The sequence below is a fragment of the Engystomops pustulosus genome, chromosome 3 (genome assembly GCF_040894005.1).
Source record: "Engystomops pustulosus chromosome 3, aEngPut4.maternal, whole genome shotgun sequence".
NCBI lineage: Eukaryota > Metazoa > Chordata > Amphibia > Anura > Leptodactylidae > Engystomops > Engystomops pustulosus.
Window position 1 is genome coordinate 217,513,929 of NC_092413.1, and position 226,692 is coordinate 217,740,620.

The 226,692-nt window shown below is 46.0% G+C and overlaps 1 protein-coding gene and 1 long non-coding RNA gene across 2 annotated transcripts; one reads left to right on the top strand and one right to left on the bottom strand.

Annotated features, from left to right (window-relative positions):
- Positions 1-715: 715 nt before the first annotated feature.
- On the bottom strand, positions 716-31,383 carry LOC140122703 (uncharacterized). Its single transcript, XR_011854357.1, has 3 exons — positions 31,108-31,383; positions 5,366-5,737; positions 716-921 (listed from the first exon to the last, which is right to left on the bottom strand). It is a non-coding gene; the product is annotated as an uncharacterized lncRNA (long non-coding RNA).
- Positions 31,384-49,342: 17,959 nt separating this feature from the next.
- KIF13B (kinesin family member 13B) lies at positions 49,343-191,696 on the top strand. The gene is made up of 40 exons (XM_072143836.1): positions 49,343-49,569; positions 82,047-82,140; positions 103,335-103,347; positions 103,839-103,899; positions 103,989-104,081; positions 105,509-105,689; positions 105,986-106,073; positions 107,255-107,389; positions 113,417-113,529; positions 114,004-114,115; positions 114,213-114,425; positions 116,190-116,300; positions 118,011-118,145; positions 127,515-127,645; positions 132,735-132,821; positions 134,705-134,892; positions 136,561-136,771; positions 137,449-137,611; positions 138,410-138,556; positions 139,898-140,047; positions 140,173-140,298; positions 145,499-145,672; positions 145,893-146,050; positions 146,861-146,993; positions 147,629-147,775; positions 148,962-148,991; positions 152,623-152,722; positions 153,693-153,819; positions 156,243-156,298; positions 156,412-156,536; positions 158,108-158,284; positions 158,379-158,471; positions 159,990-160,133; positions 165,978-166,055; positions 166,879-166,932; positions 171,347-171,464; positions 171,766-171,899; positions 181,797-181,859; positions 189,326-190,247; positions 190,544-191,696. The coding sequence occupies exons 1-40, from the start codon at positions 49,410-49,412 to the stop codon at positions 190,825-190,827; spliced, it is 5,829 nt and encodes a 1,942-aa protein (XP_071999937.1). The 5' UTR covers positions 49,343-49,409; the 3' UTR covers positions 190,828-191,696.
- The last annotated feature ends 34,996 nt before the right edge of the window (positions 191,697-226,692 follow it).

Consider the following 226,692-nt stretch of genomic DNA (forward strand, 5'->3'; position numbering starts at 1 on the left):
GACCGGCCTTAACTTTTACCCTTTCCTTGCCGAAAATCCAAGGCCTGATTGACATTCCCAGTAAAGGCCCCTTCTCCGAGTCTCCATGAAATATTTTTTGCCGACTCAATAGCTTTACGTCATTGCTATATCTAGTAACCGTCCATTAAGCGACTGCACCGTTTTTTTTGGTGCAACGCATGACGTAAGTGCCACAACACCGTAAACGCGAACAAATTCGGAAATTACGAAGCTCCGAACACAAAAAGAACCCCCAAAAATTACAATAGTTAATTTTTTAAAGCTATTTTCTATAGGCGAACCCCCCAGTAAACAAATTTATGCAAATTAATTTGCGTTTGAAGGAATTTTAACCCATTTAAAGGAATTTTGGTCACGATCCAAATACATAATAAAAGTCAGGATCTTCTACTCGAATGAAGATGTTTAATGCGTCCCACGTTGACATTTGCCGTGGACGTTGTATAAATTTTTTCCGGTCTATTTTTTTTTTTTCTGGCCCCCTTATTTAAGCGGTTTAGGAGCCCAGGGCTGTTTCATAAACCTTTAGTGAAATTCTGAATTAATGCTCCTGCATTTTTAATCCTCTCTTCTTCCAACTGGAGGCTGGAAGGCACGCGAGCGCGGAAAGGGTTAAACCTCATTAATCCAATAAGACTCATCCATTAGTGAGGAATTTTTTTTTTTTATATTTTTATTTTTTCATAAAGTGCTCTCAATTCTCCAGGCTAACGTTGTCCCCATTACGTTCTCACAACTAACATAACAGATCGGAGCCGTAGGCTGCATTTACATCCAGCGCGAGTATCCGGACGCGCGTTCTATAGGTATTCTGCCGAGTCTGGAGGAAAATCTTGCAGCGTAGCGGGAGGACACATCACGCTACCAAGGATCTAGTTGTTGCATTTTGCCAAAGATGCCCTTTGGCAAAAAAAAAAAAAAAAAAAATGACTGTGTTAGTAGCTAAAATCACATAACGCACAGCAACAACATAAATTATTCCGGAACGTTGCGACAATGTAGCAGAATGGACGGCTGATTCCATGTGACGCAGCTCGGCAAGGACGTGTTCCACTAACATTGGGGTTGCTCTGGATTGCGAGGGGGATTTCAGGTAATATGGACGCAGCGCAGTAACATTGCGTGCAACAGAACCCAACCAGGGCTGAGCAGCTCAGCTCCGGGTAATAATCCAATATGCAAGTAAGGTCCAAAGGATGTCAAAGTCTCCTACAGAGCGAGGCTTAAATAGGACAACGCTGCCCGCTCTATGTCCACCAACGCCCGAAACGTAACCACAATGAACTATAAAAGGTGCATCACAGGGGTTACCCAGGGTCAGAAAAGTACAGCGCCCCCCCCCCTGTCCATGGGTTGTGTCGGGTATTGCAATAAAGGCTAAGCTCACACTACCATCAGAATTCCTGTTGAAAAAGATAAAAGGGAGGATAAATAAACTGCACATAACTGATGACTTATGATAAGTGACTGTCCGTTTTTTTTTTCTTTCCTTTCAATCTATCTAAGTATCTATTTATCTATCTATCTAACAAGAGTGTATGCTACCCCCCAGATGTTCCTGCCACACACAACCCGCCACACACATCTATCTATCTATCTATCTATCTATCTCATATCTATCTATCTATCTATCTATCTCCTATCTATCTATCTATCTATGCATCTCATATCTATCTATCTATCTATCTATCTATCTCCCATCTATCTATCTATCTATCTATCTATCTATCTATCTATATATCTATCTATCTATCCATCTATCTATCCATCTATCTATCTATCTATCTCATATCTATCTATCTATCTATCTATCTATCTATCTATCTATCTATCTCCTATCTATCTATCTCCTATCTATCTATCTATCTATCTATCTCCTATCTATCTATCTATCAATCACATATCTATCAATCTCCTATCTATCTATCTCCTATCTATCTATCTATCTATCTATCTATCTATCTATCTATCTATCTCATATCTATCTCCTATCTATCTATCTATCTATCTATCTATCTGTCTATCTCATATCTATCTCATATCTATCTATCTATCTGTCTATCTCATATCTATCTCCTAACTATCCATCTATCTGACAAGAGTGTATGCTGACCAGGAGTGGATAAGACCGCCATGGGTCTGGGATCACTTCCTACACTTGGTACTAGAATCAGCTTCTTGGGGAATGGAGGAGGCGTCCATCTGTGGGTTCAGGACATTTGGAGGACCTTCAAAGGTCCTGAAATGGCTCTTGTGTACATGTGTATTGAGAGCAGGAATAGATGTGCAAGGATTTCATGGGTGAAGGTCCTTCTAGATATAAAATTTGGTGGGGGGTTTGGTTGGTTATGGGCCCCCCAGAAGGCTTGGGCCCTGAGCTGTCATCCAAACCGCCAACATTTTATTCCACTACTGATACTTACCGCTCCCTAGATGTTCCTGCCACACACAACTCACACTAACTAGTTATCTATTTATATATGTAGAGATTAACAATATCTATAATATCTATATAATCTCTCTATGTAAAAAACTGATGTAATAACTGATAGAAAACAACTGACACTGTTTCAATGTAAAATGGTAACATCCGTTATCAATGCGTTAGTAGTGCTGCAGCCGCCGTCATTATAACTGAACTGATGACATGAAATTTACATTGATGCCAATGGGATTTTTAATTGATACGTTAAACCTCCGCACTTTACTTAGTTCTATTTAAATGAATGGAAAAGAGCTGCAATACCACCGCCAACCTGTGGACAAGTGTGGCGCTGTTTTTAGAAGAAATCACAGACGCACTTCTCTGTCCTTTTATTCTACCATTATTTGGTATCTTCAGGTTTATGGTCAATAATAACCCAACAAAATGATTGATTTTTTTTTACTTGTTCCTAATCTTCTATCCCAATATCTCAGGCAGGCATTTACTATGCCTACAACACGGTAAGCCTATGAGCCAATGTTTTTGGGATTTGGTAGCACGAATACATGGGATCAAGATGTCGTTCTTGGAAAATATAAGAAACAAAAAATCAGATCAAGTTAAAGATTCTGATCGGACGAGTTCTGGGGATGTTCTGCAGAACTTTTGTAATTAAAGACTCATTTGCAAGTCAATGGAGTACATTATTTATACATTGGTGCTAACATGATGGTCCCCCGCCCTCCAGCACGCGCTGGATCTATCAGGAGGTAGCCCAGCACCACTGGCCTAGAATTGCCTCAGGGGGCGCAGGAACTGCATGCCCCGCCCCACTGCACGGTCTCACCTTCTCCGCGCCCAACCAGGGCAATTAAAAAGTCCCAATTCCCGGCACTGCCCACGGAATAGAAACCAAGGCACGACTTGTATGTCTGTGTTCTGGACCAAAGTAGACCAATGACTTGTCTGATCTGGTAGCAGGGGCGTAACTTAAGGGGGTGCAGAGGGTGCGGTCGCAACCGGGCCCAAGAAGTCTAGGGGGCCCATATGGTGTAGCTTTCCTATATGAGAAGACTAGGACTATAAAGAATACATTGGGGCACATTTACTAAGGGTCCGAACAGCACATTTTAGTTGGGTTTGGTTTTTTTTTTCCGGTTTTCGCTGAATTGCCCTGGGTTTTTGGCGCACGTGATCGGATTGTGGCGCATCGGTGCCGGCTTGCATGCGACACAAATCGGGTGGGTGTCATTCGGACAAACCGCGGAATTTAGAAAGCAAATTGTGTCGCAAGATCAGCACTTACATGCACCGGGAAGAAGAAGAAAGTGAACTCCGGCGGGGGAAGCGACAGATGCAGGAAATTGGACGCATGTCCTCGTTGGACAATGCGCAGCGGGGATTGCGACGGGATGGGTAAGTAAATGTGCCCCATTATATTTGGGGGTCTGGCACACATTTTGCACTGGGGCCCGGTAGCTTCAAGTTATGCCACTGTCTGGTAGGTAAATACTGCTTAATACTCAGTGGGGGTCATTTACTAAGGGCCCGATTTGCGTTTTCCCGACGTGTTACCCGAATATTTCCGATTTGCACCGATTTCCCCTGAATTGCCCTGGGTTTTTGGCGCACGCGATCGGATTGTGGCGCATCGGCGCTGGCGTGTACACGACAGAAATCGGGGGGCGTGGCTGAACGAAAACCTGATGGATTCGGAGAAACCGCCACAATTTTTATCGGGAATAGACCGGGTAAGTAAATCTGCCCCAATGTACCAAAACACTATGGGCCACATTTATCACTTTTGTGCGCCTAAGTGTAGTAGTTGCGCCTAAATTCTGGCGCACTGTTTTGCCAGAATTATCACAAGCTACAACCATCTGTGATAAGTATATTTTCTGCCTCTTATTAATCACTTTTCTTTAACACAGTTTAGGCGCAGTTTAGGCGCAATGTTAGATTCGGGCACTTACATGTGATCCTGCTACAAGCTCCTCTCTGCTTCTCCCACAGCCCAGAATGAAGATAACACTCACAGCAGCACCCAGGTGTGTGACACCCTGCACCCAGTGATCTCCTCAGCAGCACCCAGGTGTGTGACACCCAGCACCCAGTGACCTCCTCAGCAGCACCCAGGTGTGTGACACCCTGCACCCAGTGACCTCCTCAGCAGGGGCTTCTCCTGGAGGGGATCCCACAGTGCTGGTCTCCTGCTGCACCCCTGTAATTCTGCACAGTATCCCCCTCAGACACTGTGCAGAATTACATGGGGGACACTTGTTTTTAGTATCTGCAAACTTGTGCAAACTTCTCTTGCTCTTGCTGTGAGCTCAGAGTTTTGCAGAATGTTTTGTAAATAGAAGGTGATGAACTGTAAATAGAGTCTGCAGCTCCTGTCTGCAGTGTATCTAATGTATCTATTATATGTTCTGGTGTGTGGCTGATCTTTGCTGCTAGAAATGAGCTCTTCTGCAAAGGGGCTCAGTGCTTTCTTCTCAGATAACGCCACCTTCGAGCTGGAGTGTTTTTGCGCCCGTTTTTTGCGCCTAAATGCAAAAGTCGCACGTGATGAATATCATTAGGCGCAGCAAAACATCTGGAATTGAACGATAGATGAGGGAAAGGTGGTTATTTTAGCTGCGCGGCTAATTTGACGTTTAATCGCAAAAATGGCGCAAAAACGGTGCGCCTAAACGAAAAGGCGCAAAAACAACAGAAAAAACAAGTGATAAATGTGGCCCTATGCCTCATGGCTGTCGAAGATGAACCAGCTTACGCCGGTGCTCCCTGGTTTAGTCTCTGGTCGACACTGAAAGATACTTTGTTGTATTGGGCAGGTGGCAACAATCTAACCCAAAATCTAACCCGATTTTTGTCGCTTTTTACAATATAAAATTTGTAGTGGGTGAGGGGGCCTACCTCTTATCACCGGAATATGGCCACCATCATGGAAACATCATTTTGGAGCAAGGACTAGTTCTAACAACAGGGAGGTGTCATGTAGCAAATAAAAAACTCCAGAATTTTCTCCCAAATCATTGTTCAAAAGTCGTACAGCACAAAAATTCTCATGTGAGTTTATCCAGCTCCTGCTGCTCTGTGTTCAGCACCATGGACAACACATCAAACGCTCAGAGTGTCTCAGAGGCGATGATCCTCGTGGTTGTTGGAACTTGATTGTGGCAATCAGTTTTCTGAGATGATCCTGGTCTTCTCCTGATGCTACATGGACACCTTCCCGTTGGAAAGACTTGCTCTTGATCCAATAGGTCAACCAGGTTGAAGACATAACTGAAAAGATAACAACAGTCAAGAGTAGGATAAGTAAATAAAAGCCAAGGTATACATACATATGTTAGGGAGATTTTAGTCTTATTTCTTAAAGGGAACCTGTCACCAGGAGACCCCTTATTAGCACTCCCCCAGTCCCCACAGAGCATAGTACATACACTGCCAAAGTTTTTTTGTATTAAAAATTGGTTTTACAGAAAAAAAGATCTGTTATATTGTACCTTTCATTAGCATCTGCTGTGTGACTAGGCAGTTGCCTTTTGGGAGGAGCTGGAAAGGAGCAGTTCCCCCCCCCCAACCCTTGGGAAACAGCTACTCCATGTGACCTTTTCAAATATATGAAAACACACATCACTGGGCTTAGCGACGCCCCCTGCTCCTCTACAGCCAATCCCAAGTGTTGGTAGTTATTCATATATTTGAAAACGTCACATGTTTCCCAAGAGTGGGGGGGAACTGCTCCTTTCCAGCCCCTCCCAATTGGCAACTGCCTAGTCACACAGCTGGTAATCGCTGCAACATGCAAAATCCCAGTCGTAAAGGAAGAAAAAAAAAGGGGTACACTATGTCGTAAATTGAGGAGATGACTCAAGAGGCTGATCCTGATGCTATGTATGTCCCAGGATTTTCAGCAGGAAGGCCATCATGTACTACATAGCACAGAGGTCAGAGGTTGTTCATGCGCATGGACTCTAGTTCCCATCTTTTTTTGACTTCCCTTTCACCCTGGTTTGGTAAAGGGCCACTTTATTGTTGTGACTTTGGTTTCTCCTTTTTCTTTCCTCTTCCACATTCTTTACCTTTTATCGTTGCTCATTTATGGGTTCTTGTTTAGGACATTAGTCAAGAAGACAGGGACAGTGGAGTGGATTAGTATCAGGGCTCACTACCCCTACCAATCCAACTCGGGAACAAATCAGGAATAAAAAATATTAATTTACTTATGGGAAAATAAGCATTAAGAGAAGTGAATTCAAAATCACATAATGAGGCTCATTTACTAATGGTCCGAATCACGCACTTTCGTCGGGTTTCCCGACGATTTCCGATTTGAGCCGAATTGCCCCAGAATTTTGGCCCACGCGATCGGATTGAGGCGCATTGCCCGCTTTCACGCGACAGAAATCGGGGGTATGGACGTCGGATAACCCGACGGATTCGGAAACACTGCAGAATTTTAAAAACATGCACTTACATGCACCGGGAAGAAGCAGGTGAACTCAGACGGACCTCGGCGCAGCAGCGACACCTGCCTTAGTGAATCCCGGCAGACCCGAATCCTTGTCGGAGAACGCGCCGTTGGATTGTGACTGGACCGTGTAAGTAAATGTGCACCAATATTGTAAAATATACATTTTGGGGAGTTCCCCTTTAAATTTACAATGAAAAAAAGTGTCAAATAAAACTTAATTCATAAGGCAATTATACTTATTCATGAAGTGGAAACCTCTACAATCCGCAAGATTTACAGGATATTTAAATGAACCGGTAGAAGAAAAAAAAAATCCTTGTATCTATAGCTTGAGAGATACGTGAGGGAAATGTCAAGAGGCTTTCTAAGAGGCCAAAAATAACAAGGAATTACATTATCTTTTGCGCTGTACATTAATAGATCTGTGACTGACAGAGCTAACAATCCACTGACGCCGGGATGCAGCACTCAGGGCAATTTATTCAAGGTCATGAAAAAGTAAGACGTCAAATAGGTGAAAAAACTTCTAATACCGACCAATGATCCACCGCGGCCATGTGAGACACATATTGAATATTTATATACCTCATGTGTAAGTGCTATGTATATAGTATAAGTATTCTGTATTTGTGCTAGATTTCAAGGGAGGACTCTAGCAGTATGTCCACCGGGGCCTCGACCTCCATAATGGTCTGAATCAGTTGTATCCTATTGTCAGTGGTAGGACCCATGGAAACAATGGGGCACATTTACTTACCCGGTCCAGTCGCGATCCAGCGGTGCGTTCTCCAACGCTGATTCGGGTCTGCCAGGATTCACTAAGGTCCGTGCGCCCGATATCCAGCAGGTGTCGCCCCTGCGCCGAGGTCCACTGGAGTTCACCTTCTTCATCCCGGTGTATGTAAGTGCTGATCTTGTGACACGCCCCCCGATTTCTGCCGCGTGAAAGCCGGCACCGATGCGCCAAAATCCGATCACGTGTGCCAAAATCAGGGCAAATCAGAAATCGGCGAGAAACCTGACAAAAGTGCGCGATTCGGACCCTTAGTAAATGAGCCCCAAAGTGTCAATTGGGCAGTGGAGACCATGGGAATATTTAGTGTTATTTAGGGTGGGTATAGGGAGAAGTCTGCATGAGAAAGAGGGAAAAGTCTGGACATTCTTGATTTCTGAACATGTCTGTAGTCTTATGAATTGCGGGGTCAAAGATGTCTCAGCAATAATCTCTGCACTCGTCAGGAGAAGACATGATGCTGGTCTGGAGCAGACAGAAGAGGAGAGAACGTCTAGCGTTATAGTAGATTGGCCTGTATTCGGCTATGCTGTGCGTGACCAGTATCTACCATTATATGGCCCCTGTATGGTGGTATCGTGCTATACCTGACAAATAGGATTCTGGCAGATGACCATATAATATATATATATATATATATATATATATATATATATATATATATATACTGTATATATATGTATAGTGCTACCATCCTTCCGAGCTCTGTCTATGCAGTTTTCTCCTATTCAGCTGCCTATAATCGTGTTGCCCTTGTATTTGGGAAGGGGACAACTTTCCACTATAGTGTTAGGATTCCACTATGTTGGGAATCCTAACACTATCTGAAGCCCTGTGTGCAGCTACCTGTGCGGTGTAGTCTTTATATTAGGACAGGACAACCTGTGACCCGCTGGTAACAAGCCCCTTGCTGTTGTGCCCGCACCCCTCTGCCCTGCTACAGTCACATGGGGTCATTTATCTTTATTTTTCTTCCTTTTTCTCTTCCTTTTTTGTTACTTTTTTTTGGGGGGGGGGGCGCATTGCAATTTTTGCACCTTTTTGGGGACTTTTTGAAATGTGGACTCCGCCCAGACATCATCGGTAAAACGCATTTATCTTCTATTCCAAATGTTCTAAATGTCGCAAATGACATTTATCTTTTCAAATTGTCTAAAATTTGTGACGTGTTTTGGCAGAACTATACTTAAGGAAAACGTTAAAAAATGGAAAGAATTGACTTGAGACATTTGTGCGACATTTTTGAGACATTTACAACAAATGTCGCAAAAAGAGATCTGGGAAAAAAAAAACATTTAACACGGGGAAAAAGTGAGATAAAGTAGCAGACGAAAAAACAAGAGAGAGATGTGGACTATCCAGTTAGCCAGGTCTTCTCAAGTCCAATAATGATTCAGTCCAATCATTCAAGGCCTAAGCATCATCCATAGCTGGGAGGTAGAAGCTTCTCTTGGCTCTGGAACCTGTTCCATATTCATGTCACACATTTTACATACACTCTACTTTTTCCCACATAAAAAAATAAATTTGTTTTTGCGAGATTGATGGTTTTTGGTGACAGCTTATATGTGGGAGGTATATGTGGGCAGGGTAAGGTGGAGAGAATGAGAATATATTAGCATGAGCTATTTATGATTGCCTTCATAGTGCTTAAGTAGCTCATAAGAGAGAGGGAGGAATAAGGCAGAGTATAATTCTGGGATACAATGGAAAATCATTGGGTATCCTAGTGTGAGACTTTGGGTCCCTCCTGATAGCATTGGTTAAACCCACTGTTTTTGATTAGTATTTTTGTCTCATTCTGGGTTGTCTGTGCAATGTCAGGGGGAAAAGGATCAGACATATTGCATTACAACATGCTCAATCCTTCAACTCTACTCGTACTGACGCTGTGTATAGCTGTGTGCATGTACCTGGGGATAGTCAGGAGAAGTCAAGCAAATCTAATGGACTCTGGCAAAGTCCAGCAGAACTAATTCAGCAATAATGTTTATTGCATTCCATCAAGTTGTCCACCACTTTTCAACATAAGGACCAGTCATTGGCTGCAGTGGTCACATGATCCCAATTGAACCAGGAAGTCAAGTCATTTAGCGAGACGGATTGGGCAGGCTCTTACCCAAAATGGTGAAGGATCCACTCAAAGACAAAGGCACCTTTAGTTCCCTTTCCAGTTAGATGCCCATGTCATGACCCTTGAAGCATTCACTAATTGCCAACAGATTGGGGCCGCCGTTGACCCGTCCCGTTGATGCCACCGATCCGGAATGTCCGACGAGGATCCTGAGCTGCTGCGATTCACTATGATCATGCATCCAATTTCCTGCACCCGTCGCTTCCCCCGCTGAGGTCCGCCGGAGTTCAGCTTCTTCTTCCAGGTGCATGTGAGCGCTGACCTTGCGACACAATTTGGTTTTTAAATTCCGCGGTTTGTCCGTATCAGTCGGGTTGTCCAACGTCCACGGATGCAAGCCGATCGCGTGCGCCAAAGACCTGGGGCAATTCAGGGCAAATCGGAAAAAAACCTGCGAAACCCGACGGAAATGCGTCCGATGGACCCTTAGTAAGGTGCCCCATTATGTTAGGTAGAACCAAGACAAAAAGTGGCAAAGTAATTTTTGTAGGTTAGTGCTTTGAAAATGTAGGCCTAGGTTTCCATATTTGCAAGTCTACTACCAGAAGTGTTGGTGGCAAGTAAGGATATCAGCATGGAGGATGTCGGAGTCTTCTTGCAGAGGTAGTAGACCTAAAAATTTTTTAGTATGTTAGAAAAGTTCCTTGGGTGACCTCTGAGAAGGTCTTCTACCACCAGCAGGTCCGGATGTATTGGTGGTGAGTAAGTATACTTATAGCAGCACTTAAGAGGGCAGAGTTTTCTTGTGAAGATCCAGTGTCGTCATCACCGGACCATGTCCTATGTTGCTAAGCAGCCAGCACTTGGCAGAGTGGGGTGATCGATTCTCACATCTCTATTCCTGAAATGTGGAGAACAGACGTACAATTTTGTTTTTCATGTGGACAACATTTCGAATTTCCTACGAGGTCTTACTGTGATGGTAGACTCTCTGTTCATTCTCAGGGATCTGTCGACCAAGAAAATTGCCAAAGTGCATCCTATGACATCACAGCTGGAAGAATATGAAGCGACGTTCGTCTATCCGTTCCAAAGACAAGAGATGGACATCCACGAGTTAACAAGTCAACTCATCAAAATGACTAAAAGCTTTGGATACTTGGCCTGGATCAATGGGGGTCTCAATAATGAACTATGTGTGAGTATCTTGCAAGATGAGTTTCTTCGTACACTTGAGTACTGTAGGTATGCGAAGGGGGACATACTGTTGCAGCTGGACAAGGATCCCCAAAATGGTTAAGTGACAATGAAGTAGAGGTACTGGATTGGTCCCCATTGTCCCTAAACCTCAACCCATGTTGGCTATGTAATGTATGAGATTGTCAGAATGATGGCCTATACAATGATGGTAGTCTCACGGTCAAAGCTATAGATGATGATGAGATATGGAGCCTGAAATCGAACGTTACTCTTTAGTTCAATAGTTTATATTTGAGGATTGTAGCTTCTCTCAGTCCCATTGGAGATTTCCCTTTCTACATTAAGGTACAGTACTATACACCTTTGCCTCTGATATACTTTAAGTAAAAGTTGTATTAGGCTTCAGTTCCTCAGAGCAGAGGGGTTTGGTTGTGGAGCAGTTCAATGCAGAGCGCTAAGAGCGCAGCTATGGAAGTAGCTACACTTCAAGGCAGTCAATATTACGTTAATATTATGGTCAACTTAAGAGACCAGAACTAGAATATTGAGTACAAATTGTGTGACCTTCAACAGGTTCCCTGGTCATCATCGTGTGCCTTCTATATTAACTTATTTATGGACAGAAGTGATTTTTTGGGGTGTCTGACCTCTGCCTGCTCTGACCTCAGCCTGTCTGTGACTAGTCTCTGCTTTAACCCCGGTATCTCTTGACCCAGCCACCACTAAGCGGACTACTCAGAGAGGTAGAGGACATCTGAACCTGTCGCAGTTAAGTCTAGAGGGTGGTAAAGGGTGGAAACCATCAAGAACACCCTTCGAATAAGTCCCAAGGCAAACCGATCTGGTGGTACAGAGGATCCACCACCTGCCGACTGTTACAATAGCGAAACGAGATCCAGGAGATCCATCTATTTGTGTGGAAAGATTGTTGACTGTATCCCATGTTCTAGATTCCATCACTGATGTTGTACGTAAATGTTTTTAACACGTGACAGCGATACTGAAGTGTATTCTGGTAATATATAAACATATGGATGGTTCACAACATGTTCTTTGTGATAAATGTCTCCGTGGGAGGTTGACAGATGGAAATGATCAACACGTCACCGTAGGCCAAAAAGCGCCTGTAATTCCAGCATTGCCCTAATATTATTCTAATGCTAAGAAACACTAACGCAAAGCAGAGCTTGGATGAGTATATAAGGAGAAGCTATTATTTCCCATCTTTCCAGAACAAAGGATCAAGCAAGGGCTAACCCATTATGCCCACCCTTCTTCCACTATGGAAGGTGAGGAATATGGGGATATCTCCACAGACATTAGATGGCTGACCAACACTGCCGAAACCATTTTGTACTTCCAATTTATGTTTTTATTTTCATCTCTATGTTACTAATGACCTATCCAAAGGAGAGGACCAAAGTAGTTGAACGGAAGGGGAATTACACCCAGCATTCCTGGTAGTATACACTACAGACAGAACAATTTGTAGAATTTCAGCTGCCCGACCACACTACAGGCCCAGCTCTCAAATACGTCTGGATATCCTCTACCGAAAGACTAGTCTGCATCTGGCTCCAGCTGTAGTCTAGGGTCACCCGACTCCCATGATGAATGGTTAATGTTGTGGACAGTGGTCAAGGACATGTAGCTACCAATGGTGGATTATAATACAGGTAGTTTGGGCAGTAGCCCGGGGTCCAAGCCTTTTACGGGGACATGTCCACCCAAACCACCCACCAACTTTTATACAGAGAAGGACCTTCACCCATGAAATCCTCCTACATCTGTTCTTGCTCTCAATACACATGTACACAAGAGCCATTTCAGGACCTTTGAAGTTCCTCCATAGATCCAGAAGGAACACATCCTCCATTCCCCAAGAAGCTGATTCTAGTACCAGATGTAAGAAGTGACTCGTAGACTTATAGGATCTATAATATTCATACTACCCAGGGCCCATGGCAATCCGCCCCTGGTAGCTATCTACTAGTCTTCCCTCTTTAGCTTTTCTCACAGCTAAATTTGGGTTTCGTAGAAGAGAAAGCTGGTATTGTCAAGGAGTGAAGACCCTAGGACCCATCTGTAATCTCTAGAGTAGTGATGGTGAACCTTTTAGAGTCTGAGTACAACTCAAACCCACTTATTTAACGCAAAGTGCCCGTAACTCATTGCTACCTTTCTGACACAACTTTTATCATATTGTCTTCTTGAGGACACCGATACAGATAAAAATGGAGAGCGTGGGACCAGTGGGAGCTTCAAAAATGTCCCTTTCCACATGTTCTCACTTGCGCTTGGGTGCCTACAGAGAGGGCTCTTAGTTCGACTGCTGGCACCCGTGCCATAGGTTCACCATCACTGCTTTAGAGTATCAGGAGGGATATCCCATGAGGAAAAAAAATTATTGACAAAGTGTCCAAGGTCAACACATCAGTATCATAAGACGTAACGGCATCATGAACTATTTACAAAAATTCTCAAAAAGTACAGCAGGCCAATGAGTGTGCACTGAAAATAAGTGTAATTAGAATTACAATATATTATTGGGGCAGATTTACTTACCCGATCCAGCGGCGCGTTCTCCGATGCTGATTCGGGTTCTACCGGGATTCACTAAGGTCATGCGCCCGATGTCCACTAGGTGTCACTGCTGAAGTCCGCCGGAGTTCACCTCCTCCGTCTCGGTGTATGTGAGTGCTATTCTTGTGACACAAATTCTTTTTTAAATTCCGCAGTTTTTCCGAATCCATCGGGTTTTCTGACGGCCACACCCCCGATTTCTGTCGCGTGAAAGCCAGCACAGATGCGCCACAATCCGATCTTGTGCGCCTAAATCCCGGGGCAATTCGGCGTAAAACGGTAAAATTCGGAAAACCCGGCGGAAAAACACGATTCGGACCCTTAGTAAATGTGCCCCATTGTTTTCATTATTGTCCGAATATTGGATGGTCACCGGCAGGAGGTGCGAGCACACAGTGACCTTGTATCTAATATTTTATTTTTATGTCAAGCCTAACTACATAAGAAAAAATGCCTCTACCACGCGGTATCTGGGGATGGCAGGACGGAGCAGATGCACTTCCATAAGCACACAGTCACATTTGGCCAATTCTACAACATTTTCTGGCCACGAGAGCTGCTGCCATTTTTATTTGGGACGTCTATGTTCCTCTTGTGTCCCATTTAAAGCTCTCTCCAGCTGGGCAGACGGGATTCTTGCAGAGCTTTGCAGGATCTAAAACCTGTGGTGTTATTTTTGAGTGTGTCGTGATGCTGAAGAAAGTCTATCTACGAAGGTAATGGCAGCGCTCCCGTAATTATGTGCTCCTCCAAATGCAGGCGCTCTACATACAGACCGCAGAGGGGTTTAGACTCCCAAAATCCCAGGAGATTAGGCGGTGGTACAGACAGGAATTTGGTTTAGGTACAGATGGAATTTATTAAACTGTAGCAAAAAAGTATCCGTCATCAATAAGGTATTTTTGCAAATTTGTGGTCAAAACTATATTTTTGTAAATTTTTTATTCTTATTATTCTGCATTCGGATTAGGAGACTGTGCGATTGCTCCACTACGTTGTGACCACAGTGTGGGGGCAGATCGATTCCCTGGTACCCGAGTGGCTTGTAGTGTGGCCTAGCGCCAGTGGCTTGGTCCACCAGAACAGACCTTGTCCACGCCTATCAAGGCCGGCGGGGAGATGCAAGAGCAGGGGGAGACCGCATGATAGAGAAGGTAACCCCACTGGGGTACTCCTGGTGCATGTGTGTTAAGGTGTCTGGAAGGTGGTAAGGGGAGGCCCGTGGTGTTAGCGGCAGGGCAGGGATCACACTTGAAGACAGAATTCTTGAAAAGTAACTCACATCAGCTCCTATCAGGGTGGGGACTCTCTAAGCAGATACATTATTATCCATCTAGTTCTGTAGGGTGACAATGTGGTTACATTATCAGGATACAAGGTCAGAGGTGATGAGATGCCTATTGCACACACAGCTCTACTACATCTCACAGATCATGGAATCCATTAGATGCCTATTAGACACACAGCTCTGCTACATCTCACAGACATGTGCCTGCCTCCCTCTTCCCCTGGTTCACTTATCTCCTTGTAGTTTGCAGCCTCTCTCTCTGCTCATGATGTGCTGACAGGATGTAATCAGTGAGTCTCTGAGCTCCTTGCAGGGGGAGGGGCTACAGCCACACAGCAGAGACAGACAAAAACTCTGCTCCAGGATCTCACACAAAAATCCAAAATGGCCGCCAACGGACCCTAAGTCAGAAGTTACAGGGTCATGTCTAGGGTAATCGAAATGGTGCACAGCAGGACTGATAGAGACAGGTTGGAATCATATCTGTGAAATGCGGCATTTTGTTAATATCAGTGAATTAGTGAATGTGTTATTTTGTTAATCTGAGGACATGTAAGAAACTTGTCTTAGTGATAATACCCCCTTTAAGCTCGACTCACCAGGATCACCTGAAAGAAAAGAAATTATAAAAAGCAGCCTGGAGCGCTGGGACGTGATGTGTGAATAAGGTGTGAAGGCGAGAGGCCTGAATAATTAATAGCCCGGAGCGCTGGACATCAATCCCGGAGAGTCAAGGTTAAACCCCATCACTGGGATCATGGAGAACAGGACAATAGGTGAATATCAGTATTTTAATTTTCATATAGATTAGTGGTAGATTTTCTTTAATGGTGCACAGTCCTAGGCAGCAGCAGGTAACAGGCTTCCGGCAGGCACGCGCGAGGTGGCGGAATAATTGGCTGTGGGTGCGGAATTTAGAGGAGTACCTCAAGCCTAGTCAAGTAGTTGACTCTGCTGCTTGGGCAGCAAGGCAGTAGTCTCTGTGGAATCAGCAGGCAGAGACACAGATTCCTCATGGGAGAGCGGTATCTCTGTGAAGGAATCAGCAGAAAGATTGAACAACAAGGACTGATTGTCCCAGAGCCTTGGAATTAGATCCTATTTATAAACTTTTTGCAGAGCTAATTCCAAAGCATGCAGAACTATCAACCAATCACCAGCCTGGGTTCTGCTAAAAAATAAAAACAAAGATTGCAACATTAAAGGGGTTACCCGGTTATAAAAAATTATTTATGGCCGGGCTGGGGCGGGCTATTTAAAAATAATAAGCATCTACTTATCTCGTCCGGCACCTCCGATGTCCCACGCCACGGCCAATTCGATCCGTGCCCCTGTTTGTTTACAGGGGCACAGAAGCCGCGCACAGGGAACTTCCGGGCCGCGATGTGGCCGGCTCCTCCCATCGTCCCTATCTCTCAGGGTTGTAAGCTCTGGGAGATGGTGTCGGATGGGAAGCTGCCTGTGCGCCCTTGTAATCAAAGCGGCACACAGAGGGGACGGACCGTGGTGTGGGACATCAGCAGGTAGGTAGATGTTTATTATTTTTGAATAGCCCACCCCAGCACTGCCCTAAGTAAATTTTAACACCCGGATAACTTCTTTTACATCAACATTACATCTAAACCCTTCAACAATAGAAATATTATACTGCAGGTGTCGTTACTACGTTCTGTCAGTAGGCGGCAGCAAAGGATAAATATCAACGGAACTCCAGAGCTAGGATGCCTAAAGGTGACATGGGGGAAGATGGCCAAACTCCCACCAGCTAACCTGGAGTTAACCCTAGTAATGACCAGTCCAACGGGACATTACAAATGAAGGTGTGGAGGTGCCTGTCACAGCAATTAACTGGTTAATCCAATCTGGTTAAACCAAATTAGGAAGGAACATCAGAGGAGGTCGTTAGCAGTGCCTGGCCACACCACTACATATCATTAAGGGGGCAGCCAGACAAACTTTCAGTAGGCCTCCCATAATGAATGCCAAAATTTTCCCTAGCCAGGGCCGGATTATAGGCGGGGCTCCCGGGGCTAGAGCCCCGGGGCCCCCACCATCTTGCCCCCCCAGGGGGCCCGCACCAGATCACCCCCCCTGGGCCATGGCTCCTCTGCCGCCACCTCCCAGAGCTGTCCGCCCGACCACGACACAGGTGACCGCCTCCCCGCACAGGTTCCCACCTCCCTGCCCGCCCAACTCGCTGCATGGTTACGCCTCCCCGCCCGCTCGTAACCCCGCTCGCGCTCGTCCTCCCCAGCCCGCACAAGCGGCCGCCCTCCGCAACCCCCCCTCCCCCGCCTGAACAAGCGGTCGCCCTCCGCTCCCCAACCCCCCCAGAAATGTGGCCGTCCTCCGCTCCCCAACCCCCCCAGAAATGCGGCTGTCCTCCGCTCCCCCCCCCCCACCAGCGGAACAAGCGCCCTTCCTCCACTCCAAACCCCCCACCCGCGCCCGAACAAGCGCCCGTCCTCCGCTCCTCGCACCCCCCCCCCTCCAGCGGCGGATCAAGCGGCCTTCCTCCGCTCGCATCCACCACATCGCCCCCCCCCCCCCGCTGTAAGAAGCGTTCATCCTCCGCTCCTCCTCCCCCCCGGCGGAACAAGAAGCAGCGGTCGCCCTCCGCTCTCCCTACAACCCCCCCCCCCCGGCAGAACAAGCAGCTGCCGTCCATCCTCCCCCCGGCGGAACAAGCAGCAGCGACCGTCCTCCGCTCTCCCCCCCCCTTCCCCCGGCAGAACAAGCAGCTGCCGTCCTCCGCTCCCCCCCCCCCCCCCCGCGGAACAAGCGGCTGACCTCCGCTCCTACTACCCGGCCGAACATCCAAACCAGCAACCGACCGACCCCCCCACGCCGAAGACCCGCCTGACCCGACAGCCAGTCATCCTAAAAGGGTAAGTATACACTACATATGTATTTATCTGTGTTTATATATGATGTATATACTGTGTATATGTGTATAAATGCATCTACTGTGTGTATATATGCATCTACTGTCTATATATGTATATACTATGTATATGTGTATATATGCATCTACTGTGTATATGTGTATATGTGTATATATGTATATACTGTGTATATGTGTATATGCATCTACTGTCTATGTTTGTATATACTGTGTATATGTGTATATATGCATCTACTGTGTATATGTGTATATACTGTGTATATGTGTATACATGCATCTACTGTCTATATATGTATATACTGTGTATATATGCATCTACTGTATATATGTATATACTGTTTTTATACACGCATATATTTGTATAAGCATATATATGTGCAGATTTAAAAATATATATATATATATGATGTATGTTTACATGCTGTGTATGTGGTATGTATGTATATGCTCCGTATACTGAATGTGTGTGTATTTCCCGTATGTCTGTGAAAATGCTGTATATACTGAATGTGTGTGTATTTGCTGTATGTGTGTATATTGGGGGCGAGGCAGCTGTATGTAGGTGTGTTACTGGAGAGGCATGTGTATGTAGCTGTGTTACTGGGGGCCAGGCGGCTGTATGTAGCTGTGTTACTGGGGGCCAGGCGGCTGTATGTAGCTGTGTTACTGGGGATGAGGCGGCTGTATGTAGGTGTGTTACTGGAGAGGCATGTGTATGTAGCTGTGTTACTGGGGATGAGACGGCTGTATGTAGCTGTGTTACTGGGGGCGAGGCGGCTGTATGTAACTGTGTTACTAGGGATGAGGCGTCTGTATGTAGTTGCGTTACTGGGGGGAAGTGAGGCGGTATGTAGCTGTGTTACTGGGGGCGAGGTAGCTGTATGTAGCTGTGTTACTGGGGGCGAGGTAGCTGTATGTAGCTGTGTTACTGGGGATGAGACGGCTGTATGTAGCTGTGTTACTGGGGATGAGGCGGCTGTATGTAGCTGTGTTACTGGGGTTGAGGCGGCTGTATGTAGCTGTGTTACTGGGGGTGAGGCGGCTGTATGTAGCTGTGTTACTGGGGGTGAGGCGGCTGTATGTAGCTGTGTTACTGGGGATGAGGCGGCTGTATGTAGCTGTGTTACTGGGGATGAGGCGGCTGTATGTAGCTGTGTTACTGGAGAGGCATGTGTATGTAGCTGTGTTACTGGGGGGTGAGGCGGCTGTATGTAGCTGTGTTACTGGAGAGGCATGTGTATGTAGCGGTGTTACTGGGGATGAGGTGGCTGTATGTAGCTGTGTTACTGGGGATGAGGCGGCTGTATGTAGCTGTGTTACTGGGGGTGAGGTGGCTGTATGTAGCTGTGTTACTGGAGATGAGGCGGCTGTATGTAGCTGTAATACTGGGGGTGAGGCGGCTGTATGTAGCTGTGTTACTGGGGGTGAGGGGGCCGTATGTAGCTGTGTTACTGGGGGGCGAGGCGGCTGTATGTAGCTGTGTTACTGTGAGCGAGGCGGCTGTATGTAGCTGTGTTACTGGTGAGGCGGCTGTAATGTAGCTGTGTTACTGGGGGCGAGGCGGCTGTATATAGCTGTGTTACTGGTGAGGCGGCTGTAATGTAGCTGTGTTACTGGGGGCGAGGCGGCTGTATGTAGATGTGTTACTGGGGATGAGGCGGCTGTATGTAGCTGTGTTACTGGTGATGCGGCTGTATGTAGCTGTGTTACTGGGGGCGAGGCGGCTGTATGTAGCTGTGTTACTGGGGGCGAGGCGGCTGTATGAAGCTGTGTTACTAGGGGTGAGGCGGCTGTATGTAGGTGTGTTACTGGGGGCGAGGTGGCTGTATGTAGGTGTGTTACTGGGGGCGAGGTGGCTGTATGTAGCTGTGTTACTGGGGGTGAGGCGGCTGTATGTAGCTGTGTTACTGGGGGTGATGCGGCTGTATGTAGCTGTGTTACTGGGGATGAGGCGGCTGTATGTAGCTGTGTTACTGGGGGTGATGCGGCTGTATGTAGCTGTGTTACTGGGGGTGATGCGGCTGTATGTAGCTGTATTCCTGGGGATAAGGCGGCTGTATGTAGCTGTGTTACTGGGGGTGAGGTGGCTGTATGTAGCTGTGTTACTGGAGATGAGGCGGCTGTATGTAGCTGTAATACTGGGGGTGAGGCGGCTGTATGTAGCTGTGTTACTGGGGGTGAGGGGGCCGTATGTAGCTGTGTTACTGGGGGGCGAGGCGGCTGTATGTAGCTGTGTTACTGTGAGCGAGGCGGCTGTATGTAGCTGTGTTACTGGTGAGGCGGCTGTAATGTAGCTGTGTTACTGGGGGCGAGGCGGCTGTATGTAGCTGTGTTACTGGTGAGGCGGCTGTAATGTAGCTGTGTTACTGGGGGCGAGGCGGCTGTATGTAGATGTGTTACTGGGGATGAGGCGGCTGTATGTAGCTGTGTTACTGGTGATGCGGCTGTATGTAGCTGTGTTACTGGGGGCGAGGCGGCTGTATGTAGCTGTGTTACTGGGGGCGAGGCGGCTGTATGAAGCTGTGTTACTAGGGGTGAGGCGGCCGTATGTAGGTGTGTTACTGGGGGCGAGGTGGCTGTATGTAGGTGTGTTACTGGGGGCGAGGTGGCTGTATGTAGCTGTGTTACTGGGGGCGAGGCGGCTGTATGTAGCTGTGTTACTGGGGGTGATGCGGCTGTATGTAGCTGTGTTACTGGGGATGAGGCGGCTGTATGTAGCTGTGTTACTGGGGGTGATGCGGCTGTATGTAGCTGTGTTACTGGGGGTGATGCGGCTGTATGTAGCTGTGTTACTGGGGGTGATGCGGCTGTATGTAGCTGTGTTACTGGGGGTGATGCGGCTGTATGTAGCTGTGTTACTGGGGGTGATGCCGCTGTATGTAGCTGTGTTACTGGGGGTGATGCGGCTGTATGTAGCTGTGTTACTGGGGGTGATGCCGCTGTATGTAGCTGTGTTACTGGGGGTGATGCCGCTGTATGTAGCTGTGTTACTGGGGGCGAGGTGGCTGTATGTAGCTGTGTTACTGGGGGCGAGGCGGCTGTATGTAGCTGTGTTACTGGGGGCGAGGCGGCTGTATGTAGCTGTGTTACTGGGGGTGATGCGGCTGTATGTAGCTGTGTTACTGGGGGTGATGCGGCTGTATGTAGCTGTGTTACTGGGGGTGATGCGGCTGTATGTAGCTGTGTTACTGGGGGTGATGCGGCTGTATGTAGCTGTGTTACTGGGGGTGATGCGGCTGTATGTAGCTGTGTTACTCGGGGTGAGGCGGCTGTATGTAGCTGTGTTACTGGGGGCGTTGCGTCTGTATGTAGCTGTGTTACTGGGGGTGAGGCGGCTGTATGTAGCTGTGTTACTGGGGGTGAGGCGGCTGTATGTAGATGTGTTACTACGGATGAAGTGGCTGTATGTAGCTGTGTTACTACGGATGAGGCGGCTGTATGTAGCTGTGTTAATATGGATGAGACGGCTGTATGTAGCTGTGTTACTGGGGGTGAGGCGGCTGTATGTAGCTGTGTTAATATGGATGAGACGGCTGTATGTAGCTGTGTTACTGGGGGTGAGGCGGCTGTATGTAGCTGTGTTACTGGCGAGGCGGCTGTATGTAGCTGTGTTACTGGGGGTGAGGCGGCTGTATGTAGCTGAGTGACTGGGGGTGAGGCGGCTGTATGTAGCTGTGTTACTGGGGGCGAGGCGGCTGTATGTAGCTGTGCTACTGGGGGTGAGGCGGCTGTATGTAGCTGTGTTACTGGGGATGAGGCAGCTGTATGTAGCGGTGTTACTGCGTGGATAGTGTGCAGGAAGACGTGTATGCACGCTGCACACAGTGGGGGCCTCCACCAGATTTTGCGCCCAGGGGCCCCCACCAACCTTAATCCGGCCCTGTCCCTAGCCGATCACATTAATTAAGGTGCACTACTCAGATTTTCCACGACCACCAGTGAAATGGTGGTTGAACGCTACACCGATTATGAGTTCAATCAATATCTATCGTCATAATAAACTGGCATACAAGAAATGTGGTGGACGTCGGAGCTCTCGGCACATCCTGGACATTTCCTTTTACTTAAATCACCGACCACTGGTGCCCTAAAAAGTCACCATTTGTATTCACAGTAATAGGTTTGTTAGTTAGGTCCATGTGACAGCCCATGGCAGTAATAAACAGCATCAAGACGCCCTTAAAGGGATCTTCATTTTTGACTATGAGACTTTGACCTCTGGAACTGAGACGCGACACCCCCAAAATTATTTGTTACATCAGATACAGACCAATAAGGGAACCCACTCTTATCCCGTACAGATCTGGGCCTCTCGTGTAAGGTCACGCTCCATAATATCTTATAAATAGTCAGTGTTACAGCAGGAAGGAGACGTGACTGTGAAAAGTTTTGGCCTTAGGCAGCCGGTATTTTTATCGTTTCTACACGGATGAGTCAGAGGATTTCACTCCTACACCCTGACACATATTTGTGTCACCAGCGACAGCTCTTTCCCTGATCACGAGGCAAATGATTCACTGCAAACCCAATTCCATCACATAAACAAGTCAGCAAAGTAACTGGTGGAGCCAGCGCCTCCGAAAGTGCATGGAACCACCGCCGGGTGGAGAGTGGCCGTAAAAACGGAACATGAGATGTAGGGAGAAGGTGCTGGAAGCCAGGGCTGGGTCCCCTCCTCACAGCTCCCTACATCTCATCAATTGTGAATACAGCAAATTTGGGAAAAACCCAAATGTCCATCAGGTGTGAACTCCCCTGGACCAAGAGGTAGGTGCACAAACGTGTCCATGGCCAAAACAATCAGCATCAGATGGAATATAAAAGTCTCTGGCGACGTGTTTCTAGTAAATATCTATTTTCCCCTTCAAATACCTGTTCCTAAAGGGAAAATGATTGAGAATTGTTCCTATGAATTCACCAGTCACGTGGCTGCACGTGGCACAGTGGCGTTCATCGCCAGGGTCCTTCTGCAACTACTTCCTCCGTGTTGTTGCACCCAATGCGGCGAACCCCTATATTTTTGCAGACCTCATTGAATATCAGCCATGATCACCATCTGAGATTGTTCAAAAGGTAACAATGCAAAAATTACAGGAAATCTACCAGAAAATTCAAGCATGATAAACCAGGGGCACTTACTTATAGATCCGGGCACTGTGGCTGTGATAATAATAATAATAATAATCTTTATTTATATCTTTTATTTGTTATCCATGGCCTCCTTCCTTCTTAAATCAACTGTTATAATTATGCAAATGAAGGTGGGGGTGTTACCACAGTCCCTACGTGATGTAGCTTCACAGGCTGTTACACTTTCTGCCACCCTCCCCCCTCAACACTTCCACTCTCTCTGCCTGTTGTGATCTCACACAGTTGAAGGCGGGAAGTGCTCTTTTCACACTGTAACAGCCTGTGAATCTGCAATGAGGAGTTACACCCCGGGAGCCCTTCAGGCTCATTAGCATAATTCTAAAAGTTGATTTTACAAGGAAGGAGGACAATGGATAACAAATATAAGAAAATTCCCACGGTCACAGTGCCTGGATCTATAAGTAATGTCTCAGGTTTAACAGGATGGATTTTGGTGGTCGATTTCCTCTAAAGGGGTTCTCTATCCATAGCAAGTTAGGCCCTCTCGACAGGATAGGGTCTAACGTGCTGATCGGTGGGTGTCTCAGTGATGAGACCCCTATGGATTTTGAGAACGGGGGTCCGTATTAACCCTGTTGTGCTTGGGATGCAGAGAGCAGTCGGACATGCGCTGCTCCATTCATCTCTATGGCGTTGACAGAGATAAGCAAGCGCTGTACTCAGCAATAGTTGCCAAAGAGATGAGATCTCGAGATCCTGTGGATAGGGCCTAACTTGTAATGAATGGAGAAACCCTTTAAGTAACTTTCAGGTTTTATGAAAAAGATCCTAGACCCGTTGCATCAAAAATTAAAAAAAAAAAAAATTTTTATGGGCAGTAATTCTTAAAAACGGGTATCTAGGCCTGAGACGCTTGGATGCCTTTCTATATAAAATCAGCATGTAATAAGAGGGAGAGATAGCAGAGCCGCCTCCTGATAGGGGGTGATAAGAGCGCGATAAACACCAGGCAGACACGGAGCGGAGACGGCTTATTAAAACCCGCCACTGTTCTCCGGGTCACGCTGATAAGACACCGGCGACCAAATGAGATGCAATTTTCAATAATCTACTGGAACGGGCTCTATGTCACATAATTAAAAGTAATCTGCACTGTAGGGTGTTAGCAGCCGGCGCCCCCTCATACAATGGGCGTAATTTCACGCCGCTGCTCTTTACACAGAGACAAACCTCAAGCTGAGAGTCAGAAAGCCCAAACTATTATTGTTTATATACGGGAGGGGTAATCGGGGCCTTGTGTCTGTATCCGAGCCTTGGATCGGTTGTACAGTGCGCTGGGCCGAACCTCTTCTAGTGCCCCTTATGGTCGAGCCTAAAGGGGTTCCCTGTGCTACTATGGGCCGGGTCATTAGTAGGGGGTAGGACACCTGGTACCCCGATTGTTCAGCTGCCTCTGTAGAGTATTGGCCATACGGGAGCCATGTTTTGCACAACACAACTTCTAATGGACAAGAGGGGGCACTGTCTCCGTCTGGAGAAAACAAGGTTTAATCACCAGAGGCAACAGGGCTTTTTTACTCTGCGAACTGTGAATCTGTGGAATATCCTGCCTCAGGCGCTGGTCACAGCAGGGACAGCAGAGAGCTTCAAGAAGGGTCTAGATGCCTTTTTACACCTAAATAACATTGATGGTTCTGTTATATAGAATTGTTTCCCCCAAATCCCTTCCTCATCCAATCCCTTCCCTTCCTTGGTTGAACTTGATGGACAAGTGTCTTTCTTCAAACGTATAAACTATGATACTATGACGGCACTAGCAGTACAGGGGCCTATTTGACATCTTAAGTAGGGATGAGCAGACCCAAACCGAAATGTTCAGGTCTGTGCCGGACACTGCAGCTTCAGTTCCCTGAACCCGGACTTCAGCCAGAAGTTTAGGTTCAGGTTCGACGTTCACCCACGCCCAGCACCAAGTTTGGTTTGGATACCGGCCGATCGTGTGTGTGTTCACCCTCTAAATGCAAAGACACCGGCGACATATAAATGCCAGTGCCGCAGCATTTAAAGGGTTAACACCCCAGATAGAAGCCAACACTGATCGCAGGTGTTACATTTTGTGACCTGTACCGTCTGCATCTAAAGGGTTAACACCCACGATCGGCTGCTATCCGAACCAGGATCGGCCAAACCCCAAACGCCTCTTCCGCCCGCTCGTCACGAATCTTAAGGCACTAATTTTTATGATAAAATTTCTTTATGAAACTTGTCTTTCTTTCAATGGATTAGATTTCATTTGCTTATTTTTACTTCCGGGAGGGGGAAGCATTGAAGAAATATTCGATTTCTTCTGATTAAAGGGCCCCATCTGATCATATTCCCTTCCCATTATCATACAGGCCCCAGACTATTTGTAGCCGCAGTTTTGTGGAACACGGTGACATCATCCCGGTGCCTGCACCATAGAAGGCGCCTGGTAAGATCTCCCTGCTGACCCAAATACTATATTCTTAAGGTTCAGGACCTTAGGGACCATGTAAACCCAATGTGGTCGCCTTTTGCAGGAACCTCTGTGTGATGAGAAACATTGGTGACACAGATAAGGTTCCGCCATATTGAGCTGTCGGTGGCCTTCACAAGAAGGGAAAATAACCTTAAAAAAACACTACTAAGGGACCCCCCCCCCTCCAGTCCTGAAGGGATGAGGACACATCCATCATAGATGTGACAAATCACTGGCCTCAATGGTCACACACGCTGAGGACGCCGATACAATGAGCGTTTACATGGACGATACAGTCAGTTCCAGTCCATCAGGGACCATGATCTTTGGGGAAGGTCTCTTATGGTGAGCAGTAGAGATGAATGGACCTGTTGGTCGGGTTTGGGTTCGGCTACCTGACCCGGGCATATTGTGGCCCATTTACTAAGGGTCCGACGGACGCATTTTTGTCTTGTTTCCCGACAATTTATTTTTTGCACCGAATTGCCCCGGGATTTTGGCGTACGCGATCGGATATTGGCGCCTCAACGGAAACCGGGGGAATGGGCCGTCGGACAACCCGACGGATTCGGACAAAACCCGGAATTTGAAAAAGGATTTGTGTCGCAAGATCAGCACTTACATGCACCGGGAAGAAGAAGGTGAACTCCGGCGGACCTCAGCGGGGAAGCGACACCTGCAGGAACTCGGGAGCACAAGCTTCGTGAATCGCGGCAGCTCCGAATCCTCGACAGACAACGTACCGCGGATCGTGACAGGACCGGGTAAGTAAATGAGCCCCAATGCCCAATTAGCTGTTCAGCCATTGATCTGGCAATATGTCTGGGTCAGGCAGCCGAACCCTACCATCAAGTGCTCCAAGTGCTCACTTGGATCCAACTTTTTTGGATCTTCATCTCACATACATTTTCAGACCATTTTGGCTACAACCTGTAACCTGATCTTAGTACGTTCCGGACACGTGTCCTCTCTTCTAGGTCAACGGGGGTCATGGGGCCACTTTAGGAAATAAATTAGAAATTAGAAATAAAGCTGTTGCTTAGTCTGTGAAATACAAAGAGCAGTCACATAATGATGTACCCTGCCGGAATAGTGGTTCTGCCCACAAAATGGCCGCCTCCACTGTGTGTAGGTGCGTGTTAAATTCATTTAATTTCAGACGCCTACAACGAAAAAAATCGGCATGGCAACACAGTAGCAGTAAAAAAAATGTGAGTGGGAAACCTGTGTGATTACTCATATAGATTGTTTGAAGACTTCAAAACTATTCACTTTAAATCACACTCCTTTCATGTTGATGTCTGGTCTGGCAGATTAAGGGTGGTGGGGGCCGCTGGGTGATAAAACTGGTGGGGGACCCCAATTTATTTGGATATTGCTGATTATAAAGCAGGAGTTGAGAAAAGCAGGATGGTGGAGGCCCCCCTCTTTCTCCTCACTAGTGGGGGCCCCAGGGCTCGTGCCCCAGGTGACCTGCACATAGTCCGACCCTGTCTATAAGTAACTATACTGCGAGTTAATGTCTGACCCATTAAAAGGCCCTAAAATGTGGCAAAACAATTGACTAGATGTAAGAGGCAGCCATATATCAGAAGCTTTTTGGATGGTGGCACCTCATTAGCAGATTGGGTTACTGCTTGGTAGGATGAGAGGCCCCTGATGTAGCGCTTGGATTGTAAGCTCTTGCGAGCAAGACCATCGCTACTGGACATGTTATTGTCCTGTCTTAAATTATTTGTATATTTCCCCCATGATCTGTACATCGCTGCAGAATATGATGGCGCTACATGATTAAATGTTTAATATTATTATTGGATGTATACTTGGATTATTGGATGTACTGTATACATACACCAGCTACTGCACAGCGACTCCGGGAAACAGCATGTAACAATACTGGAGGTCCAATCATCATCCAGTCACTGTGGTGGTCCTCAAGTACCCCGGAGTGCACCACAGACATGGCTGTACAGAGCTATAGCTGAAGCATTAGTCTGATGGCGGTATACAGGTTATGGTGGTATACAGGTTATGGCGGTGTACAGGTTATGGGGGTATACAGGTTATGGCGGTATACAGGTTATGGGGGTATACAGGTTATGGCGGTATACATGTCTCAGCTCATGTATAACACAGTACAATGGACACATACTGCATGATTCCCCTGTCTGAACAAAGCCTTCACTTCCAATACAAAGATTAGTATAAAGGAGCCACAGCGACACCTGGTGGACAAACTACAGAAGACAATTCCATTCTGTAAGGCTGTCTAACTGTAGAAAACACTGCACATTAGATGGTAGTGTACACTGTATCACACAGGATAGGATTAGATACACAGATAAGCAGACTGTATCACACATGATGGGATTAGATACACAGCTCATCAGTCAGTATCACACATGATGGGATTAGATACACAGCTCATCAGTCAGTATCACACATGATGGGATTAGATACACAGCTCAGCAGTCAGTATCACACAGGATAAGATTAGATACACAGCTCAGCAGTCAGTATCACACAGGATAGGATTAGATACACAACTCAGCAAACAGTATCACACAGGATAGGATTAGATACACAGCTCAGCAGTCAGTATCACACATGCTGGGATTAGATACACAGCTCTGCAGTCAGTATCACACATGCTGGGATTAGATACACAGCTCAGCAGTCAGTATCACACAGGATAAGATTAGATACACAGCTCAGCAGTCAGTATCACACAGGATAGGATTAGATACACAACTCAGCAAACAGTATCACACAGGATAGGATTAGATACACAGCTCAGCAGTCAGTATCACACATGCTGGGATTAGATACACAGCTCAGCAGTCAGTATCACACAGGATAAGATTAGATACACAGCTCAGCAGTCAGTATCACACAGGATAGGATTAGATACACAACTCAGCAAACAGTATCACACAGGATAGGATTAGATACACAGCTCAGCAGTCAGTATCACACAGGATGGGATTAGATACACAGCTCAGCAGGCAGTTTCACACAGGATAGGATTAGATACACATCTTAGCAGTCAGTATCGTACAGGATAGGATTAGATACACAGCTCAGCAGTCAGTATCACACAGGATGGGATTAGATACACAGCTCAGCAGTCAGTATCACACAGGATAGGATTAGATACACAGCTCAGCAGTCAGTATCACACAGGATAGGATTAGATACACAGCTCAGCAGTCAGTATCACACAGGATAGGATTAGATACACAGCTCAGCAGTCAGTATCACACAGGATAGGATTAGATACACAGCTCAGCAGTCAGTATCACACAGGATAGGATTAGATACACAGCTCAGCAGTCAGTATCACACAGGATAGGATTAGATACACAGCTCAGCAGTCAGTATCACACAGGATGGGATTAGATACACAGCTCAGCAGTCAGTATCACACATGATAGGATTAGATACACAGCTCAGCAGTCAGTATCACACAGGATGGGATTAGATACACAGCTCAGCAGTCAGTATCACACATGATAGGATTAGATACACAGCTCTGCAAACAGTATCACACAGGATAGGATTAGATACACAGCTCAGCAGACAATATCACACAGGATAGGATTAGATACACAGCTCGGCGGTCAGTATCACACAAGATGGGATTAGATACACAGCTCAGCAGTCCGTATCACACATGATAGGATTAGATACACAGCTCAGCAGTCAGTATCACACATGATAGGAATAGATACACAGCTCAGCAGTCAGTATCACACAGGATAGGATTAGATACACAGCTCAGCAGTCAGTATCACACATGATAGGATTAGATACACAGCTCAGCAGTCAGTATCACACATGATAGGATTAGATATACAGCTCAGCAGCCAGTATCACACATGATAGGATTAGATACACAGCTCAGCAGTCAGTATCACACATGATAGGATTAGATACACAGCTCAGCAGCCAGTATCACACAGGATAGGATTAGATACACAGCTCAGCAGTCAGTATCACACATGATAGGATTAGATACACAGCTCAGCAGTCAGTATCACACGATAGGATTAGATACACAGCTCAGCAGTCAGTATCACACAGGATAGGATTAGATACACAGCTCAGCAGTCAGTATCACACATGATAGGATTAGATACACAGCTCAGCAGTCAGTATCACACAGGATAGGATTAGATACACAGCTCAGCAGTCAGTATCACACAGGAGAGGATTAGATACACAGCTCAGCAGACAGTATCACACATGATAGGATTAGATACACAGCTCAGCAGCCAGTATCACACATGATAGGATTAGATACACAGCTCCTTAACAAAGAAAATTCTTATATTATTATATATTTCTTTATGGGGACCAGTTGTGATTATTTCTATATGTAGCCCGGTCCTGTGATTTGCATCTGTACAGAGCCTGGTTCTGGTTGTCAGGATCAGTGGTAGTGGACCGGCTGTACCACAGCGGATGATGACGCCTGGAAGCGGAGTCTAAATCTAAGTGTCTAAGTGGCACCCGGTTTTCACCAGAGCCCGTCGCAAAGCGGGTTGGACTTGCTTCGGCGTGCTGCTGGAGCGAGGGGGGCACAGGGAGGCACACGGGTGCGTCTGCGACACTGGTGCTGGTTCTATTTGCTGAGCTCGGCTCTGGATTGATTTGCGGAGTCATATTACTATAATTTATAATTTGGGGGCCCTTTTTTGTATTTGTGTTTGCAATTTTTCACTCCCCCCTTTCAAAAATGGGTAACTTTTTTATTTTCCGGTGTACGGAGCAGTAGGAGGCTTGTTTTCAGATAACAAATTGTCCTTCCTAGTGATGATATTTAATTTCCTGGCCGTGTACTGGGAAGCTGGAAAAAATAATCAGAATTGCAGTGAAATTGACAAAAAAAAAAACCAGACACATTTCCACCATTTTCTTTTGGGCCCCCTGGGCCCCTGTTTACCAAATGACCCCCTCCCCCTTATTCTTTGGGTCTGTGCGATCGTGGAGATACCAGGCAATTTTTTGCGTGGCAAAACAGCCAACAAAGTAGCAATTGGGACATGGGTGCTACAATCCATTATGGGGTTGAAGGGTCTGGTAAGGGGTTAATGGAGGAGGGGGGGGGGGTCACTGTATATGATACATTGTATTTTATTGTTTTACCACTTGTGTTATAAAAAACCATCCCTTGATTCTAAAATTCGGATCTTTTAAATGTCTCCTTTGAAGTTTTGACTGAGGGATTTTTTTTATTTTGCAAGAAAAATGTTTTTTGGGGGTGAATGACTTTTTGAGAGCAATTTTTAAAAACTGTTTTAGACCATTATAAGAAACCCAAGGATACTGTAGGCAATTGTTTTGGCCTGATTGGAGTGTCAGTATGTCTGGCAAATCTGTAAGATGCTAAGATCGGTACTGGCCATGGTATTTAAGGGACAGCACGGTGGCTCAGTGGTTAGCTCTACAGCCTTGCAGCACTGGGGTCCTTGGTGCAAGTCATCCAGGTCAACATCTGTAAGGAGTTTGCATGTTCTCTATGTGTTTGTGTGGGTTTCCTCCGGGTCCTCCGGTTTCCTCCCACACTCCAAAACATACTGGTAGGTTGATTAGATTGTGAGCCCAATGGGGACAGGGACTGATCTGTCATGCTCTGTGCAGCGCTGCGTCATCTGTGTGCGCTATATACATAAATGAATTATTAAGGGATTAAACAACACGATTGTTAAGGGCTTTATCATCTCTCCAGGGCTGTTACCTACCTACCTGCCTTCTGTATTCTGCATGGTCAGAGCTGCTGACAGGTTCCCTTTAATCTGCTTCATTTGTTTTCATGTTAGATACAATGGAGCGCACCCCCTTCAGTTGTAGTAAAGTCTTCGCCATGAGCTGCCGGCGCTGTCACTTTGCCGCCAGACGTTGCGCTTGTCCCTTGTAGAAGGATCCTGGATCTTGTTTTGTCTTGCAGTTGTGTGGGATTGCGGTGGGTGGGGAGACGTCATGTTTTCTGCTCTCCATGTGTCATCTCCTGCCAAATAAAAGCTGAAAAACACACATACTTCTTCTTGTTTTTTTTCCCTTCGGCTGAAGAATCCTAAAAGTTTTTCTCATGTTCATTAAAAGTGAAAATGGTTACAAGAAACACCTGTCTGCAGCGGCTGTGATGGAGCGACCGCCAATGGTTGCTCCCAGGACACACGGAAGAACATCTGCTGCTCTACATAATACACAGCGGCCCACATTTACTAAGAACAGTGCAGTGTGTAGTGTGTACCATGTGCAGTGTGTACTACGTGCAGTGTGTACTACGTGCAGTGTGTACTACGTGCAGGGTGTACTATGTGCAGGGTGTACTATGTGCAGTGTGTACTACGTGTAGTGTGTACTACATGTAGTGTGTACTACGTGCAGGGTGTACTATGTGCAGGGTGTACTATGTGCAGGGTGTACTATGTGCAGTGTGTACTACGTGTAGTGTGTACTACGTGTAGTGTGTACTACGTGCAGGGTGTACTATGTGCAGGGTGTACTGTGTGCAGGGTGTAATATGTGCAGGGTGTAATACGTGCAGGGTGTACTACGTGCAGGGTGTACTATGTACTATGTGTAGGGTGTACTATGTGTAGTGTGTACTATGTGCAGGGTGTACTATGTACTATGTGCAGGGTGTACTATGTGCAGGGTGTACTATGTGCAGGGTGTAATATGTGCAGGGTGTACTATGTGCAGGATGTACTACGTGTAGTGTGTACTATGTACTATGTGCAGGGTGTACTATGTGTAGTGTGTACTATGTGCAGGGTGTACTATGTACTATGTGCAGGGTGTACTATGTGCAGGGTGTACTATGTGCAGGGTGTACTATGTGCAGGGTGTACTAAGTGTAGGGTGTACTACGTGTAGTGTGTACTACGTGTCGGGTGTACTATGTGCAGTGTGCACTATGTGTAGTGTGCACTATGTGTAGTGTGTACTATGTGTAGTGTGTACTATGTGCAGTGTGCACTAAGTACATACTGCACATAGTGCACACCGCACATAGTACATACTGCACATAGTACACACTGTACAATGTGCGGTGTGTACTATGCGCAGCGTGTACTATCCGCAGCGTGTACTATGTGCAGGGTGTACTATGTGCAGGGTGTGTACTATGTGCAGTGTGTGTACTATTGACAAAAGAGTTTAGAACAAGCCAGAAATATAGGGTAAAGTAAAATGTAATATATTATGCACTATATTGTATTGTAGCATATAGCTATTCTGTGTTAAGTGTTATAACCCTATATGGGTAGGCACCATGTAGCTATGTTGGTAATTGATACTAACAGCCAATTGTACCTCCTAACATCTAGGAAGAGTGTGATCCAAACGAAAGCATGGAATAATACAAAATAAATGCGTATTCAATAAAGTTTATTTAATAAAACAATTTACTGGTTAAAAAGTTTGGCCCCACGACAGGGGGAACACAAGGCAAAAAAACAGTTTGAAAACCAGGCAAACAGATCAGGTAATTTAGACAATGTAAGTTAGTGATGTTGCTATAATAGCCATAGAAGTACATACATAGTAAGGAATGGGAAGCACAAGGAGATAACATGTAAGCAAAAAGTAACAAATGTAATTGTCAACAGTATGAGAGCGGCTTACCCATAACAAACCTGATCGCTGCCTGGAAGTCAAACGCCCCGACGCGCGTTTCGGCTGCTGCACAGCCTTCGTCTGGGGGTAGAGTCTTCAGGGCAGCGAGCCACATTAAAAATCTTTTGAGAGCCAATGAGCGTGCTGGATGAATTGTCACGTGACCACGTGGTTGATCACATAGTGACACCAGAATATCGCGTGATGCGGGGCATGCCGCGCGTGCGCATAGTGCTTGATTCGCCTGGTAGTGTTAGGTGCGCTGTGATGTACGGGTATCGCGAGACTTAACGTGCCGCGCATGCGCATCACGGGAGGTCAGCTAGAGAATGAATAAAGGTAAGTTTTATCGTAAAAACGCATTGAAAATGGACAATTGTACATGATCATTAAAAGACATTTCATATTAAAGTACCTAGAGTGAAAAAGAGATTCTTTAAAGAACCTACAAATGGACTTATTAAGTGTATACAGAGGGAGAAGCATCGTCAAGCCACTGTATAAGGAAAATGCAAATGGTGTATTATGGTTAACATTATAGTGCAGTTTAAAACAGATATAGAAAAATTGATATAGAAAAATTGTTTGTAACAGTACAAATAATAAAAAGATTCAAGTAAAGATAACGATAATACCATGAATACTAAAGATGAATAGAGATCAGCATAGAAAAAAATCTATCCTTTTTCATTATTATGAATTAATATTCTAAACCTAACATATAGGGGCACATTTACTTACCCGGTCCAGTCGCGATCCAGCGGCGCGTTCTCTGCACTGGATTCGGGTCCGGCCGGGATTTAATAAGGTAGTTCCTCCGCCGTCCACCAGGTGGCGCTGCTGCGCTGAAAAGCATTTTAACGCGCCGGAATTCACCGAGGCCGTCTGAGTGAAGGTAAGCGGGTCCCGAGCGACACATTTTCGGTTTTTAAATGCGGCGGTTTTTCCGAATACGTCGGGTTTTCGTTCGGCCACGCCCCCCCGATTTCTGTCGCGTGCATGCCGGCCCCGATGCGCCACAATCCGATCGCGTGCGCCAAAAACCCGGGGCAATTCATGTACAAGCGGCGCAAATCGGAAATATTCGGGTAACACGTCGGGAAAACGCGAATCGGGCCCTTAGTAAATGACCCCCATAGTGATCAATTCAAGCTGGAAATATCTGTATAAAGTGCTAATTGCTATTAAAATGCAAATTTTAAAATGCAAAAAATGCAAACAATGAAGTGAATTGATGCTTACATATTATACAAATTGTTTGAAAAAACAAAAGAAATTATTGTGATGTGAATTAAGGAGGGAAAGTGAAGGAGTGACGGACGTGATAGTGAAGGGGGTGAGGTGAGTGAATGGGGAGGTGTGCTACATACACAAACATAAAATTATGGTACAAAAGAGTTAGTGCATTTGTTCATCAAAACGAAAATTTATGATGAATTTATAATGAAGAAGACCCAGCTGTACAAAAGATCGATTTTTCTGATTGTTAAAACACGTGCTTAGAGAGTAGATTGTCCACTCGAGACTCATGGGAGATAGTTGTTCATAAGGAATATATGGCGAATGAGTAAAAACACTGAGGTGGAAAATTCCTGCAGCGCCCATACATCTGACACGGGAACTCGAAAGGCTCAGAGAGAAACTGTGGCAAGACAAATTGGAAAATGAATTAAAAACATAGAAATACAACAACACATAAAAAGTGAGGGGGAACCATAAACGTGGTTACCTCACTATTACCCTGAGGGATAACTCAGGTCAGGATCGGTGGAGTGTGGTACACAGAGCAGAAATAGATGTGATTCTATAAAAAAGGAACAAAGCTTAATGTTTCATTTAATCATTTGGGTTGAAGTGTGTTCAATACCCAAATCCATCGTGATTCTTGTTGCGCAAGTCGTTTTTGTATAGGGCCTCCTCGGATATTGGTCATAATTCTATCTATGCCCCGCACAGAGAAACCACGAGGGTCAGCATTGTGATGGATTTTGAAATGTTGGGCTATTGGTCTGCCCTCAGTGTTGTAATCATCTTTTTTCGCAGAAATGATGTCTCTCATGTGTTCCCGTACGCGAATTTTTAACTCGCGTGTAGTGAGGCCTACATAAATCATGCCACATGGGCAGGTAGCATAGTATATGACTGCCCTTGTGTTACAGGTGATTGTTTGAGTGATTTTGAACTCTTTTGTACCTGTGGAATCATGAAATGTTGTGGCACATACTATATTGGGACAGGCAATGCACCTGCCACATGGTCTGCAACCCCATGCTGGTGGTCTAGAGTTGAAAATGGTTTTGGGTTTAGCTGCCTCGTAATGGCTACGGACCAGTAGGTCTCGTAGGTTTTTCGAGCGACGTGCCGTAATGCTGGGTTGGGCATTAATATATTGAGATATTGTGTGATCGGTTTGTAGAATCGACCAATGTTTTCGCAGAACATCCCTCATATGTTGCCATTGTGAATGGTAATCGGTAATGAATCTTACCTTAGCTGGGTTAGACGTCTTAGGCAACGCATGTAACAGAGTTTGGCGTGTTGTAGATTTCGCTCTTGAATATGCTTGTTTTATTGATCGATTACTATACCCACGCTGTTGAAATCGTATTTTTAATTCCTTTGCTTGCGTCTCAAACTCCTCATCCGTGGAACAGATTCTGCGTACCCTAAGGAACTGTCCAGTAGGGATCGCGCGGATTGTCTGGGGAGGATGAGAAGATGAAGCGTGTAATAATGCATTCACCGCTGTCTCCTTTCTAAATACATTGGTTTGTAAAAAACCATTACTGTCTTTTGTTAACTTCACATCTAAGAAAGTCACAGTGGTCTTGTGAACTTCATAAGTTAATTTGATGTTGTATGGGTTCTTATTTAATTGACAGAAGAAGTTTCTCAATTCCTCCAGGTTGCCTCTCCAGACGATCAAAATGTCGTCAATGTACCGGGCCCAAAACGTGACCCGGTCCATTAACGACAGATGATCGCCCGCCAGAAGGTCCCTCTCCCACAGCCCCAGGAACAAATTTGCATATGAGGGAGCGCATGCTGCCCCCATAGCTGTCCCCTGGAGCCGTAGGAAAAAGGACCCGCCGAACGTAAAGAAATTATGGTAGAGAATAAATTCCAAAAGTTGTATTAGGAAATCAGTAAAATCAAGAGGCAGGTTTTCCATGGAGAGAAAGTAGCGTGCTGCCCGTATGCCATCAGCGTGTCTAATACAGGTATATAGTGATTCTACATCACAAGTCACTAGATATGTAGTATGTGCAGTGTGTATTGTGTGCAGTGTGTACTATGTATAGTGTGTACTATGTGCAGGGTGTACTATGTATAGTGTGTACTATGTGCAGTGTGTACTATGTGCAGTGTGTACTATGTGCCGTGTGTACTATGTGCAGTGTGTACTATGTGCAGTGTGTACTATGTACAGGGTGTGTACTATGTGCAGGGTGTGTACTATGCAGGGTGTGTAGTATGTACAGGGTGTGTACTATATACAGTGTGTACTATGTGCAGTGTCCTGTGTACTATGTGCAGGGTGTGTACTATGTGCAGGGTGTGTACTATGTGCAGGGTGTGTAGTATGTGCAGTGTGTGTAGTATGTACAGGGTGTGTACTATGTGCAGGGTGTGTACCATGTGCAGGGTGTGTACCATGTGCAGGGTGTGTACTATGTGCATTGTGTACTATGTGCATTGTGTACTATGTGCATTGTGTACTATGTGCAGGGTGTGTACTATATACAGTGTGTTCTATGTGCAGTGTCCTGTGTACTATGTGCAGTGTGTACTAGGTGCAGTGTGTGTACTATGTGCAGGTTGTGTACTATGTGCAGGGTGTACTATGTGCAGGGTGTACTATGTGCAGGGTGTGTAGTATGTGCAGTGTGTGTAGTATGTGCAGGGTGTGTAGTATGTGCAGGGTGTGTAGTATGTGCAGGGTGTGTACTATGTGTAGTGTGTACTATGTGCAGGGTGTGTACTATGTGCAGTGTGTGTACTATGTGCAGGGTGTGTACTATGTGCAGGGTGTACTATGTACATTGTGTGTACTATGTGCAGGGTGTGTACCATGTGCAGGGTGTGTACCATGTGCAGTGTGTGTACCATGTGCAGTGTGTGTACTATGTGCAGGGTGTACTATTTGCATGGTGTACTATGCGCAACGTGTACTATGTGCAGGGTGTGTACTATGTGTAGTGTGCACTATGTGCAGGGTGTGTAATAATAATAATAATAATTCTTTATTTATATAGCGCACACAGATTACGCAGTGCTGCACAAGCATGTCAAATTGGTCCCTGTCCCCATGGGGCTCACAATCTAAACAGCCTAACAGTATGTTTTGGAGTGTGGGAGGAAACCGGAATACCTGGAGGAAACCCACGCAAACACGGAGAGCACATACAAACTCTTTGCAGATGTTGACCTGAGTGGGAATCGAACCCGGGACCCCAGTGCTGCAAGGCAGAAGTGCTACTCACTCAGCCACTGTGCCACCCATTGTGTGTACTATGTGCAGTGTGTGTACTATGTGCAGTGTGTACTATGTGCAGATAGTACTATGTGCAGTGTCCTGTGTACTATGTGCAGTGTCCTGTGTACTATGTGCAGTGTGTACTATGTGCAGTGTCCTGTGTACTATGTGCAGATAGTACTATGTGCAGTGTCCTGTGTACTATGTGCAGTGTGTGTACTATGTGCAGTGTGTACTATGTGCAAAAAGAGGAGAGAAGGCCACAGCATCCAATATGATGAAAAAAGGTTAAACCTTTATTCACACAGGCATAGAAAAAAGTGCAACGTTTCGATTTTCAATGAAGTACATACAGTAAATGCCAATTACACATCTCACCCTTTCCAGAGTACAATATATAAATACAAACCGTCTGCTTTTGCTATATTTTGCAGGTTGTGACCGTATTAAAATTTCTAGCTGAAAAGCAGATATCTAGTTATGATTTCAGTTTTAGTGATATTATGATGATGTATTCATGTGAACAGATCAATGGGGGTCATTTACTAAGGGCCCGATTCGCGTTTTCCCGACGTGTTACCCAAATATTTCCGATTTGCGCCGATTTTCCCTGTATTGCCCCGGGATTTTGGCACACGCAATCGGATTGTGGCGCATCGGTGCCGGCGTGCACGCAACAGAAATCGGGGGGCGTGGCCGAATGAAAACCAGACGGATTCGGAAAAAACGCCGCATTTAAAAAACAAAAAGTGTTGCGGAGCTTGCACTCACCTTCACCAGGAATAGGCCGGTGTCCTTGAGTGCATTTCAGCGGACTTCAGCGCAGCAGCTATCCTTCTTACTGTGTCCCCCAGCAGATCCCCTTTTTCCTGCCCCCCCCCCCCCCGACAGCTCACTTTCACTCTGTGCTTCAGCGCAACAGCTCCCCTTAATAATGTGTGCCCCAGCAATTCCCCTTCATACTGTGCGCCACCCGCAATTCCCTTTCATACTGTCCCCCCAGCAGATCCCCTTCATACTGTGCTGCCGAACAGACCCCCTTCATAGTGTGCCGCCCAGCAGATTCCCTTTAAACTGTGCCCCCATCATCTCCCCTTCATACTGTGCCCCATCAGCTCCCCTGCATACTGTGCCCCATCAGCTCCCCTGCATACTGTGCCCCATCAGCTCCCCTGCATACTGTGCCCCCAGCTGTTCTCCTCCAAACTCTACTAACCAGCAGATCCCCTCCATACTGTGCTGCCCCAGCAGATCCCCTCCATACTGTACACCAAAGCAGGGACATGCCTCCCACCAGGTGGGACAGAGCCTGAAATCTTGAGCTCATAATTGATTTGGGAAACTAAACCACAGGCCCACATGGACTTGGTGTAGGTTTAATGTCCCAAATCACCATGGCAGGTTCTCTATAAATAGAATTGGTGTTTCGAAAGTCCTCCTATTCATGCTGCTCACATTTGGACATCAAGAGGTCAGGTTGACACCTAACAAACAGAGAGTCATCAATCAGAGAGATGAGCTTATAAGTATTGGATGTTCATTTAGAGATAGAGAGACTGGAAGAGACACAGAGAGACATCAGCAGGTTGTACCAGAGATACAGAGACTGGAAGAGTCACAGAGAGACATCAGCAGGTTGTACCAGAGATACAGAGAGACTGGAAGAGTCACCGAGAGACATCAGCAGGTTGTATCAGAGATACAGAGACTGGAAGAGTCACAGAGAGACATCAGCAGGTTGTACCAAAGATACAGAGACTGGAAGAGTCACAGAGAGACATCAGCAGGTTGTACCAGAGATACAGAGACTGGAAGAGTCACAGAGAGACATCAGCAGGTTGTACCAGAGATACAGAGACTGGAAGAGTCACATAGAGACATCAGCAGGTTGTACCAGAGATACAGAGAGACTGGAAGAGTCACAGAGAGACATCAGCAGGTTGTACCAGAGATACAGAGACTGGAAGAGTCACAGAGACATCAGCAGGTTGTACCAGAGATACAGAGACTGGAAGAGTCACAGAGAGATATCAGCAGGTTGTACCAGAGATACAGAGACTGGAAGAGTCACAGAGAGATATCAGCAGGTTGTACCAGAGATACAGAGACTGGAAGAGTCACAGAGAGATATCAGCAGGTTGTACCAGAGCTACAGAGACTGGAAGGGTCACAGAGAGACATCAGCAGGTTGTACCAGAGATACAGAGACTGGAAGAGTCACAGAGAGACATTAGCAGGTTGTACCAGAGATACAGAGACTGGAAGAGTCACATAGACATCAGCAGGTTGTACCAGAGATACAGAGAGACTGAAAGAGTCACAGAGAGACATTAGCAGGTTGTACCAGAGATACAGAGACTGGAAGAGTCACAGAGACATCAGCAGGTTGTACCAGAGATACAGAGACTGGAAGAGTCACAGAGACATCAGCAGGTTGTACCAGAGATACAGAGACTGGAAGAGTCACAGAGAGACATCAGCAGGTTGTACCAGCGATACAGAGACTGGAAGGGTCACAGAGAGACATCAGCAGGTTGTACCAGAGATACAGAGACTGGAAGAGTCACAGAGAGACATCAGCAGGTTGTACCAGAGATACAGAGAGACTGGAAGGGTCACAGAGAGACATCAGCAGGTTGTACCAGAGATACAGAGAGACTGGAAGAGTCACAGAGAGACATCAGCAGGTTGTACCAGAGATACAGAGACTGGAAGAGTCACAGAGAGACATCAGCAGGTTGTACCAGGAATAAAGAGACTGGAAGAGTCACAGAGACATCAGCATGTTGTACCAGAGATACAGAGAGACTGGAAGAGTCACAGAGAGACATCAGCAGGTTGTACCAGAGATACAGAGACTGGAAGAGTCACAGAGAGACATCAGCAGGTTGTACCAGAGATACAGAGAGACTGGAAGAGTCACAGAGAGACATCAGCAGGTTGTACCAGAGATACAGAGACTGGAAGAGTCACATAGAGACATCAGCAGGTTGTACCAGAGATACAGAGACTGGAAGAGTCACAGAGAGACATCAGCAGGTTGTACCAGGGATACAGAGACTGGAAGAGTCACAGAGAGACATCAGCAGGTTGTATCAGAGATACAGAGACTGGAAGAGTCACAGAGAGACATCAGCAGGTTGTACCAGAGATACAGAGACTGGAAGAGTCACAGAGACATCAGCAGGTTCTACCAGAGATACAGAGACTGGAGGAGTCACAGAGAGACATCAGCAGGTTCTACCAGAGATACAGAGACTGGAGGAGTCACAGAGAGACATCAGCAGGTTGTACCAGAGATGCAGAGACTGGAAGAGTCACAGAGAGACATCAGTAGGTTGTACCAGAGATACAGAGACTGGAAGAGTCACAGAGAGACATCAGCAGGTTGTACCAGAGATACAGAGACTGGAAGAGTCACAGAGAGACATCAGCAGGTTGTATCAGAGATACAGAGACTGGAAGAGTCACAGGGAGACATCAGCAGGTTGTACCAGAGATACAGAGACTGGAAGAGTCACAGAGAGACATCAGCAGGTTGTATCAGAGATACAGAGACTGGAAGAGTCACAGAGAGACATCAGCAGGTTGTACCAGAGATACAGAGACTGGGAGAGTCACAGAGAGACATCAGCAGGTTGTACCAGAGATACAGAGACTGGAAGAGTCACAGAGAGACATCAGCAGGTTGTACCAGAGATACAGAGACTGGAAGAGTCACAGAGAGACATCAGCAGGTTGTACCAAAGATACAGAGACTGGAAGAGTCACAGAGAGACATCAGCAGGTTGTACCAGAGATAAAGAGACTGGAAGAGTCACAGAGACATCAGCAGGTTCTACCAGAGATACAGAGACTGGAGGAGTCACAGAGAGACATCAGTAGGTTGTACCAGAGATACAGAGACTGGAGGAGTTACAGGGAGACATCAGCAGGTTGTACCAGAGATACAGAGACTGGAAGAGTCACAGAGAGACATCAGCAGGTTGTACCAGAGATACAGAGACTGGAAGAGTCACAGAGAGATATCAGCAGGTTATACCAGAGATACAGAGAGACTGGAAGAGTCACAGAGAGACATCAGCAGGTTGTACCAGAGATACAGAGACTGGAAGAGTCACAGAGAGACATCAGCAGGTTGTACCAGGGATACAGAGACTGGAAGAGTCACAGAGAGACATCAGCAGGTTGTACCAGAGATACAAAGACTGGAAGACTCACAGAGAGACATCAGCAGGTTGTACCAGAGATACAAAGACTGGAAGACTCACAGAGAGACATCAGCAGGTGGTACCAGGTATACAGAGACTGGAAGAGTCACAGAGAGACATCAGCAGGTTGTACCAGAGCTACAGAGACTGGAAGAGTCACAGAGAGATATCAGCAGGTTGTACCAGAGATACAGAGACTGGAAGAGTCACAGAGAGACATCAGCAGGTGGTACCAGAGCTACAGAGACTGGAAGAGTCACAGAGAGACATCAGAAGGTTGTACCAGAGATACAGAGAGACTGGAAGAGACTCAGAGAGACATCAGCAGGTTGTACCAGAGATACAGAGACTGAAAGAGTCACAGAGAGACATCAGCAGGTTGTACCAGAGATACAGAGAGACTGGAAGAGACACAGAGAGACATCAGCAGGTTGTACCAGAGATACAGAGAGACTGGAAGAGTCACAAAGAGACATCAGCAAGTTGTACCAGAGATACAGAGAGACTGGAAGAGTCACCGAGAGACATCAGCAGGTTGTACCAGAGATACAGAGACTGGAAGAGTCACAGAGAGACATCAACAGGTTGTATCAGAGATACAGAGACTGGAAGAGTCACAGAGAGACATCAGCAGGTTGTACCAAAGATACAGAGACTGGAAGAGTCACAGAGAGACATCAGCAGGTTGTACCAGAGATACAGAGACTGGAAGAGTCACAGAGAGACATCAGCAGGTTGTACCAGAGATACAGAGACTGGAAGAGTCACATAGAGACATCAGCAGGTTGTACCAGAGATACAGAGAGACTGGAAGAGTCACAGAGAGACATCAGCAGGTTGTACCAGAGATACAGAGACTGAAAGAGTCACAGAGACATCAGCAGGTTGTACCAGAGATACAGAGACTGGAAGAGTCACAGAGAGATATCAGCAGGTTGTACCAGAGATACAGAGACTGGAAGAGTCACAGAGAGATATCAGCAGGTTGTACCAGAGCTACAGAGACTGGAAGAGAGTCACAGAGAGACATCAGCAGGTGGTACCAGAGATACAGAGACTGGAAGAGTCACAGAGAGACATCAGAAGGTTGTACCAGAGATACAGAGAGACTGAAAGAGTCACAGAGAGACATTAGCAGGTTGTACCAGAGATACAGAGACTGGAAGAGTCACAGAGACATCAGCAGGTTGTACCAGAGATACAGAGACTGGAAGAGTCACAGAGAGACATCAGCAGGTTGTACCAGCGATACAGAGACTGGAAGAGACACAGAGAGATATCAGCAGGTTGTACCAGAGATACAGAGACTGGAAGAGTCACAGAGAGACATCAGCAGGTTGTACCAGGGATACAGAGACTGGAAGAGTCACAGAGAGACATCAGCAGGTTGTACCAGAGATACAAAGACTGGAAGACTCACAGAGAGACATCAGCAGGTTGTACCAGAGATACAAAGACTGGAAGACTCACAGAGAGACATCAGCAGGTTGTACCAGAGATACAAAGACTGGAAGACTCACAGAGAGACATCAGAAGGTTGTACCAGAGATACAGAGAGACTGGAAGAGTCACAGAGAGACATCAGCAGGTTGTACCAGAGATACAGAGAGACTGGAAGAGTCACAGAGAGACATCAGCAGGTTGTACAAGAGACCCAGAGACTGGAAGAGTCACAGAGAGACATCAGCAGATTGTACCAGAGATACAGAGAGACTGAAAGAGTCACAGAGAGACATCAGCAGGTTGTACCAGAGATACAGAGAGACTCGAAGAGTCACAGAGAGACATCAGCAGGTTGTACCAGAGATACAGAGAGACTGGAAGAGTCACAGAGAGACATCAGCAGGTTGTACCAGAGATACAGAGACTGGAAGAGTCACAGAGAGACATCAGCAGGTTGTACCAGAGATACAGAGAGACTGGAAGAGTCACAGAGAGACATCAGCAGATTGTACCAGAGATACAGAGAGACTGGAAGAGTCACAGAGAGACATCAGCAGGTTGTACCAGAGATACAGAGAGACTGGAAGAGTCACAGAGAGACATCAGCAGGTTGTACCAGCGATACAGAGAGACTGGAAGAGTCACAGAGAGACATCAGCAGGTTGTGCCAGAGATACAGAGACTGGAAGAGTCACAGAGAGACATCAGCAGGTTGTACCAGAGATACAGAGAGGCTCGAAGAGTCACAGAGAGACATCAGCAGGTTGTACCAGAGATACAGAGAGACTCGAAGAGTCACAGAGAGACATCAGCAGGTTGTACCAGAGATACAGAGAGACTGGAAGAGTCACAGAGAGACATCAGCAGGTTGTACCAGAGATACAGAGAGACTCGAAGAGTCACAGAGAGACATCAGCAGGTTGTACCAGAGATACAGAGACTGGAAGAGTCACAGAGAGACATCAGCAGGTTGTACCAGAGATACAGAGAGACTGGAAGAGTCACAGAGAGACATCAGCAGATTGTACCAGAGATACAGAGAGACTCGAAGAGTCACAGAGAGACATCAGCAGGTTGTACCAGAGATACAGAGAGACTGGAAGAGTCACAGAGAGACATCAGCAGGTTGTACCAGCGATACAGAGAGACTGGAAGAGTCACAGAGAGACATCAGCAGGTTGTACCAGAGATACAGAGAGACTCGAAGAGTCACAGAGAGACATCAGCAGGTTGTACCAGAGATACAGAGAGACTGGAAGAGTCACAGAGAGACATCAGCAGGTTGTACCAGAGATACAGAGAGACTCGAAGAGTCACAGAGAGACATCAGCAGGTTGTACCAGAGATACAGAGAGACTGGAAGAGTCACAGAGAGACATCAGCAGATTGTACCAGAGATACAGAGAGACTGAAAGAGTTACAGAGAGACATCAGCAGGTTGTACCAGCGATACAGAGAGACTGGAAGAGTCACAGAGAGACATCAGCAGGTTGTACCAGAGATATAGAGACTGGAAGAGTCACAGAGAGACATCAGCAGGTTGTACCAGAGATACAGAAGAGTCACAGAGAGACATAGGCAGAAAGAATCACAGAAGAGTCACAGAAAGGCTGAATGATGAATATCACAATACTCCAGGCTCACATAAGGGAGCTGGGAGGCACCAAGTGTCATGTCAGACCATTTGAAACCAATACCATTAGTGTAGACCAGTGATGGCGAACCTTTTAGATACAGGGTGCCCAAACTACAACCAAAACCTACTTTTATGTCGCAAAGTGCCAACATGACAATTTGAGCAGTAACCTATTCATCAAAAGTTTAAATCGTATTGGTGTCCTCAGTACACCAATACAATATAGAGCAGGAGACGTTTGGATTGAAGCTTCCCTCCTGTGTCCCCTGAAGAGGAAGAATCAGGGGACCCAAAGCAGGAGATCCAATAGAGATAATCCATCTCTGTCCACACCTTCTCGCTCCTCCTGTCGTCCTGGCACTGAGCGTGGCTCGTCCCGGGCTGTCTTGAACTGCAGGAGGAAACCTTGAGTCCTGTCTGGTAAATTCTGTGCTGGGTGCCCACAGAGAGGGTTCGGAGTGCCACATCTGGCACCCGTGCCATAGGTTCGCCACCGCTGGTGTAGACTGTGCAGTAGACGACTTGCAGGGTGCCTGACCCCACCACCAGGCACAGGAATCTTACCTGGGCATGTAAGAATCTACACTGGATTTGGGACCAGTGAGCCCGAGTGCTGTTCACTGATGAATGTACATTCAAGCTGAGCAGAAATCATGGCAGTCAACAATGTTGTAGATGTCCAGGAGAGCACTGTGCATCAGCTATAGTTGGCAGCTGGTGGTGGTTGTGTTACAGTGTGGACAGGTGTCTAGTAAATACAGAACTGCCCTACATTATGTGAATGGTGGGCAACATCCCCCACCGGGGCCTAGCCTTTTCTTGGGGCCTGGAGGCAGCCGGGGCCCAGAATACCGGAGTGGCTGGCGGTTGCAGCCCAGGTCAAGCTTATGTTACAGTGCTTGGTATGGGGACCTGGGGGCTGTCCTGCAGGTGGTGTGTGCAAGAAATATGGAGGGAGAGGCTGATGTACTGGTTCTCCCTGTGCCAACCCCTGAGTGTCTGTGAGGTAAGTCCCTGGATAATGGATGGGGAGCCCGTGGTGGAAACAGCCGTATCCAGGGATCAGACGGAGGCAACGTTGTGCAAATCAACTCACAGTTCTTTATTGAACAGGTAGCAGGCAACGGGCCTTAGCGGTCAACAGCAGATTCTGGTACTGGAGCGATCGTGGAGAGTGGTCCACAGGAATAAGGCACCAGCCTGGTAGTAGAGGCAGACTGGGATAATGGAGATGGAGCTGTGTCCAAACTGTGGAAGCTTCAGCTCTGGATTGGAGTCTCCTGACTCTGGCCCTGGAATTGGTTTATGTCTCTTCACTCTGTTTCTGTAGATTGGACCTTGTGGCTCTGTAGAAAGACCATGAGGTCTAGAGCATGTGCTCTCACGAGAGCTGGTAGTTAAGAGGCCTGTGCTCCCACTGCACAGGGGTTTTATCCTCCCCCTGGTCAGGTGGCAGCATCCCTCCAATCACACTCCAGTTTACAATACAGCCATATAATTGGTTAATATTTTACACCCACTAAACTATTGCCTGTTTAGGCAGAATCTACAGCTACTATTACATAATGTCCAGGTTCTAGAACCTTCAAAGAGGGTTCATGACTCCCTCCGTCAGCTCCTAACCTGGAGAGGGCGCTATTCACAACTATCAGCCTGCCTATACGTTGGCAGGGGTGTTGCAGGTGTAACATCAGTAATCCAGTGATTGTGCCTCTGTATGAAAAGCATACGTAATACTCTACATAATACCGCCATGTACATTTTAGGCACGTTTTAGCTATATTGTGCTCGCTGGAGGGGGGGCAATCTGTAATCAGGTCCGAGGGACTATTATAAATTATTATGGTATTGGTTTTCATTAGTTCTTCTGCACATTACACTGCCGTAGTTTACAGGGGGCATTAGGTGACTTATTATTTCACTGTTGTTCGCTTTCATGAGCAATGGTGAATATTTTTCATCTCCGGCCTAACATTTCTCTGATGAGGGCACACCCCCACAAGATGATAACCCTGCCAGCGATTAATACTTCCAAGTGTATTGATCTGCTGAAGAATCGTTCTGACCTTTCATTACTTCATGGTCTGATGTGACATAGCAGTACTGCACAGCCAGCAGCAGAGGGCAGCCCTCCACCACTAGTGACTCCGGCATTCCTGTCCTGGGAAGAGCTGTGCTGATGAGTCCAATGAGGAATTCCACTCATTTCCTATTCATGAGGGTGTTTCTGCCGCTACACAAGGCTGCCAGGATATAATCACACTCCTGTGAGGAACCCGTGGGGCCCCAGGAATAACCGTGCACCAAGGGCCCCCCATAATCCAAAAGAATAAAGGTCCCAGGACCCTCATCTCTGGGAGTGGGCAGCCTCAGGCATTTTCCAAAATCACTTTGAATGTGAAAAGCGGAGTATGTGCAGCCGCCAAAGAGAGCAAGGGATCCCCAACCTCAAAAGCAATGGGTGTGTGTGCCACCTTCTGGCAGGATCAACTCTTCTTTTAGCTTCTTAGGCCCCTTCCACACTAGCGTTGCATTTCACGTCAGGGTGCAATGCGTGAAAACAGACGTTTTTGGCTGCGTTTTTGTTCCATTTTTCCTTGGAGTCATTAGCGTTTGTGCGTCTTTCACGCGCGTGTTGTTCGCGTTTTTCTTGCGTTTTCAGTGCGTTTTTCATGCACGTTTTTAAGTCAATGGGAGACTCGAGCATTTTTCAAAGGGACCATGGTTCGGGAATAAAATGTGTTATTTAATTGAAAAAGAATGTCTTCTGATAAGTTATCAGATGTATGCAAACAACTGCAATCTATTCTTCACTGTTCTGCGCGTATATTATCTCCCGACAAGTTAGCAGATGTGAAGAACAGTGAAGAATAGAATAAAAGCAGTGAACACAGGATCATTTAAGTGAAAAACACAGTGAAGAATAGATTGCAGATGTCCGGCACATCTGCTTACTTGTCGGGAGATACGCGCGGAACGGTGCGAACAAAATAGCATGTGAAGAACAATATATATGTGTGTGAAGAACAAATTGCAGATGTTTAAATACATCTGCAATGTGTTCTTCACACATATATATTGTTCTTCACATGCTATTTTGGGCGCACCGTTCCGCGCGTATCTCCCGACAAGTAAGCAGATGTGCCGAACATCTGTAATCTATTCTGCACTGTGTTCTGCACTGTGTTTTTCTCTTAAATGATCCTGTGTTCACTGTTTTTATTCTATACTTCACTGTTCTTCACTGTGTTTTTTTAATTAAATGCTCGATCTCGAGCAGGGGAAATACTCTTATTCATGTCACCTAGCAACCCATCCGTTTAAAACGCATTGTACTCGCATTGCACTTGCAATGATTGCGAGTGCAATGCGTTTTTGATGCGTCTCCATAGACTTGAATGGGGCGGGAAAAACGCGCGTGAAACGCAAAAGTAGAGCGTGCTGCGATTTTGACGCGCGTCAAAACAAACACATGCACGCGCGTGAAAAACAACGCAAATGAGGAAAGACCCATTGGAAACAATGGGACAGAGTGCAATGCAAGTTCTGCGCGTCAAAAGCACGCGCAGAACTCGCGCATGAAAAACGCTAGTGTGGAAGGGGCCTTTTGCTCTTATTTTTAAGAAAAAAAGGGTTTAAATGAGGGGCTCTGTGCTCAATTAACAGCTATAGAGCCAAGGGCCCCTCTGGCTCATTTGCCTTATTTTTAATGCCTTTGTTTTGTAAAAAAGGGCATAAGAGGCTAAAATAAGAGCGGATCCATCTCAAGGGGACACACGTCGGCATGTACGTGTGCTTGGTTTACAATCCTTCATCCAGGTGGTAGACTCCCTTAAAGTTTAGTCTGCATTTGTACAGTTTAATTTTCACATTTTCTTTAAGATTTCTGCTTGCTGTCAGTGAATATTGCGTGGGTTTCCACCCACACTCCAAAACATGTAGGTTGAATAGATTGTGAGCCCCAGCTCTATGAGCTAAGCAGTTCGGATTCCAGGGGCAAGAAATCTAGGATGATACATTACAAAGTATTAACACAATTAAGACATGTTTGCCTCTGATGTGTTTACGATTGATGCCCAGACTGACCGTCAGCTGTAAGAATCATTGTGCCGCACAAGAATGGTGACTCAGGGACAGAAATTAAAGATGATGTCTCTTTTAAAGGGAAGTTCTACCTAGTAATATTGTATACATAGGGGCAAACAGCCTAGGACACAAGTAGTAAATATATTGTTATATAGAAAATGAAGAAACATAAACATATTATAATGTCAGTACAGGAAGTAAAGTAACAAGGACGCGGTGGTCACCCACATCCACCAATCACACTGCAGCTTTCATATTTCAGTCGCAGACAAAGCTGTGACCTGAGGCAGCCAATCAAATCCCAGCTTTCATTTTTCAGTAAGAGACTAGAGAATGTAAGCCGCCAGGTGATTGGGGCACGTTAACCACTCACATACCGTATCACAAAATGACAACAGCCACCTGATTGGAGGAGATGTTCAGCTGGTATAACAAGTGGTTGCTCTGTACGGATTACACATGGTACCTGAGGAATGGGACAACTTGGAGTGAGAAGCAGCTGTGTCTCCATGGTAACAACCTCCGCGCCACGTGATCAGGTCTCGCCGTGCTTTAATTTTTGACGTCATGACGTCGCGCCTCCCAAGCTCCGCCCATTGGTTGCCGCCCACCTCGCCGAGAGACGGAAGCCGGCGGGGTCCGGGCAGGTCCTGGGAGCTCGCAGAGAGCAGGATGAGCGACTCCAAGGTGAAGGTGGCCGTGCGGCTCCGGCCCATGAACAAGAGAGGTGAGCGGCCCGGAGGAGACTGACACCTGAGGGGACAGAGCCACAGCACGAGCCGTGCCAGACCCTCACCTCACAGGGACAGGGGGAAGTGACTGACAGCCCCGTGGTGTGAGTGACAGCCCCGTGGTGTGAGTGACAGCCCCGTGGTGTGAGTGACAGCCCCGTGGCCTATGATTTGAGTGACACTTTGGATGTGAGTCTCTGATCAGACAGTTGGGGATGTAAGTCACCGTCTCTAGTTTGTGTGATAGTCTCTTATAAGAGAGACACTTGAGGATGTGACAGTCTCTAATTTGAGTGAAAGCCTCTTGACCAAGTGACAGACTTTTATCCGAGTGACACTTGGGGGATGCGAGTGACAGCCTGTGATCTGCAGGAGAGTCTCTAGATTGAGTGACAGCCTATAATCTGAGTGTCTCTTTTTGATCTGCGGAATCTGTGTGTGCTATATAAATATTAAATTATTATTATATTATTTGAGTGACAGCCCGGGATCTCTTTAGGATCTGACTTGAGTGACAGTCACTGTAGTGAGTGACTCGATGATATTGGTGACAGCCTGGGATCTTAGTATGTGGGATCTGACCTGAGTGACAGCCCTTGTAGTGAGTGGCTTGGTGATTTTGGTGACAGCCTGGGATGTGTGTGTGTGACAGCCTGGGATGTGTGTGTGTGACAGCCTGGGATGTGTGTGTGTGACAGCCTGGGATGTGTGTGTGTGACAGCCTGGGATGTGTGTGTGTGACAGCCTGGGATCTGTGTGTGTGACAGCCTGGGATCTTGGTAGGATCTGTCCTGAGTGACAGTCCCTGTAGTGAGTGTCTTGGTGACAGCCTGGGATGTGTGTGTGTGACAGCCTGGGATGTGTGTGTGTGACAGCCTGGGATGTGTGTGTGTGACAGCCTGGGATGTGTGTGTGTGACAGCCTGGGATCTGTGTGACAGCCTGGGATCTGTGTGACAGCCTGGGATCTTGGTAGGATCTGTCCTGAGTGACAGTCCCTGTAGTGAGTGACCTGGTGACAGCCTGGGATGTGTGTGTGTGTGTGACAGCCTGGGATGTGTGTGTGTGTGACAGCCTGGGATCTTGGAAGGATCTGTCCTGAGTGACAGTCCCTGTAGTGAGTGGCTTGGTGATATTGGTGACAGCCTGGGATGTGTGTGTGTGACAGCCTGGGATCTTGGTAGGATCTGTCCTGAGTGACAGTCCCTGTAGTGAGTGACCTGGTGACAGCCTGGGATGTGACTGACTATTGTTATATATTTCCTTTGTGTCCCTCTGGTGTCAGTCTCTCCTATGAGTTCTTGTATCTATAAGTGACAGTCATGTTTGTGTTTGGCGTCTCGTAGTGACATCAGGATTCTGGGAAAGTTGGGTGATACCGTGCTGACTCTATAACAATTGTATGTGATATAGTATTTACTGTTTTGTTGTGAGTCTCATATTGTTTCATATTTAGACTAGGACATAAGAGGCGGGCGGTGTCGGGAAGTGATGTCACACAATCCAGTGACATCATCAGAGGCGGGCGGTGTCGGGAAGTGATGTCACACAATCCAGTGACATCATCAGGGGCAGGCGGTGCTGGGAAGTGACGTCACACAATCCAGTGACATCATCAGGGGCAGCCGGGACGTGATGTCACACAATCCAGTGACATCATCAGGAGCGGGAGGTGCTGGGAAATGATGTCACACAGTCCATCCTGTGCTGGGTTGTGATGTCATACCACTCATACTGTCTTCATCAGCAGGAGGAGGCACCGGGAAGAGACGTCACACTGTATTCAGTGACATAGTTGCAGCTTGTGGTGGCATGTGATGTCACACCACACATGGTGACATCATCAGAGACGACCTGTGTTGGGTAATGATGTCATATAACTAGTGATCCGATGCAGGCAGCACTGTGACGTGGTATGTCACCTGCCCCCACCATGTCTTGGAGGTGCCCCTGGTCTGTCACTCACCTCCCATAGACCAGTTCTTCTGCAATGTTTAGCACTGCCCTGGGCCATGTGTGGACTGGTGCTGACTACTACCCGCATCTTCCCCCTGTGCTGCTGTGCAGGGGATTGCAGGCTATTGTCCACTGGTATCAGCCGTTTCCCTTCTCCACTTCACTGACACTACTGCTCTGATGTGCTGCCAGGCCACGCTGTGTACTTAACCTTGGCGCAGTCCTGCTCCTGGAGCATAGGGTTTGTTCAGCTCAGTTACAGCGCCCCCTTCATGTTAAAAGAATAACAAAGGTACTGCAACCATTCATACTGCAGAGAATGCTGGTGACACTAGTCGGATACAGCGCCCCCTCCATATACAGAGGATAAAAAAGGTATTGCAGCCTTTTATAGTACAGGAGAAGCTGTGATTACTGATCAGATACAGCGCCCCCACTATATAGAAAGGATAAGAAAGGTACTGCAGCCATTCATAGTGCAGAAGAAGCTGTAGTTACTGGTCAGATACAGCGCCCCCTCTATATAGAAAGGATAAGAATGGTACTGCAGCCACCATAGTACAGGAGAAGTGGTAGGCACTGGTCAGGAACAACTCCCACTACATAAAGAGTATATTTGACACTTCAAACTTGTGTTGAGGTACAGCGCCCCCTCCAGGATGAGGGCAGTGCTGCATCTTGTTTCTGCATCTGTTTCTGTCTTCCGCTGCTGATGTAACTATTCAGAGTCCTCTGTGGGTTATGTCCCCCCCCCCCCCGTGTCATGGCCGCCTGTGATGTTGGTGACTGCCCATGACCTCAGCGGTGTCTGACAATGCCGGCCATTGAGCTGCTGCCTGTGCAGTGTGACACATGGGGTTACTGGTAATCAGGACCTCAGAGTGCGGTGATGTGTACTGCTGACAACCACGACATCACCTTTTTAACCCCGTCCCCAACTTTTGGAAGTTTTTCTTAAATTCAGTAACTTTTCATCCCTACTCATTGACATCTATCCCCCCTCCTCATGGGTCACCCCTCCTCAGTGACGGCTATCCCCCCTCCTCGTAGGTCACCCCTCCTCAGTGACGGCTATCTCCCCTCCTTGTGGGTCACCCCTACTCAGTGACGGCTATCCCCCTCCTCGTGGGTCACCCCTCCTCAGTGATGGCTACCCCCCCCTTGTGGGTCACCCCTCCTCAGTGACGGCTATCCCCCCCCTTGTGGGTCACCCCTCCTCAGTGACGGCTATCCCCCCCCTTGTGGGTCACCCCTCCTCAGTGACGGCTATCCCCCCCCTTGTGGGTCACCCCTCCTCAGTGATGGCTACCCCCCCCCCCTTGTGGGTCACCCCTCCTCAGTGACGGCTATCCCCCTCCTCGTGGGTCACCCCTCCTCAGTGACGGCTATCCCCCTCCTCGTGGATCACCCCTCCTCAATGACGGCTATCCCCCTCCTCATGGGTCACCCCTCCTCAGTGACGGCTATCCCCCTCCTCATGGGTCACCCCTCCTCAGTGACGGCTATCCCCCTCCTCGTGGGTCACCCCTCCTCAGTGACGGCTATCCCCCCCCCCCCCTCGTGGGTCACCCCTCCTCAGTGACGGCTATCCCCCTCCTCGTGGGTCACCCCTCCTCAGTGACGGCTATCCCCCTCCTCGTGGGTCACCCCTCCTCAGTGACTGCTATCCCCCTCCTCGTGGATCACCCCTCCTCAATGACGGCTATCCCCCTCCTCATGGGTCACCCCTCCTCAGTGACGGCTATCCCCCTCCTCGTGGGTCACCCCTCCTCAGTGACGGCTATCCCCCTCCTCATGGGTCACCCCTCCTCAGTGACGGCTATCCCCCTCCTCGTGGGTCACCCCTCCTCAGTGACGGCTATCCCCCTCCTCATGGGTCACCCCTCCTCAGTGACTGCTATCCCCCTCCTCGTGGATCACCCCTCCTCAATGACGGCTATCCCCCTCCTCATGGGTCACCCCTCCTCAGTGACGGCTATCCCCCTCCTCGTGGGTCACCCCTCCTCAGTGACGGCTATCCCCCCCCCCTCGTGGGTCACCCCTCCTCAGTGACGGCTATCCCCCTCCTCGTGGGTCACCCCTCCTCAGTGACGGCTATCCCCTCCCTTGTGGGTCACCCCTCCTCAGTGACGGCTATCCCCCCCCTTGTGGGTCACCCCTCCTCAGTGACGGCTATCCCCCATCCTCATGGGTCACCCCTCCTCAGTGACGGCTATCCCCCATCCTCATGGGTCACCCCTCCTCAGTGACGGCTATCCCCCATCCTCATGGGTCACCCCTCCTCAGTGACGGCTATCCCCCATCCTCATGGGTCACCCCTCCTCAGTGTCGGCTATCCCCCTCCTCATGGGTCACCCCTCCTCAGTGTCGGCTATCCCCATCCTCATGGGTCACCCCTCCTCAGTGACGGCTATCCCCCCCCCCCTCGTGGGTCACCCCTCCTCAGTGTCGGCTATCCCCCCCCCCTCGTGGGTCACCCCTCCTCAGTGTCGGCTATCCCCCCTCCTCGTGGGTCACCCCTCCTCAGTGACGGCTATCCCCCCCCCTCGTGGGTCACCCCTCCTCAGCGACGGCTATCGCCCCCCTTGGGTCACCCCTCCTCAGTGACTGCTATCGCCCCCCTTGGGTCACCCCTCCTCAGTGACTGCTATCGCCCCCCTTGGGTCACCCCTCCTCAGTGACGGCTATCCCCCCCCCCTAACAGGTCACCCCTCCTCAGTGACGGCTATCCCCCCCCCCCCTAACAGGTCACCCCTCCTCAGTGATGGCTATCCCCCCTCATGGGTCACCCCCCCTCAGTGACGGCTTTCCCCCCTCATGGGTCACCCCCCCTCAGTGACGGCTACCCCCTCCCTCCTTTGGTGACACCTGTTCCTGCCTCTTACATCCCACACTGTGGCTTCACCTTCTGAAATATTTAGTGTCTCGCAGGGACTCTCCTGACATTGAGCTCACATGATGATTGTTCTGTGTGAGCCGGGGGGGCGCTGCGTCTTCATTGTGCGATCCCCCCTGAGGGGACGAGCCGCAGTTGTTGTATGTCATCTCTATCAGGCTTAAAGGGGAGGTCATGTCTCTAAGATTCCCCATTTCTTTCACGCGGATGAGGGGGGGGGGTTAATATGTCCAGATCAGTGGTGGTCCCAGAGATGAGCCCCCACTTATCAGAAGGTTCAGCCATAGCGCAGGTACACGGCATCACCTATGGGAATGGAAGTTCTACAACTTTCTGAACCTTCCGATCCATATCAAGAATCCCAAAACCTGCACGGACCTAATACCACTCACAGCTGAGGGGTTGTTACAGTTGTATCCACTGTGATGTGGACTCCAGGCTGATACATTGTGGCGAATTCTTATTAGGAAAGGAATGAGGCTCTTGCTGCAGCCTGGACTGTCCTCTGGACTGGTTACATTAGTAACAAACCCTCAGCTGTGCAAAGTATTGGCGGCTTTCAGCTTCTTAGACAAAGAGAACAGGTTTACTGACCACAACCTTCCCGGATAGGAGACGCGTGATCAGACCTTTGTGTATGTTGTTAGTAGCCGCAGGAATGTGAAATTGGATTTATAATCCAGGTTTGTAGCTTCTTCTAGTGCACTGGTGGGGTCTCCTCACACTGCTGTGCTCTCTGCTCACACTGCTGTGCTCTCTGTAGGCAGTGGAGGGTATTGTCCCTGGAGAGATGTGTAATCGTACCTTTGTGTTTGTTGTATTAAGCAGCAGTACTGTGATTATATGGATTTATGTCCCAGTATTTTAGCTTCTCGGTGTCCTCACACTGCTGTGCTCTGTGCTGTCTGAATTGATTGGTCCAGAAGTTCTTTTTATCTGTTCTAACCTAGGTAAAACCTAGGTATTCATCCGGGAGCCTACTGCAGCTAATGCAGATGGAAGGAGTTGTGGAGCAGTTTGTTGGCCAGAGCAAAGAGCACAGCAGTGTGAGGGCACACAACTACTATAGTTGGAGAAGCTACAATCCTGGAATATAAATCCATATATTACAGTGTATGGGTACACATCTCTCCTGGGGCTATACCTTACTCTGTCTGCAGAGAGCACAGAGCACAGCAGTGTGAGAACAAGCATTCCAATTCCCCCTGTAGCTATAGTTTTGAAATATAAATCCATATTTCACAGTCCTGCTGTTACTAATAACATACACGTAAATCTGATTACACATGTCTCCAGGGACAATACTGGCTGGACAGAGCACAGCAGTGTGAGGACACAGAGCTGTGATTACATGTAACACTGTATAACTGTGTGGTGACCTCTGTGGACAGATCCTATTAAGGGTCTCTGGGGTCTTTATGTACATAACATTGGTGGCGCCGTGTCTGCCTTCTCCCGTCGTGTACCAGGTCATGGTGCCCGGGATGCCAGCAGGCAGATCACGCTGTGCCCCATGTGTAAATATCACTGAGCATGTACATTGCCCTCCCCCACCCCCTGGACACGGTTGATTCTTGTATATTGTGGCAGCGCCCCCCGGGGGTCTCTGTTTATATTTGCTTTGTGTATGTGCAGTCACTGGGAAAGGATCGGTGACGCTTCGGAGAGGCAAGAAGTGATCGTATCCTGTGCCCTCATCACCCATATACCTGTATATACTTAGTCCAGGGTTGTGACCCCCAGCGATGACCCCTGGGGGTGGAGGCATGTAGCAGGCATGGGGGGCACATGGGATGACCTCAGGGAAGCAGAGGTTAGCACTGGAAATGGCCCCCAGGAAAGCCGGTAGGGCACGTAGGATAACCCCCAGGGGATCCGGGGGAGGGGCCACGACACCTGGGATGAACCCCAGGAAAGCCGAGGGAGTGGGTGCACGTGGGAAGCCGGAGGGGGGGGGGGGCACGTAGGATGACTCCAAGGGGAGGGCACGTGTGATGACCCCCAAGAAACTTGAGGTGGGGGTGGCACGTGGAATGTCCCCTAGGGAAGCCAGGCTGGGGGGGGGGGCACGTAGTATGATATGCCAGTATGTGACCTTTGACCATATAGTTGTGTGAGCAGAGCCTGACAGACTACTCAGCATTTTTGTAGTGTTTTCCCCTCTGTGGTCAGTGCTGAACCACAATGACTCTCCTTAAAGGGGAACTCCACTACCGCAGGGACTTGTCATCAACTCTTGGGAATCCCTGAATAATTCCTGGGCTGTTGGTGACCACCTAGAACCTGCAGACTTTGGGGTATCTGACATTAGGGGCGGCCCCTTCCTTATTGTGTATTACGTCCCATAGCAGCTCCTCTGCTGTCACTGAGCTCCTGGGGTCTGCACCAGGGGCCAAGGGTCACCTCCTCACCCACTATCCTACCCCCTGTAAGAAGTAGGTAATAATCTGTGCAGGGAGAACGCACTGGACAATACACAAGGAACATAAAAGAAAATTCCTTGGATGATGAGATGGGGACGAGCACCCGGGCACTAAACCTAAACCACATGTGTAATGGGAGCAAGCTGCGTCCTATTACCCTGACATCATCCCCATTGTACGCTATTGTCCTGTGTTATCAGCCAGGTCTGATCAAGCTACACTTGCTAAATCTGTATTATCAGTATAGAAGGCAGTATCACACAGGATAGGATGAGATACACAGTTCAGCAGTCGGTATCACATATGATGGGATTAGATACACGGTTCAGCAGTCAGTATCACACAGAATAGGATTAGATACACAGCTCAGCAGACATTATCACACAGGATGGGATTAGATACACAGCTCAGCAGTTAGTATCACACAGGATGGGATTAGATACATCTCTCAGCAGTATCACACAGGAGAGGATTAGATACACAGCTCAGCAGTCAGTATCACACAGGATTGGATGAGATACACAGCTCAGCAGTCAGTATCACACAGGATAGGATGAGATACACAGTTCAGCAGTCAGTCGGTATCACATATGATGGGATTAGATACACAGTTCAGCAGTCGGTATCACATATGATGGGATTAGATACACGGTTCAGCAGTCAGTATCACACAGGATAGGATTAGATACACAGCTCAGCAGACATTATCACACAGGATGGGATTAGATACACAGCTCAGCAGTTAGTATCACACAGGATGGGATTAGATACATCTCTCAGCAGTATCACACAGGAGAGGATTAGATACACAGCTCAGCAGTCAGTATCACACAGGATTGGATTAGATACACAGCTCAGCAGTCAGTATCACACAGGATAGGATGAGATACACAGTTCAGCAGTCAGTATCACATATGATGGGATTAGATACACAGTTCAGCAGTCAGTATCACACAGGATAGGATGAGATACACAGCTCAGCAGTCAGTATCACACAGGATAGGATTAGATACACAGTTCAGCAGTCGGTATCACATATGATGGGATTAGATACACAGTTCAGCAGTCAGTATCACACAGGATAGGATGAGATACACAGCTCAGCAGTCAGTATCACACAGGATAGGATTAGATACACAGCTCAGCAGACAGTATCACACAGGATAGGATTAGATACACAGCTCAGCAGACAGTATCACACAGGATAGGATTAGATACACAGCTCAGCAGACAGTATCACACAGGATAGGATTAGATACACAGCTCAGCAGTCAGTATCACACATGATAGGATTAGATACACAGCTCAGCAGACAGTATCACACAGGATAGGATTAGATACACAGTTCAGCAGTCAGTATCACATATGATGGGATTAGATACACAGCTCAGCAGTCAGTATCACACAGGATAGGATTAGATACACAGCTCGGCAGCCAGTATCACACAGGATGGGATTAGATACACAGCTCAGCAGTCAGTATCACACAGGATAGGATTAGATACACAGCTCGGCAGCCAGTATCACACAGGATGGGATTAGATACACAGCTCAGCAGTCAGTATCACACAGGATAGGATTAGATACACAGCTCGGCAGCCAGTATCACACAGGATGGGATTAGATACACAGCTCAGCAGTCAGTATCACACAGGATAGGATTAGATACACAGCTCAGCAGTCAGTATCACACAGGATAGGATTAGATACACAGCTCGGCTATCCCTGGGGAGCAGGGCACAGGTTGTAGATGATGTCTTGCAGTCTCTCTTTTGGGTGTCTCGCCCTCATAAATCCCGTTACGCCCAGATTTAGGGCTCGGCCTGTGACTCTCGCTGTCAGTCATCCGGAGGGAGGAGAAACATGAAAGAGTCGGGGACTTTGAAGAAAAGCTTCTCTTAAGGGGAATTGGGTCTTAAAGGTTCAGTTCCAGGATTGTCCCAGGGTGAACTCCTGGTGGTTGTGACTTTAAGAGCAGCCACGACCAGACATTAAAGTCATCCTGTTTCTGGGAAAGTTGAGTGCCAGGATGTCTGCCAGCACTGCTGATCATCCCCCTAGGAAAGCTGAGTGAATGCACCTTGTGCCGTTCAGAATGGCAGCCCTATTGGTGATCACCCAGCTTTCCTAGGATGAGATACAGATACAAGGGGACACTTTGGATTATGCAGATGTTATGCCTTTGTGCCGCCGTCCGTCCTCACAGGATTGGAATAATCAATAATCAATACCAGGAGCCTCCGACCAATGGCGCGTGTCAGGAGACTGTGGGAAAGCGAGACACTGCCCGTAATATACGAGAGCCTGGCGCCTGCTGCCTGTACTATACTGTAATATACGGGAGCCTGGCGCCCGCTGCCTGTACTATGCTGTAATATACGGGAGCCTGGCGCCCGCTGCCTGTACTATACTGTAATATACAGGAGCCTGGCGCCTGCTGCCTGTACTATAGTGTAATATACCGGAGCTTGGCGCCTGCTGCCTGTACTATACTGTAATATACAGGAGCCTGGCGCCTGCTGCCTGTACTATACTGTAATATACGAGAGCCTGGCGCCTGCTGCCTGTACTATACTGTAATATACAGGAGCCTGGCGCCTGCTGCCTGTACTATACTGTAATATACAGGAGCCTGGCGCCTGCTGCCTCTACTATACTGTAATATACAGGAGCCTGGCGCCTGCTGCCTGTACTATACTGTAATATACAGGAGCCTGGCGCCTGCTGCCTGTACTATACTGTAATATACAGGAGCCTGGCGCCTGCTGCCTGTACTATACTGTAATATACAGGAGCCTGGCGCCTGCTGCCTGTACTATACTGTAATATACAGGAGCCTGGCGCCTGCTGCCTGTACTATACTGTAATATACAGGAGCCTGGCGCCTGCTGCCTGTACTATACTGTAATATACAGGAGCCTGGCGCCCGCTGCCTGTACTATACTGTAATATACGGGAGCCTGGCGCCCGCTGCCTGTACTATACTGTAATATACGGGAGCCTGGCGCCCGCTGCCTGTACTATACTGTAATATACGGGAGCCTGGCGCCCGCTGCCTGTGCTATACTGTAATATACGGGAGCCTGGCGCCCGCTGCCTGTGCTATACTGTAATATACGGGAGCCTGGCGCCCGCTGCCTGTGCTATACTGTAATATACGGGAGCCTGGCGCCCGCTGCCTGTGCTATACTGTAATATACGGGAGCCTGGCGCCTGCTGCCTGTACTATACTGTAATATACGGGAGCCTGGCGCCTGCTGCCTGTACTATACTGTAATATACGGGAGCCTGGCGCCTGCTGCCTGTACTATACTGTAATATACGGGAGCCTGGCGCCCGCTGCCTGTACTATACTGTAATATACCGGAGCCTGGCGCCCGCTGCCTGTACTATACTGTAATATACCGGAGCCTGGCGCCCGCTGCTTGTACTATACTGTAATATACAGGAGCCTGGCGCCCGCTGCCTGTACTATACTGTAATATACCGGAGCCTGGCGCCCGCTGCCTGTACTATACTGTAATATACCGGAGCCTGGCGCCCGCTGCCTGTACTATACTGTAATATACGGGAGTCTGGCGCCCGCTGCCTGTACTATACTGTAATATACGGGAGCCTGGCGCCCGCTGCCTGTACTATACTGTAATATACGGGAGCCTGGTGCCTGCTGCCTGTACTATACTGTAATATACGGGAGCCTGGCGTCTGCTGCCTGTACTATACTGTAATATACCGGAGCCTGGCGCCCGCTGCCTGTACTATACTGTAATATACCGGAGCCTGGCGCCTGCTGCCTGTACTATACTGTAATATACCGGAGCCTGGCGCCCGCTGCCTGTACTATACTGTAATATACCGGAGCCTGGCGCCTGCTGCCTGTACTATACTGTAATATACAGGAGCCTGGCGCCCGCTGCCTGTACTATACTGGCGCCCTGTGTACACATAAGATTGTGTATACTTCTCTGTATCCAGCTGACCTGCCTGCTGATGGTTTCCACCTCTATAACATGTACTTTGGAGAGGATTTGCTTATTACCCGCTGGCAGTCGGTGGTGACATATGACTCCAGCCTCTGCTGACTATGGAGACACCGGTCATCCTCCTGGGTGGACGCCCCTTTAAGATGACACAGATGTGACTCTACAGAAAGTCAGAGATTTGTACCTATTTTGGGATCCCATCAGCTGACGCGGCTCCTAATAAACCTGTAATAAGTGTTTTAGGGTGGGGTTACTCAGTGTGATGATGTGGGTCCAGTCACAGCCGCGTGTCCTCGCCATGAGTCCTGAACGTGTCCTCTCCACCATCGCTGCGTCTACACTGCTCCCTACATATGGCCACACTCCCCATATACGCCAGACGCCTCTGTTCTGCTGTCAGGGAATTTCAGATATTGATTATCTTGTTCTGGGAAAGCTGGGTGACTTCTAACATAGTCCCTAGAACTCTCAAACAAGTACTATCACCGTGCTTTCCCAGAATCCTGAATGGTAACTATGTACCATGGCATCAAAATCCTCTTATCCAGCAATAAGTTGAATGATGTCAATCAGGTATTGCAACTGGTCCGTATATATAGGAAGCAAGAATGTAACAATCCACATCACTGCAATGATAAGAAGTTCTGAATTTTTATTAGCTTTATCTTCGTGTTTGGCAGAAAGTGACAGTCATGATCTGTGTTTCAGCATGTCCTGGTATGTATTACTATGTGCCCTCATCTCAGGAGAACCTGTAGCACATGACATGGGGAAGACTAAAGCTATTAGCTATATTACATTATAATACTGCCTGGTGTGTACAAGAATATAACTACTATAATACTGCCCCCTATGTACAAGAATATAACTACTATAATACTGCCCCCTATGTACAGGAATATAACTACTATAATACTGCCCCCTATGTACAAGAATATAACTACTATAATACTGCCCCCTATGTACAAGAATATAACTACTATAATACTGCCCCCTATGTACAAGAATATAACTACTATAATACTGCCCCCTATGTACAGGAATATAACTACTATAATACTGCCCCCTATGTACAGGAATATAACTACTATAATACTGCCCCCTATGTACAAGAATATAACTACTATAATACTGCCCCCTATGTACAGGAATATAACTACTATAATACTGCCCCCTATGTACAAGAATATAACTACTATAATACTGCTCCCTATGTACAAGAATATAACTACTATAATACTGCTCCCTATGTACAAGAATATAACTACTATAATACTGCTCCCTATGTACAAGAATATAACTACTATAATAGTGCCCCCTATGTACAGGAATATAACTACTATAATACTGCCCCCTATGTACAAGAATATAACTACTATAATAGTGCCCCCTATGTACAAGAATATAACTACTATAATACTGCCCCCTGTGTACAAGAATATAACTACTATAATACTGCCCCCTATGTACAAGAATATAACTACTATAATACTGCCCCCTATGTACAGGAATATAACTACTATAATACTGCCCCCTATGTACAGGAATATAACTACTATAATAGTGCCCCCTATGTACAAGAATATAACTACTATAATACTGCCCCCTATGTACAAGAATATAACTACTATAATACTGCCCCCTATGTACAAGAATATAACTACTATAATACTGCCCCCTATGTACAGGAATATAACTACTATAATACTGCCCCCTATGTACAAGAATATAACTACTATAATACTGCCCCCTATGTACAAGAATATAACTACTATAATACTGCCCCCTATGTACAAGAATATAACTACTATAATACTGCCCCCTATGTACAGGAATATAACTACTATAATACTGCCCCCTATGTACAGGAATATAACTACTATAATACTGCCCCCTATGTACAAGAATATAACTACTATAATACTGCCCCCTATGTACAGGAATATAACTACTATAATACTGCCCCCTATGTACAAGAATATAACTACTATAATACTGCTCCCTATGTACAAGAATATAACTACTATAATACTGCTCCCTATGTACAAGAATATAACTACTATAATACTGCTCCCTATGTACAAGAATATAACTACTATAATACTGCTCCCTATGTACAAGAATATAACTACTATAATAGTGCCCCCTATGTACAGGAATATAACTACTATAATACTGCCCCCTATGTACAAGAATATAACTACTATAATAGTGCCCCCTATGTACAAGAATATAACTACTATAATACTGCCCCCTGTGTACAAGAATATAACTACTATAATACTGCCCCCTATGTACAAGAATATAACTACTATAATACTGCCCCCTATGTACAGGAATATAACTACTATAATACTGCCCCCTATGTACAGGAATATAACTACTATAATAGTGCCCCCTATGTACAAGAATATAACTACTATAATACTGCCCCCTATGTACAGGAATATAACTACTATAATACTGCCCCCTATGTACAGGAATATAACTACTATAATACTGCCCCCTATGTACAAGAATATAACTACTATAATAGTGCCCCCTATGTACAAGAATATAATTACTATAATAGTGCCCCCTATGTACAAGAATATAATTACTATAATACTGCCCCCTATGTACAAGAATATAACTACTATAATACTGCCCCCTATGTACAGGAATATAACTACTATAATACTGCCCCCTATGTACAAGAATATAACTACTATAATACTGCCCCCTATGTACAAGAATATAACTACTATAATACTGCTCCCTATGTACTGGAATATAACTACTATAATACTGCCCCCTATGTAAAGGAATATAACTACTATAATACTGCCCCCTATGTACAAGAATATAACTACTATAATACTGCCCTCTATGTACAGGAATATAACTACTATAATACTGCCCCCTATGTACAGGAATATAACTACTATAATACTGCCCCCTATGTACAGGAATATAACTACTATAATACTGCCCCCTATGTACAGGAATATAACTACTATAATACTGCCCCCTATGTACAGGAATATAACTACTATAATACTGCCCCCTATGTACAGGAATATAACTACTATAATACTGCCCCCTATGTACAGGAATATAACTACTATAATACTGCCCCCTATGTACAGGAATATAACTACTATAATACTGCCCCCTATGTACAGGAATATAACTACTATAATACTGCCCCCTATGTACAGGAATATAACTGCTATAATACTGCTTCTTATGTACAAGAATATAACTACTATAATACTGCCCCCTATGTACAAGACTATAACTACTATAATACTGCCCCCTATGTACAAGACTATAACTACTATAATACTGCCCCGTATGTACAAGAATATAACTACTATAATATTGCCCCCTATGTACAAGAATATAACTACTATAATACTGCCCCCTATGTACAAGAATATAACTACTATAATACTGCCCCCTATGTACAGGAATATAACTACTATAATAGTGCCCCCTATGTACAGGAATATAACTACTATAATAGTGCCCCCTATGTACAGGAATATAACTACTATAATAGTGCCCCCTATGTACAGGAATATAACTGCTATAATACTGCTTCTTATGTACAAGAATATAACTACTATAATACTGCCCCCTATGTACAAGACTATAACTACTATAATACTGCCCCGTATGTACAAGAATATAACTACTATAATATTGCCCCCTATGTACAAGAATATAACTACTATAATACTGCCCCCTATGTACAAGAATATAACTACTATAATACTGCCCCCTATGTACAGGAATATAACTACTATAATAGTGCCCCCTATGTACAGGAATATAACTACTATAATAGTGCCCCCTATGTACAGGAATATAACTACTATAATAGTGCCCCCTATGTACAGGAATATAACTACTATAATAGTGCCCCCTATGTACAGGAATATAACTACTATAATACTGCCCCCTATGTACAGGAATATAACTACTATAATAGTGCCCCCTATGTACAGGAATATAACTACTATAATAGTGCCCCCTATGTACAGGAATATAACTACTATAATAGTGCCCCCTATGTACAGGAATATAACTACTATAATAGTGCCCCCTATGTACAGGAATATAACTACTATAACACTTCCCCCTATGTACAGGAATATAACTACTATAACACTGCCCCCTATGTACAGGAATATAACTACTATAACACTGCCCCCTATGTACAGGAATATAACTACTATAATACTGCCCCCTATGTACAGGAATATAACTACTATAATACTGCCCCCTATGTACAAGAATATAACTACTATAATACTGCCCCCTATGTACAAGAATATAACTACTATAATACTGCCCCCTATGTACAGGAATATAACTACTATAATAGTGCCCCCTATGTACAGGAATATAACTACTATAATAGTGCCCCCTATGTACAGGAATATAACTACTATAATAGTGCCCCCTATGTACAGGAATATAACTACTATAATAGTGCCCCCTATGTACAGGAATATAACTACTATAATAGTGCCCCCTATGTACAGGAATATAACTACTATAATAGTGCCCCCTATGTACAAGAATATAACTACTATAATACTGCCTCCTATGTACAGGAATATAACTACTATAATACTGCCCCCTATGTACAGGAATATAACTGCTATAATACTGCTTCTTATGTACAAGAATATAACTACTATAATACTGCCCTCTATGTACAAGAATATAACTACTATAATACTGCCCCCTATGTACAAGAATATAACTACTATAATACTGCCCCCTATATACAAGAATATAACTACTATAATACTGCCCTCTATGTACAAGAATATAACTACTATAATACTGCCCCCTATGTACAGGAATATAACTACTATAATAGTGCCCCCTATGTACAGGAATATAACTACTATAATAGTGCCCCCTATGTACAGGAATATAACTACTATAATAGTGCCCCCTATGTACAGGAATATAACTACTATAATAGTGCCCCCTATGTACAGGAATATAACTACTATAATAGTGCCCCCTATGTACAAGAATATAACTACTATAATACTGCCTCCTATGTACAGGAATATAACTACTATAATACTGCCCCCTATGTACAGGAATATAACTACTATAATAGTGCCCCCTATGTACAGGAATATAACTACTATAATACTGCCCCCTATGTACAAGAATATAACTACTATAATACTGCCTCCTATGTACAAGAATATAACTACTATAATACTGCCTCCTATGTACAAGAATATAACTACTATAATACTGCCCCCTATGTACAAGAATATAACTACTATAATACTGCCTCCTATGTACATGAATATATCTACTATAATACTGCCCCCTATGTACAGGAATATAACTACTATAATACTGCCCCCTATGTACAAGAATATAACTACTATAATAGTGCCCCCTATGTACAGGAATATAACTACTATAACACTTCCCCCTATGTACAAGAATATAACTACTATAATACTGCCCCCTATGTACAGGAATATAACTACTATAATACTGCCCCCTATGTACAGGAATATAACTACTATAACACTGCCCCCTATGTACAGGAATATAACTACTATAATACTGCCCCCTATGTACAGGAATATAACTACTATAATACTGCCCCCTATGTACAAGAATATAACTACTATAATACTGCCCCCTATGTACAGGAATATAACTACTATAATACTGCCCCCTATGTACAAGAATATAACTACTATAATACTGCCCCCTATGTACAAGAATATAACTACTATAATACTGCCCCCTATGTACAAGAATATAACTACTATAATACTGCCCCCTATGTACAAGAATATAACTACTATAATACTGCCTCCTATGTACAAGAATATATCTACTATAATACTGCCCCCTATGTACAGGAATATAACTACTATAATACTGCCCCCTATGTACAAGAATATAACTACTATAATAGTGCCCCCTATGTACAGTAATATAACTACTATAACACTTCCCCCTATGTACAAGAATATAACTACTATAATACTGCCCCCTATGTACAGGAATATAACTACTATAATACTGCCCCCTATGTACAAGAATATAACTACTATAATACTGCCCCCTATGTACAGGAATATAACTACTATAATACTGCCCCCTATGTACAGGAATATAACTACTATAATACTGCCCCCTATGTACAAGAATATAACTACTATAATACTGCCCCCTATGTACAAGAATATAACTACTATAATACTGCCCCCTATGTACAAGAATATAACTACTATAATACTGCCCCCTATGTACAAGAATATAACTACTATAATACTGCCCCCTATGTACAAGAATATAACTACTATAATACTGCCCCCTATGTACAAGAATATAACTACTATAATACTGCCCCCTATGTACAAGAATATAACTACTATAATACTGCTCCCTATGTGCCCCCAGAGGTATTGGAGAGGGCAGCAGTGCACTACTACTTGCAGCTGCAGATGTCACATGAACAAGTGCTGCTTTATATTATATTTTTGGGCAAGGAAGTGGCCGGAGGCTTATTTGCATTTAGAGTAGGGATCAGAACTCATTAATATTCCTAGTACTGGGGGGCGATGAGCATGGACAGAAGCCAGATTTTATTTCCTCTTATACAAGTGTTTTCCTGTTGTGACACCTCATGGCGGGGTTATTTATGAGCACCATATGATATGTACAGTGTAGGGTTTATCCTGGGTTGTAGTAGGAATGTGATACTATAAAACCTCTTACCTGGAGCGGGTGATATACCTGGAAGGAGCGTCACAGGTGACTCAGGAGAGGGCTGCGCGCTCACTCATCGTAGAGGCAGACAGCAGCGTTCTCTGTGTAGTGGTCAGACATTGTTACTGCAGTTTTGTATGCAGTGACTGTGTTTGGCCACTACACTGAGCATGGCGCTGTTTCTTGTGTATCAGCTGTCCAGTCAGTATAATGTGGCTGATAACAGAGAACAGTAGGTTGCATACTCCTCTAGAGCACCGGGGGCACTCTTTGGTCAGTGTCCCTTTAAGAGCCGGTAGTAGACATACATTAGAGGTGATGTTACTCACACTCGTGCGATCCGGTAACACAACCCCTTTAGTGTCAGTCTCTGTGGATCGTAATCCATCCAATTATAAAGCAATTAAGGGATTTTCAGGAGCGGGGGTCAGTATCGGGGGGCGGGGGACGGACATGAGGAAGTCAGAAGGTTTGCGGTTTTTGTGCTTATTTTGCTTTCTGATGGAGAAGAGGAAGAAGCGGGAGAGCCGTGGCAGTCTCCTCTCTATACCACACACTGCCGGCTCCTCACATTTATGGCTTCCCTTTAAAGGGAATGATACAAAGCTTTAAATCCCGGCATAGAACATGAACTGGAATAATACAATAATATCTGCCGTCACTAGAGGGAGCTCTGGAGCGTGCCGCATACTGGTGACAGATATAACACAATGATAACAGTGTATACAATAACCATCACTGCTCCCATTGGAACTTGCAAGAATGAATAAAAAACTTGTGTGTGTATAAAAAAAAAAAATGCTGGTGTGACAAAACCTATCACTATGGGACAGAGCGCAATGTTCTGCACGTCAAAAAGGGGCCTACGTTTACTATTTCAGCAGAGGTTTTGGCGCTCTGGATCAGACACTAAACAGAGCCTCAAGTAAATGGTACATTGGATATATCAGGTATTGTCTCTGGAGAGATGTGGAATCATACTGCTGTGTGTGCTGCTAGTAACAGCAGGACTGTGATATATTCCAGAATTGTAGCTTCTCCAAGTACACCGGGGGCGTGTCCTTACACTGCTGTGCTCTGTGCAGGTAGTATTCGGTATTGTCCCTGGAGGGTATTGGCTCTGGAGAGATGTTTATCTTGTTAGTAGCAGCAGGACTGTGATATATTGATTTCTAATCCAGCATTGTAGCTTTTCCAAGTGCACTTGAGGCGTGTCCTCACACTACTGTGCTCTCTGCAGGCAGTATTCGGTATTGCCTCTGGAGAGATGTGCATCTTGTAAGTAGCAGTAGGTCTGTGATATACGGATTTCTATTCCAGCATTGTAGCTTTTCCAAGTGCGGTTGGGGCATGTCCTCACACTGCTGTGCTCTGTGCTCTCTGCAGGCAGTATTCGGTATTGTCTCTGGAGAGATGTGCATCTTGTAAGTAGCAGCAGGACTGTGATATATGGATTTCTATTCCAGCATTGTAGCTTTTCCAAGTGCGGTTGGGGCATGTCCTCACACTGCTGTGCTCTGTGATTTTTGCAGCCAGTGTTAAAAATTGTTCCCAGAGCGATGTGTAATCAGACCTTTGTGTGTGTTGTTAGTAGCAGCAGGACTGTGATATATGGATATATATTCCAGCATTGTAACTTCTCCAAGTGTATACGAGGAGTTTCCTCACACTGCTGTGCTCTTAGCTTGCTCTATTAATTTTCTTTACTGCCCCTCTGCTTTGTAAAATCTGGCAGGCATCTAAATACTACAGTCAATTACAGCAGCATGGGTCGGCTATAGCGTAACACTGCAGTCTGCATGGCTGACGGGTTCCCTCTGGATTATGTGGTGTTGTAGGTGGCAGTACACATGGAGTTGATGTGGACACATAACCTTTGCCATTGTCTCTGTGTTTTGTCCTTGTCGTAGTGTGATCCCCTCCCCCATGGAGAGCGGAGCGGGGGGTCTCTGTCCTCCGCTCTCTTCACATTAATAGAGTCTTACACAATCTTAATTCTGCATCTTGGATTGTAATGGGACGTGACGGTCGCTGATGGAGTGCGGCAGCCAATTAATCGTGTCCCCAGGGTCTCCCTCCCCACGTGCACATGTCACCCGCCTGCAGCCGTCACCCCTCTACCCCCGCACAATGGTGACAGTAAGAAGAGGGGGGGCACCTGGGAGGAATAGACTGGTTTCTAATGTCACGTGTAGAAATGATCAGCGATTGTTCACTTTCTGTTCTTCATTGTTTTCTGGACCTCTGCTTGCTGTCAGTGGATGAGAACAAACGGTAACCCTGTACATATCAGGTGAGAAGTGTAATGAACTGTATCCACTATGGACAAGACAATGTGAGCGGAATGACCTGGACTCCACACTGATACATTGTAACAAACCTGTATATAGCGGCTCCTGCTCTTAGCTGGAAGACAATTGTATCCAGTCTAGACAATGCTCTACGAGCTAAACATACAAGCTGAAGCTGCACAGGTCTATCTGCTAGTTTGCTACAATGTATCAATGTAGAGTCCAGGCTGCAGAGTAGTGGTGAGAATTCCGGCTCTTCTTAGTGCGTTAGCTCATTAGGGTCCACTACTAAGAAGAGCCGGCTCTTCTGGCTCCTGAACAGCTCCCTGTTAAATAAGGAGCTGCAGGCCAGTCAATTACCCCATTCCACACCACTTTTAACCAGAATATATCAGGTTAAAGGGGGCGTGGTGAGCCAGTTAGGGGCAGGGTTAAGTGAGCCACCGGCTCACTGAGGGTAGCTGGCTCGTTTGCGAATGACACTTCACTACTGCAGAGCTCACAGAGCATTGCCCAGACTGGATACAGTTGCCTCCACCTCTCAGCCAAGGGCAGAACTCAAAGCAAACCCTTTACATAGCGAGTTCTGCTCTCAGCTGAGAAGTGGCGACAAATGTATCCAATCTGGACAATGCTCTGTGAGCTGTTTAGCCTGCACTTTACACTGATTCATTGTAGCAAACTAGCAAAATAGACCCGTGCAGCTTCAGTTTGTGTGTTTAGCTCACAGAGCATTGTTTAGACTGGATACAATTGTCTCTATTGGCTGCAAATCCTGTAGCTAGTCCTGCTCTCAGCTGAGAAGCGGAGTATGTATCCAGTCTAGACAATGCTCACTGAGGGTAGCCGGCTCATGTGCGAACGACACAAAACTGCTGCAGAGCTCACAGAGCATTGCCCAACCTGGATACGATTGCCTCCACCTCTCAGCTAAGAGCAGAACTCACAGCAAACCCTTTACATAGCGAGTTCTGCTCTCAGCTCAGAAGTGGGGACCATTGTATCCAATCTGGAAAATGCTCTGTAGCCTGGACTCTACACTGATACATTAAAGCAAGCTAGCAAATAGACCTGTGCAGCTTCAGTTTGTATGTTTAGCTCGCAGAGCATTATCTAGACTGGATACAAGTCCTGCTGAGAAGCCAGTCTAGACAATCCAGACAATGCTCTGCGAGCCAAATACGGTACATCAGCAGCAGTTGCACACAACCCTGCTCATTTGCTACAATGTATCATTTTGGTATCTCGTGTATTTTGCTTACAAAGTATTGTCTGGATACTGGATACGATTCTCTATAATTCTCTGCTGAGAGTAGAATTCACACTGCACATGGTTTGCAACCTAAAGAATCCGTTCTTTCTAGTCTAGTAATGCTCTATGAGCTGAGAACACTGGAAACCAGACTGATACATAGTAACAAACTAGCTTAGCTCACAGAGCATTGTCAAGACTTCTCAACTGAGCACAGGACTAGTAATGTACAGGGATACTACAATGTGTAATGCTGGAGGCTGGTAATGTACAGGGATACTACAATGTGTAAGGCTGGAGGCTGGTAATGTACAGGGATACTACAATGTGTAAGGCTGGAGTCTGGTAATGTACAGGGTTACTACAATGTGTAAGGCTGGAGTCTGGTAATGTACAGGGATACTACAATGTGTAATGCTGGAGTCTGGTAATGTACAGGGTTACTACAATGTGTAAGGCTGGAGTCTGGTAATGTACAGGGATACTACAATGTGTAATGCTGGAGTCTGGTAATGTACAGGGTTACTACAATGTGTAAGGCTGGAGTCTGGTAATGTACAGGGTTACTACAATGTGTAAGGCTGGAGTCTGGTAATGTACAGGGTTACTACAATGTGTAATGCTGGAGTCTGGTAATGTACAGGGTTACTACAATGTGTAAGGCTGGAGTCTGGTAATGTACAGGGTTACTACAATGTGTAATGCTGGAGTCTGGTAATGTACAGGGTTACTACAATGTGTAATGCTGGGGTCTGGTAATGTACAGGATACTACAATGTGTAATGCTGGAGTCTGGTAATGTACAGGGTTACTACAATGTGTAAGGCTGGAGTCTGGTAATGTACAGGGTTACTACAATGTGTAATGCTGGGGTCTGGTAATGTACAGGGTTACTACAATGTGTAATGCTGGGGTCTGGTAATGTACAGGGTTACTACAATGTGTAATGCTGGGGTCTGGTAATGTACAGGGTTACTACAATGTGTAAGGCTGGAGTCTGGTAATGTACAGGGTTACTACAATGTGTAAGGCTGGAGTCTGGTAATGTACAGGGTTACTACAATGTGTAAGGCTGGAGTCTGGTAATGTACAGGGTTACTACAATGTGTAATGCTGGGGTCTGGTAATGTACAGGGTTACTACAATGTGTAAGGCTGGAGTCTGGTAATGTACAGGGTTACTACAATGTGTAAGGCTGGAGTCTGGTAATGTACAGGGATACTACAATGTGTAATGCTGGAGTCTGGTAATGTACAGGGTTACTACAATGTGTAAGGCTGGAGTCTGGTAATGTACAGGGTTACTACAATGTGTAAGGCTGGGGTCTGGTAATGTACAGGGTTACTACAATGTGTAAGGCTGGAGTCTGGTAATGTACAGGGTTACTACAATGTGTAAGGCTGGAGTCTGGTAATGTACAGGGTTACTACAATGTGTAAGGCTGCAGTCTGGTAATGTACAGGGATACTACAATGTGTAAGGCTGGGGTCTGGTAATGTACAGGGATACTACAATGTGTAATGCTGGGGTCTGGTAATGTACAGGGTTACTACAATGTGTAATGCTGGGGTCTGGTAATGTACAGGGTTACTACAATGTGTAAGGCTGGAGTCTGGTAATGTACAGGGATACTACAATGTGTAAGGCTGCAGTCTGGTAATGTACAGGATACTACAATGTGTAAGGCTGGAGTCTGGTAATGTACAGGGATACTACAATGTGTAAGGCTGGGGTCTGGTAATGTACAGGGTTACTACAATGTGTAAGGCTGGAGTCTGGTAATGTACAGGGATACTACAATGTGTAAGGCTGGAGTCTGGTAATGTACAGGGATACTACAATGTGTAATGCTGGAGTCTGGTAATGTACAGGATACTACAATGTGTAAGGCTGGAGTCTGGTAATGTACAGGGATACTACAATGTGTAAGGCTGGGGTCTGGTAATGTACAGGGTTACTACAATGTGTAATGCTGGAGTCTGGTAATGTACAGGGATACTACAATGTGTAAGGCTGGAGTCTGGTAATGTACAGGGTTACTACAATGTGTAAGGCTGGGGTCTGGTAATGTACAGGGATACTACAATGTGTAAGGCTGGAGTCTGGTAATGTACAGGGTTACTACAATGTGTAAGGCTGGGGTCTGGTAATGTACAGGGATACTACAATGTGTAATGCTGGAGGCTGGTAATGTACAGGGATACTACAATGTGTAATGCTGGAGTCTGGTAATGTACAGGGATACTACAATGTGTAAGGCTGGAGTCTGGTAATGTACAGGTTACTACAATGTGTAAGGCTGGAGTCTGGTAATGTACAGGTTACTACAATGTGTAAGGCTGGAGTCTGGTAATGTACAGGGATACTACAATGTGTAATGCTGGAGTCTGGTAATGTACAGGGTTACTACAATGTGTAATGCTGGGGTCTGGTAATGTACAGGGATACTACAATGTGTAAGGCTGGGGTCTGGTAATGTACAGGGTTACTACAATGTGTAAGGCTGGAGTCTGGTAATGTACAGGGTTACTACAATGTGTAAGGCTGGAGTCTGGTAATGTACAGGGATACTACAATGTGTAATGCTGGGGTCTGGTAATGTACAGGGATACTACAATGTGTAAGGCTGGAGTCTGGTAATGTACAGGGTTACTACAATGTGTAATGCTGGGGTCTGGTAATGTACAGGGATACTACAATGTGTAAGGCTGGGGTCTGGTAATGTACAGGGTTACTACAATGTGTAAGGCTGGAGTCTGGTAATGTACAGGGTTACTACAATGTGTAAGGCTGGGGTCTGGTAATGTACAGGGATACTACAATGTGTAATGCTGGAGTCTGGTAATGTACAGGGTTACTACAATGTGTAATGCTGGGGTCTGGTAATGTACAGGGATACTACAATGTGTAAGGCTGGGGTCTGGTAATGTACAGGGTTACTACAATGTGTAAGGCTGGAGTCTGGTAATGTACAGGGTTACTACAATGTGTAAGGCTGGAGTCTGGTAATGTACAGGGATACTACAATGTGTAATGCTGGGGTCTGGTAATGTACAGGGATACTACAATGTGTAAGGCTGGAGTCTGGTAATGTACAGGGTTACTACAATGTGTAAGGCTGGAGTCTGGTAATGTACAGGGTTACTACAATGTGTAAGGCTGGAGTCTGGTAATGTACAGGGTTACTACAATGTGTAAGGCTGGAGTCTGGTAATGTACAGGGATACTACAATGTGTAAGGCTGGGGTCTGGTAATGTACAGGGTTACTACAATGTGTAAGGCTGGGGTCTGGTAATGTACAGGATACTACAATGTGTAATGCTGGTAATGTACAGGGATACTACAATGTGTAATGCTGGGGTCTGGTAATGTACAGGGATACTACAATGTGTAAGGCTGGGGTCTGGTAATGTACAGGATACTACAATGTGTAATGCTGGAGGCTGGTAATGTACAGGGATACTACAATGTGTAATGCTGGTAATGTACAGGGATACTACAATGTGTAAGGCTGGAGTCTGGTAATGTACAGGGTTACTACAATGTGTAAGGCTGGAGTCTGGTAATGTACAGGATACTACAATGTGTAATGCTGGAGGCTGGTAATGTACAGGGATACTACAATGTGTAATGCTGGTAATGTACAGGGATACTACAATGTGTAAGGCTGGAGTCTGGTAATGTACAGGGTTACTACAATGTGTAAGGCTGGAGTCTGGTAATGTACAGGGTTACTACAATGTGTAAGGCTGGAGTCTGGTAATGTACAGGGTTACTACAATGTGTAAGGCTGGAGTCTGGTAATGTACAGGGTTACTACAATGTGTAAGGCTGGAGTCTGGTAATGTACAGGGATACTACAATGTGTAAGGCTGGGGTCTGGTAATGTACAGGATACTACAATGTGTAATGCTGGTAATGTACAGGGTTACTACAATGTGTAATGCTGGTAATGTACAGGGATACTACAATGTGTAAGGCTGGAGTCTGGTAATGTACAGGGATACTACAATGTGTAATGCTGGAGTCTGGTAATGTACAGGGTTACTACAATGTGTAAGGCTGGGGTCTGGTAATGTACAGGGATACTACAATGTGTAAGGCTGGGGTCTGGTAATGTACAGGGATACTACAATGTGTAAGGCTGGGGTCTGGTAATGTACAGGGTTACTACAATGTGTAATGCTGGAGTCTGGTAATGTACAGGGATACTACAATGTGTAAGGCTGGGGTCTGGTAATGTACAGGGATACTACAATGTGTAAGGCTGGGGTCTGGTAATGTACAGGGATACTACAATGTGTAAGGCTGGGGTCTGGTAATGTACAGGTTACTACAATGTGTAATGCTGGAGTCTGGTAATGTACAGGTTACTACAATGTGTAAGGCTGGAGTCTGGTAATGTACAGGGATACTACAATGTGTAATGCTGGAGTCTGGTAATGTACAGGGATACTACAATGTGTAATGCTGGGGTCTGGTAATGTACAGGGTTACTACAATGTGTAATGCTGGAGTCTGGTAATGTACAGGGATACTACAATGTGTAATGCTGGGGTCTGGTAATGTACAGGGTTACTACAATGTGTAAGGCTGGAGTCTGGTAATGTACAGGGATACTACAATGTGTAATGCTGGGGTCTGGTAATGTACAGGGATACTACAATGTGTAATGCTGGGGTCTGGTAATGTACAGGGATACTACAATGTGTAAGGCTGGAGTCTGGTAATGTACAGGGTTACTACAATGTGTAAGGCTGGGGTCTGGTAATGTACAGGGATACTACAATGTGTAAGGCTGGAGTCTGGTAATGTACAGGGATACTACAATGTGTAATGCTGGAGTCTGGTAATGTACAGGGATACTACAATGTGTAAGGCTGGAGTCTGGTAATGTACAGGGTTACTACAATGTGTAAGGCTGGAGTCTGGTAATGTACAGGGTTACTACAATGTGTAAGGCTGGAGTCTGGTAATGTACAGGGTTACTACAATGTGTAAGGCTGGGGTCTGGTAATGTACAGGGTTACTACAATGTGTAATGCTGGAGTCTGGTAATGTACAGGGATACTACAATGTGTAATGCTGGAGTCTGGTAATGTACAGGGATACTACAATGTGTAAGGCTGGAGTCTGGTAATGTACAGGGATACTACAATGTGTAAGGCTGGGGTCTGGTAATGTACAGGTTACTACAATGTGTAAGGCTGGAGTCTGGTAATGTACAGGGATACTACAATGTGTAATGCTGGAGGCTGGTAATGTACAGGGATACTACAATGTGTAATGCTGGAGTCTGGTAATGTACAGGGATACTACAATGTGTAAGGCTGGAGTCTGGTAATGTACAGGGTTACTTCAATGTGTAAGGCTGGAGTCTGGTAATGTACAGGGTTACTACAATGTGTAAGGCTGGAGTCTGGTAATGTACAGGTTACTACAATGTGTAAGGCTGGAGTCTGGTAATGTACAGGGATACTACAATGTGTAATGCTGGAGTCTGGTAATGTACAGGGATACTACAATGTGTAATGCTGGAGTCTGGTAATGTACAGGGTTACTACAATGTGTAAGGCTGGGGTCTGGTAATGTACAGGGATACTACAATGTGTAATGCTGGGGTCTGGTAATGTACAGGGATACTACAATGTGTAAGGCTGGGGTCTGGTAATGTACAGGGTTACTACAATGTGTAAGGCTGGGGTCTGGTAATGTACAGGATACTACAATGTGTAAGGCTGGGGTCTGGTAATGTACAGGGATACTACAATGTGTAATGCTGGGGTCTGGTAATGTACAGGGTTACTACAATGTGTAAGGCTGGAGTCTGGTAATGTACAGGGATACTACAATGTGTAAGGCTGGAGTCTGGTAATGTACAGGGTTACTACAATGTGTAAGGCTGGAGTCTGGTAATGTACAGGGATACTACAATGTGTAAGGCTGGAGTCTGGTAATGTACAGGGTTACTACAATGTGTAAGGCTGGAGTCTGGTAATGTACAGGGTTACTGCAATGTGTAATGCTGGTAATGTACAGGGATACTACAATGTGTAATGCTGGAGTCTGGTAATGTACAGGGATACTACAATGTGTAAGGCTGGAGTCTGGTAATGTACAGGTTACTACAATGTGTAAGGCTGGGGTCTGGTAATGTACAGGGATACTACAATGTGTAAGGCTGGTAATGTACAGGGATACTACAATGTGTAAGGCTGGAGTCTGGTAATGTACAGGGTTACTACAATGTGTAAGGCTGGAGTCTGGTAATGTACAGGGTTACTGCAATGTGTAATGCTGGTAATGTACAGGGATACTACAATGTGTAATGCTGGAGTCTGGTAATGTACAGGGATACTACAATGTGTAAGGCTGGAGTCTGGTAATGTACAGGTTACTACAATGTGTAAGGCTGGGGTCTGGTAATGTACAGGGATACTACAATGTGTAAGGCTGGTAATGTACAGGGTTACTACAATGTGTAAGGCTGGAGTCTGGTAATGTACAGGGATACTACAATGTGTAATGCTGGGGTCTGGTAATGTACAGGGTTACTACAATGTGTAAGGCTGGAGTCTGGTAATGTACAGGGTTACTACAATGTGTAAGGCTGGAGTCTGGTAATGTACAGGGTTACTACAATGTGTGAGGCTGGGGTCTGGTAATGTACAGGGATACTACAATGTGTAAGGCTGGGGTCTGGTAATGTACAGGGATACTACAATGTGTAAGGCTGGAGTCTGCTAATGTACAGGGATACTACAATGTGTAAGGCTGGAGTCTGGTAATGTACAGGGTTACTACAATGTGTAATGCTGGAGTCTGGTAATGTACAGGGATACTACAATGTGTAAGGCTGGAGTCTGGTAATGTACAGGGTTACTACAATGTGTAAGGCTGGAGTCTGGTAATGTACAGGGATACTACAATGTGTAAGGCTGGAGTCTGGTAATGTACAGGGATACTACAATGTGTAAGGCTGGAGTCTGGTAATGTACAGGGTTACTACAATGTGTAAGGCTGGAGTCTGGTAATGTACAGGGATACTACAATGTGTAAGGCTGGAGTCTGGTAATGTACAGGGTTACTACAATGTGTAAGGCTGGAGTCTGGTAATGTACAGGGATACTACAATGTGTAAGGCTGGAGTCTGGTAATGTACAGGGTTACTACAATGTGTAAGGCTGGAGTCTGGTAATGTACAGGGATACTACAATGTGTAAGGCTGGGGTCTGGTAATGTACAGGGATACTACAATGTGTAATGCTGGGGTCTGGTAATGTACAGGATACTACAATGTGTAATGCTGGGGTCTGGTAATGTACAGGGTTACTACAATGTGTAATGCTGGGGTCTGGTAATGTACAGGGATACTACAATGTGTAATGCTGGAGTCTGGTAATGTACAGGGTTACTACAATGTGTAAGGCTGGAGTCTGGTAATGTACAGGTTACTACAATGTGTAAGGCTGGGGTCTGGTAATGTACAGGGATACTACAATGTGTAAGGCTGGGGTCTGGTAATGTACAGGGATACTACAATGTGTAAGGCTGGAGTCTGGTAATGTACAGGGATACTACAATGTGTAAGGCTGGAGTCTGGTAATGTACAGGGTTACTACAATGTGTAAGGCTGGGGTCTGGTAATGTACAGGGATACTACAATGTGTAATGCTGGGGTCTGGTAATGTACAGGGTTACTACAATGTGTGAGGCTGGGGTCTGGTAATGTACAGGGATACTACAATGTGTAAGGCTGGGGTCTGGTAATGTACAGGGATACTACAATGTGTAAGGCTGGAGTCTGCTAATGTACAGGGATACTACAATGTGTAAGGCTGGAGTCTGGTAATGTACAGGGTTACTACAATGTGTAATGCTGGAGTCTGGTAATGTACAGGGATACTACAATGTGTAAGGCTGGAGTCTGGTAATGTACAGGGTTACTACAATGTGTAAGGCTGGAGTCTGGTAATGTACAGGGATACTACAATGTGTAAGGCTGGAGTCTGGTAATGTACAGGGATACTACAATGTGTAAGGCTGGAGTCTGGTAATGTACAGGGTTACTACAATGTGTAAGGCTGGAGTCTGGTAATGTACAGGGATACTACAATGTGTAAGGCTGGAGTCTGGTAATGTACAGGGTTACTACAATGTGTAAGGCTGGAGTCTGGTAATGTACAGGGATACTACAATGTGTAAGGCTGGAGTCTGGTAATGTACAGGGATACTACAATGTGTAATGCTGGGGTCTGGTAATGTACAGGGTTACTACAATGTGTAATGCTGGGGTCTGGTAATGTACAGGGTTACTACAATGTGTAAGGCTGGAGTCTGGTAATGTACAGGGATACTACAATGTGTAATGCTGGAGTCTGGTAATGTACAGGGTTACTACAATGTGTAATGCTGGGGTCTGGTAATGTACAGGGTTACTACAATGTGTAAGGCTGGAGTCTGGTAATGTACAGGGTTACTACAATGTGTAAGGCTGGAGTCTGGTAATGTACAGGGATACTACAATGTGTAAGGCTGGGGTCTGGTAATGTACAGGGTTACTACAATGTGTAATGCTGGAGTCTGGTAATGTACAGGGTTACTACAATGTGTAAGGCTGGAGTCTGGTAATGTACAGGGATACTACAATGTGTAAGGCTGGAGTCTGGTAATGTACAGGGTTACTACAATGTGTAAGGCTGGAGTCTGGTAATGTACAGGGATACTACAATGTGTAAGGCTGGGGTCTGGTAATGTACAGGGTTACTACAATGTGTAATGCTGGAGTCTGGTAATGTACAGGGATACTACAATGTGTAAGGCTGGGGTCTGGTAGTGTACAGGGTTACTACAATGTGTAATGCTGGAGTCTGGTAATGTACAGGATACTACAATGTGTAAGGCTGGGGTCTGGTAATGTACAGGGATACTACAATGTGTAATGCTGGGGTCTGGTAATGTACAGGGATACTACAATGTGTAATGCTGGAGTCTGGTAATGTACAGGGTTACTACAATGTGTAATGCTGGGGTCTGGTAATGTACAGGGATACTACAATGTGTAAGGCTGGGGTCTGGTAATGTACAGGGTTACTACAATGTGTAAGGCTGGAGTCTGGTAATGTACAGGGATACTACAATGTGTAAGGCTGGAGTCTGGTAATGTACAGGGTTACTACAATGTGTAATGCTGGGGTCTGGTAATGTACAGGATACTACAATGTGTAAGGCTGGAGTCTGGTAATGTACAGGGATACTACAATGTGTAAGGCTGGAGTCTGGTAATGTACAGGTTACTACAATGTGTAATGCTGGGGTCTGGTAATGTACAGGGATACTACAATGTGTAAGGCTGGGGTCTGGTAATGTACAGACTGGATGGAACCAGGAGTCTTTGCATTTACTAACAATAAGTGGAGATCTTAGGCCTCTCAGAAGGTGTAGAAGGTTGCTCCGTGGAGTAATCTCCTGTAGGTCTCTCCCCTGTGTGTTCCGGTCCTCGGAGGGGAGCGGTGCAGGTGTCGGGATTATTTTCTTCTGAAGACTGAACTTTGATCTCCTTGCAGAGTTCCTATAACTTCAGGACACGCCTGGGGAACCCTACAGTGTTATTAAAGCCGGTGACTTCCTGTCTGTGAATCCGGGAATCAATGTTTAACTTTAGTAGAAACGACAAATAAACCTATGAGGCCGGCTAATATCCGAGCACATTCGGATTCGGGAGAGTCCTAACACTTCATTTAGTTCCACCTGATAGATGACAGCGATAACAGCTGGAATAGGCTTGAATTGAGAGTATTTCATCATGTTACTATATCTTTCATGTCGGTGCTATTAAAGGGATTTTCCAAAAATCTACTTAATAATTGCAATGCTGTGGATACAATGTAGATGCTGCAGTCTCCTATATGAGGTCATGAAGCAGCACATTCCCAGTCTGTCTGACTATATACAGTGTATACAGCACATGGTCATCCATCATACAACATACAGGAGGAGAGGACAGAAATATTCCTTGAGACGAGTCTGGGGATCATTCGCCGTCACCTCGGACATCTCCGGGAGATAATGGTGGCCGGTCTGGGATAGAGGTTCCCAGTGGACACTTGGGGGGAGGTCATGGTGTATTAGTCACTTGTACATATCTCTTTCCATATAGCATATAATAGGCTCCAGATATAGGCTCACCCGGCTCCCATGTGCACTTGTATGGCTACTGAGGCGGGAGACACCCGACTGACCCCAAAATGTCAGGACGCTGTAAGCTAAGGGCTCACTCATAAGAAGTAGTAGCAGAATGAACACCGCCCCCCCCTCCCCACCCCCTTAAAATAATGCAGAACACAGATCACTGGAATGGGAAACAGACCGCAGCACAGATGTAATGTATACTGATACATTGTGACGAGTCCCTCAGCTGTGTAAGCCGTGATCACAACCTCTGCCAATTACGGCTACCAGGCCGTGACCACTTCCAGGATATTTTGACTTCCCGAATTTCATAGTCCAAATACCCTAAATCTATAAGAAAAATAAAAATAAGCAGCTTTTCCATAGTTCAGGATTTAAGATTTCCGACAGTTTCCTCCTATACATCCGACACATAGTTACAATATATACAATGTATAGTTTTGTTTTCTGTATTTTCTTGTTTGTGCTAACGTCTACTTACAAGGTTATCCAGAAGCAGGACACAAAAGACACTATGACCCCAGGATCAGACTACACTGGGATTGTTTTTAGTCTGTCGCCGTGGATACATCTCATCTAAATAAGATCTGTAGAAAAAGGACTAGAAAATTGATGTATCTCTTACTTTCTCTGATCTTCTTTATAGCTAGGGCTCTGTTCTGCTGTAGCGCCCCCTATGTGACTATTCTGTCTTCTTTGTTGTAATCGTCTCTCTCTATTTCTTGCAGAAATTGACCTTCACACAAAATGTGTCGTCGACGTAGAGAAAGATCAAGTCATCCTGTACCCTGCCAACAGCAACCTATCCAAAGGGGACGCCAGGTAAGTGATCTGCAGTGCTGCAGCTAAGCCACACCCCCTTGTCAGACAACTATGTATAACACAACATTGCTGAGGTGCCTGTAGGCAGACGATTCCTCTCATCGGCCGGATGGCAGCGGCACGACTATCATTCTCTCCTATCAGAATTCGGCTTAGTCATTAGTCCTCGCTGATCCTGGACAAGCAGAGCTGTTTACTTTCTATTCTGTCTCCATGCGCCATATACATTATATACGTCAGTACCAGAACCCGTTTTCAGCTGGATCGGCTATAGATCTGATGTGTGTGGGAGTCACCAGGTAGGATATAAGGTTTGGGGAAGTTGTGATCCATAGTAGCCCCTCCCCTGCCATGCCTCATCTATTCCTGAAGCACCCACCGGTTCCAGGGTTTGGCGCCCATCACTTTCTCGAAATAGATTCACCTCCTGCTTGCTCTCATATTCAGCCACAGCAGCAGTTGTTCGGTGTCTCCCACGGTATGTGGGCACGGCAGGGTGGTATGTGGGCACGGCAGGGTGGTATGTGGGCACGGCAGGGTGGTATGTGGGCACGGCAGGGTGGTATGTGGGCACGGAGGGTGATATGTGGGCACGGCAGGGTGATATGTGGTCAGGGCGGTATGTGGGCACGGCAGGGCGGTATGTGGGCACGGCAGGGCGATATATGGGCACGGCAGGGCGATATATGGGCACGGCAAGGTGGTATGTGGGCACGACAGGGTGGTATGTGGGCAGGTTGATATGTGGGCACCGCAGGGTGGTATGTGGGCAGGGTGATATGTGCGCACGGCAGGGTGATATGTGGGCAGGGTGATATGTGGGCAGGGTGGTATGTGGGCAGGGTGGTATGTGGCCACGGCAGGGTGGTATGTGGGCAAGACAGGATGGTATGTGGGCAAGGCAGGGTGAGATGTGGGCAAGGCAGGGTGAGATGTGGGCAAGGCAGGGTGAGATGTGGGCAAGGCAGGGTGATATGTGGGCAAGACAGGATGGTATGTGGGCACGGGCTCACTCACTGCAGTAGACTAGTAGTGAATCATTCCCCGGTTATGTCCTGACTACTGTGAGGAGATGGGACCCTATTGCTCTCTGCTGGCATCGATGCCCAGTTAAAGGGTGACACGTTAGGGGCTCCCCTATTGTGCCTCCCCTATTGTGCCTCTCTGTGTACGGACCCATGGCATGCAGTGATATGATGGCTCTGACGTGGCCCTCAGTAATATGTGATTTTGCATACGCCGCGCAGGAGGTAATTATAATACAAGCAGATGGAGCGTACATCCCAGGGAGCCCCCACGCTGACTGCCTGGCAATAGCCTGCCAAGGAATGTGACCTACATTAAGGTGGCAGCTGCCCTCCTTTTGTCTGACTTATTGGGGGTTTGATAGAATCTGTTGCTGCTCCTTTGTGGATGTCTTTCTGTCTACCCAAGGGCAAGAATATCCCACAACACATCCTGCACTACAGCACCCGGAGCAGAAGGACAGGGACCTACTCATAGTCTCCGGAGATGTTGTACTGTACACGTCATCCCCTAATGGTAGTATCACTGATAAGCGTGCACTCATCTCCTTACCACTTACATGACATAATCCTGTATTATACCCCAGAGCTGCACTCACTATTCTGCTGCTGGTGCAGTCACTGTGTACATACATGACATTACTGATCCTGTACTGATCCTGAGTTACATCCTGTATTATACTGCAGAGCTGCACTCACTATTCTGCTGCTGGTGCAGTCACTGTGTACATACATGACATTACTGATCCTGTACTGATCCTGAGTTACATCCTGTATTATACCCCAGAGCTGCACTCACTATTCTGCTGCTGGTGCAGTCACTGTGTACATACATGACATTACTTATCCTGTACTGATCCTGAGTTACATCCTGTATTATACCCCAGAACTGCACTCACTATTCTGCTGCTGGTGCAGTCACTGTGTACATACATGACATTACTTATCCTGTACTGATCCTGAGTTACATCCTGTATTATACTCCAGAGCTGCACTCACTATTTTGCTGCTGGTGCAGTCACTGTGTACATAAATGACATTACTTATCCTGTACTGATCCTGAGTTACATCCTGTATTATACTCCAGAGCTGCACTCACTATTCTGCTGCTGGTGCAGTCACTGTGTACATACATGACATTACTTATCCTGTACTGATCCTGAGTTACATCCTGTATTATACTCCAGAGCTGCACTCACTATTCTGCTGCTGGTGCAGTCACTGTGTACATACATGACATTACTTATCCTGTACTGATCCTGAGTTACATCCTGTATAATACTCCAGAGCTGCACTCACTATTCTGCTGCTGGTGCAGTCACTGTGTACATACATGACATTACTGATCCTGTACTGATCCTGAGTTACATCCTGTATTATACTGCAGAGCTGCACTCACTATTCTGCTGCTGGTGCAGTCACTGTGTACATACATGACATTACTGATCCTGTACTGATCCTGAGTTACATCCTGTATTATACTGCAGAGCTGCACTCACTATTCTGCTGCTGGTGCAGTCACTGTGTACATACATGACATTACTGATCCTGTACTGATCCTGAGTTACATCCTGTATTATACCCCAGAGCTGCACTCACTATTCTGCTGCTGGTGCAGTCACTGTGTACATACATGACATTACTTATCCTGTACTGATCCTGAGTTACATCCTGTATTATACCCCAGAACTGCACTCACTATTCTGCTGCTGGTGCAGTCACTGTGTACATACATGACATTACTTATCCTGTACTGATCCTGAGTTACATCCTGTATTATACTCCAGAGCTGCACTCACTATTTTGCTGCTGGTGCAGTCACTGTGTACATAAATGACATTACTTATCCTGTACTGATCCTGAGTTACATCCTGTATTATACTCCAGAGCTGCACTCACTATTCTGCTGCTGGTGCAGTCACTGTGTACATACATGACATTACTTATCCTGTACTGATCCTGAGTTACATCCTGTATTATACTCCAGAGCTGCACTCACTATTCTGCTGCTGGTGCAGTCACTGTGTACATACATGACATTACTTATCCTGTACTGATCCTGAGTTACATCCTGTATAATACTCCAGAGCTGCACTCACTATTCTGCTGCTGGTGCAGTCACTGTGTACATACATGACATTACTGATCCTGTACTGATCCTGAGTTACATCCTGTATTATACTGCAGAGCTGCACTCACTATTCTGCTGCTGGTGCAGTCACTGTGTACATACATGACATTACTGATCCTGTACTGATCCTGAGTTACATCCTGTATTATACTCCAGAGCTGCACTCACTATTTTGCTGCTGGTGCAGTCACTGTGTACATACATGACATTACTTATCCTGTACTGATCCTGAGCTCCATCCTGTATTATACTCCAGAGCTGCACTCACTATTCTGCTGCAGGTGCAGTCACTGTGTACATACATGACATTACTTATCCTGTACTGATCCTGAGTTACATCCTGTATAATACTCCAGAGCTGCACTCACTATTCTGCTGCTGGTGCAGTCACTGTGTACATACATGACATTACTTATCCTGTACTGACCCTGAGTTACATCCTGTATTATACTCCAGAGCTGCACTCACTATTCTGCTGCTGGTGCAGTCACTGTGTACATACATGACCTTAGTTCTCCTGTACCGGAGGGAGACCCGGATGCTGGCAGTATGGAGGTCAGTGAAGCGTGTTGTACTTTGTGCCTCATGTTACTCTGGAGTTAGCAGACCCTGAATAATTGATGTCTTACACTTTGGTATTTCAGCAGATGAACTTATAAAGCCCCTCATGCAGAGATTATGGGGGCTGCATGCTGCTCTTGTGCATTATGTCATGGAATGTGATTGCTCTCTGTTATCAGCCTCTGGGATGTCTGGGTCCTCTATAGGCTTTCCTGGCAGGAGGTCATGTGTATTTGGTACTTGGTCACGAGGTCACCTACAGTGAGTACATAAGTTTTGGCCCCCTCCGCTGTGCTGTCAGGTGATCTCTGCGCATAAGACATGCCAAGCGTGACTCGCTGCATTTTTCAGCTGACTTGTTTAAGTTGGCGAGCGCCGCGGGTTCCCAGCCCCTGGCTTAGTGCACCTCACCAGCTGGGATAGCCCTCCCTGCTCCGCCACAGCTGGGCTTTAACACTTCCTACTATTAACCCCTCCTGCACCAGTACTTAGTGTAGACTTCATGTGTAGAGCAGTATTCTCTGCCATTATATCCTTTGTCTATAAATATCCAGCTCCGTTCCCTGTGTTGTGGTTGAAACGTGTAACTGCAGCTTAGATCACATTCAAACGAATGGGAACTGGTCTGCAGTTACCGCGTCTGACCACTGTACAGAGAATGGGGCTGTCTCTCTTTTCTGAGAGTCTAGTATTGAGTTCCCAATTCATAAATAGGTTATCAATATTTTTAACCAGGAAATCCCTTTAAGGGTGAGTGCTCTGTCAGGTTCACAATGCCTCTCAAGCCAATAATAATGTTCCAGGGCATTTAATAGAATCAAAAACATATCCCATAGCAATGGTATCGTGCACATGTAATGTTATGGTTATGCAGATCGGCCTGGAAGTGCTCTGGGGGTGTGTCCTACTGCCTGTTTTGCTTACAGAATGCAGCAAGTGCCGTGACTCCACTCTTTACTTGCTTCCCAACTCTAACTCTTTAGCTGTGTAGTATATTTTTGACCTTTAGGCCAATCAGGCAGAAAGAACCGCCCCTAAGGCACTTGCAGTACTCATTTGCATATCCAGATTCATGCATGCACTAGGAAAGAGCCTCCTGTGTACCTTATCTGGTGCCCTACCTTCCTAATAACACGTGAACTTTCCTGATGTGTAGTTCCGGATCGCCGGGTATAATCCGCTGATCCCCCACACCTACGCACTGGAGTTTACTTTCACATCCTCCCTGTGATGTAATGTTTACACTTCGCTTTGTATGAACTTCCAACGCCGCGCTTTGTTTTAGCCGTCATCTCATCAAAGGACGACTTTCAGATACATCACGTCACTGAGCAGCCGGGGGTTTACTCAAGAAGTGACAGGAAATTATCTGCCTGGTTGTACATTTGCAGTATCCACAGTGCTAGGAAACGTAATGATCTGCATTTTGAGGACATATTCAGGATGTAGAAACCCACTGCCCTGTACAGAAGAATATAACTACTATTATACTACCCCCTATGTACAGGAATATAACTACTATAATACTGCCCCCTATGTACAGGAATATAACTACTATAATACTGCCCCCTATGTACAAGAATATAACTACTATAATACTGCCCCCTATGTACAGGAATATAACTACTATAATGCTGCCCCCTATGTACAAGAATATAACTACTATAATACTGCCTCCTATGTACAAGAATATAACTACTATAATACTGCCCCCTATGTACAGGAATATAACTACTATAAAACTGCCCCCTATGTACAAGAATATAACTACTATAATACTGCCCCCTATGTACAAGAATATAACTACTATAATACTGCCCCCTATGTACAGGAATATAACTACTATAATACTGCCCCCTATGTACAGGAATATAACTACTATAATACTGCCCCCTATGTACAAGAATATAACTACTATAATACTGTCCCCTATGTACAAGAATATAACTACTATAATACTGCCCCCTATGTACAAGAATATAACTACTATAATACTGCCCCCTATGTACAAGAATATAACTACTATAATACTGCCCCCTATGTACAAAAATATAACTACTATAATACTGCCCCCTATGTACAAGAATATAACTACTATAATCATGTACAAAAAGAAAAAAGAAAGTTGGTAACAGCTCACCCTTCGTAGATTGTAGTTGTTCGTAATGCAGATCCAAGGCCAGGTGCACGGCAAGGTCCCGTTCACTGATTCGGTAGTATTCAGTGATGAGTAAATGAAAAGAAGAAAAAAAGAGAAAGGGTACGACAAGGGTACTGGGAAAAAACCCTTAAAAAACCCAGAAGGTCGGGCAGGAAACATTCCAAAGGACACGCAGTCCAGAAATTACACCACACGCCAGACCAAAAAATAATCTCTCCCTCTGCCCTGCCCAGCGACCCACTCGAGAAAGATGGCCCCAGGAAGCAAACTTATACGAACTCTCAACCATCGCAAGACATTCCTACTACTCATGGCACAACTAACACTAGCGTCATTAATATGTCAGCTTGTATTCTCTCTCAGAGTCAACTCAGACTATTAAATAAGGGGTTGTCCTTTGCACCAACAAACAATATGAACCTTTATAGAACCATCAAGGATGTCAATAAATTCATGCGTCTTCTAACAGTCAAGAAACATTTTTTTACCCCTGATGAAAACAGCACAAGAACCGTTGTTCACCAATCGTTTTCACCTACAAACATTAAGGGCAAAGAAAGGTTCAACCCTAAAAATACCTTCCAAGACAATACTACCCTAATGAACTTACTCGAATTGGACACGGTCACGGATAATCCTGTACCTATCCTTGATACTTCACATCTTGTCAATACCACCAACACCTCCTTTTATCCAATCAAAAGTAGAACAACAGAAATGGATTTGTTCCAGGAGGTTGTAGAAGAGGAACTGAAAAATCTATCTCTCAAATCTTCATCAACCACGCTACCCTCCAATCTTACTACACAGGAACGTAAAGCTTTACAACAATTGAGCAAAAATCCACATATCTATATACGTCCTTCCGATAAAGGAGGCTCTGTAGTAGTTCTAGATAGGAACCTGTACCTTCAGGAGGTCGAAAAACTGCTAAATGACATCGATGTGTACCAACAATTAACTCAAGATCCCACTCCAACCATCACAAAGAATTTACAATCTTTATTACAAGAAGGCCTCTTCCTAAAAATCTTTGATGAGAAAACAAGTGAATTTTTACTCCCGAAGGATCCTATCATTCCTTCATTCTATGCCCTACCTAAGACGCACAAGCCTGACTTTCCACCTCTACTTAGACCCATTGTATCCAGCATAGGGTCATTAACCGAAAAATTGGGTGCCTGGCTCGACAGACTTCTACAGCCACTGGTTTTTCGCCTGCCAGGATTCTTACAAGACTCTAAAACAGTCCTGTCAATCATGAATGACTTTGATTGGTCCCCTTCCTCAACCTGGCTGTCATGTGACGTTTCCGCCCTCTACACCTCTATCCCACATAATCTTGCCAACCAAGCCCTTGAATATCATTTGAGAAAATACAGTAATTATGATCTCACCTTACAGAATTATATGATTTCTGTTCTATCCTTTTTACTATCCAATAATTACTTTATGTTTAACGCTAGGTTCTACCTCCAAAAGTTGGGCTGCCCTATGGGTGCTAGTTTCTCACCTTCGCTTGCCAACCTCTACATGGCCCATTGGGAGGAACACCACCTATTCTCTCCACTCAATCCCTTCTCGGATTGTATTTCGTGGTACGGTAGATATATTGATGACTGTCTCCTGGTCTGGACTTCGGACCAGGAGACGATCATCAACTTCATTCAGTATATCAATAATAACCCCTACAATCTTAAATTCACTTACGAGTTTGGAGGCAACCAAATTTCCTTTTTGGATGTTTCTCTAGTGGGAGACAACTCAACGGGTAAAGTGCAAACTGCACTTTTTCGCAAAAAAACGTCAGGCAACACTCTCTTGCATTCTAAAAGCTGTCATGCTCCTCACACAATTAAAAATTTGCCCATAGGAGAATATGTCCGGGCCAAAAGAGCCTGCTCCACTATGTCTCAATACAAAACAGAATGCCATACTATAACCCAAAGACTCCAACACAGGGGTTATTCCAAAAAACTATGCAAACGGGCCATGCATATTGCGAGTAGGAAAACACGGTCTGACTACCTACAAACCACCACCAATACCACATCAGATAGACCCCAACTCACATTCAGCTCAGAGTACAGTACACAGTTTTACGCTATTACTGACATTATAAAAAGACACCTACCTCTTCTCCAACATGAACCCACACTTGCTAAAATTTTGGATAAAGGTGTCTCTTTTGTGTCTACTAAAGCCAAAAATTTGGGGGACATTCTTTCCCCTAATACTTTTTCTAATTCCTCACACAAAAACAAGAACACATGGCTCCAAACCACAGGTAGTTTTTGTTGTGGTGGGATACGCTGCAATATCTGCAGATATATGCATAAAACTACATGCTTCTCCTCATATAGCACTAACAATTCCTATAACATCAAAACTCATATGAATTGTGAATCTACTCACCTAGTTTATCTTATACAATGTACAAAATGCACACTTCAATACATAGGATGCACCATGAGGAAGCTCAAAGATCGCATTAGTGAGCATGTCACCGCAGCGAACCCCAAAACCATCTCCAGCACACGGAACTCCTCGGGAGTCTCTAGACACTTTAAAGAATTCCATGCTGGCAGTACCGCGACAATGCAGGTTGTTGCGATAGAACAGGTCACTCGTCCGCCCAGAGGAGGTGATTGGAAAAAACTGCTTCTCTCTAAAGAAGCTTATTGGATTTTAAACCTTGACACTCGACACCCAAAAGGTTTAAACTTTAGACAGGACTTATTATATTTCTACTAAATTATCCTGTCCTACTATCCATAATATGTTTCTATTTCCTCTCTTTAGCCGGTCCCCACGGGTTCACTCCTTTTTCCCCCCCCACCTTTGTGTAGGCGTGTATTCTACATGCCGGAAATCTACTCACACACACATGTGCAAACACTATTTAACTTAGGTGAGGACATCTAAGCAAAACTAGGTATGACTAAGGACTGAGATTTCCCCCAATAGTCCGAAACGCGTTACCCTTGCCACCCCCCCCCCCCCTCTTTTTCTCTCCGTGTTATACTGCCTATGCTGTGTCCATGCTTCCTTATGCCATGAAGCACATGTCTTTTAATATGATCTCCTAATAAATTTCCATTTTATTTTATTTGGCTGCTTACCCTTGGATTTTTTCCACACGTGTGCCGGTGTCCCGGCTTTTTTCTCTTTTTTTCTTCTTTTCATAACTACTATAATACTGCCCCCTATGTACAAGAATATAACTACTATAATACTGCCCCCTATGTACAGGAATATAACTACTATAATACTGCCCCCTATGTACAGGAATATAACTACTATAATACTGCCCCCTATGTACAGGAATATAACTACTATAATACTGCCCCCTATGTACAGGAATATAACTACTATAATACTGTCCCCTATGTACAAGAATATAACTACTATAATACTGTCCCCTATGTACAAGAATATAACTACTATAATACTGCCCCCTATGTACAGGAATATAACTACTATAATACTGCCCCTATGGACAAGAATATAACTACTATAATACTGCCCCCTATGTACAAGAATATAACTACTATAATACTGCCCCCTATGTACAAGAATATAACTACTATAATACTGCCCCCTATGTACAGGAATATAACTACTATAATACTGCCCCCTATGTACAGGAATATAACTACTATAATACTGCCCCCTATGTACAGGAATATAACTACTATAATACTGTCCCCTATGTACAAGAATATAACTACTATAATACTGTCCCCTATGTACAAGAATATAACTACTATAATACTGCCCCCTATGTACAGGAATATAACTACTATAATACTGCCCCTATGGACAAGAATATAACTACTATAATACTGCCCCCTATGTACAAGAATATAACTACTATAATACTGCCCCCTATGTACAGGGATATAACTACTATAATACTGCCCCCTATGTACAGAAGAATATAACTACTATAATACTGCCCCCTATGTACAAGAATATAACTACTATAATACTGCCCCCTATGTACAGGGATATAACTACTATAATACTGCCCCCTATGTACAAGAATATAACTACTATAATACTGCCCCAATGTACAGGAATATAACTACTATAATACTGCCCACTATGTACAGGAATATAACTACTATAATACTGCCCCTATGTACAGGAATATAACTACTATAATACTGCCCCCTATGTACAGGGATATAACTACTATAATACTGCCCCCTATGTACAAGAATATAACTACTATAATACTGCTCCCTATGTACAGGAATATAACTACTATAATACTGCCCCCTATGTACAAGAATATAACTACTATAATACTGCCCCCTATGTACAAGAATATAACTACTATAATACTGCTCCCTATGTACAGGAATATAACTACTATAATACTGCCCCTATGTACAAGAATATAACTACTATAATACTGCTCCCTATGTACAGGAATATAACTACTATAATACTGCCCCCTATGTACAAGAATATAACTACTATAATACTGCTCCCTATGTACAGGAATATAACTACTATAATACTGCCCCTTATGTACAAGAATATAACTACTATAATACTGCCCCTTATGTACAAGAATATAACTACTATAATACTGCCCCTTATGTACAAGAATAGAACTACTATAATACTGCCCCCTATGTACAAGAATAGAACTACTATAATACTGCCCCCCTATGTACAAGAATATAACTACTATAATACTGCCCCCTATGTACAAGAATATAACTACTATAATACTGCCCCCTATGTACAGGAGTATAACTACTATAATACTGCCCCCTATGTACAAGAATATAACTACTATAATACTGCCCCCTATGTACAAGAATATAACTACTATAATACTGCCCCCAATGTACAAGAATATAACTACTATAATACTGCCCCCAATGTACAAGAATATAACTACTATAATACTGCCCCCAATGTACAAGAATATAACTACTATAATACTGCCCCCAATGTACAAGAATATAACTACTATAATACTGCCCCCAATGTACAAGAATATAACTACTATAATACTGCCCCCAATGTACAAGAATATAACTACTATAATACTGCCCCCAATGTACAAGAATATAACTACTATAATACTGCCCCCAATGTACAAGAATATAACTACTATAATACTGCCCCCTATGTACAGGAATATAACTACTATAATACTGCCCCCTATGTACAGGAATATAACTACTATAATACTGCCCATATGTACAGGAATATAACTACTATAATACTGCCCCCTATGTACAGGAATATAACTACTATAATACTGCCCCCTATGTACAAGAATATAACTACTATAATACTGCCCCTATGTACAGGAATATAACTACTATAATACTGCCGCCTATGTACAAGAATATAACTACTATAATACTGCCGCCTATGTACAAGAATATAACTACTATAATACTGCCCCCTATGTACAGGAATATAACTACTATAATACTACCCCTATGTACAAGAATATAACTACTATAATACTGCCCCCTATGTACAAGTATATAACTGCTATAACACTGCCCCCTATGTACAGAAATATAACTACTATAATACTGCCCCCTATGTACAAGAATATAACTACTATAATACTGCCCCCTATGTACAAGACTATAACTACTATAATACTGACCCCTATGTACAGGAATATAACTACTATAATACTGCCCCCTATGTACAAGAATATAACTACTATAATACTGCCCCTATGTACAGGAATATAACTACTATAATACTGCCGCCTATGTACAAGAATATAACTACTATAATACTGCCGCCTATGTACAAGAATATAACTACTATAATACTGCCCCCTATGTACAGGAATATAACTACTATAATACTACCCCTATGTACAAGAATATAACTACTATAATACTGCCCCCTATGTACAAGTATATAACTGCTATAACACTGCCCCCTATGTACAAGAATATAACTACTATAATACTGCCCCTATGTACAGAAATATAACTACTATAATACTGCCCCCTATGTACAAGAATATAACTACTATAATACTGCCCCCTATGTACAAGAATATAACTACTATAATACTGCCCCCTATGTACAAGAATATAACTACTATAATACTGCCCCTATGTACAAGAATATAACTACTATAATACTGCCCCCTATGTACAAGACTATAACTACTATAATACTGACCCCTATGTACAGGAATAGAACTACTATAATACTTTCCCCTAGTTCTTAAATATTCAGCTATATAGTCCCCTGGATGGGGGTCCGACCACTATAATACCATTGATTTTTAGTCTTCTCTCTGTTACTTGCCTTAGATTTCTCAGTCTTTTGTAAAGCTAAATGATTCTTTGCACTTTGTTAGTTACTTGATATAAAGATGGAAGTTGAGAGTCTTCGCTAGTTGATACCTTTATTGGATAATTAAAAGATGACAATTTGCAAGAGTCGTCTGACTACACATCTCATACTCATTCTGCTCATACTCCTCGCTCTCTAATCTCCTCAGCCGTAGCCTCAGTCTTCTAATATATTGTGACTGGGAGGAGCCGGGATCTCCTGGAAGGGGGAAGTGAATCCCTCCATTAATCTGTTCATTCATGGACCATGTGGTGGTGCCCCGATGAATGGCTCCAGAGGGGTGACACCAGGACATCCACATAGCAGGTTATATGAGGACAGGGGATAACAGAGGCTACATATTTAGTTTTTTAATGAGCTAGGAGGCAAAATGTAACAGACTGTGCATTTTCTCAGGACGCGGTTATGCCAGAGGAAGGTGCTGAGATGCCTACAGCTTCCGGGCCTACACTTGCATTGCATGGAGCTGTGGGACTGTGTAGGACAAGGAAGTGTTCTTCTTCAGGTCTCTATTACTGAAGGTGATATTTTGTGCCTGGTCGACGTAGCTGACTCTTAAAGGGGTTTTCTAGGATTAAAAAAAATTAAAAACCTGAATGTCAAGAGAGTATGAAAACAGATTATAGGGTTGATGTGCCATGATAGAAGCCACCTTAGATATGACCTTCACAGATGTTGACTACTCTCCAAACTTCTTCTCAACATAGAAGTGAATGGCTTTCTCCATGTAAGGGGTTTCTACAGCTTTCAGGAGGGTGGAATGAAGCCCACAGCCTTCTGAGGTCTACATGGGACCATAGAGCCTTACATTTGTCCTACTCCTAAATCCTCATACACTATTACAAACCAACACTTACGTGTTTAGGTAATTCAAAAAGGTTCTCCAGCCATGATGACTGATCCTTAGAATAGGTGATTGTATTCAGATTGCTGGGTGTCCACCACTCGGCACCCTTATCACTTACTAGGTGCACCACCTCCGTTTCCCAAGCCATTGGCTCCATCTCCATCCGATTACATCTCAGCCTTATTTTAGGTACATCGACTGAGCTGCAATACCAATCATAGCCACGATACATTTTTTGGTGCTGTTCCTGGTGAACACTGAAGATATTTTGAAGGCTGTGGTCTTCTCAAACGGTTGAATGATGGTGGACTAGGTATTGAAGCCTTACTTTTTTGTGAATGATGGCCTACTTTTGGTGGCTTCCGCTCCATTTCCTTAGAGAGCCATGTTTTAATGTGATTTGTATTGGAGTTTTCACTCAACCGGGAACTTGGCGGACCTCTATACTTCTTCATGAAGCTTGTGGTGGTGGTGGTGGTGGTGGGGGGGGGGGGTGTCCCAGGTGTCAGACATGTCACCAAAATGATATTTCTCAGTGTGATGAGCGCTTCAAGTTGAGATCTTCCACCTTGTCTGTGGTTGTCCCTCCACCAGGTCTTCTAGGGTCGGGACACTGTCAGAGACCCATTTCACCTACTTGGACTATTTATGGCCGGCAGATGTGAAGGAACGAGCCCCTTTCAGTGGTACATCTGCCTCGTTTGACCCCCATAGTCTTCACCGTGACTCTGCCTTTGACCACAAATGAACGGGAGATCTTCTGGGGCTGCTCCTTGTTGGTTAAATGGTCTTCGAAGACAAAGTCGATGAAAGAAGCTCCATTGGCCGGGGTGACTTTTTATGGTGTCCCTGATCCCTGTAGAGCACAGACGTGGTCGTAATTCCTCTTTGTCAGATGTTATGGTCTTGGGTTTTATATGGTTGTTGTGGTGCCTCTCGCTGGTGACCTAGGAACTTGGATAAGACATAAGTCACTCTATGACAACCATGAAGTTGTGGAAGGAACAATAGAATTGTCACCTTACTCTAATGGAGGCAGATTGTCACCATGAGTCTATGAGACCGCTGTGTATCTATGAGCTGCTGTCTGTACATTGCTATGGGACTGACATAATCCTTTCCTTCTATATTATTCTATTGATTTTTTTTAGACTGCCGCTTATCTAGTGTCTCCCTATAGAATATTTCCATTAACAATTCACTTTTTCATTTTTTTTTCTTTTAAATGACGTATAGATGTTATAATGGGCTGCATTAAGAACAACTCAACGCAAAGCCAGAGGACACTTAGACGCCATTAAAGGAAAGACGTCTACAGTCTGTTCTTTCTGAAGGATTTCTGAATTGTTTCCATTGTATCCTAGCATAAATTTTGTACATTTATAATACTGCGCCCTATATGTAATAATTTACTATAATACCGCCCCCTATGGACAAGAATATAACTACTATAATACTGCCCCCTATGTACAGGAATATAACTACTATAATACTGCCCCCTATGGACAAGAATATAACTACTATAATACTGCCCCCTATGTACAAGAATATAACTACTATAATACTATCCCCTATGTACAAGAATATAACTACTATAATACTGCCCCCTATATACAAGAATATAACTACTATAATACTGCCCCCTATATACAAGAATATAACTACTATAATACTGCCCCCTATGTACAGGAATATAACTACTATAATACTGCCCCCTATGTACAAGAATATAACTACTATAATACTGCCCCCTATGTACAAGAATATAACTACTATAATACTGCCCCCTATGTACAAGAATATAACTACTATAATACTGCCCCCTATGTACAAGAATATAACTACTATAATACTGCCCCCTATGTACAAGAATATAACTACTATAATACCGCCCCCTATGTACAGGAATATAACTACTATAACACTGCCCCCTATGTACAGGAATATAGCTACTATAATACTGCCCTCTATGTACAGGAATATAACTACTATAATACTGCCCCTATGTACAAGAATATAACTACTATAATACCGCCCCCTATGTACAGTAATATAACTACTATAACACTGCCCCCTATGTACAGGAATATAACTACTATAATACTGCCCCCTATGTACAGGTATATAACTACTATAATACTGCCCCTATGTACAAGAATATAACTACTATAATACTGCCCCTATGTACAAGAATATAACTACTATAATACTGCCCACTATGTACAAGAATATAACTACTATAATACTGCCCCCTATGTACAGGAATATAACTACTATAATACTATCCCCTATGTACAGGAATATAACTTCTATAATACTGCCCCCTATGTACAAGTATATAACTACTATAATACTGCCCCCTATGTACAAGTATATAACTACTATTATACTGCCCCTATGTACAAGAATATAACTACTATTATACTGCCCCTATGTACAAGAATATAACTACTATTATACTGCCCCCTATGTACAAGAATATAACTACTATAATACTGCCCCCTATGTACAAGAATATAACTACTATAATACTGCCCCTATGTACAGGAATATAACTACTATAATACTGCCCCTTATGTACAGGAATATAACTACTATAATACTGCCCCCTATGTACAAGAATATAACTACTATAATACTGCCCCCTAGGTACAGGAATATAACTACTATAATACTGCCCCCTAGGTACAGGAATATAACTTCTATACTTCTGCTCCTTGCTGTGCGCTGTACAGGACAGCGTTGTATTCCTCAGTATATTGTGTGATGATCTCATCCTCTCTTTCCTTACACTTAGTCTCCTTTGTGTGATTACACATCTGTGCCGGTCGGGGTTGCCCCGCTATCTCCTGGCATTAGGCGGAGGTGCGGGGCGTGTGTCTCTCCAGCTTGGGCTGTCGGATTATTTTTAGCCATGTGGTAATGCACAATGGACACGGCTTATGCGGCGTCTCGCTGTGATAATCTCTCGATTGGTCTTCAATCGGTTTTGACTTCTGAAATTGAAAAGACATTTGATGAACATTGACTTCTAAATACCAAAGACTTAGAGTGATCCTCTGGATTATCTCCTGCTCTGTAAAGGTGTCTGATGGATAAGGTTCAGGACTATATTTTCTGCCTGGTCTCTTTGGTGCAGCAGAGATGTTTCCTGTAGTGGACTGGGTGTAGTGCAGTTATCAGAGGCAGGGTCTCTGGTGGCATGCCATGTGTAGCAGGGGTGCTTGGTTAGCTGATTATGTGCTGCTGGGTTTTTGTGTGTAGCACATCTGGTGGTGGTCACAAGGTGCATTGAGTGGTTGGTCAGGTAAAGTACGACTTGGTGTTGTTGACTAGGTGCTGCAGGAGTGCTAGTAAGTGGCTGTTGTAGTGGTATTGTATCATGGTTGACTAGGTGCAGCTGGGGTACCATGGGCTTTTCTAAGTTTGCACAGTTGGCCCGGGTGCGGCACCGGTGGTTGGGGGCAGTTGGCCCGGGTGCGGCACCGGTGGTTGGGGGCAGTTGGCCCGGGTGCGGCACCGGTGGTTGGGGGCAGTTGGCCCGGGTGCAACGGGGTGGCCAAGTGTCATTTTGCCTGCCACACTGTTAAATCGGCTCCTCCTGTAAACTATCACCGTGGACATCAGTGAAGTAACAAACCCATCTCTGCTACATCTGGCAGCCATCAGGGAGGAGCTCAGAGCCATATGCAGGACAATCTGGATTGTGATGGCTAAGCTTAAAGTCGAAGGGTTAATGCTCCAAATCCTTTAAAATTTCCCCACGTCTCGGATTTAACGGATCTACGGCCTATATCATACAAAACCCCAGACGTCTCATAGATGGGGGGAGACACAGAGACCATGAACACTGCTTAGTACAATAGAAGGCGCTGTATGACCTGGAACGGTGTACCTCCCACAATGCACTGCTGCATGCTACACTACAATGGTGGTTAGTGAATAGTATGACACCTGTATGAGCAGAGCAGGAGGAAGGATGTAGCTACATTGTGGCTCTTTGCATTGCTGCTCCCCTAGTCCCTCCTGGTAATGTATTGGTCACAGTGCAGACTACTAGCTGCAGGATTTTCCTTGCTCACTGTGTAGGTTGCAGCATTACACGTCCTACAGGTCTGACGGCTTGTGCCGTGCACACCCGGGATCCTCCCTCCTCTCTAGACGCTTGTTAGAAGAGCCCAGCAGCTCCAGTGCGGAAATCAACTTCTTAGGGAATTGCACAGTAAGCAATTCCCCGATGTCGTGATGTGTCTGTAGGAAACGGAGGCTTTGCGTTTTTACAGCACTACAGGTTACTTCTCTATAATAATAATAATAATAATTCTTTATATAGTGCTTACAGATTACACAGCGCTGCTCAGAGTTTTCCAAATCAGTCCCTGTCCCTGATGGGGCTCACAATCTAAACAACTTACCAGTATGTTTTGGAGTGTGGGAGGAAACCGGAGGACCCGGAGGAAACCCATTCAAACACAGAAAGAACATACAAACTCTTTGCAGATGTTGACCTGGGTGGGACTTGAACCCAGGACTCCAGCGCTACAAGGCAAAAGTGCTACCCGCTCAGCAACCCCTACAATAGTTTTAGATTTTACCGTTCTCAGACAGCAGCTGGACAACATCTTCAGCCCTGCTGCATCTGAGTAGAATCACCATAAGGGTGTGTTCACACGTTCAGCTTTTTTCATGCACCTTTTGAAGATTGTAATGTGTGACAACATGGTGCGGCCGCTGTTTTGGTAATCCAGATCTCCCATGCACTGCACACAAAGCACAGAGGAGAATCTGCTTCACAGCTCACTCACTCAGCAGGATCCAATAGGACATCCTAGAGAAGTACTGACCTGTAGTTATGGGAATAAATCACTTTGGGTGAAATAGAAACTTAATATTATCTCCAGCAGCCTCTGTCTCTTTCTGTGCTTCTCCTTTCTCATCCAGAAGAATCAACAGGGTATAGGATATATAGGAAATGAGAAAGACATACTAATCTAAGTAAAGCTCTTGGGGGAGATGGAAAACCTACTATTCGCTGCAGCAGCATCTTCAGCAAATAGTAAGTAATAGAGAAGTTCTGACCTCTATTGATGGGAATATAGCTCTTGGGTGAGATGGAAAACCTACTATTGCCTGTGGTCACTTCTATCTATGGCTGATGGCACACATGGCATTTTGAACCCGTTTGTGGGGCGTTTTTAAGCATTCGTTTTTTATCGGACTGCTCAAAAGCAGCCCAAAAACGGGTTCAAAACACCTTGTGTGCCATCGCCCTATGTCTCTATCTATTCTATCCCACTAAGGGGCATCAGCAGGATAATTTAGAGCACTACAGAGAAGTACAGGCATATATACTGCTGTAAATAAAGCACTTGAGTGACATAGAAAACTTACTATTAGATGTAGCAGCCTCTTTATGTCTGTGCCTCTCCTCTCGCAGGTTCATTTAGATTATTATTAGAAAGTCCTGACCTGTACTGATGTGAATAAAGCTCTTGGTGGAATACGATAGACAGAGAAATAAAGAGAGGCTGCTACAGCAAATGGTAAGTTTTCTATATCACTCTAAGAGGCATCAGCAGACTCTTATAGGACACTTTAGACAAGTACAGACCTGTACTGAAGTTACTGCAACTCTTGGGTGATACATAAAACTTGCTATTAGCTGCAGCATCCTCTGTCTTTGCCCTTTTCTCCTTGTTAAAATTTCATAGATGAGCCTGATGTTGCTTCTGAGTCAAAGTACTGACCTGTACTTATGTGAATAAAATTGTTGGGGTGTGATAGAAAACTTAACATAAGCTGCAGCAACTTTTCTCTGTGCTTTTTCCAATTGAGAGACATCAGCAGGAACATATGGGACGTTAGAAGTACTGCTCATTACTTGTGTCAGTAGAGCACTTCAGGAGAGAGAGAGAATACTTACTCTTATCTGCGTAAGCCTATCTCTTGCTCATATTATCCCCCTACCCTCTCCTCATCAGTGTGGCTTGGAGTTTGCTTTATTTTCCTATTTCCAACACTTGCAACTTCACGTCACTTGCTCCTCGTGTATATTTGGGGATCCCCACCATTGTCTGCAGTGGACTGGGGGTTGGCGTTGTCGTCACAGTCCGCCTGCAGCTCTTGCATTGGGCCTATAAACGTGAGGAACTACAAAGGAGTCCTGCGGGGGGTGATGAGTATCCCTGACTAATGCACTGACTAATACAACATAAAAAGCAGAGTTTCCTTTCAAGATTCAGGGAGAAAAGTCTTCACACCCAGCGCTGCGGCCTCCAGGGCTCACAGGGTTAATCTCACATCCCATAGGAAGAATGTCCGCTGCTTAATTTCCTCTGTAATCACGGAACAATTAATGGAAGTGCTCGTTCACCTGCTGCTCCGAGGAGCCAGTCATTATAGGGGAAGTGCTGCCACAATGCCGGTGCCCGAGGGTGTCCTCACATGACGTGTGGGAAGGGCAGCGCCTCCTACCTTCCAGGTGTAGCCTTACCCAGGCTATATTAAAGGGATCCTGTCAGTAGCTGTTACCATGCTGTACTGCAGCCATTGTAGCAGCTGGACTGTGAAATATGGATTTATATTCCAGAACTGTAGCTCCTGGGGGTGTTAGCTCACCCTGCTGTGCTCTGTGCTCACTGCACAGCCAGTGTTTTATCGCTGGAGAGATGTGTAATTATACTGCTGTGTATGTTGCTAGTGGAAGCAGGACTGAGATATATGGATCCATATTCCAGGATTGTAGCTTCTCCAAGTGTATTGGGGGGCGGGGGTGGGGTGTCCTCACACTGCTGTACTCTGAGCTCTCTGCCCAGTATTAGGTAATGTCCCTGAAAGACATGTGATCGTACTTTTTGTCTATGTTGTCTGTAGCAGCAGGACTGTGAAATATGGATTCATATTCCTGGATTTTGGCTTTTGCCGGGGCGTTTCCTCACACTGCTTTGCTCACTGCAGCCATTGCTTTGTACTGTCCACCTGAGTTGCAGCTGTAATAAATCAGAAGCATTTAAAGGAAATCTACTATCAAAATGATAAACCAAGGACATTACTCATACCGTGACCGTGACTGGTATCTTCTTATATTTGTTATCCATGACCTCCATTCTTTTAAAATCAACTTTTTAAATTATGCTAATGAGCACACTGTGCAGGAGCACTTCCCTGCTCCCACTGTGTGAGATTATTATACTGAGGAAGCAAGGGGAGGGGAAGACAGTGTAACAGCTTGTGAAACTACAGCACTGAGGGGCTCTGATAACACCCCACAGAGCCCTTCTGGCTCATTAGCATAACTATAAAAGTTGATTTTAGAAGGAATGAGGCCATAGATAACACATATAAGAAGATACCACAGTCCCGGTGCCTGGATCTATGAGTAATGTCCCTGGTTTATCAGGATGGGTTTTAATCGGAGATGTCCTTTTAAACCTGTGTAGCATTTCAGTGTAGGGAGCTAAGAGCACAGCAGTGTGAGGACACACCCCTTTGTGCTCAGAATGGACTTGTACACTGAAGAAGCTGCAGTTTATATGGTTTCTATAATGAAATGGGCAACGTTTGGGTCTCTCTAATGTCTCCTGACCCCCCCTGTGCTGTGTAGTAGTAATGTTCAGTGTTATGATTTTCCATGAGAGTGCAGTGCATTATGGGATGTACGCCAGGCCATTTGGGATAGGCTACCCTCAGCTATCTGAATGCAGATTCGGTTAGGATTAGAGTACGGTGGAGCGTTCTTGGAAATGGAATATGTAAAATAATTAAAGCTTTTATATAATAACCATAATAATAAATAATTCCTTCATATAGCGCACACACATTCCGCAGCGCTGCACACAGCTCGCCAAATTCATTATATTTCCCCCTAATAGTATGAAAAATTCTGTTTTCCATTGTATTTTAATTTTATTGCTTTTTTACTTTGGGAATAGTCATTCTGCGTCTTCCAGGGCATGCTGGGACTTCTGGTTGTACTCCGGAGCCTGTGCACTCCCGGAGTGTCAGCTGTGTGTACAGAACATGATATGCCGGCACATGCCTGGGAATATTTACTAACCTCTTCCTCTTTTCTCCATTTTTTTTTTCCATGGGATTCCACGGATCTCCCAGGAGCCAGCCAAAAGTGAGTATAATAGTGTGATGGTGTGCAGAAGGCAGCAGCTGCCTCCCCTCAGAGCAGCGCTCCACCACTTCCTGTCACATGGACCCCCCTCGGACCCCTCTGATGATTTATGATGTATTTGTGGAATGTGATGTCCTTTCCTGCAGATAGGAAAAGTGAAGTCATGTAGTGACGCCCTCCCAGTACTTGTTGCACGTCTGCAGGTGTGACCTGTATACACTCGAGAGGTGTCCTCACACTGCTGTGCTCTTAGCTCTGTGTATTGAGTTGCAACATGTCCCTCCCTACTGCCCTAGTATCCAATCAGAAGCCTGCTACAGCTTTTACTCAGAGGGAAGGGGTGAGAAAATTTACACATAGTCACAATGTCGGTTACATTGTAGCTGGTGCAGTGAGCAATGGAGCAAAACTGGTGCAATAGTCCAATTTTATTTTTGTAAATTTGGACGCCTAAAACTGCCTGACCCATTGCTGTTTTGTGCTCCATGTAGGTGTTTGCATACGATCACTGCTTCTGGTCAATGGATGAGTCTGTGACCGAGAAGTTTGCAGGTAACAATATTTACAATCCATATACTGTATAAATGTACGAGGACACGGATTCTGCTTCATTTAATAAGTTGTATTTATTTCCTTCATAGGTCAAGATGTTGTTTTTCAGTGCCTTGGTGAGAATATTCTCCAGAATGCCTTCGAAGGGTACAATGCCTGTATCTTTGCCTATGGTCAGACTGGTGAGTGTTATTTCTGCATAATACCACTCATATACGTATTAATACTGTTCCCTATGTACAGGAATATAACTACTATAATACTGCTCCCTATGTACCGGAATATAACTACTATAATACTGCCCCCTATGTACAAGAATATAACTACTATAATACTGCCCCCTATGTACAGGAATACAACTACTATAATACTGCCCCCTATGTACAGGAATATAACTACTATAATACTGCCCCCTATGTACAGGAATATAACTACTATAATACTGCCCCTATGTACAGGAATATAACTACTATAATACTGCCCCTATGTACAAGAATATAACTACTATAATACTGCCCCTATGTACAAGAATATAATTACTATAATACTGCCCCCTATGGACAAGAATATAACTACTATAATACTGCCCCCTATGTACAAGAATATAACTACTATAATACTGCCCCCTATGTACAAGAATATAACTACTATAATACTGCCCCCTATGTACAAGAATATAACTACTATAATACTGCCCCTATGTACAAGAATATAACTACTATAATACTGCCCCCTATGTACAAGAATATAACTACTATAATACTGCCCCCTATGTACAAGAATATAACTACTATAATACTGCCCCCTATGTACAAGAATATAACTGCTATAATACTGCCCCCTATGTACAAGAATATAACTACTATAATACTGCCCCCTATGTACAAGAATATAACTACTATAATACTGCCCCCTATGTACAGGAATATAACTACTATAATACTGCCCCCTATGTACAGGAATATAACTACTATAATACTGCCCCCTATGTACAAGAATATAACTACTATAATACTGCCCCCTATGTACAAGAATATAACTACTATAATACTGCCCCTATGTACAAGAATATAACTACTATAATACTGCCCCTATGTACAAGAATATAACTACTATAATACTGCCCCCTATGTACAAGAATATAACTACTATAATACTACCCCCTATGTACAAGAATAAAACTACTATAATACTGCCCCCTATGTACAAGAATATAACTACTATTATACTGCCCCCTATGTACAAGAATATAACTACTATAATACTGCCCCCTATGTACAGGAATATAACTACTATAATACTGCCCCCTATGTACAGGAATATAACTACTATAATACTGCCCTCCTATGTACAAGAATATAACTACTATAATACTGCCCTCCTATGTACAAGAATATAACTACTATAATACTGCCCCCTATGTACAAGACTATAACTACTATAATACTGCCCCCTATGTACAAGAATATAAACATTCCTGAAATATAATATAACAATTATAATACCGCTTGTCCTAGGAAGCCTTGTTACTCTTGCCCTGTTCCTGGAACACATAGTAATCTCAGTCTGAATAGCGTCCTGAGGTTCTGTCCATCTTTATCTCCTGCAGGCTCAGGGAAGTCGTACACGATGATGGGCACAGCGGACCAGCCCGGCCTGATCCCCAGACTATGCAGCACCCTCTTTGAGAGAACTCAGAAAGCCGAGAACGATGAACTGAGCTTCAAAGTGGAAGTTTCTTACATGGAAATCTACAATGAGAAAGTCCGCGATCTTCTCGACCCTAAAGGGTAAAACTGTCATGTGACGGAACACTAGGACTTACATGACAATGGGGATAACAATGCTCACAGCGGTATTATTCCATCTGTAGCGGTTTACATACTGCATTAAGCATTGACTTACTTCTACGATACAATGTTGCAGCACTGTCATATATCACTTACCTTTTTGGTGTATTCTCGTGTGGGTGTGTATTATCGGGACCTCTATAATTGCTTTATTATGTGTCATATGATCAGGAGGAGGAGGGCGGGTTTGGGGGTCACAGCCAATAGAAAAGTTTATAATGTTTTCTCATCTACAGAAGCAGACAGTCACTCAAGGTCCGGGAACACAAGGTCCTTGGCCCATACGTGGATGGACTTTCCAAGCTGGCCGTCACCAGTTACAAGGTAAGTAGTCACAAAGATTCATATTCCACGATTGTAGCATCTCCAAGTGCACCGGAGATGTCCTCACACTGCTGTGCAGCCAGCATTATATTTTGTCCCAAGAGAGATGTATAATCATTCCTTTGTGTAAGATTTATATTTCACAGTCCTGCTGCTACTGACCTGTAATCATACTTTTGTGTATAATGTCAGTAGCAGCAGGACTGTGAAATAGAGATTTAGAGGATTTGTAGATGGGTGTGGCCTCACACTGCTGTGCTCTTAGCTCACTGCGGAGAGTGTTAGCAATTGTCACTGGAAAGATGTATGTTGTTAGTAGCAGAAGGACTATGACATGAGGATATATATCCCAGAATTGTAACTTCTTCAGTTGTTCGTTGCACTGAACTGCTCCACAGCTCCTCCCATCTTCAAGGAGAAGAAACTTATTGAGATTAATGCAGTTATGAAGAGTGAAGAAGAGATGAAACCGCACAGTGCTGAGAGCAAGGGGCACAGCAGTGTGAGGGTACGCCCCCTGCAATATAAATCCATAATGGTAATAATAATAATTCCTTTATTTATTTAGCGCACACAGATTATGTAGCGCTGCACAGAGCTTGCCAAATCAGTCCCTGTCCCCATGGGGCTCACAATCGAATCCACCTACCAGTATGTTTTGGAGTGTGGGAAGAAACTGGAGGACCCGGAGGAAACCCCCAAAACACGGAGAGAACATTTAATCTCTTTGCAGATGTTGACATGGATGGGACTTAAACCCAGGACCGAAGCGCTGCAAGGCTGTAGTGCTAACCACTGAGAAACTCTCCATATGTCCTGCAGCGTCGAAAAACGTACATGTATGATTACACATCTTTCCAGGGACAGTAACAAACACCGGCTGCAGAGAGCACAGAGCACAGCAGTGTAAGGACACGCCCCTAGTGCACTTGGAGAAGCTATAATTGTGGAATATAAATCCATGTATCACAGTTCTGCAGCTACTAACGTCAAACACAAAAGTTTGATTACACATCTCTCCAGGGACAATGCATAACACTGGCTGCAGTCTGGATGGTTGCACCTGCTGACAGGTTCCCTTTAATGTTCCTTCCCTTTTCATCTCATTGACACTATATAGATTCATTTCTGTGATTATTTCTCTTTTCAGTTTTACCAATATTCCTGTTTTTTCTTTCTAGGATATCGAGTCTCTGATGTCAGAAGGAAACAAGTCTCGCACGGTGGCAGCGACCAACATGAACGAGGAGAGCAGCCGCTCACACGCCGTCTTCAACATCATCCTCACCCACACCATCACTGATGTACAGTCAGCGGTAAGTGGTCATGCTCCTCCCCCATCCTGTAATTATAGGGAATTTAATGAAGTGTTGAAGCAAGTGCACAGCGGTGCAGAGGATTTCAGGAAAGGAGTTCTGTAAGTGGGGAAGTGATGTGGTTTCTTCTGGACTGATGCGGATCAGGACAAGGCCCCATGTGACATAGCAGTGTTAAAGTGAGTAGAAAGGAGGCAGGCTAGTATCTGTACCAAGAGGGTCCACAGCAGCACAGAGTATTTCAGGAGAGGTAGTGATCGTTTCATTCATGTGTTGATGTTTTCTGGGACAATGCTCCTCGTAACAGAACATTATCATGATGTGTGAAGTTGAAAGAGCAGAGTCCCTCGGCAGCACAGAGTATTTCAGGTGGAGATTTTTTATGAAGTAATACGAGGATATGTCGCTATGTCACAGGTTAGGGTTACATAAAGTTTGGGGTAGGGTGTAAGCACAGAGTATTTCAGAATAGCTGCGTGCCGAACCCATACGGTGTGTCCTAGGCTGAGAACTACATACTATCAGGAGTTTGGTAGCAGCACAGAGTATTTCAGCATAGATGACATGCTCATCTATATGGCATGTCACTGTCTGAAGGCTACATACTATCAGGAGTTGGGTAGCAGCACAGAGTATTTCAGCACAGCAGTGTGCTCATCTATATGGCATGTCACTGGCTGAAGGCTACATATTATCAGGAGTTGGGTAGCAGCACAGAGTATTTCAGCACAGCAGTGTGCTCATCTATATGGCATGTCACTGGCTGAAGGCTACATATTATCAGGAGTTGGGTAGCAGCACAGAGTATTTCAGCATAGCAGTGTGCTCATCTATATGGCATGTCACTGGCTGAAGGCGACATGCTATCAGGAGTTGGGTAGCAGCACAGAGTATTTCAGCACAGCAGTGTGCTCATCTATATGGCATGTCTGAAGGCGACATACTATCAGGATTTGGGCAGCAGCACAGAGTATTTCAGGAGCAGAATTCCCTGCTTTGCAGGGTCACAGGCTAAAGAGTGTATATAAGTTGCAAGGCTCCTGCAGCTGTGATTCTACTTTGCTCACCATGTGGTTCTGGGTGGGGGGATGTCTGGCATTTGCGGGACTTTTTGTGACTTGCAAAATTTGTCTTCTCCTCCTCTGACACTTCCTGCGGCGATGACGTCTCCTCTGCCACCTGACTATTCTCTCCTCTGTGATGTGGGGTCACAGACCTCCTGGGCACATCTGATCGATTGCTACAATGTATCCAGAGAGTTTAAATAGGATCTTATTGTGCCGAAACTTCAGCTATGAAAATTCTGAGAAGTTTTAACCCTTTACATTCACTGACAGCAATCAGAGGAAACACTTGTCCTCATGTTTTCCACCATACACCCCATGTGTACTGGAGTCTGGTGATGTTTGTATGGGGAGTCTCCAGTGTCATCTGCTTCCTTTACATCTGGACACTTGACCTCTGCCCCTGATCTGTAAATCACCCAATAACTTCCCCCCTGCCCCAAGTCAAGGTTCTTTCACCCACAGAACTTGATCTTTTTACCAGGCCCCACACCCCCCCTCACCGCCTGGGTGACAAGGTCACTTCTCTGTCTTTGTGGTCCCGCTGATTGATGACCTCTTGGGGGCAGGACATGGAATGTCTCTGCCAGATTGTCCCGGGATTCCTCCTTAACATGTGTACTCGCTGCCTATTGGGCCAAGCCTGTGAGGAAAGGCTGATTAACCCCTTCACTCCCAGATGTGGGATTTACTGCGATTGACCAGCACCTCGGACCTGTAGGGGTTAATATTCATTGTGGGTTAGCAGGGAATTGTTTCATCTCATCCAGAGGAGAGGGCACTTGACCTTGAGTCCGCTGGCTGCTGTAGTGTGCGCTCGCCATTGAGTCCACTGGCTGAGGTAGTGTGCGCTCGCCATTGAGTCCGCCGGCTGAGGTAGTGTGCGCTCGCCATTGAGTCCGCTGGCTGAGGTAGCGTGCGCTCGCCATTGAGTCCGCTGGCTGAGGTAGCGTGCGCTCGCCATTGAGTCCGCCGGCTGAGGTAGCGTGCGCTCGCCATTGAGTCCGCCGGCTGAGGTAGCGTGCGCTCGCCATTGAGTCCGCCGGCTGAGGTAGCGTGCGCTCGCCATTGAGTCCGCCGGCTGAGGTAGCGTGCGCTCGCCATTGAGTCCGCCGGCTGAGGTAGCGTGCGCTCGCCATTGAGTCCGCCGGCTGAGGTAGCGTGCGCTCGCCATTGAGTCCGCCGGCTGAGGTAGCGTGCGCTCGCCATTGAGTCCGCCGGCTGAGGTAGCGTGCGCTCGCCATTGAGTCCGCCGGCTGAGGTAGCGTGCGCTCGCCATTGAGTCCGCCGGCTGAGGTAGCGTGCGCTCGCCATTGAGTCCGCCGGCTGAGGTAGCGTGCGCTCGCCATTGAGTCCGCCGGCTGAGGTAGCGTGCGCTCGCCATTGAGTCCGCCGGCTGAGGTAGCGTGCGCTCGCCATTGAGTCCGCCGGCTGAGGTAGCGTGCGCTCGCCATTGAGTCCGCCGGCTGAGGTAGCGTGCGCTCGCCATTGAGTCCGCCGGCTGAGGTAGCGTGCGCTCGCCATTGAGTCCGCCGGCTGAGGTAGCGTGCGCTCGCCATTGAGTCCGCCGGCTGAGGTAGCGTGCACTCGCTGTGGGAGTGTGCGCTTGCCATGGGGTCCGTCGGCTGTGGGAGTGTTGCCATTGACTCCCTATACTATTGACTGCAGTGGCTGTTGCTGGCGTTTTTATCCGGTTGTCGCTCTTCTGACTCCCGGCATCTTTCTAACATGTGATCTTTAATTTCCTTCCTCCATTATTGCTAATAAGAATTGGAACTCTCCAAACAGTCAGCAATTTTAAGGGTGCGGTGTCACTTACCGCTAACGATCGGGAACCAAAACCCTGTGGCTTGCATTGTTTTAAGGCAAAACACCGAGTTCTGGATACCGATCGCATGCATTTCCATAGACTTCTAGTTCTTCGCCATTGTATCTACTTTCTGCAGAGGCTTCTTCCCCAGGCTGCAGGTGTGACCAGCAGGTGGATGATCGGCGGTTCTGTATCCACCACCAGGTGTCTAAGATCCCAACACACACAATACTGCAGCTTGCCCAGCAAGATAAAAGGGGAAAAGTAATCACCAGAGCTCAGAGGGGTCATTGTAAATAGCCCCCATTAACAAGCCGGGGCTGTCATCACATCTGCAGGAGAAGCGCAATCTGTGCCGTGTGTACACTGGACATGTCAGCGGCTCGTCACACTCTCAGGTTACACTGGAACTAGCCGTGTAAATAAAGGGCTCGGCCATGACATCCCGCTCAGCGACGTGGGCAAAGTCTAGGTGCAGCTGGCGGTGGGTTGAATCAGGTTTACATTTTATTTTTTTATTTCTTGCGCTTTTATTATGTTTTTCCACACTCTATTTTATAAAAAAAAAATAGAATTTTCATTTTTTGTTTCATTTTTTTTTTTGCATTTTTTTAAAAATTTGTTTTCTATATTTTCCATCAATTGCAGGGAACATGGCCCTGATTTATTTTACTTGTCACAATTTTATGTACAGAATAAAATTCTCATTTTTTAATGTATCATTATTTTATACTTTTTCTGCTCCTTCTTCTTCGTCATCTTCTTGGTCTTCATCTTTTTCTTTGTATTTTTCTTTCTGCTCCTTTATCTTTTTCTGTGTTGTCTTCCATGTCTCCTAATTCATCTTTTGCCAGGTCTCCTAATTCACATTCTTCTAATTTTTTTGTCGTCACTATTTCACACATTTTTTTCAATGCCACATCTGGGCCCCTTGGACATGACTGTAGACGTGATATAATTACTTGCGGCTTCCGATACATCGCACCGTCCTGTCACTAATGGATGTTTCCTGTGCTGCTTATATCTCGTACAGGGATACTCCCGGGTGATGAAGGATTTCCATATTACTGTGTAAACTGTGAAGACACAACAACCTCCATCCTCCCACAGCTCTGAACCACCATCATCCAGTGTCGCATGAACTGGTTTTGCTGGTTTTGGCCAATGGAGTCAAATATTTTCGGCAGAAGTCCTATATTACTTAGTAGTGTAGGTGATGTGGATGAGGATAGCAGAATATGTGGATGTGGCCAGTAATGTCTGTATTAGCTGTCAACCATAACAGCAGAATCGTGCGGCAAGAAAACAAGCTAATTAAAGCAGTACAGTCGTTATTGTCATTGTTAAGCGATAGACACTATTTTACCTGTAGCAACCAAGTTGTTTTATGAAATGAGAGCTCAGTCATGACTAGTTGCTCCTATGTGACTCTAAAGCCCCTTTCCAGTGATTCTTCTCAATCTGATGGAGAAGATCTGTCAATCTCTAGAATTCTGTCATGATTTACTATGTAAGTCATATCCTTTTATCAGAACTTCCTTGCTCCCCATAGCAACCAATCACAGCACAGCTTTCATTTCCCCAGAGCAGTCTCTGGATTGTAAGCCTGGTTCTGATAGGTTTCCATGAGTAACGAGGCCTAGGATGCCTTGAAGCCTTACAACCCCACACTTTTGTTATTGAAGTTTTAACTTTATGGCTCTGGTTTTTCATAGTAACATCCCTGAATCTAAAAATGGTTGCAGTTTACCCAAACAGGAGTGTTCTGGCCTCCAATTTGCAAGTCCTAAATCTGTCTGTGGGTTATTGGTAGACCCTGACTTATTTGGGTTTGAGTAATTGGCAAATAATAGTGTAAAAAGAATTGGGGGTCCTGTGTGAATGTAGTGATAGTGATGTTTCATGATCCTGTTGGCCCAAGTGGTCAGACACCCAGTGATATACATTTCATACTTTTTACTGTTGTATTGGAGGGCAAACCCCTTTAAGATTGGGGTTAATCCCATCCAAATGATGCGTTTCCCTGGAACCTTAAGCCGCCCGCGTTCACACGTTCAATTTTTGTAGCCAAAAGTTGGAGTGGGTTTTAGGTTGGTGGCACAGGTGGCATTTTTAGGCCATTTTGGGCCGTTTTTAGTCGTGCGTTTTCAGATTGTTAAAAACACATCCGTTTTTGACAGGTTTTACCAGTTATCTTAATTAAAACCGCATGCGTTTTTTACAATCTGAAAACGCACAAATAAAAACGGCCCATAAACGGCCTAAAATCGACCACGTGCGCCACCACCCAGAATGGGGGAAAATATGAAGAGATGCTTTTTTCACTCTACTTCTGGTTTGGACATAACAAAATGCATCTGAAAAACTTAATGGGGCAGCTTTACTTACCCGGTCCATTCGCGATCCAGCGTCGCGTTCTCTGCGATGGATTCAGGTCTTCCGGTGATTCACCAAGGCAGTTCCTCCGACGTCCACCAGGTGTCGCTGCTGCGCTGAAGTCCGCCGAGGTTCGTCGGAGTTCACAATCCTATTCCTGGTGAAGGTAAGCGAGTGTCCAGTGACCCTTTTTTTTTTTTTTATGTGGTGGTTTCTCCCCGAATCCGTCGGGTTTTCGTTCGGCCACGCCCCCCATTTCCGTCGCGAGCCTGCCGGCGCGGATGCGCCACAATCCGATCACGTGCGCCAAAAACCCGGGGCAATTCAGGGAAAATCGGCGCAAATCGGAAATATTCGGGTAACACGTCGGGAAAACGCGAATCGGGCCCTTAGTAAATGACCCCCATTGTGTGAGTACAACCTCAGCGCTTCCATATAGGGTATCCAATCGTGTATGGTGGTTGGGGACCATGCTATAGATTTTTCACTGGGGTCCAAAACTTTAAATTATGATTCCGACACCCTGAATAGTGAATCCTTAGGCCCCATAATTTTGAGCAGCAGATTTTATTTCTATTTTAGGTATTTTTTTTTTTTAAAATATACTTTTTATTTTTTTAAGTAAAACAAGCTTTTCTCCTATTAATAAATGCATGATAAATATATGGTGCACATTAGTCACTGTGTTAGTGATGGTAGAGAACGCTATAAAGGCGTTTTAGCTGGCAGAGATGATTAAACTTTGTCCATATTGTGATTTATTTTTTCTCTCTCCAGACTTCAGGTGAGAAAGTGAGTAAACTGAGCCTGGTGGATCTAGCTGGGAGCGAGCGAGCCACAAAGACTGGAGCAGCCGGGGAGCGCCTGAAGGAAGGGAGTAACATTAACAAGTGAGTGCGGAGCACCTGCCGTCGAGTGCGGGGGAGGCCGGGGGTAATTATCTCAAGTGTCCTCCATGAGCCGCGTCTATTCAGAGGTAACCGTCTGATCAGCGTCCTCTGTACGCATCTAATCTCCCGTGTAGCGTGTGTTCATACAATGCAGAGGCACCACGCCATAGCACGTGTGCTGAAGAGCTATTTCAGGGGATCATCCACACATGCACAGACTCTTGCTGCTGATTACCCCTGGTATTAATTAAAGGGGGGAATCCAGGAGTAGAGAAACATGTCTGCACTCCTATGGTGGCGACACACATGGCGGTTTTTATTCTTGTTTCAGTTCTTACTATAATCTCAGTAATTGATTCTTGAAACAGGAGGCTCAGGATGAACATATTCATGCTTCCTATCAGGGGTATCTTAGGGAACTAAATATTTGGTGTCACGGTACACAGCCATAATTCTTCCTGTTCTGTGGTCTAGGTCCCTCACTACCCTGGGCCTGGTCATCTCGGCGCTGGCAGATCAGGGGGCCGGCAAGAATAAAAATAAGTTTGTTCCGTATCGGGACTCTGTATTAACATGGCTGCTAAAGGTAAGTGTATGATGACAGCGCGTTGTGTCCTGCTCTCCTCTACCAGGCGGCTTCTGCTTGGATCTAGTGTCACATCCGCTTTCATTCCTAACTTCAGGACAGTCTGGGTGGTAACAGCAAGACCGCCATGGTGGCGACAGTCAGCCCTGCAGCTGACAACTACGACGAGACCCTCTCTACACTACGGTATGCAGACCGGGCCAAAAACATTGTCAATCACGCCGTGGTGAATGAGGACCCCAACGCCCGCATCATCCGGGAGTTACGGGAAGAGGTGGAGAAGCTGAGGGACCAGCTGACACAGGCTGAGGTGCGCCCAGAAAGAGAGCTGCTCTGTATTTGTTTCAGCTTTCTTAAATTTTCTCTTTTAACAATTTTTATTTTTTCTTAAATCAGAAAAAAACCCTGTATTATATATAAACACTATAACCCCCCCCCCTCCCCCCAAAAAACAAAACACTGTCACATGTGGTGCTAGTGCTTGTAGAAACCTATTGCATATGCGTTTGCATACACTGGTGCTGGTTGCTAATTGCAAGTCTTTCACTAGAAACGCATATGCAATCGGGCTGGGGCCCGCCCTCGGACACTGTCGTATGTAAACGCAAAGCTAGCGCCACTTGTGACCGCACCCTGAAGCTGCATTCACACGTTACTGTATCCTCAGTGTTAACATTGCGATTATACGAGATTAACATTACATTTAAGGATGATGGCAGACGTGCCGTTTTGTCTGCGTTTGTGGGGCGGGCCACAGCCCGATCGGAAAGGAGCCGCCGGTGTTTTGCGTTAATTTAATGCAAAACACTGGCGTCTCGTTCCCGATCGCAGGCGTTACAATATAAAAGCTGATGCAATCGGGCCGCGGCCCGCCCCGGTGGGTGCGGCTTTGTCAAAACGGCACGTGTGCCACCACCCTAAGTAAAAACCATATTAACACATTTGTTAATGCAAGTTGATCACATTAATGCGTTCACACGTTGCATTTGAATTACGTTTTGAGATGCAATTCAAAATCTCCCAAACGCAGATCACATTAGACAGAAAGGTTTGCGATCCGGAGCTAGTAACACGTTTTTTGCTGGTAAACAATGGAAACCATGCATTGTATTATTCTGAAACTCGAGCTTTTAGGTTGCGGTCACACGGTGCGTTCTCGGTCTGTTTTTGGCGCGTTTACATTTTCACAGCTGCTTTTACTTCCAGAAATGATGAAAAACTGATTCAAACCAGGTAAACGCACGGTAAGCATGCAAAACCCGTGCGGTTTTTTGTGATATGCGTTAAAAGCAGACTGTTTGACCACGCGCTTAGGTGTAAACTTGTCTACGTTCAGGAGAAGCTTTGCCACGCTGGGGTCCAATTGCGTTGCATGCAATGTTAAATACGCCCTCCCAGTGACCTTCTCAGTAGTTCACTATGTTTTTTTTTTGTGCGTTTTTAATCTCCTGAAAATACGATTGTGGATTTTAGATTATTTTGGAGGTAAAAAAACAAACACTGGATATGAGAGTCCCAGATCTTCCACATCTTATGTACACGTATGTTACTGTATACATGCAGTGCACCGTGTAATCCTGCAGCGCCCCCTAGTGGCCAAATACTGCACTGTTTTGTCTGATTTTCAGTACCATTGTCTTAGGTTTTCAGCTATTTCCTTCTGGGACACACATGGCAGGTGCATTTTCCATTATAACTTGCCCTTCTGTAGTTGCCCTTCTGGTTTTGACTCGCAATAAAATGCAAAGAACTCAAGACCCGAGGCTACGTTTACATAGGGAGTTTACATTGCGTTTAGAAACGCACGCCAAGGGCCGAGGAGATTTGCCTAAATACATTTGCGTTTTCATTTCTTTGCGTTCTTGCATTAACTTAGCATTTTGCGAATGTAACTATGCAAATCTCCTCTGTGTAACAGACCCCTTGTGATCAGTACAAGATGTATAGGGCAGGTATCCCCACAATGTCCCATATGGGGGCCCTTGTCATAGCTGGTGTCAGTGATATAATCTATAGCACGGTCAGCTATCATATCCCTATGTAATATTCATAACTTCCTCTAATTTCTCTCCAGTCAATGAAGGCTCCGGAGCTGAAGGAACGCTTACAAGAGTCCGAGAAGCTCATCCAAGAAATGACTGTTACGTGGGAGGAGAAGTTGCGGAAGACGGAGGAGATCGCTCAGGTTAGACACACAGGAGCTCTGCGGATGTGTAGAGGTTAAAGGAAATCTACCATTTGTTTATATGCATTTTGAACCAAACATAACTTGAGAATTCTGGAGTTACACTAATGCAGAAACATATCTTGTTTAATTCCTGTGCTAAGTGGTTTTGCTCAAAAAACTCAGGACCTTGAGAAAGCTGGGTGCTGCTAGCTGGAGTACATAAGCACATTACAGGAAGCTTTCTGAACTGTCCAGACAGGAGTAATCAACCTGAGATGGATGACTCGTACACAGCACCTGGAGAAATGGTGCAGCGATCGATTACTTCTGCCTGTCAGGGACAACACAGTGATGACGTGTTTCGGGCTTATACTGGGCAGGACAAGGCTGGAGCAGTGCATAATTAGGGTGAAGAGAAGGCCCAAGGCAGCCACAGCAATCAACAGATCCTCATTATCATAATTTTATAATTGTTTTTGAGGAAAACCACTTCGTGAAGGGAATTAAACAAGATATGTTTCTGCAGCAGTGTAGCTTCAGCATTCTTAATTTATGTTTTGTTCATAATGCAAAAAAGCAAATGGTAGATTTCCTTTAACTGCCGCTTTTGAAGTTAAGCAGTATCTGTATTGTCTTACATCTACGTAACCACTCTCCTAAGGCTGCATTCACATGTTGCATTTGTGAGCACACTGTAAACCCAACTCAAGCTTCCTTCAAAATCTATCATGATACACCAGGGGCACTTACTCATTGATCCAGGCACCGTGACTATAGTAATCTTCTTATATTTGTCAGCCATGTCCTCTTTCCTTCTAAAATCAACTTCTCAAATTATGCTAATGAGTCCAAGGAGCAATGGGGGTGTCCCCAGAGCACCTCCATGCTGTAACTTCACAGGCTGTTACAATGTGCAGATTACATCAAGGAGAGGGAAACATTGTAACAGACTCTGAAAATTATGCTAATAAGCCAGTAGGGCTCCATGCTGTAGCTTCAAAGTTGATTTTAGAATGAAGGAGGCCATGGATAACAAATATAAGAAGATTACCACTGTCACGGTTTCTAGATCTACGTGTAATGTCCCTTGTTTATCAGGATGGATTTTGATGGTAGATTTCCTTGAACATAGACTTTCCATAAGCAACGTTGACGCAATGTAACACTATCTGTGAACGCAGCCTGATAAATATGCATGCTTGTCTACTTTAAGGCAACAACTGAACAAATTTTGTGTTCCCTCTGTACCGTGCCGCTGTTATAACTAAACGGGTGAGATTTCACAGAAAAGAGGGGATACTAGAATGGACATTTCATACTGTACCTGTGGGGGCAGGAGTACAATCTGGTGACAGGTTCTCAGAAATTGAGATTCCATTGTCCTATTGTTTTAGTGTTCTCTATGTGTTGACCTCTGTATTATTCCTGCACAGCGCCATCTTGTGCTCATGTCATGTACTGAACTTCTTATGGGTTACATATATTACGCTGCATCATAGTGTCGATGTATATAAGTTATTTAGACATCTGTGTCCACCACGCCAGGTGTTCCCTAAACACATGCTACACATAGACCCTGTATAACCAGGTACTGCCCCTTTAACAGCCTGGCTCTGGGTCATCTTGGCAGCGCAGAGGGTTAGGTCATTTTTCCAGCGGGCGTTGCTGGCGTTTTCCTCCGCTCTTGTATGTGTTTACATTTCATAATGTTTTTTCCTTCCATTACAGGAGCGGCAGAAGCAGCTGGAAAGTCTCGGCATTTCACTGCAGTCCTCAGGAATTAAAGTCGGAGATAATAAATGTTTCTTAGTCAATTTAAATGCAGACCCCGCCCTCAACGAACTCCTGGTTTATTATCTGAAGGTGAGGAACTGTCAAAGTATTATAATGTGTTATACCTGCATTTTCTTACACATTACAGGTATAACATTAACCTGGAGCAGAATGTGAAGCAAAGGAACAAAAACATAAATCAAAGGTTCATTGGGTTATAAATAATATTCTACCACATAACTCTATTGTGTCTATTATTTCTACATATCTCTCTATATAACTGCTGTAATACTGCCTCCTATGTACAAGTATATAACTACTATAATACTGCCCCCTATGTACAAGAATATAACTACTATAATACTGCCCCCTATGTACAAGAATATAACTACTATAATACTGCCCCCTATGTACAGGAATATAACTACTATAATACTGCCCCCTATGTACAGGAATATAACTACTATAATACTGCCCCCCTATGTACAGTAATATAACTACTATAATACTGCCCCCCTATGTACAGGAATATAACTACTATAATACTGCCCCCTATGTACAAGAATATAACTACTATAATACTGCCCCCTATGTACAAGAATATAACTACTATAATACTTATCCCTATGTACAAGAATATAACTACTATAATACTGCCCCCTATGTACAGGAATATAACTACTATAATACTGCCCCTATGTACAGGAATATAACTACTATAATACTGCCCCCTATGTACAGGAATAGAACTACTATAATACTGCCCCCTATGTACAAGAATAGAACTACTATAATACTGCCCCCTATGTACAAGAATAGAACTACTATAATACTGCCCTCTATGTACAAGAATAGAACTACTATAATACTGCCCCCTATGTACAAGAATAGAACTACTATAATACTGCCCTCTATGTACAAGAATAGAACTACTATAATACTGCCCCCTATGTACAAGAATAGAACTACTATAATACTGCCCCCTATGTACAAGAATAGAACTACTATAATACTGCCCCCTATGTACAGGAATAGAACTACTATAATACTGCCCCCTATGTACAAGAATATAACTACTATAATACTGCCCCCTATGTACAGGAATATAACTACTATAATACTGCCCCCTATGTATAAGAATATAACTACTATAATATTGCCCCTATGTACAAGAATATAACTACTATAATACTGCCCACTATGTACAGGAATATAACTACTATAATACTGCCCACTATGTACAGGAATATAACTACTATAATACTGCCCCCTATGTACAGGAATATAACTACTATAATACTGCCCCCTATGTACAGGAATATAACTACTATAATACTGCCCCCTATGTACAGGAATATAACTACTATAATACTGCCCCTATGTACACAAATATAACTACTATAATACCTGCCCCTATGTACACAAATATAACTACTATAATACCGCCCCCTATGTACACAAATATAACTACTATAATACTGCCCCCTATGTACACAAATATTACTATAATACTGCCCCCTATGTACACAAATATAACTACTATAATACTGCCCCCTATGTACACAAATATAACTACTATAATACTTCCCCCTATGTACAAGAATATAACTACTATAATATTGCCCCTATGTACAAGAATATAACTACTATAATACTGCCCCCTATGTACAGGAATATAACTACTATAATACTGCGCCCTATGTACAGGAATATAACTACTATAATACTGCGCCCTATGTACAAGAATATAACTACTATAATACTGCCCCCTATGTACAGAAATATAACTACTATAATACTGCCCCCTATGTACAGAAATATAACTACTATAATACTGCCCCCTATGTACAGAAATATAACTACTATAATACTGCCCCCTATGTACAGAAATATAACTACTATAATACTGCCCCCTATGTACAGAAATATAACTACTATAATACTGCCCCCTATGTACACAAATATAACTACTATAATACTTCCCCCTATGTACAAGAATATAACTACTATAATATTGCCCCTATGTACAAGAATATAACTACTATAATACTGCCCCCTATGTACAGGAATATAACTACTATAATACTGCGCCCTATGTACAGGAATATAACTACTATAATACTGCGCCCTATGTACAAGAATATAACTACTATAATACTGCCCCCTATGTACAGAAATATAACTACTATAATACTGCCCCCTATGTACAGAAATATAACTACTATAATACTGCCCCCTATGTACAGAAATATAACTACTATAATACTGCCCCCTATGTACAGAAATATAACTACTATAATACTGCCCCCTATGTACAGAAATATAACTACTATAATACTGCCCCCTATGTACAAGAATAGAACTACTATAATACTGCCCTCTATGTACAAGAATATTACTACTATAATACTGCCCCCTATGTACAAGAATATAACTACTATAATACTGCCCCCTATGTACAGAAATATAACTACTATAATACTGCCCCCTATGTACAAGAATATTACTACTATAATACTGCCCCCTATGTACAGAAATATAACTACTATAATACTGCTCCCTATGTACAAGAATATAACTACTATAATACTGCCCCCTATGTACAAGAATATAACTACTATAATACTGCCCCTATGTACAAGAATATAACTACTATAATACTGCCCCTACGTACAAGAATATAACTACTATAATACTGCCCCCTACGTACAAGAATATAACTACTATAATACTGCCCCCTATGTACAGGAATATAACTACTATAATACTGCCCCCTATGTACAAGAATATAACTACAAAAATACTGCCCCTATGTACAGGAATATAACTACTATAATACTGCCCCCTATGTACAGGAATATAACTACTATAATACTGCCCCCTATGTACAAGAATATAACTACTATAATACTGCCCCCTATGTACAGGAATATAACTACTATAATACTGCCCCCTATGTACAGGAATATAACTACTATAATACTGCCCCCTATGTACAAGAATATAACTACTATAATACTGTCCCCTATGTACAAGAATATAACTACTATAATACTGCCCCCTATGTACAAGAATATAACTACTATAATACTGCCCCCTATGTACAGGAATATAACTACTATAATACTGCCCCCTATGTACAGGAATATAACTACTATAATACTGCCCCCTATGTACAAGAATATAACTACTATAATACTGCCCCCTATGTACAGGAATATAACTACTATAATACTGCCCCCTACCTATGTACAGGAATATAACTACTATAATACTGCCCCCTATGTACAGGAATATAACTACTATAATACTGCCCCCTATGTACAGGAATATAACTACTATAATACTGCCCCCTACCTATGTACAGGAATATAACTACTATAAAACTATAATAAACCCCTTGAACTTTTCCTCACTTTTTTCATTCTTGCAGCTGCACACTTTGCAATTTATTAATATTTTTTGTGATGCAGAAACACACTGGCCCACATTTATTAAAGCATTTGCGCCAGTTTTCTGTCAGATTTTGCACTTAAAAGAGAGTGAAAACTGCTTGCACATGTATTTATAAAGTGTCTGCACCAGTTTTGTGTTGCTGCTGCCAACAAGACAGAAGAAATGTGCACATGAAGAGGCTGTTACTGCTTCGTTAAACCACAGTTCTGCAGCATGAACATAGTGCACCAAAAAATGGTGCCCACTTCCCGAGCAGCAGGGGGCGCCAGATTCATGAAGATCGTGCACCACAATTCATGAATCTGGCGCCCCCTGCAATCTAGGATTTATCATGCGCTGCAATCATACGCCAGAAAACTGGTGTAGAAACAATGATAAATCTCCCTCTAATTGTTTATGTGTGTGTAATATTTTATTATACAGAATTGCATGTGGACAAAATTGTTATAAGATCATCTCCAAGCAGCTTGATGTTCCTGTCACTACAGTTACACATATTATTCAAAAATGTGAGATCTATAGGATTGTAGTCCTCCCTGAATATGGCCACAGGAGGAAAACTGATGACAAATCAAAGACACCAATGATATAAATGGTACCAAAAGAGACCTGAGAGACTTCTAAAGAGATTAAAGGTGAATTTCAAGCTCAGGGTCAAGCTCAGTTAACATCATCCGTTGTTGTTTGAGCCCAAGTGGAGTTAATGGGAGACGACCAAGGAGGACACCATTGCTAAAAGCAAATCCTTAAAAAGCAAGACTGAAATCGGCAAAACTTCATGTTGACAGGCCACATAGGAGAATGTCCTATTGACAGATGAGATTAAAATCAAACTTTTTGGCAAGGCACATCAGCTCTGTGGTCACAGACAGAAAAATTAAGCAAATCTAGAAAAGTTAACTGTTCCTACTGTGACACATGGAGGAGGCTGCTATGTTCTGCTGTCTGTGCCGGATACAAAGACATCTCAAGACTGTCCAGGGAGTCTAGAAAGAAATGTGCTTTCTTAAAGCTTGTGCTAAGTGGCAGGTCATGGGCCCTGCAACAGGATAATGGCCCAAAACACACAGAAAAAAACATCCAAGAATGAGGAAAACACTGGACTATTCTCAAGAGGCTTCTATGAGCCTGGACCTAAATTTTATTGAGCCTCTTTGGAAGGAGCTGAAACATGGAAAAGGTCCATTTGCTCATTAGAAATGGCCCAAAATCCCTGCAGAGAGGTGCAGAGGTCTCATTGACGGTTACAGTAATCGTGGGATTGTAGCAATTGCCTCAAAAGGTTCTGCAACAAAACATTCAGTTAAGCGACCATCCTGCATGTCCAGGCCTGTGCCATGAGTTTTATTTTTAAAAATTCTCTTGAAGCCAGGAGGAAAAGAAATGTCATTTATTTTTACTTTTGTCAGATTTAAGTTATTTCTGTGACCATTTTGGGTTGTTACTTTGTTTAAACGAAGGGGATACTATAGTAACAGTCTGTGTGTGTGTATTTTGTTATTCTGGTGCTTTACGTTCCTGGAATAATTTTCTACCTAGAGGAATGTCAGATATTCCACTACACAGGTACAAATAATACAAATGGTAACAAAAGAGGCCAGAAAAAACTTCTAAAGAGATTTAAAGCTCAAGGAACCATCATTATCAAATCGCACCATCCGTTGTTGTTTGAGCCATAGTAGACTTACTGGGAGACAACCAAGGAGGACACTTTGCTGAAAACAAATCATAAAAAAAGCAAAATTACATGATGACAAACCACTAAGCTTCTGGGAGAATGTCCTATGGACAGATGAGACTAAAATCAACTCTATAGCCACAGACAGAAAATTTAAGCAGATCTCGTAAAGAACATGGTCCCTCTGTGACACATGGAGGAGGCTGTTATGTTCTGGAGCTTTGCTGTATCTGGCACAGGGGATCTTGTATCTGTGCAGGATACAATGAATCTATATAGCATGTGCATGTTTGGTAAATAAAGAAGAATATAAATGAGTAATTTTTGTAACACACTATAACAAAATACAGGCGGCTTAAGAACACCTGACTTACAGACGACCCCTACTTGGAGACGGACCCCTCTGCCACCTGTGACCTCTGGTGAAGCTCTCTGGATGTTACTATAGTCCCAGTCTGCAATGATCAGCTGTAAGGTGTCTGTAATGAAGTTCTATTGAGAATCCTTGGTCCCATTACAAAAATTTTCAAAAATTTTGAAACTCCAATTGTCACTGAGGCCAAAATTTTTTGTTTTTGTCTTGATCTACAATTATAAAATATACAGTTTCGACTTAAATACAAATTCAACTTAAGAACAAACCGATGGAACCCTATCTTGTACGTAACCCGGGGATTGCCTGTATCTTTAAAATACTTGTCATGTTGTAGCTGTAATGTTTAAAAAATAAGGAATAGTTGTGTGTGTGGATAGTATAGTAACTCTGTGTGTGTGTGTGTGGATAGTATAGTAACTGTGTGTGTGTGTGTGTGTGTGTGTGTGTGTGTGTGTGTGGATAGTATAGTAACTGTGTGTGTGTGTGTGTGTGTGTGGATAGTATAGTAACTGTGTGTGTGTGTGTGTGTGTGTGTGTGTGTGTGGATAGTATAGTAACTGTGTGTGTGTGTGGATAGTATAGTAACTGTGTGTGTGTGGATAGTATAGTAACTCTGTGTGTGTGGATAGTATAGTAACTCTGTGTGTGTGGATAGTATAGTAACTCTGTGTGTGTGGATAGTATAGTAACTCTGTGTGTGTGTGTGTGGATAGTATAGTAACTCTGTGTGTGTGTGTGTGGATAGTATAGTAACTGTGTGTGTGTGTGGATAGTATAGTAACTGTGTGTGTGTGTGGATAGTATAGTAACTGTGTGTGTGTGTGTGTGGATAGTATAGTAACTGTGTGTGTGTGTGTGTGGATAGTATAGTAACTGTGTGTGTGTGTGTGTGTGTGTGTGGATAGTATAGTAACTGTGTGTGTGTGTGGATAGTATAGTAACTGTGTGTGTGTGTGTGTGTGTGTGTGTGTGTGTGTGTGTGTGTGTGTGTGTGTGTGTGTGTGTGTGTGGATAGTATAGTAACTGTGTGTGTGTGTGGATAGTATAGTAACTGTGTGTGTGTGTGTGTGTGTGTGTGTGTGTGTGGATACTGTAGTAACCCTCTGTGTGTGTGGATAGTATAGTAACTCTGTGTGTATTTTGTTATTCTGGTGCTTTACGTTCCTGGAATAATTTTCTATCGAGAGGAAGGTCAGATATCCCACTGCACAGGTATCGCTCCACGTCACACCAGCACATGGAATGTGGGCGCCAAGGATTTCCCATTGTTATGTTTTTCTATAGATTTTGTAAATTTAATGCACACACAATAGGTGCATGGAGACGATTTTGTCCTTTTTGGATGATGTAGATATTGGACTGTTTTTTTTTTTTTTCACGGTTTCTTGGATTCTCCGTTCTGCCGGATTGAAGGATTGTTACTCCTTCACTTGTTACTCCTGGTCGTATCTTCTGTTTCCTTCTAAATTTTTATTCTGTTTTTCTTTACTTTTTTGTTGTTTCTTTTGTGTTTTTTTTTTTAATGATTTTTATAGCTTTTTTTTTTTTTTTTTAAATCCTGTTTTCTGTTGCAACAATCAGGTACGGTATTATATCTACGGGTCCTGAATTATCATTATTGGCAGATTTTTTTATTTTTTTTTTATAAAGGGAACCTGTCACCAGTATACCCCGATTTTAGCCCTCCACACTTCCCCATAGAGCATTGCATGTACACTACTAAACATCTTTTGTTGCAAAAATCGGCTTTACAGAGAAAAAGATAACTTATATTTTACCTTTTGAAAAACCTGTGCAGTTTGACTACTCCAGTCGCCAAATGGGCGGGGTTGAAGAGGAGTATATTCCCCCCCCCACCCTCTGGAAACGTCTCCTCACTGCCGCATTTTCAAATCAATATTACCGCCCCTCATCCACCATTTGTCTTCATTTCAACGCTCCCTTGCTCGGCCTTACTGTTGACGTCACCCGTCCCGCCTGCTGCCCGCAACTCTCGCTGACCGCGTCTGGCAATCTCGCGCCTGCGCGGTCAGAATCGCTTGTGCTCTGCGCATGCGCCACGCTACGCTGACAACTCGCACTAGTTACGTTGTTTGCATAATCCACGGCGCCTCTGTGTCTATTCTCCCAGTTCCCACTCAGTCAGTGATTGCTCCCTGACTGGGTGAGGCTGCAGATACTAATACAGTCAGCCCCCTCACATGTTAGTATCTGCAGCCTCACCCAGTCAGGAGCAATCACTGACTGAGTGGGAACTGGGAGAATAGACACAGAGGCGCCGTGGGTTACGCAAACAACGTAACTGGTGCGAGTTGTCAGTGTAGTGTGGCGCATGCGCAGATGAATGCGGGGACCTTGTGGCCGGCACTGCTTCATCTGCGCATGTCCGTGCGCAGAGCACAAGCGATGCTGACCGCGCAGGCGCGAGATTGCCAGACGCGGTCAGCGAGAGTTGCGGGCAGCAGGCGGGACGGGTGACGTCAACAGTAAGGCCGAGCAAGGGGCCGTTGAAATGAAGACAAATGGTGGATGAGGGGCGGTAATATTGATTTGAAAATGCGGCAGTGAGGAGACGTTTCCAGAGGGTGGGGGGGAATATACTCCTCTTCAACCCCGCCCATTTGGCGACTGGAGTAGTCACACTGCACAGGTTTTTCAAAGGTAAAATATAAGTTATCTTTTTCTCTGTAAAGCCGATTTTTGCAACAAAAGATGTTTAGTAGTGTACATGCAATGCTCTATGGGGAAGTGTGGAGGGCTAAAATCGGGGTATACTGGTGACAGGTTCCCTTTAACTTTTTTAATTTTAGAAATTTTAATATTTCAAGGAAATTTACACTTTCAAGTAAATAAAATACATTATAACCCCATTATTCTCCCGAACATATAAAAAAAATTGCCCAATACCCACACCTATAGAAATACAAAAACCAAAACAGAGGAATCAAATAATTTACCCCTTAACCCTTTTATTTCTTTTATTTTGTGTTTAAATCCTGTTTTCTGTTGCAACAATAATCAGTTTTGGATTATCAGTATTGGCAGATTACAGGATTGTCACATCCGTCGGTTGTTTTCTTTTGTCGCGTTGGTCGGTTGACTTTTTAACGTTTTCTATCACGACCATGAAACCTTTCTCAAAGTCACTTTGTCACGTCTGCGTCCTCCACCTCTCCCCCGAATTTCCACCTCCCGCATGTGAATAAGCGCTGCCTCAGCAGAAAGTGTCCACATCTTGTGCTGCGTCAGGGACACTCGGATGCGGGTGACGGCACCGGGTGTGAGAGTCTGTTGTTTTCCATCTGCTTAGTAATCAAACCCTCCTGGAAAGTGGGATCCGGCCCTACAACTAGCGCTCCTCTTATCTGGGAGAGAATGATGTGCGGGGGATGGGGAGGGGGAGAGAAATTTGGAAATGGGCCAGGGGAGACGGGCTCAGTAATATAGAGTCCTCCCGAGTGCACGGGCTGGAGCCTCCGCTGGTATCAGGTCCTGAGCTGCCGTAGTCAGGGGCTACCAAACTTGTAAGGGGGTCGGCCACCCCAATCCTGCACTGCTAGCCTCGCCATATGGACACATTGAGGAGATTTGCTTAAGGGGTCTGTGTGAGTATGGCGGATATTCGGTCAAGGCTTTAATCATATACAATGTAATCATAGTACAAAAGAGTTCTGCAACTTTTCATCAAGATTCTTCTATACTCCCACAGCTGGAAGTCTGTTACAATTGCATCCAACTTCAGTAACCTTGGACTATAGTCCGTTGCCTTTCTACCTACCCTGATACATTGTAACAGACCAATGGTTGTCCTGGCTTGCGTGCAGTTGTAGCAAAGCTTCAGCTGTGAGAGGTTTTAGTTGTATTCGCTATTGTAGGTTTGGAGCGTGCGATCCCTTGATAAGACTCTGAAATCCTTGAATTCTTGATTATATTTTTCTTATTTTCACAGGATCACACGCTGATAGGATCCGACAACTCGCAGGACATCCAGTTATGTGGGATGGGAATCCAACCTGCGCACTGCGTCATAGATATATCCACCGAAGGACAAGTCGTATTAACGCCAATGAAGAACGCCAGGTAAAGATAACCAGGGAGGAAGGGGTTATTCTGGATGCACTAGTGTTCTGTATTCTCCCTGCAGAGATGTGTGATGAAACTTTTGTTTATGTTAGTAGAAGCAGGACTGTGAAATATAGATTTATATTCCTTGGATTCTAGCTTCTCCAAGTGCACTGGGGGTGTTTCCTCAAACTGCTTTATTCTGGGCTCTCTGCAGCCAGTGTTGGGTTGTGTAATCAGACCTTTTTGTGTTGTTAGTAGCAGCAGGACTGTGATATATGGATTTATATTTCAGGATTGTAACGTTTCCAGGTGCCCTGGGGCTGTGCTCTGAGCTCTCTGTAATGAACTGCTCCACTGCAATAAGCCTGTCACCTGTGCTGTAGTTTTTCAACAAAGGTGAGGACCTGTGTAGAAGCTCAGAGCACAGCAGTGTGAGGACATGCCCCTACTGTACTTATAGTAGCTACAATTGTGGAATATAAATACATATACCACAGTCCCGATTTTCTAAAAACAAACACAAGGGTATGATTACACATTTGCCTATGGATTTGCCAATACATAGCACTGCTTGCGGAGAGCACAGCAGTGTGAGGACACCTTTCCAGTGCACTTGGAGTTGCTACAATCCTGGAATATAAATCCATATATCATAGTCCTGCTGCTACTAACAACATTAACAAAGTATGATTATACATCTCTCCCGGGACAATACATAACACAGCCTGCAGAGAGCACAGAGCACAGCAGTGAGAGGACAGTCCTACAATCCTGGAATATAAATCCATATATCACAGTTCTTCTGCAGCTACTTACATGCACAGCGGTAGGATTACACATCTCTCCAGGGACCGCACATAACACTGTCTGCAGTCTACATGAACCCGCTGACAGGTTCCCTTTAAGACATTGGGGGTCATTTACTAAGGGCTCCGCGGGCGCATTTTCGTTGGGTATCTTGAATTCTTCCGTTTTGCGCCGAAATCCGCCGGGATTTTGGCGCATGCGATCAGATTTCAGCGCATCGGCGCCGGGTTGCATGCGGCAGAAATCGGGGGCCGCGGCCGTCGGAAAACCTGACGAATTCTGAAATACCGCGGAATTTAAAAAACGAATTGTGTCGCAAAATCTATCACTCACATGTACCGGGAATAGGTTGGTGAACTCCAGCGGACCTTGGTGCAGCAGGGAACTCCTGGTGGACATCGGGCGCACGACCTTAGTAAAACGCCGGAAGACCCGAATCCTCGTCTGAGGAGGTGCCGCTGGATCGCGACAGGACCGGGTAAGTAAATGACCCCCATTTTGTCATTGGAGCAGAGAAGACTTTTCATTGGAAGAAATATTACAATAATGTAGTAATCTGCAGCTCTCTACTAGCAGACCCCCTGTATCTTGTGATGACTTTCATCTTTTGATTGCATTACAACCATTCGTACAGAAGATGGCGCTGTAGATTGCACTTTAAAATTTCCGCACCTCCCTGGCCACTAGGGGGCGTCCTGTGGGAATCTGTCAGCCAGGTGAGGCAGGAGATGAGGCGTGATAATCTGCGCACCCTCATTACCTGACAGCAGTCTGCAGGTTGTTGTCATAAAGGCTCCGGTGCTCTTACAGGTGGAGCGGTAGATGCAGTGGAGGTCAGGTAGGTCAGAAGACTGTAAGTGTATGTCCAGTGTGTTGTATGTTGTACAATGGGGTCCTGTAGTGGGTATAGTGTCTCTGTATACTATGTATATTACTGGACCTGTGCTTAGTCCATATGATGACACACCAGAGAGTGAATGTAGTATCCAACCCCGTCCTATTATATAATATAACGTCTCCTCTCGCTCTTGTCACATTCTCTACATACCTGACTACTGTTATAATAAGAAGCCATCCAGAGCCGTGACAAGCCAGCGCACGTCTCCACACACACAGACTCCTCTCTGTCATCTCCCATCATCATCTCTACATCATACCGACTAATGGAGAGGTGCAAACACAGGGAAATATCATGGAAGAGTGATCCAGCGGGCAGGGGCAGCACAAGAGAAGACCTGTAGTTATCTGATAGATTGGGCACACATTATCACAGGAAGTCCTAATCATGTATGTCCACATAAGCCTGTCCGTAGCTCAGGGTTATTATATACTCTGGTGCTCAGAGAAAATAACTCCATTAGCAACTTATACCAGGTAGTAGTATTATAGCGGAGTCACGGTGTACATACATGACATTACTTATCTTGTACTGATCCTGAGTTACATCCTGTATTATACCCCAGAGCTGCACTCACTATTCTGCTGCTGGTGCAGTCACTGTGTACATACATGACATTACTTACCCTGTACTGATCCTGAGTTACATCCTGTATTATACTCCAGAGCTGCACTCACTATTCTGCTGCTGGTGCAGTCACTGTGTACATACATGACATTACTTATCCTGTACTGGTCCTGAGTTACATCCTGTATTATACCCCAGAGCTGCACTCACTATTCTGCTGCTGGTGCAGTCACTGTGTACATACATGACATTACTTATCCTGTATTGATACTGAGTTACATCCTGTATTATACTCCAGAGCTGCACTCACTATTCTGCTGCTGGTGCAGTCACTGTGTACATACATGACATTACTTATCCTGTACGGATCCTGAGTTACATCCTGTATTATACTCCACAGCTGCACTCACTATTCTGCTGCTGGTGCAGTCACTGTGTACATACATGATATTACTTATCCTGTACTGATCCTGAGTTACATCCTGTATTATACTCCAGAGCTGCACTCACTATTCTGCTGCTGGTGCAGTCACTGTGTACATACATGACATTACTTATCTTGTACTGATCCTGAGTTACATCCTGTATTATACCCCAGAGCTGCACTCACTATTCTGCTGCTGGTGCAGTCACTGTGTACATACATGACATTACTTATCCTGTATTGATACTGAGTTACATCCTGTATTATACTCCAGAGCTGCACTCACTATTCTGCTGCTGGTGCAGTCACTGTGTACATACATGACATTACTTATCCTGTACTGGTCCTGAGTTACATCCTGTATTATACCCCAGAGCTGCACTCACTATTCTGCTGCTGGTGCAGTCACTGTGTACATACATGACATTACTTATCCTGTACTGATGCTGAGTTACATCCTGTATTATACCCCAGAGCTGCACTCACTATTCTGCTGCTGGTGCAGTCACTGTGTACATACATGGCATTACTTATCCTGTACTGATCCGGAGTTACATCCTGTATTATACCCCAGAGCTGCACTCACTATTCTGCTGCTGGTGCAGTCACTGTGTACATACATGACATTACTTATCCTGTACTGATCCTGAGTTACATCCTGTATTATACTCCAGAGCTGCACTCACTATTCTGCTGCTGGTGCAGTCACTGTGTACATACATGACATTACTTATCCTGTACTGATCCTGAGTTACATCCTGTATTATACTCCAGAGCTGCACTCACTATTCTGCTGCTGGTGCAGTCACTGTGTACATACATGACATTACTTATCCTGTACTGATCCTGAGTTACATCCTGTATTATACCCCAGAGCTGCACTCACTATTCTGCTGGTGGTGCGGTCACTGTGTACATACATGACATTACTTATCCTGTACTGATCCTGAGTTACATCCTGTATTATACTCCAGAGCTGCACTCACTATTCTGCTGCTGGTGCAGTCACTGTGTACATACATGACATTACTTATCCTGTACTGGTCCTGAGTTACATCCTGTATTATACCCCAGAGCTGCACTCACTATTCTGCTGCCGGTGCAGTCACTGTGTACATACATGACATTACTTATCCTGTACTGATGCTGAGTTACATCCTGTATTATACCCCAGAGCTGCACTCACTATTCTGCTGCTGGTGCAGTCACTGTGTACATACATGACATTACTTATCCTGTACTGATCCTGAGTTACATCCTGTATTATACCCCAGAGCTGCACTCACTATTCTGCTGGTGGTGCAGTCACTGTGTACATACATGACATTACTTATCCTGTACTGATCCTGAGTTACATCCTGTATTATACTCCAGAGCTGCACTCACTATTCTGCTGGTGGTGCAGTCACTGTGTACATACATGACATTACTTATCCTGTACTGATCCTGAGTTACATCCTGTATTATACCCCAGAGCTGCACTCACTATTCTGCTGCTGATGCAGTCACTGTGTACATACATGACATTACTTATCCTGTACTGATCCTGAGTTACATCCTGTATTATACCCCAGAGCTGCACTCACTATTCTGCTGCTGGTGCAGTCACTGTGTACATACATGACATTACTTATCCTGTACTGATCCTGAGTTACATCCTGTATTATACCCCAGAGCTGCACTCACTATCCTGCTGCTGGTGCAGTCACTGTGTACATACATGACATTACTTATCCTGTACTGATCCTGAGTTACATCCTGTATTATACTCCAGAGCTGCACTCACTATTCTGCTGCTGGTGCAGTCACTGTGTACATACATGACATTACTTATCCTGTACTGATCCTGAGTTACATCCTGTATTATACCCCAGAGCTGCACTCACTATTCTGCTGCTGATGCAGTCACTGTGTACATACATGACATTACTTATCCTGTACTGATCCTGAGTTACATCCTGTATTATACCCCAGAGCTGCACTCACTATTCTGCTGCTGGTGCAGTCACTGTGTACATACATGACATTACTTATCCTGAGTTACATCCCGCAGAATTGTGATTACTGCTTTGTATTTTTATCTGTATTCCTTATTGTACATCATAATTTAACTTCTCTAATGCAGTTTTGGCTATTTAATGAGCCGTCTTTATAAAGAAGCAGCTTTGTAGAAGTCCCCTTCCTGCCCTCGGATCTCTTTGTCTGTTCTTGCTTATCACATCACTGTGTTTTAATCTCTATTTTTACACTCGTTACTGTCTTGATTGAAATTCTCAGCATTACCAATTCGTAATATCTGATACTGTCCTGTGATGTTATACACTAGGGGGCGCTGGAGAGGCAGTGACATGATACGGAGGTGCGGTATATACTGACACCGCTAATAACTCAATGTTGTTCTCTTGCAGGACATTGGTAAATGGCTCAGTGGTCACCAATCCCACCCAGCTGCAGCACGGGGACCGCATTCTCTGGGGCAACAATCACTTTTTCAGGTAATTCTTCCATAATCGTCACTGCTGAACAGACATGGGTTCAATCCTTTACTTTTCGGGGATAATACCTCCTTACATTATCATATTGCAAACTGGTTCAGACTTATTAATCCTTTATAGCAAGACCGTTTGACAGACCTGCGAGGCTCATTGCACACGTGTGTATGCTCGCTCTGCTGTGCCCGTGTGCAGGAGGGAGCAGGGGTGACTGCTGCTTACCCCTCCCCTCTCCATAGAGACGACTGATGCCCGGCCATACCAATGGGGGAAGATACAACTTGCTCTATTTTTTCCCCGGCGACGGTACTTGTGTGTATTGCAGCCGGGCATCTTTAGGGATGTGTATCCAGCCGCCTATATGTCCGCCAGAACGTTCACGTTCATGAGGTTTTACTGGAGGTCATAAATCTGGCATCTTGTCTAACCCACCTTGGTTAAAAACATTTTCTAGTACCGTATTTTTCGGACTATAAGGCGTACAAAAAATCCTTTGATTTGTTCAGAAATCAAAGGTGCGCCTTACAGTCCGGTGCGCCTTATATATGAACCGTTCTTACAGACAACAGCTGTCTTGAGCTGTGCACAGGTCTGCCCCCTGCTGGTCATTCATCCTTATAATCCGCTGTGACTTATATATGAACCTAGACGTTTTAGCAGGCATTTATTGTCGGTGCGCCTTATAATCCGTTGCGCCTTAGTCTGAAAAATACGGTAAGTTATTTTTGTTTGTTTTTAAAGACTTTACATTTTTGAAAATTGAAAAATAACAACATAGAAAAACAAGCCCCCCCCCCCCCCCCATGTCAAATAAAAGTTGGTATAACGCCAGGCACTTGCACTTGCAATTTAAAGGGGATTTGTTTCCAAATACAAAATCTTGAATGACTTACCCCATGTGCTTGTTGCTGAACTTTTGATCAATTTGGTGTTTTTCTTCATAAAATCGGTTCGCCCATTGACAAGATATGAACCCACCCCCCATAGCTCATATGGGTGCAGTCTTTTTCCTGGGGGATTGTCTCTTCCCGCCCCTTTGGCTATTAGTTGTATGTGTTTCAGGGTTTTATATTCCCCCTTAAAGTAAAAATTCTGGCCTATAGAATCCGCCCCATTGTATGGTCCAGTGATATGTGACCTTGTAATAGAAGCAGCTGAGCTTCACTGTAGCTAAGACTTCTTGAATAAATCTTCCACCAGGATCAAGCATTGTAAACCAAGCACACTTACATGCAGGTATGTGCCCCCACTGGCAGGAGCTGCTCTCTGTTTTGCTTTTTATGCCCTTGCATTTACGTGGCTTTAAAGATTATACAGATAAGCCTCAGGGGCTCCAGGCTCCATAGCTGTCAATTGAGCGTGGAGCCCCTGAGGTTCATTTGCATGATTTTTAAAGCCTTTTTTTTTTTTGGAGAGGGGCGGGGGGTAAACAACGGTAGTGGAATATAAAAGAAGAGCCGATCCTACCAGAGGGGCACACACCAGTATGTCGGTGCGCTTAGTTCACAATCCATAATACTGCTGGTAGATGCCCTTTAAAGGGGTTTTCCAGGACTTTGTAGTCCCGGCCTGTCTAGACATGTGCCGATAGACTGAGCCAAGGAAGATGCGTCTGCAAACACTACATCAGAAGACAACATCTCCATACATGATATTTACATATGACCACATACTCTCAAGAGCGGGGGCTCCGAGCTGGCAAGTACTTTGTCAGAGCTGAGGGTTTGGTACAGTCATACCCTGCTAAATAGAGTTATTAGCCCAATTTTCTCTCTTAAGCCGGCTTGTTACAATGTATCAGTGCAGGTCATATGTAAATATACTTCTCACATATTGGTTCCAACTACCAATATCATTAATTCCACATTTCTGATCCGGTCTTGTAGGATAAGTTTACCAAAGAAGAAGAAGTCTGAGCGGGAGGACGAGGAGCGGGACGTCAGCATGAGGAACAGCAGCAGCTTCGAGCAGTTGGATGCAGATGGGGATTCGTCCAGCGAGGTGTCCAGCGAGGTCAACTTCAACTATGAGTACGCGCAGATGGAGGTCATGATGAAGGCTCTGGGAAATAACGGTAAATAAGTGGCATAACATTAAAGGGAACCTGTCAGCAGGTATGACTGCTCATATTGTCCCTCAAGATATTTGTAATTATACTTTTGTGTATGTTGTTAGCAGCAGGACTGTGATATATGGGTTTATGCTCCAGGATTGTAGCTTCTCCATGTGCACTGGGGTGTTTTCTCACACTTCTGTGCTCTGGGCTCTTTGCATTGAACTGCTGCACATGTCTGAGCAAAAGCTGTAGCAGGCTAACATGCAGTAAGGAGTGGGTGTGAAGCAGCTCAGTGCACAGAACTCAGCAGTGTGAGGACACACCCCCAGTGCACTTGGAGAAGCTGCAATCCCGTGAATGTAAGACATCTACCATCAGATTTACTGATGGTAGACTGGCCAAACCTAATTGCTCGTTGAGGTCTCTAGGAGAGGGGACTCCTGGAACTGCCGTGTTTGTGACATAAACGTCTTGATAACAATATGCAAATGAGCCGGAGGCTCTTTGCTCCTCCCTCTCATAACGCATGCACACCCCCACTCAATTACTATTTCCTTTCGTCCTGTCCTCTGAACCTCAAACAGCTGGTGACGTCACCCGGCACTCGCGCATGTGTGCACTTTCCTTGCACAGCTGGCTGGATTCGCGAGAATTGCTGACAGGCGGGTGCTGCAACCGGTTATCTGCGGGTCAGCGGGCGGGACAAGGAGGAACATTAAGTGTGTGGGGTGTGCATAAATTATGAGATGAGGGAGCCAAGAGGTGCTCCAGTGACGTTGGCAGGAGTGACACTGGCTCATTTGCATATTTTTATAAAGTTGTTTTTTTCGCAAATACGGTCATTCCAGAATTAAGCAAGAACGGTGTCATTCCCTAGAGATGATGGCTTTTATTCTTTAAATTCATCTGTCAATGTCCTGTGACTATTATTAACATATACAAAGGTCTGATTACACATCTCTCCAGGGACAATACATAAAACTGGCTGCACAGAGCACAGCAGTGTGAGGACATGGTCACACTGCAATTCTACAATCTTGAAATGTAATGCCCTGTATCACAGTCCTGCTGCTACTAACAACATACACACATGATTGCACACCTCTCCACCGACTATACCTTGTACACGAACAGTATGGGATAGATGCCTCCATAGACGTCTACGGCACCATGATACGATGAAAACACGTGTGCACAGTGCGGTTGCCAGGAAAAAGATAGAGCATGCGTTATCTTTTCCTGTAAGTACGCAGGGCACCAGGCGTCCCTACAATGAGGGAAGGGGGTGAGCAGCGCTCATCCTTCCTCCTCTCCAGCCAAACGTGCGCTATGCTCGGGTTCCAGTCTGGACACGTTCATGTGCATGTAGCCTAACACTGGCTGCAGGTTGGATGGTCACACCTGCTGACAGATCTATAGGACTTTGGACCTTTGACCTATTCTTAGAATACTTATACTTATAAATGGATATTTATTAAGTATTACACGTATTATATGTCACATACCATTCTGCCCGCTGGTAGTGCAGCTCAGTCCTCTTGAGAATGTAGGTGCCCGGGTCAGGGCTCTCCTGTGCTCTTGATGTTAGAGCTTTGCAGTGCCCAGTGCTCAGGCTTATCCTTCATTTTGCAGAGATCTTGTTAGTGTCATTTCTTTCCTCACTGTTGTTTCCTCGGCCTCCTATAGACCCCATGCAAGCCATACTACAGACCATGGAGCAGCAGCACGAGGAGGAGAAGCGCACGGCGCTGGAACGCCAGAGGCTGATGTACGAGCACGAGCTGGAGCAGCTGCGCAGGCGGCTGTCCCCGGAGAAGCAGCACTACCGCAGCATGGACCGCTTCTCCTTTGGGTCTCCCAACGCCCAGCAGCGCATCAGGCAGTGGACAGAGGAGAGGTGATGGCTAAAAAGTAGTCTCTGACGTGTGAAAAAATATTTGTATCAGTTTTGTTATTTTCTCAGGTAGGGGATGAAATGAGCTTTCTAAAATTCCCTGGTTTATGTGAAATCCCATCTGATAACCAATAAAAAAAATCTTCAAAGTCATGTGACAAAGAGCAGAGAGGTTTAGAGACTGCAGGGGGGGGGGGCACTTCAGATGCTTCTATCTGCAGTTCTATAGCACCTAAAACCTTACTGCTGTTGTCATATTAAAGGTAAGAATCTCATCTGTCAGATCACCCTATCTACATAACCGGCATTTTAAAACAAAGGTGGGAAATGGATCTTTATCCGCTCGCTCACATTCCCAACTATTTCTGTCTGTATCTCTGGTTCTGTAAATCACAGAACCACAATCTGAAAGATAAGATTCTTATCTTTAATGAGAAATTAGCAAAATGTTTCTAGGTGCTATAGAAATGAAGGTGCATCTGATGTGGCTATTCCCCTGCTGCCTCTTAACTTAACTTATACTTTTTAGAAGAATATGGAGAAAGGGGTAATGACACAGTCCTCCCAGCAGGCATGTGTGCTGAGGCATTATGGAAGTGAGGGATACAGTGAAACCTAAAGGGGGATTGGATAATATTTAGCTGGAGTGCTTCTTTACTAATATGGTTCTGTTTCTTCAGGGAGGTGATGCTACATCACAGCTTGTCAAAGCTCCGGGAACAGATCGCCAAAGCCAATATGTACGTCCAGGAGGCCAATTATATTGCAGATGAGATGGACAAGAGGACGGAGTACAAAGTGACCCTACAGATTCCGGCGTCCAGCCTGAACGCCAACAGAAAGGTGAGTGCCCCTGTCAGCTCCCTCGTCTGCCAGACGCAATGGGGCACATTTACTACACACAGTCTGGATTGGCACTAGATTTCCCACACCGATTTGGGTGCAGATCATCCACAAGACAAAGGGGGCCATTTACTAGAGGCCCGTATCGCTATGTTTTGTCGGCTTTCCTAAAATTACCGCTTTGCGCCGAATTGCCCCGGGTTTTTGGCGCACGTGATCGGATTATGGTGCCGGCGTGCACGCGATGGAAATTGGAGGGCGAGGCCCTCGGAAAACCCGTCGGATTCGGAAAAACCGCTGTATTTTTTTTTTAAAAAAGTGTCGCTTGACACGCACTTACCTGCACCCAGCAACGGATGGTGAACTCCGACGGACTTCAGCGCAGCAGCGACACCTAGTGGACATCGGGCGCACGACCATGGGGGAGAGTTGAAATAATCTGCAACCCCGTCCACAGTAGATTCTCTCAATGGAGGATTTCCAGATTTTTTTTTTTTTTTTTTGCGATTTCATACGTATTCCATACACTACTTTTACCTGATCGGTGATTTTGCGGAGAGCTCCCATTGTCACCGGTTATCCCTGACCATACAGGCTCGCCCCTTCACTCACAGATACTTTTCATTAATTTAAGACTAGAGAATGGCGCTACAATCTGCGGATCAGCGGTCGGTGGTTACACAGCGGAGCACCCCGGAGGAAGGAGCTAGCTTCTCCTGCTACATGCAGCTCCATAAAATCTATGGAAGGTCTCTAGGGTTAGGTCTGGGTCTGCTCTAATCCTTCCTTCTCCTGCAGCGGGGGGAAGTGCTGAGCGAACCGGCCATCCAGGTGCGGAGGAAGGGGAGAGGCAAACAGATCTGGTCCCTGGAGAAACTGGAGAACCGTCTGGTGGACATAAGAGACCTCTACCAAGAGTGGAAGGCGTGCGAGGAGGACAGTCCAGTAAGTGACACACTACAGACCTCATACATACACAGGAGGCTTGTACACACACTTTCTGATTTGAAAAAGCAATAATATGGGGCCTTTAGAGGGAATGGTCTTGCCATGGACTGCAGGCAGTCTCCAGTCCTGGACTTGCACTGAGGACAGTGTCCTCACACTGCTGTGCTCTTAGCTCTCTGCAGACAGTGTTTGGTATTGACCTTGGAGGGTTGTTTAATTACACCTGTGTGTATTTTGGTAGCAGCAGGAGGTGTGATCTATAAATTTATATTCCAGGATGGTAGTTTATGGGGTTGTGTCCTTACACTGTTGTGCTCTGTGCTCCCTGTAGCCAGTGTTATGTATTGTATACATGATGTATGTGTAATCAGACCTTTGTGTATTTTGTTAGTAGCAGCAGGACTGTGAAATATGGATTTATATTTCAGAATTATGCAGCTGCAGCTTTTCACTGCTGCGCTCTGTGCTCTCACCACCCAGTGTTTGGTATTGTCCGTGGATATCTGTGTAATAAATCCACTGTGTAAGGTGTTAGTAGCAGCAGGACTGTGATATATGGATTTATATTCCAGGATTTTAGACTCTCAAAGTCCACTTACGGGGTGTCCTCACACTGCTGTGCTCTTTTTTTTTTGCAATCATACCTCTCTGTTTGTTCTTAGTAGCAGCAGTACTGTGAGTTAAGGATTTATATTCTAGGATGACAACTTGCCCATGTGCACGAGGGACAACTCCTCACACTGCTGTGCGCTTAGCTTTCTCTGCATTGTGCTCTGATAAAATACAGAATTAGGAGCATGCTACAGCTTTTGCTATGGCGGGTAGGACAGTGGAGTAGCTCAATACAGAGAGCTAAGAGAACAGCAGTGTGAGGACTGTTTTGAAGCAATTAGAAAGTATCAAATGCCATAATATCAGCATCATTCAACAATCCAGTGGTTGTGAAACTACAACTCCCAGCATGCTCCACTCAAAGGGAGATTGGAGCACAAAATAGCAGCCATTGTATCCTCCTTTATGATGTGTAATGTGTCTCTCCCGGGGCTTCACGCCTCCTGGTTGTGGTTTTTCAGAGATCCGAGGCCATAGGGGCCATTTATCCTGAAATTCTCTCATCAGTGCCGCCTCAGGCTTTGGGCCTACAAGTCATAGCTCTGTATATAGAGTGTTACATGTATAAGTTGTCTAGGAATAATTATTGATGGGCCGTGCTGTGCATAATGGAGGCAGCAGGGGGCAGTAGGGTGTCTGCCCCTATCCTTAGGAAAGGTTGTCAATCCCTTTAATGTGCCTGTGTCCTCTTCTCCCCCTAAGCCTACAATGATGTGTTGTCTGCAGGTGACCCGGGCCTACTTCCGCCGCGCCGACCCTTTCTATGACGAGCAGGAGAATCACAGTCTCATCGGGGTGGCCAACGTGTTTTTGGAGTCCCTCTTCCATGACGTGAAGCTGCAGTACGCCGTCCCCATCATCAACCAAAAAGGAGAGGTGAGGCCCCCACCCACCCCATTACTTGTAGATTACTGCTCTGTATAGTATCTGTGACTCCTTATAGATGGGGACATACCCCTCCACATTGACCTGATGGACTTGTGCACTTACCTCCTGTACAGATCTCAGGGCGCCTGCATGTCGAGGTCGTCCGTATCAGCGGTGACATCGGGGATAGGATAGCCGGGGGCGAAGATGGAGATACATCCAGCAACAGCACAACTCAGGAGAACAAACTAGTGTGTATGGTGAGTAGCTGAAATACTCTGTGCTGCTGCGACTCCTCCGCTGCATATACTGCTGCTCCTTCCAGAGTATGTAACGTGTAGTCTGCGACTATTCATGAGATCATCACACACCTCTCCTGAAATACTCTGTGCTGCTGTGATTCCATGAAATCAACACACACCTCTCCTGAAATACTCTGTGCTGCTGTGACTCCTCCTCTGCATATACTGCTGCTCCTTCCAGAGTATGTAACGTGTAGTCTGCGACTATTCATGAGATCATCACACACCTCTCCTGAAATACTCTGTGCTGCTGTGATTCCATGAAATCAACACACACCTCTCCTGAAATACTCTGTGCTGCTGTGACTCCTCCTCTGCATATACTGCTGCTCCTTCCATAGTATGTGACGTGTAGTCTGTGACTATCCATGAGAACGACACACACCTCTCCTGAAATACTCTGTGCTGCTGTGACTCCTCCGCTGCATATACTGCTGCTCCTTCCATTGTATGTAACGTGTAGTTTATGACTATCCATGAGATCATCACACACCTCTCCTGAAATACTCTGTGCTGCTGTGATTCCTCCTCTGCATATGCTGCTGCTCCTTCCATAGTATGTAACGTGTAGTCTGCGACTATTCATGAGATCAATACACACCTCTCCTGAAATACTCTGTGCTGCTGTGGTACCCTGCACCCAGTATACTTATCTTTACTGCTCCCTGATATCCCCCAAGCTTTAGTGTGACCCGCTGTTCAGTAGTCGGCCATATTTGCTTGTCCACCAGCTGAACTTATGTTTCATTCTAAAGACAATTCCATTTTTATGTCACTTACCCTCTACCCCTGTCACATCTTGTGACCCTCTTAATGTTCCGTGTGGTAGACATGGGGGCGGGGCATCTCCTTGCCGATGCAGCAGATCTCTCTTCCCGTAAGAAGCTCTGGGCAGGCACAGACCAGGACCTCTGGACAGTCATTTGTTTTACATCCTGCATCTTATTGACCCCTGGGGCTTGCATATCATTACTGTGTGTCCAGGGTCATCACTAATGATCTCTGTCTTTATGTGACCGGGGTTAAGTAATTAGAGGGACTTAGAAAATTATTATGCACACATCTATAAATTACCTTTACATGGTGGCAAATGATGACGGACCATCCAGATGTATTATGTGAAGGTCATGTATGTACACAGTGACTGCACCAGCAGCAGAATAGTGAGTGCAGCTCTGGAGTATAATACAGGATGTAACTCTGGATCAGTACAGGATAAGTAATGTCATGTATGTACACAGTGACTGCACCAGCAGCAGAATAGTGAGTGCAGCTCTGGAGTATAATACAGGATGTAACTCTGGATCAGTACAGGATAAGTAATGTCATGTATGTACACAGTGACTGCACCAGCAGCAGAATAGTGAGTTCAGCTCTGGAGTATAATACAGGATGTAACTCAGGATCAGTACAGGATAAGTAATGTCATGTATGTACACAGTGACTGCACCAGCAGAAGAATAGTGAGTGCAGCTCTGGGGTATAATACAGGATGTAACTCAGGATCAGTACAGGATAAGTAATGTCATGTATGTACACAGTGACTGCACCAGCAGCAGAATAGTGAGTGCAGCTCTGGGGTATAATACAGGATGTAACTCAGGATCAGTACAGGATACGTAATGTCATGTATGTACACAGTGACTGCACCAGCAGCAGAATAGTGAGTGCAGCTCTGGGGTAAAATACAGGATGTAACTCAGGATCAGTACAGGATAAGTAATGTCATGTATGCACACAGTGACTGCACCAGCAGCAGAATAGTGAGTGCAGCTCTGGAGTATAATACAGGATGTAACTCAGGATCAGTACAGGATAAGTAATGTCATGTATGTACACAGTGACTGCTCCAGCAGCAGAATAGTGAGTGCAGCTCTGGGGTAAAATACAGGATGTAACTCAGGATCAGTACAGGATAAGTAATGTCATGTATGCACACAGTGACTGCACCAGCAGCAGAATAGTGAGTGCAGCTCTGGAGTATAATACAGGATGTAACTCAGGATCAGTACAGGATAAGTAATGTCATGTATGTGCACAGTGACTGCACCAGCAGCAGAATAGTGAGTGCAGCTCTGGTGTACAATACAGGATGTAACTCAGGATCAGTATAGGAGAAGTAATGTCATGTATGTACACAGTGACTGCACCAGCAGCAGAATAGTGAGTGCAGCTCTGGTGTACAATACAGGATGTAACTCAGGATCAGTACAGGATACGTAATGTCATGTATGTACACAGTGAGTGCAGCTCTGAGGTATAATACAGCATAAGTAGTGTCAGGTAGCTGTATGTGTTATTATTACATCTGCACTTCTCTGTAGATAATGAGGTTGTAGATAGCGCCCTCTCCTGGTCATACAGACAGTCCTGTTCTTCTCGGCCTCGTCACCTGCTGAGTGACCTTGACAGATCTCAGTACAAAGTTCCCACTACAGCAATTCTACTTCCTAATTTTTAGAGACTGAGCCATGATTGTTCATCTGGCGGCAGGCCCAGATTTGATGGCCTACTTATATTTTGGAGGTGACCTCCTTATATGGGTAGCCAGCAAAGTTTTACAACTTTCTGCAGTATATTCTGCTCCCCTGGGAGAGCTCCATACATTACGGTCCCGCTAGGCTTTAGATTTGGCCTCCTTGTTGCCCAGGTTAGGATTCTACAGATTGACCATAACACAAGGAGTTTAGATTACTATGTCTATTATCTTGCTGTATTTTCCTTGAGACTGTGACATTACACTTTGTGTTGCAAAAAGTCCTGTCTTTTGACTGTAAACCTGCAAAGTCATGCACCACTTAGTCCTATATACCTATATCCTATAGACCTATATACATAATAGTAGTAGATGTATAACTAGTAGGGGACATTATTGGAAAGTATGTAAAAGTAGTAAATGGTTAATAGTCTAGAATGTAGTAGATTCAGTGGTTGAACCTAATTTTAAAGGTCGACTTAGTAGTAGACTTAGTGGTAGCAGTAGACTTAGTGGTAGCAGTAGACTTAGTGGTGGCAGTAGACTTAGTAATAGTAGTAGTTGCAGTAGACTTAGTAGTAGCAGTAGACTTAGTAGTAGCAGTAGACTTAGTAGTAGCAGTAGACTTAGTAGTAGCAGTAGACTTAGTAGTAGCAGTAGACTTAGTAGTAGCAGTAGACTTAGTGGTAGCAGTAGACTTAGTGGTAGCAGTAGACTTAGTGGTAGCAGTAGACTTAGTGGTAGCAGTAGACTTAGTGGTAGCAGTAGACTTAGTGGTAGCAGTAGACTTAGTGGTAGCAGTAGACTTAGTGGTAGCAGTAGACTTAGTGGTAGCAGTAGACTTAGTGGTAGCAGTAGACTTAGTGGTAGCAGTAGACTTAGTGGTAGCAGTAGACTTAGTGGTAGCAGTAGACTTAGTGGTAGCAGTAGACTTAGTGGTAGCAGTAGACTTAGTGGTAGCAGTAGACTTAGTGGTAGCAGTAGACTTAGTGGTAGCAGTAGACTTAGTGGTAGCAGTAGACTTAGTGGTAGCAGTAGACTTAGTGGTAGCAGTAGACTTAGTGGTTGCAGTAGACTTAGTGGTTGCAGTAGACTTAGTGGTTGCAGTAGACTTAGTGGTTGCAGTAGACTTAGTGGTTGCAGTAGACTTAGTGGTAGCAGTAGACTTAGTGGTAGCAGTAGACTTAGTGGTAGCAGTAGACTTAGTGGTAGCAGTAGACTTAGTGGTAGCAGTAGACTTAGTGGTAGCAGTAGACTTAGTGGTAGCAGTAGACTTAGTGGTAGCAGTAGACTTAGTGGTAGCAGTAGACTTAGTGGTAGCAGTAGACTTAGTGGTAGCAGTAGACTTAGTGGTAGCAGTAGACTTAGTGGTAGCAGTAGACTTAGTGGTAGCAGTAGACTTAGTGGTAGCAGTAGACTTAGTGGTAGCAGTAGACTTAGTGGTAGCAGTAGACTTAGTGGTAGCAGTAGACTTAGTGGTAGCAGTAGACTTAGTGGTAGCAGTAGACTTAGTGGTAGCAGTAGACTTAGTGGTAGCAGTAGACTTAGTAGTTGCAGTAGACTTAGTAGTTGCAGTAGACTTAGTAGTTGCAGTAGACTTAGTAGTTGCAGTAGACTTAGTAGTTGCAGTAGACTTAGTAGTTGCAGTAGACTTAGTAGTTGCAGTAGACTTAGTAGTTGCAGTAGACTTAGTAGTTGCAGTAGACTTAGTAGTTGCAGTAGACTTAGTAGTTGCAGTAGACTTAGTAGTTGCAGTAGACTTAGTAGTTGCAGTAGACTTAGTGGTGGCGGCAGTAGACGTGGTAGACGTGGTGGTGGTGGCGGCGGCGGCAGTGGTAGTAGACGTGGTGGTGGTGGTGGCGGCGGCGGCAGTGGTAGTAGACGTGGTGGTGGTGGTGGCGGCGGCGGCAGTGGTAGTAGACGTGGTGGTGGTGGTGGCGGCGGCGGCAGTGGTAGTAGACGTGGTGGTGGTGGTGGTGGCGGCGGCGGCAGTGGTAGTAGACGTGGTGGTGGCGGCGGCGGCGGTAGTAGACGTGGTGGTGGTGGCGGCGGCGGCGGCAGTGGTAGTAGACGTGGTGGTGGTGGTGGTGGCGGCGGCGGCAGTGGTAGTAGACGTGGTGGTGGTGGTGGTGGTGGCGGCGGCGGCAGTGGTAGTAGACGTGGTGGTGGTGGTGGTGGTGGTGGCGGCGGCGGCAGTGGTAGTAGACGTGGTGGTGGTGGTGGCGGCGGCGGCAGTGGTAGTAGACGTGGTGGTGGTGGTGGTGGTGGCGGCGGCGGCAGTGGTAGTAGACGTGGTGGTGGTGGTGGTGGTGGTGGTGGCGGCGGCGGCAGTGGTAGTAGACGTGGTGGTGGCGGCGGCGGCAGTGGTAGTAGACGTGGTGGTGGCGGCGGCGGCGGCAGTAGATGTAAAACTAGAAGTAAATATTTGTAGAGACTATTGTAGAAGAATTGGACCTACTAGTAGTAGAAGTAGTATATCTAATAACCATACTAGGTGACATAGTGGAAGACCGAATAGTAACAGTAATAGTCATAACAGTAGATGTAGAATTGGTAGTAGATATTTATTGAATTGGAAGTTAAAGTAGTAGAAGAGCTAATAGTAGAGGTCTGGCAGTATTTGGGGTGGTAGTGGAGGTAAGAGTAGCCATAGATCTCCTATATTCTTCTATGTCTTCTCAGGTGAAAGTCCTCCAGGCCACAGGTTTGCCGCAGCATCTCACAAACTTTGTGTTCTGCCATTATACTTTCTACGACCAGCCAGAGCCCATCATGGTGGCCCCGGAGGTGGACCCCAGTACATCCTCTCCCGTCAGCAAGGAGCCCCAGTGCATGGTGGTGTTTGACCACTGTAAAGTAAGTACAGTGAAGTCTTTATTTTCCTTGTGAGTAGTAAGAGCCCAGGAGATGGAGGGGACTGTGCCCTGTGCACAATCCGGGCCAATGCAGTGATGGCAGAGATGTTGATAAGCCAATAGCCCTGCGTCATCTACAGGGGCAGATGATGATATTTCAGTAACTTTCTCCATGAATCTGCTTCATTATCTGCTAATTTATTGTCCGTCCATTCCCAAAGGAGTTTTCAGTTAACATCACAGAAGATTTCTTGGATTACTTAGCGGAAGGAGCCTTGGCCATTGAAGTTTACGGACACAAAGCAAATGACCCCCGAAAGAATCCTGCCCTGTGGGATCTGGGAATAATCCAGGCAAAAACACGCAGTTTACGAGACAGGTGAGCGGGGATATTCACTGCCGGCATGTTTCCTATCCACGAGCGGGCGACTGTTCTTTTGCACGTTTCGTTTCAAAAATTGGGAAATACAAATGACACTTCTCTGTTCACTTTTGTGGGAGCATCGGGACACTGCCAACACCATAGAAGTGAACAAAGTGGTGGCCGGGCATATGTACCAGGGCTTCATTCACGTGGGACATAAAACATCAATGTATGGCGTGCAGACGCGCAGCTCCGCTCTGGCGGCATGGCGTGCAGACGCGCAGCTCCGCTCTGGCGGCATGGCGTGCAGACGCGCAGCTCCGCTCTGGCGGCATGGCGTGCAGACGCGCAGCTCCGCTCTGGCGGCATGGGGTGCAGACGCGCAGCTCCGCTCTGGCGGCATGGGGTGCAGACGCGCAGCTCCGCTCTGGCGGCATGGGGTGCAGACGCGCAGCTCCGCTCTGGCGGCATGGCGTGCAGACGCGCAGCTCCGCTCTGGCGGCATGGCGTGCAGACGCGCAGCTCCGCTCTGGCGGCATGGCGTGCAGACGCGCAGCTCCGCTCTGGCGGCATGGCGTGCAGACGCGCAGCTCCGCTCTGGCGGCATGGCGTGCAGACGCGCAGCTCCGCTCTGGCGGCATGGCGTGCAGACGCGCAGCTCCGCTCTGGCGGCATGGCGTGCAGACGCGCAGCTCCGCTCTGGCGGCATGGCGTGCAGACGCGCAGCTCCGCTCTGGCGGAGCAGACGCGCAGCAGCATGGCACGCGTGTATTTCCTCCCCCTGCAATCATTGATATGTGATGGTTTATCCATGTTTCCCCTCAGGTGGAGTGAAGTCACCCGGAAGGTGGAATTGTGGGTCCAGATCTTAGAACTAAATGAAAATGGAGAATTCTGTCCTGTCGAGGTCATCGCTGCCAAAGATGTTCAGACTGGGGGCATTTACCAGCTGAGACAGGTAGAGCCCCCAATATATCACCCATCAGCTGCAGCCTCGTGTTGTAGGAGAACGGATAAGTTTTATCTGGTTAATATAACTTCTATCTCTGCAGGGTCTAACACATGGAGGGTTCTGGGTGTCAGACCCCCGCCCATCTAGTTTTCATCTCCTATTTTAGTGTAGTCTTATCCTAAAACGCCCCTTTAAGGAGTTTACCTTGCAGTCCACCATCAGCATCGCATTGCTGTAATATGTATATTGCTTTCCTGGAGAATAATAGCGCCGGTGCTCCCCTCCCCAGCTGTGTAATTGAGGTAAATGAGGGAGCGTTTACCTGTGTTACTGCCGGAGCGGAGGATTAGACGTGTACAGCACGCGCCTCTCCCAGGGGTTGCAGGAAATGTCTGAGCCGCCGCTAATTGCTCCCCAGCCCTGTAATAACCAATTTCCCTCACCTTGTTGCTGCAATTACTGTCTCTGCTATTTTGTTAATTTTTCCCTAAAGTTTCGAGCTAATTATCCAGTAATTCACATCAGATGCCGCTCTGCCGGAAGGAGCTCCTGCACACGGCACCATGCCGGGGGAAAGTCAGGACAACTTACCCCTGGTACCTACAGACATACATGTGTAATGTGTCACCTTCCATGTATAGGGGCAGTCCCGACGTCTACAGGTGGAGGTGCGATCCGTGCAGGACTCCGGAACGCTCCCGCTTATAGAAGATTCCATACTGTCCGTGTCTGTAGGCTGTGTGAAAATAGTGCATGCCAAGACGGGCAAGGGGCACGACGGGCATCAGGTGAGCGCATATGTATACAGAGAGATCATATAGATATCTATAAGGTGTCAGTCTCTTCTATCTCTGTCTAATTATTTATCTATAATCTAAATGTTTCATCTATCTCCTTATCTGTCGATCTATTATCTAATATCTATTCATTTATCATCTCATATTTATCTATCGCAAATGTATTTCATCTATCTGTAAGTATATATATATATATAGATATATATATATCTATATATATATCTATATATATATATATATATATATCCTTGAGAATGGCTGCATAGAGTCAGCACTTACCTCTGGTGGAATAAACATTCACTATTTATCTTGGAGTGCTGCTTCATTCCTTGGGGTTTGTGTGTGTGTGTATATATAATATACATATATTTACTGTATTTTTTAGCCTATTAGTGGCACTTTTTAGCAAGAAAAAATCTAGCTAGCTAAAAAGTGCCTGCGTCTTATGGACCGAAGGTCAGGAGGATCCAGCACTGCCAGACCCACCTGACTGCTGGAGATCGGGTTAATGCCCTGATATAGAGCTGCACCCGATCTCCCAGAGAGGAGAGCCTCCGCACTGTTCTCTCCTCTCCCGGTTGTCCTACAGGACCTGTGGTGACTGATAACATGCTTCTTACATCACCACAGGACCTGATACTGGGAGAATTGGGACATGCTGGGCTGGGGCAGGGTAAGAAGAAGAGAAGGGGGGGAAGTGTGTATAGCTGTGCTGTGTGTGTATCTGTATGGATGATGCTGTGCTGTGTGTGTATCTGTATGGATGATGCTGAACTGTGTGTGTATCTGTATGGATGATGCTGAACTGTGTGTGTATCTGTATGGATGATGCTGAACTGTGTGTGTATCTGTATGGATGATGCTGAACTGTGTGTGTATCTGTATGGATGATGCTGAACGGTGTGTGTATCTGTATGGATGATGCTGAACTGTGTGTGTATCTGTATGGATGATGCTGAACTGTGTGTATCTGTATGGATGATGCTGAACTGTGTGTGTATCTGTATGGATGATGCTGAACTGTGTGTGTATCTGTATGGATGAAGCAGAGCTGTGTGCTCCTATTTCTCTCATATATATTGTTCTATCTTTCTATCTATATATGTATCTATTCCATATCATTTGTATTTTTACATTTTTGTAGTTCCATAGTTTCATCCCAGTTTATCTCTTACAGGATGGTGGGGAAGATGTGGACAGCTACCAGGTGAGTAGTGATGTAGCTGTGTACACGTGCGCTTGTTATGCACAGGGCAGAAAGATGTCTGTGTCATCTCCTACCCCCATATGTCCCTCCAGAAGAGGGTTCCTGCCACACTTGGGACTATTGTAATGACTGGCTGTGACTACCGGCTGACATCAATAACTTTTTTACACTTTGATTACAATCCACTAACAGTAAGTTTATATTGATAGATTTTACAGCTACAGAAATTGGGTACTGATGGGGGGTTGTGCTGTTTCCAAAGGTCCACGTAGTAACATAGTGATCAGCACTATAGGCTGCCATTGCCAGGGTCCTTTTTTCCTTTTTTTATACCCTTGACCCTTTCAAAATAACTAAACTGTAAACTAGTAACACTGTAATCACTAAAATGTAAAATTTATATAAACAATAAGTTACCTCCCTTCCTCCCGAGCTTGTTATTGCTGCATTAACGGACGTATCGTGCTTACTCTGGGGTTTCCATGGTAGTGTCATCAGTAACTGTATCAACTTCCTGTCTGAAGTCACATGACAGGAAGTTTTTCCCATGGTAACCCCCAGAGCAAGCACAATATATACTAGTGATGGGAAGTCCGGCTCTTCTCACTAAGAAGAGCCGGCTCCTTTGGCTCCTGAACGTCTCCCTATGAAATATATAAAAGGGAGCCGCAGGCCAGTTGGTCACACCACACCACTTTTAACCCAATTTCACTGAGGTGAGCCGGCTCGCGCCTTTCACGCGAATGAGCCGGCTCTTCGTGCCAGCTCGTTCGCGATTGACCCATCACTAATATATACACTTCTACCGCAGTCTTAAGTGTCTTATAACAGTGAATCCTTTGTACCGCTTTGCGTCATACGTTGGCGCCATGTAAATAAAGCGCACACCACTTCTTGGGAGCAGTCATCGCGCTGTCAGTGACTTTGCAGTAACCTTGTCAGTCCTGGTCCGGTGCCACGTCGCTCCCCGGCCCGGCTGCACCCCCCTGGTTTATGGCCGTCTCTTCGCACATTTCAGGACAGTCATAATGGAGTTTATTTTATGGCCGCTCTAATCAGCTCGTCTCATTTACTCCAGCCCTCGCCGTCTCTCCCCTGTGCTATTCCTCAGCCTTCAAGGCCTCCCGAATCCTTAATGCATCCTAACGTTTTATCTATCTTGTCAGTCTTTTGATCTTGGATTTATTTACCGCCGTCCTCCCTCGCCCCCCACCCAATTACCATAACTGGAGGCAGCGCTCCTCCAAGGGTCCTGTAAAACATCTCATGGCTACCGGCCCGGTCCGCAAGGCTGAGGGACTGACTGTGTGTAGTCCTGTCCTCATGCACCCCTAATCTCTCCTATATGGGGGTGACCTGTACTCATGCTCATCAGGAGCTTCCAGGTTCATGAATAGAACACCAGAGCTGCAGTACAGACTGACACATAGACAGAGTAGGAAAGGAGGAGCAGAATACTGGTCTGCACTCCCCAAAAGGCTGAAATGATTCTAGATGTGCAGAGTAAACAGATGTGTCAAATTATTAGAAAGTAAAATACATTTTTTTTTAAATAATTAAGGGAACCTGCCAGCAGTTGTGACCCGGAAGACTATATCCTCTGTCATGCATTGTCCCTGGAGAGCTGTGTAATCAGACCTTTGTGTATGTGTATGTAGAAGCAGGACTGTGATATATGGATTTATATTTCCGCGATTGAAGCTTTCACAGGTGATCTGGGGGTGGGTCCTCACACTGCTGTGCTCTTAGTTCTCTGCCGTCTGTATTAGGGATTATCCCAGAAGAAATGTGTAATCAGACCTTGGTGTATGTAGTTAGTAGCAGCCGGAATGTAAAATATAGATGTTTATTCAAGTAATCTAGCATGACTATGTGCACTGCAGGGTGTGCTCACACTGCTGTTCTCTGTGCTCTCTGCAGCCAGTTTTAGGGTTTATCCCTGGAGAATTGTTTAATTGTATGTTAGTAGCAGAAAGAGTTTGAAATATGGATTTGTATTCTAGCTTTTTTTTCATCACCATGTGCTCTTGGGGACGTCCTCACACTGCTGTGCTCTGTGCTCGTCCTATGAGGGATTTTTTCGTAAACAAAATATGCAATCATAACTTTGTGTTGTTGGTAGCAGCAGGACTGTTAAAAAGGGATTTATATTCATTATTATACTGCGGTTCTCTTATTTTCTAAATGACTGTTGTAGTATTAATCCAGAAGCAGACTACAGGTTTCACTCAGAGAAAAGAGGTTGTGGAGCAGCTCTATGCAGAGAGCACAGCAGTGTGAGGACAATCCCCCTTTGCACTTGGAGAAGCTACAATCCTGGAATATCAATCAATATATCACAGTCCTGCTGCTACTAAGAACATACACAAAGGTCTGATTACACAGCTCTCCAGGGACTATACTAAACACTGACTGCTTGATCACACCTGCTGACAGTTTCCCTTTTGAATTTATTCTACATGCCAGAGGACGATATGATGGGATATGATACAACTTTATTGATTCCCCCTGGTTTCGGGAAATTGATTTGAGGACCCCTCCTCTAAGTCAGAGCAGAGATTGGTATGACTAGTGTCTATCTGGAGGACTCCGTACATTGACGTATAGCACCAGCAATCTATTGATTTCAATGGGCATAGTGTAGTACCTCATTTTCCCCTCTGGAGGCGCTGCAGGGATATAATACCAGTTATTTACAGGTTGTGGATATTGCAGCTGATTACTGGGGCCATAGCAGAGGGGCTGTATGCTCCCCGCTTACTGTATGGGGGCTCCTTTTAAGCACCCAGGGATCTATATTTTGCTATTATCCCCTCTCCCAGGATTATGGAGTAATATTTATGTGATGATCTGGTCGATGCCTCCAGGACAACGTGACGTGACGCTTCCCCCTGTAGAAATAAATTCTAACATCATCTGATGGGAATTGGGCATGTTATAACACAATAGTCCAGGCCGGGTCTATACGACACCTGTACATTCCTGCTCCTCCTTATCTGCCTAACAAGACGATTATGGGGTATGAGAAGGTGTAGGGGTAGTAACGGGTTAATCTTTAGCGCCACTTCTGTCTACAGGTCACCTGTGGTATTACAAGTCAGCAGCAATGAAGTTGTAATACTAGACTCCAGCAGTAGACAGGGGTGGCGCTGTTTCTGGATAGAAGTAGCCTCATTTAGTAAGATAGAGGTTCTATCCTTGCTGGTACCGCGTTTGGCCCAGATAGAGTGACACCGTCCAGTGCAAACCAGGCTGAGCTCAACTGATCACTGCTTGCTGTCATCGAACGATAACGGCGCTTCTTCTATCCAATGCCATATATATCCAGACCAGACAATCCTCTGTGAGCTTGTCACATCAGCAGCCCAAGCATTGACTATTTGTTACAGTGTATCAGTACAGTTCAGATCTATCAGAGTGTGCAGCTCACCAAGGATACAATAGCAGCAAATCCTCAGCTCTGAGAAGATTTGGGTGTGTAAATGGGAGTGTTCTTTTCAGTTAAAGCAAGCGGAGATGTGTGAGCAGAGAATCTGAGTGCAGTGGGTTAATGTACAGCCGGAGGTTCTGGAAGGGAAAGCAAACGGCTTAATGCTGCAAAGTGTCTGAAGTGAGATTTCCCTTCTTCCAGGATCGGGACTTGGACAGACTGAAGAGGAAGTGGCTGAACGCTCTGACCAAGCGCCAGGAGTACTTGGACCAGCAGCTGCAGAAGCTCGTGAGCAGACAAGGTGCGGGATCGCCCCAATGTGGTTACCCCACTATAATGTACATTTAGGGTGCAGCACACCGTATAAAAACCTGTTCACACACATCCAGATTCTCAACTAGTCCATAACTAGGAGGGTAACTTGTAAGATGCTGAAGTAACCTTAAAAAGTTGATCAGATTTTTTAGTATGTTGTTAGTAGCAGCAGGACTGTGAAATATCGATTTATATTCCAGGATTGTAACTGGGCTCCAAGTGAACAGGGGGCTTGTCCCAACACTGCTGTGCTCTGTGCTATCTGCAGATCGTGTTATGTTTTATCCCTGGAGATCTGTGTGATCATCCCTTTATTTATGATAGTAGCAGCAGGATTGTGACATATTGACTTATGTTCCAGGATTGTTACTGGGCTCCAAGCGATCAGGGGGACATGTCCTCTCACTTCTGTGCTCTGTTCTCATTGTTGTCCCTGGAGAGAAGTGTAATCATGCCCCTGTGTGTGGTGTTAGTAGCAGCAGGACTGTAATAAATGGATTTATTTTCCAGGATTGTAGCTTCTCCTGGTGCATTGGGGTTGTGTCCTCACACTGCTGTGCTCTCTGTAGCCAGTGTTGGGTATTGTCCCTGGTGAGATGTGTGATTATACCTTAGTGTATATTGTTAGTAGCAGCAGGACTGTAAGAAATTGATTTATATTCCAGGATTGTAGCTTCTCCTAGTTCACTAGGGTTGTGTCCTCACACTGCTGTGCTCTGTGCAGCCTGGTTATGTTTTGTCCTTGGAGGGATGTTATCAGGCCTTTGTGTATGTTGTTTGTAGCAGAGGGTCTGTGAAATATGGATTGATATTCCAGGATTGTGGCTTGTCTTAAGTGCACTGGGGGCGTGTCCTAACACTGCTGTGCTCTTAGTTCTCAGCATTGAGCTACTGCTGTTGTATCCATCAAACTTCATACTAGTGTCATGTGACCATTCCTGACTCTATTTCTGTAGATAAAACTGAAGATGATGCAGAACGTGAGGCTCAGCTCCTGGAGATGAGACTGACCCTGACTGAGGAGAGGAACTCCGTCCTGGTCCCCTCTGCTGGGAGCGGCATCCCGGGCGCTCCGGCCAATTGGTAAGAACGCGGATCCTCCCCTAACTAAGACTAATGCAAGACATTGTATCCGGGGCTCTGATAACACTTCCTGTCCTCTGTATAATAATGGACTAGCCAATAGCGGGATATCTTAACCACACATTAGCTGTATATTCCTTACCTCATCCGGGAGCTGCGATAGTGACCATAATCCGGGCTTTTACCGGATAAGGTTTCCTAAATGATGGAAACTGAATCCTCTTTTTTTTTTTTTTTTATCATAAAAAGCATCAGAATTGGTCAAAACATTTTCCTGCCCATTATCAGGGCGCTCACATTAACACTCAAGCGCCATTCTAGTATATCGGATACGTGGATAGGGGTGTGAGCTCAGCTTGGTGACACAAAGCTCCAAATCCCCTGTGTAATCTGAGGGAGCTCCTCAGTAAGGGTGGTGGCACATGAGGCGTTTTGAACCCGTTTCTAGTCATGCGTTTTCAGTCCGTTAAAAACTGCATGCATTTTAATAACGCATACGTTTTTTTTAAAGAAATTAAGATAATTGGGAAAAGTGGACAAAAACGTACTACTAAAAACTGGTTCAAAACGACTCGTGTGCCACCACCCTCAATGTTTCCATGATCCCGATCACTTGATCTGCGGGAGCCTGTGATTCGCTACAAGGTGTGCGTGGCTCAAATTTGGTGGCTAAGCCCGCCTCTTTTGCTGCAACACACCCTTTTTTGTGATCTGAGAACTCAACATGCTAGTACATGCTATGTATGTTACATGTACAAGCCTACAGTTGTTTTAATTTTCCGCCATCACCTCGGGGGCAGCATCAATCGTGTTAGTCCTGAATAGTCCCTTTAATTGCAAACCTTAAAGGGGTTGTCCCACAATGACTATCCTGTGTAAATCATTAGTGATCGCTGGAGGGATCTCCAGCCCCCACTGTTCTATTTGGCTGCAGTGGCCACTACAGGAGAAATGTGGTATTACATGGCGTCTAATGTGCTCTTATTGTGGCTGGATCTTTCGGTGGAGCAATTCTCTCTTCTGCCAGATACCGGACACGGTCTGATCTAGGATGGGGACATTCTCCAGCCCCCCACCTCCCCCAGGTCGCTGATCTTCCGGTTTTGCGATATTTTGCTCTTGGTTTAAATAATCCTGACCTTGTGCGGCGCATAAATCACCGCTAAGTATCCGCGCACTTATCACACCCCGGTGTTAATTATCCCGCTCGCTCCTCACTTAAGAGGAAGCGGTGATAAAACGGCGTTGCCAGGCCGCGGCTTCTCGCGTATTAAGCGGCCGCTTCCTCTCAGTCAGCTATCGGGCCCCCTCTGTAATTTTCCAGGCATTAAGAGACAGCAAATTAAAACCCACACGGAAACCTCTGCATTAATTATACATGAAAGGACGGGGGAGGTGAGGAATGTTCCGCACAATTTAGTGGCAATAAACCAGTCCATCGCTGACATCCCAAATCAATTAGCGCAACGTAATAATTACAAGGGGGAGAAGATGTCGAAACAGCTCGATGGCCCGAAGGTGCGCCAGACCTCCGGCGCCGTATTGTCCGAAAGGGCTGTGTCCTCATTACTCTCATCCTTTATAGGGTTAAATTAAAGGGTTGTCCACCATTTAAAAAGGGTGACGCCCAAATGGACACCTTTTGGAAGAAGGTGCAAAGCTTCTCCCGGCAAAGTTGGGTACTTAATAGCTGGCGCTTCTTCAGCAGAATGGATCGGATAAGGTCTCGACGTTCTGAGCCGTCAACTCCATCCCTGTGCTTTTAGGAAGACTTACCTTTCAGGACTCATGGAAAGCTGTGTGTATTCACCTAGGTTTTACAGTTTCCTTAAAGGTAATGCTTGCAGAGTGATGCCCTGTATAAAGAAACTGTAATAATTCAACTTTCCTCGATTCCGTAGAGTCCTTAAGGCTACATTCACACTAACGTATGGGGGACGTATATATACGGCTGACGTATATACGGCCGATATACGTCCCCCATAGGCAGCAGTGGGCGCACACCCCCACTACGAGAGCGGTATGGTGCGGCACCTTACCGATCCGTACCCGGGGAAAAGATAGGACCTGTCTTATCTTTTCCTGTAATACAGCGCCGTGCGCCATAGGTTGCTATGGAGAGGGGCGCGGGTGAGCTGCGCTCACCTCCTCCTCTCCCCGTACACTGCTATTGCCCGCTACAGTACGGTACGGGCGGGCAACGGCAGTGTGAATATAGCCTAAGGGTGAAACATGCAGGGAGACGCCCCGGGAAAAGAAACAAAATACCCAGCTTTCCCAGACTCTGCAATGGCATGACTAGTATTGCAACAATACAATCCCTGCATTACTTTCAGTACATTTCTAGGAAGCCTGTGTATTCCGGAGTCTTGGAAAGAGGATTATAGACATCTTATATCATCTCGTGTTATCTTTTGTTTCAGGACTCCGGCTGCAGGAATGGAAACTCACATCCCAGTTATATTCCTGGATCTGAATGGTACGTGAAGGCAGCGCTGATCCCAGTTGGTGTCGGTGGTTCCAGTACCAGTATTAGACTTGAGTATGACCCAAAAAGGGGGTAATGGTTTATCTCCTGTCCATTTCTTGTAGCCGATGATTTCAGCTCCCAGGACAATCTGGATGAACCTGAAGCAGCAGGGTGGGACGCAACACTGACTAGTGAGGAGGAAGACGAGTTCTTTGATTTACAGATTGTCAAACATCACGATACGGAGGTTTGTACTGATCCTGAGTTACATCCTGTATTATACTCCAGAGCTGCACTCACTATTCTGCTGCTGGTGCAGTCACTGTGTACATACATGACATTACTTATCCTGTACTGATCCTGAGTTACATCCTGTATTATACCCCAGAGCTGCACTCACTATTCTGCTGCTGGTGCAGTCACTGTGTACATACATGACATTACTTATCCTGTACTGATCCTGAGTTACATCCTGTATTATACCCCAGAGCTGCACTCACTATTCTGCTGCTGGTGCAGTCACTGTGTACATACATGACATTACTTATCCTGTACTGATCCTGAGTTACATCCTGTATTATACCCCAGAGCTGCACTCACTATTCTGCTGCTGGTGCAGTCACTGTGTACATACATGACATTACTTATCCTGTACTGATCCTGAGTTACATCCTGTATTATACTCCAGAGTAGCACTCACTATTCTGCTGCTGGTGCAGTCACTGTGTACATACATGACATTACTTATCCTGTACTGATCCTGAGTTACATCCTGTATTATACCCCAGAGCTGCACTCACTATTCTGCTGCTGGTGCAGTCACTGTGTACATACATGACATTACTTATCCTGTACTGATCCTGAGTTACATCCTGTATTATACTCCAGAGTAGCACTCACTATTCTGCTGCTGGTGCAGTCACTGTGTACATACATGACATTACTTATCCTGTACTGATCCTGAGTTACATCCTGTATTATACTCCAGAGTAGCACTCACTATTCTGCTGCTGGTGCAGTCACTGTGTACATACATGACATTACTTATCCTGTACTGATCCTGAGTTACATCCTGTATTATACTCCAGAGCTGCACTCACTATTCTGCTGCTGGTGCAGTCACTGTGTACATACATGACATTACTTATCCTGTACTGATCCTGAGTTACATCCTGTATTATACACCAGAGCTGCACTCACTATTCTGCTGCTGGTGCAGTCACTGTTTACATACATGACATTACTTATCCTGTACTGATCCTGAGTTACATCCTGTATTATACTCCAGAGCTGCACTCACTATTCTGCTGCTGGTGCAGTCACTGTGTACATACATTACATTACTTATCCTGTACAGATCCTGAGTTACATCCTGTATTATACCCCAGAGCTGCACTCACTATTCTGCTGCTGGTGCAGTCACTGTTTACATACATGACATTACTTATCCTGTACTGATCCTGAGTTACATCCTGTATTATACTCCAGAGCTGCACTCACTATTCTGCTGCTGGTGCAGTCACTGTTTACATACATGACATTACTTATCCTGTACTGATCCTGAGTTACATCCTGTATTATACCCCAGAGCTGCACTCACTATTCTGCTGCTGGTGCAGTCACTGTTTACATACATGACATTACTTATCCTGTACTGATCCTAAGTTACATCCTGTATTATACCCCAGAGCTGCACTCACTATTCTGCTGCTGGTGCAGTCACTGTTTACATACATGACATTACTTATCCTGTACTGATCCTAAGTTACATCCTGTATTATACTCCAGAGCTGCACTCACTAAGTATCTTGGTTACAGGTAAAGGCTGAAGCATCATGGGATTGCACTGTACATAACTGTCCACAGCTCAGTAAGGGTTCATCAGCGGATGAGCGGGTCTTCCTCATTGTCAGAGTTACGGTACAGCTCAGTCATCCGGCAGAGATGCAGCTGGTTCTACGCAAGCGGATATGTGTGAATGTCTACAGCCGCCAGGTGACCTCTATAGATCTCCATTGATTCTTATTTCTGACTATTTCTGCCTTTAATATAACTTACATTTTTTGTCTATGAATTTGTTTTATTTCAGGGCTTTGCTCAAAGTTTCTTGAGAAGAATGTCTTCACGAAGTAACATCACAAGCTGCGGCGTCACTGTGGAAATAGTCTCCAATATTCCTGAAGTAATAACCCCAAAATTTCTTATATTTGGCACTTTCAATACATAAAACCGAAATGTAATGCTGGTATACGGCAGCCCTCGCTTCCAATGAGATTGACATTTCCTGATCATGTATAGGGAAATACAGGTACTACCCTTAGGTTATATTCACACTGCCCTTGCCTGCCGTACCGTAGCACGGCGGACACATGGTGGCACCCCAGAGGGGGGTGGAGGGGGGGGGGGTGAGCGCTGCTTACACCTGCCCCTCTCCTTAGCGATGTATGGCACACGGCGCGGTATGCCGAGAATAGATAGGACATGTCCTGTCTTTTCATGGCTATGGAACGGTACGGTGCTGCCCTGTACCACTCCCGTACAGTGGCGCACACCCATTGCCGGCCTATGGGGGGGGCGTATATGCGACGTATATATGACGCCGTGTATACGTCCCCCATACGGCCGTGTGAATGAGGCCTTACAGAGTGAGGGGATGGTACCTACCTCAGTCACAGGTACAGACCAGTGGGCAGTACTACAAGGGTCATTGATGTCAGTAACCGGAGTTAGTGCTGGAGATGCCAAAGTAATGATATTGATTTCCATCTGCGTAAATCTGTGTAATTTTCCCAGGCCGATGCCCCCACTACCAGTAATTAGAATCCCTCTCTCTGGCTATATACAAGTATCCTGAGAGTCTTATCACCAGTGGCACCCTGCACCCCTCCCGTGTGCTTATTGTGGTGGTCGGGGGGCCGCGCTGTCAGTCCCTTTCCCCCCTGTGCTTCCAGACGCCGCTGTTACGCAAAGGTTACACTGTCATTTCACCTACAAAGCCTCTTTGATGACGGCCGCCTCCTGGATATTGTACGGAATACAGATTTCCATCGATTCAGCCGATCAATACGCCCTGCGGCTCTCCGCGCCGGAGGAACGTCTCTCTTGTCTGGATGTGGATCTCACATATTCATCACTCTGGGATGCAGTGTATACTGTATTCATCTGGTGTCTGCTGGATACATGTATACAGTATTTACCTTTTTATATAGGTGTCAAAACGAAGATTTGCCAATGAAATCCACATCTCCTATTTAATCATATTGGCCAATTCTTGCAGCTTAGTCTGACATGTTCTTTGTTTCTTCCTGAAGAGGAAATTTGAGCCCCCATAAAACCAAAACATTTTTTTAATTCTGGTTCCAGAATAGTTGGAAGTTTTTCTGTAGCCTCCAGCGTTCTGGAGCAATCGGTGGCATTGACTAAATAGGCTCCGGTGTCAGGTGGGTGGTGTCATCCTGTCGACAAGGACCACCCACCTTATAATTGAGAGCCTAATTAGCATATAGAACCCTAAAACTTATGATCAGGAGTGGTGAGAAAAATTCTAACTCTGATGGAATCTGTGAGTTAATATTGGCGCAGGTAATAAAACAAAATCACTTTATTTTAAAATGATATTTTATCTTATAAGATGATGTAAAAAGGATATTCTAAAAATATATATATACCTAAAAGGTGACTCTCGCCTCTCTGTTTTCAGGACTCTCAAGGCGCAGAGGACCGGGAAGCCTTGGCTAGAATGGCGGCAGACGTTGACTATGACAACTCCACCGCTTACATCGAGAAGTATTTACGTAGCGTCCTGGCTGTAGAGAACATCCTGACCCTGGACCGGCTGCGGCAGGTCTGTATTCCGTACATGAGAAAAACTTTATTATACGCTATAAAATAATATGTTGCCTGTAGAAACCTTTCCCGTGAGGTCAGACTTTTGCATGATTTGATCCTCTAACAAATCATACAAATTTCTCCCATAGACCAGGTTCGGGAAGGCTACGTAGGGCACATAGGGGTTCTTTTATGTGCCCTTTGACCCCTGACCACATGACAGACAATCTCAGAATGCTACATTTATCCAGGTAGTAGGGATCAATCTTGGATCTATTTCGCCGGCATTGGACTCTTACTACAGAGATCTGAGCAGGGACTATTGCGTTGTACGGTCCAATTACAGTCAATGTGCTGTAGGACCATGAAAGCCCAAGGCCGCATTGTGTGCACTGCTATGGTAGTTTTTATTGAGCAGGTTATTTGATTGATTCTTTGTGGGTAAAAAAAAAAAAGATGTATCAACATGTGCGGTGTTCTGTATACTAATATTTTAGTGTGAGTTGTGGTAGATGATACTATTTGCAACATTTAAATGTTAGATGTCCAGAGATATGAATAATGCAGTAACAAAACCCCTCCTAAGGATGCGTAAGTGTATCACCACGTGATCCCCTCCCCAAGAGCAAGCGCATGCGCATAATTGGATAGTCATCCAGAAAATCAACTTTGAAGCGAGATTGTAGTTGGTTTTATAAAGTCAAGGAGGAGGAGGAGAGTTCAACACTGAAGTCAAGCTCTCTCCCTGCCTCTGAACGCCTCCTCTCATGTGATTGACATCATGTGCCGGACCTCAGGAGATTTGATCAGTGATGTCCTTGGACACAGGACCATAATTAAAGTAAATTGAGGAGAGCTTGACTTCAGTGTTAAACTCTCCGCTTCCTTGACTGCATATAGCCAACTTACATGTCACTTCAAAGTTGATTTTGTGGATGATGCCACCACACCAGGCCATGAAAAAAAACATGATTTATAAGCTGTTCGCATGCTGGCAGTGGTTTATTAAGCCAATTTCTGATGACAGGTTCCCTTTAAGCAATTGTACTGAAGAGATCCAGCCCCTCAGTCACTGCATGCCGTCATTTAGCTGACAAACGCCACATGTGCAGCTCTGCATGGTAAGTGGTCCTTGGAAGTCACAGTGACTGTAGGGCCCGGATCTCTTCAGTACAGCAACCCAGAACCCATGTTACATGATCTATTGGTGTTTTTGATATTGGGAGGAGAAGATATGGCAGAAAAGCCATGGTATTATAGGGTTGCGATCACCTTCAGAATTTGCTTCATTGTTTGCTTGTAATGTGCTACAATGGTCTTCAGGTCCGCTGGGTGACTTTTAAAATATGGATGGGACAAACTTTCTCTGTAGTTGGCGAACTTTTGTGAGCCAGAACTCCCTTTAGACACCTTAACTATATTGGAAACTAAAGAAACTTGCACTCCGTCACATTAAACTGGACATGAAGGAATATGAACATCTCTGAAGGCTTTATCTACAGAACATCCCTGAACGAAACCACCAACACGTCCAACACACATCCGTGCCTGAGACAAGACATCCATTCCCCCCTGTTATTTAGTGGTTGGATGCTGCACTTCAGGAATGTTTTAGTTTTTTTTGCCCCGAAGTTTGGTCTATGGAGACGTTAACGTCTTTCGCATCCCCCCCCTTGTCATGCAGGCATTCTGTCCTATCGGCAGAGGATATCGAAATCCATGCCGTGTGATAGAAGACACGTGCAAGTCCTTGGAAGACAACACTCGGTCTTATGCTAGACAGAGACTTGGTGCCAAACAACGCTCATACTTGCCGCCTCCCAAGTGCGAGTGGAGCAGAAGAGCATCGGCCCCACCAGTGTTGCTCCAGGATAGCTGGGACGATCTAAAGATACCAAGATCCAGCATACGGGTGGTGCCCCAGAGCAGTAGTCCTCTCCACGGCAAGAAGGAATATGACGCGTACTGGTGTGAGAAAGTGGACTTGTTTTTAGCCAGTAGTAAAGAAAACTGAAGTTTTTTTCCTTTCTGAAGCCTGAAAGTATTTGACTTGGACTTTCAAAAAAGATCAAGATACCCAGAAGATGTGGTGTCATGAGGAGAATGGACTATGGAGAACTTGGGTCATTGACAATTAAGGATTGACCTTTGGGTTGGATTCACACCATCAGAGGTCCATGTCCTGTCACAGGAAAGAATTGTTGCCAAAAATGTGGACACCTCTCTAGGAAGTGGATTGAATACTGAAAACTTTTGTTTTTCGTACTTTTGAAAGAGTTGTGAAAAGTTTCTTAACTTCTGGAAGATTCCAGGGAGCTAGCCAATAGACAGCCTGCAGTGCCTCAGTTGAAGATACATGAATACAAGTAAAAACATTAACTCTTTTCTGGCAAACAGAATACATTTTCCAAAAAATGTGGACGACTCTCTAGGAAGTGGACTGAATACTGAATACTTTCTATTTCGTCATTTTGAAAGCGTTTTGAAAAGTTTATAATCTTTACCATGTGAATACATGAGTGTATAGGGAATGTATCTGCTGGTCGGGTCATTGTATTTCTGAAAAACATTGAATCCTTCATAAGAAAAAAATCTGGGGGCGTTTTTAGAGAGAGAGATTATTTTGAAAACAGTTGGTGTTGTTAAAGGATTCCACCAATAGGATGATTCCACTTTAAGAGGATGATCACCACTGAATTCTATTTTGGTATGAAGTGATTGTGTGCTGATATTTTTTTATAATAATTATAGAAGTCAAAATCTCTGGCATAATTGAAGGAAAACATTTTGACTAACTGCTGCTACCACTAGGGGGAGCTTATTGTGTACAGTTTTTGTATTGATTGTTTTGTGGCTACTGTGGCTGATTGGTGGGATTGCTGGGTTTTGGATCCTTCCTCCCAGACACCTGACATTGATGACCTACCATGGGGACTCCAATAGATAACATAAGTCCACCACTAGGGGGAGTTTATCTAATTTCTATGTGAATTTCTATTTCAAAATATGAATCTGGACAGAATTTAACTCAGTAATGGGGGAGTTTAGCTTTTGTAGTGGAGATTTTCAGTAGATGTATGACCACCATGAGGCAGAATGTTAGATGTATCATAGCACCTCCTATGGATATGTTTAATGATGTATTTTCCATGAAAAATAATAAAGGAAGGTTAAAAAATTTACTATGATTGGTGAAATCATATTTTGGGGCGGTTGAGTTACTTTGCATCACATGTAGTCCTAGTCTCTACTGACTCCTTGTGTCTCTCTATAAAAGATATATATATATGTGCTGATAGTACTGACTCTTTGTAATTGATATAGGTCAGTGATGGCAAACCTTTTAGAGGCCGAGTGCCCAAACTACAACATAGACCCGCTTATTTATCGCAAAGTGCCAACACAGAAATTTAATTTGTGATTTATACTCCCTTCTCTGTCACAGTTTTCATTGATACCAGCACTCTGAGGACACCAATACAGCAGAACATAATCCCAGGTAGAGCTGTCACTTTAAAATAGCTCTGTGCACAGCAAGTCCTGGGCTGTCTGGGACTGCAGGAAGATACCTGGAGTCATCTCTGGTGATGGCCTGAGTGCCCACAGAAAAGGCTCCGAGTGCCACCTCTGGCACCAGTGCCATAGGTTAGCCATCACTGGTATAGGTAGAGCTAGTACGGCCTCCTAATAGACCCAAGTACAGATAGTACTGACTCCTTGTCTCTCTGTGTAGTTTATATAGGTACAATCTGTAATAAATTACAAATAGAGACCAAAGGGGCTTATTTACTCCGCTTGCACTTTCGTCTGACTCTCCGTCGGTTTTGGGATTTGCTCGACTTTGACAGGTATTTAACAGGTGCCTGCTGATTATGGTGCTGGGATTATGTTGCACGCCATCGGATTTTGTCGCATCAGCGCCGGCTTTCATGCGACAGAAATCAGGGGCGGTCTGACTGTTTTGGATTGAGCGCGGGGATTTAAGATTCAAATTTTGTCGCAAGACAATGCACTTACATGCACCAGAAAGAAGAAGGTGAACTCCGGCGGACCTGAGCGGGGAAGCGACACATGCAGGATATCGGGCACTCAATCTACGTGGATCGCAGCACAGTGCATTCCCGTCGGACAATTCTGTGAACCAGGTAAGTAAATGTTCCCAAAAGAGTCAGTACTCTCTGTCCTTGGATCAATTACAAAGAGGCAGTACTATATTTTACCTATGTCAAGTACAAAGAGAGAAAAGGAGTCAGTACATTCTCTACTTGATACATTACAAAAAGAGACAGGGAGGCAGTACTATCTGTACTTGAATTGATTAGAAACAGAGACAGGGAGACAGTACTATATTTTCCTGTGTCAATTACAAAGAGTGAAAAGAAAGTCGGTACTTTCTTTATTTGATCTACTCCTTGTCTCTCTTTTGTAATTAATCTGTACTCACATCAATTACAAAGAGCGGCCGGGAGGCAGTACTACCTGTGCCTACATCATATATGAGGAGACGGGGAGACCGCGTGCCTGCTATTACCTCTGCTACACACTGAGCAGTAACAGATAATTCATCGCCTTAGATAGGTAATCTGATGATGTCATCCGCACGTTCCCGGCTCATCCGGTCGCCCACTGCTCTATAATGTGCCGCGCGGCGAGTGTTACACCCCGTATAATGAATTATATTTACAGACCGGTTTTAGTGAAAAAGCAAGGTTATAGGTTTTGTGTATGTTTGTGCAATATTAAAGGGGATTGATCTTAATTCACCTGCAGTTACCTGGCCCGGCCACTACACAGAGAATAGCGCTTTACTTCCAGATCCAGTCTCTGTGTTGAGTCCTGGAGGCAATGGTAAAAAGCTGATCAGTGGAGGGGGCAGGGGTGTCAGATGTTGGACCCCAACTTATCTGATGCTGATGAGCTATCCTATGAATAAGCAGTCAATATCAATGATTTGAAAAAAACCCATTGGGGCAGATTTACTTACCCGGTCCATTCGCGATCCAGCGTCACGTTCTCTGCGCTGGATTCGGGTCCGGGCGACATTCACTAAGGTAGTTCCACCGCCGTCCACCGCAGCTGCACTCAAGTTCACCGGCCTATTCCTAGTGAAGGTGAGTGCAAGCTCTGCGACACTTTTTTTTTTAAAATGCGGCGGTTTTTCCAAATCCGTCGGGTTTTCGTTCAGCCACGCCCCCCCCCCCCCCATTTCCGTTGCGTGCACGCCGGCGCCGATGCGGCACAATCTGATCGCGTGTTCCAAAATCCCGGGGCAATTCAGGGGAAATCGGCGCAAATCGGAAATATTCGGGTAACACGTTGGGAATACGCGAATCGGGCCCTTAGTAAATAACCCCCATTATGTTAAAAGGATAGGGAAAATGATTTAAAAGAAGGATGTCTTAATGGGGTGATCTGCTAATAGCTCTTATCCAGTCTTATACAGTCAGTCCCCTTCTTAAGAACACCCGACTTACAGGCGACCCCTAGTTACAATCAGACCTCTGGATATTGGTAATTTCCTATACTTTAGCCTTAGGCTATAATAAACAGCTATAACAGTTATCACTGACGTCTGTAATGAAGCTTTAGTGTTAATCCTGGTTCTGATGACGACCCAACATTTTTAAAATCCAATTGTCACAGAGACCAAAAAAAAAAAGAATTGTGGCAGAGGTTACCATTCTAAAATATACTGTTTCGACTTGCATACAAATTCAACTTAAAAACAGACCTACAGAACCTATCCTGTACGCAACCCGTACATATATTCTTAGTAAAAATCTGTATTTGAACCATTCAAATAAAATTAAAAAGTCTTTCTTAAAAAATAGTTAATTTTTTTTTTCTCCCCCCAATACAGGAGGTGGCAGTAAAGGAGCAGCTGTCGGGGAAAGGAAAACTGAGCAGGAGGAGTTTAAGTTCTCCCAACGTCCACAGGGTGAGTTACAGGCAGTCCCCTACTTAAGGACACCTGACTTACAGACAACCTATAGTTACAGACAGACCCCTCTGACCTCTGGTGAAGTCTCTGGATACATTCCTATAGTCCCAGGCTGTAATGATCAGCTGTAAGGTGTCTGTAATGAAGCTTTATTGATAATAATTGTTTAAACTCCAATTATCACTGGGGCCAATTTTTTTTTTTGTCTGGATCTACAATTATAAAATATACAGTTTCGACTTACATACAAATTCAACTTAAGAACAAACCTCCGGACCCTATCTTGTACGTAACCCCGGGGACTGCCTATACTTAATATTTTCTTATCAATGATGCTGTGTGAGCGTCTCAAAAACGCAACATGTAAACTTACCCTAAGATGCAGTTTTTGATGTCCAAACCGGGAGTGGAGTGAAACCCACGGAGGAGAAGCTTCTGTCAATGATAAATCCTCAAACTTTATGATCCACACCTGCTTTTGGCTTCAAAAAAACTGCATTGGAAATACTGAATGTGTGAATACCGCCTTAAAGGGAGATGTAATTCCTTTTTTTTTTAAATTCATTTTTCATGTGAAAATATTTTTATCCATGTTTATATTTATTTAATAAAAAAAAAAAGTATTTAAAAAAAAAAAAAAGTTTTACTAGATTGTTACTGACTGATTCAGTGCTGCAGGAAAAAGCGAATTCCCTGCTTTGGAGATTTGTATCAGTTAAAGAAAATGCTATAAGTACGAGTGATGAAATGAATCCGCATGACAACCCTGATCTACACATGATGCAGCGTTACAGGGTGGAACTTTCTTTTTGTGTTGCAGCTCTCGGGGAGTCGAGGGGAGTTGGGAGCGCAGCATAACCTGGCGGGGAACAGAGTAAGTGTACGCAGCACCTCTGCATCCTCCCCGGTGTGTATTTGTTACATTGTGTTCCGCATTAATGTCTTGCTTTCGCCGTCCTGAGACTCCGCGTTTTGACATGAATATTGAAGCCGTTCTGCAGAACTTTCTGTCTCACATCTCGGGGTTTATTATTGATACAATTACAGGAAAAGAGACATTTTTTTTTTTCTCTGATGAAATAATTTATCACTTCACAGGAGAAGACAGATAGTCAATCACTGTGATCTGCCGGCTAGTGCAGCCTCAGTAATACCGATGGATTTCACTGTGATTCCCAACCTCTGGGAACTATAACTCTCAGCATTCCCTGGTAGCCAGAGACTAGAGGGCTATGCTGGGGGTTTGCATTAGGAGTGTCACTTATAACTGCTGATAACCTTGTACATAAATGTGCTGCCATGTAGAAAGATCATATGGAAAGCTCTTCTTCCTCCTGTAGCCACCAGGTGGCGCTCTATATAGTAACCTACCTTCAAGAATAATCTGCGGAATATATCCAAGTCCTTAGGGTTTTCAGAATCTATTTGTTTCCTCTCGGAGCTCTATCCTGTGGATTACTGGTTACTGCTATAGTAATGACAAATCATGATACACAGGATTGTATTAAACCCCAAATGCAATGGGATTTTTTGGGATTGTCCGTTTGGGACAAGGGTGCTATATAGCAGCCAGATATCCAGAGCCACATGGCATCAAGATAGAGAGTATAAGAGGACATAAAGGGTTTTCTAAGTGGCTAGAGCATTGAAGGGGTTAACAATGGCCTCCCTGGTGGTCTGGGGTAGTAACATTTAGTGTCAGCATTTAAGGCGGTGAAAGGGTTACTGTCCATATACTGGGTGGTCTATGGCAGGGAAAGGGATTGTGTTAGAATACCTGGTGGTCTAGGACAGTGAAGAGCTTTGTTTGGTCTATGGGTTAATGTCAATCTTCCTTCCAATCTAAAGTAGAGTGGGTTAGGTGAAAAAAACAACTTAATTCCAATTCCTATGGTGTGCTAGCAAAAGGATGGTATAAAGATCCCTGGTGGTCAGGGGAATGCAAGTGGTTACATTTTAAGATCCAGTAGTTTGGGACATAACGTTGTGTACATGGCATCCAGCGTTCACTCCCTACTCCAGTGTGAAATTTTCACCAAAGAGCACAGAGAGAGAACTCTACAGCTCTAAACTATATGGCTGCACAGTTCTCTCTATGGTAAGGGTGAGCAAGGAGCACTCTGCTGCAGTGCAGTCTGGGCAGGCCGTATGTGAGCATATGAAATACACGAGTAAATTCAACTTCCTGACATCGAAGTTCCTGAAATCACAAAAATCTTTTATCTTTGATTTTATATTTGGTAAACTCCCTTTAAAGGCGGCATTCAGGAGCTCTTTGAATTTTCTTCTTAGCCCCCACCGTTGCCAAGGAGGAGGGTGTGGTTTATGATAGTTTTCTCTTCCCCCTCCAGTCCTGTATTTCCATGCTGTATGAATCCGTACATACGTGAAGTTATTCGTCTGTATTTGCAGGTATGTCACCGTATCTGTACCGTATCCATATAAAATACGGTGGGCTGACTATTGGCTGAATGACTGAATGCTCCTCCCACTGATTCTGGTCTCCCTGGATACTGCACATATATATATATCAGCATACGGTGCACACGTCTCCATAGACTTCTATGGGGCATATGTATCAGGAAAAAAATAGGACATGCTCTATATATTTTGTCTCTCACTGTACTGTACAGTAGACAATACGCTTGTGTAAATGGATGGCCGTATTGCCCATTGAAATGAATGTGGCCGTATGTTACCCGTATCCTAACGGTAGGGTACTACTAGCATACGTCTCTTTTCATTCATTTGTGTGAATTAGGCCTGACACAGAAAATTATCATGACATCTTCTGCTGCAGCCCCTCCTCTCTGACAGTAGAGAGGTGTATAATAGATACTGAAACTGATATCAAGAAAGAAAATTCAAAGTTCCCCTGAATCTGTGAAGCAGATATTGGGCTCATTACCGCAGGATTGAGGTGGGAAGAGGTCCTCTCGAAGAACAGGACCCCTGTAAGAGGAATAGGAGGGATTAGTCACATCTAAGGATGTAAATCTAGAGCACCTAATTTAATTCCTATGATCGCCATGATTCCTTAAAGGGAACCTATTGCCACTTCCCATCTAGTCCTCCCCATGTCCCATGCCTCTTCCCAGCATGTCAAGTGACCTAGGTGACATTATCTAAGGAACTGTTACATTTGCAATGTCTACCCTATGTATGTATCTGATCACATGAAATCAAAGAAGCCTCCATGGACTTCTACTCCTACCCATCCTCCATGGAGGCTGCTGTGATTTCATGTGATCAGATACATACATAGGGTAGACATTGCTAAATGTAACAGTTCCTTAGATAATGTCACCTAGGTCACTTGACATGCTGGGAAGAGGCATGGGACATGGGGAGGACTAGATGGGAAGTGGCAATAGGTTCCCTTTAAGGAATCATGGCGATCGTAGGAATTAAATTAGGTCCTCCATGGACTTCTACTCCTACCCATCCTCCATGGAGGCTGCTGTGATTTCATGTGATCAGATATATACATGGGGTAGACATTGCAAATATAACAGGTCCTTAGATGATTTCACCCAGGGCACATGACTTTAAGTGCCCAGTGATGTAATACAGCTCACCCTCTCAATGCTCCATACATATCATAGCACTCAGACCTGTCAATCAGGAACAAGAAGGTGGGTCAATGCAAGTAAATTTAATATGCAGGATTCACTTAGTGTATGGCTACAAACTGATTTTTGTAACTTTGCAGACTTGGAAAGGAACCATTTAGGGTTAAGGGCGATGCTTTTTAATCATTAGTAGTGTTTAATTTGGGTGGGTTAATTTGCATGACAGGTTCCCTTTAAGCAATTTTCTAGCGCGTCTCGGGATGCAATGTCATCCCTTTTGTCCCCCCCCTTGAATTTTGATAAACTTTCTGGAGTCCTTTCCCCAGTAAATAAGGAGTAATAACCTCCAGAAATGGCGCGACAGGACGCCGGAGGTAATGACACGACGCGGGATATCGTTACCTCCTTGTTACATTGTCTCGTCTTCCTCACAATTGATGTTTCGCGTCTCGATACTTTGTTGCGTTGCCCCCTCCCCCTTCCTGTCTTTCTCATTACCCGCAGATCTCCTCGCAGACCTCTTGTAAGACTTTACTTGCAGGAACATTCTGATCGTGGATTTCTCATCCCAAGGGTGTTTTTTCTAAATGGAATTCGCTGCATAAATTTTATTATGACAGTAAAGCGTCCTGTCCTTTCACGGAGAAGGGTGGGGGAGGGGGGAGGCCGGCTGCAGGCAGACATATTCACTGTCCTAAACCTGCAATTTGTGCCTTCAATGGAAGCGATTAGGTTTTGTTTGACGTTGCTGATCCCGGCTGGAGTCACCGCCTCTCCCCAAGGTGAAGCCATTCACCCCCCCTCCCCGGTTACGACCTCCTGCTATAATGGGGGGAAATCTCCAGTTATGCGTTGTGTCTGATTGCCAAGTTTTCTTTGGAAAGTTGTAATTTTCGTGACTGTTCTTTCTTCTGTGTTTCGTAAGCTGAGATTTGCCTTACTGTCCCTTTCTTTGAAGTGTATTGCCCTAGGTTTGTGTCCTCACACTGCTGTGTTCTGTTTTCAGCTCCTCCCCTCTGCTCCAATTTACTGCTGTAGTATTTAAACAGAAGCCAATCACAACTTTTACTCTGCGCAGGGAGGTAGAGGAGTTTGATGCTAAGAGCACAGCAGTGTGAGGACCTAATTCAGAACGTTATAATTAAACAAATCTCCAGGGACCATACCGAACAGACAAAACTAAGAGCACAGCTGTGTGAAGACCTGCCACCAGTGCACTTGTGGGAGCTAGAATCCGGGACTGTAAATCCATATTTCACAGTCCTGCTGCTGCTACTAACAACATACAGAAAGGTATAATTAAACAACTCTCCAGGGACCATACCGAACACACAAAACTAAGAGCACAGCAGTGTGAGGACCTGCCACCTGTGCACTTGTGGAAGCTAGAATCTGGGACTGTAAATCCATATTTCACAGTCCTGCTGCTACTAACAACATACAGAAAGGTGTAATTAAACAAATCTTCAGGGACTATACCTAACACACAAAATTAAGAGCACAGCAGTGTGAGAACACAACTCCAGAGGCTACATACCTCAAATGTAAATACATTTTTCACAGTTCTGCTGCTACTAACAACATACACAAAGGTACAAATGCACATCTCTCCAGCGATAAAATGTAACCCTGCTGGTTTTGTCTCCACGGGCTCTTGTGATGATGACAAAAAGTTCTGATAACATTTAACCCTTGTGCTGTCTGTTATTGTCATAGGGTCGCTGGGAGAGCCAGCAAGACGTTTCCCATTCCTCAACCCTCTCCACCCGCAGTGGTGGTTCCCCCCGACCCGCCACAGCCGCAGGCTCAGGGCAGGACCAGTCCCAGGACTCAGGCAAGTGTTTTAGGATCGATGCCCTGGAAAAGGCTCGAACTCTGAAACTTTACAAAACAACTATATGAGGATTTAATTTAAATCTGAATACAGAGAGCTCCCCCTAGTGGTTGCTCTGGACAGAGAAAAGTTTATCATATTACACTTTTGCAGTGGGACTCACCCGAACATCTATAAAGTATTTCCACCTGTTACTACCACCTCCATTAACCCCTGCACCTCCCCATATTGGGTACAAGGCACAGTTACCAATCATTCCTGCACTGTCTGTATTTTGATCCTTACATTTGGTTTTTGGCAGGTCTCGATACGTCGGTGTCCTCCTACCTAAACCCCGTCAAATCCTTTGTGCCCCAGATGCCCAAACTCCTTAAATCTCTCCTTCCTCAGCGTGATGAGAAGATGAGACAGCCGGGATCCTCGGCCGCCCCTCAGGTAATAGTCAGGATGTCTGTGAATCGTCCGCAGCAGTCACTGCCCGTGATCCTCCCGTACTTTGTATTCCTTACATTGTGCGGAGCCAGAGAAGCCAATGTTCTCCTATAAATTATATTTGCATCCTTACAAGCAAAGTCAAATTTATGATAATCAGTTCCTGCCGGCTGGTTACCTGCCAAGAGACGAGACTCGGGTTCTTCTTATTAATTCTGCTCTTATTCTGGAATGGTCCGATCTTCAAATACAATGTAATTGTCACATAATGTAAGTTCTAGTATTATATATGGGTGTAGTCCATCTCCTATTGTCTCCCGACCCCTCACCCGGTGCACAGATTGCAGAACGATTAAGTTATTATTTATTAACACTTCCATGATGGCGGCCATATTGGCGACTCCTTTCCTGTAAGTGACTGGAGAGTTATTGCAGCAGGATGTGTGCGCCTTATGGCAGCCGGAAGAGAAAGAAGTGACACACAGATACAACCCCAATAGACAACACTTGGCTTGGGAGTAGAATACAGAGCCCTGCAGTATTACCCTGCATCCCAAAAAGAGTTGCACCAAGTTGAGCCTCTCGCCTCAGACAGCAGCACATGCAGCAAAATGGTGACAAAGAATGAACACTAAAATAGTGTGAGACACTGCATAGAAAACCCACCTGCTAATAAAATTACTTGACGTATCATAGCTGGTTAGACGCCTTCTGTAGCTCCATTTAGTTAGCAGAAAGTTTTGGCTCACCCCTGTCACCACAAACAGTAGGTAGGGCAAATTAGCATGGATACCTGTAGGTGCGCTGGGGGTGGAGGTTAAAGTTGTCTGGAGATGGAGATGTTGCAAATGGAGATGAAATTGTTGGGAGGTTTGAGGGTTAATATTCAGCGTTTTCTAGCTTGTAAACTGTACAATAGGGCAAGGTGGTTCTCCAGGGTGGACAATTGTTGGTCCATCCCCAGGATAAGTCATAAATGAGTGGGACAACCAGACACCACAGTGATCATCCACAGCGGAGTATGCAGACAGCAGCTCTGGTCATGATGTAGAGATGGCTCTGCACATTCTGTCCCGCTCTGTTCACCAAAGCTGACGAGGTAGCTGCAGAAAGTCTCAGCCTATTGTATCCGCTCAAGTCTGCGGTGTGGAAATTGGAATCGTTCCACAATTGTTTATCTCACCCTTATCCAATTTTACCCTGAAGCTACGTGAGTTCTTAAAGGGGTTGGCTCAGGATAAGGGATTTGATTTGTGGCGGCCCCAGCAAGATGTGGGGACTATAAAAGTGCTGGAGATAGACAAGCACCATGAATACCTCTTTCTGGAATTGAATGTACACCATGAGCCGGAATGGCCATTGTCACCATCCGTAAGACCCAGATTAATTAGATTCTCTTCTATCCACTGGAGTCGTGTCTTCAGGAGGAATGTGCAAGTCTGTGTAGAGTCGAGGGGCAGTCTCCTGTACAGCAGAGGAAACTTCTGGAGCAGACAACGGTTAGACAACTCGTAGACTCCGCAGATGTAGAATGTCTCAGGCGTCTCCACAAACTAATTATAACTTTTTAATTATCTTTTATCCCGTCACAGATTTTGAGGAGCAAAAGGAAAATCTCGTAAAAAGGCAAAAAATAAACATGATATAAAATGCAAATTTTTGAAACCGAATCTTTAAAACTTTTTTGCATCAGGTAGGGGGGAGGTAAAATAGGAGAAAGCGGCTGTTTTCGGGTTAAAAATTCAAAATAAATTGCTCATTTCCCAAAATAGTCTGTCCCATTTATCATCCAATGCGAAATCTAGGTTGTCTTGGTGATATGGGACCAGTTCCGGACGGGGGGGGGGGGGAGGGGGATGTGACCTCGTCCATTTACGCTGCGGGATCAAAGTTCCCAAACCTTTTGTAAAGTCTCTTCTCCAATCTATAAAATAGAAGAGGAAGAAGTAATATTTCTTACTTTAGAGTTAAAGCAAAATCTGGAGCAAAAGATCAGGGCAGCGGGAGCCCTTAAGAAATCTCTCCTCACTTTATTACTTGAGTTGTTAATGTCATTGGCCCCCGGGGGCGCGCTGCAGCTCATTGCGGTGTAAGCACATTTGGTAATTATAACATTTCCATAATGTTGGCCTTGTGTCTACTTAAAGTGTAATGTGTGGTCTGCACGGGGTCAGCGGCTCCAAAGTGTTCACTTTTAATAAAATCTGGCCCCTAATTAGAGATGATTGCTTCAGAAGGTGAGACTCTAAATCTAGCAGATGTCTTGCGGCGGCTCTGGACTCGTATGCGGGTCGTGTCCATGTATATATATATATGTCTTTTAATTGTCCAATGACAGGTGAGCTGTAGAAGTGACGGATGTGCTCCGGGCCGAGGTGGTGGCTCATTCCGGAATCGGCAATGACAACGTTCTTTAATCTTTCTCCTTCTGGAAGAAAAATCTTAATTAAGTCTAACGATCCTTTGTTTAGGATTAGAAAGTTTCGACGGGGTTAGCAAAACATTTTGTTAACTAGCATCACCTAGATTTAGGGGACTTCATAGCTTCATGCTAGAGATGGTTGTGGAGCGTCGTGACACCTTCAGCTTCATCTATGGTTCTGCTCTGAGGGTAGAATTACAGGGACATTAGTAAAGAAATTTGGTGGACCACTTCCAACCTTGACATATCACAGCCATTTCCCATATGTGCCCCTTGTACCACCACTACAGCCTCGTGTGACATCTTAAACGTACAACCTCAGCAGCTGTTGGGTAGATGGTCACCAGGTTGACTAGCATCGCCTCGGAAAGAGGCTTTCAAAGGTCTCGGAAGAGAACAACCATTTTCAAGATGGTTGTGGAGGGCGGTGACCCCTTCAACTTCATCTTTGGCAGCCATCTGATGTTAATTTATCCAAAAATGATGAAGCCTTAGGTAAGAAATTTGGAGAAGTCACAGCCATACCCACCCTTATGGCCTTATGTGGCTGCTACGTCTGTATATATCGGTGGATACAGAGCTGTTACGAGTCTTTTAAGCTGTCCTTCCTCATCCCCGTATCTTGCAGTTGTGTGTAGCACGCACGCACGCTGTCTGCTGGAGATCTCCAAGGACCCGGGACCTGCTGCCAAAGTCATTGTTTATCTAATCAACTCCCAACATGCGATTATCCATTAGCCGGGTCACGTCAGGCCGAGAAGAGGAAACCACTGGCTCTAATGTAGTCAATTCAGTCCTCCGCAGGACTACAACTCCCATCCTCCTCGTCTTTCCTGCCTCCTTTGTTATCGCAGCCGATCAGCCATTATTAAGTTAATAACGAGGGAGTTGCCAAGACTTGTGCAGGCTCCTGGTTGAGTCCACCCGATGATTTAGGGCGTTTAGAGGCAGACAGATTGCTGTCTTGCACTTTTCTTTCATATTAAGGTTATTTCATGTTTTGACAATGATGTGATTTGTGCAGGAAGGAATTAATGACTCGTGAAAGTAAATGACACTAATGTCATCCATCTCCAGCTGCCAGGGTCCTACCTCACTCACATATATTAATGTGTCAGCCGCTGCCTCGAGGTGAAGGATTAACCCCCCCACATTAGTGCAACGTCAGGTGGATCTTATTGATTCTTCCCGAAAAACAGGTTGAAAAAAAGTGACTGGAAGACTTGTGGTTTCATCAGCCCAAGATTGTTGGTTCTGTCCTCGTTTGCTCCGATGGACTTCAGGACCTTCACTCTCAACCCTCACAAATTTTACAAGAAAATTAAGGAAAATTAAGACCAGCTCTTTTCTAGAAGGAAGAAGTCTATCACTGTGATAGGTAGCTACTCTGTGAATGAGTATCTGATGAGGCTCTCCCCTGTCAGGTGGGTGGTACTGGCACCACCTACTTGGCAGTACAAAGTCTACTTGAGTGTCAAAAATGATGACACCGACTTGCTTGGGAATGGTGGATATTATAAATTCTGACTGAGCTCGACTCCCACACGTGCACACATAGCTTATCCAGGCGTGCATGTTTGTTTTCATGGGCAAAGGGGCTCAAGATGCCCTTCTGGTAGCAGCCCACAGAAATCATTGATAAAATCCAGCACCGTATCCTTCCTTCTCATGTCATCAGGGACATTCCCCCATACATACCAGATTGTTCTCGGGTAAAGACAAAATTGGATTCATTGAATCTTCCAGTAATTTCCACGGCCTACTTTTATAAAAACAGAAACTGCAAAAAATTCTTGTGTATGTAGTTAACTTACTGATAAAGTGTTCTTAAACTATAACTCTTGAAGGCTACTTCTCGACGATTCGTCTAACACTTGGGTTAGGTGGCACAAATCCTACGGTAAATCTAGACACCTCTTTGATCAATTTTTACTACTGAGGAAAGTTTTGGGTGGTGGCCACTACAGGGGAAAGGTGGTATTACATGGTGCTGCAGAAGCTGGTAATATTGGGTAGGTGCACATTGATCCTATACGGTAGGTGTATGCACTATCTTGGGTCAAGGTTAAGAAAGGGTTTGATATAAGTCACTTTTTTCTTAAATAAATTAGGCTACCTTGTCCCAGTTTACGTCTTTTTACTAAAACACTTTAAATCTTATTTACACCCTATAGACTGAAGTGTAACAAAGTCTCCACCTAAGGCTTTCTAAACCAACTCAAACATTTCAGGTTCATTGTTCTACTCTCCGATGTCTTGACTCTTTTGTGTCTATAAGAAGTGTTTAATGTTCTTCATAAATTTCTTTGAGTTTTTTAATATCTTGAACCACCTCAAAGAAATGTCTTCAACTTTTTCCTAAAAACATTTTCAACCGATTTGTTTTTCTCTTCCCAAAAGGTCTTCAACTCTGCCTCTTCTTCTTCTGGAAAACCTTTTAGACCAAGTATCCCCTCCAAAGGTGCTTAAACCTATTTATCCCTATAAACTGTGTTGTCCTCTCCCTTAAAAGTCCTCGGCCAAGTATCATATTCCTGGAAACATGTTCAACCCAATTTCCTCTAAAACCTTATATCCTGAAACCCTGTAAACCCAATGTCCACCATTTCCCAAAAAGGTCCTTAATCTCGCTCCCAATGATTTTTGGATACGGTGTGAACCAATTTTTTTTTTCTTTACAAAGTCCTCAACCTAGTTGTCTTTTTTTGTATTCCTTCTAAAACGAAGTGTCCCCTTTCCTCCTCCTAAGGTGGTGTCCTCTTTTTAAAAATTGTCTTCTCCTGTACAATGGTATAACCAAATTTTCTCCCAAAAAGGTACTAAACATATTGGGGCAGATTTACTTACCCGGCCCATTCGCGATCCAGCGGCGCGTTCTCTGTGCTGGATTCGGGATTCACTAAGGTAGTTCCTCCGCCGTCCACTAGGTGGCGCTGCTGCGCTGAAGAGCATCGGAACGCACTGGAATACACCGAGCCGGGCTGAGTGAAGATGAGTGCAATTTTCGCGACACATTTCTTTTTTTTAAATGCGGCGTTTTTTCCGAATCCATCGGGTTTTCGTTGCCCCCCCCCCCCCCCTCCTCCCCGATTTCCGCCGCGTGCATGCCGGCGCCGATGCGCCACAATCCGATCGCGTGCGCCAAAATCCCGGGGAAATCGGCGCAAATCGGAAATATTCGGGTAACACGTCGGGAAACCGCGAATCGGCCCCTTAGTAAATGACCCCCATTGTGTTCACCTTTGCCTATGATAAGAACCTCAAGCTAGCATCCTCGTCTTCCTAATCAAGTATTTAACTCTACGCCCTCTTCCGTGTGTCCACTTCTTCCGGAAAAATTTTTACCGTACTGTACTTTTTTTTTTTTTTTTTTTTTTTTTGCAAAACTTGTTAACATGTCCCTGTGTAATAGTCTTCAACGTGGTTTCAACCTGATGTCCTCTTCTTTCAAGAAGTCCACAACCTAGAAACCTTCTCAATCATAAGTTTCCCAAAAGCTCCTCAACCAAGTTTTTTTTTTCTGGGTGCTCTTCACCTTTCTAAAAATTGCTCAACCTTAGTTAGTTAACTATTTTTTTTACCCAAATTTTTAACTCTGTGCCCTCTTCTTTCCAAACACCAAATTGAACTCAACTTTTTTTTTTTTGGACACCCTGTTAAGCTAGTTCGCTCTTCTGTTCCGAAACTTTTCCAATCCAACGTCCTGTTTTCAATGCCCTCATCTCCAGGGGCAGAGGTTGCGGTTGCACCCGGACCCAAGAGGTTTAGGGGGCCCTTATGGTGTCACTTTCCCATATGAGAAGACTAGTACTATAAACCATACATTATAGTCGGGGGCCTGGCACAGACTTTGCACTGGGGCCCATTAGCTTCTAGTTACGCCACTGCTCATCTCTTTTGCGGACTCTTTCAACTAGCAGTCATCTTCCTTCCAAAAAGGTCCCCAGCCTGATGTCCTGTCCTCTTCAAAATGTTCTCAACCAAGTTCCCAAAAAGTTTCTTAAACAGTTTCTTCTTCTTCGCAGTAGCCAAGTATCATCCACTTTTAGTCCTTCCTCATACTGTCCTCTTCCACCTCAACCCAATGTTTTTGGAAAAAAATCCCCTTGACCAACTCCTCCACTCCACCCAATGTTCTCCTAATCCCTCTCTTTTCAGCCTCTACCCCCTGGTAGAACTGTTGCTCGGTGTTGATGTCGTGTTTGATGTGTTTGTTGTATGATTTGCATATAATGGGTAAAGTGCTCACAGGAGAAAGATAAACTAGGCCATAAAATAAACCATCTCCTCCGTACAGGAAAGACTCCCATTATTCGGCTAATGACCGTAAGATGCTCATATTTTATTATCTGATTGAGCCAATTAAGAAAAAAACTAATTGGAAAAAAAAAAATTTAAAAAAGATAACAAATGGCCAGAAATGGGGAAGTTTTTATAGCTTTTTTTTAAATTAAAAAATACCACATATTTAAATTTATTGTTTTATTTTTTGCCTCATTTGCCCAGCAAATAAGTGGTTAAACCCTTTAAGGATAACCCGTCTCATCTTTCCCTCCATTACCTGTGACAGCCCCTATAATAGACGTCCTTAACCTTATTTATAGAGCGATCAGGTGGAAATAGACCTTGCTCTTCTCAGCTTTCTGATGGCTCCAATCCAGGAGGGACCCGTAAAAGAGCCGCTTGTCAGAGCATTATGTCTACAGACATGAGATATACGGCCGTTCAGGCTGAGCCCCGCGCTCATGTCCTGTTCCGCTACAGTGTAGCCATCACTACTTGTATAATGTATGGGGGGTAGAGGCTCGGAACTGATAAAGGGCCCCGGATTTCCTAATGCGATGTCACCTATTACGTTCCTATGTGTGTGCACGGCGTGATTGTAGTCGGGGGAGACATTCCGGTAAAATGATTAAGGTGAACCCAATGTTGGGGGGTGGGGGGGGTGTAATTTGGGAACCATCCATTTTATTGCTCCAATGCATCTTACTAAGGCTTTTTCATTCGTCAATGAGATACAAGTTGGTTTCTCCTCGCAAATTGAGTCATTTTGGAAAGTTGTCCCCAAATTAAAGCAATCAGGACGACACTCTCCGTCACTACAGGTGAGCGCATTCAAACTTTAGGGTTGGCATCCTCCATTCAGGAGCTAACCCTTGCTTTATACACCTGTGGTTGGCCCGGCTCGGCTGTGGTTGGCCCGGCCTGGCTCGGCTCGGCTCGGCTCGGCTGTGGTTGGCCCGGCTCGGCTGTGGTTGGCCCGGCTCGGCTGTGGTTGGCCCGGCTCGGCTGTGGTTGGCCCGGCTCGGCTGTGGTCGGCCCGGCTCGGCTGTGGTCGGCCCGGCTCGGCTGTGGTCGGCCCGGCTCGGCTGTGGTCGGCCCGGCTCGGCTGTGGTCGGCCCGGCTCGGCTGTGGTCGGCCCGGCTCGGCTGTGGTCGGCCCGGCTCGGCTGTGGTCGGCCCGGCTCGGCTGTGGTCGGCCCGGCTCGGCTGTGGTCGGCCCGGCTCGGCTGGGGTCGGCCCGGCTCGGCTGGGGTCGGCCCGGCTCGGCTGGGGTCGGCCCGGCTCGGCTGGGGTTGGCCCGGCTCGGCTGGGGTTGGCCCGGCTCGGCTGGGGTTGGCCCGGCTCGGCTGGGGTTGGCCCGGCTCGGCTGGGGTCGGCCCGGCCTGGCTCGGCTCGGCTCGGCTGTGGTCGGCCCGGCTCGGCTGTGGTCGGCCCGGCTCGGCTGTGGTCGGCCCGGCTCGGCTGTGGTCGGCCCGGCTCGGCTGTGGTCGGCCCGGCTCGGCTGGGGTCGGCCCGGCTCGGCTGTGGTCGGCCCGGCTCGGCTGTGGTCGGCCCGGCTCGGCTGGGGTCGGCCCGGCTCGGCTGGGGTTGGCCCGGCCTGGCTGGGGTTGGCCCGGCCTGGCTGGGGTCGGCCCGGCCTGGCTCGGCTCGGCCCGGCTCGGCTGTGGTCGGCCCGGCTCGGCTGTGGTCGGCCCGGCTCGGCTGTGGTCGGCCCGGCTCGGCTGTGGTCGGCCCGGCTCGGCTGGGGTCGGCCCGGCTCGGCTGGGGTCGGCCCGGCTCGGCTGGGGTTGGCCCGGCTCGGCTGGGGTTGGCCCGGCTCGGCTGGGGTCGGCCCGGCCTGGCTCGGCTCGGCTCGGCTGTGGTCGGCCCGGCTCGGCTGTGGTCGGCCCGGCTCGGCTGTGGTCGGCCCGGCTCGGCTGTGGTCGGCCCGGCTCGGCTGTGGTCGGCCCGGCTCGGCTGTGGTCGGCCCGGCTCGGCTGTGGTCGGCCCGGCTCGGCTGTGGTCGGCCCGGCTCGGCTGTGGTCGGCCCGGCTCGGCTGTGGTCGGCCCGGCTCGGCTGTGGTCGGCCCGGCTCGGCTGTGGTCGGCCCGGCTCGGCTGTGGTCGGCCCGGCTCGGCTGGGGTTGGCCCGGCTCGGCTGGGGTTGGCCCGGCTCGGCTGGGGTTGGCCCGGCTCGGCTGGGGTCGGCCCGGCCTGGCTCGGCTCGGCTCGGCTGTGGTCGGCCCGGCTCGGCTGTGGTCGGCCCGGCTCGGCTGTGGTCGGCCCGGCTCGGCTGTGGTCGGCCCGGCTCGGCTGTGGTCGGCCCGGCTCGGCTGTGGTCGGCCCGGCTCGGCTGTGGTCGGCCCGGCTCGGCTGGGGTCGGCCCGGCTCGGCTGGGGTTGGCCCGGCCTGGCTGGGGTTGGCCCGGCCTGGCTGGGGTCGGCCCGGCCTGGCTGGGGTCGGCCCGGCCTGGCTCGGCTCGGCTCGGCTCGGCTGTGGTCGGCCCGGCTCGGCTGTGGTCGGCCCGGCTCGGCTGTGGTCGGCCCGGCTCGGCTGTGGTCGGCCCGGCTCGGCTGTGGTCGGCCCGGCTCGGCTGTGGTCGGCCCGGCTCGGCTGTGGTCGGCCCGGCTCGGCTGTGGTCGGCCCGGCTCGGCTGTGTCCGTAGATGCTGAACCTAAAGTTCGGTTCCTCTTATCTCTAATGTAGAGGTGATAAAAATTGCTAATCTTCATCTACCCCCTTCAGAAAGCCAGAAATTGGCTTTCTGTGTACAGATCCAACGTGTCTCCATGGTTACAGACTACATAAATAACCTGTGTAGTCTGATGCCGGAGCCGTGCTGACTCCTCGCATCTAATCCCTACTTTGCCTCCCAAAGGAAAACTAGAGAAATGACCACGCACGATCGTCCATATATTCTCAGAATTTTAAATTTTAATAAATGTATCTTTAGTAGGAACAGAAACCTTTGTGGCCGCAAACTGTTAACATTGGAAATGCAAATCATCCGGCAAGTGCACTCTGGGCGGGGACAGATTGCCCTCAGAACATGGAAAGTGCACTGGAATCCCAGTGCTGGACCCGCCCATGATGCACTTACTGTTGTATAGTATTGTAAACCGTCAGTTTGATGGGAGTTGTAGTCCCCACAGTATTCCAGCCGGGTCATGTGATGGAGACCCAGAGTAATCTCCCATTATTTATCCCTGTCCTGCAGGCCGTCCCTCGGATTATAGTCCAGTCGGCCAGTATTGATGACAGCGCCATGAAGCCCAAACTGGTAAGAACCGGAAGTGCATCCTACTGATATATCATATCATCCATCACTGCTATATAACACTGTATATAGTGATATCCTCCTATAAGGCCATGCTGGTAGTTGTAGTACATCACACACTGTATACAGTCATATCCCCCTATAAGGCCGTGCTGGTAGATGTAGTACATCACACACTGTATATAGTGATATCCCCCTATAAGGCCATGCTGGTAGATGTAGTACATCACACACTGTATATAGTGATATCCCCCTATAAGGCCGTGCTGGTAGATGTAGTACATCACACACTGTATATAGTGATATCCTCCTATAAGGCCATGCTGGTAGTTGTAGTACATCACACACTGTATATAGTGATATCCCCCTATAAGGCCGTGCTGGTAGATGTAGTACATCACACACTGTATATAGTGATATCCCCCTATAAGGCCATGCTGGTAGATGTAGTACATCACACACTGTATATAGTGATATCCCCCTATAAGGCAGTGCTGGTAGATGTAGTACATCACACACTGTATATAGTGATATCCTCCTATAAGGCCGTGCTGGTAGATGTAGTACATCACACACTGTATATAGTGATATCCTCCTATAAGGCCATGCTGGTAGTTGTAGTACATCACACACTGTATATAGTGATATCCTCCTATAAGGCCATGCTGGTAGATGTAGTACATCACACACTGTATATAGTGATATCCCTCTATAAGGCCGTGCTGGTAGATGTAGGACATCACACACAGTATATAGTGATATCCCCCTATAATGCCATGCTGGTAGATGTAGTACATCGCACACTGTATATAGTGATATCCCCCTATAAGGCCATGCTGGTAGATAAAGTACATCGCACACTGTATATAGTGATATCCCCCTATAAGGCCATGCTGGTAGATGTAGTACATCACACACTGTATATAGTGATATCCCCCTATAATGCCGTGCTGGTAGATGTAGTACATCGCACACTGTATATAGTGATATCCTCCTATAAGGCCATGCTGGTAGATGTAGTACATCACACACTGTATATAGTGATATCCTCCTATAAGGCCATGCTGGTAGATGTAGTACATCACACACTGTATATAGTGATATCCCCCTATAAGGCCATGCTGGTAGTTGTAGTACATCACACACTGTATATAGTGATATCCCCCTATAAGGCCGTGCTGGTAGATGTAGTACATCACACACTGTATATAGTGATATCCTCCTATATGACCATGCTGGTAGATGTAGTACATCACACACTGTATATAGTGATATCCTCCTATAAGGCCATGCTGGTAGTTGTAGTACATCACACACTGTATATAGTGATATCCCCCTATAAGGCCATGCTGGTAGTTGTAGTACATCACACACTGTATATAGTGATATCCTCCTATAAGGCCGTGCTGGTAGATGTAGTACATCACACACTGTATATAGTGATATCCCCCTATAAGGCCATGCTGGTAGATGTAGTACATCACACACTGTATATAGTGATATCCTCCTATAAGGCTATGCTGGTAGATGTAGTACATCACACACTGTATATAGTGATATCCCCCTATAAGGCCATGCTGGTAGTTGTAGTACATCACACACTGTATATAGTGATATCCTCCTATAAGGCCATGCTGGTAGATGTAGTACATCACACACTGTATATAGTGATATCCTCCTATAAGGCCATGCTGGTAGTTGTAGTACATCACACACTGTATATAGTGATATCCTCCTATATGACCATGCTGGTAGATGTAGTACATCACACACTGTATATAGTGATATCCTCCTATAAGGCCATGCTGGTAGTTGTAGTACATCACACACTGTATATAGTGATATCCCCCTATAAGGCCATGCTGGTAGTTGTAATACATCACACACTGTATATAGTGATATCCTCCTATAAGGCAGTGCTGGTAGATGTAGTACATCACACACTGTATATAGTGATATCCCCCTATAAGGCAGTGCTGGTAGATGTAGTACATCACACACTGTATATAGTGATATCCTCCTATAAGGCCGTGCTGGTAGATGTAGTACATCACACACTGTATATAGTGATATCCTCCTATAAGGCCGTGCTGGTAGATGTAGTACATCACACACTGTATATAGTGATATCCCCCTATAAGGCCGTGCTGGTAGATGTAGTACATCACACACTGTATATAGTGATATCCCCCTATAAGGCCATGCTGGTAGATGTAGTACATCACACACTGTATATAGTGATATCCTCCTATAAGGCCGTGCTGGTAGATGTAGTACATCACACACTGTATATAGTGATATCCTCCTATAAGGCCGTGCTGGTAGATGTAGTACATCACACACTGTATATAGTGATATCCCCCTATAAGGCCATGCTGGTAGATGTAGTACATCACACACTGTATATAGTGATATCCCCCTATAAGGCCATGCTGGTAGATGTAGTACATCACACACTGTATATAGTGATATCCTCCTATAAGGCCATGCTGGTAGATGTAGTACATCACACACTGTATATAGTGATATCCTCCTTTAAGGCCATGCTGGTAGATGTAGTACATCACACACTGTATATAGTGATATCCTCCTATAAGGCCATGCTGGTAGATGTAGTACATCACACACTGTATATAGTGATATCCCCCTATAAGGCCATGCTGGTAGATGTAGTACATCACACACTGTATATAGTGATATCCCCCTATAAGGCCGTGCTGGTAGATGTAGTACATCGCACACTGTATATAGTGATATCCCCCTATAAGGCAGTGCTGGTAGATGTAGTACATCGCACACTGTATATAGTGATATCCCCCTATAAGGCAGTGCTGGTAGATGTAGTACATCACACACTGTATATAGTGATATCCCCCTATAAGGCAGTGCTGGTAGATGTAGTACATCACACACTGTATATAGTGATATCCTCCTATAAGGCCATGCTGGTAGATGTAGTACATCACACACTGTATATAGTGATATCCTCCTATAAGGCCGTGCTGGTAGATGTAGTACATCACACACTGTATATAGTGATATCCCCCTATAAGGCCATGCTGGTAGATGTAGTACATCACACACTGTATATAGTGATATCCCCCTATAAGGCCATGCTGGTAGATGTAGTACATCACACACTGTATATAGTGATATCCTCCTATAAGGCCGTGCTGGTAGATGTAGTACATCACACACTGTATATAGTGATATCCTCCTATAAGGCCGTGCTGGTAGATGTAGTACATCACACACTGTATATAGTGATATCCCCCTATAAGGCCATGCTGGTAGATGTAGTACATCACACACTGTATATAGTGATATCCCCCTATAAGGCCATGCTGGTAGATGTAGTACATCACACACTGTATATAGTGATATCCCCCTATAAGGCAGTGCTGGTAGATGTAGTACATCACACACTGTATATAGTGATATCCTCCTATAAGGCCGTGCTGGTAGATGTAGTACATCACACACTGTATATAGTGATATCCTCCTATAAGGCCGTGCTGGTAGATGTAGTACATCACACACTGTATATAGTGATATCCCCCTATAAGGCCATGCTGGTAGATGTAGTACATCACACACTGTATATAGTGATATCCCCCTATAAGGCCATGCTGGTAGATGTAGTACATCACACACTGTATATAGTGATATCCTCCTATAAGGCCATGCTGGTAGATGTAGTACATCACACACTGTATATAGTGATATCCTCCTATAAGGCCGTGCTGGTAGATGTAGTACATCACACACTGTATATAGTGATATCCCCCTATAAGGCCATGCTGGTAGATGTAGTACATCGCACACTGTATATAGTGATATCCCCCTATAAGGCAGTGCTGGTAGATGTAGTACATCACACACTGTATATAGTGATATCCCCCTATAAGGCCATGCTGGTAGATGTAGTACATCACACACTGTATATAGTGATATCCCCCTATAAGGCCATGCTGGTAGATGTAGTACATCACACACTGTATATAGTGATATCCCCCTATAAGGCAGTGCTGGTAGATGTAGTACATCACACACTGTATATAGTGATATTCCCCTATAAGGCCATGCATCACACACTGTATATAGTGATATCCCCCTATAAGGCCGTGCTGGTAGATGTATTACATCACACACTGTATATAGTGATATCCCTCTATACGGCCGTGCTGGTAGATGTAGTACATCACACACTGTATATAGTGATATCCCCCTATAAGGCCATGCATCACACACTGTATATAGTGATATCCCCCTATAAGGCCGTGCTGGAAGTTGTAGTACATCAGACAATTGTGTGACCCCGTCTTCTGACATGAGGCCCCCTTTTTCGGATGAAGTTTTTAGCTGCTCTTACAATTGAATTTGCAGGTCGTGCTGCGCCCCCTCTCTGCAGCGTCCCCCCCATAACTCTGTGTCTGACAGACAGTATTGATTACCCAAGTTTAGTACATGTTGCCTCTGGGAAATAGATCTGAGAAATGGTCTGTTTAATCTCAGAAGCCGCCTCTAAATTCTTCACCTGTAAATTGACAGGCCCCGGGAAAATGGAAGGCGGTGGGGAAGAAAATTTGGAAGGGAAAAAATAAATCTTTGGCAGCCGGTTGAAAATTCATGATTTATCCCGGCCTTAAGTGCAGCCAAAGAAGTGCTAGAGACATATAGATCACTGCAGCCCTCCAGCTGCCATAAATCCTGCCGTCTGAGCAGCGCCAGCACCGGGCCCGCCTCATAAATCATCTCTCAAGTAAATATTAGGAGCAAGAAAATATTCCTTCTGCCGACTTTGTCCTTTTGCAGGAGGTGATGGGCATGTGTCCTCTGTGCCGCGCCATTAACACTTACCAACCTGGTGCCGGACCCTCCTGATGTCACACATCACCCCTGGGAGACACCAGGTGCACCACAAAGCTCAGCACAGCTGTAATCCCACCTCTAGTCACTCCACATTACCAGTCATTAGTGTAGGACCCTTATAGGACCTACCTGGATGGAGCGACATGCATCCAATTATCCGTATTTCCCTCATAGTCTAAATCATCACATTTGGGGGCTGCAGGATAACGTTATAGATAATGTTATCTATAGATACATCATAGCAGAACACACCTGATGTATTTACACATAGGTTTCTCCAGGTCTGTCCGCAACAGCCGCATGCAAATTTGTATGTTGGGCCCCCGACCATAAGATGCATAAGGGCCTCATAGAGTTAATGTGTTTAACCTTTCTTATCTAAACGAGAGAGAAAAGTATAAAGAGAGAGACTGAGGCTTAGAGCGAGAGACTGAGGGAGCCTGAGGCTTAGAGCGAGAGACGGAGGGAGCCTGAGGCTTAGAGCGAGAGACGGAGGGAGCCTGAGGCTTAGAGCGAGAGACGGAGGGAGCCTGAGGCTTAGAGCGAGAGACGGAGGGAGCCTGAGGCTTAGAGCGAGAGACGGAGGCAGGCTGAGGCTTAGAGCGAGAGACGGAGGCAGGCTGAGGCTTAGAGCGAGAGACGGAGGCAGGCTGAGGCTTAGAGCGAGAGACGGAGGGAGCCCGAGGCTTAGAGCGAGAGACGGAGGCAGGCTGAGGCTTAGAGCGAGAGACGGAGGGAGCCCGAGGCTTAGAGCGAGAGACGGAGGGAGCCCGAGGCTTAGAGCGAGAGACGGAGGGAGCCCGAGGCTTAGAGCGAGAGACGGAGGGAGCCCGAGGCTTAGAGCGAGAGACGGAGGGAGCCCGAGGCTTAGAGCGAGAGACGGAGGGAGCCCGAGGCTTAGAGCGAGAGACGGAGGGAGCCCGAGGCTTAGAGCGAGAGACGGAGGGAGCCCGAGGCTTAGAGCGAGAGACGGAGGGAGCCCGAGGCTTAGAGCGAGAGACGGAGGGAGCCCGAGGCTTAGAGCGAGAGACGGAGGGAGCCCGAGGCTTACAGCGAGAGACGGAGGGAGCCCGAGGCTTAGAGCGAGAGACGGAGGGAGCCCGAGGCTTAGAGCGAGAGACGGAGGGAGCCCGAGGCTTAGAGCGAGAGACGGAGGGAGCCCGAGGCTTAGAGCGAGAGACGGAGGGAGCCCGAGGCTTAGAGCGAGAGACGGAGGGAGCCCGAGGCTTAGAGCGAGAGACGGAGGGAGCCCGAGGCTTAGAGCGAGAGACGGAGGGAGCCCGAGGCTTAGAGCGAGAGACGGAGGGAGCCCGAGGCTTAGAGCGAGAGACGGAGGGAGCCCGAGGCTTAGAGCGAGAGACGGAGGGAGCCCGAGGCTTAGAGCGAGAGACGGAGGGAGCCCGAGGCTTAGAGCGAGAGACGGAGGGAGCCCGAGGCTTAGAGCGAGAGACGGAGGGAGCCCGAGGCTTAGAGCGAGAGACGGAGGGAGCCCGAGGCTTAGAGCGAGAGACGGAGGGAGCCCGAGGCTTAGAGCGAGAGACGGAGGGAGCCCGAGGCTTAGAGCGAGAGACGGAGGGAGCCCGAGGCTTAGAGCGAGAGACGGAGGGAGCCCGAGGCTTAGAGCGAGAGACGGAGGGAGCCCGAGGCTTAGAGCGAGAGACGGAGGGAGCCCGAGGCTTAGAGCGAGAGACGGAGGGAGCCCGAGGCTTAGAGCGAGAGACGGAGGGAGCCCGAGGCTTAGAGCGAGAGACGGAGGGAGCCCGAGGCTTAGAGCGAGAGACGGAGGGAGCCCGAGGCTTAGAGCGAGAGACGGAGGGAGCCCGAGGCTTAGAGCGAGAGACGGAGGGAGCCCGAGGCTTAGAGCGAGAGACGGAGGGAGCCCGAGGCTTAGAGCGAGAGACGGAGGGAGCCCGAGGCTTAGAGCGAGAGACGGAGGGAGCCCGAGGCTTAGAGCGAGAGACGGAGGGAGCCCGAGGCTTAGAGCGAGAGACGGAGGGAGCCCGAGGCTTAGAGCGAGAGACGGAGGGAGCCCGAGGCTTAGAGCGAGAGACGGAGGGAGCCCGAGGCTTAGAGCGAGAGACGGAGGGAGCCCGAGGCTTAGAGCGAGAGACGGAGGGAGCCCGAGGCTTAGAGCGAGAGACGGAGGGAGCCCGAGGCTTAGAGCGAGAGACGGAGGGAGCCCGAGGCTTAGAGCGAGAGACGGAGGGAGCCCGAGGCTTAGAGCGAGAGACGGAGGGAGCCCGAGGCTTAGAGCGAGAGACGGAGGGAGCCCGAGGCTTAGAGCGAGAGACGGAGGGAGCCCGAGGCTTAGAGCGAGAGACGGAGGGAGCCCGAGGCTTAGAGCGAGAGACGGAGGGAGCCCGAGGCTTAGAGCGAGAGACGGAGACATGGAGGGAGGCGTGAAGCGAGAGGGATGGAGTAAAATGATATAGGAATTACATAAATAAGAAGAAAGAAAGAAAGAAAATGGTAAAATAAAAATAAAAAAGTTCACTTGTAAGAAAAATCGATTTGCCCAGAATATATATAAATTAGAGACAAAATTTTACTCTGTGTTGTGTAGAATTTTTTTTTTAATTAATTTTTCCACCTCACAGGTCAACCATGAGGAATTGACTGGTACCCGACAACCAGTGATCGCACGTTCCCCAGCACAAGATAAGAAGAGCGATAAGTCGCCTGTTGTGCCTTCCCAACCCAAGGTCTGCGACTCTCCAGGACAGGAGCCCCAGGAGGCACCTCCAAGCCCACTCAGTGAAGCTTCTAGTGGATACTTTTCCCATAGTGTCTCCACTGCCACATTATCAGAGGCTGGAGGTACGGGAAGTGAAGTGCCTACAGGACAAACTCCGAGTCCAGTGGAGGAGCATGAGAAAGACCACATAAGCAAGCTTGAAGCAGTGACTCAAGAGAAGAAGTTGGAGAAACCGGTTTTGGCCGAAGACTTAAATCATAAGGAATATCGTGACTCAAGCAAGTCATATCCGAAAACATCACTTGTAGATGTCATTCATGTTCCTATCAATGATGGTGGACGACCCACTGTAGACCTCTCCATTCATTCCCAAAACAAGCTCCCAACAACAAACTTGGCGTCTGAAAATCAAGTAGACCCCAAGGACGCCGCACAAGGACCTAAATCTCTGCCCACTGACCACCTACTCCAAAGTAAAGTTGTAGTGTCACCTTTCAAAATACAGAAGGTGAAAACCTCGGAGCTGAAGTCTTTCACACGGATGCTTGGAGATGAAGTAGGAGAAGCATCAAGCAACGAGAAGGTGTTGGAAACTGAATCTTCATTTAAAGGAAGTCGTGAAAAGATAAATGATCAAGTAGGAAGCGGTGACGACCCATCTGAGGTAACTTCAGACTCTGAGGAATCTCAGGAGGTTCCTGAATGGTTAAAAGAGGGAGAGTATGTCACCGTCGGGACCAATAAGAACGGGATCGTGAGATACGTTGGACCTGCAGACTTTCAGGAAGGAATGTGGGTCGGCGTGGAGCTCGATCTTCCTGCTGGTAAGAAACGTTCTTCTAAGGCTTTCTCTAAGTTGACCATAGACTGTCATATGAAAACTGAGATCCTCTACTCAGATCTTCTACTGGTGGATTGTTGGTGGACCTCTATGTAGTCCATCCACTGGATTTGTTGTCACTGTATCAGTATAGCAGTATATTTGGTTGGTTGTAGATGGCTTTGACGATGGTTGCTGAAGGCCAGCCAGTTATAACGTGTTTTGGTTTTGCTTTTGTCTTTCATAAAGAAGAGGTTCTCAAGTCATTGTTTTCTTTCCCCTCCCTCCCCTCTTACACAGGTAAGAACGATGGCTCTGTTGGTGGCAAGCTTTACTTCAAATGTAACCCAGGCTACGGGGTCTTGGTGAGACCCAATAGAGTCAAGAAGGCCACTGGTACGGCCCGGAGAAGAAGTGCTGGGTTGCGTTTGCAGGGAGCAACTGAAGACCGGAAACCTGGGAGCTTGTCTGGATCTGCTGGAAATCTTGCCTCATTGACTGCTTTGGCCAAGCAGGACCGAGCCGCGAGCATAAAGGCAGATGCCCGAAAAAAAACGGAGAACCGGAAGTCGTGGGCAAATTAATTTAGAACACTACAAGATGGTCATCATGTCCAGTGATGGTCAATGACATAGTCTTCTTCGCTTCTAATTCCATGCTGTTCCTGCAGGTACGGCTGCATAGAAAGCAGTTTATGCAGCATCGGTACGGTATTTTATCTCCACGCCGGTGACCAAGGCTCGGCTCTGACCCAGTGATGGGTCTCGGGAAGCAGAATTGTCAACCAAGCAGATTTCAGTTCTGATGGCCGAGCCAGTGAGGTGTGAAGAGCCGCCCTGACACCACGCTTCTCCATGCTTGCTCTCTCCTCTGACCATCTTCAGATATATATGTAACTACATGTATATATGTGTATGTGTAAATATGTTCTATACGTATGTTGTATGTTCTTGAGGCAGGCGTCATGCCCTTCCCTGATCCTGCCGGACCTTTTAGACCAACATTATGGCCTCTTCTTAGTCAATTAGTCACAACCTCAGTCAGGAATCTGACTAAAGGGTTATCTTCCTGGGGCCGGGGTGTGTCCAGTCACGTCTGTATGTACAGGTGTATATAGAGGGGTTTATGTATACAGCACAGACACGGTGGGATTTTTGGAAAGTATTTTGTGCAATGAAAGCCTGGGGCAGTCACGTCACGTACGAAAAAAGTCATAGTCTTTTATGGGTTCTTGTAGACGGTATTATTTTTATGCACACCTGAGCAGGTTTTAGGGATATTTTATGGGCTTGACCACTCTTGTCTTTTTGGGTTTTTCATTTTTTAAAAAACTTTCCACCTGAACTTCTATTCGGAAAATCTTGACTAGTAATCGAGACCAATGGGCACTTTGAGGTGACCACCAAATAAGGTCAAGAATTCTCCGAGACGACTCCGACCAAACCTTTCCTTGTCTTTGTGTTGGACTGAAGATGCTCTCCACCTAGACATCCAAAGGGCCATCTCCGAGCTTGTTTTTATGGCGGCCTCTAAACACTATATACACGGAGGGTGTTTTTTACTTGATACCTATGAAAGCACAAGTATGTTCCATAGACGGTGGAGGGTCTTATATTTATGTTATTTATGGGTGGTGGGATGTGGTGGTGGGTAATAGAATCGTGTTAGTGAAGGAGGGAGGGGGTGCGATGTACAATCTGACCACTACGGCACTAGATTAGCTAGGATTGGGAGTTATGTGTTCATGTGGGGGGGGGGGGGGCAATACCCAAGGGCTATCCTGTTATCAGGACCAAATGGAGCTTTGGCTCCTATATCATTTGCCAAGACCTAGTATGTAGTTCTAGAAGAGTCTTTTCTCAACCGGAAGAGTAACGCAATCATTTGGGGGACCTCTTCTCTTTCAGTGTTGGTGGAACCACATTTATTCAGTGGTCACCTCTGGACTATGTAGACCGGCCATCTACCTCTACATTGGAGTCCATTTTGTACACACGGTGTTAACTTCCTACGTCTCCACAACGTTACCATGTTTAAATATTAGATACCTTTGGCCTTCATAAACCTTATCTAAAGACCTTGCCCTTCTTACAAGACGGTTATGACATCGCTGGAGATGTTGGAGGTCGTTGCTGTAGACCAATATCTCCTCTACTCCAAGGGTCGTGGCGATGATCTGGTCACTATGTAACAAACCACTGAGGGTTGCACTCTAATAGTCCTCCAAGGATTCTAGCACTTTCTATATCTGTGTGTATTGTGGGTTCTAGTATATGTACTATGCACATCTCTCTCCTGTGGAGCACTAATACATATGGATCGAGGAATGGACGAGCTGCAGAGAAAATCAGGACCAAATGTGAGGGTGAGGGGGGGGTGATCCAGCAATGTGTAACTGATTGATCCCGAGGGCCAATAATTGCAAAAAATTCATGTTGGTTTCCTTTAAAGTGCCTTAACCCTTAAGACAGTATTAGAGTTTTTTTTTTATAAAAACATGTTCCGAATTTGTGGCTTTACTACTGGACTTGCTGGACATCTAGAAATGTAATTTCACTTTGCTTCTTTTGAGAGAACTATGTTGGGTCATCCCAACCTTCTTTATTCTTACATGGCCTCTCTTGAGAAGACCATGTCTGGTCAATTTCACCTTCAACTACCTTACAAGGCAGAGAACTATGTTGGATCATCCTAACCTTCTTTGTTGTTACCAGGGTTTTCCTGGGAAGGTTTTCTCAAGTTTTTTTGACCCTCGGTGATCTCTTAAGAGGACTTTCTTGGGTCAACTTCACCCTCTGTTGTCTTACATGACATCTCTTGAGAGGACTATGTTGGATCTTCCTAACCTTCTGTGTTTTTACCAGGGTTTTCCTGGGAAGGCCTTCTCAAGTCGTCGTGACCCACTGTGATCATCTTCTACGTCTTCTGTTGGGAGGACTTCTTCTATCCTCTCCACCCTCTATCATTCCTTGAGCACATGACTCTGCATTGTCTACTTTCACTGATCTAAGATGAACACATTCATTCGCGACCGTTTATGAAGCCCACCTTTCTTCCCCGCACTTCTGAACCCCCAAGTGTTTTTTCTTTGTATAGTAGCATACAATTATTTGATCTTGCATTTTGCCACATTTGCCTTTTTGTTGTGGAGGCTTTGAGCGTTCTACATCTCTTCTCGATCCTTTGGCTTTGAGCGTTCTACATCTCTTCTCGATCCTTCAGGTCCAAGTTTTCATTTTTGGAACCCTATTTCCCTAAAATAGAAGAATATGAAGGTCCACCATTGAATATGAAGGTCCACCAGAAGAATATGAAGGTCCACCAAAGACCTTGGATCACCAATGAGTCTCTGTTCTTAGGGGAGACCTTGTACCACTGATCTCAGAAAGTCGTTGTCCGTGCAAATGTTCTCCGAGATTCCCTCCCTAATTTTGGCCAGCACATAGACAAGACCGTCACCCGATCCTTTCCAAAGTTGCCATATTTAGAACTGTAGCCAACTTGCAACTTTATTTAAAACCACAAAAATTTGACGGCGTTTGCTTCTTTCCAGAGATTGGGGGAGATCCCCATTGCTTCCCATTCCCCTCGAAGATACGAGCAATCTGAGCTTTTAAACCCCATTGTACATATTTTAATGCACTTTACTTGACCTTACTCAGCCATATTTGGTCACATCTCATGTCGTATTAAAAAAACCTTTGTGGATTTTCTTTTGCGCCTTCACAGGCCGCTGCGGTTTTAGAGATTATGTACATAGATAAATATAGATTTTTATTGTCCGGCTAATAGTTGGAGTCTACTGCCAGGAGCTCGCTGCAGAGATGCGGAGCACAACAAAAATACATGATGCCCATGTAAGATATAACATATCTAGAGAAAAGTGAGAAATTAAATTGTCATCTGTCAGGGGGCGGTGATATGAGTGTGTTTTGAGCAGGGGCGGGGACAAATGCCATAACTCCACCCATGCTTAGATAAAACTCTGTCATGAACCTAGTTGAGCACTTAAAGTTAAGCAGATACTGATCCTATGTCCTCAACGCTTTAGACTTGGCTCCACTAGTGTTGGGAAAGACAAATCACTCCACCCATGCTTAGATGGTTCTTAACGGGAGACACTTGTTTTACACAAGGAGGATTGTGGGTAATGACATTACTCCGCCCTTGATATCACTTGGTCTCTCGACTTGTAGAACATATCAAGCTTTTAGTAGAGCGGAAACTGACGCTTTTCTCCTCGACTGTTTCGGCTGCACTCTACTAGTTGACTTAAGATAACTTTTTGAGCATGGGAGGAGACATAATATATAACTCCGCCCATGCTTAGGTATTCTACGAGAGATTTTTGGTCGAATCATCTAGTTGAACGATTAAATCTTTCGGAGAGGACACTATTAACACTGTGTGACTTGTGGTTTATGACCTCACTACTCAGCCCATATGACTACGGTGGCCCCTTGGGCTCACTGAGCTGCCGCACCCTCGAGCAGTTTGCTATCCGCCTGATTGGCTGCTCTTTTTCTAGATGGGTCTTTGGGTTATTTTCGGCCTCTCACCCGCTTCTCAGCAATAACTATAATGTGCCTTAATTTTCCTAGATAATTTTTAGACGATACAACTTTTTATATTTGCGGTTTAGTAAAGGAAACTCCATATTGAATCGTGATCTACGTCCACGCCGGGGCTCAGTGTCTTTTTTTGGGTTTGTTTTGGGATTTTTTGTTGTTGTGTTCTTTATTACAGAAATAAAATCACTGATATTTGATTAAATTACGGAAAGTGGCTGATAAATGTGATGTGTAACGGCGCCCGGACGCATCATCTTCCCGATTCCTGCGCCTCTTCTCTGCTCGGCCGTGAAGGTTGAGCCGCGAGACGCTCTGTAGTGATTAGCGCCATGATTTGTCTGCATGTATTATGTGTCTGTACAGAGACGAGCTCCTCGTAGACGGTGGGCCGCCATCTGTATGTGCCGTCTGTGCTGAGACTTGTAGTTCCAGCGCAGATCTGGGCCGTTCAGCTCCGCCCCTCTGTCTATTGTGTTGTAGGTTATAACCACTTCTCCGAAATGTTCACGTGATTTGTTGAGGACGAGACGTCCCTTGTATTCTCGAGCGTTATCTGGACAATGGAACATAGAATTTATTATTAAAAAAAAAAAAAAGAGCTGAATTCCAAAGAAACATCTAATAATCCGAGAACCTCTTTTTTTAAACAATGATTTTATTGTATTAAACTGCTGTATAATGTCTGATTAATAAACTTTTTAAAATGTAATTTTGACTTTGTGTAATCTTTATAAAAAGAAAACTCCAGAGCTGCACTCACTATTCTGCTGCTGGTGCAGTCACTGTGTACATACATGACATTACTTATCCTGTACTGATCCTGAGTTACATCCTGTATTATACTCCAGAGCTGCACTCACTATTCTGCTGCTGGTGCAGTCACTGTGTACATACATGACATTACTTATCCTGTACTGATCCTGAGTTACATCCTGTATTATACCCCAGAGCTGCACTCACTATTCTGCTGGTGCAGTCACTGTGTACATACATGACATTACTTATCCTGTACTGATCCTGAGTTACATCCTGTATTATACCCCAGAGCTGCACTCACTATTCTGCTGCTGGTGCAGTCACTGTGTACATACATGACATTACTTATCCTGTACTGATCCTGAGTTACATCCTGTATTATACCCCAGAGCTGCACTCACTATTCTGCTGGTGCAGTCACTGTGTACATACATGACATTACTTATCCTGTACTGATCCTGAGTTACATCCTGTATTATACTCCAGAGCTGCACTCACTATTCTGCTGCTGGTGCAGTCACTGTGTACATACATGACATTACTTATCCTGTACTGATCCTGAGTTACATCCTGTATTATACTCCAGAGCTGCACTCACTATTCTGCTGCTGGTGCAGTCACTGTGTACATACATGACATTACTTATCCTGTACTGATCCTGAGTTACATCCTGTATTATACCCCAGAGCTGCACTCACTATTTTGCTGGTGCAGTCACTGTGTACATACATGACATTACTTATCCTGTACTGATCCTGAGTTACATCCTGTATCATACTCCAGAGCTGCACTCACTATTCTGCTGCTGGTGCAGTCACTGTGTATATACATGACATTACTTATCCTGTACTGATCCTGAGTTACATCCTGTATTATACTCCAGAGCTGCACTCACTATTCTGCTGCTGGTGCAGTCACTGTGTACATACATGACATTACTTATCCTGTACTGATCCTGAGTTACATCCTGTATTATACTCCAGAGCTGCACTCACTATTCTGCTGGTGCAGTCACTGTGTACATACATGACATTACTTATCCTGTACTGATCCTGAGTTACATCCTGTATTATACTCCAGAGCTGCACTCACTATTCTGCTGCTGGTGCAGTCACTGTGTACATACATGACATTACTTATCCTGTACTGATCCTGAGTTACATCCTGTATTATACTCCAGAGCTGCACCCACTATTCTGCTGGTGCAGTCACTGTGTACATACATGACATTACTTATCCTGTACTGATCCTGAGTTACATCCTATATTATACCCCAGAGCTGCACTCACTATTCTGCTGCTGGTGCAGTCACTGTGTACATACATGACATTACTTATCCTGTACTGATCCTGAGTTACATCCTGTATTATACACCAGAGCTGCACTCACTATTCTGCTGCTGGTGCAGTCACTGTGTACATACATGATATTACTTATCCTGTACTGATCCTGAGTTACATCCTGTATTATACTCTAGAGCTGCACTCACTATTCTGCTGGTGCAGTCACTGTGTACATACATGACATTACTTATCCTGTACTGATCCTGAGTTACATCCTGTATTATACTCCAGAGCTGCACTCACTATTCTGCTGCTGGTGCAGTCACTGTGTACATACATGACATTACTTATCCTGTACTGATCCTGAGTTACATCCTGTATTATACTCCAGAGCTGCACTCACTATTCTGCTGCTGCTGGTGCAGTCACTGTGTACATATATGACATTACTTATCCTGTACTGATCCTGAGTTACATCCTGTATTATACCCCAGAGCTGCACTCACTGTTCTGCTGCTGGTGCAGTCACTGTGTACATACATGACATTACTTATCCTGTACTGATCCTGAGTTACATCCTGTATTATACCCCAGAGCTGCACTCACTATTCTGCTGCTGGTGCAGTCACTGTGTACATACATGACATTACTTATCCTGTACTGATCCTGAGTTACATCCTGTAGATCTTTTATATAATATAAAAGTAAAAAACATAACAATACAAACAAAACATAATATACACTATATACAATATCTTACCTGCTGGTACAGCCCCATTCACACCTAGTAAAAACAATAACTTACAATACACCAAAATGAATGAACACCAAATACCACAACCCCCACCCAACACAAGCCACACCCGCAAATAAACAAAAATGACTATAAATATACATAAACCCACCCCACACCCTCTAATAACAAACCACCCCACACAGATCACATCCCACACCCGTTTTTTTTTTTTTTTTTTTTAATATATAATACATAATACAGGCAGTCCCCGGGTTACATACAAAATAGGGTCTGGAGGTTTGTTCTTAAGTTGAATTTGTATGTAAGTCGAAACTGTATATTTTATAATGGAAGTTCTAGACAATTTTTTTTCTTTTGCCCCGGTGACAATTGGAGTTTCAAAATTTTTGGTGTAATTGGACCAAGAATTATCAATAAAGCTTCATTACAGACATCTTACAGCTGATCATTGCAGTCTGGGACTATAGTAAAGCATCCAGAGAGCTTCACCAGAGGTCACATGGGGCAGAGGGGTCCGTCTGTAACTATGGGTTGTCTGTAAGTCGGGTGTCCTTAAGTAGGGGACCGCCTGTACACACAACACTACACTAAACTAAATCCCTCGCCCGCACCCTCCCCTTCCCCCCCAGACACTGGTCTAACGTCCAAAGTTTGCGTTAAGTAGTCCAGACCAGTGCCCAGGGTCATACAGTCCAAGGTCAGTTCGTAAATCCCACCACCATCACCCCCCTCCCAACCTAACACTAATCCCAAACCCCACTATATACAATATATACAATATATACAGTATTTACAACATAACATAAAGAAAACAGAATACAAATAAAATCTCAACAACATAAATACAAACCACATAAAGCCCAGGTTCGGTGCCTGCAAGCCCCTACATCACTACATGCCCAGATACAAAACAAAAATCTACAGTGTCAGCTTCAGCCCAACACCAGGAGAGGAGATGACAGACTAAGGGACACTAAAGGAGAAGCCCCTCCAAAGGAGAGAGGCCCTCCCCGTGCCCTGCCTCTCATACTCCAGAGAGCGCACCTTCACCAGGTCACCCAGAATGTTCCTAACCACCTCATCCACCGGGAGGATTTTACGCTGCGTCGATACTAAACACCGTGCGTTCCACGTGTGGTACCTGACCACTAGACTGACTAGGAATAACGTGCAGCGGTCCCGGCCACCCAGGCCTCTGAATGCTCCATAGGCCCACTCCGCATAGGAGAGACCGGCCAACCCGGGCCAATGGATGGAAGCGCCCACCCAGTTGTACACCTCTGTGTTAAAGGGGCACTGAAGCAGGAAGTGGTCCATGCTCTCCAGCAGGCCACCGCACTCCTCCCGGGGACAACCCCTTTCCTCAGAGCTCATACACTTCAGATTGTCCCTCACACACAGCTTTCCATGGAAGCAGCGCCAAGTCACGTCCCAAAACTTCAAGGGGATCCTGATGGAATTCAAAAGACCTAAACCCACCCCAAGATCCCGACTTGGGCAATCCCTGAGGGCCAGAGGCTTCTGGAAATGGGTCAACAGAACCCTCTTGTCAAGGACTTTCCTCGACATGGTCCTGATCTCCCACATTCCCAGACCCCACCGGCGAATCACCTTCAGAACCGGGGTAGCGTAAGCCGGAAGATGCCCATGTGGTGTACGGAGATCCTTCACTTGCCCTCCTGTCTCCCATTCCTGGAAGAAAGGCCTAAACCATCCCCTGCAGGAGTATACCCACGGAGGAGCCCTCTCTTTCCAGAGGTTTGCTACATTGATCTTAAGAAAGGTATTCACTAGGAACACCACGGGGTTGACCATACACAACCCTCCTTGTCTCCTCGTGCGGTAAGTAACCTCCCTCTTGATTAGGTTCAGCCTATTCCCCCATAACAGCTGGAAGAACAGACTGTACACCCGAGTCCAGAGGGGTTCTGGCAACATGCACACACTGCCCAGATATATCAGCAATGGGAGCAGGTAAGTTTTGATCAGATTAACCCTTTCTCTGAGGGTCAAAGACCAACCCTTCCACTGGTCCACCTTCTGAGCGGCGATCTTAAGCCTGCCGTCCCAGTTTTGCATGGGGTAATCCCCCTGGCCGAATTCGATGCCGAGAACTTTGGCGGAGTCCTGGGGCCCTGGAAGAGTGTCCGGGAGATCAAAGCCTGGATCCCCCTCTCCCAGCCAGAGACTCTCACACTTATCCCGGTTGATCTTGGACCCAGAAACCTCTGAGTAGCGGTCAACCTCTGACATCACCCATTGCGCCTCCCCTCCCGAGGACACGAAAACGGTGACATCATCAGCATATGCTACCACCCTTGGAGTGGCTTCCGGTGCCGCCTGGTCCATCCCGACTCCCACCAACGGCCCACGATCAACCCTCCTAAGGAATGGGTCAATCGCGAACACGTATAAAAGTGGGCTCAGAGGACAACCCTGACGAACACCAGACCCGACCTCAAAAGAGCGGCCAATCCAACCGTTCACAAGCGGGAAACTCTCTGCCCCTGCGTACAAAACTTTCAGCCAATTGACAAACTCCCCAGGCAGGCCATACCTCAGAAGGACAGACCAGAGGTACTCGTGGTTAACCCGATCAAACGCTTTTGCCTGATCCAAGGACAGCAAGTACCCCTTCCAGTTACCAGCCCTGCCCTGCTCCACTGCCTCCCGGACACAAAGCACAGCACTAAATGTACTGCGGCCTGGAACAGAGCAGTGCTGGGTCCCCGAAAGGAGCCGGGGCGCAAACTGCACCAGCCGATTAAACAGCACCTTTGCCAAAACCTTTCTGTCCGTATTGAGAAGCGCTATGGGACGCCAGTTCTCAATTCGAGATCGGTCCTTACCCTTTGACAGGATGATCAGGGCAGACCTCCTCATTGACTTCGGCAGAGCGCCCGAGGAAAGACACTCATTGAATACCTCAGTCAAGAGGGGAACCAAGGCGTCCTTAAAGGTCTTATAAAACTCAGATGTTAAGCCATCCGGACCCGGCGATTTCTTGAGGGCGAGCCCTTCAATCGCCCGGCTGACTTCCTCTTCCCTGATCATCTCTGTCAAAGCATCAAGAGAGGGGTCTACTCCTGGCTCAGGGACAGTTTCAGCCAGGAAAGCCGACATCACATCCCGATCTAGATCCTTCCTGCCCAAGAGGTGCGAGTAGAAGGATCTGACGACCTCCAGGATCCCTGATCTGGACCTTTTCAGGGATCCCATACTGTCAACCAGTCCCGTGACAACTTTACCATTCACTGACATCTTGCAGTTTCTGTAAGGGTCGGGCGAGCGGTATTTCCCGTAATCCCTCTCAAAAACCAAAGATGCGTGTCTATCGTACTGACACCTCTTCAGCAAGGATTTCACTCTGGAGATGTCCTCACGACTACCTCCAGTCGAGACGAGATGCTCGAGTTTCCTCCTCAGGCCCTGATACAGGCGGTACCTGTCCAGGCTCCTGAGGCTCGAGAGCTGGCGGAAGAATCTCGCCACCCTTTTCTTGAGCATCTCCCACCACTCTGACTTACTGCTACAAAGGCCCAGCAATGGTACCTGGCTCTGAAGAAAGTCCTCAAAGGATTGTCTGATCTCCGCTTCCTCCAGGAGAGACGAATTGAGCTTCCAGTAGCCTCTTCCCATCCGGGGGGTCTCTGTAACATTCAGAGAAAACAAAATTAGACAGTGGTCGGAGAACTCCACCTCAACAACGGACACTGCTGAAGAGATGGCTTCCTCCTTTAAATAAAACCTGTCTATTCTAGACCTGCAGCTACCCCTATAATAGGTGAACCCCGCGTGGCCTGGGGTGTGCCGGATGTGAACATCCACCAGGCAAGCCTCACTAGCTATGCTATTAAGAGCGACGCTATCATAAGTCAGCTTGTCTCTGGAACCTCCCCTATCCTGGGACCTCGTGACAGCATTGAAGTCCCCTCCAAAGACCACCTGCCGACTTGTAAAAAGGTAGGGCTTGATCCTCATAAAGAGACACTTCCTGTCCCACTTGGACTGGGGACCATAGATGTTAATTAGGCGAAGTTCTTGTCCTTTCATGAGGACATCCAGGATCAGGCACCTCCCCATTTCTAACTCAATAACTCGTCGGCATTCTACCGGTGCGGTAAAAAGGACCGCCACTCCGCTATACGGCTCGACCGCCTGCTCTCCTGCAAAAATAAAATGTCGGCTTCAACACGGCCGAGAAAATCAAAGGCCGCAAATCTAGCCGCATCAGACTTAATGCTGGCGACATTAATGGACGCCAGCGTCAACGGAGTGGGTGCCGCCATCATGAGTGATTGAGTTAGACGGCTTTCTTTTTACCCATCTTACCACCACCCTCGGGAAATGAACACCCCCTTTTTAGACATATTGTGGTGTCCATCTCCCGCACCTCTGATGCTTCAGGGGCAGATCCAGGACCTGCCCCCTCATCCTCGTCTCCAGACTCTGGGCCAGTCTCCCCTGAGGACCCTGACTCCCCAGGGGGAGACTCGGCACCCCCTGCAGGCTCCGCCACCTCTGGCCCTTCACCCTCAGCCCCTCCATCGGCAGGAGAGGCTCCATCCAGGGCCAGGAATCGATTTGAAAGTTCGACCAGCGGGGGGTCGGTTGCACCTTCCTTGGGTACCTTAGTCAGGGAGGGAGAAGATCTTACACCTCCCTTCTTTTTACCCTTTTTCTTCTTTTTGGCGCCACGCTTACGCTTTTCCTCTAGCCACGCCCTATTATCCTCGTCCATACTCTCATAATGGGAGGAGTCTGAGGACGTGGCACCTTCCTCTCTCTCGATCCTCCTGACCTCCTCATCCAGTACATCATCCCCTGGGGCCTCAGCGACAGGTGTGGTCTCCAGGACAGCGCCAGAGGTTGTCCCAGCAGCCCGAGACTCCCCCCGCTCTCTCTCCTGTTGACGCTTCTCTAGACGCCTTAGCTGGGCAGGTGTCTTTTTCCTGTCTTTCTTCCCTGGCCCCTCCACTCCTCCGCCTTTGCTAGTCCCCTCCCCAGCAGATTCAGCCTCATGGCTTTCATCCGCTGAGGTTGAGCCCGCATTAGCGAAGGAAAGAGGACAACGACTGTACGGGTGACCGAGATCACCACACAGGTTACACCTAATCTGCCCTGTACAGGATGCAGCGAGATGGCCGACACCCCCACACAACGCACACTTCTGCACGGTGCAGTTTGCGCTGAAATGTGTGGGGTCGCCGCACCTGTGACACAGCTTAGGCTGCCCCCGGTAGAAGATCAGGATCCGATCCCTCCCCAGGAAGGCTGATGAAGGGATGTGGGCGACTGAGTTACCTGAACGCCTCAACTTCACCATGAAGGTCCAGGCCCCTGACCAGATACCATACTCATCACGATTTTTCTCGGGTACTCCCAGTACCTCTCCATAACGATTCATCCAGGTCATGATGTCAAAGCAAGATAGTGATTCGTTACGGGTAAGAACGGTCACTTTCTTGAGTTCGCTCTGGCGGGACACTGCTTGCACAGCAAAGTCCCACCACTCGGGTTCGTTGTATCTCAGCTCATAGTTGGACCAGAAGAGCTCAAGCCCCTCCGGCCGAACAAAGCTGATATCAAACTCAGATGTACCATAGGGATGGATCAAGGCAAAGATGTCAGCCGCCTTGAAGTCCATCTTCAGCAGCAGCTCAACTACCCGTGCCCGAGGGGGACACACATCACTGCCACGCCACCGAAGACGGACCACATTCCTACGGTTAGCACCCGGCCCGGTTGTCGGGAGCGACCATGATGTCTCCCTGCCTCTTTGCTCTCGGAAGGCAGACAGGCCGTGCCTCTCTATCCAAAACGACAAATCAACCTCCTGCCCCGCTACATTGATCGTCCTTTCTCCCTTCTGTAAGGCCTGCAGGAGGCGCCGTTGCAAAAAGCCGTCCCCAGAGCCCAGAGACAAGGATGATGGAACCCTACTTCCCCCAGCAGCGACACTGGCATAGCTCTTAATAGGGGCCGCCACTGGGGGAGCAACCGGACCAACCCCTGCACCCACCACATTAACACTACCCACCTGCATGTTACACTCAGCCGCGCCACTCACACCACCAGTCCCTCCATCACCCACCCCCAAAGCTGGAAAAGATTCTCCACCACTCAGACCATTCACATTATCCACCACAACATTACTGACTCCACTCACACTGGCTGGACCAGCAACAACATTAGGGGACATGACCACCTCCGCATCTTCAGGCACAAGGGACAAGGGACGGGGGTCCCCTCGCAGAGCATCGCCCAGAGGGGACCCCGACTTGTGTCACACTTGTGCCCTCCGCATCATCGGTAGCAGATGTTATTTTACTTTTCTTAGGGGAAGGTAAGAGTCGCCGCTGATCTTTGGCCGGTGTGAGGCGCCGCTGATCCCCACCTTCCTCAGCACTCGTCTGCAGACTATCTCCAATTCCGACACAAAACAGGACTTTAGGTTTAGGTTTGGGAGGTTCGGTGCCCTCAGCCTCAGCGACCCCTCCACGCCGCCGCCGCCCCATAACCAAGTGATCAGCGGCAACAGCATGAAGAGGCGCCGAGGCACCGGAAGCTGCCACCAGTGCCGGGCTATCCCCCCCTCCCACCGGGGGACGCACCACAGCACTGGATTTGGATGGTATCGCCACTTCCGAGCCGCCCTTACTGTCCGGCCTTGCGGCCGATGCCTCCCCTGCTCCCCCACTGTTACCACAAACAGAGACGGAGCCCATCGCCACATCAGATGTCACACCTGTAATCTCCCCGCTCCCTGGCACTGAGTCCACAGCAGGACGCGCGCTGGGCTGGGTAACGGGGCTCGCACAGTGAGCTGACCCTGCGGCCGACTCGGGTTTTACGGGGAGGGGGCTGTAGACTAGACTCACCACTTCCACGGATTTGGTCTTCTTCTTTCGTGGTTTGCTGCCCCCCGGTGCATCCTCCGGCAGATCGTCTCCAAAAGTAAAGTCCTGGAGGTGCACAGGGGACTCGAGCCGTCGGATCTCCTCCATCAGCGCCCCTCCCTGGTGGCTGTCACTATCCTCACCCGGGCCGGCAGAACCGCAGCCAGATGACATAGCCGCTTGTCCTGCAGGGGGCCCACTGTACGGCACCGGGCTTTCCTCCTCCGTCTGACTCTCAGGCTGAAGCCCCATCAGCCGCCTCTGCTTTTCCTCCTCCATCTCCCGGAACCTCTCATCATTAAGGATCTTTTCTTTAAACGGACCGCTCCTCTCTAGCAGGTAAGCCTTCCTCTCCTCCAAGGCCTGGATGTCAGTCTGGAGCCTGGATATCTCTGCCAGAATCTGCTCCTTCCTCCTCTTCTGGGCAGAGCTTGCCCTGGCATGGGTGCACCTGAGCTCCTCCCACAGTCTCCTCACCGTCTTGCTGGCTTCTTCGTACTCAGAGAGGTGGCCCAGAGCCCGGGAGGCATAGCTGGAAATAGACTCCCGGGTCCTCAGCATTCCCCAGCCCTCTTTACTGAGGTCAGCCTCACCTCCCTGAGCACTCAGCTTTCCCGCAGTATCCAGCTTTTCCTTGGTACCCAGCTTTCCCGAGGTATCCAGCTTTCCTGGGGTTTTGGTGCTTTTTGATGCCTTAGCTGGCCTGGGGGGGTTTGGAGCAGCATTGCTGCTGTTCCTTGCAGATCTTCTTACCCCCAAGGCTTCCGCAGCGCTGGCCGGTTCCTGGCTACCCCTGCCCCCCGCCGGCCTAGACCGGGAAGCAGGAGCCTGGAACTTGCTGCCCTGGCTCATGCCTGGAAACCCACTCCCTCCCTGGGAGAGGAGAGAGCAGGCCCCAGGTAGAGGTGGTTTTCCCTGGAGCTCAGGAGCAGCAGCAGCACACAGCCTCTCACAGCAACAGACAGCTAACGAGGTAACGAGATACACCAGAGCTGCACTCACTATCTGCTGCTGGTGCAGTCACTGTGTACATACATGACATTACTTATCCTGTACTGATCCTGAGTTACATCCTGTATTATACCCCAGAGCTGCACTCACTATTCTGCTGCTGGTACAGTCACTGTGTACATATATGACATTACTTATCCTGTACTGATCCTGAGTTACATCCTGTATTATACCCCAGAGCTGCACTCACTATTCTGCTGCTGGTGCAGTCACTGTGTACATACATGACATTACTTATCCTGTACTGATCCTGAGTTACATCCTGTATTATACTCCAGAGCTGCACTCACTATTCTGCTGCTGGTGCAGTCACTGTGTACATACATGACATTACTTATCCTGTACTGATCCTGAGTGACATCCTGTATTATACTCCAGAGCTACACTCACTATTCTGCTGTTGGTGCAGTCACTGTGTACATACATGACATTACTTATCCTGTACTGATCCTGAGTTACATCCTGTATTATACCCCAGAGCTGCACTCACTATTCTGCTGCTGGTGCAGTCACTGTGTACATACATGACATTACTTATCCTGTACTGATCCTGAGTTACATCATGTATTATACCCCAGAGCTGCACTCACTATTCTGCTGCTGGTACAGTCACTGTGTACATATATGACATTACTTATCCTGTACTGATCCTGAGTTACATCCTGTATTATACTCCAGAGCTGCACTCACTATTCTGCTGCTGGAGCAGTCACTGTGTACATACATGACATTACTTATCCTGTACTGATCCTGAGTTACATCCTGTAAATCTTTTATTTTATATATAAAAATGAAAAACATTACAACAATAAACATAAATAAAGCCATAACTTCTGGCAAAACAAAACAATAATACAAACTAAAAGAGACTTACGAAAATCTCCTGGCCCAGCCACACACACACCACACAATCAGCATTATAAAACAAAACCTTCACCCAATCCCACCACCTAATTTTTTTTTTTTTTTTTTTTTTTTCCCCCCATAAATAACTAAAGAATACACAGCAAAAAAAAAAAAAAAAAAGACAAACAGGAAATAAAAACATTAAATATAACTAAACTAAATCCCACGCCCATCACCCTCCCACCCAGACACTGGTCTAACGTCCAAAGTTTGCGCTATATAGTCCAGACCAGTGCCCAGGATCGTACAGTCCAAGTCCCGTCCACCCCCCTCCCAACCTAACACCCTAACACCAACACCCCAAAACCAACCAAGCTATATACACATTAACTATAACTACATAAATACACACTGTACACAAAATACAAACACATTAAACATATCAACATAACAAACCAACCACATAAAGCCCAGGTTCGGCGCCTGCAAGCCCTACATCTCTATAACCTCAGATACAAAACAAAAATCTACAGTGTCAGCTTCAGCCCAACACCAGGAGAGGAGATGACAGACTAAGGGACACTAAAGGAGAACCCCCTCCAAAGGAGAGAGGCCCTCCCCGTGCCCAGCCTCTCATACTCCAGAGAGCGCACCTTCACCAGGTCACCCAGAATGTTCCTAACCACCTCATCCACCGGGAGGATTTTACGCTGCGTCGATACTAAACACCGTGCGTTCCACGTGTGGTACCTGACCACTAGACTGACTAGGAATAACGTGCAGCGGTCCCGGCCACCCAGGCCTCTGAATGCTCCATAGGCCCACTCCGCATAGGAGAGACCAGCCAACCCGGGCCAATGGATGGAAGCGCCCACCCGGTTGTACACCTCTGTGTTAAAGGGGCACTGAAGCAGGAAGTGGTCCATGCTCTCCAGCAGGCCACCGCACTCCTCCCGGGGACAACCCCTTTCCTCAGAGCTCCTACACTTCAGATTGTCCCTCACACACAGCTTTCCATGGAAGCAGCGCCAAGCCAAGTCCCAAAACTTCAGGGGGATCCTGATGGAATTCAAAAGACCTAAACCCACCCCCAGATCCCGACTTGGGCAATCCCTGAGGGCCAGAGGCTTCTGGAAATGGGTCAACAGAACCCTTTTGTCAAGGAGTTTCCTCGACATGGTCCTGATCTCCCACATTCCCAGACCCCACCGGCGAATCACCTTCAGAACCGGGGTAGCGTAAGCCGGAAGATGCCCATGTGGTGTACGGAGATCCTTCACTCGCCCTCCTGTCTCCCATTCCTGGAAGAAAGGCCGAAACCATCCCCTGCAGGAGTATACCCACGGAGGAGCCCTCTCTTTCCAGAGGTTTGCTACATTGATCTTAAGAAAGGTATTCACTAGGAACACCACAGGGTTGACCATACACAACCCTCCTTGTCTCCTCGTGCGGTAAGTAACCTCCCTCTTGATTAGGTTCAGCCTATTCCCCCATAACAGCTGGAAGAACAGACTGTAGACCCGAGTCCAGAGGGGTTCTGGCAACATGCACACACTGCCCAGATATATCAGCAATGGGAGCAGGTAAGTTTTAATCAAGTTCACCCTTTCCCTGAGGGTCAAAGACCAACCCTTCCACTGGTCCACCCTCTGAGCGGCAATCTTAAGCCTGCCATCCCAGTTTTGCATGGGGTAATCCCCCTGGCCAAATTCGATGCCGAGAACTTTGGCAGAGTCTTGGGGCCCTGGAAGAGTGTCCGGGAGATCAAAGCCTGGATCCCCCTCTCCCAGCCAGAGACTCTCACACTTATCCCGGTTGATCTTGGACCCAGAAGCCTCTGAGTAGCGGTCAACCTCTGACATCACCCATTGCGCCTCCCCTCTCGAGGACACAAAAATGGTGACATCATCAGCGTACGCTACCACCCTTAGAGTGGCTTCCGGTGCCGCCTGGTCCATCCCGACTCCCACCAACGGCCCACGATCAACCCTCCTAAGGAATGGGTCAATCGCGAACACGTATAAAAGTGGGCTCAGAGGACAACCCTGGCGAACACCAGACCCGACCTCAAAAGAGCGGCCAATCCAACCGTTCACAAACGGGAAACTCTCTGCCCCTGCATACAAAACTTTCAGCCAATTGACAAACTCTCCCGGCAGGCCATACCTCAGAAGGACAGACCAGAGGTACTCGTGGTCAACCCGATCAAACGCTTTTGCCTGATCCAAGGACAGCAAGTACCCCTTCCAGTTACCAGCCCTGCCCTGCTCCACTGCCTCCCGAACACAAAGCACAGCACTAAATGTACTGCGGCCTGGAACAGAGCAGTGCTGGGTCCCCGAAAGGAGCCGGGGCGCAAACTGCACCAGCCGATTAAACAGCACCTTTGCCAAAACCTTTCTGTCCGTATCGAGAAGCGCTATGGGACGCCAGTTCTCAACACGAGATCGGTCCTTACCCTTTGACAGAATGATCAGGGCAGACCTCCTCATTGACTTCGGCAGAGCGCCCGAGGAAAGACACTCATTGAATACCTCAGTCAAGAGGGGAACCAAGGCGTCCTTAAAGGTCTTATAGAACTCAGATGTTAAGCCATCCGGACCTGGCGATTTCTTGAGGGCGAGCCCTTCAATCGCCAGGCTGACTTCCTCTTCCCTGATCATCTCTGTCAAAACATCAAGAGAGGGGTCTACTCCTGGCTCAGGGACAGTTTCAGCCAGGAAAGCCGACATCACATCCCGATCTAGATCCTTCCTGCCCAAGAGGTGCGAGTAGAAGGATCTGACGACCTCCAGAATCCCTGATCTGGACCTTTTCAGGGATCCCGTACTGTCAACCAGTCCCGTGACAACTTTACCATTCACTGACATCTTGCAGTTTCTGTAAGGGTCGGGCGAGCGGTATTTCCCGTAATCCCTCTCAAAAACCAAAGATGCGTGTCTATCGTACTGACACCTCTTCAGCAAGGATTTCACTCTGGAGATGTCCTCACGACTACCTCCAGTCGAGACGAGATGCTCGAGTTTCCTCCTCAGGCCCTGATACAGGCGGTACCTGTCCAGGCTCCTGAGGCTCGAGAGCTGGCGGAAGAATCTCGCCACCCTTTTCTTGAGCATCTCCCACCACTCTGACTTACTGCTACAAAGGCCCAGCAATGGTACCTGGCTCTGAAGAAAGTCCTCAAAGGATTGTCTTATCTCTGCTTCTTCCAGGAGAGACGAATTGAGCTTCCAGTAGCCTCTTCCCATCCGGGGGGTCTCTGTAACATTCAGAGAAAACAAAATTAGACAGTGGTCGGAGAACTCCACCTCAACAACGGACACTGCTGAAGAAATGGCTTCCTCCTTTAAATAAAACCTGTCTATTCTAGACCTGCAGCTACCCCTATAATAGGTGAACCCTGCGTGGCCTGGGGTGTGCCGGATGTGGACATCCACCAGGCGAGCCTCACTAGCTATGCTATTAAGAGCGACACAATCATAAGTCAGCTTGTCTCTGGAACCTCCCCTATCCTGGGACCTCGTGACAGCATTGAAGTCCCCTCCAAAGACCACCTGCCGACTTGTAAAAAGGTAGGGCTTGATCCTCATAAAGAGACACTTCCTGTCCCACTTGGACTGGGGACCATAGATGTTAATTAGGCGAAGTTCTTGTCCCTTCATGAGGACATCCAGGATCAGGCACCTCCCCATTTCTAACTCAATAACTCGTCGGCATTCTACCGGTGCGGTAAAAAGGACCGCCACTCCGCTATACGGCTCGGCCGCAAGAGACCAATAGGAAGGCCCGTGTCTCCATTCCCTCTTAGCTTTAAACACGGCCGCCAAATCTGGCAGCCTGGTCTCCTGCAAAAATAAAATGTCGGCTTCAACACGGCCGAGAAAATCAAAGGCCGCAAATCTAGCCGCATCAGACTTAATGCTGGCGACATTAATGGACGCCAGCCTCAACGGAGTGGGTGCCGCCATCATGAGTGATTGAGTTAGACGGCTTTTTTCTTACTACCTCCCTTCCCTCTACTGTCCTCTGAAGATGATGCCTTTTCCCTTTTCCCTTCAGAATTGGGGCAACTTCTTTTTAACGAAATTGAGGTGTCCATGTTATTACTGGTCCCCAAGGACCCACCCGGACCACCCTCTCCTTCGTCCTTGTCTCCTGACTCTGAGTCAGTCTCCCACTCTGAGGACCCGGCTTCCCCAGAGGATAGAGACTCGGCGCCCCCTGGAGGCTGCTCCGCCGCCACCTCCAGAACCCCACCCTCAGCCTCTCCTTCCGAGGAGGCGATCTCATCGAGGGTGAGGAACCGGTTGGAAAGCTCAACCAGAGGGGAGGAAGTTTTCCCTTCCTTAGGTACCTTAGATACGCCGCGTTTTTTCTTTTTCTGCTTGCGCTTATTTTCTAGCCAAATCCTGTTATCCTCATCCATACTCTCATAATGGGAGGACGTGGAGGACATGGCACCTTTCTCGCGCTCCATCCTCCTGACCTCCTCATCCAACTCATCATCCCTCAGGGCCTCAGTAGCAAGACCAGCCTCTGAGGAAGGACCAAGGGTCACCCCAGCAACCTGAGGCTTCCCCAGTTCTCTCCCTTTTTGTCTGGCTTCAAGCCGCCTCAACTGAGAAGGTGACTTATTCTTACTTTTCTTCACAGGCCCCTCAGCTCCTCCACCTCTGCTGGTACCTTCCCCAGCAGAAGCAACCTCATGGCTCTCCTCCACTGGGGTCACAACCGCATTGGCAAAGGAGCGAGGACAACAGCTGAAAGGGTGACCGAGCTCACCACACAGGTTACACCTAATGTCCTTACAGGATGCAGCGAGATGACCTAGCCCACCACACAAAGCGCACTTCTGCACTTGGCAGCTGGCGCTAAAGTGTGTGGGGTCACCGCACCTGTGACAGACCTTCGGCTGCCCCTGGTAGAAAATCAGGATTCTGTCCCGCCCAAGAAAGGCTGAAGAGGGAATGTGGGCGACTGTGCCGCCTGAACACTTCAACTTCATCATGAAGGTCCAGGCCCCAGACCAAATGCCAAATTCATCGCGGTTTTTCTGCGGTACCTGTACAACCTCACCATAACGACTTAGCCAAGTCATGATGTCCATGCAAGAAAGTGACTCGTTACGGGTCAAAACGGTCACCTTCTTGACTGCGTTTTGGCGAGACACTGCTTGCACAGCAAAGTCTCGCCATGCGGGCTCGTTCTTTGCCAGCTCATAATTCGACCAGAAGAGCTCTAAGCCCTCTGGCCGGACAAAGCTGACATCGAACTCCGGAGTACCATAAGGATGTATCAGGGCAAAGATGTCACTAGCCCTGAAGTTCATCTTCAGGAGGAGCTCCACCACCCTTGACCTGGGTGGGCATGCGTCACTGCCCCTCCAGCGAAGACGAACCACATTCCTACGGGAAGCTCCGGGCCCGGTTGTGGGTAAAGACCATACAGTCTCTCCCCCCCTTTTCTCTTGGAAGGCTGCCAGGCCATGCCTGTCTGTCCAGAAGGACAGATCAACCTCTCTCCCCTCTACAGTGATTGACTTTTCCCCTCTCCTGAGAGCCTCCAGAAGACGCCTTTGCAAAACGCTGTTCCCAGAGCCAGGAGACAAGGAGTTAACCCCACTTGCCCCAGCGGTAACACTCGCATAGCTCCTTATGGGAGCGGCCACCACTGGGGGTGCAGATGGATCAGCACAAACCACATGATTAACCCCCTCAGCACCATCCACCACTCCCACACTCACCACACTATGTACATTACTGTCTCGCTTCCCTCGCTTCCTTGCATCACTCACACCAGCTGGGCCAGGAGGACCTGGGGTTGCCTCAGCGTCACTGGGCACTGGGGGTAGAGCCACCTCCATAGCTGATTCAGCCTGAGAAGAGGCAGCTCCAACCCCGATCTTACTTGTGCCCTCTGCCTCATTGGCATTAACCCCTTGTTGTCCCGCAGTTTTTATAAGGTTGGAGCATCGCTGCTCGCTGGATGAAAGAGGCCTCCTGTCTTTATTTACTCCGGACAGTCTCTTTGTGCCATCTCCAGGGTCAGATGAGCCAATACAAAATAAAACCTTTCCTGCGCCCTTTCCCGCAGGCTGCACAGGACGCTTGGGAGGCGCCGCACCACAAGCACCAGCAGCCCCATCACACTGCCGCTGCTCACCGGACCTAGCAGCAGCCACAGTGCTAGGGACTACAGGAGCCACCGCCACTGCCCCTGGCACCGGGCCACCCCCCCCTCCCACTGGGGGGCAGCGCACAGTACCAGGACCTGCCGGATCGCCCTCACTGTCCGGCCTTTCGGCCGATGCCTTCCCTGCACCATCCTTGCTACTACAAACAAGGCTGGTGCTCTGCGCCATGATGGAACGTGGCTTTGCAATCTCCCCGCACCCTGGCACCGAGTCCACTGCAGGATTCGTGCTGGGCTGGGTAACGGGGCCTACACGACAGGCTGGCACTGCTGCCCGCCCGGAGGGAACAGGGAGGGGACGAAACACCAGATTCACCTCCTGAGACGCCTTGGTCTTCCTGGCTCTCTTCTTTCTCTTTAGGTCGTCATCTGGCAAATCATCGCCGAAGGAGAAGTTCTGGAGGTGAACTGGGGACTCGAGCTGACGGATCTGAGCCATTAGCGCCCCCCCCCTGGCCGCTGTCATCACTTTCCTCCTCCAGGTTGGCAGAGCCGCAGCCTGATGGTAATGGCGCTTGCTCTGCAGGCAGCCTGTCGTGCGAGGCCTGCTGGTGTTGGTGCAGGCCACCAGACGGACACGGCTGATCTTCCTCATCCTCCTCATCATCGCCATCATCCGCCTGGACCTGAAGCCCCTTTTGCTTTCTTAACTGCTCCTGGCGCATTTCCTCAAACCGGGCGTCGTTTTCCAACTTTTCGCGGAACGGACCGCTGTGCTCGCGGATTAGATGTCGCTTCTCCTGCAGAGCGGTGACCTCGGCTTTTAGTCTGTCTATGGTGGTAAGTAGATCAGACTTTTTCTTCTTAGTGGCCACCCCCGCTAGGGCCAAGGTCTCCCTTATCTCCTCCTGGAGCCTCCTCAGCGCTTTTCCAGCTTCCTCGTACTCACGGAGGTGCTCAGCAATCCGGGAGCCATAGATGGTAGCAGACTCCCGGGCCTTAAGATCACCCCATGCCTTTTGCACACCTCCGTGAGCACCCAGCTTTTCAGCTGAACCACCCAGCTTTCCCGCACAGTCACTCAGCTTTCCAGGAGGAGCACTCAGGCTGATGTTACTTGCCTTGATCTTCTGTGATCTGGAGACCTTGCAGCTTCCCTGGGTCTTGGGGGTGGCAGCCGAGGTCACATCGCTGCGTCCTTGGCTCCGGGCAGATCTTCTTACCCCCTCCGCTTTGGCCGGCAACTGGCTTCTCCTGCCCCCCGCCGGCCTGGTCCGGGAGGCAGAAGCCTGGGATTTTCCTGGCTCACTCATCCCAGCAACCTACTCCCTCCCTGCGGAGGAGAGAGCAGGCCTGGGTGGATTGGTCTTCCACCAGGTGGTGCAGGAGCTCAGTCACAGACAACCACACCCACAGCAGTTCACAGCAGAATGATCCAGCACGAACTATTCTGCTGCTGGTGCAGTCACTGTGTACATACATGACATTACTTATCCTGTACTGATCCTGAGTTACATCCTGTATTATACCCCAGAGCTGCACTCACTATTCTGCTGCTGGTGCAGTCACTGTGTACATACATGACATTACTTATCCTCTACTGATCCTGAGTTACATCCTGTATTATACTCCAGAGCTGCACTCACTATTCTGCTGCTGGTGCAGTCACTGTGTACATACATGACATTACTTATCCTGTACTGATGCTGAGTTACATCCTGTATTATACTCCAGAGCTCCACTCACTATTCTGCTGCTGGTGCAGTCACTGTGTACATACATGACATTACTTATCCTGTACTGATGCTGAGTTACATCCTGTATTATACTCCAGAGCTCCACTCACTATTCTGCTGCTGGTGCAGTCACTGTGTACATACATGACATTACTTATCCTGTACTGATCCTGAGTTACATCATGTATTATACCCCAGAGCTGCACTCACTATTCTGCTGCTGGTGCAGTCACTGTGTACATATATGACATTACTTATCCTGTACTGATCCTGAGTTACATCCTGTATTATACTCCAGAGCTGCACTCACTATTCTGCTGCTGGTGCAGTCACTGTGTACATACATGACATTACTTATCCTGTACTGATCCTGAGTGACATCCTGTATTATACTCCAGAGCTACACTCACTATTCTGCTGCTGGTGCAGTCACTGTGTACATACATGACATTACTTATCCTGTACTGATCCTGAGTTACATCCTGTATTATACCCCAGAGCTGCACTCACTATTCTGCTGCTGGTGCAGTCACTGTGTACATACATGACATTACTTATCCTCTACTGATCCTGAGTTACATCCTGTATTATACTCCAGAGCTGCACTCACTATTCTGCTGCTGGTGCAGTCACTGTGTACATACATGACATTACTTATCCTGTACTGATGCTGAGTTACATCCTGTATTATACTCCAGAGCTCCACTCACTATTCTGCTGCTGGTGCAGTCACTGTGTACATACATGACATTACTTATCCTGTACTGATGCTGAGTTACATCCTGTATTATACTCCAGAGCTCCACTCACTATTCTGCTGCTGGTGCAGTCACTGTGTACATACATGACATTACTTATCCTGTACTGATCCTGAGTTACATCATGTATTATACCCCAGAGCTGCACTCACTATTCTGCTGCTGGTGCAGTCACTGTGTACATATATGACATTACTTATCCTGTACTGATCCTGAGTTACATCCTGTATTATACTCCAGAGCTGCACTCACTATTCTGCTGCTGGTGCAGTCACTGTGTACATACATGACATTACTTATCCTGTACTGATCCTGAGTGACATCCTGTATTATACTCCAGAGCTACACTCACTATTCTGCTGCTGGTGCAGTCACTGTGTACATACATGACATTACTTATCCTGTACTGATCCTGAGTTACATCCTGTATTATACCCCAGAGCTGCACTCACTATTCTGCTGCTGGTGCAGTCACTGTGTACATACATGACATTACTTATCCTGTACTGATCCTGAGTGACATCCTGTATTATACTCCAGAGCTACACTCACTATTCTGCTGCTGGTGCAGTCACTGTGTACATACATGACATTACTTATCCTGTACTGATCCTGAGTTACATCCTGTATTATACACCAGAGCTGCACTCACTATTCTGCTGCTGGTGCAGTCACTGTGTACATACATGATATTACTTATCCTGTACTGATCCTGAGTTACATCCTGTATTATACTCCAGAGCTGCACTCACTATTCTGCAGTCACTGTGTACATACATGACATTACTTATCCTGTACTGATGGTTCCTTTCCCTTTAAGACTCTGCTCTGCTGCAGATATTGAAGTCCGATATTTGGATGAGCCTGTTTCATATTCCAGGCAGCTCGGCTTTTGTTCTCTGATGCTTTCAGAAATAAACTCTTATGTCATTGGTTATTGACGAGACGCTGGATGGGAGGAAGTTGTGATAACGGATCAGCTCTTCCCTGCAATGCAGATAACTAATGTAACTAAGGTCAGATGAGTCCGCGCCCCCCATTGTGCCTGGAGCCTTTCCTCGCTATCCAGACTATGCTGCGGGATCATCTTGGCTGTGCACCCCACAGATTTTTTTAAAATACAACTCCCAGCATACCCCGAGAGCCCAAAATGAGGGGACCACCAACTGGAGAACAGACAGATCAAGCAAAGAGACTAACCATCAGCACTCCATAGTATATGGGAGGAAGGTGTAAGATGTTTCTTGGGTCCTGAAATTAAGAATTCTCTGAAATGTTTTATCCATGTGATTGTAGGAAATCCTCGACTCCTGACTCTCATTACACCAACCCCCGATGTGTGAGAGGTGGGGACTCACATTACACCAGCCCCCGATGTGTGAGAGGTGGGGACTCGCATTACACCAGCCCCCGATGTGTGAGAGGCGGGGACTCGCATTACACCAGCCTCCGATGGGTGAGAGGCGGAGACTCGCATTACACCAGCCCCTGATGTGTGAGAGGTGGGGACTCGCATTACACCAGCCCCCGATGTGTGAGAGGCGGGGACTCGCATTACACCAGCCCCCGATGTGTGAGAGGCGGGGACTCGCATTACACCGGCCCCCGATGTGTGAGAGGCGGGAACTCGCATTACACCGGCCCCCGATGTGTGAGAGGCGGGGACTCGCATTACACCGGCCCCCGATGTGTGAGAGGCGGGGACTCGCATTACACCGGCCCCCGATGTGTGAGAGCAGGGACTCGCATTACACCGGCCCCCGATGTGAGAGGCAGGGACTCGCATTACACCGGCCCCCGATGTGTGAGAAGCGGGGCCTTACATTACACCAGCCCCCGATGTGTGAGAGGTGGGAACTCACATTACACCAGCTTCCGATGAGAGAGGCGGGGACTCTCATTACACCAGCCCCCGATGTGTGAGAGGCGGAGACTCGCATTACACCAGCCCCCTATGTGCGAGAGGCGGAGACTCGCATTACACCAGCCCCTGATGTGTGAGAGGTGGGAACTCGCATTACACCAGCTTCCGATGAGAGAGGCGGAGACTTACATTACACCAGCCCCGATGTGTGAGAGGTGGGGACTCGCATTACACCGGCCCCCGATGTGTGAGAGGCGGGGACTCGCATTACACCGGCCCCCGATGTGTGAGAGCAGGGACTCGCATTACACCGGCCCCCGATGTGTGAGAGGAGGGGACTCGCATTACACCGGCCCCCGATGGGTGAGAGGAGGGGACTCGCATTACACCAGCCCCCGATGTGTGAGAGGTGGGAACTCACATTACACCAGCTTCCGATGAGAGAGGCGGAGACTCACATTACACCAGCCCCCGATGTGTGAGAGGTGGGAACTCGCATTACACCAGCTTCCGATGAGAGAGGTGGGGACTCGCAATACACCAGCCCCGATGTGCGAGAGGCGGGGACTCGCATTACACCGGCCCCCGATGTGTGAGAGGCGGGGACTCACATTACACCAGCCCCCGATGTGTGAGAGCAGGGACTCGCATTACACCGGCCCCCGATGTGTGAGAGGAGGGGACTCGCATTACACCGGCCCCCGATGGGTGAGAGGAGGGGACTCGCATTACACCGGCCCCCGATGTGTGAGAGGTGGGAACTCACATTACACCAGCTTCCGATGAGAGAGGCGGGGACTCTCATTACACCAGCCCCCGATGTGTGAGAGGCGGAGACTCGCATAACACCAGCCCCCTATGTGCGAGAGGCGGAGACTCGCATTACACGAGCCCCCGATGTGTGAGAGGCGGGGACTCGCAATACACCAGCCCTGATGTGTGAGAGGCGGGGACTCGCAATACACCAGCCCTGATGTGTGAGAGGCGGGGACTCGCAATACACCAGCCCTGATGTGTGAGAGGCGGGGACTCACATTACACCAGCCCCTGATGTGTGAGAGGAGGGGACTCACATTACACCAGCCCCCGATGTGTGAGAAGCGGGGACTCACATTACACCAGCCCCCGATGTGTGAGAGGTGGGGACTCACATTACACCAGCCCCTGATGTGTGAGAGGAGGGGACTCACATTACACCAGCCCCTGATGTGTGAGAGGAGGGGAATCACATTACACCAGCCCCCGATATGTGAGAGGAGGGGACTCACATTACACCAGCACCCGATGTGTGAGAAGCGGGGACTCACATTACACCAGCCCCCGATGTGTGAGAGGTGGGGACTCACATTACACCAGCCCCTGATGTGTGAGAGGAGGGGACTCACATTACACCAGCCCCTGATGTGTGAGAGGAGGGGACTCACATTACACCATCCGCTAGTGTTTTGTACCCATTTTGATTTTCAGCAATCACAGCGCAATCTGTCAATGAAAACGATTTGAATCAACATGATGTTACCTGGGAATCTGCAATAAAAATAGGGGGTCCCCAAATTTTACCGTTTCTCCCACCATACCCCCATGGTATGGGGTAGTAGATCAAGTTATACATCATTGGATAGATTTTTGAATAATCCTTGACATTTTATTTTTCGATCCAATGTGTATTTCGTGCTATATTTCACCGTCCTCACCCTGTAGTTACACCTTGTATAGAGGAGCCTCCCTGACTGTATACTTATAGTATCCTATATTATTCAATAGATGGGAAAGAATAATCATAGTATAACCCCAGATAGCAGAGCTGATCCTCTCTGGCTGGTGATTGGATGTAGCGCTGAGGCATCATGGGACACCAGCAGAAAGTAGGACACATTTTCAGGAGTCTTTTTGTAGGCAGACGTGAGACATCAATGATCAGACGACACGGTGGACGTTGAGTTACAGGTTTTGTTTTTAATTTCCTAGTAGTACAATACTAAAAGAAACACAAAATAAAAAAAATCCTTAAAACAAAAAAACTGTACAAAAAAGCAGTTATACTACATGTTAATTACAGAACAGTCTACTGTCCAAAAGGCACTAATCCAGAATAGGAGATACAATGATACAGGACTCGGCTTCACTAGGTTCTTGTTTCTTGGGTTTTTTCCGTATATCCACATATAGAAACAAGGAATTTTTTAATTCTCTACACACATCGTTATATCTGAGAGCCCGACCCGGCGCGGTGCAGCATCTCTCTCCCGGGGGGCCAACAAATTTTACAAAACCTTTTTGAGCCAAATTTTACCGATATTATTCACTGAAAATTTCACCCACGTTATTAAAAGGGGGAGGTCCTAATAGCTAAAGGATCCACAACTGGTAGGACCCTTTAAGAGATTTACCCAGCCACAGTAATTGCCCCACTTTAAGAGGGGCAACAATCCGACTGGATCAACCATGACCCCAATCTTAAAGGTAAAAGTTCCTTAATGAGAAGAAGGAGGGTTCCCAGGAATGAGAATTCTTTCAGGGTCTTTTCCTACGAAAATAATTTAAAGGGAACCTGTCACCAGGGACCTCATTTTCACTATAGACAGGCTGCAGAACCCCTTCACACCTGCAGTGCACATCTGCCTTTTCTAAGTATTTGCATTACAATATAATTGTGTGTTATAACTTACCTTGCACCTTGACAATCCTCTGTGTAGTCCCAGGGGTTGGGCTTTGGTTTGGCTGCATTTCCAAAAACATGTGACTTGTCTGTGCTGCAGACTCCTCAGCTCTCACCTTTGTGCTCCTGTACAGCTCCTCCCTCTCCCACTTATGCCAGCTCACCAGGCTGTGAGCTCTGTGAAGGAGCAGGAGCTTTACAGGAGTACAAAGGTGGGGGCTGAGAGCTGATGAGTCTGCAGCACAGACAAGTCACATGTTTTTTTGAAATGCATCCAAACCGAAGCCCAACCCCTGGGACTACTCCAGGATTTTGTCAGGGTGCAAGTTATAAAACACAATTATATTGTAATGCAAATGCTTAGAGAAAGCAGAGGGGCATTTTTGCACTGCAGGTGTAATGGGCTTCTGTAACCGGTAATTAGTGAAAAGGAGGTCCCTGGTGACAGGTTCCCTTTAAAGGGCCATAATTTTGTACGAGAATTGGATGAAAAAGTTGTCTCAAACAAAGCTTCACATCTCTCAGAGATCATTGCACACAACTTTTTGAAAGTTTGTCCAATGAATCCTCCGAGTTGCGCCCCCTATAGAAGGAGAGCGGTACTGCACCTTGGAAAACAGTGTTATACACATAAGACAAGACAGGCAGTTTGATTCTGTATCTAACCCCCCCGATGCTGCTCTGTTGACCTCTCGGGGGTCTTTATTCTTTTTGGCAGCGATGGGATTAGAGAACACACGTGACAAAGATTAAAAAAAAAAAAAAAAAAAACAAAACTAACAAAAAAAAAAGCCTTTTCTTTATATTTGCGACGCTCATCCTATACTACATCCTCCTTCTGCTTAGCAGAAAATTGTACGTACACAAAAATACAAATACACGATTTTGTAGAACATTGTGATCTTATATATTCATATATATATATTTCTATTTATAATGAGTGGCAGGACAGCTTGTAAATAAGAGCTTTTTGCACTTTTGGCTCATATGCAACAAGGCTTATAAATTCAGCTTAGCTTTTTATTTTTTTTAGTTTTTTTTTTGTAAATTTTTTATTTTTTTTTCTGTAGCTTTCGGACAAGTGTTTTTGCATTATAAAGCAGCATCCAGTTTGCGGAAAGAGGCGAGAGGTGGGTTGTCCGGGAAGGGTCGTATAGTCCTGTATGGGACGTGTCTAGTATATGAGAAGGGGTGGGGGGTGACGATTACAGAAGTTCTAGCCAATAGGGCATCTCCAATACAAGGTTAGAAAATGTCACGACTTCTATGAACAACCCAACGTTCTCCGCGTTGACCTATCCGAAGCCATTCACGTTCCATTGACAACCATTGGCCCTACTCGGGATCTACAGAACATCAGGTCATTACATTGGTTGTGGTGAAGCCTCTTTAGCTACAGACTTGGCCATGTGACCCTAATCAATGGTCTCCGCACCTCAGAAGAAGGGGCTGGAAGTAGAAGACAAGAAGCGGCTGTGGAATTGATGTGTTTTATGGAGGTTCTGAATCCTTCAAGTATTGCGGGTAATCATTGATGTCCCCGTGGTGGCCGAGGCCTAGGAGATCCCTTTCATGACACAGTATAAGATCGGAATCTCGGACTTAGCGATGTAACACGTCATATTGCTTTCAGTCTTGTGTAGACTCACGTGAACTGAACATCCCTTATGGCACATAAACAAGGCAAGGGGTACAAAAATAATAAATACTAACATCTAGAGAAGTCCATCGGAGTCAGCGGTGGCCTGTGGAGAAGAGGAAGCCCTTGCGTCCAGGGACTGAAGACAATGTGATGCCTCCAAGTTTCCTCAAATCATTGGAGAAGCTCAAAACGCCAGACAAAAGGCAACAAATGACCAAAGTACATGATATTCCGACCACAGACCTGTAGGACCTTGCAACTATTTGGCGTCCCCTAACAAAAAGTTTACAGTAGAAGCCAATCGGAAGGAGAATGTAGGGTTTATGTAATCCATTGTGACTGAGAGGTCCTCACCCACCACCACGGGTATTACATTAAAGGTCTATGGTCGCAATACACGTTAAGTTCTCATTCAGCAACCAGTCTTCTATTCCAGGGTCAAAACCAACCAACAGTGACCACCCTAAGTATTAGATGTGGTAAGGGGGGGACACGGAGATGACAAGTCAAGCAAGGAGGAGCTTCTCTGTGGAGAAAAGACCAGACCATACAACAGGAGTAGAGGTATTTCATCGGGGGAGGAAGCATAGATCTAGGCACTTGCTTGTAAGTCTACAACAGAAGGAAGAGGAATACAGATGGTTGTCTTCACCACAATAGAACAACGGGAAGATGCTACATCACTGGACCAAACATGTATGAACACGCGGAACTCGAAAATGCAAAAATTATCGAGAGTTTCGAAAGCCGCAAGTTTTATGAAAAGCTCACCAAGAATACCAAGATCCCACAACATCCTCTACTACCAACCAAGTCAGGAACCTCCATCACAACCTCGAAAAACCTCACAGAATGTCCCCAAAGTTCCCAATTTTTCTTCTCCCACAACAATCATCTCCGAACCCTAATGTGGCGCCTGTATGATATCTGTCAAACCCGAGAGCAGACATTGTGCCCCAGGCAATCTTACCCAGCAAAACTCATACACATTAGACGTTGGCCAGACCTGATGAGATTAAGAAGTTGTCTGAGGCCTCCATAGGTGTCTCAGAGATGGGGCAAGATGGAATCCATGGACGCAACCCTCCTCCCAGAGACGGGACGCAACCCTCCTCCCAGAGACGGGACGCAACCCTCCTCCCAGAGACGGGACGCAACCCTCCTCCCAGAGACGGGACGCAACCCTCCTCCCAGAGACGGGACGCAACCCTCCTCCCAGAGACGGGACGCAACCCTCCTCCCAGAGACGGGACGCAACCCTCCTCCCAGAGACGGGACGCAACCCTCCTCCCAGAGACGGGACGCAACCCTCCTCCCAGAGACGGGACGCAACCCTCCTCCCAGAGACGGGACGCAACCCTCCTCCCAGAGACGGGACGCAACCCTCCTCCCAGAGACGGGACGCAACCCTTCCCCCAGAGACGGGACGCAACCCTCCTCCCAGAGACGGGACGCAACCCTCCTCCCAGAGACGGGACGCAACCCTCCTCCCAGAGACGGGACGCAACCCTCCTCCCAGAGACGGGACGCAACCCTTCCCCCAGAGACGGGACGCAACCCTTCCCCCAGAGACGGGACGCAACCCTTCCCCCAGAGACGGGACGCAACCCTTCCCCCAGAGACGGGACGCAACCCTTCCCCCAGAGACGGGACGCAGTGGAGTTTAGCATAATAGTTGAGATACGACGTAACCTCTACAGGTCAATCATTCACCAAATCTACTCATCAGACGACCAAACAAAAACCTCTGCACAGAGACACGAAGCGGACGAGTTAATGCGACATAAATCAGGCCGGGTAATGGGAACCTACATCAGCAGGAGATGAATCATGGATATACCCCATAAGTTATGTCTCACGCTCTCCACCACCAGAGCCGACGCCCATAAATCCCATCATCCATCAGACGGACCGTAGGACAAGTGACTCTTTCGATGGGGAAATTTAAAAAAAAAAAAAAAAAAAAAATTATCTTAACCATGATTTGTCATTTACAGATTCTGAATTCTCGTATTAGGAAAGTTTTTGGGTCATGGATGATAGTAACCGGATCACCCATCACCATCCTTTTGGTTTCATTAGAGGCCGGGAAGAAAGTAGAGTTCAGGACTATGGTCACAGTTTAAAAAAAATAAAATATTAAAATTAAAAAATATCCTCAAGCTTCGGCCCTTCAAATCTTCCCATTTTTGTCTCCTAATTATCTGCAGTTACAACTAAAACTCTGAACTATAAAATCAGCAGAACACTGAAGCCCCTCCCACTAACTGTACTCAGGTGCAAGACAACCGGCTGCAACAGGAGATAAAGTCTCACCCTCCCGCCAGTAAAAAAAAAAAAAAAAATTATTGTACTTTGGAAAGAGGTTTATTTCATCAAATTCCGGCAAATCATCAAATCGAAAATGTAAAAATAAAAACAACCAACATTTTTTTTTTCTTTCTGAAAATTTTAGTGTAAGTTTAGCAGGAGGTACGGGCTCCAGACTTCTTTACGAGGGAGGCGCAAGAAGATTTTAATGAAACGGACCAAAAATTGATAAAAAAATTGATTAAAAAAAAAGGAAAAAATTGCTCCAATTCACATTTACCAGTCTTTTATGTAATAAGGCACCAAAAACACAATAATATATACACACACACATAAATATATAAAAATTAAATATCTCCTGGATATCGAAAATATATCTGGAAAAGCAACAGCGAATAAAAGACATTTATATACAAGACTTTTTGTTGGTCTTTAAAAGACGTTTAACTATAAAACAGAATTTAAAAAAAAAAATAATTAAAAAAAAATCTATAAATTACTGATCAAATGTGGGAAGATTTGGAGCAGAAGTGAAATGTTTTTTGGACCAAGTAAAAAAAAAAATAAAAAAAATGAGACATTGTAGGTTATTGCTCATCAATGAGCGATCATCTCCATCATCGTGATCTGCTCAGGTTGGTGGATCCTCAGTTTCTACCTCTGGAATATTTTTGGAAAAACATATTTAAAAAGGCCTGAAGTGATTAAGGGTCTCCTAAGGGATGGACTTCTAAAGTCTACATAATCCTGATGAAAAATACTTTCAAAAAATATTCAAAAAACACCAGAGTGGCCCAATTTTCCCAAATCCAAATCTTTAGGTTCCTGGGATGAAGAATTTGGTTAGAGCCCGCCCCTCCGGAGGATTCTCCGCTCCCCTGGTGGGCCCGTCTGACACTGGATCTTAGAAGAATATGTGGTCTAGTTACCAATCGACTGTTGAAACTGATGTAACTGCAGCCGAAACCGTGGCTTAGGTCTCCCAGTTGGTAAGATTTTAGGATGTCCATGGGGCACTGATGCAATTCGGCAATTTTAGAGTTTTCCTTTACAATTTCGGGTCAGTGGAACGTGTTATGTTCCACCTCATATTCCCTGCACATCACAGACCCAAAGCCACCGCCATATAGCGGGGCATTCAATGCATCACAACAATATAGTGGGTTATCATGGATCCACATGAACATGAAATTACAGGTAAAAGTGAGATGGGCTCATCACAACTTTTAAGTTACTGCCCCCCCCCCCCCCCCCCCAGAACAAGGATATACCAGTAACTACTACAATACCGCCCCCTATGGACAACAATCCATTATAATACTGCCATCAATAAAGAATTCATATCTGGGTTGGTGGGAGAGATGGTCAGGAAATGAGGAATCGTTCAAAGTAGTCAGAGGGTGGAAAGAGCGACTACAACAAATTGTTAAAGTTGTACAATGATGCTCAAGCATAAAATGACCGATGGTCAAATAGCCAATAGTTTCATTGATCTGATCACACGATCACTGACATTTTGTTGGTAAAAACCCGACTCCCAATCCCATTTCCACCACTGAGCCTTCCTTATCCTCCGTGTAATCTACTGTACCTGTATACTAAGCATACAAAGTATGGCACCACCCTAAAACCTTGCAATGTGGGCAGGTCTAACTGATGACCAGTATTTCCTAATCCTGCAACTCTCAACCCAGCATAAAGCACATGGCACCATCCTACAACTTTGCGATTAGAGCTACTATCCAGTATTACTTACTCCTGTTACTCTCAACCCAGCATATAGCACATGGCACCATCCTACAACTTTGCGATTAGAGCTACTATCCAGTATTACTTACTCCTGTTACTCTCAACCCAGCATATAGCACATGGCACCATCCTACAACTTTGCAATGTGGGCAGAGCTAACTGATGACCAGAGCTACCATCCAGTATTACTTAGTCCTGTAATATCAACCCAGCATATATAACATGGCACCATCCTACAACTTTGCAATGTGGGAAGGTCAAACTGATCACCAGAACTACTGCTCAGCATTACCTAGTGCTTTACCTGTCAAACCAGCATATAAAACATGGCACCACCCTACAACTTTGTAATGTGGGCAGGTCCAAGTGATGACCAGAGCTACGATTCAGTCTTACCTAGTTCTGTACCCAGCAACCAACCATATAAATCACTGCACCAGCCTACAACTTTGGTTTCCAGTAGACCTGCCCACATTACAAAGTTCCGGGATGGCGGCTTGTTTTATATCCTAGGTCAACGTGTGGTAGTAGACTACTACTGGACAGAAGCTCTGGACACCAGTAGACCTGCCTACATTACAAAGTTGTAGGACGGCGTCATGTTTTAAATGTTTTGTTGATACATGGTAGTAGACCAGAGCTCTGGACAACAGTTGATTTACCCACATTACAAAGTTGTAGGATGGCGCCATCCTGCTTACTATGTTGAGGCTTTAAAGTCTAATAGGACAAATATCCTAAAACTATTCAATCACCATCTTAGTAAAAGCCAAAATCTCAAAGTAAAAGTAAATAAAAGTGCATTCATTCACTTGTAAAACCACAAATCATTCCAGTCCGCTACTCTTAAAGGGATTGTCCAGGATTACGTAAATATGGCTGCCATCATTCATACATAGCGCCACAAGGGTCTGCAGTCCGGTGCAATGATCTGCAATTCCAGACAACCCATAAAACACGCATGGCGCTTAAAGATAGCAGCCACTTTTTAATCTTACAAAAACCTAGAAGTCTAATAAGAGGGGCTTTTAGGGTCACAAAATAAAATTCTCAGAAGTGTCCCATGTGCCGAAGCCTATACCGTGAAGGAGATATTGTATATGAGGTGTGATGAGAGTTCCCGCTGCGGGAGGAGAAGAGAGAGCTGCTATAGTTGGGTACAGAAGGGTTCAGGAGACCTCAGTGCTGAATTATATGATAAAATAAGAATAAAATAAGGGTAAAAATTACAATTTCGGAACTTTCAGTATTTCCCATTCACTCAGCAGACAAGATTTTTTTTCTTAACATGTAAAATTCCCTTTTTTTTTTCTTAGTATCTCCAGCTACAATTTTTTTTTCTTTTTTCTACACACAAGATACATTATACATTATTTGAGAACACAAAACTGGTTGCTGAAAACAAACAAACAAAAAAAACAACAAACAAAAAAAAAAAAACCCCAAAGCAACAACTATAATCCCGCCCCTTTTACT

What these genes read in the sequence shown, in the direction of transcription:
- KIF13B (XM_072143836.1), top strand. Translation starts at nt 49,410, where the DNA reads ATGACGTCGCGCCTCCCAAGCTCCGCCCATTGGTTGCCGCCCACCTCG. An exon ending in GAAGGGAGTAACATTAACAA is followed by an intron (nt 113,530 to 114,003) that starts GTGAGTGCGGAG and finishes TCTGTGGTCTAG; the next exon opens with GTCCCTCACTACCCTGGGCC. An exon ending in AGAACAAACTAGTGTGTATG is followed by an intron (nt 140,299 to 145,498) that starts GTGAGTAGCTGA and finishes ATGTCTTCTCAG; the next exon opens with GTGAAAGTCCTCCAGGCCAC.